Genomic DNA, 246,091 nt, shown 5'->3' with positions numbered 1-246,091 from the left:
TTTTAGCAGCTTGAACATGTGTATTCTTTTTTTAGCTCTCTGTGTCCAAAAATATCTTAACATGTCTAACATGTCTGCTAGATGCAACTGATCCATTTATTTTCTAATTTCAGGAAATGTCTCTAACAATGTGCTGTAACAGGTTGTTATAACAAAGATGCATCATTATCTGTCAGTGATTAGTGTTTTCAACCTTAACCTTAAACCAAACTAAGCAGTGCAAATTTTAGAGAACACTGAGTGTTTATATTATGTTTATAAGTTTTCTTATTCCTTTTATTGACAGTGTATTAGGATGTTGCTCCTCCGTCAGCCCCAGCACATAAAAGTAAAGTGCATTTATGTCTGCATCAAAGTCAAAATATCTATTGAGGGTTACATTTGTCTTAGCATAGACGATCTTTGCATGTAGCGGGCTCGGGGCCCGGCTCGTGGGAGGAGACGGTGATGTCATTTCAGGCAGAGCGGGGAAATTCAGTGGAGCAGAAGCTGCCTTGGATTAAAGCCTGCGCTACTATCTGCTGCCCTCTGCTGGCTTTTAAAACGCATTAGTGAGTGCTCTGACAACTTCTAGTCACTTTCTGGAAATAGTTTTGACTGATACTATGAAAGAATCACCTTAATAACTAATTTGTCTCTTGATTTTGAGTTCTACATGACAAACAACAGATAAACACGTTTTGGCATGAATAAAAGACAAATTTTGCTCATATTTCTTCATCTGTCTCTGGAAAGAACCATCTGCAGAGCAGTTACAGAATGATGTCTGTGTTTATCTGACATGCAGAGTGCTGGTTTCAAAGCCAGATTTAGGTCAGGTACATGCGCAAGGTCCCAAAGAAGTTAGGTAAGAGTTTCCTTCCATTCTTGCCCTCTTCAATGGAAACATCATTGAGAATCTTGATTGGTGTCTCGTTTTTGAGCATACTGCTGCTTTGAGAATAAAAAACAAATGCTACACTTTAAGAGAGTAAGAGTTATCTTACTCTTCAGTGAAAATGCTTCAATCTTATGGATGCCATCGCCAACCTGGTTTTCCAAGATTAAATTTGTGCTGTTTGCCTTACAAAAATTATGAGAAGTTTTTACAAAGCCAAAATATGGAAGAAATTTATGAGCCTTGATGCACTTATCAAGGTTGCACTGGCTTCTGTTTTAGATTAAATTATATTCTTCAGACAAAAATATTTATTTGTCAGGACACAGTTTAGCACTTCAAAGTTTAAGTCCAGTTTATTTACAAAAAATAATATAAAGTTATCATTTTTAGTCATTTATTTTAGTCCAAACCTTTCAAATTCTTAAACTCATCTAATTGATCAGACTTTGTCATAGAACCCATTTATTTTAGTCCTGTAACGCTTGAATACAGGGCAGGGCTGGTGACTGGCATATCAGATATTTTGCCCATGAGGGCTGAAACACCAAGAGGCCAGTTGTTCAAAGATGATGTCATCAGATTTTGGTCATCAGGTTGGATGAAATGTTGACAAAAAGTTGTTCAAAAGGGAATGAAGGATTAGATCACATAATTTCATCCTCGTTGTAATTTGGATCAAACCTTCAGTTTGTGTTGTTTATAACTTTTCAGATGGATTTGGATCACTTTGATCCAAAATTTAAAAAAATAAATAAATGAAATAAAATAGGATTATCATCATCCTGACGGGGGGGCAGCATTTCAAGCAGGATTTCAGGAAGAAAAATGTAGTAAAACTTTAAAATTGTACAAATTATACAGCATTGGTATCATTTAGTGAATAAACTTTTGTTTATATTGTGCACTTGACTTGTTTAACTGTTCAATGACAAAGTAGATAAAGTAGACACAGTCTAACAATAAAGCCTTTCAGTAAACATAAAATGACCTTGTCCCCGTGAAATAATCCTTTGAACAGATTTCAGTAACTAACTAGATTAATACATTCTGTTTTTCTGCTATTCGTTACTGTATATTAATTTCAAAGAAACAATCATCAGAGATGAATGTGTTAGGAAAAATGTATTACAATGTCATCCGTTACCACACATACAGTCAGTCCCTCATTCTGACAGAAGGCCAGAGGTTGGTCTAGTTCATCAACAGGCTCAGGTGGATGAGAAACATCATCACAGCAAGGGACATTGAGCCTAGTAGCATTGTTGTGCAGAGCAATACACACAAGTATTATGTGTATTATGTTTTCTCTGAACATTCTTTATTTTTAACCTATTGGACATTTAGCCTTTTTTTTCTAAGATATTTTCAAAGTATTATATAAAAATGAATATTGTATTTGTTAGTGGAAATGTGATTTATATTTGTTGTGGCTCAGACAAAGGGTTGTAAAATAAATTATAAATGGAAGTGAATGTTAATGTTATTGTGTTGTCTCAGAATTAAAAAAAAAAAACACTTAAAATAAGTCTTGTCTCTTCTATCTGTTGTCATAACAGAGCTGGTAGCCCACATCGTGATACTGTTTAGAGCACTGGTAATCAGAATTCGGTAAACTTGAAAACTGTGCATCTGGATCAGAGTGATCCAATCCAATGTTGCTTTGAAAAATCACCATTAAACTGAGACGGATTACCTGATCAGAAAATGGGATTTCCAAATCTGGATCATTTTGATCAAGATTTAATTCTTTGAACAACTGGCCCCAGCAGCTGATTAAGACAATTTATCCCTTAAATGATGGATTTTTCTTGCTTCAGTCTGTTGGGTTATCAGTTTTCATGTCTGTTTTTATTTCATTTTGGTGATTCAAAAAAGTCATGCCCCCCTAATTGTGTTCCTAAAAACTGCATCAATCAGATCCTTAATGACTGTGGCCAAATTCTCTTTGAAATAAATTGTAAATGCAGTCTTACCCATGAAATGGGCATAGTTTCTGCTTCACTCATTTTTACTCTGGCTTATGGACATAAATGAGTAAATGGTACCATCTGCTAGAAAAACGTAATAACCACAAACCTGAGGCCTGGCCTCCAAATGAATGAATATTACAAGGCAACGGACTGAGCCAGGACTGGTGTGGGAGGTTGATTATCTTGTTGGCTTTGTCAATAATCTGGGATAAATGATAGAAGAACATTACTTTTAGAAAATGAAAAACAGTGTGACTAATAGCTGCCGTAACGATTGCAGCATTGTTGTTGTGGTTAGCAAGTCAACCGGAGGAAGCCAAACCATGGCTGAAAGACAGGTTGTTTCAATTCCACTGGAAGAACTATGAGAACACAACACAGATAGTGTCTGCCATCACAGCTGGGTTCAGTTGACACCTGGTCTTTGTCATCTGTATCTAGGGTTTTTGATGGTGTGGCATGGACGAAAGTGGGTTGTGAAGTATGAGAAGAATGGTCTGGCTGTACAGAAGTTAGTGACACTTAATCATAATCACAAATTTTCCAGAGCAGATAGTCAGTGTGCAGCCACAGCTTAATCAACGAGCAGGAATCTGAGATAAAGTGCAGCTGACAGATTGCAGGTTTCTTCCAAGGTAAAAGCACAGACATTGATAAAAAATAATACACACACAAAAGCAGGGGTGAAAAGTACAATGTAAGAGGATGAAACTGTACCATAAAACCCAGAGAAAAACACAGCAGAGTAACACCAAGAAAGAACACAGCCACAACTCTTTGGAGGAGTAGATGGGTATTTAATGGTGAATTCAAATGTGTAAAGTATGCTTCAGTAAAAATGAGGGTGTTTATTAGTGGTGTTTATTGCATTTTAAAATTCTGATTCTCATCAGTTGGTGCTTTCAACTTGAGATATTTTTGAAATGACTACTGTGAAAAGTAAACATCTGGAGCTATGTCCTGTTAGAGGTGTTGTTAAAAAATGTACAACACTGTAAAATAAGGCTGTTTTTTTTTTTTTTTTAATTATTTTCATTACTTTTGGATTCTCAAAGGATCAACAAAGGAAAGCCTTGAACTCAATTCACTGAAGAAAATATTCAAAGATAGGAAAAATAAAAGCTGTCAAGATTTGTATTGGTAACAGTGCTGTAAGATCAGTGAGAAACAAGAAGGTCTACAGCGCTTCCAGACTTAAAATTCTTGAACTCATGTTCTTTAAAAAAATAAAAATAAATAAATAAATAAATAAATAAATAAATAAATAAATAAATAAATAAATAAATAAAGTAAAATAAAATAAAAATAGAGAAGAAGAAGAACAACAACAACAAGGAAGATCCCAATACAATGTATTCTTAAAATAAATAAATAAATAAATAAAAAACCTGTGATAAGACTCTTAATCATAAAGGACAAAGTAAATACACCCTCAGGCTCCAATAAATGAAGTCAAATCAGTTATTTTTTTTTCAACCTCTCAAACAGTTTGTGTCTGCAGAGAATTAAATGTGATGTTTCTGAGTTTTGGAAGTTTGTGGATCTTTTTTTTTTTTTTTTAATCTGTTTCTTTTTTAATTTCAGCTTTAAAAAAACATTTCTTCGTTTCACGTCAAAGAAAATTATGTAACAATATGTATTTCGATCAATTGATTTCAAATCTGCAAAGTCATATTTGACCCATTTATGATTCACAGAAATGCAAAGTTTGATTTTGTTCACCTTGACTCTCTGCCGCCCCCTTGTGGGAACGTTTGCTTCTTTACAGCCTATGGGGGGTCTTCTCAGCACTACATGCATGGTTTTGCCTGTCTACAAAAACGCTTTTACAATTAGACAGTTGTAATTAATTTATCATTAAATGGAAATTGTGAGTTTTCAAACTTTTCTGAATGTATACCATCATTCGGCAGACGCCATAGCTCAGTGAATATCATTACACATTACACGTCAGACTAATTTACTCCGAAAAAATACATCAACTATATTCGGCAAAATGGCTTTTTTTAAAAAAACAAAAACAAAACAAAAAACTGTAACTGTCTTTACTGTATACACTTTATATTTTATTCTTGTTGATGATTTAAATGTCTAACGTGCTGTATGATTATGAACCATTTCTTAATGAAAAATGTATTTTTATCAGAACAAAATGAGTATTGCAGAAGTAGCTGAAAGCCCCATTTGTACGACCAAGTGTTTATTTCACCCTGAACTCTGCCTGCAGGCTTTACCTCAAACAGCGTAGCACGAAACACAAGGGAGTCTGTCACCTTCAAGTCAAAATTCGGGGCAAAAAAATCTACAAAACTCCAACATCGAAACAACAGCCTTTACATAGTGCGTATGAAACCCATTGTCTTCTGACACGTATCACATAATTATGTGAAGATATACACCAGTCTTACACTGCCTACTAAAGAGGAATTGCAATTTTCACTTTTATTTATTGGGCAACTTTGAAATTATTGCCGTCAATACTACTTATATAACTTAAATCTTCCCCTTTACGTCAGGGAAAATGTTTCCGGTATATCTATTCGATTTTTTCTGAATGAGCTGTGGTTTTGTCTTTAGGTACCATGTTTCACTCATTTTATTTATTCATTTAAATCCTCTCAGGATTTTGGTAAATAAAGCAGCAAGGAAGCAAGTAGGCAATAAAGTAGAACTTGAGGACCGTTTCACTAGTCTCGTCTAAAGCTACTGGTATCTCTAAAGTCAAAACTGAAAATGCCACAACTTGATTTGAGGCCTGTTTCTACACGAGAGTCATTCTGGAGCCTCATGGTGGGGGGTTTTAAAACAGGACACGTGCACCCTCCACCTGCTGGTCGCAGCTGGAAACTGCATCCTGTATATGTAAAGGGAGCATATGGGGGAGTATAGGGCTGAGAGTGAGAGCAGTTTTTGTGGAAAAACAGCCATCGGCGCTGCCAATCGCACAAGGGACTGTGTTTGTATTTCATTTGAAGTCTCAAATCTTTAACTTTGAGCTTTGGACTGGCTGGAGCTTTGTTTGCTTTGTTTACCATGATAATTGAAATGAAGGTTTCCAAAAAGTTCCATTATTTTTGATGTTGAATCTTGAGATTTTGCCCTAAAAAATTACTTAAATATTGTTTGTTTAAAATTAACCTCATTTCTTTAGGTAAAATTAGCTGTGGGGTTTTGATGATTGGTTTCTGTATCTTTTCCACTGTTAAACCATTTTTTTGTCATTGTTTTGTGCTATATTGTATTGTATTGAACTGCCCCAAACTTTATTGTATTGTATCTTATTGTATCATCTCATATCTAATCATATACTATTGTTTTGCATTGTATTGGATCATACTATGTGCCACACCCTGAGGCACTGTGTCTCATGGTATCACATCATCCTGTTTCATCCTGTATCATATTGTGACAAATTGTACCATATGTCCTGGGACATACACTGTACCAAATCACATCAAATGTTTTTAAATCTTGTTGACTTACTTGTCCCTGTTTTCCAGCCAAGCAATGGCCAACTTTGATTTACATTTATTCCAGTGTGTGTTTATAATTTTTCATATTTATTATGGAACTTGTCCAGATCTAAGACTGTCATCTTAGAAATAACAAGCATTCCTACAAGTATTGCCAATGGAGAAATTAACTTTTCAGACCTCAACTTTTTCCTGAATCAGACTGTGAATGGGTTACTTTTGCTGTATTTTCTTCTTCTTTTTATTAGTCTTCATTTATTTGTATTGTATTGGTGTGTATGTGGTTTCCAGCGTATGTGTCACCAGCCACCAGTGGACTCTTGAAGAATGGCAGTTTTTACCGCCTCAGTTTAGACCACAGGTTGCCAAATGGTGTAATCAGGTTGTCCCTGGCATTTTGCTTTTGAGGAAAAAAACAGTGCCAAGGGGTATTATCAAGTTAGAAATAAGTGTTTTACACTGCCAGGTATTAACAGTACATAATGTGGAACTGTTCACTTGCAGTCACTCCAATGGTTGAGAGCTGCTGTAACACTGATGTACTGTTTACACTCAAAAGGGCTTGAATACAAAGCTTTGGTTCATTAAGTTGATATTTATGTTCCTCATTTTGATAACTCTACATTTTCATTTTCACTTTAGATTACAAGACCAAAGAAACTGAACATTTTGCACACATAGATTAGGCCTTGTCATTGTTTTGCAGTCTCCAGCCTATGTTGCAATGATTAGGTCATGTCTATTAAAGCTTTAAGGACTCTTACCTCCTAAATATTACTATTTTGAACTCAGTTATCATGCCATACAGTAGGTATAGGCCATGTGTTATGAGAGTCTAACAATGACTGTATGTGGCAGCTATAAAAAGAGATGTATATTTTTAGTGTTGTCATTACAGGGTGATGTGTGTCTCCTCAGTATTTTTAACACAAGCTGTACTGACTGAATAAGCTCTCAGTGGAAATTCAAACTTGCTCCTCAGTACTCACATAAAACTATTAATTAATTTTGGTTAAATGACTGGTTATATGGTAGCCAGACGTTCCATTCAAGCTCTATGTTTACATCAAATAGACTAATAATAAAGAGCTTAAAACGATCGCTCAGCACCACAACTCAATAACTAAGAACACACAGCTGTTTGTTGAAAATCTTTGCATGTTTTGTAGTTTTCTTGAGACTTGGAAGGAGCTTTTACTAGCAGTTACTAACTAGCAAGCTTCTACAAGATATTGCTGTTAAAACTGACTAACATACAGTATTTTCAAAATATTTTTTCAGTTACCAATTTGAAAACTGATTATGTTAGGTCTATACATTAATGTGGCCTTTCCAGCTTTAAGCTGTCCAGACTTTTTATTTTCCTCTGATGCCATGTTTCCACTGCTTAAAATATTTGGTACAAGGACTTTTGTTGGAGAAATGCATTCCTGTAAAAAAAAATTAGGTGGTCAAAGGAAGACTTAAGTTAATACTGATGTACTGTAATCGACTGAAGGAAACAAGACTGAAAATCCACAGAGGACAACACCACAAGTGCTGTTGTCTATGAAAAGCCATGAGAACTTGTTATTGGGGAAATCTAAACTTTTTTTCTGTATGTTTACTGAGAAGTTGAATGTTCATTTTCAAATTGTTTCATGGACTTCACTTTATAACACTGGCAATAAGTACAATATTACAGTCTTACAAAATAGCTCTTATTTGCTGTTAACTTTGCATTGCTAACTCCTGACTCACTCTCTTCTCCATCCCCTTGTGCAAATATGTTAACTTTGGGTTCCAAAAAGGTCATGCTGGTAGAAGTGACTAAACAGGGTTTCAAAATATAGCTATATGACTAAACAAGTAGCATCAAAGTTTAAGAGGACCTTTAAGTGGAATAAGTTTCAATTGATTATTTCTTTTCTTTAAACTTTTAAATTTTATACTTGACTCTACTTACAGTAAGTACTACTATACAATAAATAATAATAATACTGCTACAATTTATTTTATGTATACATAGGGGAAAGACAGTTATTAAACTTCTACAACTGGAGGGCTGAGCTTTACTCATTATGAATTGCCAACTCAAAACAAATATGAGGTTTTGTTTTGATTTTGACTGTGTTAACACAGTACAGCTGACACAGTAAGACAATTAATTCAATGTTACTCTGATTGAAATAACATTTGTTTAAAAGTTAATTCATGCAAAAATATGAGTGGAAACATAAAAATTAATGCTGATGGACCAAAACACAAAATGTACAGTTTAAAATGGGGATTGAAAAGACTTTGTTCCCTGAAATATGGCAATGAACTGGTCAACCATGTTTGTGGAATAATTGGTAGACTCTCCATATTGGCTTACAGTGTAAAGTTGTTGTCTGAAAATGCTCAAGAGGACCAGCTTAAATGTATTTTTCTACAAATCTGTATTTTTCTACCTTTATCTGACTTATTTACTTTTCATCTCTCTGACACAAAGTAGCTGTGGAGGTATAACGTCACTGCATAAGTTTCTTTGGTTATTATTCTTACATTTTAATATCAATACGTTTGGGGCATATATAAAAAAGTAACACAAATGTGATATTAAGAAAACTAAAGCTAATTTCCCCTGAATTTAGTGTTTTGTCAGAGATTTGATTTAAACCCTGCATCGTACCCAAAACCCAGCCCACAAATTCCGTGTCACCCGGAAGTACGTCACATGGCTGAAGCTAAAGATGCTTCAACTGCCGTTTCACTGTGACTTTAACATTAAGTTGTACTCTGTGGCAAACTTTGGCCACACCTAGATCCTGCCCCACTTCCACACACACTAAAAAAAATAAATACAAAAAACAAAAAAGAGCAGGCTTTTTATTTTTTTCTCTCCGGTGCGTTTGTTTGTGTGACGGCGAGTCCCGGCGGTGTAACCGGAGAGGGGCCTCAGAGAGGGAATGCAGGACTGCAATGGAGCACAATGCAATACAGGTAAAGCCGATATATTTTCTAAATAAATGTCGATTTATTTCACTTACAGGCAGCTGGGTCTCAGACCTGTTGATGTGGGGAATATTTTAATCGCGTGTCGCTGTGGATTGGATCCTCATTTCGGCGTTTTATTTCATTTAGTTTGAATGTCGTATTGATTGTTTTCTCATATCAACCAGACCCGGAGCAGCAGCAGCAGGGAGAGTTGCTCTGACTGCAATTACAACTTTATTCAACCAGGCTCAACTTTTTTTCCTGCAGAGGTGGAAAATAAACGTCTGATATTTGTATTTTTACGAAAAAACGATCAACTGTGCCACCGAGCTTTCGTCTCGTGTGATATCGCACACTCAGCCGTTAAATTCCAGTTTAATATTTCTGATATTTTCGCCGTGTTAATGATTAATTTCTTTGTGTGTCGTGTCGACAGTCTCAGCTTCTCCTCTGGCTACCAACCCCCACCCACACTAACGACACATTAGCGAAATAAAATTCAATTTTCAGCCTTGACAAAATATCAGGAAACTTTTGGGCTGCGGCGAGACGTTACATCGACATTTTTTTGATCATTTGCCGAAATTATTTTTAACACACGGACGTGATATTACAGATTGAAATATTTTTTTCGACAGGGACTAGGTGGAGCAGCAGTAGTGTTGTGTTTTAATCGGAAGCATATTGATATTATTATCAAATCCCTCCCGACATTTTGTCTCCAGTATAATTACCTCAGTTCAAGGAGGAATGTTAATATTGTGTATTTGTGTGAGTGTGTGTGTGCCTTTGAAGGGAGGAATATGGAGTTTTTGTACTTGACATAGCGAGGATTTAAAAAAAGAAAAAAACAGCAGGAAATATCCAGAGGACACACAGCTTTGAGGTTACATGTTAGCGACACAAAAGTCGTATATTTGAACACAATCCGTCCTTGTAACCTTGAAAAATCAAATATCACATTAGTTGCTGTGTGAAAAGAAAAGAGACAGCAGGAAATATCAAGAGGACGTCAGTTTTGGGGTTAAATATGAGCTTTTTTCGAGACAAAGTGGGATATTTTGACAGAATCCGTCATGTGTGGTCTGGTTTATATTAAAATTGTACTGCTTGTTGTATATTTTTATAAAACTGTTTAAATATTAATATTTTGCAGTGAGCTATTTCAATAACAGGATATACCCAAGGTCAATACTGTAGCCAAAGTGTGTATGTGTTTGGTTTTTATTTATTTATTTAATCTTGTTTAGAGAAGGAGACATTTTTAATATTTGCTTGAGTTTCTCCCCCCTTCTTCCTGTCCTGGACTTTAACTGTGTAAAGAAAAAGGATCTCACTGCATTATTCCCAGAAATATCACGAGAACTGACGTAGGCAGGGTGCAGATTAAGGGTTTCCATCTTAAATTCTTGTGAGTGTAAGTGTGTGTTCACATTTTAGACAGTGGGCTGCCTCTCTCTGCTCAGATTATATTATGTGGCTTTTATTTTCCTGCCTCGCTTCACCACTAGGCTGTCTGAGCAGCAGGAGCAGCTCTCTGGTGTTCATATAACTCTCCTATAGTGCATAATAGTATGTTTATGATAGACTATACTCAACTGATGGTAGTATTTATCTTTTAGTCTCTCTGTTATCAGGTTAAAAAGGTGTATGAAAAAAATTCTTAGGCTGAAACTGTCTGAAAAACAATGGATTTTGAATTCAACTTCCTTTATTGAGTTGTTGTAGTCTCCTGTTGCTCTCTATCTTTGTTAATTTTTTACTTATCAAACTTATTTGGCTTTTATCTCTGTTTTGACATTTATTTTTGTGTATTGATTGTGATTTCATTTGCCAAGTCACAAGTTAACATTTTTTTTCTTTTTTGTTCCAAGCTCTTTCCTTGTTTTATTCTCGTATATCTTCAGCTAGTGCATTTTGAGAATTTAAACCACATAAAAGACTTGTTTTTTTTAATCACAGCTCTAGATGAATCTTTTTTCCCCAGGTGCCTGAAAATGTCTCACTCAGTAATTTATTTTGAAGCTATCCATCTATACTTTAAACTGCACATAGCACGTTATATAACTCTAATAACCTGGTTCATTTTGATAAGTGTAGTCATATTGTGTCTGAGAATTTGTTGCATTATTGGTGATTTAAAGTGAAAAAATCTGTAACCTTGTATTTTTTATGTGATGCATTGTGTGTTGTGGCCTAAATTTGGTAGTCAAAGACAAATTTCTGTATTTGTTTCACATTAAGTAAAAAGTATAGTTATATAGAATAGAATAGAATAGAATAGAATAGAATAGAATAGAATAGAATAGAAAATACTTTATTTATCCCCGAGGGGAAATTCAGGAGTCACCGCAGCATTTAAGAAAACAAAAGTAAGAAAGAGTATAGAAAGTGCAAAAAGGTCCATAAGAAATTAGATGATGACTTCCCGTCCACTACTCGTCCACCACTCTCCAGCCCAGCCAGTCTCCACCTCCACAGGGTCCAGGACTGAGCCTCCCCATATATGTTTTATCTAACTGGAAAACTAAAAAAAAAATATCTTAGGTCTTTATATTGCTGTTTTGGGATTGATTTAGGGCTGTAGAAGCCAATATCAAACTCATATTAGAACAATCCACCTGACTTTACAATGTTTCAATGTGCACCAGTATACAGACACGTAAAATTGATAATTTGGTAATGGATTTGACATAATTTCTTCAAAACTTGATCAGTAACCAACATTAGCTTGTCAAATATTAGCTTAAAACAGGTTTTAACTTACCACTACTTTAACTTACTAGATCCTTAAAGGACTAGAAATTAACAACCAAAGTTTTTATGATTGATTTCTGTTAATAAAATTGCAGAGTAAAGTATTAACTGGCATTTAGCAGCAAAAACAAGAAAAAATAGAATAAAACATTTACAAGTATGTTTAACATGTGTATGTAACACACATGTTGTTGAGTTGTTGCCAGTTTAGAATGAACTGAAGTTTTTTTAAATGCATCAAAGATGCTTTTTGTCCTTGGAAGCAACCAATGCCTAAGAACTTGTACCTGCAGTTTTTTAACCTAAAAACTTGCATAACCAAATGCATAATGGTCACTGTTGCTGTAATACACTGTACTTTTAAAATCACTTCAAGCTAAAGTTCTCAGATTGTCAGAGTGAGCTATAGAACTTTATCTTACTTATTTGGGTCTTTTTCAGGGTTTCTACTGCTCATATATGATGATCGGGATTACGTTTAATAATTGATCAATGGATAGGACATTTATTGCTAACATTTAACTCTAACTTTAAACTTTTTGAAATCCAAATTCTCTGATTTTAAGTTACTAAAATAAGAGCTGAGACGCAAACCTTTTCTTTTAGTATCTCTTTGTAGTTTTCCTTGCTTATATATCTGATAATATGTGAAACTGAAAGGAAATCTCGATAAATAGGCAGTAGTAGTAGTAGTAGTAAACCTAAATGCTAAAAAAATATAATACAGTTTATTTGTTTTTTAGCATAAGAATGATATAAATAATAATTAATACCTGGCTTTAGCTCTTAAAATAGAAGTTTACTCGTAGTTTTATTACCTTGCTCTATTATTGTTTTGAGTTTTCTGCTCCGAAGTAATAAAGTAACCACAAATACTTTGAGCTGAAGGGATTTATTGATTGATCCAGCAATGTAAATAGAATGGTACAACATCATAGTTTAACTTGTACTCGGCCATTTTTTAACATATGCAGACCTTTCTTGTTTAATTTTTCTTTTATTTTTTGTATTTATCCATTGATTTGTAAATTTTTGTTTCAATGCGAAGGGATAACTCTTGCTAACAAATCTTGTCTTGATTACTTTCAAATTTTCTGCTTTTCCTCAAATTAATCGGACAGTGTGTTTGGCCTGTTTTTCCACAAAGTCTGGGACAATAGGTATGCCCCACCCCCAAAAAATGTCCTGATTTTTCAGTTCTGGGAAAGTCAAAGTCTACAGAATGGTTAACAAGTCTTTCCTCACTTTGTAGGACAGTTAGGCTTGTAAAATATAAGTGAGATTAAAACTTTCTCTTACCTACTACTAGTCTTTCTTGTATTTGTCTTGCTCATGAATCAACAGACAACTGCAGATTAAAATATTAGTAAGATGTCAGACAAAGAATGCCAAACTGTTAAAAGCATATGTTTGAAAGTGATCCAATCTAAACAAATGTGAACTTTGACAAAAATAGTTGGACCCATTAGTGTGTTTTACTTGCTCATATATTTGAAACAGAAATATCAGCCAGTTTATGAGCTTTAGTTTATAGCTAAGTTGATAAACAGATAGCACGTCTTCAACAAACTTCATTCAGAAATTTTCATGAATGCAGAGTCAGAGAAACTTAAGAAATGCAGATTTGAAGTTGGAAACTTGATTCAGACTTTATCCAAGAAGCTACAGGAGCTGATAATCTATTTATAAAGTTACATGGGATGCTATGCTGCACTTTTCCTGTGAGGGCTAGATGAACATCTGTGTCTGCAACAGCCCCTCACTTTGGTCTGTCATACCTGAATGAAGTTAAACATTCAAAAAAGCTTCACTAGTGTTTCTGAAATAGTTCATGTATATGCACAGATACATTAACTATCATCTCCTTTGATCTAAAGTAAAACCACTAGATAAGATAAATATCAGAAAAAATCTTTTTAATAACTCATGAATCATGGGTTATCCTTTCTTTATCTTGTTACTTGTGCCATCAAGGGAACTCTTAGTTCCTGGAACTACTCTTCCTGTGGTCAAGTGTTTACTGTATTTTCACTAATTAGGCCAGTGATGTACAGAGAAGAAATAAGAGAAGTTGCACGTCACCACCACACCTGTAGAGGACAGTATGACAAAGGTCATTTAGCAAAGATAACACCACAGAAGGTGAATATGGGCTGGCATTGGTCCGTAGATCCCTAGGATTGGCCTTTTAGCATGGCTTATATGCATAGCTTGTATGTTTAGGTTTAGGAGACAAGATGTAGAAACTGGCCTTTTTGAAAAGGCTTCAACCAGTGAGGTATTAGTTGAGTGTCAGTGTTTAGCCTTTATAATTGTTTGAATAGTATAATACGGTAATTTCACACAGAAGCGCCTTCTTCCCGGCAGAGGGGTGTGTGTAATGTTATGTTTATAGTGGTTTTAGCAAGGTTTGCTGAAATATGCCAAATGAAGTTAGTTTTATGCTGTTTTCTTCCGTTTTGTCCGTGAGAGCTTCTTAGTTTGATATCGGATGCTTTTGTGATTGCTGGAGAGTTATTTTGGCTAACACGTGGTGCTTTGCTAGCTGGACAGCTTCAACATCAGTCTGTCTTGGTCAGACAAGATAACCTAAACAAACAAACAAACAAAAATATGTGACTTGAATGGATCTGTAGTCTGGGCTTCATTTTACCCATATAATGGTTGATACTTTGTCTTTAATACTTGGTTCACTCACATCCCTGGTTTAGATCATATTCAGTATTCCTCTGTGGGTTCACAAAAAAAAAATCTGTTATGTATCCCTATATAATAGAAACTATCTTGTTGCAGTATATCTTGCTCTTGGAGTAATTTTTTAAATCTAAGTTAAATGTTTTCTCTGTCATAAATATGTATCTTGCTGTTTCAATTATTCAGGATTATTTTCAAGCAATTCTTTGAGTCAGTAATTAGTCAATCTAACTTTAAAGGTCATTTCTGACCTCTGAGACTCTTAAGTAGCTATAAAAAAACCTACAGTGTCTTTATCATGTTGCTATAGTGACTTGCAGTCAGAATACGTGTCTCCTTTCTGCTCTTTAATATGTTTTAGTCTTTGTACGTCATCGTAATGCTCCTGTAATGTTTCCATAGGGACTGTGAGTTAGATTAAATCTCCTGTGGTTTTGTCAGTTCAGCCCCTATGGCAGAGTATAGGGCGTGTTTGACATTAAACAGCTTTTTCCAGTGTTTAGTGATATTCTTGGTGAAATAAATTCATTCATTACAGGTATTATGTTCCAGCCTGGAAGTGACGGTGAGCTACTCTGGCTCAGTGTTGTTTTTCATGACTTTTCCCTGGAGGCCTTTTCGAAGAGTGTGTCTGATCCTCCACAGTGACGTCTTTCAACATTATGTCACTACATTATTTTGTTCAGAGGCTTCTTTAAAATCTGATGTTATTAATATTGCTGCTGTGTACGGCTGATCTGAATATATTTCTGCTGCGGTGACATTTATTTGGTATCTTTCTAAAAATTGATCCTGGGCCTGCTGCAACTGGTCTGCAGAGCTACAGCGAGGTGGGGGTTGGAGGGGGAGGTGAGGGGAGGGAGGGGAGTTGACTGTGGTGGGTTATGGGTATTGGGTGGGGGAGGGTGTGCAGGGTGGGGTGGGGGATGTGGATGATCAACACAGGAGTGAGAATTTGAGAATATTCTGCATTTAGTCACCAGCAGAAGCAGCAGCAGACGGACAGCCAGAGCTGCAGCTTGTTTTCCAATAACAGAGAATATTTCTGCATTATAAAATGGATAAATACGGAATACAAAACATGCTTCTGTCCTAAATCTTTAAGTCACATCTATCAGCAGTAAATGAAAAGCAGCTGCATGGCTGGCCGCGCCCTCAGCTTAAACACACGAGGTCTTTTATTCATTTAATGAGGATAATAAGCCGGGCGAACGTGACCTCTGCCTGCTTTATTTTAATTCACTTTATAAGAAAATAAATGAATCAATCATGCTTTTAAAGCAGCTGAGCTCTTCTTCATTTGGTTACAAAGTGATTTCTTTTTCAGTGGATTGAGGGAGAATTCATTTGGAGACATTTTGATGAAATGATTTATATTTTTTGAAGTCAGAGATGCAGCCTTTTACGTTGAAAAGATTCTCTGCCTTTCTTTGTTGTCTGATTGGAATATATTTGAGAGGGCGTCTCATTTGGGAATTTTGTTTGAACACTTTAAAGATAAAATGATGACTCAAATAGGTAACCTTGAAATTAATTGATATAAATGTAATGATACGTTTAAGCCCTTTCGGATGTTCAGTAAAGATGAATACAAAAGTTAATTAGAAATTTTTCAAGACTGCTGAGATTAAAAAAAATGATGGGTTCGATTTTTCAAGAGAAAAGAAATTCTGTTGCCAGATAACTCAAAAATTATACCCAAACAACACAACAAAGCAGTACGAATCAAATAAAAAGAGGCTTAAAGGCAAAGGATTAACTGTTGAAATAGGACAAACAGAAACGGTTGGATATTCTTACACATCTGTTATTTTCCCACACTATCCGAAATGTATGTTAATTTAAATTATTGTATCTATTTTACATTAGGGAAAAAGCCACAAGGTTGGTTTAAACAAGCACTGGAGCAAAGGATGGTGATAAAATCTACAGGGAGGATAAGTTTTGAAGATAGGTGTTTTGTAAAGATAGGAATTTACTTGTGAAAATTGATTTTTTCAAACCTCTATTTCTGCAGGAAAAAGTTTAAGATAAAATATTTTTCAAAAATGTGCTGGACAGGACAGGTTTCTGACAAAATTTGGCAGCAGTTCTTTTAATAACACAAGAAACGTAACAGTGGTAGAATAAAATACTTAATAACTGCAGATGTTCTGAAATGAATAATTTTAAATTTAAGTTTAAAACAGAAATAAAAATTCTGACTAACTGGTGAGTCAAACAGTATGAAAATATATCAAACAGTGCCAAAAGCAAGCTCAAAGATTCTGAGGACAAATTATGTTTAACTGTTTTGTCATGTGTGGTAATGTTAGCTGAGCTGAGCATTCACATGCCTGTGCTGCTAACACTCTTGTTGAGCTGTTATATGCCATTCTACCCTGACACATAAATTAAACACAACAAATCAAAATACAAAAAAACATGCAAAATTCATACCACCTCTCATCTGTGCTTGTTTACATCAGGGTAGTAGAGCATTGTAGTATTCTGCAGTAGCTGTTAACCAGAGCTACAGCAGCTCTGAAGTCACCGTTGAGGGGTGGGGTTATAGCATAAACATGACATATTGTTGTGATTTTGGGCTCTATTGTCTTTGCTACTAAATACTGTTGGTATTGGCACCACTATACATCTGGTGTTAGCTCCAGTGATGACATTAAATCATTTGATCAACTAAATGTTCACCTAGCATAGGGTAACCCTGTGCTGCTCTAGGCTTTAACACTCATTTTCAGCAATGCATTTTTCAGATAAAGGCCAAATAGTAGCTTTTAATCTGCTTTTATCCAGCAGACTGCTTTCAGTTCTTCGAAAAAACATGGAGCTCAAGGTTTTTAATGATCAAGACAATAAAAAAAGCTTACATTAGATATCTATATCTGTAACTTCCTGATAGAGAATAAAAAGGGGAATTCAGTGCCTTGTTTGAGCTTCGATTTGTGCCACAGAGATGTCCAGTTCTTTGATATTTGGTCTGATTTCCAGCATGTATGAAGCAGCTGTGCGGATGTGTATTATGTTTCCTGTCAGGCTGCTGTATTTCGGTCTTTTCTCGCCTTGAACTCTAAACAGAGGATTACTGAGGAGCCGAGGCAGGGAGGTGGATTCAAAATCAGAAAACAGCAGCAGTTTTATGGCAGCAGAGTTTCCTTTTCGAGCTGAAAAAACTGCAGAGTCATGCACCATAGATGTGCAGGTTTCAGTTGATTTTTCAGTTCTTGAATCTAATCAGTTTCATAAAGAGAGGAGGCATGATAGACATAAAAAACTAAGGGATATTGTGTCTTTTCACTGTCTGATTTATTTTGTTGATTTCAAATATAGAGCTGAATTGAAAAGCAAGAGGCTGATGATTGTGCCACACCTGCAGAGCATTTGAGGATATATCCGCCACTTCAAATAGATCCTGATAAATGGCTTTCACTCTCTATAGTGTAATTATAGAGCTCAAGGGAGCTGAGTGTTACAATATTTAATGTTGGTGTGATTTGGCTGATCATGAGGACATCATTGTGACAAAATGTAACGGACATCTTGAATTTGTTGACATGGGGAAACAGTTACCAGATATATCTTAGATTTAAGTAAGCAGTGTATAAACTACATTGCTTTAGTGGGTTTTTTTTTAAATAATATGTCATATCTCAACTAATTTGATTTTTTTGTTCCAAAATCAGTCCCTCCCAACTTTTGAACAAACAGAATATCTACCTCTTAACTCCAACAATGACTTCCCTTTTTGCTTTTAGACTTAAACACCGTGAAGTGCTACAAAAATAGTCAGCATTTCAAAATAAAAGCAACAAAGTCTTCATGATTTGCAACTTAATCTTATTTATTATTGTAATATTTAATCAAACTTAAATTTACACAATTTCTGAAAAAGAAAATCCACATTGTTTTAATTTTAGAGAGAAGGCCAGCCTGAGCTTCTTTGGTTTTGTGGTTTTCTGTTATAAACTGACTGAAACTGTAGCTCAGGATCCAAAATGGCTGCCCACACTCCTCATAACAGGCACACAGTGTTTTGTATTATTAATGCACCTTATTCTTTAAGAAATAAACTCTTCTTCACTGTGAAACAGAGATTAAAAGTTTTGTGAAAGCCTAATGCCTCCATTTCATGAGGACGTTTGATTTCACCTTGTAGTAAAGCTTGTCCGTGTGTCTGCAGCCTGGGGCTCCTCACTCCTCCTCCTACAAAACAGTGAAATCAAATCTGCTGGTTTATTCTCCCAACAGCAGCAGCAGAGGTGGTGTTAGCTTTCAGATGTATGAATCTACTCTAGAGTGCTTGGTTTAATGTCCGCACTGTCTAATCACCAACAGAGAGCTACTGGTGTGTGAGTTTCAACAAAGCAAGTGCTCCTCTCCAGATTGGATCAAAGTGTAAACAGCCTGAAAACTCAGGGTAAGCTGATCTGAAGATGAAATTAAGACAAACTCAATATGAGAGGCATACCACCTCACAGAACTCCATTTTGGACCCATATCTCAGTTATTTTTATTTTGTTATTTAACATTCAAAAATATGTAGAGAGTTTGTTGCATCTGGGTTGGGCTGACTATTTATCCAAGATTTGATTTGCATACTTAGTTGCTAAATATTTGACATCACTGAGCAGGCTTTCAAGGGCTGCGCATTGAACTATTTTTAGCATTGATTGAACTGAATGTTACTTTTTCTTTTCATGAAATACTTGCTGTTTGTAAGCTTGCGGACTGGAGGGGTTTAATGAACGAAGAGGTAGCATAACAGTCAAGTATGCAGCAGGTTAAAGAGCTTAGATTTACTTTTAAACAGGTATTTTGGTCTGTTTAACAAGTAAAAAACAAGCAAATTAAAAAAAAAAAAAACTTTAATTTGACATCTTAAACAAAAAATGTTTGATGCTTTTCTTGGAAAATAACCAGCAAATGTGTTCATTAAGCTTTAATCAATTTAGCAACTAATTGGTGTACAGCTCTAGTTTAAAGCTGTTGCCAGAGTGTGCAGGGCATGTGACTTTCTTTTCTAAAATATATCCAACATACAACATAAAACATGAATAAAACATAGTGCAGTGGCGCAGGATCACTCAGTTCATATTTTTATCATTTTCTTTTTGGTTTGGCCTTGTGAATTGTTTATTTCTATCATCCTCAGGAATACGTTATAGATACTGAATGATTAACTGCATGTGATGATTTTATGACAGTTCAGAGAGCTTTCTGTACAGCACAGCCAGCTGAAGATAAAAGTGTAGCAGCAGAGACATATAGATTGATTTATAATTTTCCTTGTTCACTGTGCAGCTGAGGATGCACAGCGTTCAAAAGCCATGGCAACAGAGAGCGTGACCGCTCAGTTGTAGTTTAACGTTAACGGGAAAATGTCTCCTCTTCTGCTGAGTCAGCTGATATTTTATTAGGTTTCAGAATCTGAGGGAGAATTGTGAAACATTCAGAGGATTGAGATAGAACAGGTTTATACTCGTCTTTTTTCAGCACAGGGTTCTTAGTGTGTGAGCACAGGCGTCTCTGTATCAGGAGTTTTTGTCTGCAGCTTCAGTGATATCTCAACATATTTTGGGCGACTATCAGGGACAGAAAATGCCATGTGAGGTGTTAATGTTTAACATTTCCCTCTCATGTAGTTTAATTTGTTACATTATTCTGCTGGGCTCTGGTTATGCATGAGAAAAACCTGCCTCATTGCAAGGCGCTGCACTTTCAGTGTGAGTCGTTTTTAATGCCTCTGCAGTGGCTTTAACACAACCAGGTAGTCACAGTTTAATTCTGTAGCAGCTTTTGTTTGGAATGTTTTTCTTTTCAGTGCATCTGAAAAGTAGAAAAAGCTAAAAAAATAAACCTTTAAAACACCTTCAGTGCACACTAAATCAATATTTCCTTTCTTGGTGTAATCTCTTTGAGTATTTCAAGCTTTTATTCCAAGAATCTGTAAAAACCAAGCTAAAACCTTTGGGGCATGGATAAGCCATAACTATTACAGTTATTTGAACTCTTATTTCTTTTAGCTTTTAAAGGATGCCTCTTTCATGGACAGAGTGAAAATATTTTTCGTTTGCTAGGAAATGCATTTCAACACCCTTGTGTATAGTTATTTCATATCTTGGAAGTATTTTTAAATTCCCATTATGTTTCGAAACATATAAAATATCTGTGGTTTGAGTTACATCACTTTTATAAAGCTCGACATTTGAAATTTAGAAAAAATGCAGAATGTCAGACAACATCTGTTAGGCGGATTTCTCAAAGTGAAAATAGTTTCAAATGTCTCCTTGCTTGATGACTTCCACTGCAAAATCCACATTGTGTTCTTGTGCAGCTGTGTGGCTCTTTTTAATGCCTTTTGTTCTTCTGTGGTGTTTGCTATCCATTTTGACACCAGTAAAGCCCTTTATCTCATCCTCAATGGCATTTAGAGTTGTAACTTATGGACCTTTAACAGGGTGTCCACCAGGTCTTAAAAAGTATTAAAAGTTGATAAATCAATTGTGGGAAAATTAAGGCCCTAAAAATTATTAAAAAGTCTTAATCCTATAATGTTATGAGGTATTAAATGTTATTGGTATTCAAGCTTTGACTCCAAAAGTATCCATGAATATTTATTTTCCTCCTTGCGACTGTTACAAACTAATCTGACACACCAGACAGACAGTTCCATATATCCTCAACAGAAATAGTCCATCTGTTTCGAAAATGTTTTCAGGGTCTGAACCTTCAAAAATAACCACACCTGGTGATTGGACGATCATTTTGCTCGTCACGCTCATCACAGACCAGCGTAAGGATCTGGAAAAGCTTTAGCGTCTTAAGTTTTCCCCTTTAGATCACAAGAGTTTCTCAAGCCTCCGGAGAAAATTTCTTGGGACTTTTGATGACCTGGGATTTTGGATTCTTACGATTAAGAGAAAGCTTCCCCCAGCTACTCCTGATCTCAGTTGTTTTGGAACAAATTTTCTTTGTTAAAATCACCTTTTTACTGGATACTGCGCGATGAGATAAGTTACTTATCAATACAGTTACGTAGCGCTGTTGTTTGAGACGTGACAACAAGCAAAGTTATAATTTTGTGAGGGGCGGGCTATATGTATCGCTAGCAGCCCAACATATCTGTAGGCTAATGTAACAACAAACTCAGTTCATACAGTAGTTGAGTAGCCATCCGTATGTATTTTATGCAAGTTGGCCTTAAATAACCACTGTTACTTGTTGTGGGAATGGGAATGTCAATTAACCTGCCTTTAGTTTCATTTATACTTTCAAGCTTTATTCCTTCTCAGCTTATCTAATTTATGTTAAAATGAAAACTACAATCATCAAAGATTGCTTGCTAACAGCAACTTAAAGTCGCAGTAAGGTCTCAAGACTTTTTGAAAGGTTTTTTAAAAAGTCTTAAAAACGTATTGAATTTAACCTCAGGATTTCAGCATATACCCTGTATAAACCACCCTCCAAAATATTGGTATACCACCACCGATTTTTTTTACTGTCCATTTGTGATCCAACAAAGGAGAAACACTGTTTCAAGTTGCGCCAACAGCTTAATTTGCATTGCTGTTTTTCCCAGCATGAACAGACAGTTTGACAGTCATAACACACAATATATGTGGGAAATGGTCAATGAGTACTGTTTTAACCTTACGCTTATTCTTCTGCTCTTCCCCTCAGTGGTTGGGTGCTCCCTCCTGCCAGCGAGGCAGCTATGCCTTCTACAAGTCGGTGAGCAGCCGAGCTCAACCAGACGGGCCGGTGCAGGTGTGGAGGCTCGGGGAGTTTTACTTCATCCGCTGTGGACCGCAGGACCCCGTCTGCATCGCTGAGGTGAGCTCCAGTTGTTGTGTCTGTGTGAACATGCTGGACTGCTCCTTTAACTGTTGACTCAGATGTGCCCACACTAAACCCTGAAAACTAAACCAGGAACTCTGAAATGGGGTCATCTTGCTGCACTCCTGCCTGAGCTATAGAAGAGTAATAGTATGTTTTATTGAGTCCCATAGCAGAGCTAAATTTAGTGAATTTAGGTCACTAGCTGGAAAACGTGTTAATGAGATTATGTTGTATTGAGGCTGATAATTTTGAAATGACAGTGAGTGATCATAAAAGATGTGAAGTTTTTATGTTTTGAATGCTTCAGAATGGAAGGAAGTTCTTGATCTGTAACAAAAAATTTTGCTCTTTAAGTCACCTATCAGATGAATTACTTAATATATCGATTACTTTTATTTGGCTATATTCAAAACAACCTCAATATAAATTAAGTATCACTAAAGACTGTAAGTTCAAGTTATATTTCAGTCCTGACTCCACTGTTAGGCTGAGTGTCACAGCTTATATTTGGTCAATGGAGTTGTACCTATAGAGCTCTTTTCTGGTCTGTGCTGTGTTTAAAGACAGATGTCTTGTGGGCTTTCTCTGCAGACACTCACACATTACCAAAGTGCTCCCATGATAAGCAAAGTCAGCATAGCAGATTCTTTTATATGCACTGGCTCTGACTTTAAAAGCCTTAAGATTCTGTGGTATTGTGTCAGTCGTTGCCAGCTTTCTGTATTTGATTTATCTGTAGTGTCTTGTTTTTCATGCATCACTCTCAAAAAAAGATCCAGAGTATCCTCCTCAGTCACTCAGCTTTGGATACAGTAAACAATCTGAAAAAGCATTTTTGTTGGCTAGTGATCATTTGACATCAGTTTGCAATCGAATTTGTTGGTGTCAAATTTTGTCCTCTAATTTGGTTGTCACTGACAACCTATTGATACACCCCTTCAATTCAGTTTAAAGCCACTAGAACAGCTACTTGGAATAGTTTCACTTTGAAATATTTTCCCTGTTCATTTTAAATTCCCTGTTCGATTTAAAATAAGGTCATCTGTGCAAACTCATTTCTTAATGCTCATTCACTGTTTCCATGAATTGGTCAGACTTATACAGCAGAACAAAAATCAATCTATAGCACGTAAACCAAAGTCCTTATAGCAACAGGGTTATATCTTCCTGGATCCCACAGGACTGACAAACAATTTACCCACCTACCTAGGTATTTATTTATTTATTTGAATTTCTTAGTTTTCTTTTTTATAATCAGTCATTTTCTACAATTTAATCAGTTGACAGTACTAGAAAATGAAAGCTGACAATTACAGCTCATCTATGCATGCTTTTGAGGTTATAGAGTTTGGTTTTGAGTTATTTTTTTCCCTTTAAGACTTGTGCAATGGGGAGGTCATTGCATAGTTTCTCATATCATTTTAATTATTCTGAATTATTAAAATGTATAGATAATAAAGGAGACAGAGAAAGGAAGCAGCAAAAGAAGACAAGGAAAGGACAGGGTGTGCTGGTCTTGAGTAATGAAAACCAGTCTGCCAAGTCTGTCTTCAGGGTAAATGTAATCTTTTTGTCATCTCTGATAGGAACAGTAACTTGTTAACTTTGTTATTTTTTGTTGAGATTTTTTTTTCCATTTTGTTTAGTTTTGTTTCATTTTTTCCCTGTCCTCAACCTTTCTATTATATCTAATGTGCCACAAAAGGGCAAAGTTGAGTAACTCACACATCAGCAGATATAACTTCAGCACACTCAGATGCCGTTCACACAGTAATAGTTCAGACGAAACACAAAAGTATTGCTGCGTATTAGTAAGGGTGGGAGGAAAAAATTTAAAATTGATATTTTGGGATTTTTTTTGTCAATATCAAAATCAAAATTCTTCGTTTAAAAAAAAACTTTTTTTTCCCAAATTCAAAATCTTCATTACAGTATCTGCTTATAAGCTTGATTGGAAAAATGATACCACTTTTCTTCAACAGAGGGTGAAATATTTCTCTCTGACTCACATGATGCGCATTTTATGGGAAAATATGGCTCCTGATATAGCCCGTAGACATTATCATTATTTAACTTTTTCAAATGGCCTGGTGTTAAAAAAGCTATCTAAAAATCTCAAAAATCATAAATATCAACACATACAAGACAGTTATTGCACCAACTACAGGCCTGGCATGCTTACTACAGCGTTTCAGTGTATACAGATTTTTTTCCCTCTGCATTTTGTGTTTTGGGGTGAAAACTTTATCCTGTAAGCGGAGCCGTGGAGTAGGAGAAGCTCAGGTGTGGTTTCAGGTGATGCAGCTGATTCACAGTGTACTCAGTCAAACACTTTCTGGGTGAAGAAACAAAATCAAACAAAAGAATCATTCTGAAAATCAACTGTAATGTTGAGACATCTTGATGTTATTCAGCTAAGAATCACGTCTGACCCACAAACCTGCTCCGTCTGCTCCACTTCAGCTCACACAATGATTGTTCTTAGCTAACACCAGACCCTGCTTGGACTCATTCTGTGGCTTCTGTTTCTGGTTTCTCACCATTATTATTCATCCTGTGGCACTTTTTGCTGGATTAATGGTGTGTTTAAAGGCTCTTTGGTATTTTCATATTAAGGACAGAATAGAATAGAATGCCTGAATTGCACAACCATAACTGCAGAATGTTGGGATGCTGTGTAAAATGGTAATGAAAACGACATAATGTTTGACTGAGAGTTTTGTGTTTTTCTGAAAAATAAAAGCTATTTTAAAATTCACTGCCAGCAATACAATTCACAAACACAAGGACTGGAGTAAGTTGGCTATTGTGCTGTGTCCTTTTGGTATTTTTAGTTTTATGATTCACCATTTCCTGTAAAATACATTGTCTGGATGGTAACATATGTTACCACAAAACCTATATATAACATTAATGGTGCCCAGATGTGAAAACTACCCGTGCAGAAATGCAGTGTCTTCATAGACCAGGGTTTGGGCCATTGGCTGTTCACAAATGTTTTCACTTTTTTAAATCACTGCTTAAAGACAATGAACTTTTTTTAACGGAAGGTTTTTTTTGTGTGTGTTTGCGTGTGTGTATATTATTATTTTTTTTATGTGCAGGTCACTTTACTGTGGGAGGACCAAACTCGGCGCCACCTGCTGGCCAGTGCTAGACTCTATTTCCTGCCTGAGGACACACCAAAAGGCCGGACTAGAGAGCATGGAGAGGTGGGTCAAAGATCACAGAAACCACCAGCTCAGATTCCTCTGTACAAATCAAAACTTAATCTTAGCAAAGAATAGTATTTAAATCATTTTAACAGTCCTTTGTTATATAAAATCAATGCACCTTATGTCATCTATACTCAATGCGAATCAAACACAGGCTTCGTTTATTGTAAGGTTAAATCCATTTGTGAACATTTTCTCTGCAAAATGTATACCAGGTGGCTAGTCTACTGTGTCATAAACTGTCCCTTTCCTCCATTTCATGGGTTGGTTGTAGAGTATAAGAGAATCATACATGCCTCTGTGTTTCCTGTTGACTGCTAATAGATGTGAAGGTCTTCCTAATGTAATCCACTTAAACAATATCTATTAATATCAGAAGTCACAGGAACACTTTTGCTTTTTTTATCCAAACATGTTGCTTAAATAGGTTTAACTGAACTCCAGATCTCTTCCTGATGAAATGGAGCATCCTGTTGTTAATGAGCCTTTTTGTGTTGGATAACCAAAAATAAAATCATCTGCAAAACACAAGCTTAAAACATGATCAGAAATAAACTTATTGAAACATGACTGTGGTATCATTTGTGTCTGTAGCTGCAGAGTGTTTTTGATTATCACTGCTCTCATGCGGGCTGCAGCTCAGACTTCAGAAGAAAATCCTCCATTGGGGAATGAGACTAATGTATTATCCAAATGTAAATCGTATGACTCGTCTGCAACCAAATTTTCCACATTTTCAAAGTAGATATTCCTTCGTCTTAGTCTTTGAATTGAGGTTTTTATTTTCCTTCTGGAAAATTGAGCCTTCTAAGCGGAGAGATAGTTTGATTTAGATCTTCACTTTAGTGTCTTAAGTGTCACTCTAGAGAAAATTTTAAGTGTTTACAACAAACATAAACACCAGAGAAGATAATGCTGAGCGTTTATTTGAAAAAGAAATGAAAAGCAGACTTTTGAGATTTATTCACCTGTGTTATGAATGGAATTAATTCGCTGAATTCTGTGCTAAAAACTTCATGAGTGTCTCTAAAGCCCAAACAAACCCTGTTAGGCCCCTTTGTTAAAATGTGCATTTGATCAGCACTATGAAACATGTTTACATCCTGGTACAAAAACATTTTGGGTTGGTTAAGCCTATTTTCTATCCATATGCAGTGTCAAAGAGGTAATATTTTTTAAAATATCCATTTGCTTTTTAAGTTTTGCACAATCTTGTGCATTCTTAGGGCCATGGATGACTTGACAAACAGGCAAGCACATTTCAGCTGCTAGCCAGCAGATTCAGGAAAAGACCTGTCACAAGCAGCCTCTTTGCATTTTGCTTGGGAGACTAAAGGTTTGGTTGAGTCTGTGTTTTTTGTTTTATTTAGTTTATTACTTTGACAGGGACCATGCAAAGCAGAACTGCTGAGCAGGAGTTAGCATTAAAGCTAATTCATGCCTGTAGTCCCTGGACAGGAAGATCTTAAAATATACAATACAAACAATCTTCAACAGTTAAAAATACTGAAACAACTATAAATAATACAAAGTTCCCAAACAGCACGTAACATTTTAGCAGTTTATCAAATAACCTTACATTTGTTGTATCCAAACCTTAAATCAGTGATCACATGACTGGTTTGCCTTGAGCTATGATTTATGTTTTCTTAAAAACACTAAAGCCTGTTCAGCTTCTGATATTGCTCAGTAGTAAGTTTCTGCAGCTCTGACTGAAAATATAAGTTATCCAAAAGCAGTTTTCTTAAAATTTAGCATTGTTCCTGCAGAGTGACACAGATTGTTAAAGTGGTGCCTGATCAGAAATTAATTTATACATTAGACAAACAGATATCTGTAAAGAATTTTCCTTTGCTTCAAATAAATCTTAAGAAACTACTGGGTGAGCTCACTAAGACTACATCCATGTTTAATACAGTTTAATACAGATATGGGTTGAGGGGTCATATCAGTTTTATGCAGTTCTGTGGCACAATGCTTTTAACATGCTTCTCAAGGGCGTTGCATTATTGTATAAAACACAATTTTCTTTAGTGGGGCTGATACCAAAAATGTTACTTGGTTGTTTTTGATTTTGTTCTTGGCTGATTCTAAATAAATAATTGTAAAATTGACAGAGACAGGCAAGAGAACAAAATCTTTGAGAGAACTACTCAAAAAACTTCTTTTAAGAGTTAAAAAAAACAAACATTATATAATGTTTATTTGACCTCCCTTTGAGCTGCTCTGTGTTTACAGTCCTCTGTCGTCTGAGGTGTGAGTGAGCTCACACCTGGCCGCTGCAGGAGTAGGAATGTGGGGGAGCTCCCACCTGGCTGAGCTCCAACAGAGATGGAGGTTTTTGGTTTTTTTTTCGGGTGGAGTGGGGGTTGTGGGTCTCTGTCGTCTTTGCCTTGAGGACTAAACAAGATCACAGCTGACAAACTGGAATGGGAGGAAGTCTAAACTGGGTGAACAGTTTGTCACGTTGTTCACATGTGTGAACTGTTTGTGTTGGAGGAAACTTAAAGAGGCAACACAAACAAGGAAGCAAAACTGTGCTGTGAGTCAAAGTTTTGAAAGGTTTTAACAGCTGATTTAAATGGGTTGCTTTTCATCTGGATCCATAAAGTGCTCATTAAATTTATGTCAAGACCCGAGAGAAAATAAAAGCAACAGTACTTGTTTTTGAAAGTGACTGTTTCTTATTAATCTTTTTTCAACCCAAATTCACTAACAATACTCCCTTTAAGATACAAAGGATAGAATTTAATCAAGGCAAAACAGTTTCCACACAGAAAAAAACAGGGGAAAAAAAGCATGAAATACATTTATCGGTAAATTAGAATTCAGCAACAAAGCATTTGCCTACACTGTTCAAATAACTCTTAATCCTGATTTGATGATTGTACAGAGTGTACACAGTGTTCTGGGTCAAGGCAACCCTGTAGCTTTTTACACTTAATTTGATATCCTGGATGTTTGGAAGAAAATACAACTAATCAGTTTGATAAAGGGGTTTGTTGTTGCTGTAAACAAACAAAATAATATGGTGGCCAAGCATGTGCCTTACCAAACATGTACTGCTTCAAGACATAACAATCAGGAGTGGATTTCATTTTGCTGCTGTCACCAGTATGCTCTTACTGTGTGACATTATTTCTTTGACTCCCTTTCTCACTCTGCAAGTGTGCAACAAAGCAGGGCTGCAGATTTTACATCAGATTGTCCCAGGCATACAAATTTAAAGAGACAGTGTCCTCTGCTGCAGAGGCCTTATTTTTTTATCACATTCAGATCTCACATACTTTGTAAAAATACTTGCATCAAAAATGCATTTGGAAACATTGCCCAAGAGCAGCTATTCAGCCATTTTGATCCAATTAGCAAACACAATAAAGTGTTAAAATTTTTCAGTTAATAAAGTAAAATCACGTGAAGCTCCTACACTAAAAAAAAGAAATCCAAGCAAGCTATCTTTTTTTTGTGGAATCTGCCAAATGGGGTGAGAAAATGTTTCTTTTAAAGTAGTGCCCGACCGATATGGGATTTTTGGGGCTAATGCCGATACCTATACTGGGGGCAAAAGAAAGCCGATATCCAATTTATCAACCGATATCCAATATATTGGCTGATATATATAATACATTTATTGATATACACAGGATATATACTGTATATAAACACAAATTATTATAATACCCATATGATTCAAGACAGAGAAAAAAAACAGTTAAATTTAAACAAGGAACTTTAATTATAAATCTGTCAACATAAGAACTGTAGTGTAAACCAATGATAAATAAGAACAAGCTGTAAACACAATAAAGAAGTCAAACTTTAAGCACAGTAAGTAGAAAAAAAGGCAAAATGTAAACACACAATGAGCAACTTACACGATGTTAAAACGCTGTTGTATAGTCTAACATTACATAATGGTGGACGGAGGGGGCGGGCACTCGGGCAGTGTGCAGCCCAACACACAGACACACAGGAATAGGAGTGACAGAATCTCTGTGAAGCAAAATTTATTATAATCCGCCACATTTTGGCCGATGTTGATTAATCGGTGAAAGGCATAATCGGCCAATCGGCAATTGGCCCGGCTCTATTTTAAATATCATAACTTGAGAAACTTACTAGCTTTTCTCACCCCATTGGCTGTTCTTTTCAATATTGACACACCAGTCAGGGCTTATTTTTGGCTTTAATATCTTGAAATTGCGTCACAGTGTTCCTGTTTCTTTTCTGTAAATCCCTCTGTTACCACCTCTGATGTCTACCCCAGTGACATCTTAGTGGTGTAACTATCACATCTTTAAATGGCGACATGACAAGGTAAATTCAGAACTAGCGCTACTTATGAAAGCAGAGTGGTGAAACAGAGATAAGAGCTGTTGAAGTTTTTTTTAAAAGGTAAAATAATGTGAAAAACGTTCAAAAATCAAGATTTTTGAATCACAGAGATGGCTTACTGAGACCATTGACCTCCCTTTGAGCATATGATAAAAGTTTTTTGTGTGTGTGTGTGTGTGTGACAGTCTTTTGATCACACTCTGCAGGGTTTTGTTCTGGATTAAATGTCGAGCAAACTTAGTCCATTTTCCTATGCTTTGAATTTCCATATGGTTTGATATTGAACTCATAAAAGAAGACCGCATTGCTTGTTTTGTAGGGAGCATCTTAATTCAGCCTGAGAAACAAAACACAGGGCAAAAAGAGCCCATTGCACCAGCAGCTGCAGCTTGTTAAGCTTATTGTCTGAGCTCAGGGTGATAACTGGAGGTGATTCATGAGTGCAGCATCATTTTTATCCTCACAGTCTTAATCTCATCTACACATTGCTTCACCGTCAAGTGATAATGATTTCACGCATTTCAAAACAGATATCATTGTCTCCACGATGCGATAATTAATATGCACTAGTAGAATAAACAACGGCTTTACTGTGATGCAGAAAAGTGCATGTCTCTTGTTGGAAGTTCACACTGCATTCTTTAAATGATGAAGTCATCAAAAGCTCAGGTTATTGTTCTGGCAGCACATCAGAAAAAACCCAGTCTAGTCTACTTTACTCACATAAGGCATCTCAAAAACACTGATGTTGCTCCCAGTGCTTCATTGTGATGAAATAAGCAAAAAACACCCCACAGTATAAAAGAGAAGCCACAAAAAGTTGGGATGCATAATGAGTGTTACTTATAGCTCTTAACAATAACTAGCAATATGTCCCCTGATAGCTGATACCTATACAATTAAAGCTATATATTTTTGTTTTGTATTTTAAAGTATGAAGTTATATTAGTTAAGTTTCAGGAAGTAAGGACAATAAGAAACTTACTTAAAGGTGTCTTTTTCTTACCTCACTGGCAGATTTTTTTTAACTGGTTTACAAGAAGCTCACATCTTTCTTTTCAGCTCTTAATATCTTGTGTCAAGACACTCATCTAGACTTGTCAAGCAACTTGTTCCTGCAATATAAAATGTTCTAATTTCTAGTAACTTTTGATGTGTCAGCTGTAGTTTAGGTCCTCAATAAGTCACCACTGCTGCTGATACAATGATAATAAATGTGTCTGTTCTCTGTTTGTTTAGGATGAGGTTCTTGCAGTGTCCCGGAAGATGGTGTTGCGTGTGGAGGACCTGGTGCGTTGGTTGTGCACAGAGCCAACAGGCTGGAGGAGCAACATGAAGACGCAGATGCTTTCATGTGGGACAAATGGGCTCCATAAACCTCTGCAGAGCAATGATGGACTCAACAACAGCAGCAACACCTCTAACAAGATCAGCGAGCCGCTTAAAGACAAAACAGACAGTAAGACACCTTTCACAAAACAGCAAGAGAAATAGGATTAAATTTATGTTTTCAAAATCTTAAATAAGGCTCAAAGGCTCATTTTTACAACATTAAAAATGCAGGAGGTAAAATCAGCAACTTTTTCTATTTAACCAACATATAACATTATTATTTTTAGGATTAGCCTACAGGTCAATGAAAAAATTCAAATTGTTTTTTTTTATTTGTAAAGTATGAATTCTAACACACCTTTGTAAATTTTCTTCTCAGATGAGCAGTTGGAGCATCATGTTGTCAAAGTGCTCAGCTACCCTCAGTACTGCCGCTTCCGCTCTCTGCAGAGACGCATCCAGGATGGAGCAAGGGGAGCGGCGCTGCAGGATCCTCACCTGATCGCTCTGGGTGCAGTCAAAGTGTCACCCAACACCCGACTGATGTACTGCAGAGACACCTTCAACCACCCTACGCTGGAGAATAACGCCAGCTTCTCCTGGCAGTTTAGTGAGTGACTTAGAAAACTGTTTTTGATAAAATAAGTCGGATGGAATGTGCAGTGAACAGGGGGTTGTGTAACAACATGACAGTTTCAATCTTTAAGCCTTATTTTTCTTTTTCCTGCAGGATGTCCATCACTTAGCCTTCGTGGGCGGCCCCGGAAGAGGAGAGGACGAGACGGCAAAGAGTCACCAACCTCCAGCCAATCAGAGTCCTGGATTGATCGCATGAAGGTTAGATCTTTCTGTACAGTTTAACTTTGTTGCAACGAGAAGTTTCAGGCTGATGAAGAAGTTAAATTTTCCCCTCAGGAGAACGTGATGGGCAGTGTGGAGGTGGGCTGTGAGGGCAGCTGGCTCCCCCACCCTGAGGAACAGCTCTTCCTCGATCAGCTCTTCTCCTTCATGGAGCGAAACGGCTACTCCATCCACAAAGTCCCCAACCTCGGATTCAAAAAGAGTGAGCGACTGAATCTAGTCTTAATCATTTTATTTTTAGGCTCCTTTTTTCGACCCAGCTAAATGAAAAGTATGGAACTAAAACTTCTCTTTCTTTCTTTCTTTCTTTCTTTATTTTTTTATTTTATTTTTCCATTTTCTTCTCTCTGTTTTATTCTTCTTCCTTTCACATTTTGGCTCTCTTTTCTGGCCTTAGTATAATCATTTATTCTTCATATTTCTACAGCTCTATGTTCTAAAGGTTTTTTTCATTCAGTCAGTCTTTACATCTCATTTTCCTTCTTTCTTTGTGTTTGTTCTTTTTCTAAAATTTCTCCTTTAAAAAAAGCTTTCTATTCTTATAACATGTTTTTTTTGTTTCTCTGTCTTTCCTCTGTCTTTCTTTTGTCTTTTTTATTTCAATATTTTTTCTTTATTTGCCTTTATTTCTGTCTGAATTCCTCCCTCTTTATTCTCTCTTTCCATCTGTCTTCCTGCTATATCCTTTCACCTCCATGTAACCTTGAGTCCCTCTATAAAAAGCTTTGTGCTTTTTTCCAGCCCCTTGCAGAACCTTCTTTTTTAATGGCTCTTCCTTCTTTCCCTCTTCTCTCAATTTAAAAGATAGATATTTGATATTTATAAAATGACAAATATACAAACCTTTGAATAAAGGTGTTGGAGTCAAAGTCTCCAGACAGCCATGTGTGAGAGAACCTGAGAGCTGAAATCAGGATGTTAGCTCTGCTTATCTCTGCTTTGGTCTCTGAGGTCATTAAACTTTCATCTGATCTGGTTTATTAAGATTAAAGCTGTAGTCTAACCTCTGAAGAGCTGGAAATATACGAACACAGCAGGGGTTTGATTAATCTTGATATTTTTTATGTTTATGTGAAGAAAAAAACAACATGTTCTGTGCAGATTAGTTTTATCAAATTGTGTTTATTAAGTTAAATCAGCATTTTATATCAGAGTTCAGCCTAATTCTCATTCTTATCAGCTCTGTTTTCATTATTTATATCACTGCTGGTTTCCAACCTTCGACTTTCTCTCTGCCCTCAGTCGACCTCTTCCTCATGTACTCAGTGGTCAAGAGGCTCGGAGGATACAAAAAGGTGAGTCTGTTAAATCTGCTGCTTTTTCCACCATGTAAGAAAGAAATCGTTTGATATAGTGTGTTGTAAGTTTGGTGTAATGACTGAAGAACTGTTGATGGATTTTAAAAACCACACTTCATAAACAGTGCTGCTTTTGGTTGAAATTATTAGACTTGTCACTTGGTTACAGTAAGTAAACAGATAACAAAAGCAGCAACACATGAATAAAAACAGACAGAAAAACAGCGTTACAGTTTCAGCTGAGAGCTGCTCTGTTCACAACAAAAGGCTTTTCTTACCCGCTGTACTGCGGTGAGCCTTGCACTGAACAATACTGTACTACACAGCATAGTGTTAAACCTCTTCATATATATCATATAAAATTTTTAATTTTTTCCAAAACAGTTAAAAACCTCAGATCCTCAGGATTTGGAAGAAAAAGAAAAAAATCATACAAATGTGTTCAAACGCACAGTTTGTAATTTCTGTGTTCATTTCTAACAATAACGAAAAGTTAAATGAGTCAGCTCATGTCTTTTTTTATACTTTGCTTAGCCTCAATAGAGTGTTTATGTTTTAGTCTTTCACAGATAGAGATGCATGTAAGCATCTGTTTCTGTGCACAAATTCAAGGCTGCTATTCTTTAGCCACAAAACTTTCCTTAAACACCTTTTTTGGTAAAATTGTGTCTGTTTTAAGTTGCCAATTAATGATTCTCTTAAAGAGAGGATATAATGCCTTCCCATATTTTAAACATGGATATTAAGTAACAATGCTGGATGTTTAAGTTTTCATCTGTTACCTTTTTATACGTTGTTGAAATTTCTGAGTCTTTCTGAAAACTGCTCAGAAAAGCATTTTGAAAATAGCACCCAAAGCATATCTTCTTTACACTTGCTAAAATGATGAAATCATTGCATAAGGATTTTCTAACTGGTTCCAAACTGAGATGCTGAAGGGTCGGGCCTCAAACACTGAGGTCTGCCCATAGCTCTGAGGAAGGGGTTTTGTGAAGCAGGGAGCCCTAAAGAGACAACAGCTAAAGCCAAGTGTTTCAGATGCTTAGAATAATGGTTTTCCAAAACACCAGTGCAAGAAGAAAAATGTTTTTGTTCTCTCTTTTTTTCACCTGATGAACAGCTATAAAAAAGCGTAATACCCCCTTTTTAAGTTATCCCAGATATTAGTTATCCCAATATTCATGCATGTTGTGTTCAGCCACTTAACACATGTACCTAAGGTCACCTCGTAAAATATCTGTTAGGTTTATAAAGGTACATGTGGAAAATAGTATTAGGGCAGTTTGAACAGAAGCTGTGTTTTATAAAACTTTAAATATTTGAAAAAAATGAAGCCAAAGTTGGATGTTTTCATGTAGCTTTCCAAGCCTTTCTGAGTCAGGGAGGTAGCTGTATTTCTTTGAGTAAAAATAGACCACAAAAGTATTTTAGGAACCACTCTTCTTGCACTAGTCTCTAAGAGAATGATTTTGAACTTGTGGGAGTGTTTTCCTGTTTGATTTCAAGGGTTCCGAAGATAACCGTCATCATGTTTATGTGTTTCTCAGGTGACAAATGACCGCCTATGGAAAGTGGTTTACAATGAGCTTGGAGGGTGTCCAGGAAGCACCAGTGCTGCTACCTGCACCAGGAGACACTACGAGAGGTAAGATGGAATAGAAACCTGAAAATACAAGGAAATCTCCACAGCTAGACACTAAAACTTAAAAGATTTTCTCTAACCATTTATATGTGTGTCTCAGGTTGATGCTTCCTTATGAAGAGCATCTCAGAGCAGGAGGAGGAGGGGTAGAATTCAAAATCCCTGAATGCCCCTTGCCGCCAAAACCTAAAGGTGTCAGAGGAAGGAAACCACTTCCAAGAGGTAGAAAACCTGGACCTAAAGCCAAGGAGAAGAAGGCCTTAGCTGCTGCCGCCGCTGCTGCTGCTCCTAAAACTGTAAGTTGAAATACAAGAGTCCCTAAGCATAATAATTTATTAATAAAATAGTAAAGCTATAATAAACAATTTCCCAAACTGCTCAAAGATGGCCAAAGTCACATGCAACTTTTGTCTTTTTATCAGATTGTTACTGCAAATGGCACCATCGTGGTCAAGAGAGGACGGGGACGACCGCCGGGGACACGCAACAAGTCCACACTGATCGCTCAGGCCAAACTGCTGGCTCAGCAGCAGGCTAAAGCTAAAGCAGCAACTGAGTGTCAGCAGCAGAGTCCTCTGCTTCCTCCAGCCAGAGCTGCAGCAGCAGCAGGAGGGGGAGGAGGCAGCAGCACACACAGGGTAACCACTCAATACGCTTCTGTTCTGTACAGCAGGAAACATCAGATGGTCTAGGTGATGCCTCATGTGGCAAATGTTCCAGATTATAAGGCCTGATTTGACAGAGCCATTTAAAGCAGTGCAGAATGTATCTACATCTCATATTCTAAAATAGCAAAGAAATGTGAGTACATTTTGTTATTTTAATTTCATTTTTTAGCCTCTTTGAGGTTAAATATAGCTCAATTCTCAGATCCAGTGGTATGTGCAGCCTGCAGATCTAGCAAGAGATTACAAAGCTTCAAACCACACAATCTTTATTAATATTCACAGATGGCAGAGCAGGTAAAGCTCCCTCTGCTGGCCCTAGAGAGGAGTATAAAGTGGTATTGCCAGTGTTTAACTGAAAGCCAAAACATGTCTGAAATTTTCAGATCATCATTTTAAATCATGTACCTGTGCATTTAAACCCTGACTGCTGAAGGTAACAGAAGATCTGCTTCAGAAAAACATATGTAAAGGGTTACATGATCCACAAACCATGCTGCAGAGCAGGTAGCATTTACTTACACAGTTTAATTTTATAGGGATTGACACAGTTTACAGAGACAAACTTAAAATGGCCATACAATGCAAATGTTATTGTGTTAGCAGCAAATCATAAATTGAAGTGAATGATTTAAGCGGTAGGTTAAAAAAATAAAAGGAAAGGTGTGTCAGGTACCGGAAGATATGTTCTGTTTTGTGGAATAGACCTGGAAAGCTGCAGAAAGAGGGGGGCAAAAAATGCACCTCTTTACAACAAACCATTAATGTCGTGACTTTTACAATTATTCTGGATTTACTAGTGAGGAAAAGGAATGTGGAAGCTTTTTAAGGTGTAATGAAGCCTGTACTGGTTTATTTTGCAGATTTTGTATATCTTCTTGCCTCAGTTATGCACTGTGGTCATTGTGATCCACTGTATACCTAATACCACAAACAAGTTTTGAGGTAGTTTCTGAAAAATAAGCAGGTTTGACTGAGAATCAACGAGCATAGGGAAGAATTGACTTAGTGACAAAAATCATTGACAGAAAGGCACATCAGCTCTGACAGTATTAAACTTATGCTGCTTAAAGTAGTTTGGAGTGATTCATACCATTGAACTGTTGTGAACTAATCCAGAGTGGGAGCTAAAATCTGGCTTTTTAAAAACTGAAATGAATCAAAGCTGACAGGAAAAATATTTCCTCTCTTTTTTTGTTTTCTCTTAGAGTCTGAACTAACAATCTTCCCCTCCTTCTTCTCTTTCCTCCACAGCAAATCCAACCAGCTGTCCTCCTTCCCAACATGCCCCTCACCCCTGACCTCTCCCCCATGTCCACCCCCTTTCTTCCCTTCCAGCCCAAATTGAAGGAGCTAAAACCAGAGCGAGGAGAGTCCGCTGCTCCTGCTCCAGGTGTGCTCATCTCCACACTGCCTCGGCATTTTGTGGGAGGGTCTCTGGGTGGATTTAACCCCATCAAAGGTGTGTGTCCCCTGGATGTCCTCAGGAACCGCATCAGCCTCCAGAGAGGCCTGGAGAGCCCAGCTCTGACCCCTCAAGATTCAACCCAGCACCTTCCCACCATCTACACCCTTCAGCCTAAAACTGGAAGCCCAGAAACCCCTCATCCAAGCGGGGAACAGCTCCAAGGTCAGCCCAGTCTGCTCCACCAGCCACACAACCACTGCTCCAGCTGCACTGTGGATGATGGAGCCCAGAGAGGGGGCAGCCTGGAGGCCAGGACCAGACCCCCTCTTCCCCCTCTTCGTGTCCTGCCTCTGAACCTGGACTGTAGCGTGCAGGTGTGTCAGCTGATGAGGACTCGTCTGGGCTCTACGCAGTTCCAAACTTTCACACGCCGTCTCTCTGAGGCCCTGTCCCAGGACCTGACCAACAAACCCCCCTGCTCCCCCATTACACCTCCCCCTGAGCAGGCACTGCCCCTGAATCTTAGCAGACGCTTCCCTGTTAAGAGACCCAGCACAGAAGGACCAGAACCAAGCCCCACAACCGTCAATGGAAACACAGACCAGCAGCCATGTAAGAGACCCAGACTTAGCTGCACGGAGCAGACCGAGGACTTCAGCCAGGGGGATAAAACCAGCTCTGGTGGAAGTTCTGCAGGAGGGGATCAGGAAGAGGCGATGAAGAACCAGGAGGAACCTGCAGACCTTAGCTCCCCCAGCAGGATCAGAGCTTTTCTGCTTGGGCTGCCGCCTTTCCAGGTGAAATTTGAGGAGGACCTGAATGGGACCAGGTTTGGGAAGTTTCTTCCTCCAGAATCAAAAGCTGAACCCCAGAGGACTGAGACTGAGAACGGAGAGGGAGTAAAGAAAGAGGTGAAGGAGGAGGAGGAGGAGACGGTGGTTAATTTGGAGTAATGTTAAACTGAAAATTCTAAGATGGAGGAGTCAGATCCTGCCTCCTGTCCTGGTCTTGGATCAGCAGAGGTGAGGACAGCCGGGCCCTGTAACACACACACTGTTTTAACATTATTCCCTTTCTTTATCAGCATTTTTGATCAGAGGACTCTTCGATAAGTCAAAGGTTTTTCAGTTTGAAACCTGTAAAGTTGTATCTGATGCCGGCTTGTTTTTGCTGTTGATCCTTCAGCGGTTGATCCAGCTCAGATTTGAGCCAGAATGAGAAGAGCAGGGGATATTTGTTCTTCATCTGTGAGAATATTGGACTTTCTCTCAGTTTCAAACCGTTGTCTCTTTCTTCTTTGTAATTAATCTTTGCAGAGGAATGTTAACACAGACTCATGACAATCACAGATTTTTTTCTCTTCCTTTCTCTCCTCACGTCTGTCCTTTAAACATGACAAAAGACAGAGACACAAACAAACACTGCCATGACCCTTCATAACACTATTAACTCCACTATTCAATGTTGCGCTGAAATATTGAATAAGATCCACATTACAGAAATGAAAATAAAACATCAATATTACATCTATGGGTGATGCTATGCATCAAGACGTCATGAATTAGCATCTTAAAGTGTACTGTAGTTTGGTAGTTGATTTTTAAATTGTACTCTACTTCTGTAGAGAAATAGTTATTTTCTGATAAAGTGTCTGGATGTTATCTGGAGCTCCTCAGTCTTCACGTTATAGCTTGTTGAGTGAAGCCTTTCTATAGTCTTGCTTGTTAGCTGAAATATATAAACTGTTCTTACACATACGTGCCTTAAACAGCCTGCGATCTGAGTCATTGCTGGCTTCAAATCCATTCAGTTAAAGAGATACCTTGATGTTGGACCTCTGTAGTTTTATTTTACCCTGTAGTTGGGCTGGGGATTCTTTAAGTACTTGTTTAGTTGTTTATTTCCAACAAACAGTTGAGCAACAAAATCCCAAAGTTCTCAAGTTTTGAATGTATTGAGGCAACAACAAAAAGACAAAAACTGAGGTTTTAATCAGCGGGAGCAGAGACTGTAAATAGAAGTGGGCATAGCTAGGGTGATGAGAATTGTTGGTGTGTGAGAGACAGTTTTGAAGCTTCAGATCTTTATTTTTTAGAGCCAGGTGGGAGCAGATTTAGAGAAGAGGGTAAAGCTGGAATAGATGCCAAGGAACTAATTGCAGCCGGTTGTTTTGGATGATGGGTCTGGCTAACTGAAAAAAGGCTTTAAATGAAATGTTTCCACCAGAAAACAAACTAATCTCTAGTGTCTCTAGGGTTTGTACAAGTAGTCTCCGAACACACATTTAATGTCCTTATGGTAGCTTAGCAATAGCCCATACTTTACATTATCTTTTATTTGATTGCTAGTGCGATCATATTTTACAGAATGAAACTCTTTGAATGAGTCGTGAAACTACAGACACTAGAGACCCAGGAAAGGTTGACTTATCCCAACTTAGTTTTCTTTCCATAACTGGTGGAGCTGCCAAACCCTGCTTTTGGCATTGTACAAACCACTGTGTACCCTTTCGTGTTTTATATCAACACCCCTGTTCAAGTTTTTCAACCACATCAGCACCAGGGGAGGTGTGTAGAGATGAAACATGAACATGTAGCTGGAACATTCACCTACCTCAGGTTATTTTATTTCATCATCTTCTTTTGACCGTCGTCTGTAAACACAGCACGCTTCAAACCAATCAGATTCCTCTCTGTAGCTCGGTTACGTTTAGTCATTGCTGGTTTTTGCCTTTTCATGCTAACTTTGTGTAAATACCCCAAGACTGTCCTTTATACATTAATTGTACTTCTAGACACCCTCCTCAAAATATCTGGATCTCAAACCGGGTTCAGAACAGGTTGTTAGTAGATGTGGATTAGCTTGTCTGGAAGTCAGGATTGGGGTTTAATAGTGGACCTATCAGCTAAGGCTAACTATTTAGGCCAACCCATTACTGGCTCAAACACAGGCAAAGAGGTGGGCCAAGACAGATTTTAGCCCCTCTTTAAACAACTACATGAATCTACCCATCTATCGGTTGCCTCTAATTGAACAAATTCATTTAAAAAACAATAAAAAATCAAAAACATAACATAGAATTTTAAAAACTATCATTTTTTATGTGGAATTTGATGGGATTTCCGTAGCTTCTGCAGTTTTTTGCACCCTGCATGCTTCACCTTGAAACCCAGAGGTTCCAGCTTGGTTTAGCCGTCTTAGTCTAGTCGACCAAATCGAGAGTCGTATTGATCCTGCTAGAGTATTCTTAACAAGGAAGCTAAAAAGGTGGGAGACCTTTCCTATTTAAACGTGATGGCTTTCCTATCTTATTGTGATTCTTATTTTCCAGAATCAAAGTTCCTGATTGTTTGTTGATGCCTGGACAAAATATGAAATCAAAACATCCGCGCTGCTTCACCAAAGAAAATGTCTGTAAAATTGCTCCACTGCTTCTCCCACTTCCTGTGCAAAGTGCCAACACAAAACAGACTCTATATTGTGAGGTAAAACTTTTAACTGTACAATGTAAACATCAAGGTATCTCTTTAACCGCAGCCTTTTCCTTCGACTTGTTTAAATTTTCTGCCGCAGACAGATGTTGGTTCAGATTTGCACACCTACTGTACAAACTTGCTTCATTTATTTTTCCATATTTATATGTGCCAACTTTTTGTTATTTTACCAGAGTAGTGGATTCAACTACGACACCGGAATTAAGTGGTGCTGTTTATTCTTAGTTATGTACCTAATGCCATAATGTTTTTGTTTCCTTTTTTTTTTTGTGTGTATAAATCTGCAAACTATTTCATCTCAGCAAGTCTTAGATATCAACCTCAGCTTTTTGGAATATTTTAAAGAATTGAATAAAACAGAAAACCTGACTTGTTCTGAAAATATTTGCAGTTTTTATAGATGTATTTGACTGTTGGCCTCACGTGAGACAGATATGAATTGTTTATGAATGAATGCATGAGTAGAGCATTGTATACTCAAAAAAAAACAACAAAAAAACATAGCCGGATCATAGCAGAAGCACCAAAGCACATGTTTTCCAGCAGTGATCACCAGAATCAAACTGTTTAAACTTTTACGGTCATGTTGAAAGCAGAGTTGTTGTCATATGATTGCTTGAAGACACGTCACTTTTCACAGTAATGTCTGTTTTGATCTGTAACAAGCAGAGGATGGTGTTATACAAAGTCATATTTTCATCAATGCAGTAAGAGTTGATGTATATCTCAAGATAAGTCTGATCATGTAACAACAGTTTAATGTATATTCTGTCTCATTTTGCTTCATCATGTCCATAAACCTCTATTTATAAGGTTTATGAGGTTATGCTTGTGAGTGTGCTCAGTTGTGTCAGCTTCAAGTGAAAAAGGCCTTTGTACGGGTTAGAGGAAAAGTTTGTATGACCACAGCTGAGGTCAAAAATCATTTTTTAAGACTGCATTTGCTTAGAGGTAAAGTCTACAATGAACAAACCGTGATTTTCACTGACTGAAAAGACCAGCGCCTCATGAGTGTACAGCTTCTGTGCATTTTTTGTCTTTTCTGTCAGACAGAAGGTTTTGAGAGTTCCCTTTGGGTGATACTGAAAGACTGCAACCACAAACTTTTCCCTTCAGAGTATCCGCAGGCTTTATGACTCACACTGGGAGCCTCCCGGTCAAACCACAGCTCCACTGGACCAGATTTATCTCAGAGTCTCTCAGTCTGTCTCTCCTGAACATTTTGCCTTAGTTAGTATTATTGATTTTATTTTGTGCATGTTGATTGTTTATGCTATGACAACATGCCACTGAGGGCTGACCGCCTGCTGTGTCATTTAGAGGGGGTAGGAGGTCTTTAAGTCTAAGTTAAACCAGTATGAGAGATGATAGTTTTTTCTTCTTCTTTGGTTATTTAAGCTTTAGTTTCTTAAGGTTTTTGTAGGTATCTTCTTTTTTTCTTTGATAAAGTTAAGATTCAGATGTTTACATTTTGTTATGCATGCTCTAACAGATCTGTTATATCCACTGTTTTGCACACTACAGCAGCATCAGTCTTTAGCGGCACTGCGTATTTATGTAAACTAAGTGCCTGATACTCACAAAGGAAAATTGGAGTGAATATTTGAAAGCAAAAAGTCAAATATGCTGATTAGCCTTCATGCTGTATACTGGAACAACAACTCAAGTTGTCGTGTCATGTTTTATCAATGTTTGAAAGTTTAACCCCACCAGGGGAGAGTAACCTGTTAAAAGAAGGCAACCATGGGACACCCATTCTGCCCTGTAGCATGCAAACTGGACCTACAGTACTCAACAGCAGTGACACCTAGTGGCCATCTAAGTGTTAAGTGATGCCATTCATCTTGTGACGACCTCCATGTCCAGAAATGATCAAATAAAATGGTGCTACATGTGATATATTAACATGCACATAAAAATTCTGCGGAGAGTGTTTTGGAGCTCCTTTGGGAAATGAATCACTCACACAAAAAATAGAAATGGGACTGTTGATAAAATCTTAGAAAAAAGCAATGTTCTAACACACTGTTGTTTAGCCTGCCAAAGAAGTCGCAGTATAGAATACTCTGTAATCGCTGATATTCACAGTCGTTTCATGTCAGAAAGTAAAATAAGTAAATTACATGCAAGAGCCAGTGATTTCTAGATGTAGCTGTTAAACTAAAACATTTTAAATTCAGGAGTAATAGCTAAATTCAAGAACTAAAATAAAGTCACTATGGATCTTAAAGCTGCTTTTAATTCAATACAATGCTAAGTATCTTTAATGTCTCAACCTGGGAGTCGAGCATTGTCATCTTCAGTCTATTGATGATGTGGGTTAGCTGCGCCTGTATGCTTAGCTCGTGTAATGGCTCAGACTCGAAGTACTTTGGTTCTGTTTGACACGTGTAAGTGACTTTTGAGTTTTTCTTGAGTAAAAAGTGACAATTAAAAGAACAGTGGTGTTATTTATCCTTCACTGAAGCAAAAGAAAGATGCAGCAGAATATCAACTCTTAACTATGGTGTGCTAAAAAAGGCAAAATAGCATCAGGTCCCCAAAAAGCTCATTTTAATGATTACTGAATGAATCAGTACTCCTAGCCAAAATAATCTACATTTAAAGATTACTGTTCTATAGATTGATTGCAAGTTTAATTTTATGTAAGCCTTGAAAATCTGCACTGAAATTAAAAAAACTGAATAATTTTGCTGTCAGAATACTGGACTCAGAAAATTACAACCAGTCAGATTTTTCTTGAGTATTTTCTGTTTTCTTCAAACATCACTTTAAAGTTTTATAGTTGAAGAATTACTTAATGTTTCAAACATTATTACAAAATTCTTGGCCAAATAAAATCAATTTGTTTCACGTCATGATAAGGAATTTTTGACTTTCTGGCATTTCTATAATTGAAACTAACCCAGGATAACATCTAAACTTCATAACTTTGTAGTGTTGGCTGCTAGGAACCAAATATAAAAAATCTCTAACATTGTAATACTTGTCAAGGAAGCACATGAGGATTTAACTGAAATGCATTTTGTGATTTATGTGGATGTTAAAAATGCTGGATGTGGCACCTTTTAACAAACAGTTGGATGTTAAGAACTGATGAATGTCTCTCACCTCATGGAGTCTCTTCTTTTTGGTTTCATCTGGCACCATTTCGCTCATTTAAACAGAAAACCAAGATCAACTTAAAAACACAAGTGTTCTTTTCTTCATAAACTGTGCTGAACGTTTGCTAATTTTGTCTGAAAAGAAGGCTTCCCGGTATAACCACCTGCCTGCGTTCACTTAAAATGGCCACCAAGGTGTTTGATTCAGTGGGAGCATTGCAATTATTTGTTCGTGTTTCTCTGTTGAGTGTGTGTGGTTTAATGATTGCAGAGATGTAACAGACTCGAGTTCCATTTTTTTGTTTCTTTTACAGAAAACAGCTGGCAGTGTCAGGTACCATTCCATTTTAACACTGTATATTTATAATAAAAGTAATCTGTTCAAAAAAAAGAGCAGTTTTTTAATTTTTCCACTTCCTCAAAGTTCTGATGCTACATTTTTATTTTAAGTTTAAGTGACTGCCAGTCATACATCATTAAACAAAGTCAAAATTTCATTTTGAGAAGACAAAGATGTGAAATAAAAAACAACACTGTTTAAAGGAACACATGGTAGTATCAACAGAGCTGTGATCCCCAAAACGGTTTATACAAATGCACCTGCAAATTTATATTTATAATATAGTTATATATTGTTTTAGAAATCTATTTTTATTGTCACTGTAAAGCTTTCAGCTCAAGAAATGTGAAAAAAAAAAAAAAAGAATCCTTAAAATTTAGGATTTTTTATTTTAAATTACTTAATTACTTTTTAGTAAACATGGGGGTAAAAAAAATGAAGAACTTTTGTGTTTTGTTTATTTTTCAATGTTTTGGGAGCGCATCCATTAAGGCAGCTGTACTATGCTCAATTTGAAATTATGGAAATCTGTATAAATTCAATATCAATTTTGGCAAAACGCAAAAAAGAAAAAAAAACCGCAAAAATTAGAAAAAAAACAAAACCTTACTTTCCAATACTGAATAGCCTAAAAAGCTTTCTGTCACCCCACATGTTGAACACTAGATGGAGGTAGAGATCCAAAACACAATGAGAAATTGCTGCGTAAACTAGTCTATCCAAGTGTCTTTTCAACACTAAAAAAAATATTGCAGGAGATTCTGTTAGTCTTTTAATCCCCCCCCCCCCCCCCCAAAAAAAAAAAAAAAAAAAAAAAGAAGTAAAAATCATGTCCCTAAGTCCCTAGACTGAAGAATTTAAGTTTCCTGTAATGTTTGGGCTTTAACTGAGGTTTTACTTAAAGTCCTTCCCTCAAAATTAATCTCTATAGTCTCCTCCACTTGACGCTGTATTTTAATGTTCCCACTATAAGAAGTACAAGTGCACTAACACACACACACACACACACACACACACACACACACACACACACACACACACACACACACACACACACACACACACACACACACACACACAGGTAACATTGTTCCTGTAGGACACGGAGGAATGTGTTAATTTCCTGTTTGGTGTGAATGTTTACACTCTCAGAGTTTCTGAAACAGTCAGAGAACAAAAGTCCTAGTAGGAAGGAATGTGTGTTTGAGTGAGTGTGTGTGTGTGTGTATATGTGTGTGTTTTAAGCCACTTTTAGGGACACACACTAGAGTTTAGGTCTGTTAAAGGGACACTACTTTTTTTGCATCTTGGCATGTTTTGAAACATCATAAATAATCTTAATCTGTGTTTAGGGAAAGACAAATGTCAGATTTGATCAAAAGGCTGGTTTTGGTTATCTATTCTTAAAGTTATCATCAGTTAAGTCTGGGTCCCCACCCCAAAAGTATTTCACCTATGTCAATATGGGCAACAATATGGAAAAGGTGAATTCATTTGTAGCAGCTGGCAACAACAGCAAAGCAATTCAAATGACAGGCCGTCTTTAAAAAATCTATCTTTCCTTTTTTTTCTCTGCACAAAGCATGCTTTTTTCCTCAAAATTATATTTACCATTTTCACTTCCTTATTTCTAATGAACACAATAAGTCTTACTGAAGCTCAGGTTCTGATTTCAAATGTTTTTCTAAGGTTGTCCAGGTGGCCTGAAAAATTTTCTGAAACAAGACCAGGAGCAACTTTTGACTCTTCCAGCTACTTTCCCCTATACAGTAAACTGCCCCATCAAACACGGCTTCAGAGGTCAAATGTGGATATTTCTGAGGTTTTTACTGTAGTCAGCAGGCTTTGCAATGAGCTGTATCTAGATTCAGAACTTTACGTTTTGTTAATGACTGGGCTTGAGACTAGAAGATCAAGACACAGGGTTAAAGGTGGAAGAACATCTAAACATAGTTCTGAGTATATTACTGCAGTTCTGACACCGAACAGCAGGGGGACCCCTGACTTAAACTCAAGATCCAGGTGATTGGAGCCAGGTGTGTAAATTGATGCAAAGTAGTTTGACTGTTTCAGTGGGTTAGATGTTATCACTACTTTGGGTTTAAATTGACCTATTATTTAAACGTCCCATATTATGCAAAAATCCCTTTATTAAGTCTTTTAGTGAAATTTGTGGGTCTTTGGCTGTCCTCCCAGCCCACAAAATGTGATATTTAACAACGAAACCTGTACTTAGTAGTGCTTGTGAATGTAAAATCCTAAAATCCTGAGCTGTTTGGATTTTCAGATTTGCCGACGCCAGCGATTTCCTTTTTTGACCAATCAGGAGCAAGTCTGACCTAATTGGTCCACCGGAGCAGATACCCGAACCCCCTCCCCGCCCACTCCTCTCCCCGCTGCTGGAGAGAGGAGTGTGGCTATTTTTCTGTGGCCGAAGTTCATTTATCAAAGAAATGTGCCAGCTACACTCAGTAAAACTGTGCATGTGTGTGGTAGTCACTTCACGGCCGACTGCTTTTCCAATTTTGGACAGTACAACAGAGGGCTAGTGAATAGACTGGTCCTGAAACCAGGCACATTACCAACCATCCGCCAACAAACCTCAGACCCTGGAAACGTGAGTATTTTAAATGCTGTGTGCTGTGGAGCAGATGTAAGAGCTTTTTCTCAGTGTCCCCCTGTCTCTGTGTTAGCTTCAGGATGCTAACTGTAGCTGTGGTTAGCCCCTTGTTTTAGCCTGTAATGTTACGGTAAACGAACTTCGCTGTTTTCTAAACATTGTGCACTTGGAGCTTGTGGCGCCGCTCTCAGTGACACTGAAGAGCAGGGCGGTATCAGCGGTGGCTCATTTACATATGAAGGTCACGCCCACTAAATCATACTGTCCTGAACAGAGGGGCTATGAGAGCCTGGAAAACAATGCTGCTGTGCTGCATCAGACATCAATGATCCATATTAAACTGCAGAAGAGGAGCATAATATGGGACCTTTAAAGTGAAAAATTTGAACTGTGCTATGGACCGCAGACCACCGAGATTACAGATATAAATTAGCAAATAGCTAACTCCAGTAGAGCTAAATTGCTTTACACACTACACTGAGTAGATATTTGGTCTTAATGTCAAGCTAAACATATTCAATATTAAAACATGATCGGGGATAAAGTAAGGTTATTTTAGCCTCAAAAGCCTCGTGTTCATCTGTACAGCCTCTGAAACTCTTATTCTGGTTAAGTCTCGTATTTCTCCTTCAATGATTTAAAACACAAACTAGTTCTGAAAGTTCTTGGGTCTCCTCTATAATCCAGAAAACAGAGCTGAACCAGAGATGCAGACAGACTTCACTGCAGGGCTTCGTCTCACTGCTTTGGTATGTGCGTTATATTTCTCCCGCACAGTCCAACAGACTTTTAATCCTTTGAGACTCATAAATATTTTTCTTCTGGAGTCATTCCTTCTTTGTCTGAGAGTCGTCTGGCTTACTGTAAACACTGCAGCATCATGGATTTCACCTCCAGACAAACTAAAAAAACAAAAAATAGAAAGTAAGGATAACTTGTAAATATGTCCAGGAAAATAACAGATTACTTTCTGTAGATTGTTTTTATACGATGTGTGTGATCAGGTTGTCTCTGGTTTACTTTTATTTGCTTTAGAGCTTTGGCCAATCAGAAACAAGTATCAAACTTTTAATAAAACAGTTTAAACAACTTGAACTGAAAAACTATAGAGACTTTCTCAAAATTGTAAAATAATTCTGTGCCTGAATAAATCTTTCCAGATACTCTCATCATTTACTGATGATTCATAACTTTATAAGGGGGAAGAAGGAGGTTGTGACTTCAACTGCAGTTTTAAGGGTAACAGAAACCTACAGAGAACAAACCAGATCATCTCAGTTACACGACTCCATTATGTCTGAGATTTACAGCTTGACTCTGCTGCAGACAGCCAAAACATTCTGGATTAATCCCCCCAAACAGAGCTCTTATTTCCCTAATCTGTTTCCTCTCTAAATCCACCACATCTTCAGTAGACCTAGGCAAGGATTCAGAGAATCAGATCTTCACATTTTGACTTAAACGTGCTTAAATCATTACCAAATGATTGAGTTTGTTTGTCTGATGAATTCAACTTTAACCCCCTGATGTTAAACTCTGAGGATACGGACTCAGAGGAGAAATTTAACCCTCTATGATCCATTACATAGAATAATTCCCAGCTAAGACAACATCAATGATCAGAAAGAGACTCACACACAAGGAAAAGAGACAGTGAAGAAAACACTCAGTCAGACAAAGACTACAGATGGGAAAAGCTTCTTTTCTTTCACCTTCTGTTTGTTCTCCATCTGTCCACCTGTCTGCCTCCTCCCCCAAAGACTCCCCATTTATAGAAGCTGATCAATAAAAACCATCAATAGCCCTCAGCCTCACAGGAGCACAATAACAAAGGAGACACACGAAACCTAACACCTGTTTAAGACTTTTGTTTTCTTTGTTCCTCTCAGGGTTTTACAATAAATAAAAAATACATTAAGGAGGAGTGAACAGTTGATTTAATATCTCTAATTAAAAATAGGGGAGTGCATTGATTTTCGAGCAATCTCTGCTTCCTTATTCTCTCTTCAGGTTTTAGACTTTTTTCTCATCACTTCTCTCTGTCTTCATCAGAGTTGGGGAGTGGGGGCAGCTAGAGCGTACTGCCTGACCTGAATGGTGTTAGCTCAAAGCAGATATCTTGCTCTGACTCTGTACTACCATTCCTTTCTCTTACATCTCTACATCTACACATTTTTGTTTTGTCTGTCCTCTCTGCTTTTCTGTCCTGAAAACAGGGGTAATGGGAGGAGGTACAGCTTACAGCCTGACCAGCAGGGGTGAGTCCCAGATCCTGAGGTGTGGGCCTAATGTGATAAGACCAGTTCAGGGAGGGGCCTACTTGATCTCCTCTGTGATGAATTGACTCTTTCTATCTTTGCTTCCAGAGAGGTATAATGCCTCTGAGTGCCACCCCATAATCTAACACTTTGATTGGCTGTTTGCTTGGTTAGAGGCGGGACTTAAGTGAAAATAAAGTATTTGACCTGTGTAGCAACTGGCTGCTGTGGATCTCTCTGCTTTTCAATGCTGTAATGCATTTCCTTGGACACACACCTTCTTTTGTTATTCCAGAGATTTAGTCAGGAGGATTTAAGTGTTTCCAACCTTTATTACTTTTGCGTTTGCAGCTGAAAGCAGGTGTTTAGAGTGGTATAAAGGCTGAGAAAGAAAGTACTAGTCAGACTTGCATTTTGTGCCATCCTGCAAAAGTGAGTATGCCTGTTGGGCTGCCTGACACACTGCTGTGAAACGTAAAGGGAAAATGGTCAGCAAAAGGCATTATTGGATGGGTTTTGGACTGAGCAATAATCCTTTTCATCATCAAGTTCCTTTTTTGGTTTGAAACTTGTTTTGTATGTTCAATCTTTTAAAAAAAATACACCAAAAAAAATTGCTTTGTTTTGAGCTTTCTCGGCCACTGTACATCAAAGCATTGCCAAACTTCCTGCCAGCTTTCATGGGGTCCTTACAAAGCCAATAGAAACCAAAAGTGTTAAAATGATTTAAAAGGATGACAACACAACCTTTGAATTTTCGTTTTTTTTTTTTTTTTTTTTTTTAGAGTGAGTATCAGTTAAAAGTATGCCCCAATGGCCTCTGATTTTTTCTGTTTGGACCTTTTTCGAAGGATTATTTTTACATTTCAGTGGAAACTCCAGCCTCATTCTGAAGGACATATCACTCCTCTTCTGGTTTATTTAGTGGATTAAAAGTCTCTCATTTTTTAAGTGTTACTTACTCCTCCCTGACTCAGAAGCAGAGTCGGTGTAATCTGCAGCGTTCAGCCCTGACAGGCCAATTCATCCGGCCAGAGCCTCCATTAAGAGAGGAGCAGTTTAGTGTCAGCTCAGTCTGCAGGCTCCAGATCCGGTTTGGTCGAGGGATTTACACTTAGAAAGTCGAGTCATCCAGTGAAGCTTCTTCTTTCCTCCTCAAGAAAGTAAAAGAATCACATTTTAATGTAACTTCCATTTGACTCAGCATGAGTTTTTACATATTGTCTGTGATAAGTTCCCTCTTTTTTTTTTTAAACAGGACTAATCAGTAAGGGGAAGAAACTTGTTAACGTAAGTATTCTGTACATAAACACAGTGTGTGCGAGAAAGGAGGACCTGCAGGCTGCAGAGAATTAATTAATACTAACCCACTTAAAGAGAGGGGGAGGGGCAGCTGTGTGTGTATGTGTGTGTGTGTGTGTGTTTGTGTGTGTGTGTGTGTGTGTGTGTGTGTGTGTGTGTGTGTGTGTGTGTGTGTGTGTGTGTGTGTGTGTGTGTGTGTGTGTGTGTGTGTGTTTTTGTGTGTGTGGGGGGGTAAGGGCAAAGAGAGTCATCGGATGAGACAGCAGGGATCAGAGTCAGAGGGGGGTGTTTAAGCATTTCTTGCCACGCAAACTGATTAATCCAAAGACAGAAAAGTCCGTCAGTCAGGTGATCTCAAAAAAAGTTTATTTTTTATTTTTTGGGATGAATTCAAGATCAAGATTATCTATTATCCATCTAGACCCATGTCTCTCAGAGGAAACCTTATCTGACTTTTCAAGTGTCCAAAACCTTTGATAATGTCCCTCAAAAAAAACAACAACAAAAAAATGTCCAAAATATCATTCATGTTTCAAGGTGATAATGTGATTTACCACCAACTCCTGCAACACATTTTGTAGTACATGCACAAACTGAACATGTGACCAATAAATGTTCTGCGAATTCATCAGTAAATCTTTCCTCAGACCTGTAAATTTCAAGTCAAGCATGTTAAAATTGGTTGTCTTTTTTAGCCTCATACCACTGAAGTAACCCAGATGGAAACCTCTGTATAACTTATTATTAACAGTGAAGCTGAGACTCAGCAGCATGTGAGTAGAGCTTCTCTGGAGGGATGAATGAAACAGAAAATGACAGTGTTTATTTTGCAGAGTGTAACACCCAGCACTGGTTAATGTGGAATAATAGAGAGGTTGACCTCAGGCGGGTTTGGTTGCAGAATTGGTAACAGTTTAAAGTTTAGGAGTGTCTTCATGCATGAATTTATGGAAGAAGCTTGGACAACATCAATAAGGACGAGGGGAAAACCCACCATGGCTAAATTATGCAAAGTGTTGTGTTTGAGGTTAAACTTGTACTACGTCTCTGTTTGTGCCAATTAAAGCGTCACCCCTCCTCTTTCACCCCGTCCTCAGTGTGGAGCTCTGGGAGCGGAGGGTGAGGTATGTGGGCTCAGTGCCAGCTGCACCGGGCCAGCCTGGGAGAAAAACACAGAGAGAGGTGGCCCGTGTGGAGTTCAGCGCTTTCTAGCTGAGACAGGCAGGCTACCATGGCAACACACCAACCACCTCTGCCAAGGGACGGAGGTGAGGGGGACTGGGGGGTAGCCTAAATGTCAACTTTTCCAGGAAAGAGGAAGAAAAGAAGCTCATTTTCAGTCCATCATTCAGGAGAGTTTTTTGAAGGCTCAAAAGAGGAGCTTTAAGAGGAATTCCTGAAACATCAGATCATTGAAAACTTTATTAAACTTTATTTAAATGAGCAAATCTCAACCAAATCACACGCAGATCATCTATATAGACCTCAGTTTTATGTTTTAGTAAAATCAGAAAACCAGGTTTACTTTTAAAAAGGATGAATTCATTTTTTTTTTTTGAGAGAGAGAGAAATATAATGAGCTAGAGGAAGTAAAATCACCAATCATTGCGGTAAAAGTGAACAACTTCAAAGTAAATACTTTGGGCAGTATTTCTTAATGTTACTTAAGGAAAATTATGCCATTATTTTTTGGGAAATTAAGTAGAAATTGGAAGATAAAAAAACAGCCAAGTGTGTTTTTTGTTGTTGATCTCAAGGACGAAGTTACCACAGCAGCACAGAGGAAGAGAAACTTGTGCTCTGTTCATCAGTTAAACTCACAGGAGAAGTTTGGCCCTCTGAGGATGAACTTGGATCAAAACTTTACTTTCACTATTCACAAAATAAATTCAACAATTTCTCGGTTCATTACACCCCAAGAGGGGATTTCTGCAATGACCTTTTTTTGTGCAGTTTTATTTCAGTTGTAGGCGACTTTTTCATGTGTTGCTGCTGAGTCTCAGTTTCACTGTGAATGTTAAGTTACACTGAGGCTTCACTGTAGCTTATTTTAACAGTATGAGGTAAAAAAGAAACTAATTTTCTTTTAACTAACCTGCAGCAGTAGGTTTAAAGAATGCACGGAATTAACGTTACAGTATAGATTTGCAAAAAGTAAAAGATCTACGCACAGCTTAGACATCCTCCTCGCCAAGAAAAGCCCTCCTCCTCCAGAGCTGCTGCTTTATCTCTCAGAGGCTGCAGGGAGACGAAGCAACAGGAGACACACTGACACATTTTTGCTCTAGCAGGCAGCCGAGAGAGACTGTCTGCAGGAGAGCATCATGTGTTCACTGGCAGAGTTTCAAGTGTATCTGCTGTTCTCTCAGAGACTATACATCTAACCAGGCTTTGATTTTAATGCATGTAGTTCTTGTCCTCTGGAACTTAAATCTAACGCATCTGATCAAACCATTAAAATCAAAACAAACTCTTCATTCAACATTTGCTCATTTACTTCGTTAGATGCCATTTGAATGAGTCAGCTCTGTCTTTTCAACAGCTCAAGATGCACAAAAAGGACAAAAAGAAATCATTGTTCAGGGAAGAAAAAAAACCCACTCCCCCAAAGAGTGATGTCAGAGTTTACATCATCAACCCTCCCCTAACCAGGAAGTGTTTGTGGCTCTGTTTCTCACAGCAGGACTGTGTGGTGACCTGAACAAAGACACAAACAGTGTGGACAAAAACTCAGACTGATACTGTTTAAACCTGCAGCATGAGAAAAGTGGCAGAAACCAACTCATGACTGTCGTCTATGATTGAATGTACAAGAGCTGACCAGTTGTCACATTGAAAACTAGTGTTGTGAAAATTTAAGGATGTTCTTTGTCCAAGTGAAAGTAGCTTTTGATCTCCCAAAGACTGGCTCTGGACCACAGACTCAAAGAAGAAGAAATAACTTCACTGAAGCCATTTCAGGACTCCATGGAACTTGCAAGTTTGCTTCTGGCCGGGTGGGGAGACTGGTAGCAAAAGGAGTCTGGCTAAAGGTAAAACCAGGAGAATGTCCTTTTTATATTGAGTAAATGTCATCATATAATACAGGTGTATGTTTGTAGCTGTGTTTGTTTCATACCTTGCTTCATCCAGCAGGTGAAACAACTGATAAGGTTAACAGGGTTCACCTGCTGGAGGCATTAAGAGTCCACTGCTGCCATCAGAGGACAGAAAGTGTTTGGGTGTGGGCTGCTGTCCTGTTGCCTCTCAAAGTAACTTTATTTATTCACTGATTGCTTAGGACGTAAGATTTGAGTTTGTGCCAGCCACTTAAACCTCCCAACTAGAATCATGGTGCAACAGTCAACCCCTTTCATCCAAATTTGACCATTTCCTACCACTTAAAACCAAGATGGTGGTAGCCAAGATGTTGATCTTTGAAGAACCAGAGAGTGACAGGGAGGTGGCTTGATTGGAATCCATACAAATTTAACCCTCTATGGTACCTTGTTGCCTCTAGGCAACATACCCATTTTTGGCCTTTTACGCTCACACAATACATTCCAGTTGTATTGTCATATGACCTGTTTGAATTTGTCATATGACCCTCTGGAGGTACAGAATCCCTTTTTTGCAGACTTTCTTGCAAGGACAAACTTGACCAATTCTCTCCTCAAAACTATTCAATGACTTTTATTTTTATTTTTTTTTACCACACCTTTCTCAGTTTAGAAAAAAAAATATTTTCATATTAATAGACAAGTATAGCTTAATCTCTAATAGTTTAATCTACTTTATTTGCTAATCAATTTAAGGAAACATGTAAAAACACAAATGTTGCCCTGAGGCAACACTGTACCATTACGGATTCACCATAAAAACATTTTGGTATTGTGTGTTTGGGTTTACAAACTGGTCAGTAAATTTTATTTTGCACCTCTAAAGTTTTCACCTGGAAATTTGATGTTAGTTTTGGTAAAGATCAGACTTAGACTGTAGGTTCTGGTTTACTAGAGTGAACTGTGTGAGCCTTCTTTACAGAGCACAGGCCTCCACACATTTTTTTTTCCCACAATGAAAAGTCTGTGCCCTGAAAGCCACAGAAGTGAAGTCTTTTGTTAAATAGTTCATGTTAAGTTGTAAAAAAATATGTTTGGACTCATTGAAACATTCATTCCAATGTGGTGTTCCTCAATGGTACAATGTTGCCTGCAGGCAATGTTAAGAGATGAAACTTTTTTTTTTTTTTTTTTTTTTAAAGAGTTATTTTTCAGTTTTATGCTTTTTATGGCATGCATTGTAAACTGTTGAGGCCATCAAGTATTATTGATGTGTTTTTGAAAAAAACAAAAAAAACAAAAAACGTGTTGAAATATAAATAACTCCCTTTTTCCCTATTACAGTGTACAATGTTGCTTCAAGACAACAAACCCCAAAAATATCTTTAATCTTTGTTTTTCAGATTATGTTATTTGATCAATTTTTAAGACCAACCCTAAAGACTGAAACAAAATTACACAGAAGATTTCTGCCCTGGAACTGAAATTCATGGATGACTGCCAAAGTTAGTGAAAAAAATGTAAATAAATGAATTTTCTTTGCTTTCATGCACTTATTAAAAAATGCTAAGAGGAGGATCTGTTTTAATTGCACTCCATTGACACCTTGTGGCCTGGAGTCTCCACACACTGTTGTGAATTACTTTTATAGAGCCATGTGTTTGTTTTGGGATTAAATGGAGATGGGATCGAAACAATTTTTTTTTGTTCAAGAAAACTTTTTACTGGATACCATTTGCCAAGGTAAGGTATTTATTAGGACAGTTACATGGTGCTACAGTTTGAAACATGACACCAAGCAAACGTTGTAGTAGCCTATATGTTAGCGACATCGGCAGCCCCCTGCTCTGACGTATCTGAAGGCTAACGTGACAACAAGCAAACACTGTCAGTTTGAAGGTAGTTTAGTAAACGTTTATATTTAGCGCCGCTGGCAGCCTGGTGCTTTAAGACAAGTTTGTGTAATGTGATGTTTGTGAATCCTGGTTAGCTTTGTCCTGCAAGTCATCTACCAATCAGAGCTAATGTAACCTCACTCTTCATTTTATTGATAGACTCTCAAGTTTGAACAGTCCACTGCAGAATAACTGCTGACTGTAGGTTGGAATGAACATTATCACAAACAGTTTAGCCCCTGTGTTAAAGAGTGATACAGCCCGAGCTAAAGGCTAATTAGCCTTCAGCTCTGGTTGTATCACTCTCCTGTCTAGCTTTCTTCTGCTCTTCTGTTCTATTTCTGTCTGACAGTTTGGCTCCAGTGTCCACCATCACTTCAAAGTTAATCATAGAAACCCCTTTTAAGCAGAGAAAAACACATATGTCTGTGTTTTATCTCTTCTCACTACTAAACTTTGTCAGCGTGATGTTGTCATAGAGACCTAGAGTGCCTTAAATCACTCAGGTCCTGGATGACCGTCCTGGAAGCTAAGAAGTAGCAATTTAAAATGACCTGTAAGCAGCAATATTGGCGCTGATAATCTCATTTTAAAGTGTGGATTACGATCAGGCATAAGTCTAGAAGGGAGCCTTTTTCAAGATCACTTTCAAACTCCTCACAGCCCCTTTAGGAAGCGACCGTTTACATTTTGTCTTGACTGCAGGTGAGGATCCCTGTTGGGCACTAGGACCTATCTAACCGTTTGGCCTGTAATGTTCCGGCGCTAGGACCTGTCAGATACCGCAATCTCTCTTTGTCTCCACCAGTCAGAGCCTCCTCCTCCTCCACCTCCTCTCTGTCCCTCTGTAGTCTCATTCCGTGTCTCTCTCCATCAGCAGCGGTCTGGATGCTTGCAGGGACAGAAACATGGCTGTGAATCTCGGCAAGAACAGACTGGCCCTGCTGACCGCCTACCAGGACGTCATTGACGAGACCTCGGACACCGACTGGTAAGTCCCCCAGTCTTTTTTTCTTCTTCTACTTTTCTCCCCTTTTCTCTCTTTCCTTTCTCCTCTCCTCTCTGGGGGGTTCCTGTCCGGGTTGGTACTCGATGAGGATGCGCAGCGCAGGTCACAGCAGCATCATTCTCCTCACACCCGGACTGTGTGAGAACTACAGGCTGGGTGTTAAAGTCCTCTTGCTGTCAGGACGCACGAGTTCATCTGCAGCTGAGATTCCTCGCGCAGCTTTAAGCGCATTACGTAGCCCTGTACGCGTGGAGCACGTTTTAGGGCAGAGAAAGTGAGAGTTTCTGTGGTCATAAAACACAAGGTAGCAGGTTTCATGACATGACTGGGCTGCACTGCAGAGTGGGGCCAATATGCGCTGCTGTGCAACACTGTGCAGTGCGCACTGGGCAAATAATTGTGCACGCGGAGGTAGCGCTTTGTTTCCTCTCAGTTTCTGTCGGGACCAGGTTCACTCTCAGCCAGCTGGAAGCAATTTCATGATTTTATGTAAGGCGATGCGTGTGTGAGTGTGTGTGGGAGGTGGACGGGCCTGGTCCAGAGATATGGATGAGACCCTGCATCCCCAAAACGAGAGCGGAGAGGAGAGGGGCGAGGCCGGCGGGTGGGAGGGGAAAGAGGGGAGGAGGGGGGGCTTCCATCGTCACCCTTTGTGGCCTTTCCTCACTTGGAAATAGTGTAAGAGGAGGCAACGCAGAGCCTACTGAAGTGTGGAAGTGAAAATACTCTGTTTTATTAGGTAACTATAAAGAATGTCACAGTTCCTCATTAAAATACTTTGAAAAAACAACATATAGATTAATATCATACAAACACTTACATTGTGTTCTCACACATTCATTTTTTTTTAACTCTAGCCAAAATCATTCTCAGAAAAAGAAGCTACAAGGCTATTTTAAAATCTTATGTGAAAGACTTCTCGCCCTCTCTGTATGATTGGCTGGGACATGATAAGATTTTGTTGTTTAAAGGTCTGATAGAAGGGGAAATATTTGACTTTGAGCTGCTCTGTAGATTTAAAGTTAATCTGTAACTTGCTCTTGATCATGGTGGATCAGTAGTTGCTCCTGCAGATGTTTGAACAGGAACTGTAAGCTACTCTGTCATTGTTTTCCAGTACAAAAATTAGACCTTCAAACCTTTTTTTTTTTATCTTGACTTGTTGTTCTTATCAACAGTTCCAAGGGGCCTGGGGGCAGGCTCAATTTAAACAAAGATGCTGTAAAATTATCTTGTTAGTAAACCAGGTATTGGTCATGTGCTTGAGTGTCATGATGTGTCATAATACTTGCTTATTTTAACACCAAGTTGTCCTGAGGAGCACAACTGGTGGTTATTGATACTTTTTGCACCTGATGAATCTAAGTCAATTATTGTTCTTTTAATCTCTACTTTTGGTCTCCACCACTCTCTGTAAAACTGGCTTTTTGGCTGCATTGAGATTCCTGAAGCAGAGTCTCTGGCCCCTTTATATGGCCTCATCCTCAGTTCCTTTTAAAGCCTATATGATTGATGCATGTGCTTTAAGTTGTGTTATTGGTTGCCAAGTGTGTCCACACTTTTTGACCCATGAGTGACTTTGTATTTCCTAATCACTGGAGCGTTATTGTGATTTTAACTCCAATTACAGCTCCCATTTGGAGTCAAGCTCTCTCTAGTCACCATCTTAACCATGAAATGTGAACCTGGACCATCTGCTGCTGGTCATTAGGCTAAATAAGGTCACTTTGCTTGAAAACAGTCCCTGGTTCTGCTTTCAGTTTGTGGTGAGTGTTGTTTGGAGGAAGATTCTGGTTTTGGTTCCACTTTTTGTCTCTAATTTGGAAAGTGTAGATCTCTGGCAATGACAGTATGTCACTGTAACTCTGATAATTTAAAACATTGGGAGATTAATACCAAATGTATTGAATCATTAGTTTCTGACCTTTAAGATTAAGGCTTTTTGGGGGTCTTTTTACTCCTCAAAATCAGATATATTTTAGGGCTGTAAATCCATATGTTCAGATTGGTACATTGTATCGGGGCCTCTTTATCAAACAGAGGCTGTTACACACCTCTAGTTTCATTCAAGTCCCAGTTTCTAAAACATTATTTTTAACTGTGCAAGAAAGATTTCCAGTTGAGTCATTTGTGTTTTTTTAAGAAAACCCCTTCTTGTATTCAACAGAACTGAGGCAAAAGTTCAAGCTGGACACAAGAAGCCAAAAAAGGGGACTTCAATGTTCCAAAACAAGTATGAAGTTCTGCTTTCAGTTCAGTCTGGATCAACCACACTCAGACTTTCACCAGTTTTTCTCTTTTGATACCTGAGAAAGATATTCTTTAAAATAAATTTGACATTTTGGTTCCTTGAAACACTTTTACAGCTCCACATCAAAAACTTGTATTTGTGATATCTCACAATGATGAATATAGCTTTTTTTTTTTTTCGACAAACCTCTGTTGGAACAAGGGTATATGTTGCACAAAAGGAGCTACTCTTGTGCTGTTGAAGGCTTTGGTGTAAAAAGTCTATAAAAATGTAAAACTGCATGACTCTGTTAGAGTAAGATGCACGATTGGAGTCATTTAAACCATTATTCTTTGGTTGGTTTATCCACAACACTGCTTAAAATCCCCAGACATCCTTGTCACCGGCGCGTTGAGCTGTTGATTTGATCAGGAAATGATGCTTTTTCCACTCACACATCTCTCTGCTTCTCAGAAAACTGTAAACGTGTAAATGACGTCTGGCACCCTGTTAGTATGAGACGCTGCAGTTCTGTACATGTGAGAGAGAGAGCTGCCAACATTCAACCCAAAGGTTAATGCCTCCTGTAAAGCCGTTCAAATGTTTGCTTATTCTGACAGATGATCCTGCGCTGCAGAGGGATGATGCTCAGGCCTCAGGCCTGCCCCCAATTTTCACACTTGATGAGATTTGAACAAAGGCAGAGACTTCATAACACTGCTGACCCCAAACAACACGGGATATCGCCCCCACTACCCCATAACCCCCCTCTGCCCCACTAACTATCTTTCAGTAAGGTAGGCTTGAATGGGGTGTGGACAGTCATGGTGCATCTGCCAGATTTTTTTAAAGGTCTATCAGTGCTCTAGTCGTCAATCCTTGACCTCAGGAGCAGTCGTTTAGATCTTAAGGCTTCCAGTAAAGTATTATAATTATTTATGTGGCTGTGTTGAATACTAGACACTAGAAACACTCAAAGATCTGCTATGCTTTATGGCGCTTTTGTTCAATTACTTATTTTATTTTAAAGTCAACTTCTGACCCTTCTCAGATAGAGTTAAATGTATGGTTTTGTTTTCTGTGAGTTGTGAGATATCATTAGTAGACAGAGGAGCTTTTTTCAGTATGAACAAACAAACTTTGCATTGGAGAAACACTAATCAGTGTATTTGACTTTGTTTAAGATCAAAGGATTAACTGAAAAGTGGTGAAGAAGGGGATTAATTTCAGCCTGGCTAGTGTGCACAATAATAGGAAATCCTTTAATCCATTTGGACTCTGTTAACTACGGAAAGCCATTTACATCAAAATATTTGATATAATTGAATGATACAAATGTTTCCTATAAGAAGTTCGTTTTAACAGTAAGGAGTCTGACTTGTTTGGATCAGAAAGTTTATTTCCAGAACAGTGGATAAAATCTTATGATACAGTATCTGACTTGTTCAAACTGTATCTCTTAAAGCTCCTGTCAGGAACTACACGTTTTTATCAATTTTGGTGCCCCCTGTGGACAAAGCAGCACTTCTTATCTCTGAGCTGTTCTTGTCACAAAACTCTCATCCTGCTTTCTTATACCAGTTGTTTGTGTCACTGACTGTGAATCTTTTCTGTGTCTAATACTAAAAGAGCGATTTAAGTCTTTTTTTGTGTGTGTGTGCTGTCAATCACCTGATGTGCCACCTACCCCCTCACAGTGGTCTCAGGCCTTTAACTTTTTAGTCTCCTTGTTGAACATCTTGTTTGCTTGTAGCGCATAAAGAGTCATTACTGTTCATTTCTGTCAGTCTAGGAAACATTTAAAAACTCCTCACAGTAGCTTTAAGTTTGGCTTGTAACTACAACTTACTGTCGGATAGAAATTTTGAATTATTGAATGAACCGGTTTCACCAGTACTTGGAACCTCTCTGTTGATTATTTTTTTCCTTTCTTACACTGTAGACCCAACAATCAATCAGAAAGTATAGGTAATATAAGGGTCGGACAAATCGACATTGAAACAATTCCTGAGTTTCCCATTTAAAGTAAATTAGACAGAGCTCAGTAGTATTTCTTTTAACTTGCAGCTGTAAAAGTCAGACATCCTTTATTTCTGCCTTGTAATTAACTTCTCAGTCTTCTTCACCCTCTTTATTATCTGGTGAGGATGTAATTCCTGTGTCTTGCTCTTTTTGTAGCAGAATTAATCATGAGCCTGTTTTTAATGCAACAAGAAGCTGTCGAGGTTCTTCGTTAATTACACGACATCCTCGCACAGAGCTCGTCCTCCGTGAGCAGCCTTATCTCAGCCAGGCCTTCTAACACTTCAGCAGCTCCTTATTCAGACACTGAGCTCTGCCTGGCTCTCTGCGTCGCCTGGAGCCATGACCACAGTGACCGATTGAGGCCTCGATACTCAATAAGCTGAGAGCATCTGAGAGCTGGCTGCAGAAATTTAAGTGATAACAAGCAGCAGAGATCCAGCTGAAGGATGAGTCGGCCATGTTGATGATAATGCCAAAGTGATCCTGACAAGAGCGCCATTAGCTTGTCCTGCAGCTGAGTTACGACTGTGGATCTGTAACATGAGGCAAGATGAAAATCTGTCCAATGAGACAGAAAAGTGGACTGGTTATTGCTGAAGCAGAACTCTTTAAAGGTTTACAGGGAAAATATGCTGACTAATACTGAAGAGGCTGCCATGAAACGTTCTCTTATATTCACAGCTTTCAGAGGATTAATTGTAATCAATTTAGAGAGCTACTGCTTTATTTCCTGAGGGTCACGTGACCGACAGGCGCCCTACGGCTGTAGGCGAAGCCCTTGCCACTACCAATATGGCCGCTATAGCCGATGTGCTTCATTTTCCGTTTCAGGAACAGACGGGTGACGTTGGCGAGACTGCATCCATATTTTATACAATCTATGGGTAAAACAATCAGAATAACATGTTTACATACAATCAAAGTTATTCCTTTTTTCATAGTACACTGATCAAAACAGCGACACACGGACAACACAGAGAATGCCACGATGCAATGCGCGTCATCTCCGCTTCGTCTTGCTGTGTTCATAGCAACAACAACAGTAGCAGCACGGCGGACTTCCTGCACTCAAAAGACCAAGATTCCTTGCAGACAGAACATGCTCAGAACACAAATTAATGTCCCTTTTGATGGGGATATCCCAATAGGCATATACATGACCAATTATTAAGGGTTAGAAAAGGAGTAACCTGGGGTGTTTTCGGGTTATTGGTGTTTACATGGCCTTGCGCAACTGTTATGGCTAGTATTCTGAATATGAAAGGGCTACTGACTGCATTTCTTTGAGTCCCAATTTTAATCAGTCTTTTCCTGAAAAGTGTGCCCCACTTTTAGGCCAAATTCACTGCAGGGGGGCTGTGTTTACCTTGTTGGTGGCTCCTTTTTGTAAAATGAAAAGTTTCCCGTGGTAGCAGGAAATATTTTTCATCAACATGTGGTTGCATCAGAACAGAATCAAGTGAGTTTCGGGAAAGGAGCAGCAGGAAGTATTGGAAAGAATCTTAAAAACACTTGCAGGTTTAGGTGATGCATGGTTACTCATGCTTACATATTCAATGTGAAAAGGTTAGTGAGTAAGACACAGGATGATTGTCTTTGCAGGCTGTTATCATCAATCTTCATTTGTACAGCTCCAAATCACAAGATGGTATAATTGATTCATCCAGCGCCTGCGGGACAAAGTAAAGAATGTCTGCCCTCAAATGTCAGACTGTAGCGAAGGTGACTTTATGAAAAGGGCAGTGAGCGTTCAGGGTTATCCAATATCAAACAACCAGCAGATGTTCAGGAATGCTGAGCGCTCTGTGGCTGCTGATTGGTCTCAGGCTACTGTCACATGACCCTCTGTCCCCCTCCAGCTGTTTGAAGAAGCCATTACCTGGAGAGTCACCTCTGCCGTGATGACAAAGGAGAGAAATGTATCAGTAAGAGGAGCCGAGGTGAGGGTGGACAAAGTCTTAGTCAAATTATAACCATTTGATCTGATGCTTTTACTCATTTTTAAACAACAAACATTACAGCTCCTGTTTCTGCTTCCCTGCTCACATTTTGTAACCCTGCTAGTCATTTATTAATGTAGTTTCTGTGTTTACCCTGGGGGGAAGCTTTCATGCACTCTAAGGTTTGATTCAAGGTTGGTTACCCTCATGAGAGCTGGTCGAGGTCAAAGGAAAAACAAAACAGTGCTGATAAAAAGAAAAACAGCCAGTGGTCATGCTCTTTGGCAGTCTGGGTTTGGGTTTTTCTTGGGAGGCAGATGTCTACTTAATGCAAAAAGAAGACCTGAACAGTGAGGAGAGAAGGCCTGACCTCTGACCTCTTGTGAAGATTGAGGACACAGTCAGCGTCTGATAATCTAAATTCACTCAGTCATTCTCCTCCTGCTACATTTCCTCTTGTGCTCATTGTTCACATTTTGCTGTGATGTTAGCAGACATGTGGTCTTCGTCTCTTTGTCTCTTTGTGCTCAGCCTCCTCTCTCACAGATTAATACAGAAACAGGGTCAGTGATACAACATGTAAACCAGGCTTTTGCCTCCATCATGTCTGATTTATGAAACACAGCTCTGCCTCCTCTCCCTGGACTCTTAATTTGCTGCTGCAACATTTATGGCTGAGTCACTTAAAGAGTATTTTAAACTTGAGGAGAACAGTTTATAGCATCTTCTTCATTTTCTTGTTTTTTTGGATGTATTTAAACAGGTTGATTTCTTTTCTCTAAAATCAACTCTTTAAAACCACTTGGAGTGTCATAAGCTTGGAATGCTCCATCTCTTTGTCTTCTCCTCCTGCTTGGTAACTCACCGTGGTTTCATAATGGGGTCATGACCTTCAGTAAATGTCACAGAGAAACGTGAGATTTGAGGGTCAGTCAGCGGCGTCAGGTTGAGGTCAGTGTGTTGATGAGGAATGAGGAGGGTGATAATGAAGTCGGTAAATAAAAAGCACCTCGGGCCTCTTTGACACACTGATATTTTACTGATTTTTCACTGGGCAGGGAGAAATTGCACAAAATAAAATTCATTATTAGCATACCAAAGTTGGAGGGTAACTGCAGGAGGCTAAACGTTATAGTAGGAGGTGATGATTTATCCATCAAACATGCTGTTATGATCTCAAGACTAAGAACAAAAAGGTCCAAAGGCCAATGTGGACCACAGAAAAAAATAGTTTTGGTGGTTTGTTGTCGTTCTAGATGTTGCTGCAGTTTTATGTACTGTGGGTGTTTTTTAAGCGACCACTTATGCTTACTTAAGACAGAGTTGGTACAAACTCTTTCCAAGGAAACTAATGATGTGGGTTTGTTTAGACAAATTTCATCCTTGAATTATTCTGTTTGAAAACTTTCCTGAATGTTTTAGCTATCACTTTGACATCTGGAGGTAACCAGTGACAGTCTCCACTGAAGTTCAACCATTACTGCGATGTCAGTGTTTAATTTTTTTTGAGTAGGTCCAAAAAACTTCTCCCCCTCAAAGATAACGACACGATTAATTAGTTTATCTTCTTCTCTTTGCAGATAACTCAAAAGGTTGGTTTCAGTGTTGGTTTCTCCTGATTTATTTGCTCTCTTCACTTACGTCTCTGATATTTCTAAAATTACCTCATTACATCACCTTTTTTGAAGGGGACTGTGAGGAGTTTCAAAGTGATCTTGAAACAGTCTCCCTTCTAAACATATGCCTGATCATAATCCACACTTTAAAAAGACATTATTGGTGCTAATGTAGGTTATTTGGAAATGCTACTTATTAGCTTCTCTGCTGAAAATGATTTCTTGGATTAATTTTGTAGTAATGGTGCACACAGGATCCAACTGTCAGACAAAAAAAGGACAGAAGAGCAGAAGAAAGCTAAACGGGAGAGTGATACAGCCAGAGCTAAAGGCTAACACAAGAGCTAAGCTGTTTGTAACAATGGCAATTCCAATCCACATGCAGCAGTTATTCTGCTGATCTTGAACAAAGAAAATTTGACATGACTAGGATTCACTAACGTTTCACTTTACTGACACGTCTCACAGCATCAGGCTGTCATTAGCGCTACATATAGTCAGCTACTGACGTACGGTACGAACTTTAATTTGCTTGTTGTCACATTTCAAACATCGGCACTACATAACTCTACTGATAGATACCTTACCTCGTTGTGTTGTATTAGGTAAAAAGTTGTCTTGAACAAAGAAAATTTGTTCCAAAACAAATGCACGCCTGGCTAAAAATTACATCTTTAGGACACTGCGTGAGTCTCCGGGCCAGAAGGTGGCGAGGCAGTCCAATTAAAACAGATCCTCCTCACATCATCTTTAAGAAAAAATACATGATCTAATAGACATCACCCTCATCAAACATTTACAAAACTACACAATTTGAACATCACATGACATGTTCAGTATTTGATTTTCACCTCATAGTGTCATTTGTGGCTGAACACCCCATGTGGACTCTATAATGATGTTGTGATGCAAGAAAAAAATAATTCTCTTTGTCCAGCCTGTGTGATATCCCATCCAGCTGATGGTATTGGCCACTTACCGGTGGTTTCCCTTCTTGGTTTGTCCAATTCAAGCTGCTCTCATACTCTCATGAGTGTAAAGTTGGTGGATACCATTTTCAATCCAGTTCAAAAATTCAGTATGGTAGCCATCAGTAATCAGAGTTTGTCCTGGTCTTGAGAAAGACTTTGATTGCAGTATTTGAGAGTGAACTTTTGCAGGACCAGAAGCTTGAACTTAAAGGTGTTTAAATAAGAATGATAAGAAAGCTCAAATCAGTCGTTTTGGGACATTTCAACACATCATGCTCTACCCAGGTGGTCATGAAGAAATGGATCGATCAGTTTTTGTGAGGCAGGTGGACAATTTCATCTACTTCCAGTGCAACATTTCAGCAGCCTTTCATTCAGCCGGGAAAATCTATAAAAGCCAGCTGATGAGTCCAGGGTTTTGTTAAATGAACAGTAATAAGTCCTCTTCGTAAGAACATGGAGTCAGTGAAGTGAGATGAAACAGTCAGAGTGTCAGGCTGAGTGTCAGCCTGTCATTTTTCTGCTGCTGTCAAAGGTTTGAGTTCAGCCGGCGAGCGCTGAGGCTAAAGAGATTTTCTCAAGTTTTCCCTCTCGCTGAATCATTTGCACTCTGCACTGACAGTTTCCGAGCCAGAGGAAGAGAAGAAGTGGGAGATAAAAAATTGGCCGGATTGGAGAAGTCAGTCAGCTCTTATTTTTAGACATGATTTCACAGATTGAGTTTATTTAAATTACAACAGGACTCATCCCTTTATGAAGCAAGAACACAGGCAGAAATCATTTAAAAGTGAACCACTCTTAACTTTAAAGACAAAACTTCTATCCAATACTTAGCCTGAAAGTCCCATGTGGTGATGGAAGTAGGGGTGCATGATATTGGATTTTTTTGCCAATATCAGATATGCCGATATTTAACTACTCATGTAGTCGATACCAATATTTTTTTCTGCGCACACAATGCAGAGAACATCAACTGTCTTCTGCAATGGAAGTAGCATATTGTTTTATGTTGCATACTCTTATCACTTTTGTTATGTAATGTTCATTTCTTGTGCAAAATAGGAACAATATATACTTGAAACTGTATATTTGTTTATGACAATTTCTTTCAAACAAAAAAAAATCAAAAAGAAAAATTCTACTGGAAAGCTGAATTATGCTGTTCCTGAGAAAATCATAACGATACAACCCACGCGAATTTGGCCAATTTCATAATCGACAGTCAGTAAACATAACTGCTCAATCTGAACTGTGCAAGCAAAAACACAAAGAATTTCAAAAAACAACTGCAGCTTCATCCAATTATTTTATCAGTTTATTATATCAAGGGAATTTTGAGTGTTGGTAGATATCCAATATTGTATTTTTCAGACAGTACTGTCTGATACCCATAACTTGCTGATATTATGTGCATCCCTAGCTGAAAGTCTGGTCCATGAAGTCTGGCTTTGAAAGAAAAAGCTTGTTTTTTGAAAACGTTTGTGTTCCTGTCACAGACAGGAGCAGATAAGAGTAACAGTATTAGAGACTTTAGTCCAACAGTGGTAGACCTTTTTCCTTCAACCAGAACCAACCTGTGTTTTAATTTCTACATTCCAGCTTCCCTCCAAACTCCACTGATAGGTCAAAGTACTGAGCTCTTGTATTGTGGATTCATGTAACTGTTGTTCTGATCCTGTTGCTACTTTTTAGAGCTGAAAATGTCTCTTTGCTGTTTTTAGTGTCAAGTTACAGAAGTAATCATAGAACAGAAGTCTGGTTTAGATGAACAGACTGTTCAAGTTCAATGTGACATCTGCCAAGAGTAGTACAGTTTGAAGCACACACACACTCACACACTGCAGTCCAGCATTCAGATGGCGAGGCTTACTTTTGCAGGAAAATCTGCTTCTTCATGCATCTGAGTCTCAGTTTGAGTTTGAGTATTTGAACACTGATTCCTGTGTTGTTATATTTTGCATTTTAATCTTGATGGACAGAGACAAGTGTCAATCATGTGTTGAAGTGGTGACAAGAGTCTGATTCATCCACTGTGAGAAAAGAGGAAACTGAACGATGACTCTTCGAGGTGAGAGAAAAGCTGTGCTTGCTGGTGTGCATTAGGTATCCCAATAACTCCAGTGTGTGGATTGCTCTTTGTCGCTCTTTCTCTCAGTGAGGCTTTCGTTAGCTGTATTGTAAGAGTCATGCTAATGCTGAACAAGCCTGCCTCAAGGCCATCGCTGAATAATGGACTGAAGGGGGCTGGAAAAGACTGTGGTGTGAGGGAGAGGATGGTCTTTTTAGATTCCTGACAAAACAGAAGTGAAGACAGAATGATATGTCCTTGTAAAGCACATTTTGTCAATAACGGCCTGATGTGTTTTAAACAGCCAACTCTGGAAAAGTACAATGGACTATTACATGAGCCTGTATCACTGTGTTTCCCCCACTGGCGGCTCTGTATTCTATAAAAAACACAATGCAGCTCAGTTTTAAGCTATTTTAGATGCAACGACAGTATTTTCCCCTACTAGTTTTAACAGTTTAACTTATGAAACACTGCTATGCTCATTGATATCACTTTTACTTATCCCACCACATCAATAACAATGCATTTGATGATGCTTGTATGAATGTAAACAAGACAGGACCCTTTTTCATTCTTTCAGAGTTACAACTTTCAGGTCTACAGTACAGCGTTTAGCACTTGTTTTTACTTTGTGAAATGCCATTAAAGTAAAATACATAGTTAGCACACAGGATTTCAGTCTCCACCCAAAACAAAATTGCTGATCGTGGACACAGGCCCTTATTTGTCTGATATTTTCATAGAAAGATTTTGAACATTGCCAAAAGAACTGAAGTTTGGCTACTGAATTACTGAGATAACATCTACCATACAGCTGGCAGATCCCAGCTGTCACACCCTAAATATGCTTAAATATATACCTTTACATTATTCTAATGATTGAGGGACATAGAAAATAGCCCTTAATTATCTTATGCTACTAAGTGTAAACCTGTTCTTGAAGTTGGACATTTTCACATGTAGCTGGAAGGAGAGCATCCTATTTTCGCAGTCTGCCTCTAGCGGCCACAAAGGGAACTTCAGTTTTGTCTTTAATCGGACTTGGCTCGACTTGAAACCACTTTGTCTGCTGTTTTATTGAACAAAAAACCATCAGACCTGGACATGCTGCCTCAGCGACTGGATTCTGATTGGAAGTCAATGTAGTTCAGTCTCTATTTACAGTGACAGGACCGCTCATATGACCTGTGGACTGAGTGTAATGGCTTTTTAAATCAGTTAACCTTTGAACAGAACAGGCTTTACTGCGGCTCTGTCTTTGTTTTTAGCTCTGCAGAATCAGATGTTTGACAAGATAACTGCTAAGGTCAACTTATTGTCACTGTTCATAGTTTACATCATATAATTTGTTGTCATTTTGAACTACATATTATCAAGGTTTCTGCACACATTTCCAGTTAAGATGCAGCTTTTTTTTTATTATTACTTGTTCTCTCTCTAAATGTTCTCATCCTTCTCTGATTTGCATTTAACTTCCTGCTTTTCCTGGGATAATCCTTCCTGCCTGTGTACTTCATCAAAAATAAAAATGTACATGCTTACACCCCTCTGCTGTTCCAGAGAGCTGACTGAAAGACAAACTGATAATTTTGGAAACTTTATGCTCTTTCCCTCTCTTTATCCCCGTCAGCCACACAAACACACTTCATTTTCCTCTTAGAAGCGAGCAGCACATAAACACACCCTCGTCATCCCTCTGAGTGTGTGTAAACAATGGGTGGAGGGACGGAGGTCAGCGTTTGTCCTTTGTGGACCCCTGAGTCATCACAGCCTGGGACTGAGAGAGGGTGAGAGGCAGAGACACGAGTAGAGAGGGAGACAAGATCACTCTGGTCTGTGTGTTTGATTGTTCTGTTTTCTGTGTGAGAGCTTACGAGAGGCTGTGGTGACAACAGAGTCACTGTGTCGTGTGTTTGTGTCTTACAACAGTTGGATCTAAACACTGGGAGGAAACCTGTATTTGTGGATATAAACACAGTTTGCTCTGTCTTGGCGGCACAGTGGGGAGTTTTTACCTTATTTCAAACAGTTTCACTGGAATAGAATAGAATAGAATAGAATAGAATAGAATAGAATAGAATACTCAATACTTTATTTATCCGGAGGGGAAAATCATCAGCACTCAAGAAAACAAAAGTAAGAAAGTGTATAGAAAGTACAAAAAGGTCCATAACGTAGATGAAGACAGCTTAATCATATTTCTCCAGTCAGCCAGCCTCCACCTCCACAGGGTCCAGGACTGAGCTTCTTCAGCAGTCTGTTCAGTCTCTGTCTGCTCACAGCAGGTGGAGTTTTTCCAATGTGGCTTGGTGTCTGGTGTTCGCTCCTTGCGCCTTGTCTGTGAATAGCATGATGCTACTTTGCCTTCTGGTATTCCCTCTGTTGCTGGGTTAGCATGGCTAACTTGCCATCTTATTGGAGCTAGATCTAACATTCCCAATAACGATGGATGGAAGGATAGGTCGATGTTGTCACTTCTTTGCTCACACCTGAGTACAAGCACGTCGCCCTCGCCTCCCTCTCCTCACCTTGTGGGGAAACATCAGGCCTTGCACCAGTTAGCATTGACATGCTACAGGCTGCTAACAGCTGATTTCACATGTAAACAATGTGGCTATGGTTACATGGAGGATCTCTAGACAAACACAGGACCAACAATAGTAAAAATATCAAAGACAAAAGACAAAACCAGTTTGGTGTCCACGAACAGCAAATGAACCAATCCAAATGCAAAGATGACGAAAAAGAGACGAAAAAATTACAAGAAACCGACAAAGAAGAGAAAGCTGCCACAACAGGCAGCCACAACAGGCAGGGCGGTGCCTGGCAAATACTGCCTCTTCATGACCTACAGGAATAAAACCTATAGTTAAATGAAAGGTTATTTTAAAGTGTTTGGTTTGGACTTTCCACAGAAAACAAGTCGGGGTTATGGGTAGTCTGATGTTGTCCAAAACCTGGTCACCACCTTTAAAAGAAAGACTCGCAATGAAAATATTATCTGATTTTTAGCAAAATTTCACAACAAGAAGACAGTTACGTCAGAGATTCAATATCTCGCCAAAATGTGCAGAACTCTAAAAGCACCAAACTGACAGCAATCCAGACTGAAACCTTAGTCTTATCATTTTTTTCAGTGTGCAAATTTATCCCTAACTCCTTTGGTTTCACTTTGATGTAAAACCTGTAAAAGTTACAGGAGTTTATATAACCCAGTCTTCTTGGAGGAGTTCAGCAGGAGGTCATAGAGTGCAAACTTGACAGTTCTCTTCACCATACCAGGCTGCATCCACCAAGTGTTGGCAGCCATCTGAACTTCTTCAGGATGGTGTCTGAGTCCCCTTTTACCTATTCATGCAGTCCATCAATAACTTATTTGGCTTCCTAAAAAATTTAATCCAAAATGTTTTGGAAATGAGTCAGGAGATACTTTCATGAATATTCATGTGGAGGTTGATGATTTTTGTGAGACATTCAGTGCAGCAGGGCTCTTACTTGTCTAATGTTAATGAAGTTTATTCTGACAGCAGATATTAAACGCACTCTTGTGTAAACACAGTTTTTAGCTCAACAGAGATGGAGCAAAAATCAGGTGTTTAATCAAGGCTGCTATCTGCTTTCAAGCCTTTAAGACAGGTAAAAAAGAAACATCCACTGAGCTCATTCTGACACAAAATCAGTTTTTGGGACAAAAAAATAAGTTCTTCAAGCGGAAATTTAAAAAGAAAAAAACAGATTTGGTTGATTATGGTTTTTGCTGTAGATAGACATTAAGACTTCTTCGTAAAAGCTGAGAAAAGAGTGACAGTTATTTAATGAAGACAGCTTTGGCCCCAAATTCCAAAATGAAGATCTTGATATGGGTCAAAGGACAGGCTCTTGGCCTTTACAGTCTTCTTGTTTTGTTATTATTTTGTCACACTGTTATACATGCATATAACACCAGTTGGCTTAGCAGTTCAGGAGCATGCTTCATAGACAGAGGCTGTAAGTCCCAGTTGCAGCAGTTGCTGGCTGAACTCCCGACCAGCTGCATGTCCTCGCTCACACTCTACTCCTGACTCTCTTCAAGAACAGACTTTTTCTTCAACAGCTATGTTAAAACAGGTCAAGTTTGGTTGAAAGTAACTTTTTGAAAAAACTTCCAGGACAATAAAACATCATAACAGTGATTAGATTTTAAGCTATCTTTCAAATGCTCCAGAATCAATGACTGAAAAGAGAAATAAATCAGTTTCTGACAGACGCAGTGAGCAACGGTGGGGGAGGGGAGGAGGCAGATTTAGAGGAGCGGATGAGGATTTGGGAGGATAGAAACTGAAACTAGTAGCTAAAGAGGTCAATGAAGGGGGGTGTAAATACTGCAGGACTGTTGACATGAGGCCAAATAGGACATTAGTGTGTGTGAGGGAGGGGGGTGAAGGATCATATTTGGATCATCTTCGCATGAAAGTTTCCATTTTTAATGCTGGATTCAGCTTATCTTATTATCCATGACATGGAGAGTCAACATGATGATTTTTTTTTTACATGTATAGATGTTTTTTGTGGATTCAATCCCTGGCGTCACCTTAGCTTATGAAAAACATTTATTGAAGAATTTGATTCTAATGACATATTGAGCACAGATTTACAACCCTATCTATCTTAATATATGATGTTTATTTCTTTTTTCCTTTGGCATTAATCTGAAAAAGTGGGGTTGTTTTACACTAGAGGTCTAGCAAGGGTGCCCCTTATCACTGAGGCCACTCACAACTACAGCATCACAGGGATGATGGATGGAGAGACATGGTGACTGTACAGAGCAAAGTGGCTCAAAAACAGATCAAGTTATTGACCAACTTAAGGCATCTTTATTAAACATTCACTTGAATTATTTAAACAGACGTTTTTAGCATTTTTATTCTTGTTATTGATTTTATTTTTATATTAACAGTACCTAGATCAACTGTCTTTTCTTGAATAGAGTGAAAGGTGTCTGCACAGCCACTGATAATATGCAAAAAAAAATATACTAGAGATGATTCCTGATATTTTCAACATAAACAGACCAACTGTTTATGTGTAAGCCAGAAAACAAAGGATCTAGCAGAGGATTGTTACTGTATGTATTAAGCTTTTTAATGTGGTTGTGTTTTACTTTGTAAAATGATCCATTTTGTACCAATCTTTAAAAAAAAAATCGTTTTAACAGCCACTCATGTTTTTGCTCTTGGAATTTACATCATCTGTTTTCATTGGATCAAAAAACCATAAAAGACAACTTTTAAGTCTACCCTCACTTAGTTTTTCAGCTGTCCTTTGGTGTGGATCTGGGGGTCCTTGTGGATTTGCCACAGAGGGTTTATCGGCCAAATGTCTCTGCCAGGCTCGCTCTGAAAATCTTCTGAAACCTTTCACCCCAGGCTGTGAAGATTAGACCGGGATTTTTTTGCTCTGACTCCAGGGCTGAGTCTTTGTGATGTTCAGTTTTTCAGTCCTCTGAGAGTCCTCTGATTTCTTTTGACTGGAAGACAAACCACAGAGCACTTTGCAGCTCTGGAAAGAAGCTGGACTACAGTTGTGAGGAATTTAATGTCTGGATATAAGAAATATTATCTGTCTGTCTCGCTCTGACCAGACACAAAGATCTGGACCAGTTTAAGAAATGTCTTAACTCCTCTGGGGGTTAGTGTACTGTGAAACCCTGCTAATTTATTAGCTGCCGATGTGAGAGAAATCCTGCAGATACTTCTGATACTTCTAGAACAGAGATTTGCTGTCATTGTTTTTAGCCAGTGCACTTAATTTCACACAACTAAACGCGGGGTTACTGAGTTTACAAGCAAACAAAGTAAAATTACTTCGCCATGTGTGCTCAACATTTGCAGCGCTAGCACCACCCGCCTTCAGCCCCAAATTTCATTAATCAGACATCAACTTGTACAGCTGCAGAAACTTTGTGTGTGTTTTTCTGGGTGTGTGATGTCTGACCTGCCCTGACCCTCTGTTTGGATCCCTCCCAGCTGCCGGCTGCTAACTGGCCTCAGTGAACAGTTGAAACTCTTAAATCAGAGTGTGGAAGTGGAGGAAGCGTCCCAGCTGTGCAGCCTCACCCCTCCAGCCTGCAGACATTATTTCTTCCACATGTCCGTGTCTGGATGACAAACGGTTTTTATCTTCCTGTGAGGACTTCACTGAAAGATGCTTCACGAGGGAGATGATGAGCAGCTGAAATAAGCCCCTCATATGTGTATGTTGGAGTGTGGGTGTAGATCATGGCCATTGTCCAGTCTCATTTCATGTCAGCTCATTAGTTGATGTTACAGTCTGTGTCTGTGTGCACTTAGTGCCTCTATATTTCATGCTGTAAGTGGTTTGAAATGTTAGGCATTATGGAAAACGACTGGAATCTGTTTCATGGTATTGTTTCATAGTTTTTGAGCATATTAAGGTATGTTCCTCATTTTCTCTCAGTTCCCTTTTCTGCTACTCTTATATACCTGGTTATTCTTGTTTTCTGTAGCCTTTAGTTTCTGCTTGAAACATCGCTTACTTTGATTCTTTTCACAGGTCATATTTTATGTTTTGCAAAGCAGCTTTTCAAAAACTGTTTTAAGGTACCCATTCATGTTAATTATACAGCATCACAAGTTAAAGAACCAAGAAACAACATGGCAACTGTTAGAGCCTGTATCAAGGCATCCTAAGGTGTCGATGCATAACATTGGTCAGTTCTAAAGTACCCTCCTGAGTTCTGATGGTTTGAACAGAAACACAAAGCTTTTTATGAGGGACTGCTTTCTTCTTATCCAACCTGTTGCTGAGTGTGTTTCACCCTAAAGTGCTTGATTTTTGTACCCTTTAACATATGTTAAGGTACTCATAGTACTGTTTCTTGAGGTACCTTTGGGTGTTTTAACACTGTCTTTGCATTGGGCAAAGGCGTGGTCTGGTTCAGTGTACCTTTAAAGCTGAGTGAATACTTTAATGTCTGTTTGGGGGGTACCCCAAGAAAATGAGAAAAGGCTTTGTATGTAACCATTTCAAGGTTCTGTAAAGTATCTTCTTTATTTGGTATTTTTCCATCTCTTGTGTAGCTATGGTCAGGTCTGTTTCAATGTACCCTTAAGAACGTTTTAAGATACTGTCTTTACAAATCCATGGTTAATATTTCTGTAGGGTTCAAAGAGGATTAGAGCATTTATTTCATAGTCTTTTGTCTTCTTATATAACACACATCATGTTATACATAATATAATTTTTCTTGGCAAACCTTGAGTCACTGTTTTAAGGTACCCTCTAATGGATTTTAGACTAACAGAACTGGTCACTATTGGTGAATTTAAGACTTCGTTCAGGGACCGGGAGAGAGCTAGCCTTGGATAATGTGACCGTTTTAATTCTTGATTGCCCCTTATTTTGTTTTGAATTGGTGTTTCCAGAAAGGCTTGGTTTCGATGTGCTGATGTCTGACTGTATTTGTTATTCTTATTGTGTGACTGTCTGCTGCTGCCATGCCAGGTCCCTCTTGAAAAAGAGATTTCAAATATCAATGAGGGTTTTATCTGGTTAAATAAAGGATAAAATTGTAATAATAATCTACTTATGTATTTAATTCACATTTAACTGACATTAGTTATTGTACTGTGACATCTATTCGTCTTGGGGTTCATTACAAAGAGTCTCAAAATATCATAGATAATCCGTCTCAAGTTACCCAATTAAATTGAGATACATTTAAGCATCTGTTTCAACAGAATGGTCAGTCTAAAGTACTCTCAACCCTCTTCAAAGGTCTCCCTTATCAACCAGTTTGAGGATTTTCTATGCGTCATGTTGAACATTTTAATTTGTGTTGATGATGGTGTCTAGAGACCCTGATCTGTTTTAAGGTAAAAGTTTGCATCATTTTTATGCTACTCTGTTTAAATAATCAGACATCACCTTATAGCATCCCTCCAAGGTTGTCGTCAGCGCGTTCAGGGTTCGTTTACTTTTTATCCTGGGCGTAGTGTCTGCTTCAAGATTACATTAAGAGTCTGTTTGATGATTTTTTTTTTCTTCTGCCTCAAAGTCCCCATTAGTGCGTTTGTCGAGGTACCATCCTGCTCATTGCATAATTTCTTTTTAATGTCTTTTTTCTTCCCTTTCAAACAGTGATTTGGTCTGTTTCAAAGTACCCCCTTGTTTCGCTGTTTCAAGGCACCCTTTGGTCGGGTTTGTTTAGGGTTTACAGTGCATTACTTCCCCTTGAAATAAACAAGAACAGCAGATAAGAACGGCCCCAGACAGGATCCTACTGGAGGAATGGGGTTGAAAATATGTTCTGTGTTTCAGAAAGAATAGTAATGCAAAAACTGCCTACACAGCACTTAGATCTGTTCTCTCTCTTCTCTCTTTCTGTAATGATAAGTCTAACTCTCTGCTTTTGTTTGAGGCTTCGACCACAAATTGCTGCTCAATCAGAGAGGAGAAATTAATGGCTTTGCATGGGCGCAGTTTACCAGCATTGTTTTGATCGGAAAGTACTTGCCCCTGGCCTCTCTCTTTCTCTCTCTCTCTCACACACAGATACACACACTCTGTCTCTCTCTCATACTGTATCTGATGGCGTCCTTCCTGATGGAGCAGAGTGGTTGCAGTTTGCTGACTGAGCGGGCTGGCTGCCCGATCTCTGTGTTAACAATTACTACTGAGCTGTTTACTTTCCGGAAACATCCCTCTCCATCTGATCACGGTTTAGCAGCAGAGATAACGACAGAGGAGGTGGTCTGTTCATTGTGATCGTTTTTTGTTGACATGGGTTTATATCTCTGCTGTCACTTATGTCCTGCTTTTTTTCCTGACCACAATGAGAGCAACGAGTCCCAGCAGAGATTTCAATGTGGATGGCTACAGCAGCGCTGTCACATTTGAACTGTACTGCTGTTCAGTACAAACCTATAAAAACAAAAATAAATAATAGGAAACAAACTACACGTCATGGGTTTTCAGGAGGCCATCTCACTGCAGGTGTTTGTCAGCTGAAAATAAAAATAAAGAATGTAGAAATCTGCACACATCATGCCGTGTCTCTGAGAGGAGCAGGAATAATCCATCGTGGCACTTGTCACTGTGAGGAGGATGGCTGCCGCTCTGCATTTAAATCTCAGGCATCATCAGACTGCAGCTGACAGTGTAGAGCCTCTTACAGAGAGACGTTTACAGCTCAGGCTGCAGACAGGAAAAACAGTCTTATCCCTGCCCTCACATACACTCCTTAGTCTGCAAGAAAAACCCTTCCTCTCCTACTGATCAGTGAGTGCTTTTCACATCAGGCTGTGTTTTTAGTACCTTTTTGACAGCCCTGTGATGAGATGTGTGCATTTTCTTGGGCATGGCACATTTGGCTGACATAACGGGTCAAAGCAACACCAGATCCACTTGTCAGTAACAATTATGGTCTAGACAAAAAATGCTCGTCATGTGTCCAAACTAAACGCAGCGTGCAGCCATCAGAGGGGGCTGTAAGCTCCAGTTAATGGCTACTGCTAAAATGCTCTGCTACCCTAATGTAAACAAGCATAGATGACAGATGGCAGTGGTGGAGCTGTTTGGGATTTATTGATTATCAAATGAAAAGTTGTATGAAGGCTATGTCTAAACTAATAGAGCAGTGAGTGACTGTGCTACCTCTGCTAACTCCGCTAACATTAGCTTTAGTCTGCTGACCCACAGATGCTGTGATCCCATGTTGTAAATTCAACTAAATTTTGACTCTCATTTGGTTGTTTTTGGTCTTCATTTTCTGAATATTTCCCAACTTTATGTGCACTTTGTTCACTGTTGTCTCCATGGCTGAAGTTGTTGGGCTTCCGTCTTCTGTCAACTTGCCTCCAGACTGGCTATTACTTAATTCCACATGACAACCAACTCAGTATGTGCTTGGCTGTCCTTATGGGTACCTTTGCCCACAACAGGATGCATATTTTCTTTTTTTCTTTTCTTTTTTTTTTTTTTTTCGTTGCTAGCCGCTGCCCAAGTAGCTGCCTGTTGCAGGAGCTCTGTCTTCTGTGTCCATTTCTTGTAATTTTTCTCTCTTTTTCGTCATCTTTGTATTTGGAGTGGATCATTACTTTGTATGGTTCATTGTTGGTCATGGACACCAAACTTTTTGTGGCTTCAGCGATATTTTTTACTACTTTTCTCCTGTGTTTGTCTGGAGATCCTACATGTAACCATGCCTGCATTGTTTACATGTGAACTCAGCTGTTAGCAGCCTGTAGCATGTCAATGCTAACTAGTGCAAGGCCTGATGTCCTCCCACAAGGTGAGGAGAAGGAGGTGAGGATGACGTGCTGGTTCTCAGGTTTGAGCTAAGAAGTGACAACATCGACCTGTCCTTCCATTCACCATTATTGGGAACGTAAGATCAATCTCCAATAAAATGGACGAGCCAGCCATGCTAACCCAGCAACAGAGGGAATACCAGAGGACAGAGTCGCATAATGCCATTCACAGACATGGCTAACGGAGGTCACATCAGACACCAACGCCATGTTGGAGGAGCTTCACCTGCTGTGAGCAGACAGGATCTAGGAGACAGAGATGGAGCATGACTGAAGAAGCTCAGTCCTGGACCCTGTGGGAGTGGAGACTGGCTGGGCTGGAGAGTGGTGGACAGGATGTCATCATCTATTTTCTCGTGGACCTTTTTGCACTTTCTATACACTTTCTTACTTTTGTTTTCTTGATTGCTGCTGTGACTCCTGAATTTCCCCTCAGGGATAAATAAAATATTTTCTATTCTATTCTATTCTATTCTATTCTATTCTATTCTATTCTATATTCACAAGCAGGTATCACTTTTTAACATACCTCACACCTTAAAAGTCTGGCACAGATAATATTTTGAAAAAAAAAAAAATCACGTTGCTTATTATTGATGGAAAAGGGGAAGAGAGGCCAAAAGTCCATTGATTTTTTTTTGCAGTCTGTTAGTGGCTTTTACATGAGTTGGTTGTAAGCTCATTTCCAGGAATCATCTGTATGTGTGTCCCACTGTCTAGACATCTCAATAAATTCCAACAATTTCTAGATGAGAGAACCAGACTCTGAAATGTGTGTTGTTTACAGAATGTGGGAGATCTTTAGACACTTTCTAGAGAGCATCTCCCAAAAGCCTTTTTAAAAAAAATAATTCTTACAGCAAGCTAGAGTACTCAAACCAAGGGACTTAAAACATTTCATTATAACCAGTAAAAAGAAAACATAGCCACTCTGTTTCCCTGCAAAAGGCACAGGTATGAAAATAACTGTAGTAACTCTCTCTGCCTGAGGGTGGCGTGTCTTCTCCCGCTCCTATTGTTTCTCCTCTTTCCTGTAGGGGGAGCAGCATTGATGGTTCAAATCTGCCTAAAAACACTAACGAGCTCTTGGTTTTGGAGAACATGTGGCTGTGAAACATTAATGAATTCCATGAGGGTTGAGGCAGCGCTGTGATATAACAAACCTATTTTAAACCCTTTCTGAATCCTGTCACATTACTGCATGATTCAGGCAGTTTTAACACTCCTGAAACACCTGAAACACCCGAGCTGGGGGTGTGAATGGTGTCTGACTCAACAGCAGAAGCATGAAAGCTGGCTGTTGTTTTATTTAGAAAGTTGAAGTTTTGACACAACTGAACTCCAGAAAGGCTAAAAATACCCCTCACCTGTCAGTCCAGCTCTTTATTGTTTTATCTTACATCTTTTATTACGCACATTGCCTGCCTTCTGTACAATCTGGTATTTTTATAGAGAACTGAAAAGGATAGGGGCCATTTTTAGTCAATTTCAGAGTGTTGGTCCCTACATAGGTCTAACATTTTAACACAGTTCAAACATTTTCACTAAATACTGACTTTAAGTATTTATTTCTCCTCCAGTGTCACCATAGAATAGAATAGAATAGAACTTTATTGTCATTGTAACAAGTACAACAAAATTGAAGTCACAGCAGCAATCAAGAAAACAAAAGTAAGAAAGTGTATAGAAAGTGCAAAAAGGTCCATAAGAAAATAGATATTGACAGCTTGTCCATCATTCTCCAGTTCAGCCAGCCTCCACCTCCACAGGGTCCAGGACTGAGCTTCTTCAGTCATGCTCCATCTCTGTCTCCTAGATCCTGTCTGCTCACAGCAGGTGAAGCTCTTCCAATATGGCGTTGGTGTCTGATGTTAGCTCTGTTAGCCATGTCTGTGAATAGCATGATGCTGCTCTGCTCTCTGGTATTCCTTCTGTTGCTGGGTTAGCACAGCTAGATTGTCCATCTTATTTGAGATAGATCTTACGTTCCCAATAACAATGGATGGAAGGGCAGGTTCATGTCGTCACTTCTTAGCTCACACCTGAGAACCAGCACGTCGTCCTCACCTCCTTCTCACCTTGTGGGAAGACATCAGGCCTTGCACCAGTTAGCATTGACATGCTACAGGCTGCTTACAGCTGAGTTCACATGTAAACAATGCAGCCATGGTTACATGTGGGATCTCCAGACAAACACAGGAGCAAAAATAGTAAAAATATAACTGAAGCCAAAAAAAGTTTGGTGTCCATGACCAACAAATGAGCCATACAAAGTAATGATCCACTCTAAATAGAAAGATTACAAAAAAGAGACAAAAAAAATACAAGAAACAGACAAAAAAGAGAGAGCTGCTGCAAAAGGCAGCCATAGCCAACAGGGCGGCAGATCTCTTTCCTTCTCATCCATCCTGCCCCTTTGCTCTGTCAGATCTGGATTGGCCTTGGTTTGATTCAGCAGAGCCTCCTCGGGTCTCCACTTCACTCTCTGCTGTGTGAAAACCCACTCGCAGAAATGGTCCTGAAGGTTCCTTCTCTCTCTATTTCCATCCTCTTCATCACTTATCATTACCCATCTGTTTCGTCCTCATCATCCTCTTCTCGCCTGGGTTAATTTTCACCATATTAAATCCAATTTGCTCCATTTCCGTCTCAGTGAGTATCATGTTTTAGCAGAGAACGCCTCCCTCTCTACTGGCCGGGTTTATAAATGATTCCAGGTGGAAAAATGTGCAATAATCCACTGAAATAAACCATATTCACTCTGCCATCCCCCCAGCTGAATGTTCACTTCTGCTCTGTCTCCTCATATCGAATGTTCAGGGATGACAGCTCAGGCTTGGGGATTTAGAGAAGTGATTAATAGAAATGAGTGCAGCTTTCAGGCTGCAGGATGTTTCATAAATATAGTTTTTCCTGCAGATAATCAGGTGTTACTTGCCTTTTAATGACTTTAACAGAGAATTATTGTGAAGCAGAGCTGAGTTTGAAGGAGAAGATGTAACTGACGGATGTGTTGAATTGATTTTTGTCAGAAAGGAAACAGACAGAGAGGTGGGGGCTGTGATTTTAAGACTTCCTTTCAGGGTATTTTAGATATTTTTTTTCTAGGTCAGTGGTGCTGGAGAGATAGCAGAGCAGCTCTGAGTTGGGTTTAGTGGGAAGATGTGGCAGTAGGTTGTTTCTCTGAAGCAGGATTCAGGCAGTATAACGTCTGACACACAGCTTGCAGGGTACGAGCTGCTGAGTGGGAGCCCTGCAGGGAAAACAATTTATTTTGTTGAGCAATGGATGAGCTCATTTAGTGGCCCATTTCTGCATTTTTACCCAGGCCACATGTAAAAACAATCCCTGGTTCTCTCATGGAAAAAGTACCCCGCTATGGTACAAAGTGTGGAGGAACAACTGACAAAGGTCCTCAAGTATTAACAAAGCAGTATTTTTTACATAAACAATTATTTTCTCCTCTTTCATCGTGTCTCTGTATCTGCTTTTACAGGGCATGAATAGACCACATTTCTGGCCAAAACTCTAGAAAATGTCCATATTTACTATGGAAATGTGGACATGTAGATGATTTCCCCCCAAGTGTAATTAAATACAGTACAGAACAATACTTGCCTGGGCTACGACTTATTATGCTGGTTGACATGAGGGGTGAGTCGAAGTGATCTGACGATTGGAGCCACGCAATCAATGTCCCACTCCTTCTGGTAAAAAGAGCAAAAAATAACTTGGCCGTAAGACTTCACAGATCCCTTAAATGAATGCAGTCCACACCTGGACTGATACTGGCTGTTTTGAAGCTGAAGTTCAGTGACCCTTATCAAGAAAGTAATAAAAACTGAACTTCTCAGATAAAAGAACATGTGGACTGAAATCAGCAAAATAAGAACCAACTGGAATGACAGAAACCGTGTTGGTGAAAAGAAAATTTTCTATTTTCTCCCACAATTCTCCAATCTGTTAACATGGAGCCAGTGGTTGCTGTGACCTCACTGCTCCTCTTTCAAGTCCCATTAAACAACCCATTTTCTACTGGAAGTGATGTCTACAGCCTGTTTTAAAACATATATTTGGGTATGTAGCACAGTAATGTGCTATACTGTGAGGGTGATGTTCTTTTCATACAACATTTTTTTAAAACTTTAGCCATACCTCTTTGAGTTTAAGCTGACTGAAAATCAGGCAAAAAATTTTAACATGGGGACCACAATTTTTTGTCTTGAAACCCTCCCTTATCCTTGATTGATGAAAGACGATAAGAGTATGTGTATGTTTTAGACAGCCTGTGGGTAGCACATGCAACAATAATGAGGTTTTCAGAGTGTAAATTATTGATAACATTGCAGGGAAAGGAATTAATATGGCTGCAAAAGCACATCTACTTTAAATCTTTCAATTATAACTCAAGATTTTTAAGATTACTTTTGTCCACATGCAGCAAATCCATGATTTAGTGCATGCTAAGCCCATAATGGGTTTAGTCCTTAGTTCCTGACAGAAAACCTGTGGCATCCAATCGAAGCAAACCCCCATCAATCAGCTGTGACTTTGGAGAACCAAAAATCTGTTTTCCGATGTCAACACGAAACCAGAGTTTTCCAAAATCTCCACTTTGGCCGGAGTTGTCAGAAAACATTTTTTTCAGTGACGTAAAACTGCTGATTTGTGTGGACGACAGGCCTAAACGTATAAAAATATATACGGTTTCCCCAATACCCGGCTACGTGTGGACATGGCCTTAGCAGCAGTGACTGGAATTAAGCGTCAATGGCCTAAATGTTGACTTTGCTGGTTGAGCTCATCTCATTAGTCTGCTGCTCACTAATTCACAGCAATTTAGAATATTGATACAGCTGGGCTAGTGACCGTCAACTGTACTCTACTCCCTGCAATGCATTGTGGGAAAAGATAGGACCACCACAAAGGTTATAACAACAACCATTCACTATTCAAACAGCGCTACAAATTTTTCATAACCGTGCACTGTACAGTGAGTAATGGGTGGTTTTGGACGCAGCCTTGGCTATCACTTCCTATGAGACCTCCCCTCCCCCTCCCTTGCCCCAGACTCAGGGATTATATCCAAAGTGCATGACATGACTGTGCAGATAACAGCAGTGCGTCTTAATCTTCTCTGCTGCTTCTTGCTAAAAGGGTACAGTAACAGCAATATGATTCAGTACCTTAATATACTAATTTTAGTCCAGATTACAAAACCATTAGCAAAGATTGATGAATATGATGACAGGAATAAACCAAACATGTTTCTGCGGCTCTAAAAATAAAGCGCTTTTTGTATCCTATCACTGAAATATGACAGTGAACCATTATACTTCCTCCTCCAGAAGCTGTCAGCTCTGTTATCACACAGAGGTGGGTGTAGTGTGGAGGCTGAGGCCCAGCGGTGGCTCTGTTCTCTGGTTTTAAGTCAGAAGACGGAGGCAGTGGTTTGAAAGCAGAGCGTGCAGCCGTTTTGTTCCGCTGTGCTTCATTGTGCCCTCCTTTCCTCTGAGCCTCGAACGCCTTTCTCTCTGTGTCTCTCTTTCTCTCTCTCCCATATTGGACTCATACATATTCATCTCTCCATCCCCCTCTCCCTCCACATGTGCTAATACTATTAAAATGTCTGTCAATGATTAATTCCTCTATAGCCCGGATCAGACTGAGCAGAGCTGCTCTGTAACTCAGCGATGGCACTGGTATTTTAAGTTAGACAATAATGAATATGAAACATATGGAGGAGGATTTATTTATCCATGATTGCAGCTGTTTAGTGTTTTATATTTTGCATATAATACTATCAATCAAGTGTGAGCTCAACTATCTCTTTGGCTTTTGACCCCATTAAGTAGAGCCATGACCTGCTGGTTTTCAGCTCATAGCAAGAGTTGTAGGTAGTTTTATTTTTATTTTTGGTTAACCTATTGACCATTTTCTCTGTTATTTATTCTTTGTTTGGTGAAAGAATTATTGAGGGGATATCTTCAGAAGTCCTTTGTCTGTAACCCTTTTGTTTCACAACATCTCAACAGTAAGCATGATCAAAGAAAAAGACAAACTTTGTGTCATCAGTATAAAGATGAACTTCATCAACCAAAAGCCCAACAAATACTTGACCAAAGCCCCGTTTCCACCAAGCAGTTCAGTTCGGTTTGTCTCAGCATGGCACGCATTTTACAGCGTTTCCACTGACTAATCCAGGGACAGATCCCCAAATAACCGAGACGAGCCATCCCATTTTTTGGCACCCTTCTGTAGGTGTGCCAGAAAAAACTGATCCGATCTCGGAAGGTGGAGCTACAACACTGCAGACAGTTGATTGGTCGAAAGAATCGTCACTGACCACACTGCAAAAACTAAAATCTTATCAAGTGTTTTTGTCTTATTTTCAGTAGAAAATTCCTTTTTGGACTCAATATGAGCCAAATTCACATGACCAATCCAGAAAAATGTCATATTTAAAGTTATTTAAGTACAAAAATGAGGTCTGAATTACTCGTAACCAGTAAAAAAAATCTGCCAATGGAACAAGAGAAAAGTAACTTGTGTTAAGACATTGTTCTAGTCTCAAGGAAATTTTCAAGCAATTTTTTCTTGTTCCATTGGCAGATTTTTTTTTACTGGTTACAAACTAATCAAACCTCATTTTTGTACTCTGATAACTTGAAACAAGACATTTTTCTGGATTGATAAGTTGAAAGTGGCTCATATCGAGTATAATAAGACAATTTTTACTTAAAAAAAGACAAAAACACTTGATAAGATTTCAGTTTTTTGCAGTGCATGCGTCAGCGGCTGCATTCCTTCTCTCGTCTTCTCTGAAACAAAGCTTGATTGCATGTTGTAACGAAGAACCACAAGCCAATCACAAAGAGGACAAAATGCTAGATGTCTTCCATCGTTGCTCTTTGTTCACTGTGTTGCATTTTTCTTCTTCATTGGATTTATTAGCGGGGTACATTATGTCACGCGGCTATAGCGTCACACTATTACGTTACTGATGCGGCTGTCAGCATCTGGCTTACACCCTGCCTACCATGAGGGGGCACGGTGGGCTATAGAAACACTAACAGGACCAAGCTTAACCAAGCCACCCTGTACCAAGCCGTACTGACCTGAGCCGGACTGCTTTTGGAAACAGGGCATAACTGGTTTGTTCAATTAAGATTTGTTAGTAACATGATTATTCAAGGTTTTATTGTGGAATCAGTTCATTTCAACAATGTCATTATTACCCTGAGTAGTTCATTTATCTTGATATTGTGGGTCATTGTGGCTTATCTTCATCTGTCTTTTCAGGCTTCAGGATATGCTGCGTGGGAGAAAATATTACGCACTCTATCTGTGTCTCTAAAGTGCTTTTGCATCATTTGACATGACAGAGTTAATTTTAGAGTGACTGGAGCTGTTTTTGAGACACTGAGAACCTGAAGTATTTCCTTTTGAGTGATGCCTTCCTGTAGTTTGCCAGTGCTCAGAGTGGAGCAGCCAGCAGCTTTTCAAGCACATTCACTGTCAATGTAAATGTCAGAGTCATAAACTCTCCGTTTCTCTGCCTCTCTCGCACCCTCTATGTCCTATCCCATAAGCCCCGGCAGGCGTGCTGGCACACATGCAGCTGAGCGCAGCTTGACTTATCAAACTGCGGGTGCTGTCCATTAAGAGTCAGCACTCCTCTGTGTAGCAGCTACAGTCCACTGAGTGCTCTGATGTTCTGTCTGCTGCTCTGAATCGATACATGAAATGATCCCGAGGAGACGATCTGCTTCATTTTCACACAAGAACAACCTTGCAGAGACATGACTGAATCCCCAGATACTTTTATCTGCAGAAAATTAGGTCAAAGTCTTTTTAGGATTCAGCTGCACCTTAAACAAAAATTACCCCTGACCTGAAACACCCGTGGAGGTTTTACTTTCCTAATTATTTTAACTCAATGCATGTCAAGCCTCCTTTTGAACAACCTGCATATTGTTGACACATAACAGCTTTCTGTTGCCGGTCCAAGTTGCAATTGCATTTCTTGAAAGCATAAATTGCCACACAATTTGGCAGTACGTACTTGCAGTTTCCAGTAGCCAGGGGTTTGTTCAGTTTGTTATTTTTTGCACAAAAGTGCCAGTTTTCCCTCCAGTTTTTCGACACAAATCTGCATGATTTAGCTGCTGTTTCTCGGAGGGGAAACATGTCCCTGATTTGTTTTTGCCTCTTTGTGCATCCAGACAGCTGATCCCCAAATGTGTGTCTGTCCTCGGGTCTTTCTTTCCTCACTCTAAAACAAGGATACGCTGCAGGTAGTCAGTACAGATCAGTGTCTGAAATAAAGAGGATGGATGCAAATATTTTTATATTTGTTTAAAAAATTTTTTTTTTACAAAGCATTAAAGAAAGCCAGGATAAAAGAGAAAAATCATGTTTCCAAACCCACAGTTCTGTGTCCTCAGTGTAATAATTTCACTCATTGCAGCCAGTGAAGGAAAACAGGGATTCACTGTCTGGGGTTTCTGGAAGCCTCAGGTGGATGTTAAAACACACAGGAGGATGGATGAAACAGTATCCTTGTTTCTCAGAGTGCGGTCACGTACACACACACACACGCACACACGCACCAATTTAAATGCACCTGGAGGCTTCTATGTGCACACACATGTTAAGATGTGTGTGTTTGTCCTGTGGACATGTTTGATGGTTGGTTCTATTGTTTGCAGCCTTTGAAGGTTCCCAGTTTCCCCCTCGGTGGATTTATCTGCAGACGGTTTCACATCAGCACATTTGTAATTTCCGCAGTAGCACAAGCGCTACCATGAGCTTTTAACTTGTAATGTATTCATATGCTGAGGTAAAAAAGTCAAATAGCTTTATTTAGCTATCCATTTGAAGAATGTGGAGCCTGGGCACCCCAAACAATTATGTTCCCAAACCATAGACTGTGTAATTAATGGACATAGTCTCCCTGATGTTACCTGTCTGTTTCTGAAACCGATTTTTGAAGCATATCGGCTATCACGGCCATATTGGAAGTGATGGAGGCTTTGAGTACAGCCATAGGGCACCTGTCAGCAAATGTTGAGCAAATTTGTGTTTCTGATAGGGCAAGCTTGCGATCTTACTATCCAATGAACTGCTGAGTTTCAGAAAAAAAAATCATCTCCTGTACAGTGTGCGCGGATAGTGAAGTTAGTGATCGAGACAGGATACGTTTTTTGAACCAGGCTGTGAGTATGCTTATTTGTGCTGTGGAAACAGCTCTTCTTGGATTGGTATGTATGTGACTTCTAGTACACAGGAGAAACAGCAGGTTTTAGCACTCCTGCATTGTCTCATATTCTTAGATCAGAGGTTGCCACTTGGTGAAAACCTATACTTCCTAGTGCTGTTGAGGATTGCTGATTGACTGAGCCCAAGTCACAGTTGTCATGATAAAAATAGCAAAAATCCTTTCTAGGGAAAAAGAAGGTGTCATCTGCAAAAGGTTGAACCTCACACCCCAAAAATCCCAACAAGTCTGAAACAGAAGGGTATTTTGGCTCATAGTCAACAAGTTCGCTCACTCATGCCATGGCACCGCTTTCTGTTGGATAAGGAATGGGCACCTCATTAATTGTCTTGATAGATCCCAGAAAGTGATATGTAGTCAAGATGACTCCATTCACAATGGCTGGTAGCTTTATGTGCTGTTTTTTTTTCCCTTCTTCCCAACAAAGACCGGGAGTCAGCTAAGGTTCATCTGTGGCTGATATGGTTATTATTATTATTATTAGCTGGTTTTGCTTTATAAGAAAAACCAGCACATCAAAGTCTATAACATTTCATTTGATGCCTCTATGGGGAGTCTACTGTCATGTATTTATAACTAAATGTCAGTAAGGCCTTTCCTGACAGTGTCCTGGCTGAGATAATGTGATGCAGTTGTGAGCCATGCAGCTTTGTCTGCAGCCCTGAGTGATGTTAAGGGGATTGTTCGGGTGGCCTGCCAAAGCCTCACTGTGTTCGTGTATGTTTGGGTTTTGAGTCGGTCTCTTCCTGCCTCCCCCATTTTCTCTTCCCAAACCATCTCCATTAGTCTGTCATGTCCTGGTATTAAACAGGGATTTGGATGGCAGGAGTGTGTCTGTATCCCAAGATTTGGATGTACATGCTCCGCCCCAGCAGGGGTGAAAGCTTCAGCTCTGAGCCCCTGAGGACTGAGAGGAGCTTTTATTTTAGAGACCACTCATCCCTGTCACTCTTCAGAGGTGCCAAGACAGCAAAAATCAAAAGCCTGGTCGGAGAATAATCACTATCTCTACCTTATTGTTAGTCAGTAACTGGAAACTGTGACAATACCAAGCAGAGGAAGAAACCGAGATATTGATGTGTTTTGTTGAAATATTGTGCAGTGAAAAGTTGAAATTCTCTCAACCTCACCATTGTCTTTCTGTCCAAACTGGTCTCTATTCTCTTGAACTAGTTTGCTCCTAGCCGCCCACCTTTTGTCTTGGTTTGGTTTTCAGTTGAGCAGGGCATGAAACAGTTTTTACGTCTAATAGTCAGATAAATCAACTACTTTTCTCTGCTTTTAGCTCCAAGCTTGTATCTTTGATAGCAGAGCCAATACCATCTGACATGATACCACAGGGGTCTGACCAAGCAATGGTTTTGGAAGAAACAGAAGTCCTTGCCAGGAAAACAACAAAACCACAACAGGTGTTAGCCATTAACTGCCATTTTCGGGGTGAAGGTTTTAGACTGCGCTGGTCCTTTGTAAAGATTACACAATCAAATAGCATGGTGGTTTTGTGGTTGAGACACAGATGTTGGATCTATTTTGGACTTGAATCAAAACTCAGGCCAACTGTAGTGATTACTATGTGTGATGTTAAGGTCATTAGTCATGGTGACCTTAGCAAAGCTCAGGCTATCAAAGCCATATGTGATTTTCCAGACATGTTGAAGACATGCATGTCATTAAAAGTCCTGCCAAAATAACTCAATGAGGGTCATGCACAAGTTTCTAGAGTAATATCAGGGCCAAAAGAGTCTAAATACCTCGAAACGTGTGCTCTTTGAATGTCTGGACTTGCATCCAGGTCATCAAGGTTGGTCAGAGTCTAAATTAATTTACCAGAAAGCAAGGCTATATCTGAGGCCATTTCCACACGTTGCCGGGTGTTTAGGAAAAAGCTTATATTTTTATGCGTTTACGCCTATCGTCCACTCGAAACCGCAGTTGGTTTCGTGTAGACACTGGTAAACAGAGTTTTTGGTTCTTAAACGTCACAGCCAAATGACGGGGCTCATTCTGGTTGGCTGACACGCGTTTTACATCTGGAAATTACTGCCCATTATGGGTTTGGCATGCCTCGCGCCGCACTCACCGGCGGATTTACCCGCTGCGTGTGGACGGAAGTATTTTTAAAAACGAACGAAGGGGGGATATTCGTTTTTGAAAATACCCGGCTACGTGTGGACATGGCCTCAGATTTCCTACAGGTCATAGTCAAGCATTTCTGGGCAGTAAACTGGTTAATTACTCCTGCAAATATCAGCTTTTTAATTAAAGGCTAGTGTTTCTTCATGTACTTTTGCAGACAGTGTTAAGTGGAACTGCAGTTTTTGGCACTTTCACTTCAGCTTCATTGATAAAGACTGGAGGTAGCTTCTTGGTTATCAGGCTTGCTAAATCACCCGGGCAATTTTCAGGTCATGAAAGCCATACTCAAGGAATTAAAAAGTATTTTTGAGTCCTCTTTTCTACCAGTTTCTTGTGCAATATGCCAAAGATCCATGCAAGTTGCAAAGTTGAAAAAAAAAATCATTTATTTTGGTCTAAATCAGCAAAATTTGGTCTGAGCCATCAAATGATAATAGGCCCTGTTTGCCAAAGCAGCCCTTTAGTCGTTAAGATTTTGTCTGCATCACCAATTTTGTCCACAAAATTGCTGATGGGTAGACATTTTTAATAGTTCAATCTGACCTATCATCTACATTTCAATGAAGTGAGAGAAACAGTTAGTCAACATGATCTGCGGATCTCCATCAATGAGTCAGCTTTGTCAAGATATAGTTGAGAAGCTACCCAGAACTAAATAGGTATAGTCTTGCCAGTATTTGAGATCCAGAGACCTTGTAAAAAAATAATTCATAACTAAGATCTAAAACAGTGAACAAGAGTGAACGCACTGTCTCTCTGTCTCTGTGAAACAGACAGAGAAGCATAAATGGAGACAGAAAATAGTGAATAACAAGAGGTTGAGCCAAACATGAGTGATAGCAGCTTGCCTCAGTTTGCTGAGTTAAGCACTCTGCCTTATTGGAGTGTGTGTGTGTAATTGTGTGTATGTGTGTTCCAGAGGAGGGAGGGTGGCAGCTTATGTGAGTCCACAGGGGCATTGTGGGTAGTTCCCTCTGCCTGGATACAAGCAGTGCAGTCCTCCCCTTTGTTTCTTTTTTGTGGTCTCCCCCTGTTATTCCTATGAATTTCCTTTCTCCCTCTTTGTTTGGGGTTTACTTAAACCCAACACAACCCACCGTTTCACGACACTTTGTTGTCTGTTTATCCAGAGACACATCCCTTTGTTTGTCCTCCTTATTTGCTATAAACACAGCACTTCACATTTCTTCTGAGACGCCATGTTTGTTTACGGCTGTGGTCATAGACACCCTGTAAATAGCTCTACATTGTTCTCTTGAGGAATGATGTTTGTTGCTTGCATTGGCGTGTAAACCATACTTCCAGTATGTTCACTGAGGTCTTGCCATTGTGTTGTCTGGACACTCCTGTGTTCATGTACTTGGGTGGCCTTTTTCAGAGTCTTAGTTGTTTGGCAGTGGGCGAAACAGCCAGTGTAGTGTCAGAGAGATCCACAAATTAGTAAGAGGTCCTCTAGCATCAGTAAAGTAACACTCATACAAAGTCTGTCAGGATCCTCAGGAAACAACAGTGTATGAACAGCAGTGACGTTCTGTGTCGGTTGCTTCCTGGGTCGAGGAAGAATGGAAGCTAATTTTGGATAATAACATCAGCATTTTGTTATATAAAAGTGACATGCATGACTTTGAGCGACATGCAGATGATGCTCTGTTGTTCATCTCCAGGTGGTAAATAAAATCATCTTTTATGTAACGTTCCTGTACACATACTGTCAAGCAAGCGAAGAGCTGTTTTATTTCATTAAAGACCAAACGGCAACCTCTGGTGTTCCAAAAAAAAAAATGATGATGCAAAGTGCTAAGAGCTGCAGTTCATCAAGTGTCCACTTGGGGCTTGCTCCAAAGCCAGGAAAATCCCATTTGCACCCATGTTAAAACGCTTAGTTTTACAACAGAAATAAACATGTTTTTAGCCTAATCTAAAAAAATGGTTTGGATCTGCAGCTCGTTTTTCTGTTTGTACATGCTACATTGGAGTAAATATTTTTTCAGAACTTTACTCTTTTGAAGATATTGAGCCCATACATTTTTTATAATCTGGCTTATTAGTTCAGCAGGGCAGCTGAAAAACTGACAGGCAGGCACATTTTTTGCTTTTTCACTGGGAGGCTCAAGTTTCCATGCCTTTTTTTTGCGTCTAAGTAGGTCAGCCCAAGGTTTTGGTTTGATCCTACCTACCATTATCACATGCCAAAGTGTCCTTGAGCAAGACATTGGACCCAAAACAGCTCCTGACATAGCATAGTGATTCATACTGATTTTTCTTTTTCACTACATCCTCTGACTTGTTTAAAGGACTTTCAGTGGTGGAGGCCAAAGTATGAGCTTGTGTATAGTATGTGAAATCTAACCCATGTTAAAATAATCTGAGTAGAGTCCCTTCAACAGTAGGTGTTTCATGACTCAATCCAGTTTTCTGTGCTGCTGTCACATTCAGCAGCAGCACACTGAGTTTCTACTAGAGTGACGGCAAAACGAAATCGGGGAACACACGGTGCTTGTCTTTATATCACATCTAACAGGCTGACCCAAGAGTTTAACCCACTCAACAACCTTCTTTTTCAAGTATTTTTGAGCCAAGAATTGACCACACAGCCTTCCCTCAGAGATGGGTGGCACCATTTTTGTGGCGCTTGGACTCCATGCTAACACTTTAAGTACAGCCACAACATGATGTAGTGTTAACAAACTGTGGTTGTTTCAAAAATTTTATCCCATTTTGGAAGATGGGGTTCATTTTAATGGTGGTAAAATGCAGCTCAAACACGATTCCTCTTGGTACTTTTCAGATGCTGTTATGCAACAGGCAGGATTGCAATGTGGACTGCAATATTGTCACGTCACTTCAGTCTGAACGCCATGAGATCATCCTGGATGCTGGAGCTGGAATAATAGTGGTTTTATACTTACCCTTGTGTCCGTTCCTCAGAATATCAACAGAGAAACTGAACATACTTGGCATACCTTCTCGTGTTTTGGTGCTTTCTCTTTGTTTCTTTTCGCCGACAGCTCCAGTAATCTGTGCTACCACATTCAACCAAACAAAAAGGTAACAGCTGGATGCTAACTTCACTCATGTTTCCTTTTGTTCCATGCTGTCCAGAGGAAGACATCCTCTGCCTGCAGCTCTCAACAGTCTTCTCTTTCTGCCGTTTTGCTTCCAATAAATCAGGCCTCCATGCTGGATGCCTCTTAGCTATTTGCGCATGAAGCTGACCCAGTGTACATGGCTTTGTTACAGAACTTCAGTCCAAGTCAGAGGGGAGAGAAACACAGCTCGCTGCACACACCCCTCCTCCTCTGTTGTGTTGCTTTTATCTTAGTGTTAATGTTTTATTCAAGTTGTGGTTCATCGAGTTCCCCTTGTGTTTGGAATAGCCTAACAGTTTTGTATTATTTTGGAGGGTGTCTCTTTGAAGCATTCATGAGCCAGCACTTTCAAGGAAGCCAGCAAGAGAGGGAGACAGAAATACAGAAGGAGAATAAGATCTGTCATCCTCCTTTCACGCTTCACACATCCTTCTTAGACCATCTGGGTGCTGGCAGGGTACAACTAACCCTGCTGTCTCTTTCTCCTCATGCCTGACAACATCACACAGCTACAAAACGCTCTGCTGTTTGCTAACGTCATAGACAAATACCATGTCGAAGCTGCGTTTAAGCTAAGCTAACTTGTAAGAAGAATGAGAGTTTACAGAAGCTTTTTAAAAACAGATGAATCACTGAAGACACAGTGTTGTTGGATTATGGGAAGCTGAGGATCCAGAAGGGCTTGGAGTTTCAAACCAGAGTTCTTCTGATGATGCTACATCACTATCACCCTGCACCGAGTTTCAATAAAGGAGTATGTCATTTATATTATACAGGAGATAATTAATCAGACAGTGCTGTTTATTCACACTCTTTTCTCAAGTATTGTTACACATACTGATGTGTTTGCTTCTTTTTCTACCTAGCTGGGCTCCCTGCTTCTGCAAATTTTCAGTCTTTCTCCCAAGCTAGCCCCTGACTGAAGATTCATCTTGCCATGAACCCATTAACTGATCACAAAGCTGGATGTGGAGATGGTAGCGATAACTTCCAGTCACCAAATATCTAAACTGGTGCTCCATTTCAACTGATAAGCATGACTACTTTATCTCTGCAAACTGGTTTGCAATCAGCTACCACTCCAGCTCCCTCCTTTTAGTGCTGTGTTTGGTCTGCTCTATAGTCTGGGGGTCTTTGCTGCTGCTCCCCCTGCTCAGATTTTCATATCAGAGGTAGAGGAAGTGGGCTCTCCCTGAACTTTAGTGCGAATGCTGACGTTTTCTTCTTGGAGTTAGCACTGACAGATTTTTAGTATTTTTGAACCATTTTTCTTATAAGTGTGCTCTCCCTGCCTCAGGCCTTTTGGCATTTCCCATACACACTTGGAAAGGCAGAGGGCTCCCAGAACAGAGCCATACAGGTGAAGGAAGCAATGCACTCAAACTTGTTCATTCAAACGACACAGTGCCAGTAATTACATTAGCAAAACTAAAGAGCAAGTTACATACCTGCCAACATTTGGCACGCATTGAAATTTATCTTTTATTGTTGTTGTTCTTTGTTTACCTTCAACACATCCCACACAGCACTTATCAACCAGGCTGTAATTGGCATTGCAGTCTCTACAAAACAGGCCCTGGAACCTAATCTAGGTTTGAGTTTATCGAGGTACTCGGTACCTCTAACTGTTAGCTGTAACCACGCCCAAAAATTACACATGGCTCTTCATTTAACTCTTGGACAAGCACGTCCCCACAACTCTTTCAGAAATCACACACAACACACTGTGATTGGCTATCATCTTGGGTGAGGCATGTATTGAACTTTGTCATTCTCAAACACAAAATATATCTTCTTTTAACAGTAACACCTCCCAGTTGTAACGATGCAGCAGCAGTCTGGTTCTGGTTCTGACGGTTCTAGATCATGGTCTGTATAATAAATATTAGAGCTCCATCCCTCGATTGCTTTGAAGGTTTAACTAATCGATCACGGGTGGCCATAACTGAACAGGTAGATAACAGGTAACAGAATAGATTTCTTTTTCTTATACTGAAGACGGACTTCAGCATTAGTGAGAAATTAGGGGTGTGACGTGAAAGTGTGTAGCCAATCAACTGCGTGTGTCTCATGGCAAATGCATGAGTGTTGGCAGGTATAAAGTTATTTGCAAACCACATAGTGTCTATCTACTCACAACATGATTTAACAGTGTGAACACAAACAGAAGTTGGTGTACAGCAAAAGCACATCCTGTCACTGCCATGTGACTTCATCAATCCTGTATACCTGGTCAAAGCTTTGCAGGATAAACTAACAAACCTGTGCAGATTGAGACATCAAAAGTGTGTTTCTCATGACTCTCTGTTGCTATTGAATATATTCTTCATCACTTATAAAATGTTGTTCTGGCATTTGTACACTGCTTGTTGCTGGCTGACATCAAGAGCAAGGCACTATGTTGTCGTCATGACATAAAAAACACTTCTCTCAGTGCCTTTAACCCAGTTTACCTCTGGATCCAGTCGATACTAAACATCCAGCAGAGTAATAGAGTCTTTAATTATTGATGATACTTTTAGCATTAAAAATGAGCAACTCTGAGAAGTGAAACTCTTCCTCTAGCATCAAAATAATGAAATGCTGAGTAAGGTGGAGGAAATAAGAGGATATGAATAAGGAATAAGAAGTGCTCTAGTTTCAGAGACAGCAGGAGGCTCCTCCCTGCGTATTTTCAACATATCTGAAACCCACTCACGAAAAAAACATTTTTTAAAAATCAAGCAAAGATGCTGTGTTTTCCTCCCTCACCATCATTTAAGGTAGTTTCATCTTCTCAGCCTTCCAGCACACAAACTCCCACTCCACAGAGAGGGATTTGGATTTTTTTTTTTTTTGGCACAGCATCGACCTGGATCACAACACAGGAAAAGGCTATTATGTAAAAGATGAAGCTTGCTTTGCACTCAGGTACAGCTTGTGCCTGATATTCAGCATCAAAACACACACACACACACACACACACACACAAACACACACACACACACACACACACACACACACACACACACACACACACACACACACACAGACACACACAGACACACACACACACTGCCTGAACAGAAATCTGCAGCGCTTTAGAGGTTGTCCTCAACGTTTTGTGTACCAATGCTCGAGTGAAACTGTTATCTGATAGACTCATAACCTCGCCCTGACCTACAGGATGTCGATATTTCAAACAAAAAAGCTTTCAGCCTAGAGATTATTCAGCTATCATCATGTCACCATGTTTACTCCTGGACCATGCGTTATTTTGTCAAAGGAGGGCATCCATTTTTTAATAGATAAAGTCCTGGGAGGGGAAGCTTCCACTTTTGCTGGAAAAAAATAGGAACATCCTTGATGGTTTTTTGGAGGACTGGTCACAAACTGCGGTGTTAGATATCAGAGAGGAGGCTAAAATAGACTGAAAGTATTGACTCAAAAATCTGATACGGGGACCTGCTGAGAGAAGTGAAAGTCACTTATTTCACAGCTTATTTCAGAGTTTGTTAAACAAAATCCAGATTCCAGATGTACTGATGTATTTGATTTAAATAACCAACCTGTAATTATTTCCTTCAAGGAGGTTATGTTTTAGGGAGAGTTAGTCTGCGAACAACATAACTCAAAAAGTAACAAACGGATCTGGACAAAATTTTCAGGAAATGATTAAAATGGCTAAGGAAGAACTGATTAAATATTGGAGGTGATCTAGATCACTGTCTGGATCCAGGATTTCTTTAAAGGATTCTTTACAATTGTAAGATAGCACCGTTTTCACCATATGTGTATGTAACGCCACAATTAATGGTTGGATTGCTTTGCAAAACAATACAAGACAAGGTCACGATAATTTCTGACAGATGTAAAAATACGATCCAGATCCTGGCAGTATTCTGGATACTTAGATCCAGAATATGAAATATGTATTGGGCCGTCATAATTTTCAACACTGCCAGGTAACAAATTATCGTAAAAACCTGCAACTAACACCAAATTGTAGCAGACAGTCTGCTGAAAGGGAGTATAACATTAAAGTAGGACTAAAGTGTTGCATGACAATCACAATATGCTTGGGGGGATCTGCAATCTCTGAGTGCCTTACTAGTTATCACTGTGTCCTCAATCTTGTCTTTACTTTAGCCTGGTCCAAAACATTAAAATGAAGATCCATCCTCCATCACAAAAAGGTTTTCCAGTTCGATGAGGGAGAACTTAACCGGCGGCCACTAACAGAGCTCTGACCTCAACTCTGTCCAACACCTTTGGGATAAATGTCAACAGAGAGCCAGATCCTATTATCCAACACTAAAGCTCTTGTGGCTGAATGTGAGAAAATACCTGCGGCCAAGTTCAAAAGTCTGCTGGACCTGCTGAACCTGGATGAGTGCCTGGTTGTCTGACCCAGTAAAGAATGAAGCAAAATATGGAAAAATGAAAGTTTCTCTGTGACATATTTGAGTCACTTCATTTCTCCAAGCAACATATACTTGCTTTTATCCTAATTTAATCATAAAAAAGATAAGTGTATAATTCCCTTTAGATTTGGGTAATCTAGATTTAGTCTTCTTTAAAAGTCTGGATTTAAAAAGTAATTTGGATTACCTGATCCTGGATCGCAAACAATAGGCTTCCCAAATCTAGATCACTTTCATCCGCACTGAACTTTTAGATCATTCAGATTCAGGGCTGACTGGTTGAAAAACAGAAGCTCCACTTTCTGATTTCCATGGAAAGAAATTTCCAAAAGCTGAGTGTTGCAATTTTCTCTTTTAGTGTCCTGTTTGGCTCAAATATACACTCTCAAATCTCTGCTTGAAGATTGATTTCAGCTCTTGGAAACTGCTGCACATTGATTTTTTTATTTTTATTTTTTTTGGACTGTTGACACCTGGTGCTGATATTTTACTTCCCTAAATTATTTTCTACTTCAACTCTGGTCACATCTGGTTGTCTCACAAGCTTTTGGCTGCTGATCGAGGGGATTTGCTCTCACTTGCCAGCTGTTTCGTGTGTTTCTTTGGGGATTTTCTTTTCTTTATTTAGAAGGAATTCATCTAAATTGATATTTCTTTTCCTGTTATCAAACCTCTTTCATGCCTTTATATAACCGCTGAACCCTTGTCTTTAAACCAGCCACCTCAGGTTTTATCCTCTGAATCCCTTTAGCTTTTTCCCCCTGATTTACTTGCTGTAATAACCTGCTGTGCTGAAGTGAAAAACCTTCTGCCTGAGCTCTAATTCCTCTTACGTCTCTTTTTTCTGCACCTCTTCACTCCCACGTGGCCACTCAAATTTCATGGGAGTAGAGTGGTTTTGCTGCAGCTCAAACCATTTCAATGATTGCTCTTCATCTCAAATAAAAACGGAGGCTTATTTTGCTCTCGCATCGCTCCAATGTTCCCCTGAAAGAGAGCGTCGGTGAAACGGGTCAAATTAAAATCTGGATGTAAATAATAGAAAAGGTGCAGCAGCAGCATCTGTGACAGGATCCTCAGAGAGGTGGCTATAGATATCTCCTCTCTGAGCTAAAAATAACATGCAGGATGGTACCTGTAATTGAAAATGGATGTAGAGGAGCAGAACAGTTTTTTTTTTCTCACTTTCACCTCCACTCAGAGAGTGGTGGGTGCACAGAGACAAAAACAAAGTGAGGTTAGAGAAGAAGTGGACGAACATAGAGAAATTGAAACTGTATGAAGATGCTGTGAAAGCAGTTTCAAAAATGAGGTGGTCCCAAATGAATGTCATCAGGAGACTTTGATTTCTACCAGAAAAAGCTAGCTGAATTGGCCTGGAAATTTTTTCTTTCTAGTTGGAGCACCTGAAGTTAGTTGAAGCAGTGGAAAGGTGTGCTGTGACTATCAGACAGACAGGTAAACAGAGAGTCAGGCTGCTGGAGGCACAGCACTTCACTCTATTTCTGTCTGAGTCCTGCTGAGGGCCAAAGGTGACTAAGCCAGGTTACACCCGGCCAACCAGAGAGAGTCCAAGTCTGTGAGACACAGAGAAAAAAAGACTGAGAGTGAAGACGGAAAATGAGTTCATATTTATTTTTAGTCACAATGGCTTCAATAAGAAAGTCATAAAGAAGTTGAAAATCATTCTGGAAACATAAACAAGATTTAGAGCCGTACCAAAGATGATTCTCACAAGCTATAAAGAGATGAACATTTTTCAATTTGTAGGTTTGTGAAGATGTAAGGCTGTTTTTTCTACCAATATAACATTTTTTTCTTTTTATAACTGATTTCAAACAAGAAATAACAGGTTGTTATGAAACATTTGTTGCTGTAGATACAGGTCAGCAGATGAGCTACATGCGGGTTCTGCTTGTTGAAGAGCGAGCTACTGGAAATGTGCAATTCCATGTACTCTTCTGGTAAATGCAGTGTGTCACCAGATGAAGTCACATTGTGTTTAAAGCTACAGCAATGCAATGCATCAGCCTGTCTCACAAAGGCCTGTGTTTTAAACCCCCTGCTGTGCAAAAAAAAAAAAAAAAAAAAACAGAGCTGCAATGCTAGGTGGAAAAATGTGTCTGGGAGAAGTGCTGGAACAAAAAGTGAGATCTTTTACAGAGAGACACATAATGGAGTGAATAACATTTCTATGGAAAGAAAGACACCAGATTTGTTAAGTAAAACTCTCTAAGGTTGTAGCAAATTTTATAAGAAAATAATATGAAAAACTGTATGTGTAAAATGTGAATTCAAACGTACCTTGTCATTGAAAACATCAAAGCCATACAACAGCTTCAACAAACTACAGTTGTATACCAGCATCTCTTTTTCCTGTCGGTGCTTTCTCACTCGCTAAAAGGCATCGAAGCTGATGCAACTCTAGTCCCTTGTCAAAAAAAAGGTCTTACCTTGACAAAAAGGCCGGTCTCTGCAGGGATCCTCTCTGTAATGTTGTTAGACAATTGGATTTACAATCAGTCCACACTAAGGATTACAGTGCAGCCATTAAAGCCACTCCAAAGTGTCTGCATCGTCTAACCATAGGACTCTAAGTGTAAGAGGAGGTCAGAAGTTTGAACAACATTGATGATGCTCCAGCTATTCAAATATTTTGTAAGATTCTTTTACAAAATCTCAAAGTTTTGTTTTAAACTGCTCAGTAAGTAGCTTAAATTGGTGGAGTACCTGTAAGTCTTCGGTCTGTTTTGTGGTTTAGTCAGAGCAGCCTGAAGGCGCATTAATCTAATTATGGAATCACAGATTGGAGGGATTAGCAGACAGCAGCTCCTTGCTAAAGCAGCTGATTCAAAGATGTCTGTTAATCTCACTCGTCTGGCGGCTCATTACTTTTATAATTCAACATTTTCTTCCTCTTGGCAGAAGTTATCCCGGTGTTGTAACAGCCGGATAAAATCAGCAGTGTGTGATATGTACAAGGGGAACCAGCTGCCTTGCTCAGAGGCATGTATGCTGAAGGACAAACGCTGTGTCCCCCTCGCTGCTGCTCTTTGATGCAGTTTTATCTCTCTGATCTATTTATTTGATTGTGTAATGGCTCCACTTTCCCCCTCAGGGATCGATAGCGCTCAAAGTGTTCAATGAAAGTTATCAACTGGATCAGAGACCTTGGGGTAGAGAGAGGTGTTAGTGGTTAAATGTTGCACTTCACACTTAACAATAAACCTTTCTGAGAGCTAAGGGAATAGCTAATAATAAAAACAAAGATCATGCTATTTGTTATGTTTTGAGACTTAATTCTCAAATCCTATGACGTTTTTGGCTCTTCACGAGTTTTGCTTTTATTTTTAAATTAAATATGGAGATGCACAGTAGAGGCTGGGGTTCCTGCCGGATGAGGGTTGACTTTACTATTAACCACAGGATTGAGACTGTACAGGATAAAAAGTTAATGGGAGCAGACGGTAGCGGGAACCAATCAGGACGATGAAAAATAATATGTGACATGCGCTGCCATTTTGTAGTTTATTTCCAATAAGCTTATACTCTAATGCAAGTGCAAAGAACTACACTTCCCAGAAGCCAACAGTAACCTGAAAAAGAATGAGGAGAAAGTCAAATCAAATCCAACGTATTTCCTAAAAAGGGGAAAAAATGGGAGCGGTACAGGAGTGGGAGTCATTCTACCAGGATTGGGATAGGACAGGATGTTTTCTGTGGGAGTGGGATGGGACAGGAGTGAAAATCCTCTCCTGTGTCACTCTCTAATGCACAGTCAGCTGCACAGAGCTGGGCTCTCATCCTGATGGAGCTCAAACGTGGGAAAAGAGACAATGGCTGAATCTTAATGTCCCCCCTAAACCCTGAGCCCTTACGGACTTAATTAAGATCGCCATGAAAGTGTTTGAGTGCACAAGTCTACAAGGGCTCAAAATGGTGTAACTCGGATTGGGACAGCACTTTGCCACTTCTCACATAACCTGCATGTCATAATGTCGCTCACCTGAGCTGGCAGTATGAACTGTTATTGAACAAGCTTTAAATTGGAATAAATGACATTTTATCTGTATGCTCCCAAAAGTCAAAACAGTTTATCCACCAAACTGAAAGAAATGTGAATATTCAAAATCTGAATTAATTCATTAAACTGCAGATACCATATGTGTAAAGATATAAATATTTGGGAAGATAACAGAAGTTTTAAACATTTATTCTTAAAGACAGCTAGACTTATTTCTATGAAGCATCAACATTAGTCTAATTTCTGCAGTTCTTGTTTGCCATCTCTCTTTCTCCAATTTCCATGTTGCGCATTCATTTAACCTGCCATGTTCGTGGGCTTCCCCTGGGAACCCCTAGTTTTTATAGTTTCACGTCACAACAAAATGAACTCTGGGTAATTCCCTCGCGGTAAGTCTGCAGCCATGCTGACTCACGGAAAGGGTGCAGTAAGGGCTCAGAAAGTCAGCAAGAGATCCCTCACGCACTTTGTGATTTGACAGTAGGACAGCCCAAAGCCCTCATGAACTTTGTGGGAGCGCGCCTCAAAGTCAGTGAGTGTGTGAGTGTGGACATTGGGATTGAGTCTTGGGATTGAGTCATAGTTGAGTCTCAGACAGCCCCAGACTGATTATACTCCCGTATAAATCTCTTATAGTAATATCAAAGTAAAAATGACACCTTCTGAAAAAAAATATTATTTTAAAGTGATCCAGAAGTGTGAATAAAAAGTTTGAGCATGATATCCTTAATAAACACAATTTACTCTTAGCCGATGGTTAAAGTTTCGCTTGAACTGCAAACATTTTTTCAGTGAGGCTCATTTGCATGGAAAGCCCCCCCCAAATTAACCCATAGTAGTTAATTTAAATGAGATACTATTTCTTCTGCAGCACAACCTGTGATGCATGAATCCCCTTTGCTTGCACTCTTTGAATCAGATAATGTTCAAATGTTACACTTGAGCAGTTGTACCTGCAGAATTACTCTGGAAATTAAGCTCTTTGCATTCGTTGCAAAGATTTATAGTCAAGAAGTGAAATATGTAACACCAAAAGATTGATCCTTTACAAATCTGGACAAATGTACTGGATTATTCGACTTAAACAGAATCTGTTGATCGCCATGTCTGAAAAACTGTGCCTCTCAGGCTGCAGGATTTCTTGTGCCCTACTTCTCTCCGCTCTGCCATGCTGAGAAGATGATGAACACATGTTGGAGGTCATGCAGCAGTGAGCATCAAAGACGCTTTAAGATCTGTGAGATCTCTGAGGTCTGGAGGCGAGCGATAAGACGGCAGGACATCTCAGTCATCACGCTGCGCTGCTGTCAGAGTTTAGTTTGGGCTGTTTTGGGTTTGTTTTGTTGTCCTCCATCCCTGCTTTTTTTACTTACCTCCCTCTTTCATGTGGCCCGCTCTGTGAGTATTTGTCAAATATCCATAGTGTAACCACTGTGAGTATTTTCCAAGAGCAATAATGGATGGAATATCGTCTTTTCTGTTATCTTTCCCATTCAGTCACTTCAATTTCATGCCTCTTCCTCACAAATGTGTCAAACTGAGCTAATCAAAGGCTTCTCAAAGCATTGCGTGGGATCAAACCCACACTTAAGAACACACACAGGTAAAATCCCCCTGATCAGAGACACACACATGTTCTCCTGTGTGTTTTGATCCTACAGCTCTGTGATGTTGATATCCTGGCACCTTTACATGAAGAAGACAATCCAAACAGCTGATCCTTACCTTGCTGTCATGTAGTAGTTGGAAAAACATAGTCTTCTGGCTAATGTGCAGAAAAAATACTCAGTCTTTCATTTCTAGAACAGAAAGAAGTATTGAACCAAATTATTTTTTCTTGTTCTTAAAGCTACATTAATGAGGCTGTCCTCAGAGGTCTGTCAAACAGATACACACGATGAACAGCTTTTAAGACATTCAGAAAGTTAAAGGTATCCATTATAAGAAACATGTAGGAGAGTAAGAGAGAAAGGAAACTATTTCCAGCCTCCAGACAGACCTTAAAACACAAGGAACATGTTTTTTTCTTTTTCTAAATTGAAAATCACTTCAACTAAAATGCCAGCTATGTTCACAGGCTGCTATTTTTAGAAGACAGACTGAGTATGTCTGAAGGAAAAAGCCACCCTCAAACACCCAGAGAGGATCTAAAATCACAACTTGTGAGTGATTTCTGTGCTGTTTGATTGTTGGAGACTTGTTTTCCAAACCTATACAGCATAGATCTTGGTTATCTGAGCACAGGTTTAAGAATATTCCAAACATCTGGACTAAAGGTATGTGTGTGTTGGTTCCCATTTATTACTGCAAAGGAAGAAACACATATAACAATCACACATGTAATTAGACAATAGTAGCCCTTTGCCAACATCTCATTAAAGTTTTAACCTCAGAATCCAGCTTGATACTCAATCTACTGGGTGAAACGAGCTCCGGCTGTAAGCTCATTTATCTTGGTTGATTGTGGAAATTAGCCAAATGTTAATAAGCTTTCCGGACAGAGAGAGACATGTTGGCCCACAAGAGATTTAATTCTTACCTGTCGCAGACATTACCACGAATGTCTACTACTCCAAAAAAGCACCCAACAACCACCATCCCTCATTACACTACGATATTTCACCCCAAAACTCAAAAAACACAGAGAAAAACATCTGCCTTTACACAGAAATGCTCAGGGACTGAATACGCTGTTGTAACCATGCCAGGCCTGTAGTTAACACTTTAACCATCTTGTCCAGAAGTAGCTTTTGGTAGATCTCCACCAAAGTAGAGTTAGGCCAATCGTCTGGTGCATTGGCGAACACTTAGTGCAGAAGTGGTACAACAGATGCACATTGTGTTGAAAGACGGTCAGCAGATTCGATTTTATGCATGAAACTGAGCAAGATGTCAACGTTTGGACTAAAAACACCAGCTTGCTGCTTACAGGGCAACAATGGCAGCAGCAGTTTCAGAAAAAAAAAATCTCTCTGAAGGCTATTTTCAAAAGTTTGTGTTTCAGGTCGGCCAAAACGCTGTTTCTGTAAAAACGAGAGGCTGAAACCAAACAATACTTTTTCGTTTCATCCCAAATCCGTTGTTGTGTAAATGGTCCCTTAACCTGGTCACAAAGTGACAATTTATTTAGCATTACCCATGACATGCTAAAAAGAGGGAGTGAAATACTTTCCCATTTTTTAGGATGGATATAAAGTAACAATGCTGGATGTCCACATTAAATGTGTGCAGATTTGCAAACTGCTGCATCTTTGTGTGTAATAGAAATCTCTGAATTAGACTTTAATTTCCTCAAAACAGTCAATTCTGAAAACGCCACAAGATCTTGCTGAAATGATGAGGTCATCGCAGAAGGATTATCAAACTGATTCATGACTGGTTGGAGGGGTGGGCTTCAAACAACCAAGGTCTACCCAGAGACAAGGAGGTTTTTGGAGCAGGGGGCCTTAAAGAAACAGTAGGTAGAATTCATTTCGGACCAAGGCAATAATAAGGGTTTTCTGTAACACCAATGATAGTGTACAAATGAAAGCGTACAAATGAGAGACAGAATAAAGCCTATGACAAACACAATACCTCCTCTATAAACATTTCAGCTTGAGCTGAAGACTTCCTTGATGTTGTCCTGTAAGCCAATCAGATGTAGACTTCTTGAATTGTACAGTAGTAAAGTCTTCACATCTTGGCTGAATAGAAGCCTGAGTGGGCAGTTAGTTTAAGCTAAGTGTACAGTAGTCAAAAGTTCAGCCTCAGAGGCATCAATCATCCTTAAACTATAGATAATGGGTTCATAGATCAACATGGTCACGACACACAGACACCCACACGACTCTCAGATGAAACAAATGTGCATAGTGATTACTATAGCTCTTGTTAGACTGTCTGAAGCATCTGTCTGCTGTTTGGTTCTGGGAACATTTTAGGTGAGTTATTTTACTGTATCTGTAAAAGTACGCCTTATTTTTGCAGTTTGATTTGAGGAAACTCTAAAAGACATAAATCCACCAGAGGAAATAAGGTTAGCTGCTTGTTAAGCACCAAAAAAAAAAATGAAGTGAATGAAGAGACTATTTTATGTCCAAATCATATGGTAATCCTTGTGGAACCAGCCCCTGACTTTGATCATTTAATCTATGCATATTGATATCCTGTATTGTGCTCTCTAAACCTGTCCTGTCTTAATTAACATGTAAACACAAGGACACAACTCTTCTGTTGCATGTTTAATCCTTGTGCAAGCCGGGGTCCTCGCGATATTAAAAGTTGCACCTTCACTGCAGCTCCAGTCTGTGACCTGCTGCAGTGAAAAATTAATAAAGCAGCGACAGGCAGGCTATACCGAGCCACACGGCTTGAATATTTAATAACCCGGCCCTAGCATAGAAAGCACTTTGTCTCAGGAAAAACTCACTTTACAGCTTTGAGAGGGAAATGTTGAAATGCTGGAACATTGTAATTAGCAGCAGTTAACTTCCTCTCTTTGTTACCACAGTTACTGCCATACAAGATGCTCTGTATGAGGAAAAAGTAGGACGCATGCTTCAGTGGAGGAGTGTTTCCTGAGTTGTAGATAGGGACGTAACAACTCACTTGACTCATGGGGATACCATACATTATGACACAATACATGAATTTCTTTGTTTCATTATGTCTTTGCTGTCCTGTTTTATTTTGTAGATTCCCCTTGTGTTTCATGTGTTGTTTAATGTTTGATTTAGAAGTTATCATTTTGTCTTCCTTGTGATTTTTTTTTTTAATGCTGTCTATGTCTTGTGTTGTCCTCTTTTATTGTGTGTGTTTGTATGTGTGTGTGTGTGTATTTTTTCCTCCTGTTTCTGAATTTAAGACTGTTGTTTCCTGTTTTAGCTTTTGATCTCTGTGTGTCTGGGTTAGTTTTATTTCCTTCCCTTGTGTGTTTCCCTCCCCTTTGATTACACTCATTAATTTCACCTAAAGTGAAGATTTTCAAAAACTTCAGTTTCAGAGTTTTGTGTAGACAACATCAAACATCACAGCTGAATGGACAGGTGACATTCTGGTGGGCTGGCATGGGTTTATGCCCAAAAAACACTACCAAATATGGGTTTGGCATGCTTCAAGCTGCACTTACCGGCGGATTTGCTCAGTGCATGTGGACGCAAGTATTTTCAAAAACATACGTGTGGGAGTATTCCTTTTTGAATTTTTTTTAAAAATACGTGTGCACAAGGCCTTAGTCTTCCTTGTGCACCTTTCCCTGCAGTTTCTTCAGGCCACACCTTGTGATCCTTGGGCCGTTTTTTGTTTTACCATTTGAATCTTTTTGGATTTCACTAATGGAACATTTTAATTGTTTTGTTTTACTTTAGAATATTTCTTTGAGGAAAAAAAAACATTTTGGAGAATGTTATGGCATGCTGTAATTAGGTTGCAAGTGAATACCTTACATTATGATGCATTTGGAAAACAATGCAGTATGGCAGATCGTACAGGTTTCACTATACATACCTGAGAAGTAGAGAAAGTAATTGTCCACTTATCATTTAATGACGAAGACGTCTCTGGATGTAAAATCCAGATTGGACTGCCCCAGTATTGTCAGTGTCCTGAAACAGTGGCGTTAGGAGGAGGAGGGGTAATTTCATCATTTAGGGCAGTGTATACTTAAAAGTCATGTCTGTACACCTCTGTTCAAACATGAAGAATATATAAAGTGGCAGTTAGAGACGCCCTCTGCTGGTCAGGAAAAGAAGTGTCTCATCACTGTTCCTCTCACTGATTTGAAGTGTACAGATTTCTCATGAGGTGTTGCATGCAATCCTGCATGACCTCATCATATTGGACTCCTGCCAGCAGCTGCCCTTCCTCCTCTTCATCCTCACTGTCACTTATAACAGAAAGAAAACAAACAGGATCCAGCCCTCTGTCCTTAGCAAGGAACAGAGTGTGGCCATCTGTCTGCAGGGAAAACAGCATGCTGGGACCCCATGTGGCGTCCTGGCACCAAGCTCAGCCTCACTGTCTGATGACAGCTTCTTGTCAGCAGTGACAAAGACTGAAATACTTATTTTTCCATTTCTATTCAGGCGCTGAAGTTCAGTATTAGAGATATTAATGGAGGCTGACAGTGAGAGGAAACAATAAGAACATTTTGGAAGACTCATAAAAACCCTCACCGCCCTAAATGATGAAACTACCCCTCCTCCTCCTCCTCCTCTCATGTATCTGTGTCTGCAGACATGATCTCCCGGCAGGCCCAGGTTTGCCTGAGTCATTTTTTCTGCTCTCTCTAAAAACACCTCGACACACATTCTGCTTTTCTGGTCACTGACTCTCTCAGTCTCTCTCTGCTCTAATCTACAGTAAGCTGCCCTATCGGGGGAATAACCAGGGTTTCTCCTCGCCGAGGCAATGATGAATTATTTCTTTGACTCCATACTAACAGATCTGAAGCTTAAGGACAGGACGTCCTCGCATCAGAGGTGCTGGTGTAAATTTTGGGACACAGAAAGCAATTCACAGCCATGAAAAAAGAGACCTGTGGGTTGGGGGCTGCACACTATGAGGCATCAGGCCACCATGACATAATTTTCAATATCCAACATCCAATTTTTCTTCCTTTTGGTGAGGGTTGTTGTCACTGAAACAGATGATGGCTCAGAAATCTTCATTTGACTTGACAATGTATCGGGCATCTTTTACGCATGTGGGAAAGCATAAGCATAGTTATGAGATCAGTGTTAGAAGGCTTATATTTGGCAGTTTCACACTCTTGTTGTTTTAAAAAACAAAGTAACCGTGTATGGTAGACATACTCAAACCAAGGGAGGTGCTTTTTATCTCTTTTTATCCCTCCTCTACCCCCAAATTCCCAGAAAAATTTTATTGCCTATAATATAGGCCCAAGAAACCAGCAGAAATAGTGAAGATTATGGAAACATCTTTAGATGATTTTAGCTGTAATAATAGAGTGTTTTAGGATGGATTAACTAATTTGTTCCTGGCTGATGTATTTCAACAAATATTTGCTAGATAAGAATGAAATTTGGTTCTCATATTCAAGTTTTCTTTGTGTATTTTTAAAACGAGATTCTTTTTTTTTTTCCGTTTTTTCAAGGCGGCTCTTGAGTTGTGTTCAAAGGGTGTTGCTTTGGCTTAGAAAGAGCTCAGTTCGTCTGGATCTGGAAGTCATTCATTGGCATAAAATTTGGTTTGTAAGCATTAAAGATTGTCTTTAGAGCCACATGCTCTCATAAACCTCCATTAAACAAGCTATGTCAAGCTTAAAGCAATCAGGCGATCGTTTAAACTGTTGAGGAACAAACTTCTGTGTCTGGATGTGACTTTTCAGTATGGTGTCTATCATTTTATGTGTACTCAAAGAGCTGAGTGAATGTTTTGAGATGAAACAGGTTAATACAGGCTCCCAGTAAGTCTGTTTTTGTGCGTGAATGAGCAGAACGGAGGCAGATTTAAGACCGATAATGTAATCTTTAAGCGATTCCTCCCACTCAGCAGGGCCGCTCTCTTTCTAAACGATCCACCCACATTTTCTCTGAGACTCTGAGCTGCTTCTTCTCCTCCAGGGCTGAGCCAGAGCTGATGCTATATATTATTTTATTCTTCTTGGCTGCTGCACAAAAGAAAGTCAGAATGGAATCAGAGTCACGGTGATGACTGTGTTGTTCTCGGCGTAGCAGAGTCATCTTTAGGTTTTTTTTTTTTCAACCATGGTTTATCATACAGGCTGTCATCATCGGCTACACCGTGGGTTTGATAGACGTGCCACAGATCAGATTCATATCCTCTTCTTACAGCCATTATTCCAGTTATCAAACAAAACACTGTGATTATTTGTCGTGTTTACCAGCCTTTATCTTCAGCATCAATCTGGGGGCGAGAGTAATCCTTGAAAAGTTTGAGTATAAGATTCAAAGAAGTGAAGTTTTTCTATCATGGAAAATTTGTAAATTTCCACCTTCTTAACTGTTTATTTCCTTATTTCGCCCCAAAATACAGTTAATCCTTCCTTTTGTTTCCTGTTTTCCTTCTTTCATCTGTCTTATCATCTCTGCACAAAGGCATATAAAGCAATATAATCTTTAATTACTATTAAATAAAGTGTTTTGATGGACAAACTATGATGTTGGTATCAAGATAACGCTGGGGTTTTCGTGGTTAATCATGAAATAAGGAGATATAGATTACCCAGTCTCAGTCTGATCAGCTGTACTGTGTTTGGTGTTAGTTTATTAGTATGGTGTGATTTAAGTTTTGAATTTCTTAAACTAATCTTCTTCTTTTTCCTTTTCTCTTTCATGTCTCCTCCCCCTATCGGATCATTCAATCAGGTAAGTTTTATTAATTTAAACATAATAACAAACTGTGCTGTGCTCTGAGAGGTCATATCTGATAATATGACCATCCTGTTTGGGTGGAGCTGGACTTTATTGCTCCCAAGGCCAAAGATTACATCTGACTCACTTTGAAGTTTGCTGAATTCCTGTGAAGACAGAGGGTGTGGAGTGTTTGGAAACATTTGGATAAACTAGTTTCAAGGGGACTGAATGAGTTGTTTTTTTTTGCTGTAGGATGGAGAGATAATTCGTAGATGAAATGATTAACGCAGAAAAAATAAATAAATAAGGAAAAGTGTGCCATGCATCTATGTTTACAGCTAATGAGAGGCTGTCAGACGTTTGCATGTGTGTGTTGTTTGATCAGCCGCTCAGAGCTCCTCAGGTTGTAACTATGGGCTGTGATCATAAATTAGGCTGTCACTCAAACTTGTTGCTTTTTTCACTGAGAGATACTGAGTTTAGACTGCTACTTTTATATATTTTCTTTCTTAGTGGAAGAGGAAAATGATAAGAGATCAAAACCAGTGAACACCTGTTGTTATAGCTCCAGGTGAGGAGATTTAGCGAGAGCTGTGATTGGTTGATTGGGACAACTTGTGTTGGGATTGCTTGAGTGGTTGAAAGAAAAGAAAAAGGATCCATCTCAGTCAACAATAAATGGAATAAACATTGAGGTCTGCAACGCAAAACTAGACAAAAATAGTGTGATTTGACTGTTTTGTTTTGTTTTTTTGCAAAGCTTGTGTTAGGATATCCTCCATCTAACTGTTCCTCTTTTTTATGGTAGCCTGTGCAGAGATGACATTAGATGAGTGGCAGGGATTGGGGTAAAAAGAGGTGGTTTAACTTGATGCAATATGTCAATTTGAATGGAAAGTAAAGTGATGAAAACTGTTGAAAAAGTAACTGAGGGAGTAAAAAAAAAAGGTGGATTGTGTGAGGCTGAATCATCTGAAAACTTTCCACATAAAAGCTTTTCACTCATTCTTGGAGTGTCGACCTCAGGGTGTCTGTTCCTGTCCTCTGTGCCACTGAGCGGACAAACACCTGCAGAAGGTTTCAGCCAATAAAACAATTCAAGAGCTCTGTCAGGCTCTTTTATTTCATCCCTCAGCCTGCGTCACAGAATCTGAGCTGCAGCTGAGAAAGACTGAGAGCACATGGAGCCAGGAAGGTCAGGCTTTTATACCTCAGTGGGTTAACTCCACGAGTCCAGCAGAACACAAAACAACAGGATGGAGTGAAGCTGAGGAGACTTTACTTTTCCTCGCCATTGCTTTTACACTTAAAAACAAAAAACTGGAGTTTACTTGAGGTTAAAAAATGAAGATATCATTATTTGGAAAGTTTAATCTGTTAAAGCGTGCACTGGCATGTTTTTGAGATGCTCTATCACCACAACAACACGGTAGGTTAATTGGAAGTGAACGACAAATTGATTCATAAAACAAAACCCACGTGGTACAGAAAAGCTAGCTCAGCTTAGCTTTTAGCTTTGTGCTTACAGGCTTACAGTGGATTGAATAGCAAAGTTCAAAGACAGGGCAGAGTACAGGTGAGAGATTGGACCGCTCCAGACGAGACGTGAAGAAAGCTGGAAAGAGGAGGTGGCAGATAATAAGATTACAACGAGAGGAACTGGTGCACGTCGGTCAGGTGACAGATACGGAGAGGAGAGGAGAGGAGAGGAGAGGAGAGGAGAGGAGAGGAGAGGAGAGGAGAGGAGAGGAGAGGAGAGGAGAGGAGAGGAGAGGAAAGAGAGGAAAGGAAAGGAAAGGAAAGGAAAGGAAAGGAAAGGAAAGGAAAGGAAAGGAAAGGAAAGGAAAGGAAAGGAAAGGAGCTGCAGGTATTTGAAAATGAAGAACAGGAAGGACAGAAATGTACTGAAGAGTTGAGAGCAGACTGAGGCTATCTTTTTTAAATCCTCCAGTGCTTACTGATAAAAAAAGAGGATCTTTAATCAATACAGATTTGGTCTTCTGAAAAGAGTCAGCTAATGTGTAGATAAATGGAGATAAGTGGGATCATGTAGTAAAAGAAACAACAACCAAAAAGAAAGAAAAAGCTTTTATGTCAGTCAGTAGCTAAACCCGTCTTTTATTTACCTTAAGGCTTCAAATCAACCAAATTACTGCAAAGTAGATAAAAAGGATGAAGAAGCAGAATTAAGGGTTTTTAATGGAAACAGAAAATGGTCCAGAATCTACAGTTTCCATGAATGCAGATTTTCCACTTTCTCCCTTTGCATCTCCTTTTCTCTGTCATGAGCTTTCTTCATTATTCAAAGTGTGTGTCTGAGTTTTAAAACAGAAAGCAGCAGCAGCAGAGCAGATCCAGTAAATGATTTTGAAGGTTACATAATATTTCTTTCTAAAAACCCAATTCTGAGCTCCTGCTGACTCCCCCGCTGTGTTCCTTCTTCCTCTTCCTCTCCTCGTGAGCGATGACTTTCATGTCAGGCTAAATATTGAGCCTCCATTCCTCACCATTCCTTCCCTGCCAGTAACGTGTCAGCTGCTAAATGTTGCTTCTATTTCCAGCTTGGATCCTCCTGAATTACAGGATGATTAGTTCCATCCATCCGTGGATGTGATTGTAGTTTGTTGGACGTATGAGCTGCTTGTTTGGCAAAAACCTGTAAGCCAGAGCTCGGATTGTAGAGCATGATGCCAGTTGAAATGTTTGGTCTTTTATATTTGATATTTACTGGTACTAGATCCGTTACATGTCTATTTAAAGTATTCCTGAAGGATTGAGGTTGAGTGGTGGAAACAGGAGGTTTTTTTCAGTCAAAATAAGGCTTTGCTTTGAAAGTGGAAAAGTAACGTCTAAAAAATACTTATAGGAACCATCACAAACGCTGGTCTAGTGATGTTTTTACCTGAGCTGTGTCAAAAAGCATCTTAAACTCTACCTGTATGATTGATGTGTATTGGTGACCTCGAATGTAATTGCTCTTTACGGTAAAGTACCAAGAAGACCAACACAAACTCGCACCTTGTGGCAGAGTAGCTGAACCTCCAGCTGAGATCAGTAATTGGAGAGTGGGCGAAGCAGGTGGCACTGCTTCCTCAGTGTGTATGCGTGTGTGAGACAGCCTCTCCGGTGGGCATAATGTCACAGCGTCTCCATTCTCGGGGCCGTTAATTACAGCTCTCCTACATCTGTCTGCGTCACTTCGGGACAACAACCTGGAGAGATGGCAGGTTACAGCAGCTCGATCTGTCACTCCCCGCTGTCTGAGGCAAACGAAGAGGCAGTTTCTCTTCAAATAGCCGTCTTTGTCATGCTGCAATCAAACTATACTTTCTGTTAGATGATGGAGAGTTAGTAAACTGAATGATTCTTGTTTTTGAAGCCAGAAGTTTGTCTGAGCTGGGGAAAATGATGGACTAACATTAGGACTGTCATTTAGAGTGAGGCTATTTACTGCTGCATAATTTGGACGTATATTGTTTTGGTTTTGATGTGTTCATGTGAGCGAAATGTGATGTCACATGTCTTTTTTTGTGGGGACTCCAAAATGAGAGTCATCTTCATCTTCTTTGTCTTCTCCTTCTTCTTTTACTCCTTCTTCTCCTCCTTCTCCTCCTCCATCTTCCTCTCCTCTTCCTCCATCTTCCTCTCCTTCTCCTCCTTCTCCCCCTTCTCCTCCTTCTCCTCCTCCATCTTCCTCTCCTACTCCTCCTTCTCCTCCTGCTCCTCCTTCTTCTTCTCCTTCTCCTTCTTATTCTCCTTCTCCTCCTTCTCCTCCTCCATCTTCCTCCTTCTTCTCCTCCTTCTCCTCCTCCTCCTTCTCCTTCCTATTCTCCTTCCTATTCTCCTTCTTTTACTTCTCCGTCCTCGTCTCTTTTTCTTCTTCTTCTTCTTCTTCTTCTACTCCTTCTTCTCCTCCTTCTCCTCCTCCATCTTCCTCTCCTTCTCCTCCTTCTCCCCCTTCTCCTTCTTCTCCTTCTCCTTATCCTTCTTCTTCTTATTCTCCTTCTCCTTCTTCTCCTCCTTCACCTTCTCCTCCTCCTTCTCCTCCTCCATCTTCCTCTCCTTCTCCTCCTTCTCCTCCTCTATCTTCCTCTCCTTCTCCTCCTTCTCCTCCTCTATCATCCTCTCCTTCTCCTCCTTCTCCTCCTCCGTCTACTTCTCCTTCTTCTTCTCCTCCTCCACCTTCCTCTCCTTTTCCCCCTTCTCCCTCTCCTTCCTATTCTCCTCCTTCTCCTTCCCCTTTTATTTTTCTTCTTCTTCTTCTTTTCCTTCTCCTCCTTCTTCTTCTCTCCTCCTTCTTTTTCTTCTTTCTTCTTCTCATTCTTCTTCTTCCTCCAAATTGACGCTCTAACTCATTCGGAGGGACAAGTTGGACCTAAACTTGATCCTGTAGGAACTATACAGGAACTATAGATAAATTTCAACAACTATTGCAATTTAAGGAGGGCTTAATAGATTATTTTTCTGTTGTAGTCTTGTTTACCTGACATCACTCAAGGTTGGACTCTTTTCTGCTTTGTGTCTGACTGTAGCTCCAAGTTGTTGGGTAAGATTTACAAGGCTCTAGAAAGACGATGGATACTGAAGACCCAGAAAACTTTTGGACACTGGGAAAAAGCATTTGACAAACATTACTGACAAGATCACTTTGAACAGACACAAAGAACATGACTGTCACTGTCAAGCAACATGCGGCATTGGCAGTGAACCCCTTTAGTAGAATTACACCAAAAATGTTTTTTAATTTTTTTACAGAATTGCCTGAAATACTCAAAACAACACTGTGTTTCAATCTGTGTTTCCTTTATTTGAGTTGAGTTAATGAACCACTCCAGTGAGCAGCTGTTTCTGGGAGTAACCAAGTCTGTTCTTTGGTTTATTTAACAAAATAGAGACCCAAGTCTTGAAATTTCCTCTGAGTTTTTTGTTGATGTTCCAGTCGACTGGGAGTGGTGTTGAGTTTCAAAATATTGGACTGTGAGGAAATTTGGGGATGTGGAGAACTTAGAGTCAGGGTGTGTGTATGTGGGATGGTGATCTAAATATTGAGATCAAATCAACAAAACAAGCTCCAGGTTTTTTCAGCTGCATCTAAAACATATGTGCTTCTGTTTATCTGTGCAATATGAGGGATACTGTTTTGTATGAAAAGCCCCCACGCACATATACTCAGAATAAAAGGTGTTAAAACATGATAAAAACCCTTTATTCATTCCTGCTCTTCTTTCAGCTCTCCCCTGAGCACAAACACACGTGTTGTGTATCCGTGCCCTCATGCAGAGCAGATGTATTCATCCTGCAGACAAACACCTTTGTGTGTAGTTTTACTTTGAAGCGATGCTGCCTCTCATCTTTGAAACACTCACAGCAGAGCGACTCGGTTTTATTACTGTGCAGCTGCAAGAGGGTTATTTTTAGATTCAAGCTGATTCATCAGAGCTCCTACAGGAGCTGGGATCTAAAAACCATATCTCTAATCACGTCTGATACATGTAAGACTACCAAGTCAGCAGGGTTTATGCCGACTCACAACTCATGGGAGAAGCAAGATGGTTGGTAGAAGAAAGGGACAACCTCTTAATTCAACATGACACTTCTTGGGTATAACTGCGAAAAAAAAATTAACTGTACTTTTTATTAAAAACAACAAACATCTGGTCAGATTACAGCTATCCAACTGGATTAAAGCACTAAATCAGGTTATTCAAAGAAAAATGGTGATGTAATCAGGCTTCATCAGGTCATTGAAATTTGTTTTTATCTTGCTTTAATCTTCAGTTTGTGTATGCTTACAATAACTTGGATCCAAAAAAAGGATATCCTGATCTTTGTAGAGGGCTAGATTTAGTGTGGATAAGAGCGGACAAATGAGAGATAACTTTTAAGTCCTTTAAATCCCAGAATAGAATTTGAGAAATAGTCTACTTTAACTCTCAGAGTGGGAAAGAAAAGTTTATGTACTGAAATATTCTACCAATGCTAGCATAATATCAAACAGAGAGTCATAACTTCCATGGATCTTTCAGTTTTTGATGATTTTGACATTCTCTGTTGAATACATGAGTCGAATGCAGTTCCACTTAGTGCTCTCAAAATCTTAATAAGGATATCTTGAGAAGTCTGTATCTGGGTCGGGTTTATCCATCCATTTCTTCTTTAAAGTGGGGGTATTGGGTTTTTTGAGACTTTGAAGTGTCCCTCCAGTAGCCCTGTAGCTTAACTTGATTTACAGGTAGTAAAAAAAAAAAAAAAATCCCCGTTTTTCTCTCACTGGTGCTTTAGAAATCCCTCATTTTGACATCTGTTTTAAAGACTTGCTGTCTCTTTAAGGCTCCCTGCTTCATGAACCCCCTTCCCTCTGACTGGCCAGTTCTGTAGAGGTCTGTTAGGGGCAGTACTATAGCATTGGCTATAGCTGCCATATTGATAGTGGCAAGGGCTTCGCCTACAGCCATAGGGCGCCTGTTGGTCACGTGACCCTCAGCTGTGCCTCTTATTAGGGGAGCTTGCGATCTTAATATCCTCTGAACGGCCGAGTTAGAAAAAATTCACACCCTGTGGGTGCCGGTAGTAAAATTAGTGACTCAGACAGGAGATGTTTTTTGAACCAGGCTGTAAGTAGGTTAATTTCTGCTTTGAAAACGGCTTTTTTTGGCTTGGTGTGTATGTGACTTCCAGTACTTCCGGAGCCAGCCTCAAGCGAGAAACAGCAGATTTTAGCACTTCCACATTGTCTCATGTTCTTAGACCGTAGTTTGACACTTTGTTTCAGGCCCACTCCTCCAACTGTTATGACCTAGTGACCTCATCACTTCAGCTAGTTTCGTGAAGATCTTGTGCTGCAGACTGTTTTGAGCACTTTAAAGACAGATTCTGGGATTTCTGGGACACTTGGGACAAAAAAACTATCCACTCTCCAAAATTTGACACAAACCAGAAGCTGAGACTGTAAATCTCTGAGAGAGTTAGATGCTCAGCAGAAAGCCCTCAAAAATTCTCAAGCAGAGAGAAGAATCGACTTTTAGAAAGTCTCACTCTCCTTTCTCACAGCACACTCGATGCCATGAAATCTGTCTTCAGAGAGCAGATTTTCTGTCGATGTCAGTCTTTGTGTTATAGGATGAGATCGGGCCGACTGGAGTGACAGTGTGTGTGGATGTGTGTGTGTTTCTGTAAGTGTGCGTGGGTTGAAAAAGCTCCCTGCAGCCTGACACCATTCACTGGGTGTTCTCACAGTAGGAGGGAGGAGGCAGAGGGTGGAGATGACATGCCAAACGTTCATTAATGGGGAACGATCGTGTCGATGATCTAACTGCTGCAGCTGGAACCATCAGGACGGAGTAATGCAGCAATGACAACACAACGCTGAAAATACCCTACATATCAGCCTGAAATCTGATGTTGCAAAGATGAATAATGAAACATGTTTGCCTCATCTGTGTCAAACGCAGTAATCATTTTTCAGCAGTGGAATGGATTCTGTAGCTCAAACGGATAAACAGGAGAAACTTTGGAGAATCAGATGCCCTGCATGTTTGAGCTCCAGCACATCCACAGAATGTTAAAGATGTCTATTTAAATGTTCCTGAATTTATCCGTGCCGCTGCAGCCACATGTCATCTGACCTACTTCACATTCAGATCACCATTCCGTGTGTGTTTTTGTGTGCCAGCGATTATTTATGTGTCTGATGTCGTGATTTGTGGGTCACTTTGGCACGTCTCTGCCCGTTCTCGCATTCACACCGGAAATTAGATGTAGAGAGAAAAAAAGAATGACACAGAGGGGAGGCAGAGAGGCAGGAGATGGAGACGAAGTGAGGCAAGGAAATGGAGTGTGTGTGTTTGTGTGTGTGTGTTGAAAGTATAGAGGTAGAGAGACGTTGGGTGTGGGTTATAGAGAGGAGGAGAGGGGATGAAAGGCTTCTCTGGCTGACAGCCTACACCAACCCTCCACTAGAGACTGTTCGATCACAAGGGCTCAGTGTGTGTGTGTGTGTGTGTGTGTGTGTGTGTGTGTGTGTGTGTGCCTCTATTACACAGATGTCTCTGTTAAAGCTAAACTAAGACAGATGAGCATGCCACATCTGAATGAAGAGAAACCCGACCTACGACTTCATGTGAATTTGATGAAAGTCAGGAATTATCTAACTTCCCATATAATCGCATTAAAAGCTGCAAGCCTACATTTTATGCATGGAGCAGTGACCTCTCATGGTCCAAAGGTGATTTCAGACTAAAGCTTTATCCAAAACACTACTATTTCTCTCACAATAGGCCTCATTTTCCTTTACCCACAAAAGGTACAAAAGTCGGCAAATGCATTTTAGTTTCTAAAGACCATGGTTCTCCTACTGTCAATCAATCAATCAATAAAATTTTAACAAAAAATATCTCTTGACACTTTTCACAAAATATTCAATTCGATCTAGACCTAGACTGTAAAAAAAAAAAAATGGACGTCATTTTGCTCAGGCCAAAGTGAGGTTGCCACAAAAACTGCTCCCCCTGGTGGCTGCCTGCAGTAAAGGTCAAAAAGTCCACCTCCCCAGTCATTCCAAATGGGCTGTGATCAAACTTTGAAATATTAACACACCTCGTAGAAATGTTTCTCACATTCAATTGTTGTGGTGATTTGACGATATTATTTGGCTGTCTTGTATTCAAGTCCTCTTTTTCCTGAAAAGTTTCTTTTTCATTAGTTATAAGAGGTCAAAAACAAGGCTTTATGTCACGTTTAACGGTTACTGACAGCTGCCGTTATTGTATATTTTTTAAGGGGATTGTAAAATAGGTCAAGAGGGAGAGTCAAGTAGAGATTAGACTCTCAGAAGAAAAAAATAATTATTGTTTTTGTCACCCAGCTCTACTCAGATTCTCTCCAAGTCCCTCATAGCCTCTACTGCGCAGACTCTGGCTGTACAACAAGTTTGAGTTAACTGCAATGTATTTTAAATTTTAGTTTTCGTTTTAGTTTCGTTTTAGTTAACTATTACAACCTTGCCCGTGACGAGGTATTTTGGCTTCAAAACATTACAACGGTAAATGGTGGAGTTACGTTGTCCACTCAATATACAGTCAATGGTCCAGACCCGTCAATGTTTATAAAATATTATGAACAGAAACCCAACGTCAAGACAAGATAAGGAGTCTTATCTCTTCTTAGCCCACCATGAATGCAGCACTTTGCAGCATTTAGCAAGTTATAATGGCAAGGAAAAACCTTGCTTTAACCTGCAGAAACCTTGGATAGGACCAGACTCGTGTAAGACAAACATCTGAGGAGAGTGTGTTGGGGTTAGAGAGAGAGACAGGTAAAGAGATAGGGAGAAAGAGAAATATAGGGAGAAATATAGGGGGGAGGGAATACTGTGTCATCACTGACGTATTCTTGAAGTGACCGCAGACTTTGCAGTTATTTGTCATTCAATAGAAGTATTAAAAACTCAGATCTGAAACTCTGCCTTAGGTCAAGATGACTAATAATGGCACATTCACTCAATGGTTTGTTTCATATGTTAAGGCTTGTAGTCTGAGTCAGTGAAAGACTGTTTTTGTTTTTTGCTATATATGTTTTTTAACATCTGCAAACAGCATGGATTTTCACAATCAATACAGAAATCAAGACAGAAGAAAAGACTGCGAGCTCTTGACTCATGTAAGCAGTGCAGTCTGCAGCGTTTCTCTCAATAATTCTGAGAACAATAGCAGCAACATAAATACAATTAATTATAAGTGCAGTAATAATATAGCTTTTTAATGAAGGGTAATTCAGCTTGAAGCATTGTGATCATGATCCATGTGCGGCTATTCTTGAAAGAGAATCAACAAGGCTGCATCAGCCACAGTAGAAAGTTCCAACATGAGTATTTCAGAGAACAGGAGAGTTTTGATTGTTGGGGAAATGTGACGTCAGGGAAACTGGAGGAGGTCTGAGTGGAGAACTCAGCAGGAATGTCAGGAATGCTGGTTGACATTTCCCCGCTGCTCCGTGGGTCAGTCTGCTGCAGTAACACCTGAGGGATCTTGAGTCACTGTGTTTTATTTTCAGCGTTGACGTTAAAGTGAAAGAAGGTGAAGGTGTTTGGAGTCTGCAGTGGCTTTACACCTTTTTGTTGGTAGAAACAAGCCTGTCTTCATTTCTTTCTCTGTAACTACAGAAAGAGAATATGCTCAGACAAGCTGGGAGGAGGATTTAAAGCAGAGGTTTCTATAGAATTAAACCAGAAAGTGCTTCAGGCTCAGTAAATGTGCCGGACTTGAAACAGCTTTCAGATCTGCTTTCACAGTCCTGATCTATCTCTACAGACCATCAGGACCCACTTTAACGTCCCCCCGCCAGTCCAAACAATCTCTGTTTTCCCTCCTGTTTACACACGTCCCCCCACTCTCATGGCAACAGCCCATCATTGTGCTGCTGGATGCTGTGTCGGTCAGCGTTGCCCTCTGATTGGTGCGGAGGAGACGGCCGCTCCACAGCTACCGGAAGTCCATTGTGACCCTGTAGAGCACACAAAGCAGGGCTATGAAAGCTGTGGGGGCCTTCATGGAAAGTCCAGACAGGAACTACCAACCAGGGACATTTAACATCAAGACAAAAAAAGACATTGAAAACACATATGAATGAATCAGGGAGATGAACACCTGAAACCCTGTGACTAATCACTCACAGTTCCACACATTGATGTTAACAAATGGTAAATCTCAGGTAAATTTGTTGTCATGGTTCATTGTGATGGTGGGATTGTGTTTGTTCTTTAATCCATTACAGGAGGAAGAACACATTCTCGATTTTGTCTGTAACTCACTTCAAAGATACACTAAAGACTGAGAAGACAAACTGGCGATGGATGAGTTTCCATTCAATATGCCAGTATATAACTGTTATATAACAATTTGATGATAATAATTTAGGCCCATGTTAATCTATTAAAGAAAGTATTGTGATGTGTTTCCATCACAGTTTACATTTTCCTCATGAGCGCTGTCCTTCAAACTCTTTTCAGTGCGTTCTCTGGCTTCATCCTTGCCATAAGCTCTTTTCTGTCTCTGCCAATCACATCCAAACTTGTGTGCATATCCCATGTTGAAATACCTTCAGTACTGTATTAACAGAGACAGCCCCTCACTGCTGAACCTTGAGGAGAATCTTAATCAGACAATTTGATGCCATCTGTCAGAGCATTTCTGGTATAATGGACCGGGATCCTCTCCTTTCCCCGAGGCACTTCTGCATTTTTCAGTGTGGAGCAGTGACAGTGAGTTGACTTTGGATGGATGAATACTGAATGCTCAATGAAACCCTGAAACAATGCAATGCCTCAGTCGCACACCCTGAGTAACAGGGAGTTGTGTGTATGTATATGTGTGTGTGTTGTGAGTGTGTTGTTGTATAAGCCTGTCACTGCTGTCTCACTTGCTGAGTCAGTGTTCAACCAGACCTCAGAGTCCTTGGAGTCACACACACAATTCAAACCCCCTCATTCTCATCCCTGGAGAGCTGATTAGGGCATGTGTGCAAGGACCCGCGGATAGTTTGGATGCTGTGTGTGTGTGTGTTTGTGTGTGCGGGGGGGTATGTCCTGGGGGCTGTTCTGCTGACTAAGTCCCTGTGACAGACTTTGGGCCGTTGCTCAGGCTGTTTTTACTGTCCTCTCCTTCTGAAACACTCTGTGTCATTACACAACGGGGCATTTGATGATTTCCAGGACGGACAAATAAAAAGGACTTATGTATCAGATAAGGAAGAAATACTCTTAAAAAACACCTCTGCTGCTAGTGATTACCTAAATGTTCACACCAAACCTCTGCATAGTCTAAAACCTGAGACACAGAATTTGACGTTATTCCTGGCTGTGTTTTCAGTCTCCTCTGAAAAGCTCATTTTGAGAATCATGAGACATAGCCCGAACCTGACGTCAGCCTCTACCATCCTAATAGGACATTGTTAAAGGACGGGCCCACCCAGCAGCTCTGACAGGGACAAGCCCACCCAGAAGCTAGGAGGTCCATTTCATCCCTTGGCTGTGTTATGTGCAAACATTTGAGGCCTTATTTGGAAGATAATAGCTGAACACAGTAAACAATAACACCTCTAAAGTTGACTGGCATGTTTTCTTGACAGATGCTACTTACTATCTTACAATGTTTTTTTTTTTTTTTTTCCTGAAGGCCAGTTTGTACCTCTTGTTGCATATCAGTATTAATTTCTGGACGTATTGAGACCGCAGATAAATCTTACGATCCCTACATTTGGAAAAGGTCTTTCTTTCATTCTGAAAATCTTTTATCTTCCTCCTTAGTCAACTTGTTTCTCTACTTTTGCTTAAAAAAAGGATCTGAACCTTATTTATTTAATCATTATTTTTTTTGTCTGGAGCCCAAAAAGGAAATGAAACCTATCATTGCAAGACTTAAGTTAATTCCCTTTTCTTTCAGTGTCATTATTTTATCAAGAGAGACTTCTGTTTTTTATATTTCTGCTGGTTTCATTTCTTTTCAGCCTGCCACTGAAAGTTCAGTCATGAGAAGTGTTGCTTCTCATCTCAGAAACCAAACAGTTTTAGTTCAAACTTATTTTTTGTTCACAGCAAAGTTACCTCAAGCTGTTAGTTTTTGTCTATATAGACTTCACATTATCATCCTCAGTGGCAACAGTGGCAGCGTTTGTGTGTTGTGTGGATTTATTTTTTTTTTAATCTTTTTTTTCATTAGTTTTACATCCCTGTACTTTGTCATTAATGGGTACTGTTCCTTGTTTCAAATCTTCTCAGCTCTGACAAACAGCACAATATAATTGCTGATCCAGGCTGTATTCTTCAGAATAAATCAAACGCAAGTCAGCTTTTTCCCCAATCTCAACACTACAAAGATCTCACTGCCAGACATGGAGACAGACAGTCAGATGAGCACCGAGCCGGCTGATCTGCTCACCAAATTCTTGGGTATTGATGGAAAATGTTCCCACAATGATTTTGCCGCCTCAGCAGCTTCTGGTTTGGCTAGATTATTCCACTTTCCATCTGGTGGAAACATTATTAGTCCTGAGCATGTAGCACAGTGGAAGCAGGGATGAACAATGAGAGTGTTAGACAGAGGACAAGAACTCTGACAAGAAAAGATCAGTCAGTATCGTATGTGTCACTGTTGCTGCACTTTGACGCCAACAAAGAGCGGGGTTGACATCTTAGCACAAAGTTACAGCTTCAGGTTCTGAGGTCCAGTTTCAGATATTTTAAATTTGTCAAGTTTCACAAATTTAAATCCACTTTTTTTTCCCCAATTCAGTTTGATAATATAAAGCAACTTGTATGTGTTGTTTTTCTTTGATAAAATGGTATCATGGGTGAAATAAATGACAATTTTTTCCATTTTCAATTATCCATTTGTGTATAAGAGTATGTTGTGCAACCTAACCATGTAAGAAAATCTTCTTTACTTATTTTTAATGATTTTGAGAGTGATAGTTTTATGAAAGACCATTTCCACACAAAGAAAGCTGAATTTGAAACTGAGTTTATTCACTTCTGAAGCATAACTCACATCTGTTTTCTGGATGCAGATTCATATAAACATCCATGCACCGTCTACCCTTTTAGTGTGCGTCTGTTGCTGGGTAAAAAGCTTGTGTGTGTGTGTGTGTGTGTGTGTGTGTGTGTGTGTGTGTGTGTGTGTGTGTGTGTGTGTGTGTGTGTGTGTGTGTGTGTGTGTGTGTGTGTGTGTGTGTGTGTGTGTGCGTGTGCCTGTGCTTGTGTCAAACTGCAAATGTTCATTCTGTTTGAGATGTGACCGCTGACTAACCTCTTTCTGTCTGTGTGTGAGTGTGTGAGTGAATGGAAAGGCAAATAACGCGAGGAGATGCTTTGGAAAAGAAATACTTGGCCTTTACTGTATTTACACAGACTCTTGAAACATATATTATCACCAATATGTACGCCAGAAAGGTAACCTGAAACTACAGCTGGATATAGGAGTTAAAGGTTCAGTCAGAGTCTGGTCTTGCTGGCTACACTGTGCTGCTTCTAAACGATACTTTATATGGAAAAATTCCTCCTCTCTCTCTTGCACTGAAAACTTTTCTGTTTTGCTCTTTTTTCTTTGTAATGTTCGTAATTCATAAATATTCAGGAGTACAGAATGTGACTCATAATAAATAAAAAAGTCCAGCTCCATTAGCTGTGGTATCTGATGTTATATCAGCTGGAAGTGGTTTCAGATATCTTTAATTTTAATGGAGTCGGCACACTTAATCTTTCATATTCTATCCGTGTTTCTTTTTCATACTTTAAATTGTAAACAACTGTGCTATGTAACAGTAGTATAGTTCATTTCCACCCTCCCCTCCTCCACCTCTCTGTGCAGAGTGCACTGAAGATTTTCTCCTGAGAGGCCATTACCAGAGACCTCTCCTTCTCCTCATTATAAATTAATGCAGATGCAGACACATGCAGACTCATGCTCATCCTTTTGCCCCTCTTCTCTCCTGATCTTGACCTGAAGAAGAGGAGTCATCCACAGCTCTTGTGCTTTCTTCTCTCTGTTCTTTGTATCACCATGAGAGTTTGTATCATTGCAGTAGTAAAATACACCAGTCAGTTCTCTTGTTTCATAATCTTTTCAATAACTTATTGATAATTTGATGCATTATGACATCCTTCCAGGCACACTTGGGTTTTTATTTGTTGTGTAATGTTCATTGTATCTATATATTTTAATTAGCTTAACAGATATGCTCAAGTCTCTTCAGGTTTTTCTAACTTTCTGTGTTATAACCTTTTTTAAAGGCCATTTTTTTCTGTTTAACATTTCACATATGTGAAGGGAGGGAGGGAGGGTGTATAATAAGCAGGTGGTTGTGTATAATCACTTACTCAATCAATATTATCATATTTATTTATCCAAAGGTGTCTGCACAAGATTTTGATTTAAATGTGATTTTGACAATTTCAGGGCAATTTTATTCATACATAAAAAAATATTTATCAGCCTGTCTGAGAAAAAAACAAAAAACATTGAACTGTTTCAATCCATGGTTCAGTTACAACATTGACCTTTATTTGCTATGTTTAAACCTTAACATTTCTATTGAAGCTTATATAGATTGATGAGAATTCTGAATGAATATCTCTGTTAGTACCTCTGTTTTCATTCAACTCTTCCAGAACATATCCAAAGCATTTGTCATGACTATATTTTTGTTATTATCACTACCTCTGAAGTTAACAATTTAGAGTATGAAAAATCAGAGATGCTCACCAATGCTCTTTTCTATCTATTTATTTATTCAACCTTCATTTAAAGTTTAAAGGTTGGTCCCATTGAGATTAAAACCTTTTTTTCAAGGGAGACCTGGCCAAGATGGGCAGCAGCAAAAACGCAAAGTTACAGACAGGAAGTACAAAAAAAGACAAAGCACAGTCAATAAAACACAAGATAATGGATTAATATCACGTTCTGGGAAACAACTGTTCAAACAACCAAGCTAAAACACTGGCATATTATAGAACCAGCCTCCATGTCCTTCGTTTAAGACCTCTTGCCAGCTGTTTTGCTCTTGCCTGGATTGCAGGACAGAATGTGATGTTAAATATTATCCAGGAGTAGCCTGCCAATGCTGAATGCTAACAGCAACTATCATTGTTGCAGAAGTGTTAAGAGGTAGAGATTAAGCATACCAGACTGTTTGGAATTGTTGTGGGGTTTTGACCAATCAGATTTGAGTATCAACCAAAGCTGAGCAATAACAAGACAGCCACTTGGTCAAATGCTCCAATAAATTCATATGCTGAGCAAGTTATTAGTCTTCTAAAATGACTTTCAATCCAAATCTATGTACATGAATTTAGCTAAATCAATTTATTAAAAGTCATTTAAGAACTGAACAAACTGCAATTAGGTTTTCATTGTGCACCACTTGTGTCCGTGTTAATGTCTGTGATTTTTCTTTGCACCAACATGATTGTAATAACAAGCTGGTGCAACTGGAATTATTCAGACAGTTGAGGAAACTCTAGGTTGTCATTTCAAACAGTGCTGATAAATCATAAACAGAGTCCACACTCTGAATTCTGTTCTGCATTAAATGTCTGCAAAAGGAGATAATATATCCTAAAAGCTCGGGAGAAAATGTATGAGCCTTCAATGCTGCTTTTTAAAATTTGCATCAAGCTTATTTTGACTGAGATCAGTCTGAAGCTTTTGACTCAAGTATAGATGATAATCCTTTTGCACCACGTCCAGTCCAGGACATCGTTCTTTCATGAGTGTATTGTAAAATAAATCTGAGTCCCTGAGGCAGCAGTTTATTCTTTCGATTTTTAAGATGACCGAGCAAACATGAACATTACATCCTGATGACTGAGCAAACATGACTTCATCATCAGTCGAGGTTTCCCATCCCTGCCTTTCACACCTCTCACACTCGTGTCTTACTCATCACATCAACGTGCACATTTCTACATTCCCAGACCGGCAGGAACAGGAGTCACTGCTGTTCCCCAATGCCCTCCTCTGAAACATTATCCATAATTCTCCATCCCCATGCCTGTCAGCCTCATTTCTTTCGCATTAAGTCACCATGTTGGTTTCTTGCTCAATAAATTGTGCTGCGTTATCCGACCACAGGAACAACAGTCAGCGCCAACATAATCACCCCCCGTCACTCTGTACTATCCCACAATCCTCTCTGTCTGAGTCTGTGTTCATAGCTCTTTGTCTGTATTTACAGTCTCTGTTATTCAGTGTTTCTCTCCAACCACACATTTTTCTTCTCCCTGTGGTCATTAAAAACCCAGGAGGACTCCAACAGACTCAGACCCTGAGGATAAATATTGAATTTTTGTTTGGGAACAAAGAGTGCTCTGCTCTTCAAATGGGAAAAATAACAGAAAGAAACTTGATGAACTCAATAAAGTGTCTGTATTCTGTTGCACAATCCCAATTAAAGGTACTAAATGCAAATTTAATCTTGTTAAAGGGATTTAGACTAATAGACTAATATGAATAAAAGGTAGACCAATATTTGTAACCTCCTTGCAGGACACAGGAGTTGTTGGTCTACCGCCGTCTTGGTCTGTTACTAGGGTCGGGTTGGGTTGTAGTGTGGTTCAGACCATTGATTGTACAAACATTGGACCACACTTATCCACTTATTCTAATTGTAAATCAGCAGAGCAAATCCATGCAGTAAATTTGAAACCTGGGTACAGCTGATGGAGACTTGGGGATGAAATACTCAAAACCTTTTCCATGTTTTAAACAGTTATATAGAATAACAATCCTGGATGTCCATAGAAACCATGCACAGATTATTAAACTGACACATTTTCATTTGATGTAGAAATAGTAATTGTGTGCAAATAGTAAAAAAAAAAAAAAAAAAAAAGGAAAGAAAAAGAAAAAAAAAGAAAAATTGAGCTTCATGAGATTCTCTGAAAATATGGCATCATCATGTAGGGATCTCCTAACTGGTTTGTATCACGTTGGAGGGGCGGGCCTCAAACAGTTTACCCATAGCCTCACTATGATTGGCCATCAGGGACCGGCCAATCACAGAGAAGAGGGTTTGTGTAGCAGGAAGCTTTAAAGGGACAGCAGCTAATACAAAATGTTCTAAACAAAGGCTGAAGTAAGGGATTTCTACAACACCAGTGTGAGACAAAAAAATGTTTGTTTTAGCTCTAAGTCATGTAAAGCTGCTACGGGGGTACCTAAAGAAAGTGCCATACCCCTCTTTAATGAGCATTACATGAGCCCTGTCACTTGGTCTGAAAGAAAAAAAGGAAACTAATGGCACCATTTGTGCTTCATTTATTTAAATTCCCATGCATAATAGAGTTGTTAAACTGACATCTTTTGATACACAAATTATTTCAGATTATTAGATGCATCGTGACCTCGTGAAAAACGGCCACATGCTCTTGGCTTCTTCTCTCCGTATTTAATTTTGTTCATGTCAATTTGGCTCTTGCAGTTTCATAGATAGCAGCTTCGTTTGCTTTTTTCTTTCCTAATTGAGTCTCAGCAGTCGTCTCCTCTTAGAGTCTAACTTTACTGAGTCAGTATGATGGCTGACAGCAGCTCGCAGCAGCAGAGAGCTCTTTTTTCAGGGTTCATAACATCAGTTGTGTTGTGACGCGTAAATGAGAAGCCAGAAAATGTGACTGAAGAGGTTTTTAAATCTCTTCCCCACCAGGCTGAAACCTTGAGGGGAGTCAACCCACAAACTCTGGCAGCTTCATTTCCTTGTTTTGTTCTTCCACTGTGGCATGCTCAATACTTTTCTAACCTCTACAAATTGGTAAATTAGGGCAATTTTCATGCTGTCATAGCAACTGGTGTAGTTCTTCCATGCCTGGAGCTTCATAATGTAAAACTGATCTAATAAACGCACAAATTACTGAGCCGTTTAAGGGGACTTAATGGTATTAAGATGGTTGAATCCACATCATGGAGGCATTCCTGAGGACAAGCTCTCTGTTTAACAAGCCTAAGCACTTTATTTATAATAATTACAAAGTTTTCAGCAACTGTGGCACTATCTGTTAGTATCATCTTCTTTGGAACAAAAACATTAACCAATCGAGTTTCAGTCATGACCCTTTGTCCTTTAATGTCACTTCTGAAAAGTAAATCAAAAACTTGGTCCAGCCTAATATGATATGTTGACTCATTCAAGGAACTGCAAACAAATATAACACATCTTTGATCTCTTTCTCTGGATGAACTCAAAAGAGTGATGTTTGTTTGTAGCATGCTTGCTCAGATACAGTAGGACTGGAAATCAAACCTCTCCAGCTGATGTTTTGAAGTTTTGGTTGCACGAAAAAGAAAAAAAACATTGTCAAGTAATGAGTACTGGGGGATTATGATAAATGTTTTCCTTTGCATAAACTGAAATCAGATTTCTTTTTCCTCCAAAAGTAACTTCTCACATTATCCGAGATGATACCGCAAAATTTTAGGAACCATTTACCACTGAGCTGTGGCTCAGTGGTAAAGTTGGTTGACTTCAACAATCTCCTGCTCAGACTGTCTCCAATTGTCTTTTGGCATTAAACTGAACACCAAGTTGCTTCCAAAGGCAGAGATATCACTGTGAGAATATGTGTAAGTTTATAAAGTGATTAAAAGATGCAAGAAGTTGATATGTCACATCTTAGTCTCTTTTGAAATATTCCAACATTGTGCATCGTGTTGACCAAAATTTGTAGCAGGACTTTGATTTAAACTGAAGGTGACCACTGACCTTATTCTTAAAACAGGACTTGAACCTAAAAATCAGGGGATGTCGAACATTCACACAGCAAAACAAGCAACCAAGTGTTTTTATCTCATTACCAGTCAAAACATCTCATTACACTTGACCCATCAAATGCAGTCATAGTTATTATGTCTGCTATTCTTACCTGCCACTAATGAGAAACTTCACGATTGTTATGAGTTAAATCAGCCTCCAGTGACAACAAGAAAACTTTTGCTTCAATGTGTGAATGTGTTCACATTTTCTGATGCTCTTGTTTCCAACTTTTGCTGTTCTTTCAGCCGTTTGCATCATGCTCATGTCTATTTATAGCATTTGTCCTTTGTTGCACTTATTTGGATTTTTATTTGTTTCTGAATTTGCAGCTGGTGTCTCTTCATGGAAAATGTTTGGGTTTTAAAATTTCCCTTCTTGGCAGTAGGCTTCTGAGATTTCTCCTACTATTTTTGAAAGATATTCATCTTTGTTTGTAAATTGTACAGTTTTGTAAACCAGTATTTACATTTAAAAAAAAATATGAAAGTGATGAGAAAGCTTCATGGCCAGTGGTAGATAACTTTCCTAATAGCAAACAGAAACATGAGTCCTAACAGAGAGCAGCATCTGTTCACTTTTTTCACATTTCTAAAAGTGAAGTACTGCTTGAAGCTATCTAATTTGATGGGCAAGTTAATAATAAAGGCCCATATTTGGACAGACTGTAAAAAATAGCAAAGGCCTTACTTTCTCCATTCATTTTCCACTGTGTATACAAACTTTCATAAATCAAAATCAAAAAAAGGGTGTGCACAAGGTATTATTCCAGCAATGGTGCAGAAATATTTTCAGCCCAACTCTGTCCTAAAAAGCTGCTCTTTGTGTGCAAGACCAGCCAAAAGGTCAGACCTGTCTTATTGTATATAAAGGCCTGCAGCTGACAATGTAAGCAGTGCCCTCTGCAGGCTGTGTTTGATGCACAGGAGCATTCGTTTGTCTCAGACAGGTGGCTGGTTCAGATAATGTGCTAGACATTGAGGTTTTCCAAGTTTAAGGTCTGAGAAACAACATTTCTATCATGTTCGATGAGATTTTTTAGACACTGTAATCATCATGAAAGCACAAAGTGTGTATTGTGTTCACATTGATGTAGTTTTGTTCAAGTAAACGTTTTTTGCTGTAGGAAGGACAACCTGCAGACCGAGGCCAGAGCATTTGGATTGCAATACAATTGGATCTAAACACAGTTTCTGCTAGCTGGTGGTGTGTGTGTGTGTGTGTGTGTGTGTGTGTGTGTGTGTGTGTGTGTGTGTGTGTGTGTGTGTGTGTGTGTGTGTGTGTGTGTGTGTGTGTGTGTGTGTTGTTTGCCCTTGAGCTCTCCTCCAACCTCCTCGTCATCCTCCCCTTCATCTCTTCCTCTCCTCGTCCCCACTTCCCTCGGGTCACAAACCGCTGTCTGTTGCTGAGATAGCGATGATGGGGGGATGCTGCCCAGTTGCCATGGTGACACTCCCTGCAGGGTGTGTGTGTGGTGGGGGTGGGGGGGACGTCCTGGCAACCTCAGTTTTTTTTACCAGTGCCACAGCTTGTGCCATCTACTGCAGGGGGCAGGACAAACTGACAGAGGCTACAGGAAGTTTCATCACCACATGAGACAAACCCCTGTAACATCTGTCTGTATATTATCTGTGTATGAAAGACAGGACTACAGAGCAGCTCCCCAAGTAAAGCCAAAACAGTTGACTGTCTGATTCTTTGCAGTAAAGGTCTCTTTCATGATGGAACATGATTCAAATTGTAAAATAAAAATACACATTAGCTAATTTATGAGCAAAAGTCAGTTTTTTCGTCCAAGCTAAGTTTAATCTTGAGATGATGTAAAAACGTTATCAAAAGATAGAACAGGAAGAGAAAATTTGACAAACATCAACACAAGAAATTAGTGGAGGGAGTACAATGCTGAAAGTAGAGCTCCACTTAGCCCATATCTGCATCCTTTGCTGGGCTATTTTGGCGTAACCTTCGAACATCAGGAAAAGTTGGAGACGTAAAAACAGGAAGCCCATCAAGGAAATGAATAAATATCTAATCTGTAAAAGCTGTGATAAAACCATCTTGATTTCTCTCTCTTAGCTCTCTGTTACTCTAAGACCATGTTTCCACTGCTGTACTTTAATTATAACTCTGTGTAGGTGAAAATAATGAGCTGATTATGTAATAATTACATTTGAAAAAAGAGTGCTCACATGATGCTAATGTCTCTGTAACAGCAAACAGATCACACCTACAGAGCAGATCAGAGAGCAGAGCTGCTGTACCGCCTCCAGTTAAAAACACCACACTGATTCTTCTGCTCCACATCAAAGGCAGTGTGGGCACACACACACACACACACACACACACACACACACACACACACACACACACACACACACACACACACACACACACACACACACACACACACACGCACACACACACACGCACGCGTACTGAATATAGGTCATATAGTATACCTCCCATAAGTGTTCAGTTATGATATGATGTCTGAAAAGCACATATGGGACGAACCATTCACATCACCGCACACTTTAAGTACAATAAAGCAAGCTTTCATGAGCTACATAGTGGATATGCATGTTTTTATGTGTATTTTCTAAGGATCATCACTTTTGTGTGTTAAACAAGAACCAATCTGAAAGCTAATAGCGAAGGATTAACAATGTACATCCTTGTAAATATTTGTATTTTAAAAATTTTAGTTAATTCACACTTGGAGGCAAGACAGGTTAAGAAGCAGTATTGTTTTCATATTTAAGCCCTCATCTATCCAGTGATCTATCATAGTCATTGGATTGATATCAGAAGTCCTCATGTGCTAATGCTAGATTTTTATTTCTTCAGTCAGATTTTTATTGCAATGACAGCTCTCCAGGTGACCCAGAGGTTTTGCTGTGTTTTAACTTGAGGACTCTTTCCTCCTCTGTAAGTACTTGCGGCACATTTTTCAAGTTGCATTGTTTTATCTTTCTCTGTAACAATCAAAAACACCCACACAGGTGACACTGTTCAGACTCCCTCATTTGTTTGGTGCAGCTGAGCTTTTCCATCTCTGTACAATGACACATTGCAACTTTTTCTGTTGTGTTATGATGCGTTATAGTCTGTGTCATTTTATTTTCTGTGGGGTGAGCAAATTAGAGGTTGAGACAGATTATGGTTGTTAATTTCCTGCTGTGGTTCATAGATCTTGTTTAATATATGTATATGGTGTTTGCAGCTTTTGTAGTGAAGGTAAAGAATGATATAAAGTGGGTTCTTTTCAGAGACAGAGCTTTCTGGAACTTGTCACACATCAAGTACACACTGTTCTCTCACTCTGATCGGTGAGAAAAGATGACCTAAACTAAACTGTGTGTTCACTGTGGATGACGTCTGCTTCTCTTCTCCCCTTTTCCCCCCTTTTTACCTTCTATACTTGTGTTTTTCCTTTTTTGCTCGCCTCATCCTCCGGCTCTTCCTCCAGCTGTGCTCACACTGAGCTGTTTCTGGGTCATGAGGGCTTTATATGAATAATAAACAGCTGTCTGCTGCAAAAAGAATTATTTATAGAGACATGCTCTCTCGCTTTCTCTCTATCTCTCTGTTTATCTTAAACACTTTCTATCCCTCTTCTTCATCCCCCTTTCTTTACTCTGCTGTCTTTATTATCTGTCATCTTTGTAATCCCTGCTCCTTTTGCTCTCTTTGTTTTACCATCTATATAATCCCTCTTCAGTCTTTCCTTTTCTGCTTTGAGGGTTCTGCTTGGCCTATAGCATGATGCTGATCCCTTTTGTAAACGTCACTGTTGCAGTAATGACTTAATTCATAAAGCACCTCTTTTAAAAAGGGCTTTGATGCACAGGAAAAACCATACATTAGAGTCTAAGCTCAAAACAGCTGCAACAAAACAACATGACAGACCATTTTCTCATCTTCTTTGACATCATGCTCAGGGCAGGAGCTGAAATACTGTTATCATGTTTTTGATGTGTTCCAGCCTGAAATGGTTTGAACGCTGACAAATGATTGTCATTTCACTGCTTCCTGTCTGATAAAAAAACTACAAATAGTGTTGATGAGAACTATAGAAATAGATAAGGTTTTGGGTGGTGAATGTTGTTCAGACAGCGGTAAGGCCTTGTCCACATGTCAGTGGATATTTTTAAGAACTCATTTGTTTTATTTTCTGTATGCGTTCTGGCCTCATGCCCACATGAGGAAATCATGGATAGGATGGTAAAAGAGAAAAGTTTGCAGTAGAAAAATCAATATCATGTACATGACTAGTTCTGTAGTTCTAATGTTGTTGCTCTCTGTTTTTACTTAATATTTTAGTAAACCAAAAACACAATGTTTCAGTAGGCAGGCCCACATTTTAAAACCCGACCCAGTTGGTTTGAGACTTTTGCCTGTTCTAAAACCCCAACCCAAACATTCGTCTGAAAGTTAACAGGGTCGCTTATGTGAAATAGTGAAAGTAGTAGTATTGGAGTAATTTTTGAAGGTCCAATATTCTGCTCCTTTTCTGCAGTTTAATATGGATTATTGATGTCTTCATGAAATGGTAGTAACATGTTTTGGTCCAAAAAGCCAATAAATCAAGCACAGCAGCATTGTTTCCAGGCTCTCATAGCCCCTCTGTTCAGAATGGTCTGATTTAGTGGGCGTGACCTTCATATGTAAATGAGCCACCGCTGATACCGTCAAGCTCTTCCACGTCACTGTGCGCGGCACCACGAGCTCCGAGTGCACAATGTTTAGAAACAGCAAAGCCCATTTACCATAACATTACAAGCTAAAACAACAGGGTAACCGCAGCTAAAGTTAGCATCATGAAGCTAACACAGAGACGGGGGGACACTGAGGAGAAGCTCTTACATCTGCTCCACAGCACATAGCATTTAAAATACTCACATTTCGAGGGCCCGAGGTTTGTTGGCGGATGGTTGGTAATGCACCTGGATGCTGGACCAGTCCTTGTCCAAATGACAAGAAAAAAAGTCTATTTCAAGGGAGTCAGACTGACATTAAAAAAGGAGTGGATAAGTCAAGGTGGTTGTAAAAGAGGAGGTATGATCAGTGATCAGTTTTGAGAAATGCAGGCACAGTCTGGCACTTCGAGAGAAAAAGTGACTCTGCAGATGAAAAGGGGGAGGGGGAGTGAGGTCAGCAGAAAGTCAGACGGAGCCCAGACCAAAAGCCCGAGGCTGAAACAGCAGTATGAGGTCATCCACAGTGGAAAACACATTTACACTGGTACAAGGCTCTGCAAAATATTATCATGATAGATTGTTTTAAAATAAACCACTTATTTTAGAGGGGGTGAAGGAAGTCATCTGCAGTGTTTGAAACTTTTTTTTTTTTTTTTTTTTTGCACAAAAGAAGCAGTCTGACACAAATCAGGCAGAAATCCTGCCCACAGAGCTGGATCTATGTCAGATTTTAAGAGACAATGCATCCTGCTCACCCTGTTAGTATTCTTATCTGGATCCCCACTTATTCACAACAATATCCCACTTGTGACCAGGCTTCAAAACTGAGACAAGATCAAGATGGCACAGACTATTCATTTATATAGATCATTTCTCATCTTTTAGTTTGCAGTGCCTTTTTGGCAGTCAATCAGAAACTTTCTGAATTTCAAGCCTGTGTTTCTATTGGTGACGATGCTGCTGCTGGTGTTTAATTGTAATACGCTCTTTCCAGCCCTTCAGGTTGACAGGTTACTCAGCAAGGATGTTACAGTGTCAGTTTTAATCTATTAATGTTGACTTACCTGTTAACTTAGTCACCTCCATTTAACCTGCACCCAAAAGGTCAACACATGAGGCCATGAGGGTGTGCATGTAATTGATTTTATATAACTCTGTGATCGTATACTCTATGTGCATATGGCAGTGGGAGCAATTGCGTCTTTTGTTTAGAACAAAGACTATGGAGGAGGTCAGCGGAGGTTGAAATAAAAGAGGAGAGAGTGAGAACAGTGTGTGGAAAAAACACCACTGTAGTTGTGTAGATGTGTTTTCACAGAAAAGTGTGAAAAGATGCGTTTGTGCAAAATGTGATCCACAGTTCCCACATTTATCACACAAACTGTATCATATACACATGAAAACACATTCAACAGTTAAATAGATCAGTCATTCAGTTTAAAGAGGTTTGTGACACTTAGGTTTGTCAGTATGTGCTCAGTATTCTTGATGCTAATAGACAAGCAGCGGTGTTAAACCATTAGTTGCCAGATTTATTTATGGATTCAGAAGACTCACCGACTTCACCACAGCTTTATAGCAAACCAAAAACATTTTAACGCTTCTAAAAAACTGGAACATTTGTGACTAATGTCTGGGCACCCTGATTTTAACTTGATTAAATGTAACACACACACTGTAAACCCCAAAGTTCAAATTACTCAATTGGATTAAGCTATGAAAACATAATGTAGTAAGTATAATATACTTAAATGTCTGAGTTTTCAGCGTTGAAACTGATGATTTTTGGATCGATTTAACTTTTGTTCTGTTTAAGTATGCACAACTTAAACTCATTAGTTTCTGTGACTGCATTTTGTAAGCGTGAGTGAGGAGGGGACGCTATTGATGTGAGGCCCAGCTGTACTTTAAAATGTTATTTAACTCAGTTGTTCAGATATGCTTCAAGTTTATATCATTTCATTTACTTAATTCATAAGGAAAATTTATTGATATCACATCTTTCAGTTTTAAGTAAGGTCAACTTGTGTTTAACAGTGATATGCAACATTTTTTAACATTACTTAATATTTTGATTTGTAACAAATAAGCATCAGGTTTATTTGATTAGAGACATTCAGTAGATTTGTTTTCCGTAATAATCAAAACTACTAAGATGTTGACTTAAATTAACTTAAATTTCAGATTTCTTTACTTAATTTTTTTAAGGTAACCTGTTTACAAACTTTTTTCAAGTAAACTCAAACATGGGTTTACAGCGCATTGATTGACACCTGAACACTTTAAGGGTACTTGATCAAGAGACACTCAAAGCTAGCTTTGTCTTTTTTTGAACCACAAAAGAAAACAGGACTAATAACAGCAATGTGCTTATAGTTGGGGATTTCAAGTTTTGCAAATTGCTCTGTGACATTTGTTGAAGTAGTTTGTGTGCCATGGAGAACCTTTCTTCACAATGGTTTTTGAGTCCTGTGAATTGAAACACGACCAGAATGTTTGCTTATTTAGAGAGGTTTGTGTTAAAGACGTAAATTATTTTGATTTAATAAAATGTATTGATGTGTAGGCTAGTTTTCTTCCTTTAAAGAACAGATGTATTTAAGTCTTCTTTCTGTCTGTTTTCTGTCCAGGGCCTTGTACACATATGAGGATGAGACCAACGACTTGACACTGGCAGCGTCAGGAGGTGAGTCTAAGCTCTTCTTATCCAGTAAAAGAGTTTAATTCCCCCGTCTCCTGCTGTTTTAATGAACACAGCTCTTTAGAAACACGCTAACATCATGTGTGTGTGATGGTTGTAATTTGCTGGTTTGATGAACTCGGCAGGTTCTTTTGCTGCTTTGGGGGAAAGAAATTATCATGTTCTGTGAGTGCTGATTGTGTTTCAGCCGTCGGAGGACTGGACTCATTACTGCTGCAGTTAATGATGCTCTGCATGATCATTATAAATTAATGAGGATACTCCTTATTTTCTACACTCGGATTTCCTGCAGTGATTTCCAGACACTTCAAGTGTTATTGCTTGTTGTCTGGACAGTTTCAAATAAACAAGTGGGTATACTCATTGGTCTAAGAAAGGAATCACTTTAAGCCACATTTATATATTTTCAGCATTTAGTTCATACGCATGAAATCAGGATCCAATATTATATATATAACAAAAAACAAAAATCCAACTTGTTTAAAAAACTGATTTGGGGTGCTATCAAAAAAATGTTTTGTCACAATGTCAACAGGCAGAGGAAAAAAACTCCTTTTGGGGATTGATTTGATATGATGTGTGTTATGTTGTCTGGCATCACACATGCTGTTCAGAATTAACAATTATCTTTTAACTAGATTAACTAGATCTTGTTGAATGATAGGAAACCTGGGTTAAAGTCAACAAGCTGCTCAGTATACATACCCCATGAAGATTCTGCTGTAAAAAACACAAATTCCAAGCAGGTCTTCAGTGAATTTAATGTTAAAATATTCCATGTGATAATTGTTCTTTGGTAATAACACATTAACAAAAGTAGATCTGTTAATTTCATCTTTCACAGCCTGTGTTTTTTTCATGGCGATCAGCAGTGATGTGTTTCAGAGTACTGATACTATTCCTCAGATTAAGATGCTGTGCTTATCTCAGTGTAGCAACTCAGACATCAGTGAAGTGTGTACACGCACAAAACACACACACAACATGACTGTGGTCCACTGGGTCTGAAGAGACAACAACAGAGGGTAGAATCCTCCAAGGTTTACAGTGCAGATTGTGTTTCCTAAAATACTCACGTCTCTCTGAGAAGGAATGAAATGACACTCCTCTGTAGTAGCTCCACTTTTATCCCTCTCATGTTAAGATGTCTGCTGATGATTACATTAGACTCACAGAATAAGCTGAGTCTCATCAGAAGTGAATCCACAGAAAAGCAGGAGACAAATCCACCAGCTTGTAATCAGAATTCATTAGAGTTACAGGGACATGTCTGATGAATGGGTAAACCTAGATTTTTCATAAAACAACAAAATCAACAATGCATTATTGTCTTAAAGCTTCCTGACCTCTGAAGCCTCTTTTGGCTCTGAGCTCTAAGCCCAAGAAGACAGAAAAGGAAAGTTTGTTTAAATTAACTGCTCATTTGTTTCCTTAGACAGCTCATTGTTTTAGTTTGTTACAAGTATTATTCAAATATAAGACAAGTACTTTGTTTTGGAACCATCTTCACATTATTATATTGCATTGTATCATAAACATAACAAGTTGTATTGTATCACATAGTAACGCATCATATTGTTAATGTAACATATCATATTGTATTGTACTGCGTTGTATTTACAACACATTGTATGATGTGAAGTAGAATAGAATAGAATAGAATAGAATAGAATAGAATAGAATAGAATAGAATAGGATAGAGTAGAACTGTATTGTCACTGTAACAAGTTCAACAAAATTGAAGTCACAGCAGCAATCAAGAAAACAAAAGTAAGAAAGTGTATAGAAAGTGCAACAAGGTCCACAAGAAAATAGATGATGACAGATTGTCCATCATTCTTCAGTCAGCCAGTCTCCACCTCCACAGGGTCCAGGACTGAGCTTCTTCAGCAGTCTGTTCAGTCTCTGTCTCCTAGATCCTGTCTGCTCACAGCAGGTGAAGCTCTTCCAACATGGCGTTGGTGTCTGATGTTAGCTAGGTCAGCCATGTCTGTGAATAGCATGATGCTGCTCTGCCCTCTGGTATCCCCTCTGTTGCTGGGTTCGCACAGCTAGTTCATCCATCTTATTGGAGATAGATCTTACGTTCCCAATAACCATGGATGGAAGGACAGGTCCATGTCGTCACTTCTTAGCTCACACCTGAGAACCAGCACGTCGTCCTTCACCTCCTTCTCCTCACCTTGTGGGAAGACATCAGGCCTTACACCAGTTAGCATTGACATGCTATGGGCTGCTAACAGCTGAGTTCACATGTAAACAATGCAGCCATGGTTACATGTAGGATCTCCAGACAAACACAGGAGAAAAGGTAGTAAAAATATCACTGAAACCACAAAAAGTTTGGTGTCCATGACCAATAAATGAGCCATACAAAGTAATGATCCACTCCAAATACAAAGATTACAAAAAAGAGGCGAAAAAGTTACAAGAAACGGACAAAGGAGAGAGAGCTGCTGCAAAAGGCAGCCATAGCCAACAGGGCGGCGCCCTGATATGAGCAATATTATTGCATCACACTGTATATCATAATGTAATGTATCGTGTTATATCTTATCATCATTAATGTAGCATACTGACAGTACTGAACCATATCTTAGCCCATTGTAAATGTAATATATCGTATCACATTGCATCATATTGCGACGTGAATGTAACTTAATTTATCATATTGTACTGTATCATAAATGCTGAGTATTGTATTAAATTGATCTCTACCCAGTGTGTTTATTTTCTTCCTGGATCCCTGGCAGAGCAGACCTGCGTGTGTATTTGCTGTGGTATTAATGAACTTTCTTCTTCTGTGGTACAGGAGGCGGTCTGCCAGAGGTCACTCTGACCTTTGACAGTGGGAGGGTGATGTACGGGTTCTGCAGCCTGAAGGAGCCCAACTCTGCCCTGCCACGATACATACTCATCAACTGGGTGAGTGGACAGGTCGAGGGGGAGGAACTGGATATTGAGCTGTACACACACACATACACACATGCGTACTCTTTTTGAATGTCCTAAGAGGTATTGAAGCAGGTTACAAGAGCCATTGAGGGTCAGTGCACATTTTTAATGCAGCAGTTTATTAAATGAAGACAAAGGTGGACTCAAGACCTGAAGTAAGCCTTTTTTCTTCATCATCAGAGCTGCATGATCAGCAGGTTCACACTCACCTTCAACTTCAGTGCAGACACCTGTGCAATTTATTACATTCTTACACAAATGTTCCAGGATAAGATAAAACTTGCTTGCAAATAAATAATGGAACCAGGTTATTTCAACATTAAAGGACAAGATGAGAGGAACACAAAGAGCATCAAAGATCCATGACCTATAGAGTGACATACATCGTCTTCAGAGTAAAATCCCTCCTTACACATAAAATGTTTTATCGTGCCAGAAGCTGACCATAAACTCTGCAGAATTCTCCAGAATCTGTCCTTCCTTCTTTATTCTCATCCCTCAGACACAAACACAGATGTATGAAGTGGTTAAATGTAGTAATTCAGAGATAAATATCAGTGAATTTAGGCAAGATGAAGCTCCTTCCTGCGAGTCTTTCTCTCTGTAATTGCTGCTAATTGAGTTTGTATTGTGCTGGTCTGAATGAGCGGTGATTACTGAATCACATTCAGACTGTTTGAATAAACAGCTGCTCTAATGAGTGAACGCCAGGGCTGACGGAGAGAAAGACTCGATGACAACAGAACGAGTGAACATGTCCACAGATAAACAAAAAGGTCTGATGAAGACAAACTGTCCGCCCAGAAGTATAAAAAGGGAATAAGGAGAAAAGCAGAAACACAAAAACTGCTGTTTTAGTTACTAATTGTCTAAAAAACAGGTACTGTCTATATTAACAGATATATAGTGACACTGTACATCCATCTCCACCATTGTGATTTGGTTACCTAACATTACATCTTAGTAGGCCCTGACATGTTGCCCTAGTGGTTTAGACCTTTTCTTTCTTTCTTTCTTTCTTTCTTTCTTTCTTTCTTTCTTTCTTTCTTTCTTTCTTTCTTTCTTTCTTTCTTTCTTTCTTTCTGGTTCTTTCCTTTTTAAATTTCCTGTCCTTCCTTCCTTTCCTCTGTATTTAAGTCTTGTTCTTTCTTTTTCTTTTTTTTGTTCTCCTTTTTCAATTTCTTTCTTTTTTTAAATTTTCTTTTTATTTTCTATTTCTTTTTTGTCTTACTGACTTTATTCTTATATTTTTCTTCCCCGTCATTTTTTCCCTTTTTTGTTTCCATACCTTTCTTTCATTCTTTTCTTTTTAACCATTTTTTCTTTTTTCTTACTTTGTCTTCTATTTTGTCATTTGGCATATCTTTTTCTTGTTTATATTTTTCATCTTTTTTTTTATTAGCTATCCTTTTTTTGTTTTCTCTCATATTCTCTTTATCCTTGAGTTCATTTGTCTTCTTTCTTAATTGTATTTTCATTTTTTTCTCTGCCTTTTCCTTTCACATCTCAGTTTTTCCTTTTTTTTTTACCCATTTTACTGTAAATTTGTGTCTTTTTTTGTTCTTTTGGTCAACACATTTTGTTTGGATAATATTTTAGGTTATTGCTTTCGTTAGATCATATAACTTATGGGACATGTGAAGTGCTGAGTTAAACAATGGTGAAAATGTGTCTCAAGTCATGAAGGGCCCCTCATACCACCAGAGGGAAACAACCTTTCGCTTCTCAGAATGAGACTCTTTAGTTCTGTTTTCGTGTCTCTCAGGTTGGAGATGATGTGCCAGATGCGAGGAAGTGTGCGTGTGCCAGCCATGTTGCCACCATTGCTGACTTCTTCCAGGTGAGACCTATCTTTGTGTGCTATTACATATCATCTAATATAATACACAGGTTATCATTTGTACTATTGTTTCTTTACACGCTGTTTTTTCACTCATTGCAAACAACATGAGTTACACATATAATGCAACTTCATGGGAAGTAAAATGCTCTGATTTTTGATTCAGAAGTCAGCTAAATAAATTTAAGAATACATATGCACGGATGTTTAAGTTCTGTGTTTAAGCTCTTCAGTGCTTTTGTTGTGTTGTTCTGTTATTTTAAATGGATTTAATTGTTTGGTGACATTCATGTCAACCCTGTGGATATGCCAGTGTTAAGAAGTATGTGTGTTCTTTCCAAAAAATGGTCTTTGAAAGTCAAAGCCACTTACATTGATGACACTTCACACACACTAAACACACACACACACACACACACACACACACACACACACACACACACACACACACACACACACACACACACACACACACACACACACACACCTTCCTTCACAGTCGCATAGTGGACCAACACTCATACCAAATATGAAACATCTCATCTGTTCTAATCACCATATTTTTCATCTCTTCTACGAGTACAGAAATACACACACAGCCAGGTGCAAAGGTGTGAATACAGTGCTCTGAGGCACACACACCCACACACACACACACAATGTGGTCAAGAGGGTTGTCATTCATAGCCGCCCAGCACAGAGACGTTACTTTAAAAAGCGGTGGTATTAGTCATGCTCTTTCTCTTTCTCTGTCAGACACACACCCACACACACACACACACACACACACACACACACACACACACACACACACACACACACACACACACACACACACACACACACCTACGCACATTTACCCACGCACTGGTGTTGCTCCTCTTTGATCCTCCCACAGCTTTAATGTTCAGCAGAGAACAGTCAAACATTTTTCGTGTGACATGGAGCTGAAGCAGATCATGAAACAAACAGATCAGATCTGATCATCAAAAAATGATAACATCATTAAACTCATGAGTGGTTATCTTCTATAGTTACAATTTTGTTCTGATTCCACCATGCATAATCGCTGCTGATCCCTTTTAGGGAGTGGAAGTCACCGTAAATGCCAGCAGTCTGGAGGATATCGACCCATTGGCCATCGGGCAGCGGCTCACCAATGGAACAGCAGCCGTGGCAAGTCCGGTCCTCAGCCGCCTGAGAACCCGTGATGATGAACACGGAGATGTTGTATGTCTCCCACAATCAAAAAACACTGTTCCTGATTGTTTTTTGGACCCATGATTCTAAATTTTCTTCTCTGTTGTGTTTTTCTTCTGTTTTCTCTCCTGACTCAGGGCACAGTGTATGAGAAGACCAACGCAGAGGTGGAGATGAAGAAAATCAATAGAGAGGAGTTTTGGGAGCAGGCCAAGGTGGGTGCAGAAAACAATGAAGTGGGGGAACTTTTCCAAGTTTATTCTCAACAAAATACAGCTAATATAAATCTCTGTGGGGTTTGGAGTAAAGTGAAGAGCAAAGTCAAACTGCCTCTGAGTCCTGCAGCTGTGCTGGCCTCGACGGGTTCAGACCAAATGCAAAATGACAGAGTGTCTGTGGCAGCTGCAGGGTTTCCTCTGGATCTGCCCTTCACAGAAGTTCTGAGGCTTCCTGGATAATATCAACTCTGAAGTGCAGCATCAGAGCAAAAGTCATTAAACCAGTCAAACAATTAGTACACTGACAACTGCGTGTGAAGAGATTCATTACGAATCCATTTATCACATGAAGTCAAAGATTTTCTTTTTCAGCCTTTCTCATTTGCTGCAGAAGAATTAAGAAACTGCCAAAACAGACAGAAGCTGAAATACCCCCTCTTTAAGTTTATACTATTGCAATATGATTGAACTGAATCCTGCAAACATAGGATGAACCCTGCTGAGCATAAGATCCATCCTGGTGACCAACAGAAGGAGAGCAGACAGATTCTGTCCATTCTACCCACATTTCAGCATGAAAACATCTTATGAATTGTACTCCTATGTTTGCCCTGCAGCGTGAGGAGGAGATCAGGAAGGAGGAAGAGAAAAAAAAGGCAGCAGAGGAACGACAGCGCTATGAGGAAGAGCGGATGGAGCTGGAGAGGAAAGAGCAGGAGAACCGAGAGAAGAGGTACCGGGAGAGGGAGCAGCAGATTGAGGAGCACAGGTGAGGAGTTGTTACTCGATCAGAGTTCTCCTACCATTAAGGAAAAACTATACACCTTGAGCAGCAACCTTCTGAACACCAAGCTGCTCCTCTGATAAATAAAACGAAACTTCTGAGTGTATCATAATCCACATCAATTAACACACTGAAAAATAAGCATGTCGTGTTAACTATTTTCTGTTTAATGTGTGTTTGTGTGAACAGGAAGAAACTTCAGGAAGAGGAAGAGGCCAGAGAGAGGTTGCGAAATGAGACCACCCTTGTAAGTTTTTCTAATATCCTTAAATTCAAATTTTTGACTTGATCACGGTTCAAAAATCCATCCTCCAACACAGTTTCAGACCACTTGGCAGCAGTAACATCCTGCTAATTTTGAACAAAAGTGAAATGTTTCCAGATTTGGAGCCAAAGCTTGTTTACAACACTAGTCAATAAAAACGTGCTAATTTTATTAAACACGACTTTGACTCCCACAGACTTGGTCTTTTGTGTTTAGTTTTCTTGAATGTGTTCTCAGTGGAATCAATTTAGTTGTCCTAAATCACCATGGAGACCAGTTCTGCACGCCTCTGGGTTTCTGTGCCAGAGTCAAACTGTGACGCGGATGAAATCAATTTGTGTCTTACTGGGGATTTTGTTTGAAGACAGTGATTTATAAGCTTCTAAAAACAATCAGAACATTTTCACAATCAGCTGCCTGCAGCGTCCCAACACAGCTGTGATTTTTCAGATTATCTTCCACACCTCTTTAACACTTTCCTCTTGCTGAGTCAAAGAGAGGCTCTGTGAGACACTCATGCTGAAAAATACACACAGCTTTCACCGCTTTTTCAACAGAGCAATGAAACCTGTGTGTGGAAGTGAAAAAGCAAACTAGGATGTTGTCAGTTCTGCTCCTTAAATCTTACCAGCTGGGGGTTTTAGATCTTTACACCAGTCCTCACAGTTTGAGATATAGAAGTATTCTGTTTATGTGGAGTGTAAATGTTAGTGATGTAAGTTTTCGTTTAAGAGGGGTTTTATGCTTTCCAGTTCTTCAAACATGGATATATTGTGAAAGTGCTGGATATCCTTGGTACAGATTTTTAGACTGCTACACTACAAAAACAGAAATCTTATCAAGTGTTTTTGTCTTATTTTCAGACTTAATATGAGCCATATTCACCTGACTAGTCAAAAAAAATGTCTTGTTTCAAGTTATTTAAAGACAAAAATGAGGTCTGAATTGCATGTAACATGTAAAAAAGCTTCTAATGGAACAATAGAAAACTCACCTGTATTAAGACATTATTCTAGTTTCAAGCAAATTTTCGAAGAAACTTTCCTTGTTCCATTGGCAGATTTTTTTTTTACTTGTAACAAGCAATCCAGACCTCCTTTTTATCTTTAAATAACTTGAAACAAGACATTTTTTTCTGGACTGGTCAGGTGAATGTTGCTCATATCAAGTATAATAAGACAAATTTTACTTAAAATAAAGCAAAAACACTTGAAAAGATTTCAGTTTTTTGCAGTGTACATTTCCTTTTTTCGAAAGCAAAACTGCAAGAGCTTAATGAGATCATGGCGTAATGAAAAGGTCATTAATTGAGTTCTCCTAATTGGCTCATGATACAGTAGAGGGCTGGGTTGATGTCTGTCCATTATTCCTCCAACAATAAGGGTCAAAGAGCTGGCCATTCAGAGAGAAGAGGGTTTGTGGAGCAGGGAGCCTTAAAGGGACAGTGGCTAAAACAAAGTGTTTTTTAGGGGCTGAAATTAATGTTTTCTAAAACACCACTGTGGGGAGAGAATTTGTTTAGCTGTAAATCAGGTAAAACAGCTACAGGAGTACCAGAGGGACAAAATTAAGACAAAAAATACTCCTCTTTAAGAAAACGGAGGGCAAAAATGTATTTCCCTCCCAATTATGAGTTTGTTCAAAACACAGATCAACTTATTTTACCGTAAACACATTGAACTTACGTTTCAATCTATGAGATAAGCCTCAGTGAAGAAAGCCATTTCAATCTTTAGGCTTCTGATAAATTACATAACCTATCACACAGCCCCTAAAGTTCCCCCAGCTCCGGACATGAAGATAAATGGACAGCAAGAGCCAAACAGATAGCTGCAAAATCTCAGATTCATCACTCTCTACGCCAGCTCTAACTGGCTATTATACCCATGCTGTAAAAGGGAGAAGAAAAAAGAGAGAAGAGTCTCTTAAGTGAAGTTAGAAAGAAAAAGCAAGGTTGGATAAGCCCACAACTTGACATTGCTGTGTGATGCTGCAGCCCCTTCACACCCTTACTCCTCCATTTTTGTAAGAAAGAAGAGGATAGAAGAGAGAGAAAACAAAGAGAAGAGTCTGTGGAGAGATGTTAGAAAAACAACAGGGAGGGCAAAGCCAAGGAGAGGAGCCTGTTTGAGTTAGAGCTCACCCCTGCCTAGTTGGACTGTTCACACTGCTTCCCCTTGCTTCTCTGTTTTCATTGAGAGAGGAGGGTAAAGAGTGTGGAGAGGTGTTAGAAAGAGGACAGAAAAGCTAGAAGTTAGGAGGAGAAACAGAAGAAGTAACAAGAGATGATAGAAAGAAAACAGAGAAAGAAAAACATTAGGGGCCTGTCAGAGCTGAAGCCTACTGCAGGCTGTTTGCTCAGCCTCCCCTTTACCCAATTTCTATGAGGAAAGAGTCACGTTTTTAGTCACACTATGAGTGAAGAAATTGAAGATGTAACACTAAGGATGAAGGAAAGCGAAAGAAAGGTCAAGCTCTGAAAAGAATCAAGACTCTTTAGCTCAAGGGAGGAATCAGAGCTTAAGAGTGTCAGACATCTGAAAATGAAAATATCTTGCGGCTCTGAAAAGATAAAACTGCATAAAATTATTCCCCTTGAAAAGAAAAAGACAACCAAAGAGAATGTAGAACAATTTTAAATTCAGCCCTGAAGTTCCTTGGATGCTCTCTCCGACCCGCTGTAGGCAGTGATGGTTGTTACGAAATGTTTTTATATCTGGTTGCAGACTGTCAGGGGATGTAATACATGTATAATCTGACAGTGGGATTGCTGTGACAGTGGATTTTGCTGCAGGAGGGTAGTCAGTCTTTTCTCGTTTTTTCTTTTTGCACAATCAGACCTGCAGCAAACTCTGTCACTGCTGACGATACAGCAGTTTGTCATAGACAAGTGAGGATTAAAGCGATGGGTCACGGACTTAGATGGATTATTCAGTTTTAGTGGTTTTCTAGTCATTTGAATGTGAATAATCTCAGTCAAAGTCATTCATAATGATTCATTTAAAGCCACATCCTGTTGTCTGTTTTTCCTTTTTCATTGTACGATTGTAAAATAGACATTCACCTAATTTCTATGTTGTTAAAAAAAACTTAAATAATGGTCTGACGTTAATCCTTCTGCCATGAACCAAAACTTTCTTTCTGGGAATGTTGTTGGCCTTCAGGGTGTGATCTCAATGAATGACATGGATAAAAATGGCCTCTGTCGCTGCTCGCTGGTGACACTGTGTAATTGTTCTTTCCAGCCTCATGAATCACGTGTCCGCTGGTGAAGAATATTAGAACTTCTCCTTTCAGATGTAGATCTAAATCTTCTATTTCCATTTGAAAACATTATTTTTCTTCTCTGCAGGCAGCAGAGCCGAGCATCGAGGACCTCAACCTGGACAAGAAAGAGTCTGAGGTGGAGGTAAGTCTGCTTTTGAGGTTTTTGCTGGCAGAGCGTGAAAACTATTAACCCAAACAAGAGAAAAAATCTTGATGGAATATTTGGATAGTGGACCCTGTGGTAGAAAATTCATTAAACACAAAAATGTTGTCAGCCTCTCAGCAGAAACTTTCAAAACCTGCCCGACATCTAAGGCAGAACACTATTATTTCAGTATTTTTAACATTGCAAAAAGTCACAAAACAAAACTCATCAAAAAAGTTACCAACACATGTCGGCATCACATGAATGATTGCACTTGCTACCGCAGTGAAGAAGGAGAATAACCAGTATTTGGGGATTGTTATTTCTTTGACAAACAACAAAAAGTCATCTCAAGCTTTTGGGTTTTTGAAAAACACTATTAACCTACCTCCTTCAGTAAGAGTTTGCCTCATGAATCTTGTTTGTGAACAAAATGTTGATGTTTTTTCATGTTTCTGTTTGCAGGAGGCGAAGGCCATCATCGCTCAGCGGTCAGGAAACCCTCGAGAGTTTTTCAAGCAGAAAGAGAGAGCCATGACCATCAGCGTCGACACCTCGCCTGTCTCCCTCCACAGGACCGGTAAACACTCTATTAACTCATCCAATGAGACTGTTTTAGTTCAGTATTCATAACAAAGTTAATATGTATCAAACCTTTATTCAAGGTTTAACATCATGTCACATCATAGAAAGTGATGCCAGAATTTTATCGAGCTCACTATTCTTTCAGTTGAATATGTCTCTAATCAACACTTCTTTGGCTGCCGTTTTCCTAGAACTAGAACTTAAGATTTCTTTTTCAGACATATTTTATCATCTAAAGTTTTTAAAGGTTTAGGTGTAACATTGCTGGAGACACATCAGGAAGACGCCCTCCACAGCAAACCAACAGACGATCTGTTCCCTTGTTGTCGTCTGAATGCTGTGTGTGTTTTTTATTTGAATTTTCCTCTTTGCATTGTTCTGTGTTGTTTGTTTTCAGCCTTAGTGTTTGTCTCAATCCTCCTTCGAACACACTGACTTAATTTTTTGGGGAAAGGGTGTAATTTTAACAACATGAAATGGTTGGTGAACTGTGTAATCACCCATCTGCTCAACCCAGAAAAGAGAAAATGTCATCAGACTGTTAAGAATCTTAAATGCTGCTTTTAATTGTAACAGTACCTCAAACCAGTTCTACCAATCTCATGCCCTGTTTCTGCTGCTTGTTACATACTGGATGGATTTGTTTCTGGTACTGAGGACTTTCCACGACTTAGTTTACTACTGGAGACAGCACTTAAAGTATTACATAGTAATATATTCTTTTTGGGCTCTTTGGGCTTTTATCCTTTATTATTTCGAACAGCTTGAGAAAGACATGAGAAATGTAGACTTAGCATGAGGGAAGATTTGCACTAACTGTTGAGTGGACTGTGAATTGATCCTACCACAACAACTGTTGCCTCTGTACCAAGGACGCTTGCTTTAGTCCCTACAATGACAATTCAAACAAATCTATGTATATCTATGCTTTTAATCTTTGGAGCTCACATTTAAAATTTCAACCCAGATACTTAAAAGAAGTAATAAAATGAAGAAATATAGAGGCATTAATTTGAATTGATATCCTGGAGTTTTACAGTATGTTATCCTATGTATTTCTTATAAAGTCTATGATTATTCATCTGCTTCAGATATTTTTCTCTTTGCACTCTCACTGTGTGACTCATTTTGAGCCTTTTAAATCTGTAACCTGTTTATCATGTAATTTTAGTCATTACATAGAAGTATCTGGCATATTATTGGCATAAAGCAATGTTCCTAGCAGATGTGGTTTGATTGAGCCCAATTTTCTTAATGCTGCGGTTGTCGTCCGTGTCCACACAAAGGCTGAGGCAATCTAGTCACATAGACCCCGAAATGTAAAAATCAGGCCCAGATTTAGCTAATAATAACGATAATTTCACCTTTTGTGGGCTCAAAATGGCTTAGAAACAGATCTTGACATTGTACCAAAAAGCATAAAGATTAACAGAAAATAGTTCAGGCTTAGTGTCTGGGTCTTTTACTCAGACTTTATTTGGCATAAAGTAACCTACGTGCATCATTCATCCTAACGAATATCATTCTTTGGTTTTACTCGAAACAAGGGTACCAAAGTGTCTTTTCAGGTTTTTTGGGCTCATTAACAAAAACTTACCTGCTTAAAGTTTAGAGACTTAAGACTGAAACATTAAAGGGTCAAAACGACAAAGTGTCTGCCTTTCATCTCTGCTTAACAGCATGCTGTCTACAATCAGTGTGTTAAAAGCCACACTAACCACTTTTCTTCCTTTCTCTCTTTTTTTTCTCTCCATGGGGGATTTTCTTCTGACACCTCTGCCCTCTTTCAACCCTTCATTTGTGTACACCGTCATTGTTCCTTCATATTTCATTCACTAACCCACTCCTCTCCTATCTGTCCGGCTTTCGGACTTCCTCTTTTGATTTTTGGGTCCCACTTCTTTCACATCCTGGCACCTATGGGCCTGTTTCTTCTTCATGGGTTTCGATGGGACTTTCTGCTCTTCCCACAATCCTTTCTGCCTCTCACTTTTTTCCTATTGGGCTCAACTTAATCTTTACTGTGACCCCTCCTGTCTTCTTTCCTCTCTCCTTCCCCTGTCTTTGCTTTCCTCTGTCTTGTCCATCTTCTCCTTGTCTTTCTGTCCTGGTGCGTCGCCTCGTGTCATGTTATATGTTTGTGTTTGTGTGTCTGGATTTTCGTGTGTTGCCGTGTATCGCCCCCCCTCCCCCTACTGCCAGGCCGTTTGGACAGCCCATTCTTGAGGCAACAGCACAGTACCAGCAGCCCCAGTCAGACCCCCCCACTCCGGGGCACGTCACCCCTCCGCTCCCAGCCACACGTACGGACGCAGCCCACTGCTGCAGCCGGTAGGTACAGCACATAAGAAGGAGACCGATGGACCACAGCAGCTTGGTCCAACATTCCTCCCAAGACATGAACCCCCTCACAGAAACCAAAAACTAAAAAACAACAGCACAGAGAAATTGCATGTGGACCAGAGAGATGCGCCCCTGGCACAATTTCTATTAACTGGAGCTAATAACTTTGAGAGAGGAAAATAGCTTATATCATAAACAGATAATTTTTTAAGCTCATTATGTCACAGAAGAAAGATCTATGTGAGGTAGTTTAGTTACTGCAAGCTGGCTAGTCTTAGTTCCTTTGCTGTCATCCAACCACGAGTTGTTTGTCAGTAAGCATGAGGAGGATCCAAACAATTTACCGCCATGTTTGGTGAAATTTGGACTCTAGCATATTCAGACTGACACATCTCAAAAAGTCTTTTAGTCCACATGCATTTTCATTTTCTCAGTATTAGAAAGTCATTCTCATAAACCACTTCACTTTGCACATCTGCACTTTCACACCCTTCACATCTGCGCACAAACCCTTTAAACCCTGTCCCCTCCCGACAAATACCCAAACAGTCATTAACTAAACTCCAGAAAGATGTAAAAAAAATATTCAAGGTCAGACAAACATAATGATTTTTAGTCTATTCAAAAGAGCCTCTGAAGACAATACCATAATACAATCATGAGTTTTCTGACGAGATAAAAATAAATTTTAGCAAGATTCTAAGTTATTCCCATGACACAATTACTTTGTTTTTGTTGACTATCTGATAACTTGCGGACAAACATGTTCAAATCAAATTATGTTAATGTCATGTGCAAAAGAAGAGAAAATAATATTTCTCGCAAGGCAATTACTTTTCCCCAAGAGATAACAACTTGGCCTAACAAGATTTTTTCATTATCTTTTTAAAGTTTAGTAACTTGTGGTTTCAAGCAAGCAAGCCATGTCATGTGTTAAACATGAGATATGCACCAGATAAAGTGCATATGAAGACAGTTAATGTCTATCTTGACAAAGATATATATATATATATATATATATATATATATATATATATATATATATATATATATATATATATATATATATATATATATATATATATATATATATATATATATATATTCATAAACAAGTAATTTTCACATTGAAGAAAAACTGCATCAACAGAAATATATTGACATCTCCACCTACAGATAATTCTTCACAACGGTACACTTTTTACTCTTTTATTAACCAAGAAGTAACTAGAGTAATGTGTCTCCTTTTACAGTAGCTTTTTACCTATAGCAAAGTAGCATTCCATCAACATCTATTTCAGTATAAAATATCCTTTATGGCTGTGAACCATAAAGTTGTTTGTCAGTTTGTGTGATAGATGTTGAGTCTGTCATCCCCTCAGTCTTCATCCTTTAGATGTTGTCCAGTCATCGGCTGATGTTTCATTATTTGTGTAAATGTTTTATCTGATGCTTTGTTTTATGCTCTGAATTTGCACCGAGCTAACTTCTCTCAGGGATATACAAACTGTTTCCTAAACTACAGAATCTCACTGGTTTCCTTTTACCTCCTTCCTTCTCTGATCCTGAATCTCATTCCTCTGATCCTGGACTGCATCATCTTGCTACGCACACACACTGAAACACACACTCCTCCTGTTGCCTCTGCTTTTAATCCTGAACACCTGATCGACCTGTGAGTGTTTTTGTTTGGATGTGAAGTCGTCAAGCCGGCCGTCCATGTGTTTATTGGCCTTTTAGTGAACATGGATATATTACCTTTGACTTCTGTAGAACTGACTGACATTGTCATTCTGTTAGAAGATTGTAAAGGTGACTTTGTTTGAGTCCAAGAACTACAAGATCCAGTAGACCAATTTCCAAAGCACACCTAATTTTTTTGGACTGACATACCATCCATCAACTATGAATTTTGTCAGAAATTTAAACTGCATAACTGGACTGGATAAAATAGCTATCAGAATTACACCTAAAGAAGAGGATCTGTTTTAAATGGACTGTCTCGTCACCCTTTGGCCTGGAGGCTCATGCACACTGTCGCAAAGACGTGACTTTTAACCAGATGTGTGTTTGTTTTGGAACAAATTTTCTTTGTTCAAGACAACTTTTTGCCAGATAAAACATGAAAAGGTAAGGTATTTATCAGTACAGTTACGTAGCGCTGTTGTTTGAAATGTGACAACAAGCAAACATAAGTTTGTACTAAATGTCAGTAGCCAGCTATATGTAGTGCTACTAGCATTCCCGATGCTACGACATATCCGTAAGCTTAAGACAACAAGCAAACTGTCAATTTGTACAGTAGTTTAGTAGCCATCCATATGTAGTGCTACTGACAGCCTGGTTATGTCCTGCCAGTCCTCTACCAAGCAGAGCTAACGCAGCCTCACTCTTCATTTTATTGATAGACTCTCAAGTTTGAACAGACCACTGCAGAATAACTGCTGCATGTGGAATGAACATTATCACAAACAGTCTAGCCTTTTTAGCATTTAGCTCGGGCTGTATCACTCTCCTACTTAGCTTTCTTCTGCTCTTCTGTCCTTTTCCTATCTGATACTTAGGCTCCTGTGTCTACCATCACTATCAAATTAATCACAGAAATCATTTTCAGCAGAGGAAAACACAGATCCCTCTTTTCACTTCTTAACTTGGTTGGCGTGGCGGGATGTTGTCATAGAAAGTCGACATGCCGTAAATAAATCTGGTACTGCTCGACCTGATTGGGAAGCTACAAAGTATGAGCCATGAAGCATTTTGAAATAACCTATATTGGCGCTGATTTTCTCGTTTTAAAATGTGGATTACGATCGGGCATATATCTAGAAGGAAGACTTTTTCAAGATCACTTTGAAACTCCTCACAGCCCCTATTACCAAACGTATGATAACAATCACACTATTAAAGCTGAGAAAGTCCAAAATGTACTTTTTTTCTGGTTACTTTTAAAGCTCAAAACTTTTGTCTCTTAGATACAACCAAAGTAAAGAAGTCCAGAATTTTCTGTTTTGGAGCAAAATGTACTTTTGCAAACAAATGAAATGCTTTGGAAAATGATCGTGGAAATGTAGTGACTGGGAGACACTGGAAATTTCACCTTTATGATCAAATGTGTATGATATTGCATGTTTTTCAGTGTTGTAACAGATACTATGCCAGGTGGGCAAAGAACCACTTCATTCAGACAGTCTTCTTTAAGTTTGGTTTCCCCTTTGATTTGAAAAATGTTTCTTTTAATTTTTTTAGTATCAGAAAAAGAATGATTTGAAAAATCTACAAGCAGATATAATCCTGGCTGTCTTTGGAGGTTTTTGACCACCAGCTGATATAGTGAACTCACCCATGTGACTTTGCTAGGCTGGATGTGATATGTCATTTTAACAGGGTCACACATCTCATTTAGCCATTTTTTCACAGTTCAAAGTGAGTTCCCATCTGTGGTTTGTTGTGTTTGTGTCTTCTGGAAAATCCTGTTCTGTTTTCTGGAACAGGACATCTGACTTCAACAAGCATGAAATCATTGAACGCCTCAGAAAAAAATGTGACGTTTTTGTCGTGGGATTGATTCTCTGACTGTGACTGACGCTGTGTTTATGTTTGTCACATTGATCTATATTCTCGGATGTGGTATCAGCATTGTCATTGTGACTCACCCACAATGCCTCATTGAAAATTGCATAGCATAATAATGAGTGTTTGAAGCATATCTTGTGGCTGCTTCATGACATGCTTGGTTATATCGATTGCTTCTTGGTGCTCGTGACAGGCCTGTCCTTGAATGAATGTGCTACTGTCTCATCCTTTCTCGCCTACATCTTAGTGCTATGACATGTCCTGTGTGTGCAACAGGAATCAATTTGCAGGTTTTGCAAGGTGGTTAATATAATATCTCACACCACAAATCAGGGAAATTGAAATGTAATTTTACTAGAGATCTTTAATGAAATCCTCATGATGGCACAAAAAAATGTCTGATGATTTGGATTGAAATCAATCCAATATGTGACAACCAGTTTAATTCTTGACCACAAATGTTAACCATTTGATCAGACAAGAAAAATAGGCAAATAATTGTTAAGTTGTTATGGTTAACTTAGGGAATAATCAATTTTGAAAAAAAAAAAAAAAATCTAGGCAGAAGTATTTGGAAAGTCACAGACTGCTATTTCTACCTAAGCTACTGTCACCCATACTAAGGGTGTTGAGTATTTCACTCAAAATCACAAGTGTAAAGGCACATTGTGGAGTAAGAATAATCAGAGAATAACCAAAGTCAACAGGGTTATCCTCTGGGAGTAATGAATGTGTACATCAAAAATGTCTGCCAATTTATCTGGCAATTGTTGAGATTTTCCATATTGTCTTTGATTCTGCTGGATGAGAAGTCGTAGGTTTACTACATAGGTGGCCCTGAAGTGTAAAACCCCAACAGCAAATGACTAAACACAACAGCAGCTTCAAGGCCACCTCAGTTTACCAATGTTTTTGCAATTTTACAAATTATGATGGCCAGGCTCCACGAGAGAAACTCATGAGGGCTCTAGATTTAATGTGAAGATCCTTACCAACGGTGGGGATAATCCATAAGACATGAAAAAAATGGGTGCACCAAAAATGTTTGCACACCATGATTTTTTTTATTTACTTAGCTTTTTTGTAGTTGTTTAGTTTTACCAAAGTGACAGCTCAGTCTGCTAATCAGCAGACTGTAAAATAAAGATTTTAGATCAACTACCTTTTTAAAAAAAAACTACATCCTTTTACCATGATAACCACTATTTACCATCAATATTAGTCACCGGATATTGTAATTTGTAGTTTCTGCTTGTATTGTGGTGGTTAAAGTGATGTGATTAATCAGACTTTGTGAAGAGTTGTGTGTGTTGAAATAACTGAAGATGTGACGGTTGAGATTGAAAAACTGAATCTAATTCTAACTCTAATGATTTTGGCATCATTTGATTCAGAACACTTATGAAGAAGTCAAACCTATGTTAACCTAAATCAGAGGTGGCCAACCTGCGGCCACATGTGGCTCTTTGCCTTTCAGTGTGCGGTTCTTCGATCCATTCATAAAATTATGTGTATAGTTAAGAGTAGTGGTGTGCCTATCAATCTAAAATATTGATATACTGACGCCAACGTTGGGATCAGTGTTGATCAGTGTTTGGGTGTACAGATTGGTACTTAAGTTTCAGTTTCTCTTCTCTAGTACAAATTTAAACACACTTACAAACACAATAAATCTTGATTTGAAAGTTGGAAATGTATTGATTTCTTTTTATGTCATTTTGTTTATTTGTGAGAGGAAGTGTTTTTGTAAGACCCCGTGTGTGACGTGGCTCTCGGTAGTACCACGGCCATTTTTGTGGCTTTTGGTCTCAGACTGGTTGGCCACCCCTGACCCAAATAGACAGATTGAGAACGATAAAAAAAGTATGGACAAAATTGGAGAAACAAAAGAGATCCATGTTATTTCAACACATTTTTAGTGTAAGCCTATTGTTCCAAGAGGATATGGATGGGAAACTTTTTCTCTGTACCTTTTTCGATGTTGTTGTGCCACTCTGTCACTTCAGGGGACGACGACGACGAAGGGAGCAAAGAACGCAACATGGCTGCTGTGTCACCCATACCTAAAATAGTCACCACCCCAATCAAAGAAGACTTTTGCAGGGAGGACGAGGACTGCAGAGACGAATGGGGTGAGAGGAAATGTAAAATAAACAAATATCAGATGCTGGAAGTGATGATGGAAGTGTTGGATGGACAATGGACTCTCCAACCTTCTGTCTAAATTCTTGCTTGTGTTGTATGTCGTTGGGACAAAAGCATCTGCTAATGAAATTTTAGAATTGTTGAATGGTACAAAGCTGTGACATGTGTTGTGTGGATGATTTTAAAGCCAGTCTGCCTAATAGAATACGCCTGATCTTCTCTGCAATAGCTGAAAATGATATGCTGGCTCTGACTGTCAACTTTTTTGTTGATGTTTTTTCTTCTGTTCTTTCTTCAGATTCGATGCCAAAGCGGGAGCAGAAACCACCAGTCCAGGAGTCCACACCCACCAAGCCCGTTCAAAGTGTTGCCCCACAGACCCGAGACAGCTCCAACTTCTCTGTGTGGGAATCAGGTACGGACAGCCTGGTCACCTTGTGGGACAGCACCTCTGCTCCCAATAACACCACCCAGACCTCCGGGTCCTCTAACCTGGTGGACCTGATGGGTGACGTCATTGAAGACAACGTCCCACAAAGCACCACTGCTGCCAGTGGCAGGCCTCAGCCCCTCCTCAGCTTTGACGAGATGATGGACGGGACTTTCTGCTCAGGCACTGGCGAGGATGACCCCACCAGTCTTGTGGATGTGACGGCCTCAGATCAGATGACCCTCAGCTACCAGCATGCACTGCAGCGTGCATCCGGAGAAGGGCAGGATCTGGAGGATGGCCAGCTGCTAATGACCAATGGGGAAACGATGCTTAAAGAGGGCACTCAGGTAAGACCGGTTACTGTCCCCAGACTTTAGAAAGTGATTTGTCTTTTTTTATGTTCATGGTTTTCTTTCTGTGTGCTCATACAGGCTAGTGAGGGCTACTTTAGCCAATCACAGGAAGAAGAATTTGGCCAGTCAGATGAGTCCTCAGCTAAACCTGCGCCTGTCTTTTATAACAAGCCACCAGGTGAGGATTTTGTCCGCTTGCTTGGTTCCTCAGTTAAAAAAAACTCTAATTACTCATTCTAGCTGCCATCATCGTAGACCCTAATGCTAACTCTACAAATACAGATTTTGAAAATGGAATAACTCACTGTGTGTGTCTGTCTATGATCAGAGATTGACATTACATGCTGGGACACGGACCCCGTGGTTGACGAAGACGACGACTAACTGGCTAATCAGAAACACCAACCACCGGACCAAGAGGAAGTAGGAAGTGCGCTTCATGAAGAAACAGATTTTTCTTTTTTTTTTTCTAAAAAACGAAACACAAACAACAAAAAAAGTCATAATAATAACAAATCTTGCATCAAAACTACTTCTGTATTATCTTTTAGAGGAAAACTGTAGCCAATGAAAAAAGGAGAGATTTGAGTTGTTGATGAAGATGGTTTAAAGGCTCAGTTATGTTCTTTTCTGTGTGTTTGTTATTTTATTTATTTGTTTTTCTTCTTTTTTTTGCTATGCAGATGTATTAGCTTGGAGAAGGGGACTTTGTTTGTGTAAATGATTTATTACACATTAACGTAGCCCACTGCTGCATATTAGAGACAATGAAGCCCAGTGTGAGGCCAGCAGCCAACACACCTAGTCTGTAGTGCTTTGATAACACCCTATAAACTAATACAGTGGATCATTACAGCTGCCATGTATATTTACACTCTCTGGTTCTTTTCTTACCTCTTTTTCACCTTCTTCCTTCTTTCTGCCTTCCAACAAGAATATCCCAAACATATTCACCTCCACAAGTCAGTTAATCTTGTATTTAGCCCTCATGTTCTGGGAAAAGGTGTCTTTTTTAAAGTTTATTCTGGTTTATCTTTCACTAACAGCTAGAGATATCAAACCTAATACCTGAAACAAGTTAAATCATGTCTGCATTTTGACCTTTTTTCACTCCTTTTTGTATGATTTAGAGACTGAATTCAAGATTAAATGGCTTGTAAAACTGGTTGTTTATTTCTTGGTGCACTTTCTTTTCTTCTTCTGCCTCCTTGTGGACGAGCTGCAGCTTCACAACCAGCCTTCCCTCTCCAGTTACATCCTTTTTACTGGACTAACAGTGTATATTTACACAAGCAAAAACCAGATGAACATTTTTTTGCATCAACTTTAGATGGATTGTTAAATATTTTTCCAGGTGTTAACAGTTTTTGGAGAGTTCAGCTTTGACACAAAGCCCCCTCCCGATTGTCCAGTTAAAATAGAAACAACAAGCCTTTTTATTGTTCTGATTGTCCTGAAACTTCACCAAAGGCAAAAAAAAAATGAGTTTTTCAGCAGCTTTGTGTTTTCAGAGCCTATTCATAATGTTTTGTTTGTTTGTTTGCTGTTTAACTTTAACAGTTTCTGTCTTAAACATGGACTGACAGAGTTAAATTTAAGGGACAGAGAGTGTGTTGTATGAGGCATTCTGGGGCCACACTGTCTTTTCAAATTTTGGTTTTGGATGCTGTTTTCATTCACTTGGAGAGCCAGATGTTAGCACCAGGTTCAGTCAATCTGTCACATCAAAGATCCCCCAAATGTTCCTATGTTTTTAAAAACACCTGTTCCCACTTCCACAGTCTATAAACTGTGTTGTGATGCAAAAAGAAAAATACAAGAAGCATCAAAGTCATGAGGGCTTATCTTCTGGAGATAACCATCAGAGCACAAAATCCATCTTTGAAAGGAAGACTGAGGTTCACAAATGTCACTGCAGTTTCCATTTATTTAAAGCCAAAAGTCATAAATATCCATGAAGAAGTTATTAATTTTACTTAAGACCACAAGTTTTAACTTTATGGTGGTGAAGAATCTTAGTCAGATTATTGCCATAGTTTATTGAGTTAATCTTCTGGGAATAAAGAGTGGATGGACCAAATTTTGCTTCAGTCCATTTGATGGCTATTAAGATATTGAGTCTGAAAATGTTAGCTCGGCCAACTTTTTTCACCCAACATAAAGTTATAAATCTCAGTACAGGGCAAAGGTCACCACATAGATTAACACCATAAGTGTCAAATTAAGTCTGAACTGTTCTTGTCCTAATTTGTATGAGAAGCAGAAGCTACGGAGCACCTTATGTGTGGAAAAAATCCAGAATCAAAAATGAATGTTGACTTTTGTAACATACTTAGATTACATGAAATGTAGAATTTCAAATGAGCAATGCAGGATTCTTGTTTTAATGCAAATGAATGCATTAGCATGGGTCAGGTTTGACAAACATGAGGGCTATTCCAGCAATATTATTTAAAAGACACTTTATCCCCTTTGAATTTGACTTTCAGGTTATCAAGATGTCTTTCTCTATATCTAAGTGTAAGAGTTTCCCTAAAACTTGAACACTTTTGGGCTTCTTTTAATGAATTACTTCCAAGAGTGATTTGAACTTTTTCATTTTTCCACTACAAAAAACTACATTAAAAGGTATATTTTGGGTTTTGTAGCCAACACCTTTGCAGGTGGAAGCCATGAGCAACCTGGTGAAGACAGAAAACACCATTACAGATTTGGGGGGGAGAAAAGGGATACTGACTTCAGCTTGACCAACACCTGGCCCTCCAAGCAGCTCAAAACTAAAACAACAAAGATTTTTTTTTTTTACCCAGACCCAAACCTGCTGCTTTTTGTTTAGTGCCAATGCAAAAAAAAAAAAAAAATACAACAAAAACACCACATGTATTTCTTTCTCATTTGTTAATTGGTGTTCTGTTTAGTTGCCATTGAAACTGGACTGAGAGTTGGGGCAGGCTGAGATTGGAGGTATGTGTGTTTTTAATACCTGTCAAAAAGTGTGCTAGAATTGATTTTCGGGACCTTTTTGAATATTAGCAACAACAGTGTTAGTCTTTTTTGCTGTACATTCCTGTAGAAAATAAAAACTCCTAGGCAATAATAACAAACCCATGTGTTGAAGTGTGTGATTGGAGCACCTCAAGGTTGTATGTATTTAAAGGAATGCAGATAAATGTAAAGAAGTTGTGAAGAACTTCTCAGATGATCCTGGTTGGAATTACACCTCAGCATCACAAGGATAAATGCATCCTAACATAATCAGCTATAATCTCTACTGCTTTTCCCCTTTGGGGTTCCTGGGACTGGAGGTATCACAGCTATCACTGAACACAAGGTGGGGTACACCCTTGACAGGTCAGCCTATCCAAGGGAGTATTGTAAAAACAGACAACCATTCCCCGCAGATACTCACCTACAGGCAATTTATAGAGCAAATCAACCTGATGTAACATTCATGGTGGTGGTCTGTTTTTTCTTTCTGCGGTCAGTTTTGAAAGTGCAATACCTGAAAAATGAAACTAATATTAAGTAATGGATTACATACGGGGGGCACATATTGGAAACATGACAGATCTAACTGCAATTTATGGTAGCAGTTCAAAATGCTTGTGGTGAGCCCACTTCTTTTTCCATGAGTAGAAGGTCCGTCTTTTTGTTGACTGTCTAAGTCGACCTATGGCCTTTATTTTGGCAGCCTTCCTGTGAAAGATCAGTTAGTTGAGTGGAGTTCTGTAGGATAATAAAAGCTGTTATCCTTAGGTTGCTGGTTCAACTCTGGCTGGAAGACTGTGCTTTTCCAAGTAGTCCTGTATTGTAAGTTTCTTGAGATGGAAAACATGAAAGCCATCATACCCAGTTGCAATGTAGGGAGTGGGGAAGGAACGATGCTTTCTTTCCCTTGTGTAAATGCAGCATTTTCATTGATTTTGGGGAAAATTTCACGAAAGCCGGTTGTCCCATCAAAACGATATATCTGGCAACCACTAAGGTTACATTTAGCATGTCAGATGGACTGGGGCCTTAAGAAATTTTGTCACTGGAAGTGAATGGCTTCTTGTCCTACTAGAGAGAGGAAAATGGTCCTGTTCTGTTAAGCTGGGTGTCCTGGTCTCGTTAACTCAGTTAGTAGACCTGAGGACTGTAGGATGTTAGCGCAGTTATCCTTAGATTGCTGGTTCAACCCAGGTTTGAGGAATGTCCCATTCCAAGCAACCATGTACTGTACGTTTCTTGAGATGGAATAGATAAAAGCCATCACACCCTGTTGCAATGTCCAGAGTGATAATGGAAAAGTGCTTTCGTTACCTTTTGTGAATGTAGCATTTTCATAATTTGGAGGGGATTTAAACATAGCCTGTTGTCCCACCAAAAATACATCTTGCAACTACTAAGGTCACTTTTAGCATGTCAGATAAATTGGGGCTTTAAGAATTTTTTTTTACTGGAAGTTTCAGACTTCTTATCCATCTTGTTAGGGGAATATGGTCTGTTGCCTATTAGCAGGGTAGCATCCCTTTGATATCTCAGTTGGTAGAGCAGAGAACTGCAGATGTTAGAACAGTTATTCCTAGGTCGCTGGTTTAACTCTGGTTTGAAGAATATCCTTTTCAAAGTAGTCCTGTATTGTAAGTTTCTTGAGCTGGAACAGATGAAAGCCATCATACCCAGTTGCAAATCCAGAGTGAGGAGGAAACATTATCTGTCAACTACTGAGATATGTTTTGGCATGTCACATTGACTAGGGCCTCAAGAAATTTTGTTAGTGGAAGTTTTCGACCTTTTTGATCTGCTACGAAGGGGAACGTGGTTTCAGGGAATCCTGTATTTTGGCCAAGGGGAAACATCTGTTTTTAAAATGAGAAGCTTAGGGCGGAAGTGCTAAAAGCAGCAGTTTGAGTTTCTACTCAGGGCTGGTTGCAGAAGGACAGTATTATTAATAATAACAGCTTTATTAAAAAAAAAACTCTAAATACCTAATATTGAACAGTCAGTGGTTTTGTCTTGTGTTTCTAAGATGATACACTTCTAAGAATTTCAGCATTTATTTTTTCCAAGCCTCCTTAAAAAAAAAGAAAAATCTCAACACATGGTGATGTATTATTTGTACATTTTATTGACCTTAGACTTTGTACTGGGACAATGACAAATCATAAACAACAGGATTATATCAGTGGCACTTTACATATTCCATTTATTCTGATGGTATTGTAGCTGTCTTTTAACATACAGCATTTCTCCTTAAAAGACTAGTTTCTATCTACGTTGTGAGTGTGCTTTAAGAAATGCTTCTCTGAAACTATTAAAGGTCTTCAACAGAGACACAGAGTTAATACACTGGATTGTAAATTAAGTGTTAAGACGGACAGTGGGATCATGCAGACTGATAGGAATCTTTTTCCACTCCACATAAGAAAATAGTGTCACCAACACATCATATGATACAGAGATAAGCCTTTTCTGTTTAATAGATAGAGGCAGAGCATTTCATTTTTAAGGTAATACCAAAAAAATCTGAGTTAATAAGCTTCACAAGTTACATCATCACATCTACTCTGTATTTAAGCAACTCCTGGCCTTAGAGTGTAGACACTTAATTGTTCTACAGCACAGATAACTCCAACATTAGAAGGTTTATATTGACACTGGGGCACTATAACACAAGCTTGGCATTTAATATGTGAATGTGTGCTTGGACCTGTGATTGGTTTGGGTGACTGGCCACAGGTTTTAGACAGAGCTGAAAACAATGGAATGAAAGTCGAGGAAACAACAGTGGCTTAAAAAGTGGAGATGACATGTTAAAATCAAATCGTGCAACTGCAACAATAAAGCCAGAAAAAAAGAAAACACAGAGGTAGATGCACAATAAATAGGAATGATAAAACAGGGTTTATAAAGCTGTGTACAGCTATGTTGTAATACTGTACAAGGCTTATGAGAAGAAAAATACACAAAACAACTGTGCAGTTCTTAAAAGGGAGTGGTACTGGTGTGTTAACATGAGATGTAAAGCTATTGTGATTTGTAAAGTGGTACAAAAAATGTTGAAAATTGAGCAACTTGCCAGTCAGAGGCCTTTTTTCCTGATATGTAGCATATATGAATACAGCTTCTCAAAATTAGCTTCTTTTTTCACCAGAAATGTGGAAACAACAACGTGGAATGCAAGGCTTTCAAAGCCGTAGGATTTCAATCTTGTATTATCTCCTATACATTTATGTTTTTGCATTTTTTTTCCAATTGCATTTAAATGTTTTATCCTTGTGAGAACAAAAGAACAATTGGTTTTGCTTTTTTGGGCAAATATTGGTTGAGACCCATTACACGAAAGTTAGTTACAACAGGAAAAACGTGTGTGCAGTTTAAGTGATGACTGTCTATTTATGATACATCATAAAAATTGTCCTCGGGGTAACACTCAGCAGATCAGCAAAAAAGGCTTCAGACAAATGCATTGTAGGTTTCAACTCTTCAAACATCTAAAGCAAAAGGAATGAATCAACACATGAGATTTTCTGTTTGTTTAGCTGAGGCAAGGCAGGTATAAACAATACATCCCAACCAAAGGAGAGAGCAGCATACAGTACAAAATAATGGCTTAATGGAAACAGGGTCGTCTTTCCTCTCAGACACATCTTCACAACATTAAGACACTAAGATAAGGATGGAATGGTCGACTTGTTTTTATGGAAAGATATAATTGAAATAGTTGGTGGACTAAAGGGTTTCACTGTAACATTTAACTGCCGAAAGACAGGAAGTCTAACAGTGATGGTACCGTTTGACAAAAGCACAAAAAACTGAACTACAGCATGGTGATCACTCAGGTAAGCATTGTGATCAACGGACAAAAAACAGCCCCAATATCTCAGTTCCAATTTATCCAGCTTCACTGTTTGGATTCCCATGTTTTGGCAGTTAACTGCATTAAACAAACAAAAGAAAAACACTGCTATTGGATGTCAGGACAAAGCAGAGATGCTATTTTGTAGAACAGCTCAGTTCTTCAGCACAGTGTCATACATTTGGTAGACATACTGAGAAACCTCTGGGGCCCGACACTTCAGAGACAGCTGTGGAGAAAAGAGAGAAGATGATTAACAAACGTATTCTTGGGTAGAACAATGAAGGAAGTGAATGAGATTTGTTTAAAAAGTGGTTCAACCTGTAAAATAAAATTAAGTTATATCTGATTTACCAAACATTTAAGGTTAAAATGTTTTATTAATGAATTTTTTATGCAACATGTTAAATAATAATCTTATAATGTAATAATATTGTAATAAATATTAAATGATAACTGCTTGCGGTTTTGAATTTCTAAGACCTAAATTAAGGCTCACACATTGGGGCCTTTTTTAGTCCTAAAATATTTTTAATTGTTGATACTTTAACTATTACGCAATTTTATTGTACAAATCGTTAATCCACCCTACATTAAAAAGTCATTCAACGCAAAGTATTTCCACTTGGAACAATCACAGTTAAGTACTTTTTGTAGCACCAGAACTATAACAGGCCAGATTTGTACTGATTTGAACTCTTCGAATACCGTGTAGTTGGGGTTTCCTGGTTGAATGCGTAGCTCAGCCAGGATCCAGATGCCATTAGTCAGTTTGAGGGACTGGTACAGCATGTCTTGGCCTTCTACATTTCTCTTGGCAATGGTGTAGATGTTGTTATTCTGCAGCTTTCCTGACACTGTGTCTGCAAGACAAACGTGTTGGTTAACACACAGTAAAACTTAAGACTTAATTCTAACTACTTAACAAAGAGGAACAAACAAAGACAAGACGCTAGAGCATTCTAATCTCTAAAAACACTAACACTGAGTTAATAGATATTGGAAAAAGTTATCTGGGGTCTGATGAGGAATGGGCTCTAAGAGGATATGCCACAGGTTCTACAACACTGGTGCAATCTAAAGAGAAAAGGTGTGGGTTACATGAGCCATCCTGCTGTCAGTGTGAAGGTGGAACAAAAATGCACAAGATGGAAATGTTGAGGTGTCCAAAGATGAGCATGCAAGGTGTTGAAAGAGCACAGAGAAAGGGAAGAAAAGTTTGATGAGTTGAAGCTCGAAAAAGAGGAGCTTATCAGTCCTGACAGTTTGATGGCGTAATCAGGTCAGTGATTGTTGATGACGAGATGAAAGATGAGTTAATGGATAGAATATAAAGTGGCCATTGTGGCTTGAGGGGGAGCACTGATGTTAAATGTGTCTGTATATCTAAGTCAGTAACACTTCTTTGTATTGGCTACCTCCTACTGTCTTTGTCATTGTGCATGCCTGTTGTACTTTGCAGACTGAGCTGTTTAAATGTGTTAAAGAGCAGTGTGGAAAATGCACTATAACTAGTAATAAGTGTTGTTAATATTACTTCTGCTTATGAAAAACTTCTCTGCAACAAGTTAAGTAAAAATTTCAAACACAACCTGAAAGTGAGTAGTGACGATATACTTTCATCCATACATGTATAAATAATAGATTTCCTGAGTCACTTAATTAAAGAATCAACACCAACTTAAAAAAAATACTAAAATAATTAACCTTGAACCTAAAAATCACTAACTTTACTCATCCAGAAGAAATATTTTCACATCTGATCTGTAAGAAGGAAATACTAGACAGTCCAATATTTAGCTGAGCACAGTTGTACCTACCAGCATTTAAGTGGCACTCCTTTATCTGGTACTGTAGCTCGTTCTCATTGGGAATGTCTTTCCAGGTAGCCAGGAACACCTGTCGCTCTACAGAAGAAATCAAACAACAACCTCTCAACACTTAAGATCTAAGGAAGCAGATTAACTTTTTTCAGATAACTCACGCTGCAGCTTTCCACAGTGTTATGTTTAGCTCTGTGACACAGTGTTGTGAAAGACTTTGTATAGTAATGTAGAAATGATAGTGTGTAAACATCTGATAATAATGATTTGGCCAGTCATGAGCAACTTTCATACCCATTTTCCCATCCTCCACGAAGAATATATTGAGAGGAATGAGTACGCTGAAGTAGAAGACATCAATGCTGTTCTTCACAGCCACCTGTGGGCAAGAAAACAAAGATAATGTGGATTTGACCTCAGGTAAAATGGGGGTGTTTGTTTTGGTCTTGGTGAAATCTGACAAAAGAAATCACAAAATGAAAAAACAGATTGGTTTCATGTCAAAGGAATTTCTCCCGTACAACAGGATATACTGTTTAGGTAAAGACACAGATTAGCAAATCATCCCAATCTCTGCATTTCTGTACCTGCAGATTATTGAGCGGGTCCATCTTCATGACTGGGCCGATTGTGTTGATAGGCAAAGAGATGTCTATGCTCTGGCTGGGCATCAGAGGAGTGTGAATGGGAAGAGGACTGGTGGGAATCATTCCGAAACTACACGAAACAAAAATACACAAAAGTGACTGTCAATATTCAAAACATGTAACTCGGTTTGAACATCATAAACCAAACTCATGAGGTATAAATTACACTAATACAGCAGCTCCAATGTTATGTACAGTGATGGGAGGCAATAAAACATTTCTTGTGAGCCTTCTCACCTGTTCTTGTTGAACTGAACAGCAAAGTCTGTCATGTGTTGCAGCGCCTTGTTGGTGAATGTCATGTCCATATACATGTGGCCCTGACGACGAGAGAAGGTTCCAGAAATTTCCAGCCCCTTTGCTTTAACTGCAGGTAGCCAGACCTGGTTAAAAAAAAGTAGCAGTGTATTTAGTTCTGTGGATCACATACTTTTAAAACCACATACTTGTTCACTTTGCTTTACTCCTTTGTAATGTCATCTCAAATCTGTGTGCAAGCATAAAATACGACTGCAGGAGTAGAAAGGCTTACCTTTAATGTGTTTTTAATTCAGCAACAGGTTAACATTGTTGCTAGCTTTCCTGTTTCACTTAATATTTTCATCTTTGCAGAAAACTACCATTTAGTGCAGGGGTGGCCAACCAGTCAGAGACCAAGAGCCACAAAAATTACCGTGGTACTACAGCGAGCTACTTCACACTCGTGGTCTTACAAACACATTTCCTCTTTAACATAAACAAAATTACATAAAATGAAAATCAATACATTTCCAATTTTCAAAGCGAGGTTTATTGTGTTTGTGTGTTTAAATTTGTACTAGAGAAGAGAAACTAAAACTTAAGTATCAATCCCAACTGATCCCAACGTTTGCATCCATACATATAGAGTTTAGATTAATCGGCACTACACTACTCATAACTATATCTATATTTTTATGAATGGATCTAAGAGCCACATACCGAAAAGCAAAGAGCCACATGCGGCTCGCGAGCCACAGGTTGGCCACCCCTGGTTTAGAGCATGTAGATGAAAATGCTTTTTGTTAAGGAGTAGTTTTTACATCTGTGTAAATCACTCACTTTTTGACTACAATGCTGTGTGATTAATAAGCTTTATTCTTCCAATATTTTAGAGTTTAAGGTGAAGTAAACTCACTGCTTTTGCGGCCACATAGCCTCCAGTGGTGATGGCCATGCCCGTAGAGAGCTCAAACAGGTCATTGAGGCCGCTGCTGGCAGCCGGCGGTGCTGGTGTAGGCGACGGAGCAAATGTGCTTGGGACAGATGAGGGAATGAAGTTTTGTCCAACCTGAAGCAATCACAGCAAACACAAGGAAAATAAGTGACCCAGGATTGAAATACACTCCCTGTTTCATACTCTGCTTTACACACGACCACACAAGCAAATAAAAGCCATGCAAAAAACAGAGGCGATTCATGCCACTCATATGTGATTAAAAAGGAAAAAGTCTGAATTACAGCGACATCGACAGTTAGCTAAAGCCTGTATGACAGAAAGAGTGAAGGGGAAACAAATGTGGGTTGAGCCTTTTTTTGGTCATTCAGGCTATAATGAGCATTCAGTACATCAGACTACAGCAGAATGACAGAAAACTCTACATTTTCACAAAGCAGTCCTACTCATTGATCGGTGGCTCTGCTTCCTCCACTATCAAGAGGAATAAAATAGTTATCTCTGTAAACAGAGTGATTAATGTAAATGTGGCCAGATCTGAATTATAGGCATCTTAAGAGTGTCTTCTGTCGTATTGCTAATTCTTCCTAACAGACCAGTCACCAAATGCTACATAGCTTTTAACACTTTGTTTTAAACAGAAAATACTCTTTCTTTTTTGTTTTGGTCCATTTTAAAACTTTCTTGGCGCTTTCATTGTCTGAAACAACTTCATGTATTGTCTAACCAGACTGAAATGGGTGAAAGTTGGCAGACCACGTCTTCTGACCAATAAACAAAGGCTAACTTTTGCCAAAGGTTTGTGTAGTCCTCCATCTGAAATATTTGAGTGCAGAAAAACAAGCAAAGTGTAGGTGAAAATTTGGTTAGAGGGTGTGATGGGTTTAATTGAATAAGCATGCAGCATGCAGACAGGCAGACCGCCAAACAGAAGGGCTGGACTTACTGCTGGACTTCCCCCAACACCTCCGCCCAGGTCTCCCCCCAGCTACAGGAGAGAAGAGAGGCCCCCAAAGACAGCATCCAAACATCACAGACAGACCAAACATACAAACAGAAACAGAGACAGAGACTTTCTTAGCAACCGCAACCCATCAAGAGAAGCCCTCACTTTCTGCGAAAAAAAAGCAGCTTCGCTTGTTACATCACACAGTGAATTATAAGACCTTTAAATCTGCAAGAAGGTTATCAAGAGGTCCAGTTATTCCAGCGACTTGAAGAAGTGAAAAAGCAAGTTTTAACAGAGGAACAACACAGCAGGGCTTAATGTATCTCTGTGGTGAAAAATACTTGACAGTTATGATGTTAGTGTTACAAATGTTTTCATTATTTGAAGCATTTTATAACATTTTGGTGAGGAGTGTGAAGTTAAGGAGTATCTGATGTTTTCACAATATACTGATACAGTATTAACTGTAAGAATTGAATCAGTAAGTGAAGCAAATGCAAACCTGCATGCACGCATACAATCATACACATTTAAAGGTCCCATATTATGCAAAAATCACTTAATTAAGTCTCTTAGTGAAATTTGTGGGTTTTTGGCTTTCCTCCCAGCCCACAAAACGTGATATTCAATGACAAAACTTGTACTTAGTAGTGCTTGTGAATGTAAAATCCTGACCTAAAACGAGCTGTTTGGATTTGGGAGATTTGCCGACGTCAGCGATTCCCTTTTTTGACCAATCAGAATCAAGTCTGACCTGATTGGTCCACCGGAGCAGCAGTTTTTGGCTGTAAACAGCCACATAGTTCCATGCACAAGCTTCCCATCTCGGAAGAAGACAAGACTAAGTGGCTAGAGTTCATTTATCAAGGAAATGTGCCAGCTACACTCAGTAAAACTGTGCATGTGTGTGCTAGTCACTTCACGGCCGACTGCTTTTCCAACTTTGGAAAGTACATCAGAGGGCTAGCGAATAGACTGGTCCTGAATCCAGACGCATTACCAACCATCTGCCAACAAACCTCGGACCCTGGAAATGTGAGTATTTTAAATGCTGTGTGCTGTGGAGCAGATGTAAGAGCTTTTCCTCAGTGTCCCCCCTGTCTCTATGTTAGCTTCAGGATGCTAACTTAAGCTGCAGTCAGCCTGTTGTTTTAGCCTGTAACGTTACGGTAAACGAGCTTCGCTGTTTTCTAAACATTATGCACTCAGAGCTCATGGTGCCCCTTGTAGTGATGCTGAAGAGCGGGGCGGTATCAGCGGTGGCTCATTTACAAATGAAGGTCACGCCCACTAAATCAGACCGCTCTGAACAGAGGGGCTATGAGAGCCTGGAAACAATGCTGCTGTGCTTGATTTATTGGCTTTTTGGACCAAAACATGTTTCTACCATTTCATGAAGACATCAATGATCCATATTAAACTGCACAAAAGGAGCAGAATATAGGACCTTTAAAGAAAATATTTGCACTGCTTCTTTGAAACAGATAACAATTTTACAGACAGAATTAATTCTGTTTGGAGGAACACTTCGACTTTTACTGATGGTTCTAGGATTGAAACGTGATAGGCTCTCGCACCATTATACAATCTCACTGTATATACTTTTGATCCTTATGAAAATTTCTCAAATAAAATGCATACAAATTTTAAAAGTGATAATTAATCATGTAAAAGCAAAATGCAAGGCTTTTAGGAAGTACTGGTCAGCCGAATGTAGCCAGTCAAAGAACTCAGCTTGCGTGTTTCCTACAGATTTGTTTATACCAGTCTCTGCCTCCTTTGCCTTCTGTACTTGAAGCTTTCAGTGAGTGAAAAAGGGATGTTATCTTTAAAAAATAGAAACATTTTAGTTTGGAGCGCATGTGAATGTGTGTGTGAGCGTGTGTGTGTGACAGTGTGTGTTTAAGCTAACCAAACTGTCCAAGCCTCCACCCAGCAGGTCCACTGCACCCATCTGCATCGAGGACACCTGGGGCACATTGACTGGGGGGCCCAGGTCAAGGTTCAGGAGGTCTCCCAGCAGGTCGCCCTGACTGGGTATCACATGTGGCTGATCCATGGCAGCTGCTGGCCCGCTGCTCACTGGGCTCTCACCTGTATCAATGCTGCCAGAGAGAAAAATACACATCTCTGGTGAGGGATAGTTGTAAAAAAGCTCAGACTCAGATGTGGTAGAGGTGATGTGAAACAAGTCCAGAAACAGCCTTAGAGTTTAGGAAATCATCTGATTTCTTGTTACCTAAGGGGGGTATAAAAATCTTTAAAAGCCAGAAAAGAAAGAATGTGAAATCAAATCCTGCATCTGGTTCTGGAGCGTACAGAAAAGTTTCATTCTTTATGTTAAAACCTTGTGTTTGAGCATGTGAAGCTACTTTCTTTCATCACATGTTTCAGACAGCCAAAAGTGATGCAATACATGTCTTAAAACAAAGCTAAAGGAATATTAAACCCATCTGGGTCTATCACAGAGTCCTGTGTCCCACCTGCTGTGCTGCACGGGAAGGTGTTTCCGGTGGATTCCATGACTGCCCTCGACAAAGGCGCTGGGTGGTTTGTGATACACAGATGCCAGGGAGCCGATGTGGCAGATGAGCTCGTCCAGCAGGGTGGGCTCAATCAGGTCAGTCTCCTCTGAGATCAGGGGCTTCTCGGACAGAACCACCTCCTTGGCGGTCACAGGGTCAGTGGACAACAAACGCCAGTAGATGTAGCCTCGATCACGCAGGTCAGGGTTGTCAGAGTCCTACAGGGGAGCAAAAAACAAAGACAAAAGCTGTGAAATGGATTTCTTTGTTCTCTTTTGCATCTAATCCATGGCCAGGGTTTTTTTTATTTAGGGAGCTGCATTGATCACATGGAATAACTAAAGTCTGATTTTGACTTGAACCTGAATGTCTTTAAAAATAAAAGATGTCACCTGTGTTGCCAGGCTGAGGACCTGCTGCACCAGCTCCTGAGTCTCAGATGGTTTCTTGAGGAACAGCTTGACGATAGCAGTCAGCAGCGTGAGCTGGACCTGTACATTTGAGCAATCTGTTAGGCTCCTGTCAATACCAGTTTAGCTCTAATCCTCACTGTAGAAAAGCAGAAGTGTGTAACGTTCAGACATGGCAGACCCTATTTCCTGGTGTGAGTTTTCTGATAAATGTACCTGAGTGCTCTCATCGTGGAAGCCTTCGAGGAAACTCTCCAGCAACTCATCAGCGTTATCAATTCTCTCTGCATACTCCCCGACAATCCAGATCATGGCAGCTCGAGCATCAGGCTCATCAAGAGAGTCCAGATTCTCACACAGAGTGGCAATGATGCTCTCATACCTGAAGGAGAGCAGAACAAATGCCTGTCAGAGTAGAACCTGACAATAAAACCTTTGTGTGAATTCAACTGCCTGGAGATGCTCAATAATTATCTAAAATGACAACTGGAGGGTTAGTTGTTAAACAGTAGAAAACATACTTGTTGGGGTACTTGCGGAAGATGTCCCTGATGACGACGATAGCCTCCTGAACAACATAGTTGACCTTAGTCTGAATCAGGTCAAGCAGGGTGCTGACGCAGCGCTCAGCTGATTGCTGAAGAAGATGAGAACAGAGGAAACATCTCAGCAATACTTGGAGAAAATATTTTCACCACCCACCTACATTTTTATCTCCACCAAGGAGGTTATGTTTTTGGGAGAGTTTGTCTTTCTGTCTGTCTGTGAACAACATAACTCAAAAAGTAACGAATGACTCTTGATGTAATTGTCAGGAAATAACATTGAAGTAGGACTAAAGTGTTGTGTGACAGTCACAATATGCTTGGCGGGCCTCAGGTACTGTTGAACAGAAGTAATGAGGGAAATATCCTGAGGAGAAATGAAAAAGCTATTTAAAGGCAGAGTAGAGATCATCAGTGACAAAATATCTCACCTCTACTTTGATGGCACAGCGGCCGATGGCTCGCACAGCCTTTCGCACAAAGTCAACATCCACCTCTGTTGCGTATTCCTTTAGTTCAGCCAGAACCTGAAAGTAACAGGAAAAAAAAACATTGTCACAAAGATTGTTGTTTGTAAAGATTATTCTAGCTTCATCGGCTGAAATACAATTTTCTGTTAAGTTTTTATGTTTTCTTCCACTTCTTCTTCAAAAAACACTGAGTATGGTATTTCAATCTATTAACATTTGACATTAAAAAGTACTTAGTTTCTAACCTTGTTCACTTCAACACAGAAAAATAAGAAATAATGACGCAAAACTTAATGAGTGTTTTTTTCTGAGCCCTAAAACTCAGTCTAGCTTAGTCCTTTCAGTCACTCTTCATGCTCTTGCCAAAAATCTTGATTTTCTCTACCATCATCACTGAAGACAAGAAACCATTCAGCACAATTATCCTCCAGACAAGCTTTGCTTATTACTAATTTTAAGGTACCTGAGCAATGTTGGCCTGAGAAGCCAGACGGATCATGATGTCCAGTTTCTCCAGTTTCACATAGATCGGGTCATTGTACTTGACAAAGAAGACTTTGATCTCCTGCTTCAGGATCTCAGGCCTGCACACAAAGCATTACAACAACCACAATGATAGAGGAAAGTGTTTCCTGACACAGCTTGACAGCTAAGAAAAAAATAGATGGAGCTCAGAAAATTACTAAACAGAAGAATAATTGTTTGATTTCATTAACTTGTAGTTGTGTAAATATGTCAAGAAGCCTTCTTTTAGCATTTAGAAACAGCCTCGCACCTTTTCTGGACGATGAGGTTGATGTTCCTCAGAGCCACATACTGGACCTCAGGCTCTCCAGAGAGTAAGGTGACCAGAGGTGGAGATAACTTCTTCAGCAGGGTGTTGTAGTAATCAGAGTCTTTGGGAAGTAGCTCCAAGAACTTCATCAACACCTTGACGGCCGACAGCACCACAGCTGAGTTGGCATGAGAGAGACGAGGAGTGACGCGCTCGCAGATGCTGTAAAAGGATATAAGAAAAATAAATAAGATTTGCTATGATTCACATTTATCTGCATCAACTGTGACAGACAGGAGTTAATATCTGCTTTTATATTTAGCTGATGAATTAAAAGGTTGTTGGTTTTTTATTTCCTTTCAGTAAAAAAAGTTTCAGGTAAACTATTTTTGTTATTTTTGGGGTTAACAGTCTCTGAGTCGAAACAGATACCACAGACTCGCTCAGCAACAATCAACTTCCTCTTCAAACATCAAAAGTTATATTCTGGTCAGTAAGAAAAAGCCTATATTCCATACTTCAGTCAGTTTGATTGCTACCTTTGGGCCTCGCGTTCATCCTTGGGGTTGTAGTTGGACAAGCAGTCCAGAATGAAGATCTGTCCCCACTCCGTGCACTCATTCAGAGCCGTCAGCAGCTTGTTGATGTTCTGAGGATTGAGGTCCAGGAGGTTGCTGTTGGGGTGAGACTCGCTGATCTCAGACAGGGCAGCAACTGCATTGGCTACAACCTGAAAGAAAAGAAGCTTTCTGTGAATAAAACCTGGAAGGGAAAACTCACCAGCACTTGCACCATATTGAGTTTAATCCAACCTTTCTAGTTACACTGGTATCTCATCATACTCTGTGTCCATGATTGTCATTGCAAGACGAATAAAACCAAAAGAAGAACTGAAACCTACCATGGGATTTGAGTCAGCAATGAGATCCCTCAGAGAGTCCAGGAAGCCTTGATCCTCCACCATCTGGGCGTTTATGTCATGAAGTTTGGCCACACAAACAGCTGCCGTTTTCCTAACGTACGGGTCCTCATCCTTCAGACACTTCCTCAGTGGCTCGCACAGATACTCTGTGATTTTGTCCACACGGATGCAGCCCATGGTGCGGACAGCCAGGGCTCTGATCAGGGGGTTGGGGTCCTCACAGTCCTGCAGGAAAAGACCAGTCAGTCTTATGAATTCATTAGGAGATCCCTGGAATTTCATCAGCATCTCCAGATTCAAAAATTCTTGACGTTTAAATGTAACCTTATGGTGTTAAACTTGGGTTTACTGTTGATTTATGGGGGGTCAAAAAGGGGGGACATTACTTCAACCAATATCCTATTATTCCAACATAATGTACTAAAAATGTACACCCTGACAAACACTCCCATGAGCTTTAGGTTTTTTTTCCTTTTGTAAAAAGATGTGGTCACATTTCTCTTTACAGATTGTAGTGAGGCTGAAAGCAACCTCTCTGTCTCAGGTGACTCAACTAACCCGTGCCCAACTGGCAATCAGAGACAGATGAAACAGCAGGAGAAAGGAGAAAGCTTGTAGTGTGTGTTACTGCAGATATATTTAAACCTTGTTTAGAAGAAGAGAGGTAACTTTATTGTCTCAACATGTATGTTTAGGGTTGTAGAGTTTTCAAGGGTTCTTTAAAAATAGTCTCGTTATACCTCTGTTTTCATTTTGTTGTCATTCCCCTTATCCCCTAACCAATAACAAAGCAGATGTATTACAAGCTTGCCTTGACAAAGCTGTTGACAGCCATGATGGCCATGTCTGGCTGGCTCTTAGCGTAGTTCATCAAATAGAGGTAGACCAACTTCTTCAGCTCCAGGTTGTCGGTCTGCATGCAGTTCACAACATCTGGGAATAAAGAACTGAAAACACAACAAGAGGTGTCTGTAAGACTTAACAGTGATGTATTTCAAGGATTTTTCTTTTGTTTCATTCTTTGAAAGTGGAGAAACCACCTGTGTTTTAGTACTGAGACGTTTTCCGTATTTGATGCTTTTTATGAGGTTATTAAACAGATGTCCAGTATCTGGATAGAGCTCAAATTTCTCCTCAGACTTTGCCTGCATTTCCTGCATTCCTGTGCACAACACTGTGTTTTTCCACCTGATAAGACTAATGCTTGACTGAGCTAAAATAATTCCAGGAGCTCACAACAGCAAACACACAAGCAGCTCCTTTCATACTGACTTTATGCCAGTTACCACATAATCAAGTGTGCATAGTTTAGCCTCATCTTTATTTGCTGGGCACGCCTCAGGTGGTGAATGATTTACATCCTGAACCATTTAATATCAGAGGTTAGATATGTGGTTGTTACCTGACATCTTTGCCAACAGTCATTGCAGCAATGACCTTCTTTACGGCCTCCTTTCTTTTCTCTTTCTTCTCATTGTTCAGCTCGGCCTTCAGCTCAAAGATCTCCCCTGCAACATAAGTCACATAGTGTTGATTACAGTGCGAAGTGAAAACAGTGTGGTATATCAGGAGGTTTTAGAACCAAAACAATCAATTTTAAAAAGCACAGTGAATTAGGTAATGAGTTATTTGGTAGTGGAGTCTGCAACACCAATCCCTCCTTTCTCACCTTTTTTGTTTGTTGTAAAGTATTTGGAGTCCGTCATGGTTGTATTCTTTGCCTGTACAGAGAAATTGTTTTGAATTATACCAAGTATCTTTATCAATACTTCAGCAATTCTCAGATAAGGTGTGAGCTTTTAAATTCAATTAACCTGGTTCTGCCTGTTATTTTCAGCTTGATCTTACAAGTTGCCATATATGATGAACAAGTTTGGTCATTTCCATTTACAACTTGGTTTCTAACATGATCCACTGCATTCATTACTGACAACAGGTTAATACAGCTATGCAATTTGCTTCAATAAATTGTGCATGAAAATAGCATGAGCTCAGAATAATCATTCTTTCTCTTGTTAACACAACATTTTAATAGCAGCTTAAGTTTTTAGTTTCATATAAAGCAACTGCTTCTGATAAGCATGTTCACTAAGAAGAGTAACACTGAAACCCTTGGAAATTTTGGTGCTGCACGATCAATGGATTTTTCAAGGGTGAGTTCATTCATTATAATAGGCTGTTAATTAGGAGTAACAGACCAACTATAAGGCAGAAGAAAAAACATACTTGGTGAACAAAACTACCAAGAGCATCAGAAATTATTTGAAATTTTTGGTTGCAACACTTCCTGACAAGTTGCAAATAATACATACACACACACACACACACACACACACACACACACACACACACACTCACACACACACACACACACACACACACACACACACACACACACACACACACACACACACACACACACACACACACACACACACACACACACACAGCCCTGGGGTAGATGTATCATTTTGGTAATGTATGTAGATGTATTTCCATTCATCTTCTTCAATAAACACTAAATGCAATCAAACGTTTGTCGAGCGTTAACGTAAAAGATTGTGAAACTGTAACACATTTAAATATACAATTCAGTGCAAATGAATGAATCTGAACGTATACCCAACTGAACTGGACTTTGCGAATAAGAATCTTAAGTTTGTCCTTGTAAAATAAACGTTAGGTCACACATTAGTTCGCTACGGAGCAGTTTATATGTACTACGTTATCGTTAGCCTGCTGCATGCTAACATTCGCTGCATCGATGTTCTATCAAATAATGCGTCATAGCCAAATGGACTCTAAGCAAGTATGCGCTTGCGCAGAACCACAATGCTTGGCTGGTCATCAGCTACAAATCAACGCTCTCAAAACTTTTCTCACAACTTCTCTCATGTCGTAAGCAAATGCTTTACCATCCAATTTTCACACGTTTCCCTATATTGTGATGCTAATGGAATAAGAAACTGCGTCAGAGAAAGAGATTGGAGACTGGGGGCATAAATGATAGTTCATTGATATATAATTCTCTGAAAAGCTTACATATCGATTCAATAATCGAAAATCAATACATGATCACATAATGTAACAAAGCAGTGTAGCAGACTGTGTAGTGGGAGCAATATTTATTAGGAGATAGACAGCCTCTGCTTCCGCGCTTCATTTTTTACAGGGTAGCAAAACTCAACGGAACACCAGTTCAGTGACTGCCGCTTACGCCGCCACCTCTTGAGAGGCGTTGTAAATAAAAAGGCCGACCAAATTTAATGTGCAAATCCCAACCAACGAGGTAATCACTGCTGTCAAGTGTTTCCCGTAGCTTAACTGGATTTTAAATGTGGGAACTCAATCTGAAATCTTTACAGATGAGTGACCAGCGGCCCTGTTTTACTGTAGCTGACAGGATGTATATTGTTACCTATGTTGTGAAATGCCTAGCCCACTGATCTTCACAAAATTATAAATCTGAAGCAGTTATGTTAAAGAAACATGAAATAACCCAGATACCTTATGGAGTGTATATCAGCGGGAAGATTTTAAAGTGGGAACGAGGCGCAGGCTGGTCCTTTGCCTGGTTAAAGGAAGATGGAGAATCTGGATCGTAATGTGACTTTCACTGTCGTAGGAAAATGGGCAACTTCCCCTTTCAGCTCAGACTCTCATTGGGATTTAGATAAAAGATGCATTTGATGCCGCAACACATCTCAACCAAGCCCTCGGTTTAGAGTGTACCCCTAGCTCGGCTTCATGCGGTTGGGGTCTACAAAGGATTATAATGTGAAAAAGTAACTTTTTTTTTTGCACGCAAGAAACCGGACACAGCAAGGTCATCAGCGGCTGTGACACCAGATATATGGATTACATGTAGATTGTATGGCTCGATTAAAGAGTCAAATTGCCATGCAGGCACTCTAGCAAAATAAAATACTGCAAGTCTTCAGTCCAATTTCCCATTTGTTGAACAAGATTTGAATACGACGTGTTTCAGGCGTGACTCCTTAATTTCCTACAATCTTCACAGGTCTTGAATGCAGCACGGGAGGAAAATCTTGCAAGAAAGCAAAACCCAGAATAATGAACTGTTTGGTCATCTTGATGTGGCCAATAAGTCCTGCATTTAAACCGCCCTCAACGGCCCAAGAAAAAACTACAGTACATTAACCATTTCCGTTTGCATTTTAATGAAAAGGTCTACAAAAGTGTCTGTGAAAATACAGATTTAACAGTCATTACAAAAGTATACTAGAGCAAAAATGTTTATATACAGAGTTTTTAAAAACAATGTGAAAACTGAATTCCAATTTGTGTAGTGCCATTTTATTAAAAAAGGTTTTTAATAAGCCTGTGTTTAACTCAAACAACTTTAATTCAATGGTGACCACAGATGCAATGCAGTTTGTGTTTATACCATACTCAGATAGCATATTCATTTCACTCTCTTTGTTATTTGAATAAATTTATCTTAAACCTGAATGCCAACTCACTAAAAAGTGTTTTCCATATCAAAAATGTTTAATACATAGATTCTCAGTAAAACATGGTCAATGTACAATGGTTCGATTAATAAATAGGATAAACAGAAACTAATTCCATTCTAATTCAGCTTCTGTTATAAACCTTGTGATGAGCTGTTTAAGAGTGCCTGCTCGGATGTGAGTCAGAAAATGATTTTCACGTTCATGCAGAGGACTCAATCTGGAGTTGGGAGGTGGCGTTGATGAGGTCTCTTGGAAGACTCTCTCGGGCCTCTTGCATCCTTCTTCTGGCTCTTTGGAAGGCCTCTGACATAGACAAAAATCTGGAGTGAGATCTTTAAAATCTTTTATTTTTCAATACTTATTCAGTAATTTTCCAGTAAAACTAGCTAAAAAAGGGTGATTTGACCAACAAATGAAATATCTAGGCTCTATTGTCTATGGCAAACTTCCTCTTTTGTCATGCAGGTCTTCTACTTCCTTACAAGTTTAACAAAATTATTATTTTCCCTGATCAACAACATCTTAAGATTTTGGGCTTCAGAGCTGAAAAAAACTTTCTCCCCTATGATAATAATAATAATAAAAAAAAGATTAAATAATTGTCTTTACCCAGGATGGTGCAAACAGCTCCTTGCTGGCTAAATCCTCCCAGCTGTTCAAAAACTTTCTGCCTCCTCTTCTTCAACATGGTGGCATCAACAAAGGCCCTAAAACATGAACATAAATACACAAACAGTGATTAAACAGAAAAGTAAAATGAGTAAAAAATAATGATTAATAAAATGATCTACAGAATCTGGACACAAACAAAAGGAAACGCTTGTTGAATTTTATCACATCACAGTAAGCTGACTTTTAACAAATTCTAACCATCCATATATTTGGTATTCATAAATCTCAGAGATTTGAACAGATGTTAAGATGTGAGGGCAGAGTGTTTGACAGAAGTTGATCAATAAAAGAGTCTAAGTCGTATAAAAGTTTTATCAAACTGCGCTTTCACTTCTTCACTCATTAATCTTCATGTTGGTTTTTAGTGATGTATATAGATGTTGGGCTTGTCATATCATCATCAAATCCATTACATACCTGGCTTGCTGAATGCAGTGCAGATTAAATGTGACGCTTCCTGTGGTTTCTGTGCAGAAGCCAAAGCGACTCAACCTTTCTCCCTGCAGCCATACACAAAGGGGGAAGAAGAATTTATCCATGTCATCAAAGGATGGTAGAGACAAAAAATATGAGTATATTTTCATATGAAACTACATATTTGTAAAAGGATTATTCATGGTAATGTTCAGTTTGAAAAGCTTGGCAGTAGTCTGATATTAGAGTTTAGGTACTAGAATTGTAGATCAGTGCTAGCAGTTCAGGAATCATAATGTACTTGAGAGGGTTGCAACACAGGCTCAATCATACCTTGAAGGTCCCGGGTATCCTGACGTAGCTGTGGTCTTCAAGCTCCGGTGAACCGCCAATGAAGAAGCGTCTCAGGGCTGAGACTGTCCCGGTCTGAAGAGGTCTCCATGTATGGCATGTTATTGTATGCTTACCTGGCAAATACAGAAGTATGCATGCATAAACAAAACATTAAACATAAACAAATAAGGGAAAGGGTTAAAAACTATGAGTTAGCTTGCTGGACACATTGTTACTGGGTTCTAGGGCTGATTTGTGCTTTGTTTTTTATTTGTTTCAATTGATTAATTCATGCTTCACTTTAAAATGTTGAATGATTTGTTTTTAGAAATGTGAATTGGAGCAGGACAAAATTCCAGTGCTGATGATAATAAATTCTTTGTGAATGTAAAATACCATATGCTGGCTTAGTCAGTCTTTAAAAGTGTTAGGAACTGTCTTTGTTTTGTTTTCTGTAGAACAGAAACCTTTACAGGAGCAAAAACATACCAGGCACGGAAGGAAAAAGCAGATAGCCATAGCCTTCTGTCCGATAGCGCAGCCATGAGTCGAGAGAAAGAATTTTGAAGTACAGCACTGGCCACTGGGAAATGGACTCTAAGACAAAGACAAAATTCACAGTTCAAACTGATCGCTTCAGAGTTTAATGGCCCATAGGACTGACCATAACAAAAAACAAATGAAATAAAATATTCAAACAAATTCATGGCTGATATTGACCTTCACTTTCTTTTTCACACATGAAGAATGCTTCAAAGCTGAAAGGGAAACTGAAGAAGGCTACATTTTCCTGTTGGCAGAAAACAAGACAGTAAATTCAATCTTGGAAGCCAAGTTATGGAGCAGTTCACTGTTTTATGTTATGTATACACACCTTCCCCGATGTTTTGGTCCTGCAGGTCTGAGTTACCCCTGACAGACATTGAAATGGCAAACTGGACCAATCTTCAGTGAAGAACAAGAAAACAGATCAAAGTGTTAATTTAACGATTGATTTATTTGTCACAGTTTAACTAGCTTAGTGATATAATCGTGACTTACTGTTGGGCAGTTCCATGAAGAAGTGGATGTATAAGTTATCATATTCAAACCCTTTGGCTGAGACTGTAATTAAGCAATGAGAAACAAAAAAAATTACAGGCATTTTCTATATATATTCTGTCATGATGTCTACAGCTCTGCTACTTACCAATCTCTCCATTCATCACATAGCGCAGAATACCAGCAGGAGGCTAAAGGAGACACCAAGTACAGTAAGTACAAAAGCCTTTTCCTTATAGATTACCATCAAAAAGTGTAATACTGATACTTTGAAAATCACGATTATCAAGATATATTACAAAAGTACGACACGTGAAATTAATAAAGACTTACCATTTCAAAATCTTGCCCGACGAGGCTGTTGAGGTATTCTTTGTGCCGTGCATACAGCTAGGGACAGAGAAAGTGAACATGATGAGTTCTGTTGTTTTGACTCCATATTGAGTGCTACCATAACAATCATAAGAATGTATTGTCTTCAGTTCTGCTCAGGTTGTGTAGGACCTGTGGCCAAGATGAACTCACATCTTTGTACATGTTCTGTTCCTTCTCCTTTTCCTCTGGTTTCATGACTGTAGAGACATTCTCCAGGAAGAGACGCCAAACCTCTCTCCTCTCCCCCTGTGTGACGATTCTGCACGGCATACAACACACTGATATTCTGTTTTTGTTGTTTTTAATGATTTGTTTTTCTTTTATGATGTTAATTCATCATAGATGGTAGAGTATTAGGTCTGAACGTATACAGCAAAGCAGTAGACTCAGATCAAGCAATTATGTAAAGATGGTTGATATGAAATGAACACTGGAGGTTTCAGTCAGCCTCAGTCATGTTGTGTACTTGCCTGTAAGGCTCTTTGTCTTTGTTGAAGTCAGGTTTTACGATGACTGTTCCACTGCCATCAGTTTTTATGGTTACCAGCAGACATTCATTCTCTGTCAGGCCGAGCCTGAAAAAACAGATAATCATAACAGAGGTTCACTGCACAATTAACGAAAGAAACCTGCTTGTAGTATGAGGTTCACCCACTCAATTTCTAAACCACAAACCCTCCTTGAGTCAAAGTATGCCATTTTATCGTACAATGTATCAGTTTTACCTGGTAGAAACCTGACATAGGTCTCTGAATATCTTTGTGTGAAAATGCGTAATGCCTGTCAATGAATAGGTACATTGACAAACACTATAATATGTATTCTGTGGGATCAGTTCTAGGTGCTAAAGTAGGACATGTACATAAAACTGCTGCCAACCAGAGATGCACAACATATCTTACAACGGAAGATTAATAGCTTCTCTCAAATAACTTTAATGCTTTGATATTATAATAAAATTGACAGAACTTATTTCTGGAGAGCAATCTCAGTTTGACACTACATGCACAAATTGAAAGTCTTTGTGCAAAAGGTCTTACCTTCCAGGTGGACTCAGGTCTCCCATGATGTGCATGGTCTGCATAGTGTTATTCACCACATGACTGTTTTTTACAAACTCCTCTGTGGGCTCCCAGGTAATGATCTTCGTCTTTGGAACGGTACTATCCCTGCAAAATTAAACAGATTGTCCTTAATATGACATGATCAATACAATACAATTACTGTAACATTGTTGTTTTTACATATGAACAAGTGAGCTGGTGTATCGCATACATGGTGCGTCTCTCCTGTCGTCTGTGCCTCACGCTTGCCATCCTTTCGGCCAGAAATGTGGGTTCTGCTTTGGTTGTAGTCAGTAAGTCAGTGGTTTGTTTCTTTGTGGATCCAAAAAAGACAAAGTTCACAGAGACATCATAAGACTTTACTTCAGAGTCATTACCTGGCTCACTGGTTGTATATAATTCTTAGTGATTCACAGTCTGCATAAAGCTTTACCACACAGACTGGACTATTGTGAAAAGACAAATGAACAATGTCTTAGGGAAAAAAGCCAGTGTGAAAAGATGTGAAAACCACCTTTTTTAAAACTCACAACATATGATTTTTCTATATATTTCAAGATAACACACTCATTTAAAGATATCCCTGCAATAAGGATAGCTTAACATAAAATACTGCTAGAAAGATGAAGACATGAACATGACCATTTCCAAGAAGATTGCCCACTCACTTAGCTTTATATTGACTTGTTCAAACTTGGACAGTTGTGAAACTGATGCAACATAACCCACCAGTTGTTGGTATGGAAGACAGTTAGTGAAGCGGTCGTGATCGGTGTACGTGAAAATTCTGTGATTTCTTCTCCCCTTTGACCTGTTCAGGGCCTTGATTTCTGAGTGATACTGGCGCTCCAGAGGGGTCTGACATGCTGTCTCATTCTGGAATAGTTCCATCTCATACTGCTCCAGAGACAGAGAAGAGATTGTGCAGATGTAAACAGAAAAATAAATTCCAAATTTTCCACTCTAACATGCTGTGTGGTGCAGATACTAAAAACTCAAAGTGTTACCTGACTGAAGAGTTTCTCTTGCCAGCTCACCACCAGCTCCTCTTCATTGTCACCTGATGGCAGAAAAGCATTCTTTAATGCTGATGAATTTGAATATGGTTTGAGGGAAGCCCCCTAAAATTTGCATGGAATGTGCATCACGCTGGTATAAATGAACTTCTGTGGACAGCACCATGAGGATAACATAAGGGCTCCATGACCAACATCACCTCAGATTATTAATTGTTCATACAGTCAAGATTTGATGCACACTGGCTCAATAAACCAAACAGGTACTGACAAGTTTAAAATCTGGTAGTAAAATATAAATGACTGTGGATCCGAAAGATGAGGATGTTAAGAAAGAGTTCACAAGAATCATGCAAATACACATGGGGTACCTGTCTGTCCCTTTGAGGTGAGGGTTTCCAGTTCAATAGCTCCTTCTTGCTGGGACAGAACTTGCTGCTGGAGGTGCTGAGAGAGGGCTGCTGTGGATGTAACCCTTTCTATACGCACCCTAAATTGAAAATTTAAAAGGATACATTGTTAAAATATTTTGTCCTGGCAGTTCAAATTTTTTTGGACAAGATTTCATACCACCAGTGAGAACAGTAAACAAACCCAGCCATTTAGAGTAGTATATACAGATTACAGTTAAGGTTTACCACCAATTCCTTACTTAATTCTCAGATTTTTGACTGCATCCCGGGACCGAAAAACAGCTTCTCCGGTATCTGTGTTCCAACAGTCTGCCATTAATCTTCAGATAAAGATTTGATGCTAGCAAGCAATTTCTATGGGCTAAAGCTACAGTAAGCATATACGTCGTTTTGTCTTCTGCACACTCGCAACAACTAGGCACTGAATAAAGAAGCGCTAGCAGTTTTTGTCGATGTGAATTAATTTCAGTAACGAATAACTTAATGGTGTAAATAATAGCTGCTACAGGAAACTAAACCCTTAGCATGTAGCTAAGTAAGGAGCAGTTGTCGTTGCCATAGCGATATAGCTCGTTCTTCTTCTTTTGTTGATATTTTGGCGGCTTGCCAGTTTACACGGCACTACCGCCACCCATCGAAGCGACTCCTTGAGCCTAAAAGGCTTCTTTTAGAATACAAGACCTTTTCCACAAATTTCACAGTTTCATTTTGCAATAAATATGAACTTTTGTTGTTTCTTGGATGTGTGCATGCGTAGCACACATTTCGCTGTAATTATCAGACTAGCATATAGCTTTTATATGCATGTGACACTTGGGGGCAATAACGATCAGGTACGTTCATAACGTGCCCCAATGAAAAACGAAGAAGAAAAAGAGGCGGGGTTCCCAGCAGCCCACATCTCGGAGCCAATCACTCCACCTGGCGGGTCTTGGGTTGTTGTTGTGCTGAGCTGTCACAACTTTTGTTTAATATTACAACATTACAGACGCCTCAGGATGGCGTCGTTTGTGACAGAAGTGCTCGCCAGCTCTGGAAAACTGGAGAAAGAGGATCTGTCCAGTAAAATAAGCAAAATGTCGCGAAAAGTGGAGGATGCAAAGGTAATCCACTGGCTAGCATAGCATGAGCTAACTACGCTAAGTGAAGTTTGAACTTGCTCCAGCCGTTACTGCTGGGATCGATTAAACGAAACTTCTTTGGGCACTCTTTAAACGCTAGTTTTAAAAAGCCACCAACATAACGGTCAAATAAGACAGTCTGAGTATGTTTTATCCAGATTGTTTGTTTTGGTGCGTTAAGATTGAAGGATGTATAGCTAGTAGTATGAATAGCGGACTCAAAGGTGACGTCTGACAACGTGGCTGCTATTTTCTGGCTAAATTTAAAATGTAGGAGACTATCCAGTGGATATGTACAACTCCAACTCTCTTTAGTTCTTGCATTCGGACTTTTAAATTGTCAAATGACTTGCTGTAATGGTGTTATCTGACTGGGTCTACAAAGAAAATACTATCCAAATAGTCAACTCATCTATGTTAATACTGTTTGTTGAACTATTTTCATTTATTATTTATACAGGAGGAAGTTTGTGACATGATAAATAAGAGATACAGTGACTTTTTACCCAGTCTACAAGGATCTGAAGAGCTAATGGTCCAAGTTGATGAGGTCTCCAAAGAAATGGATGTGCTAAAAAACTGCATTGAAACAGAGGTATGTCTATACACCCATCCTCATCAGAAGGTGCAACTATTGGGTTCAGTTCAGCAAACATCTGTAAAACTAATTTTTTTTTTTTTTTTTACTGTTTGTGTAATGTAATACAGGTTCAACAGAATATCCACGTGGCAGTAGCTGAATATGCAAAACTGAAGCAGCAGCTTGAGAAAAATACTCTCATTATTACAATGCTTGGACACCTCAAAGAGGTACGACACACGTGTCTTTGTTTGAGGTAATAGTAGAGATCTGTAAACTTTTGACATCTGTATTGTGTATGTTTCAACATTGATAGTTATATTACCTGTTTGACTTAGTATCACAATGCGATGGAGGATTTCAATAAAGCTCTGGTGGACAAGAAGTATGTGGATGCAGCCAAGCAGTTGGAAAAGGTAAAGGCTACTAACTTTACACACACAAACCTCACCTCAACTCTAACTCTTGCACACTTAATCTCTTAATCTCCCATTTAAGTACAACACAAAATTCTTCACCCCAGCATAACAAATTCCCTGTAACTCATTAATGTGGTCCAAGTTCTGCTTATTTTGTGAAAGAGAGGTTGTGTCTGCACTTTCACAATTTAGGGCAAACATGGGATTGTTATACTTTCTGTCGTAGGTGTATGCTTTTACAATGCAAATTTGTTTAATATGTGTTAAAATTTGTGCCAGGCAAGGGCAAGTGTGGACTCACTGAAGGGCTGGAAGACTTCTCAGCTACCACTGCTCAGTGCTCTCAGCTCTGAGCTGACAGTGCAGAGAGAGAACTTGATTTACCACCTGGGAGATGAATGGAAGAGGCTCGTCATTTGGAGATTACCGTCCTCAAAGGGTAAGATTTCTAGAAGAAACTAAAACTGAAGAATAAAAGGCAAAAGTTGCTGATTTGGGATGATTTACTTTTGGATATTTGCCACCAGAACCAGCAGGTCTGAAGTCCTTCTTGAAGGTGGAATTGAACCTGAGCTACACCTGCAGCAAGGATGGTACGCCAACACCGCCTCCTCTGCTGTGCTGCGTCCTGCAGGCTCTGGCAATTCAGGGGGACCTTCAGCACAAGATCAAACTCTTCAGTAAGAATCATGTATCACAGAGTTTCCAAACAAATTTTTGATACTTCATAATTCACCTGCAACTTGATTGGTACTAAAGCACAACGTTGCCAAGGCAAAATCTGCTCATTGCTGGTTTCTGTTTCTGACTATCAGGTCAGGTGCTGCTGAAGTCAATGCTGAAGCCACTGGTCATGTACCCGTCACTGTCAGTGAGGGTAACAGAGCAGCAGGGTGAGGGAACCATCCTGGCTTTACAGTGTCTAGAGGAGAGCCAAGAGGAGAGATCCACTCCCTCACAAGTCTTCAGCAAACTTCTATTGGTGCTCAAAACACTCCATTTACACCTACTAGGTACAGTATGTTTGAACCTGTATCAAAAAAAGACACAAGTAAAGGGCACAGTGTCTCAGTAATAAATGCTGATTGCAGTAACAAAACCTATACTGCCTGTTCTCACTCAAACATTTTTCAGATGTGTCGATTGGTGAGAAAAAACTCTCTGCCATCTTGGGAGAACTAATTTGGGAGGACCTATCACAGTGCATCATCCATGAGTGTCTGCTCTACTCCATCCCCAACAACAGCAGCCAGCTGGAGAAATACAAAAGTGTATGACAAATGTTTTTAGTGTGATGACATTTCAAAGCATTGTTTGTTTCTACACCTTTATCCTGCTGTCATAAAATATTATTCTAATGTGGAAAATATGAATTTTCACTAATGTGAATAACATTTCAATATTTTACATGCAGGTGATCAAAGAAACTGAGGAGTTTGAGAAGTCCCTGAAGGGGATGGAGTATTTGCAGGGTGATTCCACAGACCTACTGAAATACGCCAGGGATGTCAATTGTCATTTTGCCAGCAAGAAATGCAAGGATGTCATCGTAGCAGCCCGCAAACTCATGACCTCAAAGATGCATAACACAGTCAAGGTAGGTTTTGAGATTGACGTAATCGTGACACTTTAATTTGCCATAGCATGCAATGAAAAACAGGAAGTGTTCAACATACCTGTAAAATAACTTGGTGTTAAAGCAAATACTTAACAGAGGCACTAAACTGCACCAATATTCTTAGATTACACCAGACTACAAGCTTCGTCTTCCAAAGCTGTCTGCCCCTGGCTCAGAGGTGAAGGTAAAGCAAGAAACCACAAAAGAGGAGTCGTCAATGGAGAATGCAAAACAGCTGTCTGCGTGGAGTCTGTGTCTGCCAGCTTGTCGCATCAGTGAGTCGGTCCAGCAGCTGATGGAGCTGGCACTCAGTACGCTGTGTGAAGCTGTTGGAAGCTCCACACAATGGTGCGTTAAAAAATACTTAAGTCATATCTGATCTTTTCTGCTAGTTGTACAAACTTTTTAAGTAGTGTTTTTAAGACAAAGAGGCCAGAAGGACTGATCATTTCAGAGCAGTGAATTAGTAGTTGATGATATTTTTTCCTGTTGTTCTTTCCAGCGCTCTACAACTCTTCTTCACTGTGAGAAACATCTTCCAGCTGTTCTATGATGTTGTCCCAACGTACCATAAGTGAGGATCCTTCTGTTAAAAAAAACAGCACGTCAAATCTAAGAAACCAAACTTCTCCTTCTTTAACTGTCTCTTTGCCCCCACCAGAGAGAACCTTCTAAAGTTCCCTCACCTGGCTGCCATCCAGCACAACAACTGCATGTACTTGGCTCACCACCTTCTCACCCTGGGCCACTATTTCAGAGCTCACCTGCCACAGCCGCTCAGTGAAGGGGTGGCAACTTTTGTTGACATGGTGCCAGGATTCAGGAAACTAGGTAAACAACAGTCCTTTAACTGTCAGTAAAGAACTGTAGGGCCGAAATTTGTGTTGAAACAAATAACAAGTAACTTTGTTTCACTTGACTTGCTGATCTCCCTTGAGGCAACCAACTGTCCCAATTTACTCATCAGTTTTAAAATAATCTTGTGTCTACACAAATTTAAATGCCCTCTTGTCATCGTCTTGAAGGTGCTCAGTGCTTCCTGGCACAGATGAATGTCCAGAGAGCTGAGCTGCTAGAGAGACTTTCAACTGCTCACAACTTCTGCAACCTGGATGATGAAGACAACTACATTGCAGCCAGTAAAGCAGTGAGACAGGTGTGAACCAAGTGTATTCTTATTTTTGTCATGTAAAATAACAAAAAGGTTAGCAATGTGGCATTTGGTCTTTTGGCTACCCATATGACTGTGTGAGGGCGCTCATCATCATGAGTCACTCACAGGATGATCATCTGTTTGTCTAATTCTAGGTCATTCATCAGCTGAAGCAGTTGGGCACAGTGTGGCAGGATGTCCTACCAGTCAGCATCTATTGTAAAGCCATGGGCAACCTTCTCAACACAGCCATAACAGAAATTATCTCCAAAATCATGATGCTCGAGGTTTGTCTTTTTTCTACCTTAAGTCTCTCAGATTTGTCTCTGAATACTGACTGTTTTCTTGTAAAGGCAAGAAAGAAAATCCAGTAGGGGGTAGAATCACATTTACTGGTGTTTAAGGTGACATAATGATTACTAAGATTAACATTTCTCACAAACCCTAATGCAGGATATTTCCTCTGAGGACGGGGAGCATCTCCACACATTATGTCAAACCATCATTGAGGAAGGTCCACTGGTCTTCATCCCTCTCGCTGAGGAGAACAAGAACAAGAAATATCAAGAGGAAGTGCCTCTCTATGTGAAGAAATGGGGGACATTCAAGGAGCTGGTGATCGTGCTTCGAGCCAACCTACAGGAGATAGTGGACAGGTAATGAAACTTAATGATCAAAAAGTGATGAAATTCCATCCAAAAGTTTTTTTAATTATCATCCTTGTAATTAGTTACTTTTGTTGTATTATTTCTCCCCATCATTTATTCTGCAGCTAACATTGATGTCACAGTAGATGTGTTTTTGACTTAGAAAATGAATTTTGCTATGATGGTATTTTTCCTTAAGGTAAGTGTTCAGCAAATATGATTTTGCTTTTTTTCTCCACAGGTGGGCTGACAGCAAGGGTCCGCTGGCGTTGGAGTTCTCCAGTTCAGAGGTCAAGAACCTGATCCGAGCCCTGTTTCAGAACACAGAGAGGAGAGCAGTAGCTCTGACAAAAATAAAATAAATACCTGGTGTTGGATGACACTTATGATACTACAGCACTTTTTCCTGTGAGGAAAGTAGATCTGCCTTTATTCATTTCAGTTTTCTGTTTCATTAAATGGACATTCTGACATGTATTTAAGTTTGTCATTGAATCGTTTGCCTTTCCTGACGGGGGTGCTGCCACAAAGGGTGTAAGCTGTTTGTAATCAATCTGTGGGATGTATTCCTTCTCTGCATTCAGGCTGTGATTAGTCCTACAGAGAGATTACATGAAGGCTTCTTTACATCCTGCAGACTCATTCTTATAGCTTTAAAGGTTTACCAGTTCAGAGTCAGCAGAGGTTGTGTAACCAGAGACCATCTGTTGACGTGATGTTGTGTCCAGGGTTAACTTCAAACTTCATCTTTAGCTTGTTTCAGCTTTTCTACTCTGATGTCATTTCAGGGGGTTTTGTCCTGTAATTTTGGATGTTTTGTCTGTCCATTTGTTATGCTCTGGTCAAGATACCCTGTGAAATATACATCCCTACACTTTGTCTCTTGAATATAAAGATAGTTTATTTGAAACTGGTTAAATAGTTAAGTTTTAATTGCAGACTGAATTATTTTCACAGGCAAAAAGAATGAAACCCTACATTTTTTTATATCTATGAACCACACTAAGGGTCAGGGAATTGGCCTGGAGATGTTCAAGTTTAGGATGATTCAACCAGATTACCTATTAAAGATAACCATCTGAATCAGTGCTAATCACAGTCAAGTAGACTGTCTTCATAAGGAAAAAAGACTTTTTTTAAGTCAATATTTATTGGTATCTTCACTGTTAACAGTTAACTCTACAACATTTTCCTTATGTGCTCACCAAAAACATAATCCAGTTAGCATTCAGTCTCATCCACAAGATTAGTTTGTTTCTATTAAAGTTATGTTATTTTTTAGAACACAGGGGTATTTCTTCAACAATTTACTGTACACACTATGTAACTTAACTCTTCTATAATGTATTTATTTCCTCCAAAATAAACCAAAAATGTACTAATTGAGACTGCTTCTTCGCTGATTTGGAGTTATTTTAGTAGAAACTGACTTTGTTTACACTTCTCTGCAGAAAGTATTTGAGGATAATTATTGATGAAACCTCTCAGAAGTTTACAGCTGCTGCATTATGTTTACATAGTAATAAAACGTCAACATTCAAGAGATCCTGGATGTAATTCAAAAAATTCTGCACAGGCAAAGGAGGTTTTTTCAAATTTCTGAGAAAAGTGCACACTCAACCCTCAACTTCTGTTCCTGGATCTCACTTTTGGATTTCTCTTTCTAGATGAACCTGAAAGTGAGATCACAGCCATCCATGGAGACAGATGAGAAATCTAAATTCTCACTCCCAAAGACATAAAATATTTGAAACCTTAAGTAGAACAAGCCAGTGAAACACAGATTTAAAGTCAATATTATTACGTAATATTCTTGTCTTCACATTGTCTGAGGATCTGCAGTATTAAATGCTTGGGTTGAGCATCCAGTGTTGCTCTCTGCTCAAAGCAGAGGGAGGAGACAAACAGCTGGACAGTCAAACAGCAACTCACTTTATTTCTCCTCCTTCCTTTGATCTGATGACACGAACATGGGAGTTCAGTGCTGGCAGCAAATATGTGCATATGCACAAATGCTCTACGAAGGTAGGAAATTATTTTAATCTCTGAAATTATCCTTAATATATAAGTTACACAATTGACAGGAAAAACTATTTAATTCTTTGACTTTTTCTGTATTTGATGAAATGAAAAATGATTCTGAAGATTTTTTAGGAAACAACATTTAGATATTTCCTTCAGTTTTTTGTCTTAGTGGAGAGTGAAACTTGGGTAATATGTTAACTAATATGTTGATGCAAAAACCCCGTTAAACTTTGTCAATAAAGGTTGTTACGGATAAAGAGTAATTACCAGATCATGTTCATTAGGTGTAAAAACTTTGTTTACATAGAAAGACATCCTGGTCATTTTCTTTGTACTGTTCCCAGACTAAACTCAGATTTTGTGCCTCATACAAAAGCAATAAAAATTTACCAAAGACCAGAAGTCTAGAGAAAAGGCAGAACTACATGGAGAGCAAGGGCGATGTTCAAATACTGCCTTTTTTGTATACGTTCATTAACACTTATTCCCATTTGATGCGTCAGTACTTTGTCAGTGTTGTACAGAAACAATCTGTACAACACTAGTATAACACCTCCCCAAGAGAGGAGTGAACCACAGTTCACTCGTCCACATCTGGACAATACTTTCTCTAAGCCACATCAAACACTGTCTGTAATCTTTTCCAATCCACTGTGTTCCTTGGTGTTTCTCAGATTAAGTTTGAGGATTAGTGATAATCCCTACATGTGTAAGAAGTCGTAGCACTGACTGAGTTACTGATCAGCCTACTTCAGACTGATGAAACCCAATGTTGTGCACAGATAGGAAGTAATTCAAGGTTTGTTTTGTGGAAAGTCATCGTGTCACAGCTACAGTTAGAGCTGACGCACTTATTTCCTTGGGGTTAATCTTCAGGTTAGTGGATTAAATTGTCATCAAAATGATGAATGAAAAAAATTAGTCGACTAAAAGTTATTTGGAACCAGAAATTCTCAGAACCCCCTCAGCTAAATCAATTAAAAAGTTACTTTTTTTTAACCACAAAAACTGAACAGTGCAGCAGAAAACTGACCGTTAGATAATTCTCCTGTATTTGTTTTCTAAACAGAAGCAAAACCTGAGGAATAAATGACAACTATGATCTCAACTGCAACGTGCACCAGAGAGACTCTTCAAAGCGTTCAGTGTAACAACCACATCAGGAGCCCCATCAGGATAGAGCCTCGCAGGAACTCCATTCCCCAAACACAGGCTCTCACTGCCAAACACCTGCAGACACACCTGCCTCGACCTCAGACAGAAGCTGTCCGCTTCACTCCTTATACCACCAAGGTATTACTTTATAAATATTTCATGTATGTTTTGTACATACTCATTGAAACTATTGCTAAAGCACTTTGATATCTGAACCAAACTGCACAAAAGGAAAAACAGTACACATTACCGGCATCCTTTTTAATTATTTACCCATTCACTAATCCACTTAAAGGCAGTCCTTAATAGGATGGAACATGTGATGCATCTTGTGTTTGTACATCACTCTGTATTTCTGTGAATGTTGTGCATTGTTTTCCTTTCTTTCAGGTTGCAGCTAAATCCACCATAACTTCCAGCATGTCCCTGAAAAGAACCTCCCTCATCCACAACTTAAACACTCCTAATGGCTCATCACTCTCACCATCCCAGAGTTCCTCAAAGCAAGATATCATCCAACAGTGCCCTGCCCCAGCATCTCCTATAGAAATAGTAGAAGAAACCTTAAAGCCTCTGCGTTCACATCGCAACAGAGCCCTGAAGCGCTTCAGCTCCAGGTGGCAGTCAAGAAGCTCCACAGGCAGCTGCAGCAACATCCCCACTTTTGGCATAGAGAAGCTGAATGTAACAAAGAGTCACAAGAAGCGCTGTAAGCTGTTGGGGGAAGACCCATCATTACATGCTGTTGCAAGCAATCAGCGCCAACGATACGTCACCAAGGATGGCAAGTGTCAGGTCAATCTGGGACCCATTGAAGAGAAGGGTCGCTTTCTGTCTGATATTTTCACAACACTGGTGGATCTCAAGTATCGCTGGTTCCTTCTCGTTTTCACCATGTGCTACATCCTCACATGGGTGGTCTTTGGAGGGATCTACTTCCTTGGTGCCTGGCTGCGAGATGACATTGCACATGTTAATGAGACACAGTGGAAGGCTTGCTTTGAAAATGTAGACAGTTTTCTGTCAGCCTTGCTGCTGTCCATTGAAAGCCAGAGGACTATTGGGTATGGCTCCAGGATGGTGACAGCCAACTGCCCTGAAGGCACAGTACTCCTCATGATCCAGTCTATCCTAGGCTCCATTATCGATGCTCTGATGGTGGGCTGCATGTTTGTGAAGATCTCCAGGCCTCAGCAGAGAGCCCAGACCCTGATCTTCAGCAAACACTGTGTCATATGCGAGCGAGATGAGAAGCTGTGCATGCTGTTCCGTATTGGTGATCTGAGAGAGAGCCACATGGTGGATGCCAAGATTCGGGCCAAGCTGATCAAGTCCAGGCAGACCAAAGAGGGCGAGTTCATTCCTCTGGAGCAGTCAGAAATCAATCTTGGCTATGACACTGGTGGAGACAGGTTGCTCCTGGTGGAACCCCAGACCATTACTCATGTCATCAATAAGAACAGCCCCTTCTGGGAGGTGGGGTCTGAGCGTTTGAAGAGGGAGACCTTTGAGATCATTGTGATCCTGGAGGGTATTGTGGAAGCATCTGGTTAGTAAAAGTAGTTTTAAGTTTTCCCTCCATTCTTACTAAGATAGTATATATGTGTGTTAGGTTTTTTTTTTTTTTTTACATCCCTTCACACTCTGATGCTTTGTGTTGCAGGTATGACGTGCCAGGCGAGGACATCCTACACAGAAGACGAGGTTCTCTGGGGTCACCGATTTGAGTCATGCATTTCTTTGGAGAAAGGGGCTTTTCGTGTGGACTACACTGCTTTTGACAAAACCTTTGAAGTCCAGATGTCCCTACTTAGTGCAAAAGACCGACACACAGCAGAGGAACCGGAAATTGATTTTTAGACAGAGCTAAACAATCAGCTTTATAAACCAACATTAATTTTTAATGATTTCTTCAAGTCACTGTATTACCACCAAGCTTTGTTGAATTAAACATTTTCAGAAAGTGCAGTTTGAAATTGCTCTTTGCTTTAATATAATAAAGTATTTAATCTATGACACTTTGTGAAGTTGTATTTCTGTTGTACATCTATGATCTCTTAGTTATTTTAACTGCACTCAGCTCTTCAGTCTTCAATAAGTCAAGTTTGATAACTAGTCACATCCTATGTTTGACAGGTAAGAACTATAGAACCATAGAATCAAATGTTTAAATACATACTGAGCAAAAATTGACCCTTTCATCAATATAATTATCAAACAGAAATTCCGGAATATAAAAAATACTGTTGCATAGTAGTAAATGGAAATTGGGCTGATTTCAGCTACATTCTTTATGCAGAACATGTTTCATTTCCTTCGTTCAAAAGAGATTTAGTGTTCCTTACAGATTTTTAAATAATAAATACTTTCAATTTTTGCAGCAAATAGTCCTGCCATTGCCTAATGAAATCTACATGGACATGTTCTGAAAATCTATAAAGTAACAAATCATAAAAACTGAGTTAATGTTGCAAAGTTTCTATGTGACATAACTTGAAAACAAAGTAAATGTACTGTAGCCCAGACATGGATCCATACAATTAAACAAAGTATATTTTCCTGTAACCCATTAATTTCAGCCCTTTTCTGAAGGTTTTGGCTTATTGTCAGGTGATAATGACTTATATCCCCAGGGTTGCAGAAGCACAGAAGCAAGCATATAAAAATTGCTTAACTTGTTTAAGTACTGTGGGGAAAAAACAGTGGCATGTTGTAGTCTGGCTGATCATAGTGACCAGTGTCCAGTTCATTGTTTTGTTTTCTAGATATACAGATAACTATTTGTTTAGTTTAGTTTAGTTTAGTCTTTATTTCATTCTTGATAACATAAAAATAGAAGTACAATACAAAACAAAAGAAGTCTCAAAATGAATGAAAAAGAGCAGAAAATAAAATTCTTATAACATCTGCCCCCTCACTCACACAACTGTCAAATATACAGTTGAACAGACAACCAAATGTAAGGCCAGTATGCCTTTAGCTTTGCAGAAAATTGAAATGAAATAACAGTAACAACAGTGATAATAACAGTAACATATGAATTTTTCTAAAGAATGATAAGCAACCAAAGCGAACCTAAATTGCAAAATTAGAGTGCATTTTAAATGCAGAACTACATCAACAAAAGACAAAGGAAACACAAGAAACCCTTTGTTCATGCAAGTGGTAGTAGTATTGTTATTTTGCCCTTTTATTTAGATTTGTCCATTTATGGTGCAAGTTTAAGAGCATTTTTCCTCCCTATATTTGTTAAGTATGGTGTTTTTTATATGTTTTTTGAAAATCCTGGATGTTTAATTTCTTTAGAGTCTTTGTCCAGGGCGTTGTATAGAGAGATACCTTTAACTGTTATACTGCGTTGCCTAAATGTGGTTCTAAATTTGGGCTTTTCAAAAATTGCAAATCCTTTTAAGTTGTAGTTACTTCTCCTTTTAATAAATCTGCATTGAATGTCGGATGTAAGTATTTCTCTGTGAGCTTTGTACAAAACCTGTAGCATTTTATAGTCATTAAGCTTCAGTAGCTGTAGCTTCATGAATAATAGGTTTGTATTCCCTCATCTCAAGAAAAAGAGATTTCATTTTAGCTAATTTAACTCACGTGTCTTCACACAGCAGCATAAATTGTGACCTATTTATAATGAGTTGTAATCTGAGTTATAAGGCACTATAAACCTTGCCTTCATAAGGCACTGTATTGACTGCTTATAACACTTGATAAACGTTGCCATAAGTTGTTGAGTGCTTATAATCACTTATAATAACTGTTGTAAATTCTTGTTAACGCATTTATAAGGTCTTATACATGTGCTCATGGTGCATTATGTGGTGGGTTCATAGATAGCGTTACCAAAATTATGTAAAGTTTCCATTACAAAACATGGTTAATAAACAAGGGATAAATAATTCAAGATTTCTGGGATAAAAAAGTCAGAAATAACTCCTTACCACAGAAAGCAGAGTAAATGTATGTATGCATGAAAGCTTAGAGCTTCCCCATATTAATACTTTAATGACCATAAATTTCAGAGAATGTACTCAGGAAACTCACTGGAGTACTTTTGCATACATATTTAATGAGAAGTGCGATTATTGCATAAACACGTAGCTGTGTCTTCAACGTGTGGCTGAGACCCCAGCCCGGCAGAGGGCGATAATTCAGGCGCTGTAAAATCCAAAGAAGACAAACAGCATGATGGGATATGAAAGTCCTCCGGCGGCGCGCTGCCGCCATGTCACCTAGAGAGAAACATTTAGCGCTTCTCTCTGCTATAGGCATACTTAGTTTTGCTCTATATTACAGTCCTACTTTTCTTTTAGCGACTTTAATTCTTGTAGTCTGTTGTATTCTCTGTTACTATCACAGTGGAGAACCGCTTCCCGCCAGGTTAGGCCTGAATCCACGCGCTGGGCTGAACGTCCCAGCCGTGCTTCGGCGTTGGTTGTGGGGTTGGGGGTTGACCGGCGTTTCAGTGCCCGCACGGGGGAACACGAGGAAAAACAGAAACAAAACTGAGCCCCAGGACACGGAGGGGCATTTCAGAGACAGATTTAGCGAAACTGGGATTTACCGGAGAGAAAACTTGGCAAGTGACTCATTTCTGTTCAGCCCTCGGGATTTCCTCATGGGGAGTTACATCGTGAAGCCCGAAAGTCCCACCGCTGAACCCGGGAGGCCGAGGGCTGGGAGAAACCCCCGAGAACAACTACGGGAGAAACTGTCCAGACCCAACCATGCTGTCCATACTCCGAACAGGAGGCTGTCATTTGCTGGGTACGTTTACAACCAAATCACGCTCCTCCAACGTAAACTAACCGTCCGGGAGGAGGCGGTACGTCCAGGACATAAAGGTTCAATTTATTGGCGGGTTTTAATGATTAACTGAAGTCTATGTGCACCTTTGTTGCCTTACTGAGCTGAGCAGAAACAAATAGAAGTATCTCCCTCTTGAAGAATTTATCTTTGATTAGATTATTAGTTCTACTCTTAGAAGAAGGCAAAAACGAGTTGAAACACTGCATTAGAGACCTATTGTTGTTTGTGGGTGTTGTGTCAACGTTATACCAGGTTTTAAGACTTTAGTGGCTGTATTTCAAATATCAGAATGATTTTTACCTTTTCTAACCTGGACAAAATCATTTAGATTGAAAATCATTCTCTGTTATGTCCTAACATAACGTCAGCAACATAGTAACAGTGTTCCCAATAAATAAAGAACAACACGTATAACTGAAATTGAGGATATATATCTGTGACACGCCAAAAACACTTCAGTACATGTTCAAAAGCAAAAAATGTGAGATACCAGTTTAGCAGAACATCAACAGCCAGGTGTGTCTGTCCTCAAATCATTATACATCATCTGAAAAGCATCCAGTGAGAACTCCTCCCAACATTTCAAGCCTAGCTGTTATTCATGCCAACAAGTAAAGGGAGTTAACTTCAAGTTTTTGGTTTTGTAGGAAGTTGTGATGTGAAAGATTAATCAGTGCGCACTTGAAGAAGAAATAGAGTTGAAGTAAAACAGATCCCAGAATGAAAATAAGTCCTAACATGTCCATGTTTTCTCAATAACTGTGACTAGTCAGCATGGGAAATGCTCTCCTTTAATTACATGTAATGACAATCCTCTTAGGCTACTGTTTACATAGAAAAATGGCATCAAACAGATCCACACAGCTTGGAATACTTCCTGAAGTAATCTGACTTACTGCTCAGTATCCTGTCATCAGGTCCTATTGCCTCTCAAGTTAAAACTGTGGATGTGGCCCATGTGGTCAAGTGTTGTCTTCAATTCTGCTGCAGACTGTGGTGTCTGTGAGCTCAATAATGTATAACATCCACCTGGTTTTATAATAGCATTGACTTAGGCAAAACAAGTGCACATATCTGTGATATTGTTTTAATGATGCAGAGCACACGTCTAAACAAATGTATAATTTTTGTGTTTGTTTTTTAAGGGAGCCACTGGGCACAGTGAGCAGATTCACAATCACGCCACAGCGTCACTACCCCCTGCAGCAGCCAGGTGTCTCATCAGTGGGAGTTTTACCTCCTGTCAGGTGGGATGGCTTCAGGAAGAAAAACATCCTCAGCCCAAGAAACTCTCCAGGAGTCCTCAGTCCTGTCACCGTCAAGATCGCCAGGCCAGACCATCTCAGCTCACCAAGGTCTCAGACACAGTTTTCCATACATATGATTTATTCCTGGTCATTTTCAAGTCAATTTTCAAGAGTATTTTGCTTCTGTTTTTTTTTCTACACAAAACTGAACCTGAAATTTGTTGTCATTCTTGTATTGTCTATCTGATGGTTAAAACTGATACAAGCTGTTCTGTGATTGTTTATTATTGTAGTTTGGACCATCACAATACGGGACTCTCCAGGAGCCAAGCAGACCCTTGCTCCAGAGAAAGTGTCCTCAAGGTGTTGAGGGAAAGTCGAAAGAGAGATGTAGAAGAAGAGGACAGAAGCTTTACAACTGAGCAGAAAAGCAAAAGGAGGTACAGCTAAGCAGACTCTGGAGGGGTCATGACAGTGGTTTGCAATAGGGGTGCACCGATCACAATCTTCTGGCTCATCATCGATCTATAAAAAGCCTGACCTGCTGATACTGATTTGGGCCTATACTGATTTTTATTTTTTAAAACTGACAGCCTATACCTTCAATGTTCCAGTCTTATTTTATTGAAAATCATTGAACAGTACCTGTGAACCAATAAAATCTTTATGCTTTAACTCAAACAACCAATTAAGTGTTCTGAGTTTTAGGTCTCAGCAACAAAGCAACAACAGCTGGCTGTCAGACTTTCCCGGAGGCATATGATCAGTTTCATGCGTAGGATAGGCCGATCCCTCAAAATTAAGGAAATTGGCACTGATTGATCGGCTGGCCAATCGATTGGTGCATGTCTAGTTTGCAGCCTTATCCATCTGGACTAATACCCTTTAACACAGTACAACAGTTTTTGTACAGTACAATGTTACCTGTCTGGAAAAGGCCTTAAAAAATTGGGTTACCATTCAGTCTGATGAACTCTATGATCGTTGTTTTTTACTTCCCCAGGCGTAACGACAGTGGTGGAAGTGCACACTCTGCTTTTGGGCCTCTTCTGCCTAATGGAGCTCCATCACAGCTGGTCCCAAAGTAAGTTAACTTCTTCTACTGCTACTGTGTTTTTGTCTTCAATTTTACAAGCTGCAGCTGGCATGGTGAAGCTCATGGGGTGTTAAGTATATTGTAATTGTCTGTATCTTCCTCTTCTTTTCTCCAGGCCAGGAAGCCTAAAAAGAGGGATGACCTCGCTGGCAGAGGAGTCCATCATGAAGAGGTCTCGCACCTCCTCCATCAGCTCTGGCAGTGTGATCCATTCTCCAAGGGGAACCCCAGGAACCAGGAGAAACCCCATCCACAGCTCCTACAGTTCTTCAATAGGCCTCAGCCAGGTAGAACCTGTCAGAAATTGGATATTACCTAAAGTTATATGCAGAAAGAAGAAGTTCACCCTTTTCCTTTTCTGTTTTACAGTGGAAGAAACGTTCTGCACCCAGCTCTCCTCTATCCAGCCCTGGATCATCACGCTGTCAGACTCCAGAGGGTGTTTCAAAAAGACCCAGGTATGCCGCAGCTGCACTCCAGCAAGTTGTTCATATTAAATGAGATGTTTCAGATTATAATTTGTGGTTTTGTTTCCAGAGAGGATGAGGGACAGTCTCCCAGCTCAGCATCCTCTGTGAGGTCGGATCACACAGCCTCTGACAAGGCTCCTGTTACTTGTGAGTCTCATTTATCCACAGTGAAAAACGGTGGAAGTGCAGAGAGATCATACTTTTTTTTTTTGTAATTTTTAAAAAGTCAAAGGCGTGAGATTGCTCTTTTCTGGTCTTATTTATTCATTTATTTACTTACTTATTTGATGATTATGTTCTAGCCAAACTGACCCCGGCCCCCAAAGCCCCAGTCACAACCTCAGCAGACTCTACTGGAAGTGGTGGGAAGAGGAAACGGAAGATCCAGCTTGTGTCTAGCAATCGAGATGATCAGATCTCTCTGGTAAGGAGTGCTGCATTGTCAGACCTAGCTCTCTCAGAAACCATTGTTTACATAACCGTGTTCTAGTGACCCAGATTTCTCCTTTTTTGCTCTTGATTTACAGCCCCCGCCTCCAGAGCTGGGCTACACTATCACTGTGAAAGACCTGGATGAGGAGAAAAAGGCTGCCATCAGCAAGATCCAGAAGGTCCTGGAGACACCCGGTGAGTAGAATAAAATAACACAGTTAACTTCTTTACTTTCGTCTATATTTTGTTTGCAATTTAATTCCTTACAGTTGCTCTCAATTGAAACGCAAAGACAAGAATGACGACCACTGTTTATTCTGAACAGAATCTTAAAACTCTGTGCCTCTTCCATCCTCATTAAGGTTTTTTAAACATGATCACTGTTATGCTGAAACGGCAAACCATGGTCTTATGTTGGTCTCTTTTAGACATATTATTGGATGCTGACTTTGCTGCAAAAGTTAAAAACAGAGCAGAGTGGTTGCTATTACCTGGTTAAGTCTTCAGTCTAATCCTAATGGTTTTTCCACTTTTTTAGCACCAGAGCCAGAGAAGTCGCTCACACCCACACCCACCACCTCAGCCCAGCCTGCCTCCTCTACCAGCTCCACTAACACCACCACCCTGAGCAGTCTCCTGGCCGCCCCTCTACCCATCACCTCCAGCACTTCCATCCCAGTCATTAACCTGGACCCCAGTCCCAGCAGCAATGTCACCTCAGCATCTGCAGCTCCTAACCCACTGCTGGAGGCTCTGAAGAAGAGCAGCAGTCCTGCTCCTGTTAGCTCCACACCTGCTGCCATTCCAGTAACAGGTACAATGTCTGCACTTAAAGTGTTGTTGCTGTGTTTGACTGATTGCCACCAATCCCTTATTGCGTGCAGACAACAAACCTGCAAACACAATTTTTAATGAGCAGTTTTTTTTTCTCCATATATCAAAGCATTCTTTGATTATCCACAAATTGTGTTGTTATAACATATTTTTCTCAATTTCCCCGCTCTCTCTGCAGTGTCTGCATCAACCACACCATCACAACCAAGTGGCTTAACCCTGAAGGTTTCAACAACCGTGGATTCCCCTCAGCCACCTCCTGCCTCCCAGCCTCAGTCCTCCTCTGCTGGTGTGCAGCAGCCCTCTGCGTTTACACAAGTGCTGAGTCAAGTCTCAAAAGCCCCAAGCAGCACTCCACCTTTAACAGGAGCAAGTCTGTTTGGACCGATGATTCAAAGCAGCACGGCTTCTTCTTCTGCCCCCAACCTGAATACTGCTTCTGCTGCTTCTGCTGCTTCTGCTCCAGCAAGCATCTCAGTTAGTAACACCTTTAAACCCATCTTTGCAGTCACCACTGCATCCTCTGGGACACCAACACAAGAGAGCAAACCTGCTGTCCAAACCTTTAAACCTATTTTTGGAGCTGCCACAGAAGGTTCTGGCTTTGGACAGCCTTCATCCATCACAACCACCAACCCAGCCTCTACAGCTTCTTCAACTAATACACCTTCAATGTTTGGGGCCTCAATAGGCACCACTACGGTCACCCCATCTGCTTTTCCTGGCTTGTCAAATAACCTCACAGGCACAGCCTCCACTGGCTCCATAACCACAACACAGCCAGCAGCCCAGCCAGCTGCTGCAAAATCCCTCTTTGGAAACTGGTCTGCTCCTTCCACAACAAGTACAAGCTCTGCGTCAGTACAGGCCCCAAACACAGGAAGCACATTTCAGTTTGGAGCTGCCACCACCACAACAACAGCTCCTGCTCCGGCTCCTGCTCCCACTGCTGCTACCACAGCCTCCAGCAACAGCACCTTCACATTTGGCGCCACACAGCCAGACTCACAAGCTGCCAGCCAGAAAGGGTTCACCTTTGGCCAAGCGGCACCGATGCAGACCACAACTGCTGCTTCATTTGGGGGCTTTGGCATGGCCAACACATCCTCCACCACCACTGCTGCTGCCTCCACCCAGTCCACATTCACTTTTGGAAAGTCATCATTCCAAGCGCCAGCTGCACCAGCTGCACCAGCAGCCCTGCCAGCTTTCGGTTCCTCTGCAGCAGCACCAAAACCCTTTACCTTCGGAGGCAGTGGAGCCCCAGCTGCCCCTACTGCAAACGCCACACCACCCCCTTTCCCCTTCGGCTCAACCGCTGTCACCACAGCACCCAGCTTTGGGACCCCAGCTCCACCATCATTTGGAGGCAGCTCCACTGGGTTTTCTTTTGGCGGTACTACTGCTCCCTCAGTTGCACCTTCAGCTGCACCAAGTTTCGGTGCAGCAACCCAGACTCAGAGCACCTCTACGGCCACATTCACATTTGGCAGTCCTGCTCCTCAGCCGGCTCCCTCTGGTCCTGTTCAGCCAGCTTCCACTGGGTTTAACTTTGGTGCTGGTATGCAGTGCCCACAGTTTGGAACACCAGTGTCCAATAACCCAGCACCACAGATGGGGAGCTTCAACTTTGGGGCTGCTGCAGCGGACAAACCAGCTTTTGGTAAAGATGAGATTTCTGAGTCCCAAACATCTCTCTGATTGCTGCATAATGAAAACTGAGCAACACATTTTCAAAGTAATAACAGTATTATCTGCCTGATCAGACCCTGTTTTCAGTTGAGCTTATTTTATTTGTGTGCTCATCCTCTGCAGGAACATCCACCCCATCCTTTGGCCAGGCTGCTGCTGCAGGTCCCATTCCCTTTGGCAGTCCAGGAACTCCAGTGCAAGGCTTCAACACTGCAGGATTTGGTGGGTCAAGTTCAGGGATTTGGGATATGCACCATGAATGTTTTAGTCATGTATTAAATGTTTTTTTACAGCACAGTGTCATGAGAAGAAGTGTTGGTTCTTGTCATGCACTATGATACTGTTTTCCATGACACTGCACGCTGAGTGTGACTAAGATATTCCAATTTCTGATGCCTTGTACATATATTGGTGTATTGAGTTTTGTTATTGTAGGTTGTTGTTTCTCACATACTCCTTTATGTTTCATTGTTAGGTTCTCCAGCTACTCCCTCCTTCTCCATCGGAGCAGGATCCAAACCATCAGGAGCACGCCAGAGGCTACAGGCACGAAGGCAACACAACAGGAAGAAGTAACTTGTTCCAAGTGTCCAGCTGTTTTCAGAGGACTTCAGCTGTTGCTGCTATGGTTCATCCAGCTAACATTGCTCTGTTCTAAGCCCAACATCCCCCAACCAGGCCGCCACCACGCCTTCTGCTTTTTTCCCCTGCTCCAGTGGGCTGTGCTGGCCCAAGACATTAAGTTTGCAGAGGAGACAGAAAGAGCATACTAGCTCCCACCGAGTCAACACCGCTTGGATGTCTACATGAGCTGAAGAGGGGATGTAGCAGCGAGAAGACAGAGTCCATTACGATGTACTATACTTGAAGAGGGAGAAAAGACAGATGAAAAAGTTAAATTCTGAACAAAAGCATATCCAAAGTTCATTTTCTTTTACAACATGTGGACACTCCCATTGGTTCGTCTTAAAGAGAGAGTTGAGTCAGGCAAAGACACGGAGCCTTGGCTCAAACATTTATTTTTTTATGTGAAAAGCTCACTGGTGTGTATGTTAATGAATATTTGAGTACATTATCTGAATGAGTCTGAATAGAGCAGAATGCACGGTTGCCGTGTACGTGTAGAGTTATGGGATGTTTGCATTTTAAATTATTTTTTTAATTGGCTTTTTGACCCTGTAAATGAATGATGTGTTTCTGCACTAAGAAGGCAACATGTCTTAATGTAGATAGTGCAGATCTTTGTGTTCATGTGTCATACACTTTGTCATTACAAGCATTCCCAGAAGTCCTCCTGTGGATGGCCTTTTTTGATAGTGATAACTAACACTGATACAGTTAGCATGTCAGAAAAACAATAAGGATGACTACTCTTGACTTGTGCTGAAACCAAAGCTCAGTCTTCAACTTCATGCCTGTGAAAACAATCTGTGATCTTATCTAACCTTTAAACTCGAGATGTGTTTGTTTGTACCGGACTACCTCTCTTTACTCCAGGCACTGAATTTAGATGAACTCACTGAAAACTGACTAGGTTAACTAACTTTTTCTGCAGGTAAAAGATAGTTCTTGAATATCTGCACAGCACCACAACCCCCGCCTTCAGAAAAATCACTGTTACAGTAATTCAATGAACATATTATTAGAGTTACTAAAAATTACATTCTGCCAAATCGGACACTCTTGCCTACTTGGTTACTAAAAATTCCCAGTTCAATGCAGGGATTTTTATGTTCTCCAATGTCTGTTACTTGCATATTTGTGGAACTTTGTCAAGCAAACATCCAAGTAAACCCACTGATGTCAGTATAAATGATTTATTTTGAAGGGTCTGTGTTCTCAGTGATGATCACTTCTTCGAAAAGTGAGCAGTATGATGCAGTTTTTGATGGTTCATTTTGAATAAATAAAAACATAATTTTGGAAAAGGACTTCCCTACAAGAACACAATTAATTCTCCTGGGTCTGGTTCTTTTACTTGTCTGCCAAGTGACCACATCACTGACTGACAGTGATTTGTAGGTGCATCCTATCTCTATACTTTTATATTTACATGTATTTTATAGATTTTTGGAATACTTAGTAAGCATTTCACGAGTGTACAAAAAGATTTGGTCTCAGCACCATGCAAAGACAGTCGCACTGCAGTTTCAAATTTTTATTGCTTGAAACATTTACAAACAATGTTTTCTTGCCAAAGATATGTTACTTAATTTTAAATTTTACAGCTTTCTTATTTCTTTTAGTCTAAACTTGAAAAAGGAAGTTGTCTATGTGCTGACATCTTACTGACCAAATAATCAATACACTTAAGTTTTGATTAAAATAGAAAAATAAAGAATATTTGCTTTATTTTAAGTACTCTACACCATTAGTCATCTCACCATCCCTGAGATTTAATGCAACAGTATCATGTGTCTTATCCCTTAGGTTAAACTGGCTGGTGCTACCTCTATGTAAACAAATAAGTTATATTAGCTTCAGTTTTTTCCCGCATTGTTTTTGGACACTCTAGTAGACCTCTTCAGGGTCTGTACCCTCAGAATAATTTCTTTGAGATGATATACATAAAGAACATTGTGTTCCTGCTGTCTTTTTTGCTCTTAAATAGGCATTTTTCAATGAAAATAACTATCTGTAAAAGATGTGATGCTTGACTGTGGTATTTTGCACTATAATGCACTTTGATATTTTCTTCCACACTCAGCCGCTACAGAAGTGTTTAAACAAGTAGAGCTAAGAGGAGAACATTTCCCCTTTTTTTGTTAGAGAATGGTAATACGTTATTGTCCGTTAAGTGGCGGTAACGGTTGCTTAGATTGGTTTATCACCAGTCTGTGCGGACAGTATAAGAACGGCTCACGAAGAAGACTTCCACGCATGCGTACAACTCAAACAGTGAGCAGTGTCCAACTGAACGTTAGCTGTGCAAAGTACGTGGCAGAGCGATTTGATCATGGAAGTCGCCGCTTTAGTCGCATTGACTCTGTTGTTAGGTGCTTTAGTCATCTTAGTTGCACTCGCGGTGGGCAGACGGAAAGAAGAAATTAGAGAGGAGCAGGAGCAGGCGGCGGAGTTTACCGGTAAGAGCCATACGAGCTAACAGCGTAACTCTAGATGAGAGGGAGGCGGTGAGTCACCAACTCTGTCATATCTCTGTGCTCTTTGGCCACACGCGTCATTCCAGCTCCTTGCCATTCATAAGAAACTGAAGGAAATTGTGTTCGAAATGAAAAATACACGAGTTTCCCAATAACTTCACAGAAAATTTAAAGGAACTAGAAGCGACTGTCACCTGTAAGCCAGTTGACAAAGGTTGCACACTTGGACCAGCGGGATGAATTATTTTTGTTACTTCTTCCTATCTCTGTTAATTAAGCAGAAATACATGAATATTTCATAACTACGGGTATTGTCCTCACTGGGCCTCAAAATTAACCTGTTGCCGCGCTTCTGGTGTAAATACTGCTTTATCAATACAGCAAAGTCCCTAAAGAAGCGCCTGGCAATCACTTGCGACAATTTCCCAGGGGTTTCTGAAATAAAATCAGAAAATCAGATCAGCACTGCAGATTTTTTTTCTCAGGTTAAGGTTCAATGACTTCCTGCAATAAGTCATTATTAAAGTATACTTTGACAACATTTTTCGGTATTACTTCTGGATCAAGTTTGCAGAGTGTTGTCTTGTGTGTCAGAGGCTTTCAGGATTGTGTGTTAATTTTGCTAAATTAAAATTTACTCATTATTCTCGTGTCTCACCTTTCAGCTGAGAGCAGTACAAAAGCCCCAGTATCCAAGAAACCAAAGCAGGAAAAGCAACGCAGCCGCAAGGATAAGGCTGCACAGCACACTTTCAGCCATCCACTGTTGGCATCCTCCCTGAAGGTAAACTGGACTGACACTAACACAGTAAAAGACAACACAGCCCAAGAAACTTGCTGTTCTAAGACAGATATGTAGCTCTTAACATCAGGTGATATACTTTTGTCAAACAGAAATGTTTTCTCCATTAGATAAACACACAGATTTATAATTGTATGGCACAACAAACTATATCCTACATCCTGTGATATATTTTTTTTAGATTAACAATTTCACTTGAAAAAAATCTGCTCTTATTTTAGTTTCCCTTATTGTCCCAACATTCCTTGAGCATGTGTTTCTTTTTTATCTTTTATTATTTTTCAGAGCCACAGTGGAAATGTGACGTGCCTTGATTTTAGCAGCAATGGGAAGTACCTGGCCTCGTGTGCTGATGACCGTACAGTCCGGATCTGGAGCACAAAGGACTTCCTGGACCGGGAACACAAGTGTCTGAGAGCCAATGTGGAGCTGGATCATGCCACGCTAGTTAGTTTCAGCCCGGACTCCAGGTCTCTGCTTTTCTTTTTAGATCTCTTGAACCAAAACTTAGATTTAGCTATTGCACCTCTACACCAGTCATCTCACCAAGAACTGTTAAAACAGATTACGTTTTTAATTACTTCTTGTTTGACAGTGTCACTTCATAAGTTTCTCCCTCAGATTGAACCCATGTGCAGTATTTTGCTCTCTGTGTCATACATTACTTTATCCTCTGATAGTTTTTGCACACATTATGATTCAAGCATTCTCTTTACTGACTCTTACTATGTTCATGCAGGGCATTTATTACCTGGTTGGCTAATGGAGATACAATTCGAATTTTCAAAATGATCAAAAAGGAGGACGGCTATATGACTTTCAAAGCTGCTCCAGAGGACTTTCCACAGAAACACAAAGCACCCATCCTCAACATTGGAATCGCAGAGACTGGTACAGGACTCGCAAAATGCCTCAAATTATGAATGAGTTTTTAATTTTTTAAGTGCTTAAGCTGTGACTGAAAAAGCCTTTTGTGTAACAGTCTAAGCTACAGAATTAACTCACTTAAGATTTTTCCCTGTTGTTGGCAGCTGACAGACCCTACAGTGCATTAATTTATTGGATCATGCACTTTGTCTCGTAATGTCAAGATTGGTTGATGCTCTGTTTTCTCTGTCCAGGAAAGTTTATTATGAGTGCCTCCACTGACACCACCATCCTCATCTGGGACCTGAAAGGAGAGATTCTGGCCTCCATCAACACCAACCAAATGACAAATTCTTATGCTGCTATCTCCCCCTGTGGCAGGTAAGTCCCATCCTCCATCCACAAATCGTCTGCTTAATTATAAAGGGGTCAGATTTTACAGAGCCTCGTGAATGTTTTCACAAAACCAGTAAAACTTAAGGGGATTTGTTTAGAGATAAAGCTGATCCAGCTGTGTTTCTCTTCCTCAGGTTTGTTGCATCATGTGGCTTTACTCCTGACGTGAAGGTGTGGGAGGTTTGCTTTGGGAAAGGAGGAGAGTTCAAAGAGGTGGCTCGAGCTTTTGACCTGAAGGGCCACTCTGCAGGAGTTCACTCATTTGCCTTTTCCAATGACTCTCACAGGTAATGGAGGCTTATTTTCAGTTAGACTATAGGTTATGATGAAAAAGTGACATTAGAGCAGCTTAGCTTAATATTAAGTCTGTGAAAAGAGGGTTTTTTCTACCTCATAATAAACATGTTATTGTGAAAATTAAAATCAGTATAATTTTTAAAAGCAACTATGTTCACTGCTGCATCAGATAATTATACACAGCCCTGTCATTGTTCTCTTTTCATTCTTAGAATGGTGACTGTCTCCAAAGATGGCACATGGAAACTGTGGAACACAGATGTTGAATACAAAAAGCAGCAGGACCCCTACCTCCTGAAGACAGTCCAGTGTGTGTCGTCAGACGGCAGCCGTGTGGCTTTATCTCCAGATGGTCGGGTGGTGGCCATCAGTAGTGGCTGTAATGTGACCATGTACAGTGCTGCCAGTGGTGAGCTGGAGGAGGAAATGCCCGGCATCCATAGTGAGGAGATCACTGACCTCAGATTTGACATAAACGGGCGATTCTTGGTGTGCAGTGGGGACAAAGCCATCCGGGTGTTTCACAACGCTCCTGGCTACAGAGCAGCAATTAGAGACATGCAGGACATGCTGAAGAAGGCCCAGAATGAGGCCATGAAGCAGAGACTGAAGCAGCAGATTGCAGAGGCTCAGAGCGCCTTGGACGCTGTGCTGGTTGGTCCTGTGGACTAAAATCTCTCTAAGAAACTATGTTCTGAATGTGAAAGTGTCTAAATTGGACTGCTAATGTTTTTTTGCAACCAGAGTTCTCTCTCTGAGACTAAATGATCAGGTTGGGAATAGGGTGCATGCTGTTTTAATAAAGAATAACTTTTTATGCAAAGTTGAATTGTTTTCGTTTAGATGTTTTTCTTCTTTTCATTATTTATTTTGGTTCAAACAAAATCTCACCAGTAGTTTTATATTTGCTCGCTGCAAGTGCAATGTAATTTGAAGCATTGTCTCTTTATAAGTATACATTTTCTTGTAATATACATAACCCTAAGAGGCTTAAGAAAACTCAACACTTGTAGGGGCCATAATCTAACACATCAGCCTAAAATTGTAGCATCTGTGACCAACCCTGCTGACTTAGAAAGCTGCTGCAGGTGAACTTTCTTATGACACAGAGTATTTGGTGGGTGACTGCTTTCTCAGCAGGAATGGAAAAGCCTACATTGAAGATCCAAACCAAGAAGTACATACTTATCTTACAAAATTTGATCAAATCAATCTGTAATAGCCAAAAATGAAATCCTATCAACATTTTATTTCAGTGATGGAACAGATTTAATAACAAGTTATTAGTTTTATTTCCTTGTGTAAGGATGAATTGATCTTTAAGATTTAACAATTTATAGCTTGTGCTATCAGGAGGCTGCCTCAAAACCTTCTTTGACAGCTGAGCTGGGTTATTTAAAACAATGAATGAATCTGATAAAAAATTTGTGAAGAATCTAGAGAAGAAATTTATGATCTGGACAGCCATATCTTAATCATAGAAACATCACAGGATTGTAGTGGCTTCTTTATCACCACACACAAAATACACTATCAGTAGTACTATCAGTTTTTTTTTTAGTAATAGCTAATGAAAAATTCTATAAAATTTAACTATTTAAAGGAGAACCAAAGTAAAGAAATGAGATGGGCTCAGATTTTTAAAGAAAGAAAAGCCCAACAAAAAACATTCTTATTATTTGAAATAGTAGAAATTATTGGGTAAAAAATATGTGTAAGTTATACTTCTTTACTTGCCAGCCAGGAACTGACTTACAAAAGTGGTTGCAGAAGTGTTAATATCATAGACTGGGTTAATATTCATTTTAAAAATAAAGGCAGGAAAGGAAAATAAGATGGGCAAATTGAATGTTATTAACACCAGATGAAGTAAATAACTTAAAGAGCTAGATTATGTTTTTAATATTTTAATCTTCCATAAAACTATACATTATTGCGTATTTGTTACCAGTTAAGTCTCACTATAATGTAGCGTAATATGAATCATATTCTATGAAACTGAAAAGATAATTATTTTATTATTTATCATAACTGAAAAACAGATTTATTATTGAGGGAATTTTTTTCCCCTGGAATACCAAAAAACTGTAGTTGTATAATTGTATTCGCAGGTAGCGTTGTTTAGTTTGTTAAATAAAGTTTTATGTATATGTGTGGAAAAAACGCGGAAGAGTTGACCCGGAAGCAGTAGCTGCGGCACGTTTTTCTCTCACAGCATGGACATCAGTGTTTGAGCTGTTAGATGTCTGCAGAGATGGTTGAGCTCTCAGTGAAAACAGTGGAGCCGGTCCGGCCGACTGGGATCCTTCAACAGAACCGGGTCTTTCTTGACTTCTTTTGGGACTTGGCTAAACCGGATCAGGAAGTCCGTCTGAAGGCAATAGAAGACCTTATCCAGTACCTCAAAACCAACAACAAGGTGAGTAGGTGACTGTCACTAACGGGCTGTATGTTATTCCAGCATGGTAGACAAGCATAATACATTTAAATCATGAAATAGTACTAGTTCTGTAGACTGGGCTTTGAAAGTGTCTTAAACAATTTTAACTGTGCTGTGGTCATTTCAGCTAGATTCTAACATGATCTCAAACAATGCATTTTTAATATTTTTGTCTGCTTTATGAAAATTCTGACAGAGTAGACTCTTATACTAAATGGTATGAGATTTTGTGACATATTGTTTTTTTTTATCAGTTTTTTTTTTATTGGTGTACCCCTGCTGTTATTTATTGCCATATAAGCCTGTTTTAAATTATGAAAGAAGGAAACTTCTCAACAACAGATTAGATATACCTTTGGTAGACTGAAAAGTCCATTAATTACCTCTGACATCTTTTCTCATTCAAACTGTGAATTCAATACATTTTTGAATGCATACCAAATTAATGTTACAGTTTGTATTTTTCTAATTATGAGTCTGGATTTTTTCCCTGTTCCATGTGTTTTCATTGCCATGCACCAAAGTGCTTATCTCACCTTATCCTTGTTTATAAAAACTCAATCACAAAGTAGTTAATTAGTTCATTAAATGTAATGTTGTGCTTGTAACTGCAGGCAGATGAGCTGGAATACACGTTTAAAAGGTTGGTTGATGGCCTGGCACACACACGGGAGCCTGCACGGCCTGGATTCAGCCTGGCTCTGGGACAGGTGAGACAAGCTTATATTTACTGTAAAATGTGGCACATTAGCTTATCATGGGTTTATATCTTCTAAGAGTTGTGTAAGAGAGAGTGATGTAAAACCACAACTTGTTTTCATACTTGTTTTCTCAGTTTAATTTATTACTTGTGTCTTTGATTTATGATTTGAGTGGCCACAGGTGAAATTAACATAAGTTCTGCCAAAATTTTTGTTTTCTAGGTGCTAAGTGCATTTGAAGACGTCACCCTGCAGAGTATACTTAACAGAATCAAAGAAAAGCACAACTTGCAGTCTGTGAAAAAGGTGTGTGTTCGTTTTTACCCTGTTGGCTTCACAAACTTAAACAATAGCCTATGTTTTGTTTTGTTTTGTTTTTATGTAACATTGTTCTCTCCTCCTTCAGAAACTTTTCAGAAATGCTTTGTTTGGGAACATGTTTGGCGTCCTCGCCTTACAGCAGTCCACTCGCCTCTCTAAAGTAAGTAGTCCCACTGCAGTTCATTGTTTTTATAGAAAGTCTAGTTAAACTTTGGGGAGGCACTGTTTTATATGTGAAAAATAGTTACTCAACACCTCTTGTGAGTCCAGGAGCAACGTGGTAGTGTCCAATTAATTTACAATGACAATGTCTCCTGAGGCTGAGGACTACGGGTTTTCAGAATGAACAAAAGTGTTGAAGTTATAAATAACTGAGCACACTATATCTGGAAAATATGAGTAGGAACATTTTTGTCCTTTTAGTCTGATCTTTATTTTACAGACTAATAAAATGTCACATCCATTCATGTAATATCGCACTCATCATGTGAGTGTTGTGGATATATAAAGGAGTAAGCCTTTCAGGTTATGGAGATGTAAGTGATGTTTCCTTTAAACTAATATACTAATTGGTGAGGTAAATTATTGCACTGAAGTTTATCTCTGCCTCTAAATCCCTTAAATTTAGTCCAGCCGTATCCAAGTATCATTATGCTTTATGGTGCACCTGCATGCTGCTGCTTTTGTCTGAGCCTTGGTGAAATGGCGTGTTAATGTTTCTGCAGGAGCCGGAAGTTGTTTTGGGATGTGTTCAGCTCCTCCAGAGCCTCAGCCAACACAGACAACACTTGAAAGACCTCCCCAACAAGACCATGATGGACATCCTCGGTGAGGTAATAACTGCTGCTCTGTTTCTTTAAGTCAGACACAGTAATTCTATCAAGTTTGACAGGTTTCTTGTATTTCTAATTAAATGTGTTTCCTCTCTCCCAGATCCAAGAGGAGGTGTTTGAAGAGGTCCTTTTCAGCGCTCTGCAAACTGACCTGGCATCAGCGTTCAGTACCCCAGAGCAGCTGCAGTTACTGCTGGTGGCACTGCAGCGCTTCCCTCAAACTCTCAAACCAAAGAAACTCAAGAAGCTGCTGGGCTCATCAACAATCATCAACAACGACAACATCCCAAAGTACTAAGACGTTTTTCTCTGTTTATCTTGTTATTTGTTCCTTTTTTGTCACATCATCTTCCTTAATTGTGTTGAGTATGCCTTCATTTTGTGGTGGTTTGACGATGTAAGCATGTAGGCCTGTCATCATCCTTAAGATATGTTAAAATGAATGTAGAAATCTGCTAATTAACAGCCACAGTGCGAAAAATAGAAACCGTGTGTAATAATGTTCTATGACAGGTTGACAGAGGTGTTGAAAATGGCGGCACGCTCGGCGAAGAAGGAGTGTGTGCTCCCCGTGGTGGCCCTGGACCTCCTGAAGCTCTCTCTGAAAGAAGACAGCTTCCAGCTCTTCTGGAATAACGCCATCATCAACGGCATGTTTAAGGAGCAGGCAGGGCCGACTCAGTGAGTGAACAGCAGGATAACGTGACAGTGGTGTGACAACCAGGGTCTAGTTGTTCAGAAGATGTAATTCAAATCACATTGATCTAACACTGTGAGCGAAATAAACCATTCAGAATAAGAATTCAGCTCCACCATCATCTTGTGCTGTCCTGGTTCAAGTTAAATGCAGCCTCTTAACACGTTCATCTGGTGTTTTCCTGTTTGCGTCCAGTTACCTGAGCTTCCGCCTGCTGGGTGCTGCTCTGCCTCTCCTGTCCATAGAGCAGCTGAAGGAGGTTTTGAGTGGAGATGTGATGATGCACTACGGAGAACACGTAGTGTCTTCTCAGGTAAGAGCTGTCGTCCAGTCGATCTTAAACATGAGAAAGACACCTAGCAGCCTGGATGAACTGAGGCAATTTGAGCATTTTAACAGACAGATTGTTTTTTTGATTGTTCCAAGAGCCAGCGTTTTTATACTGCCCAGACTGACACATGGCCTCACTTATAATTATAAAGCTTAGTGTTTGCTTACTGCCCCTGTACAGTCAGCTTTGTGTCAGTTTCCAGAACAGTCATTCCATCAGCACAGTGAAGTTTGAGACTTAATGTTTTTCTTCTAATAGTTTAGGTAAAGGTACCATGAACAAAATCCTCTACTTTATGCAAGATTTCCACTCTAAAGTTGCAAATATTTTCTTTACTAAATCAGTGAAGCTGTTCATGTGATCCAAATTAAAGCACTCTGTAAAACTTGCAAAACAGAACTCTAAAGCAATAGTTGATGTACCATTGACTTAATATGAGCCACATTCACCTGACAGGTCCAGAAAATGTCTTATTTTGAGATATTAACAGACAAAAATAAAATTTTACTGATTTAGTTTCTCGTATAAAGTAGGGCTAGGGCAATATGCTGTTTTCGTAATTTGATACCATTACGATTTTTGGGGTGCCGATTCGATTTAAATTGCGATTCTTCAATATTTACTTTTTAGATTTTTAGTTTGCTTTTTTAAACATCAGACCATGTGAAAAAGCAAATGATGATGACAATGTCTACAGACTGTATCAGGAGCCATATTTTCCTATGAAATGCACATTTCGTGAGTTAGTGAGAAACATTTCACCCTCTGATGGAGAAAAGTGGTAATTTTTTTCCAATCCAGTTTATAAACAAAGACCGATTTGAATAATTTGAATTTGAAAAAAAAACAAAAACATTTTTTTTTTGACAAAGGATCAGGATTTTGATGCTGTCAACCAAAAATCCCGATATATTGATTTTCGTTATTTTCTCCCACCCCTTGTATAAATACAGTCTCAAGAAACTTTTCCTACCGGCAAATCTATTTACTTTTTCCAAGCAATTCAATATCTCTTCAATCATGTCCCCTCCGCAGAAACCAGACCGCTTCAAACTGGCCCCAGAGATGGAGGTCTACGTGTCGGACTTCCTGCAGGGCTGTCAGGATTCTGAGAAACAGCTTGCAGTGATGGTAGGCTTCTCCTCGCTCACCAACCAGGGTCACCCTGTTGTACCATCAACGTGGAGAGTGGTTCAGCACCTTCAGCCCGCAGCTCTGCAGAGCTACGTGGACTGGCTGAAGAAGATGTTCCTGCAACCTCAGCTGGACAAGCTGCTCAGACTAAGCACCCGCAAGCAGAAAGACAACCAGGAAGGAAAGGAACAGTGAGTGTATTCACCGAGTGTATTTTACCTTAAGATCTCTGGGTCATGGTGATCAGAGCCAACAAACACAAATCAAATGTTTGTTTTTCTCCCCAGAAAAGAGAACTCCATTTTCGGTCTGAGGAAGTGGATTGTTGCTCGGCTTGTTTCGATCATAGACAACCACCAAGTGAAGAGGCAGGAGGATCTAATCATGGACGTGGCCAGGTAAGAAAAGGACAGTTTATGAGGACGGGTTATGAGGTCTCCATGTTTGATGAAGAGAGGGTCATCAGCTGATGTGGTTGGGTTTCCAGGTTTGTATTTTTCCACGCGTTCTTCAGTGCAAAGAAAGCCACAGCAGAAATACCTGAGACAGAGGGGAAACTGTTGGTCCCTCTGGATGACAGAACCAGAGCGTCGCTCACCACTTCTTTCTTTGGGTGAGTTCTGAAACTTCTTCGATGTTACTCAACAGCAACTCTTATCACATCAGAGACATCTTTTCCCCTTTGCATAGAAAGAAAATGTGTTGTTTTTTCGCTGGCTCTGGTACAGTTCATGTTTATTTTACAAATGAGCCAAGAGTGAGCTTCAGTAGAGGATCATCAAAGTCAAGAAGTGAAGGAAAATCTCACAAACTTTCTATATGATCCTGTAAGTTCTTCTTTTACTGATTCCCTGTGTTGTGTATCTCTAATTTCCACCCTCCAGACTTCTTCTGTCCATGCACCACCTACCTGTAAATGAGGACTCAGCAGAGGGTGCGTCAGTTAACCACAAGCGGGTGCTGGGCGTAACAGCGGATGGCACCATGTGGATCTACCACCTGGTCCAGTACGCTCAAGTCCTGCTGAGCCAACCGAAACACGCCCAGAGCAGCAAACCATTCACCCCTGAGCAGAAACAAGCCTGGGACAGGTGGGACAACAGATCCTGGTCCATATGATGCTGCACCAGGATCACATTACAAGTGTCTTCAAGGGCTCTGTTTATGCACAAGTGAAAAAATTAAGATGCGTTGTTAAATAAGACAGCTGTTCATGCCTGTACATTTTCACTCTCCACTTTCACATGCTATCTGTTTAATTAGCCGTTCTGTAGAAGGTGTGAACATGTTTGACTGCTGATTCTACACGTGCTTTTTCAGCATGCTGGAGTCTGTGTCAAGCCTGAGGAAGAAATCAAAGAAAGGCCTGACTGCAGAGAGCAGTGCGTTCCAGCAGCTTTTCCTGTTGGTCGGCATGCATCTCTTTAAGGTAAAACACTACCAGAGCTGTGATATGCTGGAGTTAACGCTGCGGCCTTGTTTTGTTGCTCCTTGTTGATAAATACATTTTTGAGGCCTGTTCTGTTGTCTACTGTAGATTATCATGGTTTGATTTCCAGTCAGAAAAAAAATCAACTGCTGAGACGTAACCCAGACAGCAGCCAGAGAAGGATTTTTTTTCCCACTGCCTTAAGTGTATTTTCTCTTGAAGGCCCCTGAGGAGCTGCTGGACATCATGAAGGACTTGCAGAGCTGTAAGGAAAAAGCTCAGGAAAAGAAAGACAAGAAGAAGAAGAAGAAGAAACAAGGTGAGGCCTCTTTTATTATTACCTCCGCCAAGAAGGATATGTTTTTGGGAGAGTTTGTCTGTTTTTCTATGAACAACATAACTCAAAAATTTACCTACGGATCTTGATGAAATTTTCAGGAAATATTCAAAATGGAATAAGGAAAAAGTGGTTAAATTTGGGAGGTGATCTGGATCACCGTCTGGATCTAGGATTCTTTTTCAAAGGATTCTTTATCATTGTGAGATAGGGCCGTTTTCACCATATGTGTTTATAACTTCATGATAAATGGTCGGATTGCTCTGAAAAAAACAACACAAGACAAGGTCACCATAACTTCTGACAGATGTAAAGTACGATCCAGATTCTGGCAATATTCTAGATGCTAAGATCCGAGATATAAAATATGTACTGGGCCATCATAATTTTCAAAACTGTCAGGTAACAAATTATTGTACAAACCTGCAACTAACACCAAATTGTTGCAGACAGTCTGCTGAAAGGGAGTATAACATTAAAGTAGGACTGAAGTGTCGCAGGACAATCACAATATGCTTGGCGGAGGTCTGCGCTCTCCAAGTGCTTTTCTAGTTTTTGATACTGTCAGATCAGACAAACCCAGAATGAGGATGAGACTGATTCATAAAAAGGCAGCTGTGTGTTTCCATACTTTTTCATGTAAAAGACAATTCGCCTTTAATAAGCTTTATTTTGTGTTAACAGCGTCTTTTGCTGCTTTAAAGTGATAAGAAACACTATAAGTCAACAAATCCATCTTTAAAGATGATGTTTTTCGTCTTTCCCTGGACACAGCTACAGAGCAGCAAGAGGAAGAAGAGCCGGAGTGGGTGGAGGTTATGGTGGACATCTTGTTGTCCCTTCTGTCCCAGCCGAGCCGACTCATCAGACAGGTCTGCAAGACGGTCTTCTCCTCCATCTGCCCCCATGTGACTGCTGCAGCTCTCACTGCCATCCTGGATGTGAGTAACATGTATAAGGTTCTTTATGGTGTAAGAGTAAAGCACAGTCAGTTTTAACTTGTCACTGAAATGTTAATAAATATATGTTGGTTTGTCATGGTTGGGGTCCTTGTTTTGCACAGTAAAGGTTCCTTATTTCGGGGTATGAGTCGGCAGTGACTGAATTGTGCATCTTGTGCACAGAGGTTACTGTCCTCATCCCATCATCCTATTCCCCACCCCACACACATTTTCTTTCTTTCTTCAGTTTTCCTGTCCAATAAAATATATTTTAAAAAATGGATCCAAAAAATGCCAAAAAATATGAATTCAGAAATGACTTGAAAAAAACACCAGGTGTGTTCCTCTGCAAACTACTGACTTTTCATGGTGTTAGATATTCATACATCATAAATAAAAGAAACCACACACTCCACTTGTTTTATAGCTGTTACCATTTACTGTAACTTTATCCATTTATGAAATAACTAGATAATGTTGTTCTGTTTGAATGAACACTTTCAAACTGTGTGAACTTCTGTTGTAAGACTTCACTCCAAGGCTTGTTCTCAAGTTGGACTCGTATCCTGATTTTTCAGGACTTGCTCTAGCTGCATAGATTTGGACTGAGAGGGTTGCGAGGAGGACTCAGAGTTATTTATTATACAAGGCTGTTGTGATGTTGTTGTTTTTGTACAAGGCCTTGATGACTTATTCAGTTTCCAGAAGGAGATGGCACGTGTGTTTAGCCACACATGAATTATCATTTTGACTTGTTCAGCCGCAGCTTTTGCCAGGATGCCTGAACAGGACCACAGGTTGTGTGTTTGGCTTTCAAGGGCTTTATAGGAAATACAGGCGAGAGCTGTGTATCATGTTTAACATGTGGGGAAAAAAAAAAATCTAAAAATAAATAAAACAAAATAATTGCAAGAATACTGGGAGCAAGCCCAAAACATAATAGGGATTCAACTAAAACCGGACCAGATTTATCACCACATACTACAGACTATAGACTCAACTTGACTTGATGTTTTGTGAGTTGCCTACAACACTGATGTTAGCATAAGCTTTATATGCTGACAAGACAAATGTCGTAAACTGAACTCAGACACATACTGTGGGTAAAAGAGGCTATGACACGTGTAAATATAAATTATTACTTGTCATACGCTGGTCTCAGATATTAAAAGGTCGCCATTCTGCTCCCACCATCAGTGCCAGATCATCATCAGAAAATTGACACATCTTGCTGTCCAACAGCAGCTTTCAGCACGCTGCCAACTTTAGCCAATAAGGGACTGTAATGGTATTCAAAGTCACTGTGGTCCTGTACATCCCACTAAAAGCTTTGTAAGGTACTGTAATGTCTTTTTTGGCTCCATGTAGGTCTTGGACCCAGAGAGAGATGAGGAGGATGGTGCTGTGGTCGTCACTGATGACAATAAAACCCAGAAGATGGAGGGAGATGATGATGATGATGATGATGATGAAGATGAAGAGATGGAGGTCAGTCTTACTCAAACTTAATTGCACCTTTAATCAGCTTCAGCTTTTTGGATTCTAAAATATTTCATTTGTCAGGAGGATGAGTCTGATGGATCAGATGATGATGACAAGGATGATGATGATGACGATGATGATGACGAAGCAATGGATGATGAAGAGGATGAGGACATGGAAGACGCAGAGGTGGACCAGAATTTCCGTGTGGAGCTGATGAAAGTCCTGCAGAAGCAAAATGCTCTGGTGAGTTTTTCAACCCTTCATGACACCAGAGGTTAGAGGTCAGCATTACAAGCTGAACTAAGGTTTTAACATTAACAAAACAGAAACACAACTTTACTCTGTCATTCAAGACCTCTGCTCTGCTGTGTTGTGTTGTCAGGCCACAGAGGGCGATGGCAGCAGTGATGAAGACCTGGATGATGATGCCATGATGGAGCTGGATAAGGGTCTGGCAGCTCTGTTTTCAGAGCAGAAGAAGAAGAATCAGGCCAAGAAAGATGAAAAGGCAAAAATACAGAAAGAGAAGACGCTGGTCCGAGATTTTAAGATCAAGGTATTATCTTCAATCTATTGAGCTTGAAATAATGTTTAACAATTTCAGTATCTTTGTTTTGATATTCCACTCAAGGTGTGATATCCGTTTCTTCTGGAGAAACTTTTATCCTGTCTTCATTATAAAGTATTTCCTCCTCCTCTAACCCTGAAACTGTCCCTCCCTGTGTTGTAGGTGTTGGACCTGGTTGATGTGTTTGTGGCTCGGCAGGCTGGCAGTCCTCTGGTGCTGGGTTTGGTGGAGCCTCTTCTCAACATCATTGACAGAGGAATGAGATCAGACAGTAACCAGCAGGAGCAGGACTTCCTCCGCAGAGCTGCAGATATCTTCAGGTATCACGTTAGCTTTAGACTCGATGTGTGTGCTTTATTTGCTGTCTCCTTTAGAAAAGTGTATTTTTTTTTCTTTACTTGATAACGTAGTTGATTTGAAGCAGTCATTGTAAAATGCTATTTATTAATCCTTTTTTATAATTTCTTCAAATTTAAATTCAATGTGGATCTTCCCTCAGTGCTTAATTAATCCCACTCTTAACAGAATTTATTCAGCTACTTAAAAAAATCCATTAACACGCTGCTATGTATGATAAAATAATTAACTTTTCCTTTAAAAATCATTGACATATATGTTTCTTAATGAATTTTCAGGAACCAGCTGTGCAGGTCTAAGGTTTATTGCAGGACTGTTGGTGACAGACAGGGGGAGCTCCACGACCTGCTGGACAAACTGATGACTAAAGCCCAGAAACTGCCAGACTCCTCAGTCTGTCTTTACTACTTCAGGTGCTGCTAAAGTGCATGTGTGACACATGACTTTGAATACTAGTTGTAGTGATATTTGTTTTAAAATGCTAATATATAAAAGATATTTATTAAATGATGAGATAAAGGTGAGATCAGTGAAAGGTCAGGACTCTCAGAGATCCACACTAACAAAAAGTCTGCTTACAAAATTAGAATTAATACCTGACAGCTATCATTTTATTGTCTCCATTTGAAGAGTTTTGGCCTCAGGTGTTTTGTATTTGATTGATGTTACTCTGTTTTTGCAGTGCATCTCTGTACGTCGTCAAAGTGCTGCGAGGAGCGCCACCTGCTGAGACTAAGGAGGACAAAGCTGCAGCAAGTGACGTATGTTAAATTACACGTTATACATTTTTATTTCTGGATTCAGTCACTAATCAACTTTAACAAATCAATCAGTCGTTAAATCTTTAGACAATTTGACCCGAAATACTCTTTTTTTATGTCTTATACATCACATCTTGCTTTAAACCAAAGGGTCTGCTCTGTTCCTGTATTTTCCTGAGTCAGTCCTGAATCAATCGATTTCCACTGCTTCATAGTCTCTTACTCGGTCGGAGATCTTTTTTTATGATAAATGATCTTTTTTTTCCTTTAGATTTCCTGAAACTTATGATTCAGTTATCAAAATGCAGGGCTTTTATCTCAGGAGCTGATGACTCATCAGAAAAGTGCTGCATCTGTCACAGTTCGGCCTCTGTCCAATGGAACAGAAAAAGTACTTCACTAAAAATCATCAGCAACTGTTTTTTACACGAGTTGTTTGCTAAAATATTTTGAACTGTCATGTGTGTAAAGCACAGGCAATACTGGCTGCATCTTTGTGAGACTTGACAGTCTGACAGAGAGCCAGCATGAACAGTTTCCAGACACTGAAAGCACAGAGGATAAACAGATTTCAGACCTTCTTTATTTCATTATTTACAACTTGTGTTGTATTTTCTATCTTTCATGATGGCTGTGTAGTTGAAGTTCACGGGTAACATGGACGTGGATCGCATCTCAGCTGTGTTCAGAGAAGCTCTGAATACCTTCATGGGCAAGAGGAAGAGTCCTCTGTCCACCCAGATGTTCATGGACCTTTTCAGCAGATTCCCTGTGGGTACAAACACACGCTGTGATTAGATTAATGAGAAAACAACATCTCTGCTGACAGGTCCTAATGCAAGCTGTGTGTGTTTTCCAGATTTTATGTGTAAACCTCTTGGACGCAGCAGTGCAGCACATCACAACTGGAGTCAGAGTGCATCAACAGGTAGAGATTTTTCAACCGTGACCTGAAATTATTGTCTGTTAATGAAAAGATGATAAACTTAGTGAGAATATTTTAGTGTTTGGAATAAATAACAGGAATACATAGTCATAGATATCAGATACCTACCTTCTACTGGATGCTGCTGTGTGTGTGTTTTAGGGCCAAGCATGTGTGCTGGTGCTGCGGGCGATGCAGAGCAGAGAGGTCCAGCAGCTGCTAAGCGGCGATCCATGGAAAGAGATGTGTGCAAAGGTTGCAGGTCAACTAGCAGCAGTAAGTCAGTCCAGCTCTACTTCACAGTGCCACACAGCTACACCCATGCTCATGACTTCTTTCTACAGGAATTACAAGATACAGAAGCTCCAACTAACAAGGCGATTGAGCAAAACTCAAAAATAATGTACTCTGTCTAGATATTTAAAAATGTACTTCTTGTGCAACATTTTATCATCATATGGTTAATGATTCTGCTGATGCACATGATTATTTATTTTTCTGCACCTTGAAAGGTAGCTTTAAATAATAGTAAACAGGGGTTTTAATGGATTGCATACATTAATTAAAATTTAAGAATATCTTCGTAGTATCTTTGTTGCTTTAAACGCTAAGAAAGAAGGTTTTCAGACAAATGTTGTCAGTTCCAACAAAAGACAGTTTAATTTGGTTTAAAAAAAACAGTAAGGTGGTAATTTTAGGACCTTTTGGATTCAATAACAAGGAGAGCCGCTGCCATTACCTTTACCAAGGAGGTTATGTTTTTGGGAGAGTTTGTCTGTTTGTCTGTGAACAACATAACTTCAAAACTAACAAACTGATCTGGATGAAATTTACAGGAAATGTTCAAAATGGGATAAGAAAGAAATGATTAAATTTTGGAGGTGACCTGGCTCACCATCTGCATTCACCATATGTGTATATAACTCCATGATAAATGGTCGGATTGGCTTGCAAAACAAAACAAGACAAGGTCACCATCATTTCTGACAGATGTAAAAGTACAACCCAGATCCTGTCAATATTCTGGATACTAAGATCTGGAATATGAAATGTGTACTGGGTCATGATAATTTTCAACACTGTCAGGTAATAAATTATTGTACAAACCTGCAACTAACACCAAATTGTAGCAGACAGTCTGCCAAAAGGGAGTATAACATTAAAGTAGGACTGAAGTGTTGCGCTCTCTGAGTGCTTTTCTAGTTACTTAGTTTCACATTAAATGCTTTTATAGCAGGGCAGTGGTTGTAGAGGTTGCTGTTAAGTCATCATCATCTCTCCAGAGGACACATGATCAGACTAAAATTAATTTCTGTCTGATCCAACTGTCGTCTTCTCTCAGAGTCTGCAGCAGGTCGGGCAGACCGACAGCAAAGTGGTGAAGGAGAAGGTGGTAAAAACTCTGGAGCTCTGTCAGTTCCTGGTCAAACATGTTCGCCAGCAGGTAAGTGGGCTGTGGATCACGAGGATGAAATCATGACAGGGATGATTTAAATGCACACTCAGCGCTCTGTCTCTGCTTCCTGCACACTGTGTAGAAGTTATCTGTTGACCTGGAGCCTCTTCAGACAGTCCTACAGTCTTTGACCAGCGTCATCACGTTTAATAAGACTGGAAAGCTGGAGGACACATACTGGGCTGTGATGAAACACTTCGGAGTCATGTGAGTGTTTCTGAATCTCTCAACTTGAAGACCTTAAGGGTAATGATGAGAGTGTTTGCATGCACATAGGAAGCAATGTTTTGTGTTGAACAAAGAATATAACTTAAGACAGTAAGTGTAGACTGTATCATCAGCTGCATTGGTCTGAGCTTTTGTTCATGGTTTTTAAAACAAGCTTCATGTGTTTTCTTTCATGTTCACCTTCACAGGAAACCCAAAGTTGAAAAGACAAAAGCCGACAAGGACGCCGACCAGCAGCAGCAGCAGCCCAAGAAGAAGAAAGGTTTTCTGCCAGAAACAAAGAAGAGAAAAAAGCGCAACAAGCCTGTTTTAGAGCCAGCTGCAGCAGAAGCAGCAGACAACTCCACCTCCTCGGACAAAAAGGGAGCAGACAAAGGACAAGCCAAAAAGAAACATGACAAGAAAACTAAACAGAAACGGCCTGCTGATGGCACGATGGCTTCTCAGCCAAACCCAGCCAAGAAGAGCAAGACGCAGTCTGAGAGCACAGCAGCCAAAAAGAAGAAGAAGAAACCTAAACAGAAGAAACAGGGCGGAGGAAATATGTAAAGTGAACACTGCGATAAATGTTTGTTTCCTTATAAGAGAGGATGTTTTTGATGTTTAAGTTTTCTACATCTTGAGTTCACTCAGCTGTAGGTAGTCCTGATATTTTGTTCATTTTGAGAAAGCTCAGTATTTACTACTTTACAACTTTAGATTCCCGTAAAATGAATGGAGATTAATTATTTTTCTAATACCTGACAGATATTGATTAGAAAGAAAAGACTGCGACAATAAATTCATTTTTCTTCTTGTAAATCTATCTCTTCAGAGCAGCTTTTTGACGCATCGTTAAATAGTGAAATAGAAAAACTAGATGAGAGAAAAATTGCCTTTTTAATTCAGCTGAATCCAAAAGTGTAATTTGTCAAAGCCAAAATCTGTTCCGCAGGGACAGCCATGCCTGTGCGTTGTATCAACACGACCCACTAACTTCTACTTAAAGATCCTGAAGGACCCTTGGCAAACTCATCATGTTTTGACACGTGTGAAACGTCAGAAGTGACACCTCATTACATTACATGACTAAAAAAGAACTGTCGTATAGCAGTGGATGTTGCAAGCTTCTGTGCTTTAAACTAAGGTGAGCAATCACACAGAACCTTAATTCATCTGTCAGAAAAATGATGCAGTGCTCCACAAATGGATTGCTATACAGGACATGAGGCCATGCTGCTATAAATCTACAGGAGCAGCAGGCAGGCCGCAGCCTCATCTATCAATTATCTCATCCTAAAGCCTCTCTGCACCTCCAGTGCAGTGGCTTTTAGCAGGACCGAAAACATGACATGTTGTTTGGTCCTGTTCTCACATGACGGAGTACTGTGCTGTAAATATATATCCTAAAAAATCATGCTTGCCTGATACAAGAGTCTCATAAGCTTCATATTAGAACACCATCCATAACAGGGCAGAGGAGCAGATGGCCTGGCTGTTCGGTGGTGTATTTTTCTGGCGTGTCCCCTCATAATCTCTGAGTTTGATTCTGTTGGAAATCAACAAGCTTGGCCGAAGAAATTTAACCATATGTTGCTCTGGTGAATATTTATTTATGCTATATTTATATAATGTAATAGTCACACATCTACTTGGATGTGTAAAGGATTATTCACCCGCTCAAAGTGATGAAACGGCTGAGAATTATCACCCAGCTCTGCTGTTCTTCTTATCACTGAAGTGCATTTAAGCTTCTTTAAGCTTTTTCTTTATTTAGCCCACAACTGAACTCTTTTCATTTAGTCTCTCTGCGCTCCTAAACCTCATTTCCAGCAGCGGATGCAGCTGTTAAAGCCAAAAAAGCTTTCTTGCATATTCACAGTACAGACTGGGCGCATAGACACAGCAGGTTCCTGGTGACCATTGGGGAGCAATGAAGAGTTTATCACATGTTTTTTTCAGCGAGGCAATATCCAGTTTACCTGAAGAGTGGCTTTGCACAGCATCATTGGTCAGTTCTGGATGTCTTGGGGTTAAATATTAGAACAAGTGGACTTTTTCTCACAAGTTCTCAATTCAAACATTCAAGATGATCATACGTCTTAATTAGATTTTCAAGTATGTGCACAGTATATCTGATAGAAAAAAAAAAGCTCTAACTCAGGGAGGCACTAATCTTGCAGTATATAAACTCACCCTTTGAGTTTTGCATGCTACATAAGTTCAAACTCTCATGTTGCTATTAAAACATGAGACAAGTTAAGACAAAGTGTTTTAGCAATTAACTACATGATCACCAAACTTTTCAGGTCTAGGTTTAAGTGAGGCACTGGTCAGCAACGGACACACTGACAGTGTCATCCCTGGAGGCACACTGTGGCCAGCCGAGGTTCAATATTTTTACTCTGGGAGGCTGAAACATCTAACCTACTGCTTCAGTTCCTTACTAGAATCTGTGATGTTAATACACAGAGATTCTCTCTGCTGCCCCTGGTAGTGTTTAGAAAGCTGTTATGGTTAGTCAAATGAGTTGCGTAAGAGCTCCAAGAAAATGATGATTTGATTTGGGTTTTAGTTGGAGGAAATATAAAGCTATATATCTAAACGTAGTACTTTGACTCCATAAGTATTGTGCAAGCTTCAAAACAGGCAATCTGTTCCTCCTCCTTTTGCCTCCAGAGTGGTGGAGATGCCTGTCTGAGTTCCTGGCACTGTACCCTCCCAGTCACAGCTTGAACCTGCAGTAATGAAGCATATAAACAGACACTGGTGGTGACAAATCATCCGCCTCGAACCCTGACAGCAGGGGTGAGAATAGGAGCAGCGGTGTCCTTTCTACCTGACAGTGAACTGTCACTTCTCATCACGTTAAGTTGAGATATAGAGCACAGAACCAATCTGCTAATGCAGCTCAGCGGAATAAAAAGAGTGAGCTGTAAAAGTCGAGGGCAAAGTCTCATCAGTATGAGAGAGATGTAATGGCCTAATGCATCTCTTCAGCTCATGTTTACCAATATTTTAATTCCCATGGCTTCATGCTGTAAAAAGATTAAAAATATTTAATTTTAGTCTTTTGTCTTCCCCCATGTTGCTTCCTTTTGAGTATTACCACATTGAGTCTGGCGCTTCACAGTAGGCAGGTTGGCTGCTGGCAGGGTGTTGGTTTTATATTGAGCGCAACCGGAAACCTATTAATTAGTACACCCAGTAGTGTACTTGCCAGGTCTTGTAGATACAACCTGACTTGAGTTTTATCACTACCTGGAGGAAGCCCAAATCTGAACCTCAAATACAGCCTGATGCTTCTGTGAAACACCTGCTATGGAGTCATCTCCCTGATTCTGGGAATGATTTAGTGAACCTCAGCCATTTCTGTGCTTGTTTCTACAAAAGTGATGCTGAATATTTTATAATAAGCAGACCTTTTTGCAAAGCAAAGGGAACAGGAATGTGTGTTCAAAATAGAGACTGCAGTGCTGAGAGGTTAACTCTATTTAGGACAGAAGACTCAACTAAGTTTCAGTTGTCTGCAAAAGATCCCAAAGAAACTATCTGATTAAATAGATTTTTTTAAACGAAAAAAAAATGTATTATATATGGAGAACAATAATCTTTAAAAAATTCTTATTGGAATACTTGGAAAATCAACAAAACAGGTTCAATACATTCCATTCTATACAGCAAATGCTCCTGTGAGATTATCTGATCCTACTTTTTCAGGTGTACTGACTTGAGATCAGTTGCCTGAGGCATTGCACACATTACACAACCATAACAGTACTATAATAACAGCCTCAAAGGACCTAATCTACTCCCTGGCCAACCAAAGTCCCTTACAAAGTCTTTTCTGCAACACTGAGGAGCAGACCCCCTGAGACAACAAACCCTGAAAAACTGGCCTCATTAATTCTAAATTAGGCTATACACTATAAATAGGCTATTCCCAGAGCAAACTTATATCACAAAAAAATCTGTGCCTCTGTCTCTTTTTTTCTAAAGCAGCTCTATTTCTGTGACAATAAATAACTGCAGTCCTTATCCAAATTTTCCTAAGTAAAGACCATAATCCAAATCATTTCAAACACTTGCCTCTTACATGTAGCCACTCAGCGATGTCAACTCAGCCACCAACTCAATCTGCTCCTTGCTACTTGACTCTGTATTCTCAGCCACTGACCTTTCATTCATGGCAACTCACCTTCATACAACGAGAAATCCACTGATTGAATTACAAGGCCCGCTGATTCAAAACTACATCAATTACTAGCCACTAACCTCTGCCTATACTGAGCTACTGACCTCCATCTCTGTCTTGCTTCTGACCTTCATCCATTTCCATCCACAGACCTCCATCCATTCTGAGCCATTTCTCTCCTTCAATTCAGCAACTTGGCGACACTCATCTGTATCCATATTCTGTCAATGTCTAGCCGCATACCTCCCTCCACTTTTGACTACAATTTCCATGAATTCTTAGCACCTGGAATATGTCTATTCCTGTCAACCAAAGACCAATAACCTCCGTCCTTCCCTTTATTGATTTTCAATCACTGAGCACCTGACTTAAAAGCTCTGACCCTCCAAGCTCCATTTAAGCCTATCACTCATTTCCACTATCCATCACTTGCCACTGACCTCCAGTCATTCCTGGCCCCTGACTTTTACGCATTTCTATCCAACCTTTTTTTCACCTTCTGGGACTTCTGTGTCCTGGATTTGCCTGAATTGTTGAAGTTTGTCCTTGCAATTGACCCCCTTTAAGTTGTCCATCTTATCAGTTCCTGATCTGCAACAATTCCTTGCTGCTTACTCCCTTGAACTCCCATTCTCTGTCCTCATCCATCCCTTCCATTGACCCCCCGTGGAAATTGACCACCATACATTTTCAACTACTTTCCCCAACGTCCTGCCCACTTTTGATGTTAGCCAATAGGTTTCAGCCATTGTTCCATCCATTCCTGAAAAAAGACCAACTTGAATCAGTCTTCGACTCATTCCTTAACACTGACTTCCATGAATTCCTGTCCATCGGCTTTCATTCATACCACTTCTAGAAAACAGACCTCCACTAATTCCCTGGTATGTTTCTGTATCATTTATTCTTGGCCAATGATTTTTTTCCCCAACCCTTTTCTTTCCTCCAATATCTCAACCAACACTTGCAAATGAGCTGCATTGATTACAAAATCACTTGACTCCTTTGATTATACTTACTCCCAAGCATTTGACCCCCATTGAGCTTCATTAGTCCCCAGCCAATGACTTCTTTGAATTCTTCCATCTGTTCCTTCCCTTTTACAATTGTTTCTTTGCCATCTCTAAGGTTCTTATCCACAAATGATTCTCAAACCACTTGCCATCCTTTAAAGTTCATCGTCCTTACTACATAGTTCTATCTATTCCTATCCATTGACATCAAACATGTCTTGCTGATGACCAGCGTTGATTTCTTACCAGTAGCCTCCATGGCTTCTTACTTCTTGACCTTCACTAACTTGAGACACAGATTAAAAGTTTCTCTTATCTCTGTACGTCCCTCCCTTGACGTCCCTCAATTTTCCTGTTAATTCTTTACCACTGATGTGCAATGGATGAAATCTACCTGACCTTCATCCATCCCAGGCCAGTTACCATCCATCCAACCTTTCACTCATCCCTAAAAATGAACCAAAAATGGACCCTTCCTATTGGCTACTGACCTCCATCTATAATTGTGAGTCATCTGTTCCCATTGCTAATATTCCTTCTCATGCAATCTGAGACACCAACTTCCATCCATTAGTCCATTCATTGTCATAATATTGTTAACCATCAACCTCTCTCCCATCTTTACTCCTCTGTCCAGTGTTTGACCATCAAATTCATGGATTTGATGATGGACCAAATGCATGGATTCCTGGCTCTTGACCTTCATCAAATCACTGACCACAACTTGAAATTGGCCTCCACTAATTCCCAGCCACTAACCTCAATCTCTTCCAAGCTACTGACTTCCCTCCAACAGTACAGCCAGGCTTTGAAACCTAACCTCATCGATTCCAAGCCACTGACCTCCATGGAGTTTTATCACTGACCCTCACCTGTCTGTGGCCACTAATAATTACAGCATTGGCTCAATGATTCCTCAAAACTCACCTCCATCCTGTTACAACCACTGACCTCCTTTTATCCTTATCTAGAAACAGATAACTCCCATTCTTTCCTTCCTCATTACTTCCTAACCACTGACCTCTGCCTCTTCATCTGTCTCTGAATGCCAATAATCACTGTTGAGCTTCATTCATCACAAGTCAATCACTCCATTCTTTGCCACCAGCTGGCTTCATTCCTCATCTTAAGATGTGATGAGCCCCCAGCCTTCACCCACAACCACTCCCTCAAATTTCCAATCTAACTTCAGTTTAGCAGATGTAAAACTGTCTCAAACCTAGGTCAAAGAGAGCGATGAGTATCACAAAATGTCTGGAGGGCAAAAAGATTGTGATTTTGTTTCTGTATGACTAATACATCCTGCACCTGGTCTCAGCTGATGAGATATCATCATTCACAAGACTGGCATGTCTCTTTATTGCGGAGTGCAGTTCCTTTAAATCCTCTTACTTGTTACTCGAGATGCTGGAAACGTGCACAGTGTTCACTATGAAGAAAATAATTGTACATCCAAACATAAACTGCATTAGTCATCTTTCGTTGACTTACTTCCAACTTCCCTGCGAAGATAAATGGTTTCACTCTGTTGCACTTATTCCAATGAGATGAGATAGACGGGCAGTCTGTCAGTGCATCTTCCAAAGCTGGAGCCTTGCCAAAGACTGCTTCATATTCTCAGGCCTTTCTTGCTGGGGACAATTAGGAACATGGTGTCCTGGTACTTCGCCAATACACTGACTGATGCTGATTCACTTCCACTGACCTCCAGTAAGACAGGCTGCGGCGCCATTACAGCGAGATGTTGAGATTACGAATGGTTCTTCTATGGATAACCTGCATGTCAATAAATCACACTGCGAGATTGATGAGGTCTATATGGAGGCCTTTGTGCCATAAGCAGTGGATCTAATTCTGTATTCACTACACATGAGTACACAGTATATGTTCTTTATATGATCCTATATATTGCAGAAATTGTGTTAGCAGTGACAAGGCTCTTTGGCTATAAGGGTCCTTGCAAGAGACCTTGTACAAACAGTATGAATTCCCCTCGGGAAGGTCATTTGTACTCGTGCAGCAGAATGCATGATGTGATTGAAATCCATCCAAACATTACCATATTTTCAAAAGTCACCTCCAAGGTTCTGGGTGAATGGTCAGACATATCGGCTCGATAAAGCTGCACATTTCACTGAGAAGCAATAGTCAGGTTTGTTCAAGCAGTGCAAACAGGGTGTTACTGACACAATCAAGTATTTAACATAATGTAAGTATTTATTTATAAACTTTGAATATTACATATTTTCCTTTGATAAGGCAGGTTATATGAACTCCAGAAAGATGACATTACTGTAAAACATTCCAGCTCTGATAATGGCATACATTTACAGTGACTTCATATAATAAATTACACTTAATTTCTTTTAGGCCCACTATGATACAATATCAAGGATCAAAAATAATACTGGCTTCAACTATAACCCTCTGCTGGAAGGATTCTCAAGTTATTACATGTCAGAGAATACATTATAAATACTCAAAAATGAAAATACTCTATTAGCGCTAAAACTCACTATCTGACACAGTAAAGAAACAAATTTTATGTGCATAACTACAGCAAAAAGTCTTGCATACTGTCAGGCTAACTAGAGCTACCTACAGATGTCTAACAGACATTGGAGGACAGTACTTTATGCAAATATGCTAAGTCACTTAATTCAAGGAAAAAATACTACGCATACAAATAAGCCATTTCTACAGCCTATATGCAGCATTGCACTGCCTAACAGCACCACAACATCCATTATAGTCTAACTACATAGTGGTAGTGTGTCATAGGACATGCCAAGGAAGATCAGCGAGCCATTATGAACTGTGTTGTGTCACCAACTCTTAATAATTAAACACAACCATGTGTCACATCCCAGGAAGGATTTAAAGTTTAAACATCTTTGAGGTTTAAACAACGTTTTTATGCTGGGGAAGAGGAAGAGATCCAAAAGTCAAAGCAGGCAAATACTTTATACAGTTTCTTAAGGAATTACCGGTTAGCTAAATACTAGTGAAATAGAAACTAAGGCAACATAGCTATCCTATGTGCCCCTATGGTCGCCTACTAGTGTTACTTCTAGGCCTATTCTGCTAAATATTCTGATTTTTTTCCTACTGTTTCTAAGTCAACTACAAGCAGCAGACATGGGTGTGGGAGTTCTTTGTGCCTTATTGCTTTTCCTGTTTATTCCACAGTCACATTCCCTGAAGTTGCACCAAGTTAACAGTCAAGAGATGCTGCCTCGTGCATCGCTTGTTTCTCCTCTGCCGCCTCGTTGTCGTTGACGTCCCCACTCTCCGCGCTCTGGCACGAGAGCTTCTCCTCACATCGCACCGGTCGGACGATGACGCACGGCCTCGCGGGCTCGACGGCGCGCGCAGGGCTGCGACTGTCGCGCTCGTATTCCTCCTGCGCGCGCTGGATCTTCCTATTCCGGAGCTTCCTCTTGTGGAAGTGGAACGTTGCCAGGGAAACGAGGATGATCCCCACGAGCACGGCCACCAGCACGAGGAGCGCGAGGGTGGAGGAGAAAGGGGGAAAGAGGCTGAGCTGCTCCGCGCAGGTGCCGTTGTTGGCAGCCCCGTGACAGCGGTGCAGCGGCACCGACAGCCCCGAGGCCTCAGAGGTTCTCGCCGTCATTCGGTCCACCTTTCCCGGCCGCACTTGTCACTCTGACCCCAGTACCCTTCGTGCTCTCCGGGCTCAGCGTGGTGACACCGGCCCGCGCATGTGGTTACCTGCACCGAAAGAAGACACATGAGACCCCCACATCCAGAGGACACTGCCTATCAGAACGATCGGAAACACGCCCACCAACTCTCATTTACCGGTCCAATCTAGGCTATTTAAACACAACCAAATAATATTTTACACTTGAGGAGTGTATCATGTCACGCTTAATCCAATTTATAAAATATGCCAGACCTTAACGGAGCATAAGCTGATCAATTTAAGAAACGGATGGTGCTGTGAATGTGAGATGGACTGGAAGTCGGGACAATACATCATTTTTTGTAATGTGCAGGCCTCCGATAACAGAAACCATCCTTTCCCGCACTTCACGCAGCATTTAGTTTGTAGGCTACAGGATATCAGAGGAATGAATTGCGTTTTACAAAAAAATCAGATATTTTAAACAAGGCGTTTCTTACCTGAAACGGTCAGTGAGGGGAATCGTCCGTGAGCGCAGAGCCGATATTTGAAAATGGGAAAACTGGATCACGGTGACGCATTTCATGCAATGTGATGCTGCTGCTGAGCTCCCATCACTCAGGACTCTTTGAATGCCGCAATCCGCTCGGTCTGCAACCAGAAAGGGACTCTTCTTTGCTAAATACTTCACAAAACAAGAAAAAGTCTCAATACGCGTCAAAGTGAGGTTTGCAGAAATGAGATTGGAAAAGAGATGTGGTCTGGTTTTCGTAGAAACGCGTCCCTCCTCCGGTCATCCGCTGCTCCACTCAGCATCTGAATGAAGAGCTGCAGCTGCATTAAAGGTCCCGTATACCAGTCAGCTGGCAGAGCTGTGCTTTTTTCTGTTCTAATATAGTCTGTGAATCACCAGCACCAGCTTGCCTGTGTTTCCTCCGTATTAATCTGTTCTAAAATCCCATTAGCTCGATTTAAAATAGGAAAAACCACAAAGGTAAATTAGTTTTATTGTTACACTGTGATCTGTAACCACTGGCACTATGGTGGGTGTGGTCAGTCAAATGCTGCAAACCTACATGATTTAAGGCATTTAAGCCTTAATTTGAGGGGTGTAAATAATGTCTTGCTGTCATGTCTTCAGTGGACTAAACCAAGTGTAGGAGACATGAGTCAATTGTGAGCTTTTCCAGAATATTAGACAAGGAAAGGAAAGCGGAAAGCACATATCTGTAGAAAGCAAACCCACACAGTTGAGAGTGAAACACAGACTAATGAAGACCCACACATCAGTTAATCACAACAGCTGCAAATTGCTCCAACTTTTAACTCAAACAGCCCATAAACATTAAATACAGCTGCTATGTTCATTAAACACTCTTGAAAGCCATTTCAGCCAGGGGACCAGTGGTTAAAGTGGGTTCTCAGGGCCAGACTTTCATCTGTTTGATATAATATGTATGTTAATTTAGTTAGATTAAAGTTTCATGTCAGCCTAAGGCAGACAGTCCTTCACACAATCTCAGCCTTTATTGAAGTTCATTCAAAGAGTTTGAAATTCTTCAAAACATATTGGGGTGACTCCACATTGTGCCCCTTTTAACATTAAGCCATCTATCAAGTTCGTTGTTCACTTTCCAATAATGCATGTTAATTGAACTTTGAGTTGAGTATGTTTTAATGTGATATATTTAGAGATCACTATGTTTGAAATCCTCTGATTGGATCAAAATTTGAATCCTTCAAATAGGATCAACATTATTCAGAGAAAAGCATCAACTTGTGCTTTTCTTCTCATTGGATACTGTTTACATATTACAGGCTGTATTACATTTAAATAAAGAGCTACAGAAACGGAAATGTAACCTAAAAAGATAGAAATAAAGAATCCAAATGCCAAAAGATGCACCCCCACCCCCCACCCCTCATGATTGCTGCAGGCTGTGTGTCATTTCCTCCAAATAGAGAAATGTGGGTGGAGAAGAATGGGATAAGAAGACATTTTTACAATAAGGCCACACTCTGACCTACCTTAAAGCTTTATTGAAACGCACTAACACCATTTTCTAGTGCAAAACTAATTATCCATTTAGCCACGCCTGTGACATCAAAGTTTCTGTATCATACACTAATTTTTCCTCATCCTGTTGTGTGCTCCTGTTCTGTAAGTATCTGTGCAGGATGGATTATTTTTTATGTTAATGCTGAAAAAGGGTAAAGTAGGCAAACTAAAACCAGCCTAATTTTTCAACTGTGCTGTTGATTGACACTTTTCCTCTCACGGCACATTTCACAGAGGAACCAGGGGGGCATGCTTGCAGCAATAAACCAAAATTAGCATGAAGGTAAAACAGCAGTGGAAAACAAACAAACGGAGCAACAATTAAATCCTTTTGAGTTTATTTGTGGAGATTAATTGGCAGTGACATTACAACCCACGCTAACCCTGAGTCATTAACTGCCCAGCAGTGTGCCAACTAATGTGAGGAGGGCTGACAACAAATCATTGTGTAACTGCATCCTGTTAGATCTGTGCTCAAACTCACACTGTACTTTTCATCTCTTTTTCTTTCACTTTTTCCCAAATTATGAGAGCACCTCTGCATTGAAGTCTTTGTATCTGCTGCCTTATTTGTGCTTTCCTGATTAACTGTATCAGACTCAGATATGTCATAAAGCTTCTTATAGGGGAGGTAAAGAACAGTGACTGATAATATTATGTGTACCCCAATGGCAGCTCTGGTGTGATAATTTGTTTCTAGTAATATCCATCTCATTTTCCACTTTGCTCAATATGTCCTGCTTTGGCACTGACCTTTTGCATTGCATTGTGAATTATGGGGTGCCAAACTGTCCAGTGTGTATGCTTGTTGCAGGGGTATTAGACTAAAATGAAAGAGATCCTGCTGCATGTTACTGTACAGCTCAGTCTCAGTCCAGTCTACAGTCCACGAGGACTCCTAAGTAATAATACACCTCCACCAGCAGTACATCCTTTCATGGAGACAGAGAGCAGGTGAGTCTTTGCTCTCAATAAACACTCCTTCAGCCCACACTACTCCACACCTCTGTCCACAACACCTCTTTAAATCCAACCTGTCGGTCCCTGCTGATTCAGCCGAGTCATCCAAGTACAGAGGAAACACTGTGTGTTATATCTGGAGAGTGAGCTGTGGAGGTTGGACAGGACTGTCCCCTGTGGGTGGTTTGTTTCCCATTCTGCACTGCTGTCCTTACAGAAAAAAATTAAACCTTCATCCACCCACAGTCTTCCCTTTAAATCACTCCAAATACATGGATCTCTAAAGTGGAGAGGAAAGGAAACATCAGTTATGCAAAGTTTTTCTTGATATTACAGACGTCTGAAGACTCAAACCACCAAGAATGATCTTTGGGGATGGGATTTAAGGCATTATCATGTTTCAAAGAAAACAACTACTTATTTGCAGCATTTGGATGTGACCTTGAGTGTTATGATTGGTTTTTATATGAGTAACTCCCGGATTTGATTATTTTGCAGCTTTGGTAAAACAAGAATAATGTGTAAACACTGCATATTCATAGTGGTGAAGAATAAAAGAAAAGGGAACATTTAATCACATCCTGTTCTCTGTGCTTCTTTGTGTTCCTACCACAAAGTGTGTAAGATTCTCACAGTAATTTCCTAGTCCTGCTTGTGGACATGCTCCATCACCAGCGGGGCTCCATGAAAAATGAATGGCCTTGGAGGAAGAGAGGGTCCCTGGATGATGAACTCACTGTAGATGAGTGCATACTGAAAGATTTATACAGCTATTCATGCACAGTTTAAAGTATGGCATATGTCTGAGGGCTGTTAAATGGAGAGTGATTATAGCACTTATTTTAATATTCATACAAGTCCCCTCAGCAGTGCAGGTCAAACTGACCCACATTAAAGCCTGAACTCAGTACGGACCATAGAGAGGCCCACTGTTATCCATCTTTATAACTTTCAGAAAAATGAGATGATGCTTATGTAACACTCCCAAGCTGGAGCCTGTGTGGGGCCCTGGAGGATGATATGAACTCAGAAAGACATTCTAAAAAATGAGGGGCAAAGGAAAACAGATGTTTTCTAACAAGTCTGGTTTGCAGCAGCACCTTGGAGAGCAAGAGAAGAAAAGGCTGTCCTTCAAAAAAACATTTAATCCTGCAAAATGTCATCTTACCAGGGGAAAAGACAAAAGTATTTACACCTGTGTGAGAGTGTTTTGTCTCTTGCAGTCTGAAAACGATCTGTTGTTTTAAAAAAAGAGAGAGGAAAAAGGTGCAAATTCCATCTCTCTTTGAATGCTTTTACGGCATTGCACTTGGTTGTGCACCCAGAAAGTGACAAAAGGTTTCTAGTTCCGTGAAGGATGAAAAAAGAGCTTGTGAGAGGAGCTAAAACCCTGTCCAATTTCACACCTCTGCACACTGTTTGCTACCTGCCTAGCTCAACACAGCAGTTGGTTTATCACTGCTTGTTCACTGCCTGCTGAGGCTGGAAACAAGGCAGATGAGAGCGTCGACCACAATGGTGAGGTTGAAACATAAACACTGATTTCTAAACCTTCTCCTGGGTTGAGCTGGGCTGGATGGTTGGGTAATGTGTCTGTTGTGGTATGTCACTTTGTGAGACATGTTCTGCTTGTTAATGTAGCAGAAAATCATTTTAAAGGCTTTGGATCTTTCATAACCTATGTTTTGGCCACATAGAGGCAGCAAAACAGGTTGGGAACAGGGACATGTTATCACCTTATACAAAAGTAATCTAATTCAGCTAATATAGTCTCCAAGTTTACTAGCTGTCAGTAGTGTGGGTACGAAAATAAGAATCTGCTGGTGAAAAGAGCCCAAGGAATTTCAAACACCATGGCCTGGCCTCAAAGCTGATATTTCGATGCTTTTTGGGCTAAGTTTGTCAGGATATGCTTTAGCTTTAGCATCAAAGAAGTAAATAATGCTAGCTTTGTAATGGCAAATGCGGTATTTGGTTTTATGCGAACATAGCTAATATGGCTATGCAGCAGTTTACGTTATTTATAAATGCGTCATTCATTTTATCAAACTTTACGCAGAATGAGAGAGTTAGAGAGTTAGCAAACAATGGCTATCACATTGTCTCAAGCGTCAACTATCTAGAATCATGTTTTTTGACGTTTCCGGGTCACAGTTGAGAACAAAAAAAAAATAAACAGAAATTTCTATGTAATAAAACCCCTTATATTAGAATAATCCATAAATAAATTAGTGATAAAAACTCATAACTTGCGCTGTAGCTAGCCTACTGTAAAGTTAAGAAAAGATGTACGCTGATTATATTTGGTGCATCTTGTAAGGTTTTCTTTAACTTGGGTTTGTCAAATTATAATCTGAAGCTTTCTCACATGAGCACCACGTTATAAGTGTCAGGAATCTGAACAATTGTGCAGAAACAACTGGGTTTATTCTGAGGAAGACCAGATGGGCTGATGGGATGTCTGAGCATGCTCCTGCACATATTTAGCTTCACATAATGAACCATTTCCCCCATTTTGGGGCAGGTTGCTTGTTACTGAAAAAATAAAATGATACAACCTATTCCCGACATTTCATTTCTATTTATTCATGTGGTCCTAACAGTCTTATTTTTGTGTTTATGTTTAACTAGTAACTGTGTAAAAACACTACTGAACATGTATTCATGTGCTCTAAATACTCAATCATAGACATCAAGAACTACCAAAACTCAAAAAAGTTCAAGTAGACCTTTTAATGAGGCCTATTTATGAATTTTATATTTGATTAATATCATAAACTATTAAAAATAAAAGGCTTAAAGTTTACAGTACTCCAGAATACAGAAATTTTAGGGTTATAGTTTTAATTACTTTATAAGGCTGCAGTAGCTTGTGAATCCCCCCCAAAGGTAAAAACTACTTTATTAGAGCAATTATATAATAAGTAAGGTACTGCATCATAGTTGATTCTATTTAGATTATGTGGCGTTATATAATTTTTATACACATAATCAGCCATAGGCTATGGTTATGGAAATGTCCAACAGTAAAAAAGTAACATATTTCCTTCTGAATACACTAGTCTCTGCAGAAAACTCAGATATCACAAAAGTTAGGTACCATAAAACTCAGTACTCATTTACTTTCCACCTCTGTCAGCTTCATTATAAACTCAAACTATGACTGAAACTCCATTTTCTATTTCTTAATGACACTGTACATAATGACTCTGCCTATTATTGAGCCACAATACTCCTTCAGTGGCAGCTTGCTCTGACTGCAGCTTGTGTTAATCACGATTATTAAAACTCTAATGAGAGATGTTTGTTGGGCTGAATGCTAAACACATATTGATGTACACACTTGTCCACTCAATACAAATTTGTGTGAGCGTGTTTGTGTGTGTAACATTATGTGTGTTCATACAACAGAGCTGATATCTTTAAAGCTGCAGGCCATCTCCAGCCTGGGACAATCCCCTTGATATTCTCTCCACGCACACACCACTGCTTTGCCTGCAAGTCTCTGTCAGCAGAATTTCTAATGAATCGCACAAAAGCCAGTTTACAATGCATGCTCACACACACACACACACACACACACACACACACACACACACACACACACACACACACACACACACACACACACACACACACACACACACACACACACACACACACACACACACACACACACACATACATACAAAGACATAGACTAACTTTCGTTTTGTGCACACAGGAAATGGCTTAGGGAAAGAATGGATGAGAGTCTAGCACACGCTGAGAGAAAACCTCCTGCACAAATTGATTTTTTTCTTTCTTAATGATGACCCTGCCACCAGGCGCTAGTGTGTGATAAAGTGCGTGCATTTATTATACGAGGATTTTACATTTCTGCATTCTTAAATGAAGACATACAGCCTCCTTGGTTGGTTTCTCTCGCAAATAGCTTTATTGGATAGTGCAAGTAGAGGGAGAAATGGGATACATATACATATAGGTTGACAACAGCAGAAGTTGCACTTACTGTGAAGCCTCCAGAACATTTGCCCAAAAAACTAAAATTTTAGTTCTTTTAAGTCCACAAGAAAAATGATCAACTCGAAGAAACAAGCCACAACAGCTTTTTATCGTAGTTATTTCGAGCTTTTGTTTGAACTCTCCTCCATGTTGGGAGTCTCCGGTTAATTAGCTCCTCATTAATGAGTTCACTACTTTAACATTCTTCTCACAGTCCTCCTGACCTGCTAATGGCTCCATGTTTCACTTATGCAAAGAACATCTTCATATATTTATACATCAGATCAACAGCAACAAGGAGAAACAGGTATCGTTACATAAGCTTTCACAGTTTGAAGTGTCATTTGGTTCAGAATTTATTAAATAAATAAATAGAATACCTGGCAGCATGTGGAAAGACTAAGGTGTAATATCTGTTCCAAAACATTACACAACAATGTGTGAAAAGCTGAGGGAGGGATGTGATAATTGTACAATTAGGGAAACTGTTCACCCTACCATGTTCTCCAGTTGGGGTGCATATGAGATACAGACATTCACATTAAAACTGAAAACTTGAGCTAGGAGTTTTGAAAGAAATGCAGTGGATACATGAAAAAGATCTCTTGCTTATATCTTGAAAGTAATCAGTATTCCACTTTTGACGGCTTTCAAGTTTCGGATATACAAATAAGTGAATCAGATTTCAAAAAAGTAACTGGATTCAAAATGTGAATGAATTAAGATTGTTCTGTGAGAACAAGTTTTTCCTTTTACTTTGCAAAAAGTGACAAAATGAGAGAGAGAAAGTTTGTTTTCATTGAAAATTTTGGCAAACAGGCAACTTGAGGTGCCTCAAAACAAAAGAGTAAAAGAATAATTTCATAGGTCAACCAAACCACTTTGTAAAAAAGCATTTCAGAATCATTAAAAGATTGTAAAGTCATTAAAACAAACAAATTGAAATTCAAGCAAGGGTTGGAGACAGGTAGAGGTTTCTGCAGAGGGGTTCAAGGATTTCATGCAGATGTTTTTCCAGGCGAGTTGGACTGGATACCGTTTGTCTGATGGCAGTGACTGAGAGTTGTGTGGAGAGGGTGAGAGGGGTTCTCTGTGGTCAGGGTGGCTTTCCTGATAACAGAGCGGCTGCACGGTTCAGAGAGAGAAGGTTGGGATGAGCCGATTATTCCTCTGGCCTGATTAGTCATGCTGGAGAGTTTTTGTTTTGTGTTTGTTTGTGAGGGAGTTGTTCCAGGATAAAATGTTGAAGGTGATAACAGATTTAGTAAGTGGATGGTGTACCCAAGTTAAAATGTTTTAGGACCTTTTGGATGTGCAGAAAACACTTTTCATTTGTCTGCATCAGATTCTGACTTATCCTGTTTTGAATCATTGCAGTTAGAATGTGTCCCCATCTGCTCCTCAGTTATTCTTTTCCATCTCTGCTCTTTCTGTTAAATCTTTTGTGGCACCTCTTCTTTCATCTGGGCAGTAACTGTTATTCTGACTTTGTGGTGTACACATATAGAGGAGCAGGTGTGTCAGACCTTGCCCCAAACTGTGTTTATTATTAAGGAAATAGAACAGTCTTTATAAATGAATACAATCCAGTGCTACATCTTCAGAGTCTACAGTCACCAGTGCAAGTAGAATCATCACATTAGTGCTGTATAATATTGTACGGTATTCTTTTGTATGTAATGGTGCTGTATCCCATTTTATCTTATCATATAGTGCCGTATGATGGGGTATCATATTTTGTCATTCTGTATCAAACTGTATATCATACATATCCTCAAGTGATGAACGTCACATCTCATCATAAAATATCATATCATGTCATATTCTAAATTGTACAGTATGGTATTTAATGGTATCAAACCTTATCTTATATTTTCCTGTTGTGTTGTATTGTATCATAGTGTATGGTATTGTTTGGCCAATTCTCACTTTAATCATGTCAGTCTGGTACAACTCCCTTACCACCAACATAACATAAAAACAAACTTCTCCATGTAATCAGTCAGATGAGAAAATAACTGCTTCACCTCCACCCTCCCTTTTGGACTTCTATCAATGATCTGTGATCAGGAAAACCACCCTGATCACAGAGAACTCCTCTCACTGCCTCAGTCACTCTTTCCAAATACTGCCATCGGGCAGACAACACAAAGTTCCACTGGCCTGGAAAAGCATTTATAAAAATCCTTTATCCCCTTAGCCATAACCCCCCTCAATAACAACAAAAAGCTTAACTTTCTGCCTTTTCTATGTGTTGATTTTAATTGAAAGTTTTTGTTTTTATTAAATTTTTACATGCTGTGTTCCAACCCATGTCAAAGAAGAATTTTAATCTATCTATCTATCTATCTATCTATCTATCTATCTATCTATCTATCTATCTATCTATCTATCTATCTATCTATCTATCTATCTATCTATCTATCTATCTATCTAATAGCATATAGTAGCTTACTGTAGCTAACCTATCATAGCGCATCACAGCGCACTGTAGCACATTGTAGCATATTGTGGCTAGTGTATAGTAACTAGTTTATGGTAGCTAGCATAGTGTATTGTATCATAGCATATAGTAGCATTTTGTGGCATGTCACGGTGTATTTTGGTGTATCACAGTCTATAGTTTGGTAAGGTATGGTATTATAGTGTGTCATGTTTTTTTTCTGTATCATTAGCCTTTGACTTCCTGACCTGTTGACTGTATGTTTTTTTTCCTAGAGGTTGGATTGGTATAAATTATCAAAAAGGTTTAAACCTGCTCTGCTTTGATTTGTGACAGTTTCAGCCTGTTTTCATTTCCAGAGGTGAGATAGCCTATCCACTTTTTATTCAGATCCTTGGAGCCTCATACCAATAAACAAGGTGTCCTTCAGTGTCTGCTTGAGAGCACTGGGCTTTCAGCTTACTGTGATGTAAACTCGTCCACATTAATATTAGATGCTCAAAGAGAACGCTGTAGTGATACGGTGAGAGGAGTGATATTGTCTGCTTTAGCCAATGGTCTGGAGGCGACGGATGGACCAACAAACATCTGACCTAAGCACAAGGAGAAAGGACAGTCAAGCATGGGTTATTGCCTGTCTGTACTGTTTTCCCTGAGCTCAGATATGTTGTTTTTCTTACATATGGTGGATGACGTGGACAAACAGCAGCTTAAAAGAATTCAATAAGAAGAAATTATATGAGAGTTCAGAGGCAATGTAGTTGCAAATGAAAAAAGAGCTGGAGCACGTCTGTGGTGGTGACTTGATGATGAGTTTTCTTTTGAAAAAAACATGATAACCCATGAGAGTTACTGTTTCATGAAATTAATAGTCACAACCCTGAAATATTGTTGTGGGCAGATGAGCAAAAGCTGGAATAGCTGTTTAGGTTTGATGGGTTTATGTCACTGCTGTATGGCCTTTGAATCCCCTCAAGACAAATAAAGTTTTCTGAATTAAACTGAATTTAATTCAAGCTTGTACATTTTGTAGGGGAAAGGACAAGTTTTGGAGAGAAATCTTCTTGCTATGGAAATCTGTTGGTTCCTTACTTACTCATTTCTAACCAAGGGTTACTCTGTCTAACCAAGAGTGTTGAGAGCGTCTACTCTGTTTCAAGAAATGGGCCAAAGCATTTGAGGAAGAACCTTTGCATTTTGGTGGCACTGAACAAGTTTTGGGAGAGATATGAGCCTCCTCAAGTGAGCTATGGTGTTGTGCTGAGCTGTAAGGCTGTTCTGCCTTGTTGAGAATGTAATTTCTGTTACAAGAAATGAGCCAAACCAATGGAGACAAACTGTAAGATGCAAAATAGTAACCTTGTGTACCTGTGAGAGATGCTGCAAGGCCATGACAAAGCCATTTTACACCAAAAGCATTCGCAAACCTGGGATGCAACTCTGTTGGTATTTTATTTGAAATTCCCCAAAAGAGCCCCAAAGTGTTCTTCTCTACGGACATGGAGGATGTTTGATTTATCATTCTGATAAAGTTTATGGTCAAAAAGCTGCAAAACACTGCAAAACTAAAGAGGATCTAACAGACGGTCAATATCCAAGCAATCAAAAGAAACTGGTTTTGTTTTAAAAAGCAAAATGCTGGACAAAAGTGCTTTAAACAACTCCTATAAATAGAACATGTGGGCTCTAAAGGAAATTCAACAACATATGGCAGGCCAAACTGTTCTCCAACAAGTAGACTTTTGTTCCAGCTGGAAAGCATTAAAAGACTTTGGTTGGCTTATTTATATATTTGACTAAACCTCAAACTCCTAGAAGCATCCTCGTCCCCACATTTTGCCCACTGACATCGCTCTATCGATCTTTCCTTCATCTGCTGGATGGTGCATCATCGGCAGCTCACCTTTCCACCCACCTCACGGCTCTGTGAGCATCATCAGAGCCCTGCGAGCACTTACACGCAAGTTCATATGATTAATCCCACACCTCGCTTAGAAGTGATCACACCCCCAGTTGATGAACAATGCTGTTCCTAAGCAACTGATCCTCTCGGTTAGGGGTTTGCATGTTCTCTGTGTGTCTGCTTGCGTGGGATTCCTCCAGGCGCTCCACTTTCCTCCCACAGTCCACAGACAGGGAGCTCAGCTGGAGTGAACACTTAAAATTACCCCAGTGAGTAAATGTGAGTGCAAGAGTAGGTGCTCTGATGGAATGGGTGCATGGGTGTGGGTGTGTGTAAAAAGACTGAACCCTTTGCGAATTTATAAAATAAAGGCAGAAATGATGAACACTCAAAGGTCTTTAGTAGCATTTTTTCCCAATGACCTTTTTAGTTTTCTTGCATCCTTATATCACGACAAAGAGTTCCCGAATTTCATGCCTCCCACAAAAAGTTCCTTATAGGCCGAAGTTTCATTTCAGCCCACAAACAGAACCATTCTAGATAAAAACATAAGGTTAACACACCCATGTTGCAGCTCTCAACGTCCCTGCCTGCAGTTATTTCTGCATGCACCATCATGTAGAGAGGTTAGAAGTTAATTATTTCATTACTTCAGAAAACAAGCTCTGGTATCTCAACCTAACAAGATTATGAACACATTACCACAAGAGATAAAGACTTTCCCCCCTCCTCTATGATGCTGCCAGAGAGGAATGGTTGGCCTGCATGCAAAGATGGCATCTTGACTACGGTAGACTTAGGTTGCAGCCAGAAAATGTCACATAACTTTATTTTATTTTTACCTCTGCCTTTGTAACAAGATTTAGTTAAAAATGACCAACCTTCCATCTTTTGCTTCTTTGGAGCAAAATATCTTTTGCAAGAGCTTTAGAACAAGATTGGAGCATAAAAAGGGGCAACACATTTGTCTACTGTCACTGCGAGGTTAAAAATACTGACAACAATCTCCAGAAAACAAAATCAATTTAGAGAAAATCAGCTTTACATAATTTCAGTGAAGTTAGTCAAAGTTAGTTTAAGTTAGTTAAAGAGGCCAAAACAAGAACTTTTGGATCTACTGTACCAGCCAAAAACTGAATAGATTCACCTTTGAAGAAGCATCAGATTCCGTGGTAATCTATCCGTCGGGCATTGATAGTCAAGATTTTGGCACATGGTGGCACTGAAGGTCACAGGTCAGGGTTTCTAGGACGATTATAAATCCTCATTTGGGGATGGAGTCAGAGACTCCCCAGTCTGCCCTCTGAGTACAGGGATAGAAATAATAAGTACTCATACCATCAGTGCTGTTCTTTTGCTTCTTTTGTAATAATTATTCATAAGGGGTCACTGTTGATGCTGGTCGCCAGTTGGCACCATTTTACTTACAGTTTTATTTTCTTTCAGGAGCAAAGTTAAGAAAGTCTGTGGACATTGCTTGAGAATCTAACCCCTGTAAGTCTCTTAGTAAATGTAGCAAGTCTTATATGTTCCATGTCCGTCCACCAGTTAACAACTAGAGACCTCTCAGAGGAGGGACAAAACACCTTCAAGATCTCCACCAAGTCATGTTGCCTTTAATAATAATAATAATAATAATAATAATAATAATAATAATAATAATAATGATAATAATAATAATATTTAATGTATTTCTGCTTGCATAATGTATTTAAACAGTCAGTACAACCTTCTGTTCAAGAGATGCCCAATATCCCATCTATGTTGGCGTCAAACAGCTGTACTGTGGTTGTCAGGACTCTGCAATGTCATAGTTTTGTCGTGTTTATTCTTGTTGCACATTAATGTTTATGGTGACATTTGGCTGTCTGTATAGTTTAAAAGGAAACTGAAGTTCAACCTGATCACTGATTTCTAATTAACAGGTTGAAGTTCCCTTTTGAGCAACCTCAAGCTGTCCTCCAAAACAGTGATTCTCAAAGTGGGGTCTCAGGACCCCTAGGGGTCCAGGAACCATAGTGTCTTGTCATGCAGACTAATTTAAAAATAATTTTGAAAGTAAAATCAACAAAGAAAAGCATATTAACAAACCAGGATCACTTACACTATTCAGTTTTGTGCCATGAGATCAATTCTGATATGATTTTGACATGTCCATCACTTCATAGTGTGCAATAATAGAAAGAAAAACAAAACAAAACAAAACAAAAACAAATTTAAAACAAAAAACACCACATTTTTAACACCACAAACATAAATTTAGCCTTATCTTATTGCTGAAAAGTACTGCACAGTACATCATAATTACATAGTATTAATGTTGTGCTAATCAGTGTTACAATAATAAGAGGATCTTTGGGATGTCTTGCCTAAAGGAGGTCCATGGTCTCAAAATGTTTGCGAAACCCTACTCTTGAAAGAATTTTTCTGTCTTGTCACGATTTTTGGTTGTTTTTGGATATTTTTGGTGTAAATTTTACATGGACTTGCTCTCATACTTTTTCACCTTGTTGTAAAGTATTTTGATTTCAATATAACAGATTAACCTGCCAAAGGTTAACAATGTGCCAATTGATGACTTGTTTAGCTGAGGATAGAACTCCTGAGAGAGTTTATTTTTACTGGGTTTAAAACAGACTGAAATTACTATTGATGCCACTTAATGGCCTACTAAAGCAAAATAAATAAATAAATAAAAAAGCAGACACAAGACTGATCATCTCTATAAAGTGATTTTAATGTCCGAAACTGCTGCTAACAGGCAGGTGTTAAAGTGAGTCCCACCAGCCATTGAAACCATATTTTTTTGTGATTTGAGTGATACATTTGACCAGTGCTGTAAGTGGGTGACAGTAAGCGCCAGCGTCTGTATTCACTTGTCATGTGTTTCATGCAACCAGAATCGTATTGTAAAATCCTCTAATTATGCGAACTGTGAGGACTTTCTAAGTGATCTTGAAAATCCATCCCTTCTTGGTATACACCTGATTGTAATCAACAACATTAAATGAGATTATCAGCAACAGTACAGGTTTTTCCTGAGTGCTATTTCTTAGCTTGTTAATTGGGTCAGACAGGAATAGACTGACGTATGGCTTGTCAAAGTCTCTATGACAACACCACGCTGGCCGATGATGTTTAATTATGAGAAGAAAGATCTGTGTTTTTCTCTTTCTTGGGTTGATTTTGTAGTACTGGTGGAAACACGAGCCTAACTGTCAGACAGAAAAAAGGACAGAAGAGCAGAAGAAAGCTAAACGAGAGAGTGATAGTGCAAGCTAAAGGCTAAAACACGAGCTAGAGGCTAAAAAACAAGCTAAAGGCTAAAATCAATCAATCAGTCAATCAATCAATCAGTCTTTATTTGAATAGTGCAAAAAAAAAAAAACCCACAAGCTAAAGGCTAAAACATGAGCTAACCTGTTTGTGATAATATTTATTCCACCTCACATGCAGCAGTTATTCTACAGTGGTCTGTTTAAACCTGAGAATCTACCAATAATATGAAAAGTGAGGTTACGTTGGCACTGGCCGGACAAAAAGAGGATTTACCGACATTACACATGAACATGTCTCAGAGCACTGTGCTGAGTGTAACCCTGAATATAGACTGCTACTAAACTACGGTACAAATGGACAAAGTTTGCTTGTTGTCACGTTTCAAACAAC

The 246,091-nt window shown here is 39.5% G+C and overlaps 10 protein-coding genes across 13 annotated transcripts; 7 read left to right on the top strand and 3 right to left on the bottom strand.

Moving 5' to 3' along the window:
* The first annotated feature begins 9,000 nt into the window (after positions 1 to 9,000).
* LOC141791487 (uncharacterized) lies at positions 9,001 to 43,355 on the top strand. The gene is made up of 12 exons (XM_074672006.1): positions 9,001 to 9,287; positions 22,410 to 22,562; positions 25,673 to 25,780; positions 31,358 to 31,577; positions 31,830 to 32,060; positions 32,181 to 32,287; positions 32,366 to 32,513; positions 33,554 to 33,606; positions 35,157 to 35,254; positions 35,352 to 35,547; positions 35,674 to 35,889; positions 37,171 to 43,355. The coding sequence occupies exons 1-12, from the start codon at positions 9,267 to 9,269 to the stop codon at positions 38,275 to 38,277; spliced, it is 2,658 nt and encodes an 885-aa protein (XP_074528107.1). The 5' UTR covers positions 9,001 to 9,266; the 3' UTR covers positions 38,278 to 43,355.
* A 12,857-nt stretch (positions 43,356 to 56,212) lies between these two features.
* dbn1 (drebrin 1) lies at positions 56,213 to 158,695 on the top strand. 4 transcript variants are annotated; one of them, XM_074671789.1, is made up of 15 exons: positions 56,213 to 56,366; positions 135,424 to 135,479; positions 138,307 to 138,419; positions 140,215 to 140,289; positions 141,376 to 141,519; positions 141,627 to 141,704; positions 142,325 to 142,476; positions 142,681 to 142,738; positions 146,109 to 146,165; positions 146,634 to 146,748; positions 148,956 to 149,084; positions 154,694 to 154,801; positions 155,113 to 155,594; positions 155,679 to 155,778; positions 155,929 to 158,695. In XM_074671789.1, exons 1-15 carry the CDS (start codon positions 56,284 to 56,286, stop codon positions 155,982 to 155,984), a joined length of 1,806 nt encoding a protein of 601 aa, XP_074527890.1. In that variant the 5' UTR covers positions 56,213 to 56,283; the 3' UTR covers positions 155,985 to 158,695. The 4 variants fall into 4 exon arrangements, with proteins under 4 accessions (XP_074527890.1, XP_074527889.1, XP_074527892.1 ...); XM_074671788.1 differs by having other exon boundaries at positions 154,676 to 154,801; XM_074671791.1 differs by lacking the exon at positions 148,956 to 149,084.
* A 1,997-nt stretch (positions 158,696 to 160,692) lies between these two features.
* Positions 160,693 to 176,346, bottom strand: LOC141791459 (AP-1 complex subunit beta-1). The gene is made up of 22 exons (XM_074671967.1): positions 176,210 to 176,346; positions 174,372 to 174,423; positions 174,105 to 174,210; positions 173,514 to 173,649; positions 172,682 to 172,927; positions 172,320 to 172,510; positions 171,781 to 172,002; positions 171,469 to 171,589; positions 170,967 to 171,062; positions 170,512 to 170,627; positions 170,207 to 170,372; positions 169,973 to 170,071; positions 169,539 to 169,798; positions 168,968 to 169,160; positions 167,053 to 167,094; positions 166,068 to 166,220; positions 165,149 to 165,294; positions 164,852 to 164,981; positions 164,559 to 164,643; positions 164,262 to 164,348; positions 163,150 to 163,304; positions 160,693 to 162,670 (listed from the first exon to the last, which is right to left on the bottom strand). The coding sequence occupies exons 2-22, from the start codon at positions 174,406 to 174,408 to the stop codon at positions 162,596 to 162,598; spliced, it is 2,862 nt and encodes a 953-aa protein (XP_074528068.1). The 5' UTR covers positions 174,409 to 174,423; positions 176,210 to 176,346; the 3' UTR covers positions 160,693 to 162,595.
* Positions 176,347 to 176,885: 539 nt separating this feature from the next.
* mks1 (MKS transition zone complex subunit 1) lies at positions 176,886 to 183,258 on the bottom strand. The gene is made up of 18 exons (XM_074672159.1): positions 182,748 to 183,258; positions 182,467 to 182,585; positions 182,087 to 182,139; positions 181,809 to 181,976; positions 181,291 to 181,391; positions 181,056 to 181,184; positions 180,486 to 180,590; positions 180,166 to 180,274; positions 179,974 to 180,030; positions 179,789 to 179,831; positions 179,641 to 179,703; positions 179,474 to 179,544; positions 179,320 to 179,389; positions 179,089 to 179,196; positions 178,600 to 178,733; positions 178,270 to 178,352; positions 177,790 to 177,887; positions 176,886 to 177,483 (listed from the first exon to the last, which is right to left on the bottom strand). The coding sequence occupies exons 1-18, from the start codon at positions 182,822 to 182,824 to the stop codon at positions 177,380 to 177,382; spliced, it is 1,692 nt and encodes a 563-aa protein (XP_074528260.1). The 5' UTR covers positions 182,825 to 183,258; the 3' UTR covers positions 176,886 to 177,379.
* Positions 183,259 to 183,391: 133 nt separating this feature from the next.
* zw10 (zw10 kinetochore protein) lies at positions 183,392 to 189,381 on the top strand. Its single transcript, XM_074673112.1, has 16 exons — positions 183,392 to 183,611; positions 184,090 to 184,224; positions 184,338 to 184,439; positions 184,548 to 184,625; positions 184,908 to 185,067; positions 185,156 to 185,308; positions 185,444 to 185,641; positions 185,763 to 185,899; positions 186,043 to 186,225; positions 186,371 to 186,594; positions 186,749 to 186,820; positions 186,908 to 187,077; positions 187,272 to 187,402; positions 187,555 to 187,686; positions 187,853 to 188,055; positions 188,288 to 189,381. The coding sequence occupies exons 1-16, from the start codon at positions 183,507 to 183,509 to the stop codon at positions 188,406 to 188,408; spliced, it is 2,304 nt and encodes a 767-aa protein (XP_074529213.1). The 5' UTR covers positions 183,392 to 183,506; the 3' UTR covers positions 188,409 to 189,381.
* A 1,788-nt stretch (positions 189,382 to 191,169) lies between these two features.
* LOC141791744 (G protein-activated inward rectifier potassium channel 4-like) lies at positions 191,170 to 192,780 on the top strand. The gene is made up of 2 exons (XM_074672389.1): positions 191,170 to 191,364; positions 191,617 to 192,780. The coding sequence occupies exons 1-2, from the start codon at positions 191,170 to 191,172 to the stop codon at positions 192,778 to 192,780; spliced, it is 1,359 nt and encodes a 452-aa protein (XP_074528490.1).
* A 2,620-nt stretch (positions 192,781 to 195,400) lies between these two features.
* pom121 (POM121 transmembrane nucleoporin) lies at positions 195,401 to 203,743 on the top strand. Its single transcript, XM_074672146.1, has 13 exons — positions 195,401 to 195,999; positions 197,187 to 197,396; positions 197,582 to 197,728; positions 198,292 to 198,372; positions 198,500 to 198,671; positions 198,754 to 198,842; positions 198,922 to 199,001; positions 199,157 to 199,278; positions 199,382 to 199,481; positions 199,825 to 200,100; positions 200,299 to 201,783; positions 201,936 to 202,034; positions 202,288 to 203,743. The coding sequence occupies exons 1-13, from the start codon at positions 195,428 to 195,430 to the stop codon at positions 202,386 to 202,388; spliced, it is 3,534 nt and encodes a 1,177-aa protein (XP_074528247.1). The 5' UTR covers positions 195,401 to 195,427; the 3' UTR covers positions 202,389 to 203,743.
* A 914-nt stretch (positions 203,744 to 204,657) lies between these two features.
* Positions 204,658 to 208,104, top strand: tbl2 (transducin beta like 2). The gene is made up of 7 exons (XM_074672413.1): positions 204,658 to 204,895; positions 205,579 to 205,697; positions 206,001 to 206,185; positions 206,455 to 206,606; positions 206,837 to 206,963; positions 207,113 to 207,265; positions 207,488 to 208,104. The coding sequence occupies exons 1-7, from the start codon at positions 204,769 to 204,771 to the stop codon at positions 207,945 to 207,947; spliced, it is 1,323 nt and encodes a 440-aa protein (XP_074528514.1). The 5' UTR covers positions 204,658 to 204,768; the 3' UTR covers positions 207,948 to 208,104.
* Positions 208,105 to 209,445: 1,341 nt separating this feature from the next.
* On the top strand, positions 209,446 to 222,971 carry mybbp1a (MYB binding protein (P160) 1a). Its single transcript, XM_074672173.1, has 27 exons — positions 209,446 to 209,694; positions 210,330 to 210,425; positions 210,639 to 210,722; positions 210,823 to 210,897; positions 211,463 to 211,570; positions 211,671 to 211,861; positions 212,084 to 212,251; positions 212,463 to 212,580; positions 213,634 to 213,923; positions 214,020 to 214,130; positions 214,220 to 214,345; positions 214,617 to 214,823; positions 215,053 to 215,161; positions 215,384 to 215,480; positions 216,273 to 216,439; positions 217,808 to 217,927; positions 218,003 to 218,167; positions 218,307 to 218,480; positions 218,655 to 218,812; positions 219,128 to 219,262; positions 219,532 to 219,610; positions 220,250 to 220,381; positions 220,470 to 220,538; positions 220,698 to 220,811; positions 221,878 to 221,979; positions 222,074 to 222,198; positions 222,408 to 222,971. Exons 1-27 carry the CDS (start codon positions 209,518 to 209,520, stop codon positions 222,766 to 222,768), a joined length of 3,858 nt encoding a protein of 1,285 aa, XP_074528274.1. The 5' UTR covers positions 209,446 to 209,517; the 3' UTR covers positions 222,769 to 222,971.
* Positions 222,972 to 229,602: 6,631 nt separating this feature from the next.
* LOC141791783 (uncharacterized protein C11orf87-like) lies at positions 229,603 to 232,188 on the bottom strand. Its single transcript, XM_074672433.1, has 2 exons — positions 231,553 to 232,188; positions 229,603 to 231,138 (listed from the first exon to the last, which is right to left on the bottom strand). The coding sequence occupies exon 2, from the start codon at positions 231,038 to 231,040 to the stop codon at positions 230,621 to 230,623; it is 420 nt and encodes a 139-aa protein (XP_074528534.1). The 5' UTR covers positions 231,041 to 231,138; positions 231,553 to 232,188; the 3' UTR covers positions 229,603 to 230,620.
* Between the last annotated feature and the right edge of the window lie 13,903 nt (positions 232,189 to 246,091).

Source organism: Halichoeres trimaculatus, unplaced genomic scaffold (assembly GCF_033239565.1).
Source record: "Halichoeres trimaculatus isolate MK-OKI-2021-1 unplaced genomic scaffold, fHalTri1.1 fHalTri1_scaffold_6, whole genome shotgun sequence".
Taxonomy (NCBI): domain Eukaryota; kingdom Metazoa; phylum Chordata; class Actinopteri; order Labriformes; family Labridae; genus Halichoeres; species Halichoeres trimaculatus.
The sequence above is the reverse complement of the archived record's forward strand: the minus strand, read 5'-3'. Positions and strand labels throughout refer to the sequence as shown.

Bases quoted from the DNA above. Each gene is read 5' to 3' on its own strand.
- LOC141791487 (XM_074672006.1), top strand. From the start codon at position 9,267: ATGGAGCACAATGCAATACAG. The intron at 9,288-22,409 runs GTAAAGCCGATA...TCTTCCCCTCAG, and splicing joins TGGAGCACAATGCAATACAG to TGGTTGGGTGCTCCCTCCTG. The intron at 35,255-35,351 runs GTAAGATGGAAT...TGTGTGTCTCAG, and splicing joins ACCAGGAGACACTACGAGAG to GTTGATGCTTCCTTATGAAG.
- dbn1 (XM_074671788.1), top strand. From the start codon at position 56,284: ATGGCTGTGAATCTCGGCAAGAACAGACTGGCCCTGCTGACCGCCTAC. The intron at 141,520-141,626 runs GTATGTCTCCCA...CTCCTGACTCAG, and splicing joins ATGATGAACACGGAGATGTT to GGCACAGTGTATGAGAAGAC. The intron at 146,749-148,955 runs GTAAACACTCTA...CCCTACTGCCAG, and splicing joins TGTCTCCCTCCACAGGACCG to GCCGTTTGGACAGCCCATTC.
- LOC141791459 (XM_074671967.1), bottom strand. From the start codon at position 174,408: ATGACGGACTCCAAATACTTTACAACAAACAAAAAAG. The intron at 169,799-169,972 runs GTGACATCTTTT...GCTCCCCTGTAG, and splicing joins TCCTCAGCCTGGCAACACAG to GACTCTGACAACCCTGACCT. The intron at 166,221-167,052 runs GTAAGTCCAGCC...TGATTGCTTCAG, and splicing joins GTGTTGGGGGAAGTCCAGCA to GTTGGACAAAACTTCATTCC.
- mks1 (XM_074672159.1), bottom strand. From the start codon at position 182,824: ATGGCAGACTGTTGGAACACAGATACCGGAGAAGCTGTTTTTCGGTCC. The intron at 182,586-182,747 runs GTAAGGAATTGG...TTTTCAATTTAG, and splicing joins GTCAAAAATCTGAGAATTAA to GGTGCGTATAGAAAGGGTTA. The intron at 180,031-180,165 runs GTGAGTTCATCT...CTCTGTCCCTAG, and splicing joins AACAGAACATGTACAAAGAT to CTGTATGCACGGCACAAAGA.
- zw10 (XM_074673112.1), top strand. From the start codon at position 183,507: ATGGCGTCGTTTGTGACAGAAGTGCTCGCCAGCTCTGGAAAACTGGAG. The intron at 185,309-185,443 runs GTAAGAATCATG...TCTGACTATCAG, and splicing joins GCACAAGATCAAACTCTTCA to GTCAGGTGCTGCTGAAGTCA. The intron at 187,078-187,271 runs GTAAACAACAGT...ATCGTCTTGAAG, and splicing joins GCCAGGATTCAGGAAACTAG to GTGCTCAGTGCTTCCTGGCA.
- LOC141791744 (XM_074672389.1), top strand. From the start codon at position 191,170: ATGATCTCAACTGCAACGTGCACCAGAGAGACTCTTCAAAGCGTTCAG. The intron at 191,365-191,616 runs GTATTACTTTAT...CCTTTCTTTCAG, and splicing joins TCACTCCTTATACCACCAAG to GTTGCAGCTAAATCCACCAT.
- pom121 (XM_074672146.1), top strand. From the start codon at position 195,428: ATGAAAGTCCTCCGGCGGCGCGCTGCCGCCATGTCACCTAGAGAGAAA. The intron at 197,729-198,291 runs GTACAGCTAAGC...TTACTTCCCCAG, and splicing joins GAGCAGAAAAGCAAAAGGAG to GCGTAACGACAGTGGTGGAA. The intron at 198,843-198,921 runs GTATGCCGCAGC...TTTTGTTTCCAG, and splicing joins GGTGTTTCAAAAAGACCCAG to AGAGGATGAGGGACAGTCTC.
- tbl2 (XM_074672413.1), top strand. From the start codon at position 204,769: ATGGAAGTCGCCGCTTTAGTCGCATTGACTCTGTTGTTAGGTGCTTTA. The intron at 204,896-205,578 runs GTAAGAGCCATA...CTCACCTTTCAG, and splicing joins GCAGGCGGCGGAGTTTACCG to CTGAGAGCAGTACAAAAGCC. The intron at 207,266-207,487 runs GTAATGGAGGCT...TTTCATTCTTAG, and splicing joins TTTTCCAATGACTCTCACAG to AATGGTGACTGTCTCCAAAG.
- mybbp1a (XM_074672173.1), top strand. From the start codon at position 209,518: ATGTCTGCAGAGATGGTTGAGCTCTCAGTGAAAACAGTGGAGCCGGTC. The intron at 216,440-217,807 runs GTGAGTAACATG...GGCTCCATGTAG, and splicing joins CTCTCACTGCCATCCTGGAT to GTCTTGGACCCAGAGAGAGA. The intron at 218,168-218,306 runs GTGAGTTTTTCA...TTGTGTTGTCAG, and splicing joins TGCAGAAGCAAAATGCTCTG to GCCACAGAGGGCGATGGCAG.
- LOC141791783 (XM_074672433.1), bottom strand. From the start codon at position 231,040: ATGACGGCGAGAACCTCTGAGGCCTCGGGGCTGTCGGTGCCGCTGCAC.